Genomic DNA, 230,759 nt, shown 5'->3' with positions numbered 1-230,759 from the left:
AGTTTATTTGGGCAAAATGAATTGTATCTCCACAGGACAATAAATTCTGTTGCTGTTAACCTCTGGGATGCCTCAAAGATGTTTTTAGGTCCTAATCGCACCCCAGGACCATCAGAAGGCCTTCGCATCAGCAGCCAGCGGAGCAAGCACTGCCGGGTAGGTGAAGGAATGGAGGAATGGTTTCAGTCCTAGAGATTTCTGCATAAAGGAGGGGATAAAAGCATGTCTTCAAAATAACTGAGTAAAGACACTGCTCGTTACATAAAGTGGCTGGAAAAAATAGGCTCGTTTACATTTTTATAGGAAATAAAAAGCGTTTTGTGGGTGATGTAGTACCTTCCACCGAGAATGCCAGCGTGAGAGCAGTGGGCTTCGAACGAAATGGCAAACATTTTCCCATGAGAACTGAATTTTTACAAGAGGTCTTTGAGAAGAAAGAATTTTTTAAATAAAACTTTTGTATGTTCTGATAGCACAGCATGTATTTACTGCAAGAACGCTAATTCTCCCCTTTGCTTGCAAATTACTGCTGCTTCATCTGAGCTTGGTGGAGAGCGGCTAGCAAGAAAATTGGACTAACCGTGCTTCGTAGATGCCGTGTTCGGTTCCAGCCCTGCAGGAGGAGAGCTCGATGCGCTTTCTAGGGAACGGGAGGGCTTCTCAGGAGACGTCAGAGCACGCTGTGGCTCTGCAATATTTTAATTTGATCCGCAGAGAGTGGCCGGGGCTCCGGGTCGGTGGCCCTTTGGGACGTGGTATGGCACGCCTCAGATCCACGGCTGCCTGGCGTAGCAGTTCAGGTTGTCCAAAAGCGGTGATTAGCATAAACGAAAGAGTGGGTGAAACGTTCATTATATTGCCTACTGTCATGTTTGTGTACCAGATTTTGTTGCCATCTGTCAGTCCTGTTTTCCTGTTGTTGCCAAAATTTGTCATTCTGAATGGAGGGTGGAGATGTTTTCAAAAGATAACACAAGATAATTTTAGGTACTTTAGGACGCATATGTTCTGTGCTGCCTTCCAACGCTTCCCATGGACATCAGCTTCGCGAGTCCTTGATAATTTCTGGGCAGTGATTCAGTTAAAGTAGTTTTTAAAGTCACTGGTTGCGGAGTCATGGAAGAGTCTCAGCTCTCAACATTAGACAAGTGTATTTCTAGCCCAAAGAGAAGCTTGCAAATAAAATATATGTCTTCTATTGCTCAAAAAATTAGAGAAGAAAGCAGGGGTATACAGTGACATCGCAGCGAGAAAGCAGCGCGCTGACTGGAGAGCTGGCTGAAGGCAGGGACAGCTCTGCTACAGCAGACTGCGCTGTCCCCAGACTATTTCCAGAGACATAAATGTCCCAGGGACGGGAAGATGGACAAATTCAACCTTGAAATAAGCTGCAGCTCCCTCGCAGTGAGAGTAACTACATACTGCGACAATTCGCAAGGGGAGCGGTGCACTCGCCGGGGCTTGGAGCCTTTAAAGCAAAATTAGCTCATTTTAAACCACATGCTATAATTCGGTTTCTGGGAAGGAAGAAGGAAGACCGGAGCAGCCTGCGAGCGGGGAGGTGGAGCCACGAGGCCCCTCTGGACGTGGAGACTCGGTGCCCGAGACTCCCTCTGCTCAGCCTCAGTTTTCAAGGGCCAGGGAGAGGAGAGGGGCCCTCAGATTGGCCTTGGCAGCCGACAACACCTGGGGCACGAGGGGAGGGCATGAGTACGTGTGTGTGGTGCGAGCCTGTGCCAAGCTAACCAGGCTCCTGGAAGCCGGGCCACGGGGGCAACGCGAGCCCTCGGTGGGCTCCCAGTCTCCAGGGTGGGTGACTCACCTTCAGGGTGGGCAATCAGCTTCTGGGACGAGTGACCCACCCCCCTGGGGTGGGCAATCAGCATCTGGGATGGGCAACCCACTCCAGATATTCAGCCAGGATTTCTTGCCCCAGTGCTGCAAACCAAACTGGTCACCCAGCTTGGGTCAGGAGTTCAGTTTTCTTTCAACTTGCAGCTGGAATAGTGGTGTAGAGGGTTATTGCTTGCATAAGGCGAGGTGGGGAAAGGGAAGCAGTAGAGAGAGTTTTGAGCATCTCTGAAGCTGGAGGAGTAGAGAACAGTGTTGTGTCATGACAGCGACCATCTATAGTCCAGAGGAGGAGCCCTGGAACGTTGGGTTCTGGTTTCTGGCATGTAAGAAGCTGTCTGAAAACCTGGACAATGAGCAATTGCTTTCCAGGATGTATAAGAGACAAGTAACACCTCCGGAGGCCAAACATGGAAAAAGGGTCTGAAGCAATAGGAGCTAGTCAGAAAAATTTTGAATAATGTGATTTAAAAAAATAGCTGTTAAATTATTTCAAACCAACTTAGCTTCCTTCTTGAGATGGCAGTGGAGCTGGGAGGAGCAGTAGGTGGTGAAGACCCTGACTTTTCAAGGGACTTCAACACAATCCTCCATCTCAGTGCTATAAAGAGCAGAAGAAAGAGGCATCAGATTAAATCCATGTGAAACAATGTGCATAACAGTTTGAAGGCTGGATATTTGGTTAATACTGGCTACGGTGAAGAGTGGAGATTTTAAGTTGGACTCTGAATCTCTGGCCTAAATCAGTTTTAATTAATAACTTACTTATTAATTCGTTAGCTTGTAAAAGAATAATATGCTTGATGAAGCGGATAGGCCTGAGAAGGGCTGGCTACTGCTGTTTGTTGGAGCCACAGCAGAGGGCAGGCACTGAACCCAAATGACCAGGGTATCCTGAGGCTCTCCCATGGGGAGGCTCAGGAGAGAAGAGCCAAAGAGCCCTGTGCAGGGCCAGATACAGCTCAGCCCCCAGCTCTAGCAGACCCTCGCAGGGGAGACGGTGTCCTGGCTGATGAGGGCTGGGCCAGAGCATCAAGATGCCTTTCCACCTGCAGAGAGCGTTCAGGCCTATGTCTCTATCGCAAGCCCAAAGGGGCCTAGAAATTGGTGTGTGTGTGTGTGTGTGTTGTGCCACGGAGAACTCTAGACCAGCTGCTGAAGCCAAACAAGGGTTTGTGAAGCATCATGTTGTGCGCAGGTGAAATCCACAAGCCCTCACTATGTCTCCATCTTTGCTGGATGCTTCTGAGAAGCTTTTAAGCAACCCTGTGGTGAGTTGGCACCCTTGGTTGTAGCTGCCACCCCACCTTGAACCTCTGTATCTGGTACCTACCCAAGGCCCTCCTGCCTCATAGTGCTTCTTCCCTGCTGCTCCACTATCCCGAGGGCTGGGGGCACAGGACTGAACTTATTTTAATGACTGGTCTCATGCTAGCTATGGAACGTGTTGTGATATTTTAGGTTATGGTAGTCTCCAGCCATGCAAAATCCTGTACTTTACAAGGTCCTCAGCTGCTCTTGTAATATGAATTTGCGATAACGGTTTTATCCTGTTTTAACACTTTACTAATGTAAATTGGCTTTCCCAGCTTGAATTCTTCCATATTTGTTCTCTTTCAGAATGCGATTTTACAAAGCTCACAAGCAAATTCCACCTTAGCATTTCAGGACGTTGTGAGTATTACTGAAAGCTATTGTAACAATGCTCCATATTTCAGAGCTCCCAAATCAAACTAGCCCAGTAAACTGCCCTAAATTTCAAGGGAAATGAGCAGGTGCCTTCTTGAAGAGGAGAGTGTGGAAGGCAGGTAAGAAGCCTTCAAATGAATGGGGAGAAGATGTGGGCTTGGACCACAGTGGGTGGAGCTGACCTGATGGAGGGGCCAAAATGTTTGCTCACAGACTGATTTATTAGATGTGACTGTGGTGACTGGGTATGATGGAGCAGAAGTATGGTTGTTTGTCAAGTACTGCTCCAGGATCACAAGAAAGAGAGGCTCCAGGCTGGGCAACCTGGAGCTGTTCTGCTCCTACTGCCCTGCTAAGTGCAAGACTGGGGGGAGTTTTAATGGCTGACATGGGATAAGTGGAAAACAGGAAAAGGGGAGATTATTTTATTAATCTCTAACCTTCTGTTGGTTTCAGAAAGCAGAAGCACAGGTGATCTAAGATGATCTGAGACCTAAACACAGAATGCTTACTGCATGGTCCTGCACACTGGACAGCCAGCCTGCTGAATTCCGTGTTGGAGGAAGCTGTCAGCATGCTTAAGGTGGACAGGTTCGTTGGAAAAGCTAATCCTGCTATAATTAGAGACAATGTTGTAACAGCAAAATTGTAGAGGCACAAATCAGAGGGCAAGATGCCTCAGAGACCTACAATGTGTGAATTCTTGCAAGAATGGGATATGAGTAATACGCATAACAAAAATAGTATGGCCTCATGCTTCAAGGAATGCAGCAATAATCTAAGAAAGTAGGGGAAGATTTCTCTCCCAGTTCAGCAGACAAGGTGTTTGGCCATGAGGAATTTCAAATGTGCAGAGTACTGTGCCCAAGCAAGGACACAAAATCCAAACAAATTAAAATGCATCTGGACTGATGTGCAGTGATGAGCATGTATGTTAAAAGTGCTTCCTGACCTTTACAGGGATTGCTTTATACTCTGGAGCATGATATTTTATTGCTCTTGCCATATGCATGATTTATCATACAAAAATATTATTTTGGCTATAAAATTATTTGACTTCTTTTAAAGCCTAGCAATAGTATTTAACTTTCTGATGCTTTTTGAAACTAATTTCCACAGGCAAATTACATGCTGTGCCAAGAATTTCCTTTGGCTTTAAATTTTCCTGCCATTAATGTCATAGTATGGGACATCACAGCTGAGACAGGATGATCATTTTTTGATAACCTTGAAATCGACAGAGGAGAGCACCTCAGCAGAGTTGCTCTCACACAGCTTTTTTAGTGGAAATGATCCCATTTTTTCCTGTAGCAGTTATCACCACCACAACAGCCAGCTTTGCTGCCCTTCTCTGATCCCCTCCACCTAAGCTAGGAGCAATAACGACAACAATTATTTCTGTTTTTGCCCAAGTCCATTATTTGGGCACTGTGCAAATACACGGTGAAAGGTGATTTCTGCTCAAAAAGTTTTATAGCTGAAGTCCTGAGTCTGTGTTTGGGAGAAATTCTGGATTAAATCAACAGAAAGAGTTTGGATTTGGCTCTGCCATACTCAACACTAAACACCAAGGAGATTCCAGGCATGATTTAGGCAGACAAATCTCTAGTCAAAAGGAGGGAAGTGCAACATATCCGAATGGGTTGTGCCAGACCTTGTTGAATTGGTTGCTTGAATTGGATGTTGTCGTATCAAAAAAAAACAAATAATGAATACAGTTTGAATCAATCTGAAATGAAAAATTCAGTGAGGGGAGGGTTGGTGAAATGATACAGTTTGGGCTATTTGTCTTTTCTTACTCCTTTTACTTCCCCCGTTTTGGAGCTAAAGACTATTTGCAAAACATTGGTCATGCAGCACAAAGATAAAATGTTTTCTTTATCAATTAATGGATCAGAAGGTGTCAATGTTTTCAAAATTCCAAAGGCTGAAACCTCCAGGGTTTTGTGAATATGCATTGAATACCTGAATATGCAAAAGAGTTGTCCACCTGTAGAAAATTGCAATTTTTCAGTGAACATGTTTTTGGCTAAGAAAAAAAAATCTAACTCGTACAGATTCATGAAAATGCTGAGAGGGAGAGAAAAGTTCAGTCTCATTTCCCTGGGAGATCCAGGTCCTTACTCTGGACCGAAGGAGGTGTCTCCTCCGCGCAAGATCCTCCACTGCGACACTTTCCTGATGTCCAGCCCTGCACCACAGCCTGCCTGGTTTTGTCCTATATCTCCTGAATCACAGAGACAGGAGGGCAGGATGGTCCCCAAAAGACCACCACGACCCTCTGCCTGCTCCAAGCCTGGGCCTGGATCTTGATCTTTCTTTATGGCTGCTTGGCCAATGTGGTGATGGGGCACAGACACCCACCGCTCAGCTCGGTGAGGTGCCCTTCATGCAGTGCGGAGTGGGCCGTGAGAGCAGCTCTCCCACCTCAGACCACACTGCACCGAGCTCCTCTCTCCTCTCTCCTGTGGAAGTTGTTCATTTTTGTCTAAAATAAGGAATTAGCCTGTGCACTAGAGGAAGAGTGAGACTAGTTGAATAAACAGGTGGTTAATGTATTCACCTCGTCAGCCCAGCTCAGTGGGCTCCCTGCGCTGATGAATATTGAAGAATCCTACACAAATTGGAACCGGTTCAGCAGGACACTTTTTCCAGAGACCCAGCCCAGAAAGACTTCCTGATAGCTGCTGTGGGCACTTTCCTTTGTGGCAGGAGAGCGCAGCCCATGGTCTTTTTTGAAGGCCCAAAGGAGATAAGCCTCCTCCCCCAATTCTCTCCAGGACACTCTGTGGAGGTGCAGGCTGAGGAGCAGGGAGGAGACCCACGGGCCTGCAGGGTGGAGAGACAGTTGCCTACAAAGCTGCTGGGTCTGGGGTGCTGTGGAGATCTCATGTACCACAAGCTAGAGGCGTTTGAATGTGTCCAGTCACACGTCACCAGGTATTTCCATCACTGGTATCCTAGGCCACGTGGAGCAAACAGAAATCAGAGGAAATAATTGGGATTGAAGAGCAAATATACATTAGAATCTACATCACAGTTGTGATGCTCTAGAACTGCAAGAGCGAAGGGGAAGGGAGCAAAGCAGAGTTTAGCTCCATGCCTGGACATCGTGGTGCCTGAACAAGGACAGGACAGCCTCATTTATGGCAGCTACCTCAGAGGCACTGAGTGGGCTCAGTCATTCTTGGAGAATCCTTGCAGAGTTAACTCTTGGACCCTAATGCAGAAGATGATGGACCTGCCAGCCATCTAAAAATATTTCACACAAGTTGCATGAACAGAAGTGCCTGGGGTTTTTTGAAGGATGACTCTGGGGTGTTCAACAGATTATCTGACAAGAGATAAAGCTTGTAATAAGTTTGTGGACTTGAATCCAGAGCTAAAAACTTATGCATTACTGGGCAAGTCATGATTTATCCTTGACAACGTCAACAGAGTTTTCCAGGAATGGAAGTCACTGGCTCAGAATGAAGCTCCTGGAGATAACCATGTAACCTCTTGCACTAAAGCCATGGACCTCCAAGAAGGGAGCTGAGGGAGAGGGACAGGCAGGGCTCAGTGAAGCAAGAACAACAGCAGACCCTACTATTATGGCTACTTCCAACAGCCAGAACATTGCCAAGGGCATGGGAAATACACAGTCAATACACCCACGGCCTGGTTTTGCAAAGCCTTAGCAGAATTTTGTGCACTGGTGTCTAGCAGAATGATGGTGAGACTACAAGCTCAGGCAGAGTTTTCATGGAAACATCAGATGTTGCTGCAACAGAAAATAAAGTCTGTCAGCTAGAATGCAAGGAGGGCATTTCCGAATGTTATCCTAGACACTCATGTGGAAGTCCTTGCCTTGCCATGAACTCTGCTACCGATAAAAGAAAAGCTATGATGTGGAGAGCAAGAAAAACAGCTGAACTATCAAATTTACAATAACCAATTTATCTCCACAAAAGAAACTTGCAAACTAAGTGGGTTAACAAGACTTTGAGTTGCATCACAGAAAGGAGCAATGCTTCATGTCATAAAATGTGCTGAGCCCTTGATCTCTTCTCCACAGTGCCCTCATGGAAAGGATAGAGAACGAAAATGAGTGAGGAGGAATCAGAAAACATATTCCAAGGGACAGAGAAACACCTTGGGGGTAGAGGTTTAAAGAGCTGTTAAGACATCATTGCTTTGAATTTCATGAAGTGAATAGAAGGAAAAATGGACCGAGGTTCCAGTTAGCCATAGTGAGAAAGATGAGGTCTTTCACTGAGATACAGATGCAAGCAAGAGCTGAATCCTTTAGTGGACTTAGCAGAAGGGAGCATGAGCTGTGCTAGCCACCGCAGCTCAGTGTGCTAATTCAGACTGCCATTGATTCAGGATTAAGCTAAAATGCCCAACTGTGACCTGCAACACCTGAAGAGTTTGCAAATACTGCCTCCTCTTGACTGTGTAATGAGGAGGGCTAAAGTTTGGACAATGGGATGCGGCAAGAGCCTGGAGCTGGAAACCCCATAAATCTTCCCAGTGTGAATGGCCAGAGCCCTGAGCTAGGAGCACCCTGAGTTTCCATGTACTCAGCAAAGGGAACTTTCACTGCAATATGTAGGCAAAAAAAAGTTTCATGTCTTTATTTTGGCCCATATTGGTTGAAACTACCCATAAACCACTAATTGCAACTGCAAAGAGGGAGCTGGCAGATATGGGACTTGCTGAGATTACATGGATTACTATTTTATGGATAGAAATACGATTTTCAAACTGACTGTGAAACTGGGTGAGAACTGGTGGCAGATGAACAAAACTTCAGTGTAGCCAAGCCTGAAAATGGACTTTTTTTTTCTCAGTTTGATTTAAAAGAAAAGCAAATAAACTGGTGTCCTTCAGATAAAATGCAAACTCTGATTTCAGGGCAAGAACTCAGGATGAGAACTTAAAGACAGATTTATACAGATTTTGCTAGCAGTTTGTCAGGCATGGCCAAAGTACAGGCCAGCTCCTGCAAAAGGGCTTCATATTTGTGGCATTAGGAAAACAGACCTCTTGGAGGGATGGATTTGATCATGTTGATAACAGAAGACTATGTGTTATGCTCACTTCTGTGAGATGGCCTTACTTGTTAAGTGGATTATTCCCATGCATCAGAATTACACTTGTAGAGAGGATGGTCATGACACACAGCGGGCAAGGATTTAACAGTTCACAGAAATGTCTATGTTTCCATACGTAGCATCCAGTCCCCCCTAGACTCTATTCAGCATGTAGGTAGGAAATGGCCTTAAAACAATATTTACTGAAAAAGAAAGTGGAATCAGGCTCATACCTGACAGCATTAAATTACCAGGATGGCACCTACAAAACACAGCCAGGCACCTGCTGATATTTTGTTCTGCAAGAAATCAAGCAGTAGGCTGCTTGGGATGTTAAGCGCTGTAGCCCAAAGAACTATGGGTTTGCAGAAGTGCAGACACAAAGCTAAACACAAAACAGCAGCATGATTGCGGTCCCAGGGGTTACTACCACTTCCTGAACACAAAAAGAATTCACACATACATTGAAAATTAGAAGCCAGAAACAACAGTTATATCACACAAAGTTGCTCCACAATCCCATGAGGGCAGGGTGTGTCTAACCAGACACTTGGAAGAAGAATAGGCAGCACCTTCTCCAGCAACCAAGAGGACAGAAGATAACGGACACCAGGCTTGTCTTTTTGCCTGGAACAGCTTAATTTGGCAGCAAAAACAGAAGATTAGGCAACCAAACATGAGGATATAATGTTGCCAGGAAAAATGGGCTCTTATTCCCAGTGAGAGCTGTTCCGATGATGCCTTGGTGAGCTGCAAGTTACAGTGCGGAGCTCCTCAGAAGTTGTTCAACCATTGTTGATTGTTTGCCTGTTGAGGATCTGAGGCCACACGCTACAGAAATGATACTTCCATGTTTTGGCTGGAGAAGGAAGATAGGATCTTGGGAGCTGTATCTTTAAGAAACATAATTTTGGAGACAGGAAGTCTGGAAATGGGTTGCAGCAGTACAGGTTTTACTACGCAATTTCTCTTGGAACTAAACCCTGAATAAAGGGGTTGTCCATTAAGCACCCGTGTTCGTAGTGACTTTGGAACACCACAGATAGAGTCCTCAGGAATCCATGCAAGTGCTTAAATTGTCAGCTGCGGGGAGAGGGGGAGCTGTGCTTTTATGCACAAGGTATGGTGAGGAGCACAACTGCGAATCCTGGGCACAAGCTTACAGGACTGGGGTTCATTTGCTTTCTATGTAATATCTTCCAGATAGTTTTCTTTCTTCTCACAAAATCATCCTATTCCATTCATAACCCACTGTGCTTAGCATTATGGTGAGGACATCTGAATCTTGCAGGACTGATACAAATAAAGGGCTGTGGTACCCCAAACACTGCAATACCTTTTGGGTAAGTAATCAGTAGCCCTGTTTCCAGGGAAAATGGGGTAATGGTCAAGGTCTTCCCCTGACTCTTGTGCCCATGCTGTTCTGATCCCATGGCGGGGGGTGGCTAGGGTTATCCTAAGGAGACATCATGCCACAGAGAAGCTGCAAGACACAGCAGCATTAGGATCTCCTCTTCCCTTGCTGTCCTGGTGCACAGGGTTCTTCCCTCCAAACCACCTCCTCCCTCTCCTACTCTGTTTCCAGAACTCACATTCCCCCTCTGATTTTACCTACATAGCAAGTCTCATTTGGCCTGGCCCTTCACTGTAAAGATAGAGGAACTCTTCCAGCAAGTATGGCCTATTTCAACTACTCCCCATTCCCATTCTCAACACTGAGCATGCAGCATTGCCCTGGCAGGGCAGAGGCACAACGGGGTTGTGCTGGGCCAGGCAGACTGGTACGTAAGCTACTGTGACAGGTTTGGTGGTGGTATCATGGCCCTCTTGCATGCTAGTTGTGTGATCAGAACAGTGATACTGGTACAACATCAGCATATGGCCTATCACTTTGTGACAGAAACACCTTCCTGGAGCTAAGCAGTAGCTGTGGGACCATTCAGGTTCTGTTCCTGCCTGTTCCTAGCAGGAGATCGCCATCCTCACTCTATGCCAGAGCTGTAGTGTCATTGCAGCAGCACAGAAGGGGGTCAGAAGGGAAGCAAAAGGCTACGGGCATCTCCTTATGTCAGCCATGCTAGCAAATCCTTTGTTTTCAAGACAGTAAGTAATGTAATGGGCAAGCCAAGAGTATAAAGTTATCCAGGCTGCAGTTCAAAACACACTGACCAAACTTCTTGAAAATGCAAGCAGCAGTTAGCAGAGGGCACTGCTGTCCTCTGTTGTGGCTGACAGACAAGCTGACCTGCTTTCCATTCCACCACCTGCAATAGAAACACATCTTCCCTCAACCTAAACTGGGGCAAATGCCTTATATTACAAGGAAAGCTGTTGCAGATCCTCTCTTCTGTATTTTAGATGACCTGCCCATCTAAGAGAAAGAATGTGCTTCTGTCATTTCATTGCCCTAATTTTTAAAATGATGGGCAGATACACAGTTTTCTACTCCCAGTTTTGAAACATCTCAGGTAGTAGATGAGATCTGAAGCTGAGGGGTTTGCGGCCTGCTGCACTAATGCAGAGAAGGCTTGTAAACATCTGTATCAATGGTGTTTAAGCAGCCAGAGCCTCACCTAACCGATATGGACCTCCCACCCCAATGACCAGACACCTCCAGCTGCAGGTTCCCGTTCAAAACCCGGACTCATGTCTGAGCCGTTGTGGACACCAAAGCCCTGCCTCACACTGAACTATCCTAAAACATACAAGAGCTCTCTACTTTTCAAGGAAACGTCCGAACAGCGGACATAACCAGAGAGCACTTGCACTTGTGTAAGAAATGAGTAACATGTTGATAGAAACAGAGGCCTGTCATGACTGCAGCCAGGCCTCCACAAGGACAGGCACCATGTAAATAAATGGTAAATTTGCAAGTAAATGTAATGCAATGCATGTAAATGTAGAAGTAAGTGTAAGGAATACGAGGTAGAAGTAAACAGAAGACGGACTTTTTGCAGGTGGTGGCATCATCATAGATCTCCTTTAAAAAATTTGCTGTTTAATCCATCGCAGCTTATGGGCTTCATCCACACACCACAGGATTGTCTCAGCCCCTTTCTCCAGTCTGTCCTCCAGTTATGACTGGTCTTAAGGGATGTGCCAACATATAGCAGCAGTTAAATGATGAAAACAGCCCTGAGCAACTAGTTTGGGTACAAGACACTTTTCGTGGCTTCGGCACGTCACCCAGTCTTACGTGACCTGCTTCTCAGGTTAAGAACCAGTATGGAAATGCACGGCAACACAGGAGCTCCAGCCTCATAAACCTGTTTCAGCCGGGGAAGCTTGTCTAGACAGAGCAGAGGCTCGGGGGGGGGGGGAGCAGGCGGTCAGAGCGCCCCGAGCCCGCCGGGCGAGGCTGGGTTCGGCCCCGGTGCCCGAGCCGAGCCCACGCCGGCCGGGCCGTGCCGGGCCGCGGGGCGGGCGGCAGGCAGGTGCAGGGGGCACGAGCACGGGGCGCTGGGCCCCGCTGCGGCCTGGAAGCCCCTCGCGTCGCCGTCTCCGCCCGAACCAGCGGGGCCGCCCGGGCAAGGCGGCGGCGGCGGCGGCCGGGGGCGCTGAGGGGGCGCTGAGAGGCGACAGTGACGGCGGCAAGCGCGGGCGGGCGGGGGGGCGCGCGGCGCTGAGGGGGCGGCGCGCGGCGCCCCCGCGGGCCGCCCCCCCCCCCCCCCCAAACCGCCGCGGAGCAGCTGAGGACGAGCTCGGCTCTTTCCGGCGCCGCTCGCGCCTTTCCGGCGGCGGCGGCGGCGGCGGCGGGGGGGCGTGGCCCGTGCGCGGTGACGCAGCGCGCAAGCCCCGCCCCGCCCCCGCCCCCATGGTCTCTGGAAAAGAGAAGAGAAAAAAAAACTTTTTTTTTTAATTGAGGAATCAACAGCCGCCATCTTGTCGCGGAGCCGGAGCGCGGCGCGAGCGGAGCGGGGCCGGGCCGGGCCGGGCCGGGGCAGCGGGGCCGCCCGCCGGGGCACGGGCAGCCGCGCGGAGCGCCGCCGACGGGCACAGGGGCTCGGGGCAGCGGGGCAGCGCCGGCCGGGGCCGGCCGGGCGCCGCCGCCGGGAGCGGGAGCCGCGGCGGCCGCCGCGCCGCGCTCATTGTTTTGGGGCTCTTTTTTGCGGCCCCGGCGGGCGCGGCGGGGCGCGGGCGGGCGCGCGGGGGGGGGCGCGGGCGGCGGGCGGCGGGCGCGGCGGGGCCGGGGCGAGCCCCCCGCTCGCCGGGGAGGGGACGGGGCGAAGAGGAGCGGGTGGGGGGGCGCTATGCTCCCCGAGTGACTGACTGAGCCGCCATCCGGGCACCTCCTCGGCGGCGGCCGGGCGGGGGAGCGGCCGGGAGGAGCGAGGCCGGCAGGGAGGGGGCGCTGGGCTCTCCCCACCCCGCCCCGAGCCCTCCTCCCTGCGGCCTGCTGCGGCGGCGGCCCGGCCCGGGCATGGGGGAGCGGGGGCCGCCGCCGGCCGGGCGCTGAGCGGCGCTGTTGCTCGGCCGCGGCTCCCCAGCGGAGCGGAGCGGGGCGCCTCGCCTCTCCTCGCCTCTCCGGCGGCGGCGGCTGCCCGCCGATCCCGGGAGCGCGGCGGGCCCCGGCGGGGCTCTGACCGCCGAGCCGGCTACCATGGCGGAGAACTTACTCGACGGGCCGCCCAACCCCAAGCGAGCCAAGCTCAACTCGCCGGGCTTCTCCGCCAGCGACAGCACAGGTGAGGGCCGCGGGGCGGCGCGGGGGCGGGCGGAGGGAGGGAGGCAGGCAGCGGGGGGGAGGCCGGCGGCGGCGGCACCGGCGCCCCCCGCGGCGGGCGGCCTGGCGCGGCGAGGCGGATCGAGGCCGGGGGGGGGGGGGGCGGCAGCGGCCTCCCCGCCGCTCGCCGGGCGGCGCGGGTGGGAGCGGCGGCGGCGGGCGGCGCGGAGCCGGCGGCCGGGCCTGCCGCGGCCGAAGTTACCGGGCGGGACCCGCGCGGCCGCTCCCGTCCCGGCCGCGCGGCTATAAATAGCGGCGGGCTGGCCGGGGAGCGGGGCCGGGCCGGGCCGGCGGGCGCGGGGAGCCGCCTCGCCTCGGGCGCCCAGGTGCGCGGCCGCGCCGGGAAGCGCTGCGCAGGCCGGGCCCTGCTGGGGGGTGAAAGCTCCCGCGAGCGGCCCGGCGGGTTTGAGCCGCGGAGGCGCCCAGCCCGCTGCCAGCGGGTTTTATTTTTCCTTCTTCTTTTTTTTTTCTTTTTTTTTTTTTTGAACCTGTGAAAATTCGCAGCGCCGAAGTTGCAGGGTTTCTTGCGCGGTGAAACGCGGCGGTAGCGGCGGCCGGGCTGCGTGTCGCGCAGCCCCCGGTGCGTGGTTTTCAGCGCCGTGGATGGTAAAAGGCGTGGAAGGGACCGCTGCCGCCGTGAGCACGCCCGTGTGCACGGGCGCCTGCGTGTACTCACTGACTTCCCATGCCCCAAGTCTTCCCAGCACTGGCGCAAGCAAGTAATATGTTTGACCGGTATTTCTGTTTTCAGGGATTAATGAATCTCGTTTAAGGGACAGTGATAAGTTAATCACGTTACGCCTGCTATGTTTTTATAGGCTGAAAAAATTACTGTAGTAGTTGAGCTGATAAATTCTGTGGGTTCTTTTTTTTTTTTTTTTTTTTTTTAGTTTGCTTAGCCTGGCAGTAGTTTATAGATAGGTCTGTGGGTTTATTTTTCGTTTATTTATTTATTTTAAATTGAATCGTTTTTTTTCCCAAACTACAAAGAAAAGAAACGTGCCAAAAAGAAGCAGTGTCAAGGCTAAGAATTGGCAGGCGATACCTAGGTGAAGTCTTGTGATTGAACTACTTTAATCCCTTTTGTGGAAGCGACTGAGTATCATACTGATGTGTAAGGTGCTGTGAAACACAGCACAGCAACTCAGGAAAAGGCAGTTTTTCTTTATTTGCTCGGATAGACCCATTAGACTCTACTGGTACCAGCACAAGATGTTTGAAGCATTTTTTTTTTTTTTTTTTTTTGAAGTTTCCTTGGTCTGTTCTGGAATGCTTCAGTCATAATTACGTCCTGTTCAGCAAGTTCTAATGCCTCTCTGTGAGCTCTGTGGAATACTAGATAGGTAAACTTGAGTATCTGCGTGAAGTTTTGCACAGCTGAGAGGGCCTGTGGTCGCCAAGGGCTGAAAATCCCAGGTTGTATTTTTGACAAAGAGTATTTCAGTTGTGTTCTGTTGCGTTCTTCAGGAAAAAATATGCATCTCTTTGAGAGTGCAAGTGATGTTTGTGTGCTTAAAAGTGCTTTTCTCTCTCTCTCCTTTTCCCCTCGATTTGTTGCCAGCACCTAATGCTACTTGTCGAAAGATTGCTAAACTTTTCTGTGCATTGTAATAGGCAGTGCAAATAGTTTGAGCAGTGGTTTCTATCAGACCTCTGGTCCTGAAAACGGGCTGCTCATCTTGCACTGAGGCTTAAACAAAAAAAAAAGTTATGTAGCAATGTGAAAGTATTATTAAAAAAAAAAAAAAAAAAGGGGGATAGGTTTGAAATGTGTGCCCTTAACAAGCTGTAAGTGGTGAACTAGATAACTGAATTGTAATTGCAGTCATAAACCCCAGCTGTTTGATGCCCTGGCTTGTGCGACTGGGACATGCTTTAAAAGACATCATGTTAGGCCTGGTTGTGTAGTTCTGTTGCTGCATAGTAACGCAACAATCCTGCCAGTACTTTTAAATGAGAATAGTGGTGTGCTGATGAAGGGTCTGATGGCAGGTCTGAATTTTCAGCAGAATGCAACTGCTCTTTCTTGTTTATATTTCACTTGATGCTTTGATGCGGTGATCTTAAGCAATTCCCTTTGTCAGGGTAAATGTTAGTTCCCTTTAATCTTTCTGGTAAAAAAATAGCTCCTTAGCTTACTGTAGCTAAGTTTGTGCAATTTAAACTGGTTTGCTTGTGTTCTGAAAATAAGACCTTTCCTGTTAAACTTAAATGGCTAAATCAAATATCTGATCTAAGAGTAGAGTAGAGAAAGGAATAGCAGAAATATATATTGTGTATCATAAGGTGTCGTCATAGTTGGATTTCAAAGTTGCCCTGATGCTGTTTCTGTCAATGAAGTGTGCTGATGAAGACCCATGGCTACTAACTCAGCAGACTGTTGCAGTTCAGTATTCTGCAAGCTGGCTAATATAATAAAAATATTTTGGGGAAAGATTTTCCTGTATGTAGCCAGGTAGATTATTGTTTTTTTCTCATTGCTACTTGATAACCACTGGCTCTCATAACTAAGCATTTATACGTTGTTTAAATGTTTATTCTGACGCAACCCAGATGAGAACTCCTCTCAACAAGAGACTAATACAAAAAGTAGAATTATAGAGACTTTGGTTATTGCAGAGTATTCCTTTAACGTCGAGTGTCCTGATTACTTTGTATATCCTACCAGTTCACTATATATCCTGCCAAACGAGCAACGCTGGCAAAGTTCTTGAGCTGGTCCTGTTTTGAACTCTGAACACGGATTGTGAAAAACGTTTTTGAATCGAGCAGCAGCCAAACTAGCATCCGTCGGGTGCCCATGCGCTGTGGTTCTGCAGAGCGCTTGCTTGCCGGTGTTCTGTGCTGCATGGCACATAACGCGTCTCTCTGTGTTTCGTTACATGCGCTGCAGCTTTCTGCTGCTATAGAGATATGCATGTTCCAGAAATGACAAATCACAATTTGGGCCAGAGCGGAGGGTGTCCTTAGCTGAGTTGTAAGTTAATATATTTCTAAAGTAGGTGAAGTTTGGAGAGAAGGTGGTGGGATGAGTAGTTTAAGAAGTGGGTTAGAGCTGGATTTTCAGCCTCGTACTTTCTCGTGGTTTTTTTATAACTACAGGACATAAACAGATTAAACAGTTTGCCTGCCGCAAAAAATGCGAAGTGGACACTTTGGTAGTTCATGTCATCTTTACTGTCCAGTCTATAAGCATTGCTGTGTCTGTATTTTAAAACTGAGGAAAGACTGGCCTTGTCCTATGTTTTTCAGTACGTAGTGAAAGGAGCAGCACTCTGGTTAACTCTCAGCAGACTGCAGAACTTCACAGAAGTGAGTTTACATGTCAATACACGGCTCAATTTGATCTTACTCTTTTGCTGTATACCAAATACATACGTAGGTGTATATCAATGGATTTAATTTTTAGCTTTAAAAGAGGTCATTCACCTTTAAGTTGAGACAACTTAATGAAAGCCGTCAGCATTTTCTAAGCTAGTATTTACTTAGCTGAGAGTGCAAATGGACTTGCCTTTCAGTGGTCCAAAACCAGATTTTATGTTCCCTTGTATACATATTTCAGAAGTGGTCATTCCTGCATACAGTTGATAAGCTTCATGGAATCCTATTTAATCAATGTACTTCTGTTGTATATGGTGTGTGTTACACTTGCCAGTTGTGCAAATGCTATTTGCGCAACATAACAGTAAGAATTCCTTTTTATACACCTACTTTCTCCCTGTCTCTCTTGGATTAAAGGAAGGGGTAATTTCAGTTGGTGAACACTTAGATTTGTAAGCAGAAAATGAGGGAAAGAAGTGCTTCCACTGAAAAGATCTAGGTGACAGAGCGCTTCTAGTTTTAATTGTTTCATGAGAATGTCATTCGTTTTGTGGTGTTTCCACCGTAATCAGCCAGGATGGAGAAAACGCAGTGTGATATTCTATGCCTCCACTCTTTCTTAAGACTTGTCAGATATGTGTAGTGATGGGGGGGAGGATTACGATGCCAAGCAAAAATGTTTGCTGTGAGCTGTGTGGAGTTTGATAAAAGATGCGTTTCGCACCCTTAGTAACTGACCTGTGTAACTTTGTCTGCAGTTGTAGTTTGGGCTAAGAGATTTGTAAGATTAGAAAATGATTTTGTTGTTTAAAATCTAATGTAGCTCATCTGAACCAATTTATAAAGCACTGCTGATATGCAGGGGTCTGGGTAGTTTTTCACTTTTGGGGGGAGTTTTACAGGTTTCTCCAAAGCGTTTGACACTGACACCTGCATGAGTTGACACAGTTGATCAGATGGGGCTGATTTTATGTGACAGTCCGCAGGGTGGTTAGGTCGTGCTTTACAGATTGTTCTCCCCCCACCCAACCTCACCCCATACCTTAAGTGCTAATTCTGTATATATGCTTGGAAGTTTATCAAATTGATTTTTATTTCTTTTGATGGCTTCAGGCTAACATGGTAAATGCTGTCTTGTGAACGCTGTAGCGTAGAGCTCCTGGGGAAGCCCTACCAACACCAGCCAAGAACAAAGGCTGTGCTCAGGGGGTCAGGCTTGGCTGTACCCCTGAGATCTCTTGACAGCTCATGAAATAATTCTCAGTTTTCTGTTGCAGATTATTCTCTTTCTACTCTGGCTGCCTGTTCCTCAGAATCATAGTCCAGTGCCATTAATTACTTCCGCAGCAACGTGCTGTGGTGTTTTGCCGCTGTATCTGCAGCTTCAGATTAAGCAACTCGCCTATTTTAGGTGTTTGCTCTTACTGGAGATTTTGTTCTCTGCCGCTGCCTGCTAATAGAGAAGACCATGAGTATAAATCTTGCTCTGTTAGCAAAATACAGCAATCTGATGAGAAATTGGTGGGTTCGAAAAACAGGGTTTTCAAAATTCAAGGGTTTGTTCTTACACAATGAAAAAGCATGTGGGACAACTTAGAAATCTGACACCTCCAACTTAATTTGGTTTACACTTTCAAGAATTTTTGCTTTGTAAATCTTTCCTTTAACATATGTTATGTTTTCCATCTGTCTTTTCAGATGGCTAAGTTACAGAGAGAACCTATTTTTTTTGTTTCGGAAACTGTCTTTAATAGAGATGTTTCAACAAATAGGGTTGAGTATTTTGCAGAATCATAGCATGAACAAAAAGAAAACTGAAACTTGTATTATCACTGCTAATTTGCAATCTTGCATAACTCAGAATCTGCCTTTAACATGCATGCTTTGAAAGTTTCACTTTATCTTGCCTTTCCCCTTTTCTTATTCTCTACCTTTAAGAAAAAAGAATCTTCTCCCTTAACTTGGAACATCTAGTAAATACTATATCTTTGATTTGCAGTAATGTCTTGTGTGTGTGTGTATGTGCATCTATACATAGATATGTGTGTAAAATAATCTCATACTTTTCCGAAGGTCATCTTTAATGCTGTGCGGATTTCCTTAGCGTTGTCAAAATGAATTATTCTTTTTAGGAGATACATCTCCTAGTCTCACAGGTAGAAGTTACTTCACTGCTACTGTTGGACATCTGAGGCAGTAGTCTGGGCCAGCAGCTTTCTGTTGGAAAAGGAAAATGGAAGCTTATATTCCAACCACTCTCCATAAATGTGAAACCTAAGGAGCACAAACTTCTGTCCTTGCTCTGCCCAAACTTCACCACTGTCAGTAGTTTGATAACTAGTTTAGTGGATGTTTTTGACATGGTTTCTGTCATCTTCTGTGTAATTTCATCTAACGGGATGAAGAAAACAGATAGAAATTACCAAGAGCGTTGAAATTACTAAGTACTGCGTGCACATCTGTTTTTGTAGTAGCTGCAAAGGGTTTGTTTTGTTACTGTTTTTCTCCCCTAAGTTTCATTGACTATGTTAAGGAAAGTGTTAATGAGAATTACTCAGTACAGTCTCAGTTCACAGGGATTCATGCTTTATATTGAGACAGGTTAGTGAGAGCTTTTTTTTTTTTTTTTCAGTCAGCTATAATTGGAAGCTTTCTAGAGTGAATGAAGTATGTAACAGTCACTAGTTTCAAGTACGTGTCTGTTTTTGCTTCCTTATGCACGTTCGGTATATTATGTGTTCTATGTTTTTGCACAGCTAAACGTGAATTATCAGGCAAAGTACCCTTCACTTGCAATTTGGTATCGAAAGCAGGAAGAGAAATGGCATTAAAAAAAAGAATAAAGGAAACACAAATTTTGGCGTATATTATACCTCATAAAGGAGAAATAAAACTTGCCTGTTTTTAATAATCTTGCACAGTATTTAATTTTTTCCCTATGTTTCATAATATTACCTCAGTTGCATATTAGTTGCTGCTATTTCAGTCTTCACACAAGTAGGTTCTGTGCCTATATTACAGACGATATATAAAGATGAGAACCGTCAGAGAAGGGCTTGTGTAGCTAAAGGGACTGTTTGAGAAGTCTGAGCCAAAAGGCAATTTTGAGCACAGGAGTTTCACCGCTCTGATGCTCTCAGTCGTGCTCAGGAGGATGGGGAACTAACCAGTTTAAAAAGTTTTGACAACCTCGTGTTGCGCTATGTATTTAATTAATCTACAGTAAGGGAACATTACAGTTAAAATTTACATGCCAAGACAATTCATGTCTTTGAGTTTATCTGCTGTTTTTTTTCCAGATGTGACGGTGGCACAGCTTTAATGTGAAGCAATGGATCTGTCAGTCGTGTGAGCTAAACTGACAGCATTTGCTTTCTGACACTCTCAGTGCACACTGTGCACTTCATGCTGCTTCCATCAAGTGCCTGCTTTTAATTACAGGATTCTTGGATAATTCTTCTTTAAAGGGGCATCCCGAACTTGAATGTTTTCTGAGCTGTTAAAATAGGGCAACAGAGAAGACGCATGCATTTGTGATAGGATGGGAAAGTGAGACCCTGATTCCATTAACCTTTCCATAAAATATCTGTTCTTGATCAGGATGATCTTCTGAAAGAGAAGCCAGGATTACCAGTGCAGGGTTGTTTCCCAACCTGTAGGCAGGTTGCTCCTCCTCTTTCTTTATAGATTTCTGCTCTTAGAGCAAAGAAAATTTCTGAAGCCTTTTCATCTGAAAGTATATGTAGCTTTGTAACCAGATGCAATACAACAATAACCATGTCAGTGTTGTTGATGCTATGGGGCAGGATTTTCGGTTTCTCGCCAGAGCAAATGCAGTGGTAGTGTCAAAATAATGGCAACACCTTGGGAGGTAATTAAGAGGAAGAATTGTTATGGAGAAGCTCTGAAGGGTCAGAGGAAAGCAGACCTAATCCATCCTTTTCCAGCCGATGCTACCAGAACAGGTCAGGGTGAGCACTCTGGTTGTGCTTCTTCTGCTGCACACCTTTTTTGTTGTTTTTTTTTTTCTCCCTTCCCTCTGGCATCTGAGGAGAAGAGGCTAGCTTCTCATCTGAATGCATTTTTCATATTTATTTTTGTATATTATTTTTGGTACCATTTGCAGTGAGTGTGCCCTTGTATACTATTTTGTGTTTTTAATAGTGGAATATTCAGCTAAGCCGTGTTTTTTGGAGGGGGATGGGGAGTGGAAAAGTAGAAGAAGTAATTTTGAAAAGTTGCTATTCCTGAAAGAAGCTAATGTCTTATCTTTTTCAGGACCTTCAATGCTAAGTGTGTTTTTACTGTGAGCACAGCAAAAGAGAGATAGTAAAGATTCGGATAAGTACAACAGAGAGACTTATAGTTACAGTGTGGTGATGCACAACGTGTAACTGGAGAGAGAGGCTAGGAACTAAGTATAATCAAAGAAAAGTTTCAGTTTGCACCATTTTGCTTTCAGGGAGGTGAGAAAGGGGATAGAGCACTAGATCTCTGTATATGGAAGTTGTTGTCTATCTGTACGTGTGTTTTTTTCCATCCCAACTAGTATGTCTGTTCACGCTGGTGTCAGGGACGTTTCCAAGACCTAATTGATGTTACTGGCAGTATTGTAGTGAAGGTAACTTTTTGATTTGTTAGCTTTGTATAATGAGCTTCAGGTTTGAAAAGTTACTTAGTTGCTGAAGTCTTATAAAAAATGGATTGGGAGGGATTATAAGAGCTTGAAACTATTTTAACTTTTTTAAAGATAGTGTCCATTTTGGTTATTGAGGCACACAGAATAGATTTAAACTATTTTTAGGGGCTATATCCCTTCTTATTTGCATCTCTTTACTCTGAATGGTGTACAGCTTGTGGTATAGCTTGTGGAGAACCATGCTTGGTTAGAAGACAAGATGCAATGGAAGTGGGCTAGAATGAACCATCCTCTCTCTCAGTCCTCCTGTTCCTCCCTCAAAGTCCTGGCTATAGGAAAGTAAGAGAAGGGAAGTGTACTCCATTTCAAAATGCAGGAAACTACAGACTGGTCAGCTTCCCTTCCGTCTCTGGGAAAAGCATGGAGCAAGTCCTCTTGGAACAAATTTTTGGGTACATGAAGACAGGGAACAGTCAGCATGGATTTTTTGAGGTTAAATCATGTCTGACCAACCTGATTTTTTTCTGGATTTGTTGACAAGGGGAAAACAGTGTACTTCATTTACTTTGACTGTAGCAAAGATTTCAGTATGGTCTCACAGAATAGTCTTACATCCAAATTAAGATGTTATGATCTAGGTGGATGAATGACTAGGTGGATTTAAAAAAAAATGATTGGATGGCAAAGCTCAAAGGCTAGTGGTTAATGAGTCACACTCGACCTGGAGACCTGTAGCAGGTGGGTATGCAGGGATCTAAACTGAGAGTGTGTTTGTTAATGTGATGAAACTATTAATATGTAGATCAGTGACTTGGAGCAGGTGACAGAGTGCGGTTTCATGAAGTTTGTAGGTGGCACCAAGCTAGGGGGGACCAGTTGATATGTCTGAGGACAGGGTTGCTATCCAGAGGGGCCTAATAGGCTAGAGGAATGGACTGAAAGGGCCCTTATGAAATTTGACCAAGACAAAAGCAAAGGCCTGCACCTATGAAGGAGTAGCACTTGCAGTGATACAGGCTGGGAGCTGACTGGCTCCGGAGCAGCTCTGCTGAAGAGGCCCAAAGGGTCTTGGTAGGCAGCATCCTGGGCTGTGTTCACAGGAGCACAGTCAGTAGCAGATCAAGGGAAGTGCTTATCGACCTTTACTCAGCAGTCATTGGGTTGTATGTAGAATACTACATCTAGTTTTGGCACTCCCAATACAAGAAAGACTTGTAAATTGGAGCAAATTCATTGAAGGGCTACCAGCATGCTCTGGGAGCTGAAGCATTTGCCCTGTGATGACAGCAGAGACACCTGGATTTCTTCAGCCTGGAGAAGAGGCTTAGTGGAATAGGGGAGCCTAACAGCAGCCTCTCCATATCTGTGAGGAAGTTGCTGAGAAAATGGGAGCAAGGCTCTTCAGAGCATGGCAGGGAGGACAAGAGAGGTTCCGACTGGGTGTAAGGAGGAGAATTTTTTTTTTGATGTAAGGATGATCAGTCATTGGAAGAGCTTGTGCAGAAGGGTTGTGCAGCCTTCATCCTTGATGCTGTTTTCAGGACAACCAAGTAAAGCCCCATGCAACCTGGCCTGATCCTGTAGTTGACCCTCTTTGAGCAGAAGTTTGTACTTGGAGACCTCCTGATGTCCCTTCCAACCTGAATGACTCCAAGTCTGTAAGCAAGAGAGCAATTGCTAAAATGTTGTAATTACCCTAGTGAGCATCCTCGTGGCAGTTACCTAGAATGTTGAAAGGTGAAGCTAGCTTCTGTGTATTGATGTGTTTGTATTTTGGGCAATCCCCTGATTTAGGAAAATATTTCTTCCTCCTCCCAAATGCAGGTACTTCAGGTCAGGCAGAAAGAAATTTAGTTTTCCAGATCTCTTATACAAGCCATAACTTACTAGGGCTCATCTAGATGTTTTCTAATGGACCTTGTGCACAGTCCAGCTTCTAGAGTCTCCACAGCCCATGCAGATCCCTCATTGCTTATCTTCTTAACCTGACTGTTAAGCAGCAGGTTTTGAAAAAGTGATACTTTTTTCTTTTGTGAAAGTCAAGGTCAGATATGCATCAGTTTACTGTCTTTTTGCAAGCCGTGTTGCCCTTATGAGCTTAAGATACTAACGTAAAATTCCCTTACTGGAAATAGCTTCATTTTATTTTCTATGAATGCATTGTTTAAATATTTTTAAAGCCTTAAGTGTGCTAATTGTCTTTTATGAAACAATAAATTACAGAATTGTCAAACCTAGAGAGGAGGTTGGAATGGATGTGGTAATTGCTGCCTGGAACAAACAGTATGGCTATTGAGTCAGGTTACCTGCCATTGAATTTTAGGGAATGGGTGGAGCGCTGAACTGTTGAGGCTTTGTCCTGGTGTCTGGCGTGACTGAAAGAAGCCTTAAGAAACAAGATTGAGCTCATTGAAATGTAACAGCTATGTTGGTGTCCAAAGAAAGGCAGAGCGAAAATACTGCCTGTATACCAGGACTTCCAGAATGACTTCAGTGTCAACTCCTAAGCTTGTGAACAGAAAACTTGCGGTCAGGTCTCAAATGAAGATTCTGCTGTAAAAGTTGAAGCTGAACTTGATAATGTTCTACCTGCTTTGTAACGTACAGAAGACAATAAATTGTGTGAAGAGATGCCTTATAATGTTTGTCACCTCTCTGGACTGATCTAGGGGAGCTAAAGAGGCAGAAATAGTGATACTGAAACAAGGTAACTGGTTGAATAGGTATGTTAGCAAACAACCAAAAAAAAAAAAAAAAAGCTAAACTTCCTGATAACTGTTTTAAGTAGCCACACAGGTAAAAATGTACTTTTTATCCTCTTGCTCCTGAGGAGGTAAGGAATGAAAAAGCGTATTCCGTTCCAGTTACGGAAAGTGTCATCCAGTAAGGCGGAAAGCTGTGACGTTTAACCCCGTGAGACTAAAATTAGGAGGGAGCCTCTCGAGCGTGGTTGCCTTCTGTGTGAAGACCAATGCTCGCGCAATGCAGAACTCAAACTGGAGAAGGATCGGTTTGAAGAAAAAGTGGAGTTTTCTTAATTGTGTAGTGCCTCTCCGCCCCTTCTGAAAGACAAAATAAGTTACAGCACTTCTGTTGTCCTTTTTTCTGTTAAGAGGCAGTTTTATGTAAAGGAGAGAGAATGAAAGGTGTGAGGTTTAGAGTCAGAGGTGCTGTGCCAGACGAGAAGCTACGAGGTGGATCTCTGCAGGCTTAGCCAGCTCTACTGTTCCCTGATAGCTGAAGTAAGAATGTATGTTACGAGTTAAGGAAATAAAACTTTCTTAAGATAAAGATTGCTTTTCCTCCGTTACATGCTTGTAGTCTGCAGCTTTGAAAGAAAAGGTACTGTGGTTTTGCATGAAGAAAAAGTAAAACGGCATTGGGAGGGGGGACAGGTAGTCACATAGGTCCTGAAGAGTAGTTTGTCTTCTGTTCTTGCTAGTTGGCTTCTTTTCACCTTGATTCTTTCCTTTTATTAGACAATCCTAAATAATTGAACATGACATGTAGGGCAAATAATAACATCTAATGTTAATTGATAGTTACCTGACTTTTTTCCCCATCTTGCAACTTTAATTCAGATTTTATTTAATTTTGTTACTTACACTTTTTAAACTGAGGCTCTTGCAGATTAATTTTGGAAAGATAAACACTACTGCGAATATCTTTCATCCTTATCTGGGAATTACTCCTGAATTTCTTTCTGTGTATGAGTGCGCAGAGCTGTTAGCAGTGGTGACACAAGTTAAGTGCAGCTTTCACAGGTTCTGCTAGTGGGCATAGGAAAGGCAAATTATCTCAGAAATCTCTGGGAAAGATTCTCCTCTAACTGTAGCAGAGCAGCCGGTGTTTTCTGAAAGCTCTTTTAATTACTTGAGCAGGGCAGGAGCAGATACAATACTCAGTAATTGGGGTGGGTCTCTTCAAGATAGGTGTTTTTTGTGTAAGGTAAGCTGAACAAGGGTGTGCATTGCCTCGGGTAAATATAATTAAAGCAAAGGCATGTCCCGATTTTAGGCTCTTGATAGCTACTGTTGACTTTGAGAAATAGTCGAAGCATTAGGAATGTGATCAGTTATGTTCTTTTTTTGTAAGGATGAGGGGACTGAGGTTGCTTTTCACTTCCCTACCATCAGAGATGGGCCACCTTGTTATTATACCAAACTTATATATAAAAAGATATATACAAATATACAGCTGCCAAGGCAGTCATCTTTATGGATTTGTTTCAGACATGATTAAATAGAGATGAGTTTCCTGTTGTATTTTATAGCTGTTATAAAATGCACCTTACATGTTGCTGTTTTTCAGTGTGCACAACTCTGATTAAAATATAAAACCAAAAAGCTTAATCGTTTTCTGAACGTTTGAATGTTTGGTGCATTTTTACATAGCCACTACACCAAGCTGTTTACCTGCTTTTATTTGCCTACTGGAAGAGTTGTGAACTTCCCATGTTAACAGTAACATATAGCTTTCTTACAGGAGCTTAAGAGTGGTAGAATATTTTAGGTTTTAAGAGGCAATATTCCAGAACAGTTTCTTCACTCTTTCTGTGAATTGCAAAAACATTTCCAGTCTTTGGCTCTGACAGCACTGTTAAGAGTTTGGCTGGTGAAACAAGAAAACTTGAGCACTTGTATTGTACTATAACATCCTGTTTCTTGAAGTTGAGCTTCAGGAAGAATTATGAGTCTCCATTTCACAAGTGAGAAAGCTGAATTACAAAGATACAAAAGGAAAAAGCTGAAAGCGTGGATTAGTTGTACGTACGTCCCTAGATTAATGGGCATTGTGAATAGTCAGCATAACTGAGCACCAGATCACTTGCTTTAGGCAATTACCTTGAGAGAGGAGGAAAAAAAAAAAAAAAAAAAAAAAGCTGCTAATGGTGACAGTTGCCTTTTTTTTTTTTTCCTTCTCAGTTTTGAAATATGGCTTGAAAAACACAGTCTCCCTTTTTTGCTACATCTTCCCCCCTCTTTTGTTCCTGAAGTATTAATAATTCTAGTGCAGAAGCATAGAAGAATACTACTTGTGAGATTTAGGAAAGTTGATTGAACAAGTGCTTCCCAGCAAGCTGGGATGACTGAAACTGTTTTCATCAGAGAGGAATAAAGCTGGATGGAAGGGTAGATTGGGTTAAAGATACTGAAATTTTGGAGGAAGAAAAGTAGACCAAAAATGTATAGGAAGAAGTACAAATTGCAGCATAATAAGTGTCAAGTGTTTGCGAGGGAAAGAGGAAAGATGAAGTGACCACTGGAAAGAGTGTAGTTAAAGGTATACCAGGAAATTCAGTACAGGAGAAGTTGCCAAGGTGAGTTAAACAATTGAAGGATAAGGTAGGAACTAGAAAAACTACTTCAATGAACAAAATTGGCTTAAGAAAATACTAATGTGTTACTTGCCCTCTTGTGAAGGGAACAGGAGATCTGTTCCTGAGTTGTAGTGTATTTTGTCGTGGCCGGGGTCATGGGAGGATATAAGGATTCAGTGCAAGATGTCGACCCTTTATGGACGTGCTGCTGTGAGCTCCTCAAAACAGGAGGAATTTTACCATTTTTGTCTGTTTACTGTGCAGATTGAAGATGTAGTTCAGTGACCACTGCATCGCTTATTCAATTTTTTTGTGCAGTTTCCTTTAGTTAGGATGAGTTGAAAATTTGAATGCTGACAATGTATATGGTGTTTGAATGTATTTGTAATATGTCCTAGCTTTGTGATAAAAGTTAACATTTTGACTAGTTACTTTTCTTTTTTTTTAATGCGTGCAGTGTGGTTTGGTTGCCTCTTACTGAATGATTGTGTGGCACTCTTATAATCTCACCTTGCACTGTCTTTTCATGGTTGAAGAGTTTGTATGAATTAAGCTTTAAAATAATGCAGTATTTGGCATATTTTTTTTATGGTTTATCATAGCCTTGAAAAAATTTGGTTTGTAGTGGTGTTCACTGTGAGAGATAAGGATTTTTTTTCAAGGCTGGCATTTGGAGGGGCAAATTCTTAAGCAATTTTGTTACTTTGGTAAAAAGCGGTTGCTTCAGGTCATGTCCTTTGACAAAGAAGCTTTTACTTTACTGCAGAGTTGATTTTTGCTCTGATGGATTGAGCCAATCTGCTTTACATGTTTATTGGTGTTGGTGTGTATGCTTGTCCTTACGCATATTTTTTTTCTAATGGAAGTACGTGTATGCAGATAACAACTCTAAAGAACAAACAATTTTATTTTTAGCTAGGACTAAAATAATATTATTACACACTACTTAACGGCATGGAATAAAACATCGTAGTGAACCTGAGCTGCTCCTCATTTGAAAACCACAAGGAAATCTGACTTTATTGGTTTGGCGTTTGCATATTCCAACCAGGCAAAGCATTCCCTTCAGCTGGCTTAGTGAAGATTTGATTTTTACTTTTCCCCCTCGTCAGGCGAGAGTATGGACTACCTCCGTCAGTACTGGGTAGGATAAAGGAGGACAGGGCAGCTGGAGAGCAATTTGAATGATCTGGTGAACAGAACCGTTCAGAGATGGAGAAGCGACTCGATTCAAGAGCGATTACCAGGAGAAAATGCGGAATGCGTTTCAGGATCTTTAGCAGATGGTGATACGAATCAATGACTGGAGGCTGATACTGAGCACATTTGTGAGACTGAGATCACACTACCAAAGAAAGTGGTTGTTTTGTTTCCTCTAGATGAGGATTGCAAGCCTTACCGGAAGATATTCTTTAACCAAATGCAAACATATTAAGGGGTTGAGATATGTTTGATGGGTGAAATGCAGTGGCCTGGGATTATATGAGAGGTTAGAGCAGGTGATATAATAGTCTTCTGGGGAGCATAAATCAATAGGAAAACTTGATATTTGTGCTACCTTCTTTCAGCCAGAAGAAGAGACAGCTAGGAGTGAGGTTAAATGGTGATATCCATGCCATCTCAATTTCTTAGCTTTGGTAAAATATTTTGACAAAAGTCTTGCAATAAAACCATTTATTGGTCCGTGTTTTGCCCTGTATTGTTATATGTATGTTGCATTTATGACTGCACTTCCTAGAACATCTTGGAATTCATGTCGTGGTGCGCCACGCTCTCATGGTGGCTATACTGGCAGTATATTTTATTTTCATGACCAGTGCAAAGTGATGTAGACAAATGTTTTAGTCATTTTTTGTTATGTTTTTCTTACCTATGTTTCTGTTTTAACTTGTAGATTTTGGATCTTTGTTTGACTTGGAAAATGATCTTCCTGATGAGCTGATCCCCAATGGCGAGTTGGGCCTTTTAAACAGCAGTGGGAGCCTTGTTCCAGATGCAGCTTCCAAACACAAACAACTTTCTGAACTTCTGAGGGGAGGCACCGGCTCTTCCTTAAACCCAGGAATTGGAAATGTGAACTCAAATAGCCCTGTCCAGCAGGGAGTTGGTAGCCAAGTTCAAGGGCAACCGAACAGTGCTAATATCGGTAATCTGGGTGCTATGGGTAAGAGCCCTTTAAACCAGGGAGACTCTTCTGCTTCAGGCCTGGTGAAGCAAGCAGCCAGCACCTCTGGACCTACCACACCTGCATCGCAAACACTGAACTCTCAAGCACAAAAACAAGTGGGGATGGTGACAAGCAGCCCTGCAACATCACAGACTGGACCTGGGATATGTATGAATACTAATTTCAGTCAGACACACCAGAGCCTTCTCAACAGTAATTCTGGTCACAGTTTAATGAATCAACCTCAGCAAGGACAAGGGCAGGTAATGAATGGATCTCTTGGGGCAGCTGGAAGAGGAAGGGGAGCAGGAATGCAATATTCTGCCCCTGCCATGCAGGGGAATGCAGGCAGTGTGCTGGCAGAGACTTTAACCCAAGTATCTCCACAGATGGCTGGTCACACCGGACTGAACACAGCACAGACAGGAGCAATGACAAAAGTATGTATATATAATTTAACATATATAATTTAACATATTTGGTATCTTTTTTTATTTTTGCTACTCAGATGTTTAGCAAACTAAGTAGACTCTTTTCTGGAATGAAACAGAAAAGCATGCTTTCTTGAGTCTGTAGTTACCAGTTTCAGTCACCAGGGTTACCATAAAAGCAAGATAATTGAAGCAGTATTTCTCAAGTAATCAGAAATGAAAACACTTATTTAAAAAAAAAAAAAATCTTCCTTGGTAAAAGTTGGATAGTATCTTAGTAGGATCAAGTGGGAGAGAGTAGTCTAATCCTTCAAAAAGGGAGCAAGTGATTACTTCTGTGCAGGATCTCATTTTAGGAGACTGGCAACTACATCTTCTAAAGCAATCTGAAATCTATTAGAGAAAAGCTTCTAGATTGAACGGTGAGGTGTAACAATCGATCTTTCTGTTATGGACCACTGTTGACAGGCATGCAGTGAATGTTTTTCATATATAGAGGATCTTATCTGAAAACGTTAAATTTAGTATAGATTGCCCAGCTGATGCCCTAGGAAAAGGAAAGGGCAATATCTGTGCAAGAAGTCTTAATTTGGTGGTCGTTGCAGATTGGGGCAGAGAATACATTTATCTGGAAGTACGTATTTCTGTGTTGGGGCAGTGATCTGATTCCTGCTCGATATAGTCAGTGTTCTTTAGGTCTTGACATTCCTGGTATGAGATTAGAGAAATGTTCAGGTTGCTGCTGCTCTTGTCTTTCAGCTGGATAGCAGTGTGCTTATCTTGTGTGTGCTGCTTTGGTCCTGTTCCCCCCTAGAATTTCGATGGCAAAAAACTCCGTTCTGATACGTAGAAAAAGCTAGTTTTGTTTCTGCTCCTTTTATCTATCTTTACATTTCCAGTCATTATCTTGTTAGTTTATTGACATGTAAGTGTTAATTCATTGATGCGTTAGCAATCACAAAAAAAGCTGCACTGCCTGACATAAAAGCAAGCCAAGTACAAATCATATTCTCTTAAGTGAACATCTCTGTGGAGTACTGCGTAGTCCATTTTAGTTTTTGAAAATAAAAATACAAAAAGCATTCTCTGGGAACACTGAAAAGGGGATCCCTTTGGTTCAGGAAGAGATGTTTTATGATCTGGATAAAGGTCATAGAAAATGGAAGTGAGTATAGCTGTTTCCAACCTCTGAATCCAACCAGATTTGTTATATGGAGTGGTTGGTCTTTTCACAGAAAGAAATAAGCTTCATTTTCATTTGTTTTTCTTAGCAATTTGTCACTCTTCACAAAAATTTCAGTCTGGCTTATTTCTGTTAATTTGTGCATTTCTGAGTTCTTCAGAATAGATTGTCTCTAGCTACTACACAGTTATATGGTAAAATTATTTTTTTCTATGTATAATGGCTCAAATAAGTAGAATTATCCCAAAGCAAAGGGACTTGCCTGAAGCCTTCATCTGAAGCAGTACGTGCAATTCTGGATAGGGATGGTTCTGTGATATCTAGGCCCTTCTTTAAAAGCAACCAATTCCTTAGTGCGGAATAGGCAAGCACTTAGACAAATTCCATTTTCAGTGACTTTGGTCTTAGCCTGAAGCCAACTGCAAATGGGATTCTAACATGCACCAGCCAAGGAGGACAGCCTGGACTTTCTCATTTATCACATATTCAGGAAGCAAAGTAAATGTTAATTTGAAAAAGGAGTGTGTTGGAAAAGAATAGTGGAAGTGCCCCTGCTGTATTAATCATTGGAGTTTGTCCTCATATGCAGTACCGAGCTCAGCACTGGTGATGCGTTTCGAAAAGGTTGCAAAAAAGTGCGTTTCCAAAAGGAGCAAGAATAACTCATTTTGAAGCACATTTCTAAAGTTCTTAGAAGCAAAGTTGTTTGTGACTGAAGAGGCTAGAGCTATTTTATGGTAGAGCATAAGTGATAAAACAGCATTTCTGTGAAGGTGCTAGCACTTAAGGGAAAACAATTTAAAAACTTGGCAAACTTGAAAAAATACAGAGTTGGTATTTTCCAGGGCTCCATCTCATACCAAATGAGATGAAGTAAAAGCATTGCATCAAAAAAAAAGTCTACTTTCTGTATTTACACCTTAGTTTTCTTTCAGTGAGAGAGCAAGTGAAGAAAATGTTTTACACAAATGTTTCATGTTCCCATGTCGGAAAAAATTACTTGCTCCCTGAATTTTCTTTTGACTAGTAGAAGTGTTCTCTGTTTTTGCCATTTTCTTCAGGCATTTGAGGATTGGTATCCTGTTCCAGACTCTTCTCATGCCCTAGTTTGTTGTCTTAATGGGATCATCAACAGTGATTGATTGTTAGCTTCTCTCCTTATTGATGTTCCAGTTCTGATGAAAGGAAATTTGTTTTTAAGAAAAGCAAATACACATTTTGGTTTGCATTGCTAACTTAATTTCAGTATTAACTTAATTTTGTTTGTTCTTCTGAACCTGAAATCTGTGCTGAAGGAAAATGTGTGTTAGTTTTCTTACCTCCTGTTCCCTGATGACAAAAATGATAAAAACTAAAATTGTGAAAAAGAGCAGTAAAAATAGAGAGGTTGTTGATCTACCTGATAGTGAATGTGCATAGCTTAACTAAACTGCTTAACATGTAGCTGCAGTCATACTCTAAGAACAGTATCAAGGCTGAAGGCAAATTCTTCTGTTGGTAACTGTAGCAATATATCCCAAGGGGAGAGGGTGTGAAATACAAAGACAGGAGAAAAAATTAAAAACTTATGAAACCAAGATTTTCTCATTCAGTTGAAAGTAAATGATTTTCATCACTGCTTAAACTCATTTGCTCATTGTAGAATTATTAGTTCTTTTTCTGTTCTGTTTTTTTTTAATAGGATTGTTCAAGACCCTGCTAGCTAGGTAAAATTGTAGTTCCTCCCTTGCTTTACTGCTTAAATCTATTGACAGACGTCTAAACATACTGCTGTTCCAAAAGGAGAGCTCAAGCCCTCTTAGCTATCTGAGTTCTCTCTTGAAATCCCTGTATTGCAAACTTTCTCCTTCCCAGCGTGTTTAACCTGGGCAGATGCCCAGCGCAGCGCAGGCTGCAGAGGTGGCCTGGGCACGGGCGGTCTGTCGCGGCACGTCCTTTTGGAGCTGCCGCCTGCTCTGCCTTGCCCGTGTGTCCCCGAGGCGGCAGAGTTGGTGACGGAGCGAACGCGTTCGTTGAGGCTTGCCTGACCCTCCAGAATCGGTACACAGATTAGCTGTCTTGCGAAGGGCTTTTCTGGAAAGTTACCTACCAACAGATAGTCCTCGTGCTTCCCAGGTGCCGCTTGCGCCGCCTCGGTTGCGCTGGACGCGCCAAGGTCGGCTCCGAGCTCTTGGGAGGTCTGGCTTTCCCGGTGCAGCGTGTTCCTGTGCAGCGTGCGGCCGTCGTGTGACCCGGTGTAGTTTCGGGCCAGTGTTCTGGGGCAAGATCTTCCTTCCGTGATGGTTTCCTGTAATCCTTTTCTAGTAAATGACTAAGGAAAGGAATGACTAAAGATCAAGGAAAGTCCATGGTGCAAGTCTACTCCCTTTTTATTTCCTTTTTTTTTTTTTTTTTCCCCTCCTCTTATGGTGTATTTTTATACCCATTCGCTCAAACAAGGACAAAAAAAAAAAAAAAAAAAAATCTAGAATCTGATCACTTCACCCGAAAGTACTCTCCCAAATACCTGAGATTCACTTCATCTGGGGCATCATGAGCCAGTGTGGCTAATTTTAAACTGGAGCTGCCATTTTAAAGCAGCTCTTACAGAGAAAGGAAAGTAAGCCAGAAATAATCACAGTGACTCAAAGTCATGGGCCGTGGTGCTTGCATCTTGAATAAGCTGAAGGAGGCAGGTAAACCTTACCTGTAGCCAATTGAAATGGGAATGAAAAGCAACCGTATCTCAGATGTCACAGGATCCTGACTTACTGGCATCAGGACAAACACTTTTTCATCAACAGGGAGAAATGAAAGCAAAACGCTTTCTCCATTAATGGAGACATGACCAAAGGAATTATGTAGACTTCGTATGGTGCTCCAGAAGAAATGTGTTCTTCATATAATACTCTTGGAAATAGGGAATGAAGTAATTTCTGAAAACGGTTTGTGAATTGAAGATGCAACAGCTAGCTTTAGCAAGGGTATGAAGTCTTCATTGGCCATGACTGCATACTTTGCATTTTCAGAGTTATTTAAACTGCCTGCTTTGTGTTTCTGACCTGAGACCTTCTGGAAACCACAGAGGAAATCTTTTATGCTGCTGTACATATCTCTGGTTCACTACCGGACTCCTTTCCTGTAACAATTTTGCTTGTTAACTACGGGACTATAGCCGTATTTTTTTGGACAGCACTACGGGGATAGTTTTCATTTCACTATGCTGAAATGAGCTGGTTTACTCCAGTAAGGATAAGCAGGAACTTAGGAAGAAATTGTAAAGTTGTGGTGTAAACCATTGCTTTTAAGCAATGGGGAAAGCATAGCTTGTCAGGAGTTGCCTTTCAGAATGCTTTTCTTTATAGGAAACTACTAAATCTATCTCAAGATTAGTTTTTTTCTAAAAGATATTAATTAGTCAAATGTGTTATTGGGCTCTATAAGCCCAATAAATGCACATGGTTATTTGGTCGGGTCTTAGTCTGAACCGGTAAGAGAGATTTATCAGGAGAAAATTTTTGTTTGTTTTTTTTGTAGCTAGTCCTGATTACAGCAGTATTGGTTTTCAGCTAAACGTCTTTTTTTTTTGTAGTTTTCAAATAATTTCATTACAGATATTTTGAAAACTCTGAAAGAAAATCTTTGTATTGGTAAAAGCTGGAACCTGCTTGGCAGGGACAAGCTGACAGAAAAGCTAGCTGATGTAGTTGGCAGGTCAGTTATTCTTCCAATGTAATATTTCAAGAAAAGACCTAGTTGCAATGAGTTTAGATACAGAGTTCTCTGTACTGTTTAGAAGTGCTTTATTTTCCTTGTGTGTGTGGGAGGGTGCACATACGACTTCTCTGAGTAGTTTGTATCAAGTAGAGTTGCCACCAAGATCCTACAGGTTCAAAATGCCATTAACAATGCCAAAGTGAGGTTTGATATGCTGGATTTCTGCATATTTAACTTAGAATAATCTTTTCTCTTAACCTGATTATCCTAATTCATTTGTTGTAGTGTGTGTTTTTGCCTTTGTTTTTGTCAAAATAGGCACATGGCTGCAGATGTTGCATTGGGAGAAGTTTCTGAAGCTGTAGACTAAAGAGGAGGACGACCTCTTTCTAGAAGTTAACTTTGGAGAAAACAGCATTTTTTTTTTAAGTATATCTACCAAGAGAATAAGCAGTTGTCTCATTTTGTGTTGTTGAGGGATTAAACATACTGGTTTGTTATTTGCTGTTTCTAAGCAGAGTGTATGTATTACATGTGCCTTTGAGAGGCACATGCACAGTTTTTACTCCATGTCAGTGTTCGCCCTGTGGTGTTTTGATGTTGGATATTAATCTTGAGTAAATTTAATAAGATTATGAGTAAACTACTCTAAAGAACAAGAGTTGATTTGCTCCTTTGTGAATGCAAGACTTCAGCTGTGTGTGTAGTTATGTTGTTTTGCTCTGTGTTTTGAGGACTCAGTAGTAAAGAAAACATGTGATGAGAAAAATAAAGCAAATTATTTAAACAGATTTCCCAGTTGATCTTGCTAAGTAGCGGGCTTAGTTGTAGAATGCTTGCCGATTGTGAATTAAGTCAGCTGAAGATATTCTCATTCCATGGCAATTCTGAGTGTTTTAGCAAACTGCTGGTACTGCTTGTTTCTCTGGTGACTTCCAATCTGCCTGGATCCACTTGAATTGCTTTAACATGACTTGCAGTTAATTTGCTTCTCATCCTCTTAAGTAGTCCATGCTCAGCTGCCAAGTTGACTGTCTCTATGCAGACCATGCCTCCGGCAATCACAGCTCAAGTCTTATCCCAAACATTGCTACTTCCCAATTTCAGTGGACTCTTACAGACTTGAACATAGTTGCTCAGCTCCCTGGTCAGCAACATTATCACTAAAACAGCACCCCTACTGAATAGGGACGTATGTTCTTTCCTAGTAATATGAAGTAGAATATAAATATATAGAAACGTATGACAGCAAAACTCACTGTACTATAGTAAAATTAAAATAGCTATAAGTGCAGTTTTGTTTTGAAACATGACCATGTCAAGTGTTACTCCACAGATGAGTTTCCTTTGATCTATCAAAGAGATCTGGTGAGTTAAAAAGCTCACTTACCACAACTATTACTCTTGGCACCTGCAATTGAGTTGTTTCCTATTTCTAGTACATCAGAACTATTTATTAAAATCATTTGAGTTCCACAATGTCATTGAAGATCTTTGAAGAGATTGCTTGGCTCCCATCTTCAGAAGATCTATGCAGGAGCGTAGGTTCAATTTGATTCTAATGCTGTAAGTTAGAATAGTTTATGAAATGGAGCAGTCAGCCTTCATGGGGGCAAACCACAGCTTGGTTTCCTCTCCATTTTGCTTCCAACTCAGACAGTCAGAAAAGCCTGTCCTTGTAAGCTGAGCTTTTGGATTGGCTTGTTGTCCATTTGAGAAAAATGAAATTTTTATGGTATCTTTTCAGAGTAGAATTGGGCCATTATATTCAACTGTAGTAGCACATCACAAACCTTAAATACTTTGTCACCAACTTTAAATCATGTTGGTTAGTGTCTCATAATTCTTCAGTTTATGTTGTTGTTGGAACAGTGTTTATTTCTAAGTGCTGTGTTTGAAGGAAGCTGTTGGAAGTGAAAACATACAGATCCACTAGTTTTTCAGGAGCCACAGACTAAAAGCAAGATTTGCAGTGGTGTTTCAAAAGGTCTATGAAAATGTTAAAAAGAACTTTTCAGTCCTTACTAACAGACTTGACAGAAATGGTTTCTTTCTTATTTTCAGACTGTTTTCAAATATCTTCCTGCTGCCATTTTTGTTTTAATATACAGTAGACATATGACTCATTGAGAAAGAGGAAAGCCTGCCTATTTAAACAAAGTGCCTGGTTGCTTAGAAATGTCTTTGTCATAGTAATTTCTCTAATAAAGCCTAATCGTGCATGTAAGTCCTGTTGCACAGGAACATTTCTGCTGATAAGACTTTCCAGTTGGTCTAAAAACTTCTCCTTGCTTAAAGATTTAATATTTGTACTTGACAGTGAGCTGTGCATATATTGTGATTCCTGTAATTAGAAGTATGTACAGAAGCATGTCAGAAGAGCCAGTATTATGATCTATAAACTAAATGGTGCTGTGTTTTCATAGAAAATAGGCAATAGAAGAAACTTTGAAAATTATATGTAGTATGATATACTCTTGACCTAGCTAAGAATATGGAGTGGAGAAGGAATGAGGAGCAGATTTTTCTTCCAGTTTCCACATGTGAAAACATTTCATTAAAATGCAAATGATAGTGTCTACTATCAGATGTACTTTGAAATTTTGCTGTCTCTTCATTTAGCTAGCTGGGGGGTTAGAATTTCCATACAAGAGGCAACGCCATACCTGCTCAAGTCTATTTTTTAGTCAGCAGGCTATTTTTCACCTTAAATACTTTAAAAAGACTAACTTTTGAGTGAGAAAAGGTATTTCAATGAACTCCTCCTCCCACATCTCCCCAAAATTATGAATTCTTTAGTGGCACAAGTGCTAGTTTACTTTGCAGGGCTGAGTATAAATAATGGCAAACTGCTATAGCTTTTCTCTTCCTTCTTGTGAGTGCTAATATTCTGTTGATTTTTTTGCTTGCAAATCTAATTCTCTGTGTGTGCCATTGGTTGATAGTTTGACTGTTGTAACTTTGTCGCTTGGCTGTGAATTGCACATTTTCATTTTTCCACTCTGCCACTCTTTCTCTTGCCACTAGAACGAAAGAAAAAAAAATAGTGTTTTTAACCTGGGGGGAAGGGGAGAAGCATCTAAAGCATGCAAGAAGCATCCAAAGATGCTCAAGTCACAAAGAAGTTGATAAAGTCAAACTCAACACCCAGTTTTTTATTACCTAGGTATGTGTGTATATCTGTTGTAGGCTTGCTAAATAAGAGGCATACTGTGCTGTAAAAGGGATTTAGTAGTGCCTTCATGTTAGTAAGAAGCATAATTAATAAAAAGCACATTAAATATAGGAACAAAACATCCTTACCAAAAGGATCCATCTGTGAAACAGCTTTCTGGAGGAGGCTGAGTAAACGGATTACTTAGCCATCTCTAAGAAATGCTGCTGTGGGGGAAGACCACAATACCCCTTGAAACATTTGAGAAGTCGACCAAATAAAATAATAACCTTTACAACGGGAGGATCTTTGTGCTCTGGAAATGGAGAAGAGTAGTTAGTTAGACATCGTGAGTCTAACAAGGGATTTCTCTCTTGGAATGAGCGGTGTTTAAGTGGCGCACATGCAGTACCATGGCTGAGCAAGTCAGTAGGATGCAGTTACTTTCTGGATTTGATATTGTGTTAAGTATGTTTGTGTTAAAGTATGTTTGTGCGTAATGCTGTGGCTACGCACAGCATATGCGGCTGCCTTTTGGCAAGATCCACCTTTGCAGGTCTAGTTTGTTCCCGCTGGTCAGTGTTAAGTGTGGTGTTTGCAGGTGACACCGTCAGACGTTACCTTGTTTAAACACCTATCCAAAAGTCTCTTGAGCACTTCAAGTGGATTGTTAAATCTTTCTTCATGCAAGAGAATGCTTCTGCAGAAAAACTGTAGCTCTGTAGGTAGTTCTTCAAGTGAGCATGGTTTTTTAAAATGGACACTTCTGGCTGTTACTGTAAGCCTCAGTGTAAAATTCTGGGTTTGGTCTATTTGATCTTTCAATTTGAGATTGAAATAAAATAATTATTAATTTATTTTAGAACTATAATCTCTTCCTTCAGTATGTCCACTCTTACTTCAGGATTCGTGTCTGCCTTGGTGTGTACATACTGTAAAGAGTAAACTGAGTACCTCTTTTCATCCTATTTTTGAGACCTCTTTGCTGTTGCCGTTACTCTCAGAGCTGCTATTGCCATTTCCCCACATGTACAGAATGTCGTAAGATGCAAACCTTTTGCTAATGCATGTTTAACCAAGCTGTAGGAGATTAACGTGGACAAGAAACCTCTTAAATAATGCCACTGTTTCAAAACAGTCTATTCCTTCTCATGACCAATTTTTGGAGTTTGGTTTGGACTGCTTTTACTGACTGTCTCCAGCCAACTGTAGGAACTTAAGAGCTGTGGAGGTGCCAACTGACACATCTGTACGTTTTTGTTTTGTGTTCTTTTTAATGACCTTTTGGGTGCATTTTGAAAGGTGGATGTCTGTGATATGCACAGGTATTATTGTACTTTGAGAGCTGCAGTTGATTTGAACCACAAATTTATACACCTGCATTCAGCTTAATCGTGGAGGACAAGCTGTAGAAATTTTTTGGAGGGAAAAACATCTGAATTGGATTCCTGTATAACAAAATTCTGTTTTGATGGGATCATAACAGATGTTTTAGTACCTGCTGATGCCTCTTCTGTAAGTAAACTCATAAAGGTGTTGATATCTGAGCAGTCAGCTTACTGCCTATAGAGGCACGTGTTAGTTGAATTTTGAAGTCCTTCAAATTTGTTTGAAGTGTTGTTGACTTGGATTAATTCATTTCAGATTATATTTGAATTCTCTTGTAGAAGCTTGTGCTTCTTTTAAGGCGATCAGATCATTTAATGCACGTTGTCGTGCTTATTTAATTTAGGGTTTGTATTTTATTAAGTAATGTTAACTGTGAGTCAAAATTGGCTTATATGTATTGTGCAGTATGTGGGGTAGCTAGTTCCCTGTTAAACTGGTTATTGCTCTCTTGCAAAATACTTTAAGATATACTCAATCGCATGTTGCAAGTTATGGTAATAGTTGTGCTGTGCATCTTGTCCCTCTGCTGCTTTTATCTGTTACAATTATTTGCGTACACCTCTTTGAGATAACTTAGATTGCTAGAACTCAGTTGGGAAGAGGATAAATATGTTACAGATGTTTGATTTCTCATGGTAGCATCACTTTAGTAACCAAAAGCTTTGTAAACATACAGAGACACGATTAAAAGGGTTTTTTAGTGTTTTTTAATTGAACTTTGACCTAATATTTGTCTAGCACCTAGATTTTCTTGATGAAACAAACCTTTGAAACATCATCTTTAGTTGTTAATTTTGGCACAGTTTGATCAACTTCAAATCCTATATTTACATAGTAGGACCAATGTAAGCTTGTTTATCTGAACAAAGACATTTTTTTCAGTCAAAAACTCTTGATGTGATATGAATACATTAATCAATGTGGCTAACTTTTCAGTAAAGCTTTCAAGTTTTTATTTTCAGAGGTTACACTTTCTGCAAAGTAAACCTCAGCTTTATTTTTGATTCATAAGCAGATGTACGGTGATGATGCTCAGGGCAGAAATTATTTTAATTCTTTCTGTAGCATTTTCCATTTTTTCCAAGACTTGGGCCTTTGCAGACCTTTTTTTCTTTCCCTTTTCCCCCCATCAGGGTGGGAAGGGGGAAGTTTGGAGACATATCTTTATACGTATATACAATGCAAGCATGCAATTTTCCTGCAAAAAATTAATTTCTAGTTAAATTTATTGAAAACTTTTGTTCTGTGTAGAGCCAGTAATTTGTAAGAATCTTTTTCCCCAAACTTGTCTTTTGTATTTTAGTAATAAAAAATGTTAAGATGTTTCTGCATTGAGCGGACTTGTTGCCTTGGAATACTTAAATTTGTATTTTGATCTCTGCAAAATGCTTGGAAGGGATTTTCAAATTTTACTATAAGTGGTAATAAAACACTAAGCTTACTCTTAACGTGATTTTTTAAATTTTATTTCTAGCTTTAGCAAATCTTTCATCCTGTAATAAAGGATGAAATAAATTACAATTATTCCTGGCCCTCTGAGTATTTTTCTTTGAGTTAGTTTGCTACAGCGAGACACTAAAAGCTTCATGAATCTATTTCTCTAGACTTTTTTATAGCAGTTAGCCCAAGAGGCAGGGAAATGGAGACCTTCAACACAAGATGTGCTTCCTCTGAACACTGTGAGGCAGGTCGGGATTTAATTCTCAAAATTAATTCCTGAAAAGTAATCTTTTTATTTATTTATTTATTTTAAGACCGCCTTGTTGCTCGCTGATTTTTGGAAGTGAATTTGTTTTAAATGGTGTTTTTGTCAAGCTGCCAGGTCTGCATATTGTTCAGGACCTTTCACCTAAACTGAGGCTATAGGAGAGCTGCTGTCTTGGCACTTAAACTGAATTCACCTTTTTCTCTTTTTGGTAATGCCGTTGGCTTTCTGCCATGCAGTGATTAATCTTTTCCTTGCTTCTCCATCTGTCCTTCTAGCATACGTGTTCCAAGCACCACGGTGACTTTCTTTTGGAGCGCATTACTATAGGATGGAATAGCAATAAGCAGGCGCTTACTTTTCCCCTTCAGTGAACAGATAAAAGATGATGCCAATGTAGTGCAGAAAGCCTATCTTTCCCACTTTACAAATCAACATAAATTCCACCAAGACCTGTCCTTTCCCCTTCTCTGAGAGCCTTAATCAGTTAGGTGGACCTTGCTTCATGTTACTCATTTGTGTTTCATAGCAGAGGGAGATAAGAGTCCAAAGTGCGAAGTCCTCCCGGGGTGCCTGGCTGAAAGGCTGCTGTTTTGCACCGGGTGGTCAAGCAACGCAGTTGATCGGAGCTGGGGCAATAACACCCGGGAACTTGGGAGGGATTATGGTAGCTCTGCAACTTAAATGTGTTAAACTCATCTGGGAATCAGTGCAGAAAGCAGAGCATAGGTCTCCCTCTCTCTCATGGAGTTACCACTCTAGAAGGAAGAAATAAAACCATTTGAAAGTAGTTCTGTCCTCTTTTTGTTATTCCTTACTAACAGTATTCAAAGCAGCTGGTAGGTCCGTGAGTCTTATATACCTGATGTTCCTCCATTACTTAGAGCAGATCTGCTTTTGCATTCACAGTGTTTCATATACTGTAATTGATGAATCGTGAGTGTCTGAGATGCCGAAATGCTTAATGTCCTTATGCAAAAAAGTTAAGCTGAGAATGATTGAAACCAGGGAAGGTGACACGCCTTTTGGTAGCAAAACCATTTCAGTGGAGTGAAGGGGGACAGAGTGCTGAGCTGCCTGTTGGAAGCCCAGATGGAGCTGTAATTTGATCACTAGGGATTTGGAAGCTTAGTCCAATATTGGAGTATGAAGTGGTTGGGTTTGGTGAGAGGAGCAAAAGAAGAAAGCAGAGGTGGCACGGACGTCCCTTTCGTGCACTGGCTTATGTCAGCGATAGCTTGTAGCACCAGCCACATGCCGTTTGTTTCTCTCAATCCATGGTGCCTATGCCGAACGCGAGGGAGACTTCTTGGATCTGTAGGTGCTAATGGGAGGCGGAGAATTGCCATTTCATGCCAGCTCAGCTGTTTCTTTATTAAAAGATAATAATAAAAGTAAAAAGGGTCTGTAACGTACTGATGCTATAGTTGGGTGAAGCATGTGAGGTGCTGAGTAGCGGTGGTTCTGGAAGTGCTGGATTGTTGTCTTTGAAGAGACTCCCATGTAATGCACAGTTGCTGTGTGCTAGTGATTACAGTATAACCTTAAAGTTACAGCTTGAGCATTCGGAACACTGCATTGTAGTTTGTAGGTGGCTTTGGAAAAGTAAAACTCGTCATATCTCTTCAGCAACTACTGTGTTATTTCACACTGGATTGATTCTCGCAGTGATACAGTAGGAGAAAGCAGGAGGGAACATTTTTCTTTGTAAAGGGTTGAGGAAAGCAGTAGTGAGTGACAGATGTTTTAGTGGAGCAATTGCTGTTGTTAAACAGACGGCTTTTACATGAGCAACTCTACCCTACAAGACGCGTCTATGACGATCTAGCCTTTTAGCAGAACAGAGCCGATCCAGGGTGCTTCTGTTCTTCTCTTCCCTCTTTCCCTACTCCTAACACGCTAACAAAATCTTAACGATTAATCTGGGACTTAGTGCTAAAATTGGTTTTAGCTTTTGTATCATATTTGTATCAAATCCAGAATGAGGTAAGCGTGGCAGTGGCTGACTAGGTAGTTGCTAGACCTATTTTGCCACATGCAGAGGTACAGGAAGAGTTTTTTTGGGGGGGAGGGGGGAAGGTACTTGCCTTCTTTCTTTTCCATTGCCAGGAATTTCCATTACGAGGAGAACACAGGCAAAACAACAGCGAGGACAGCCTAAGCAGCCGATCGGCGGTGCGGGGTTTGTGCGTTCCTGACGCTGGCCCTAGAGCGGCTGCAGTACTTTACCGTATTGCTCCCCGAGGGTCTTCTGAGCCATTTCCTATAGTGCCTTCCTCTCCCTCCCGTGTGCTCTCGTCATCTTTCTAGTGTGCTGTCAGGACCAAAGTAGCAACGATGGTGGCTAGCACAGAGCCCCGGGTACCCGGTGTGCCTGCTGCTGACCACCCTGGGTCGTGGCTGAGGTCTGCCTAAATAAATGGAGCTGCTTTGGTCTCATGGCAGGGTGCGTGCGTTTTGGTCCTGTCAGTTCTTCTGAATTCCTCTCTGAATCCATCACTTTTACATGTCTTCCGTGAAAAATTAATGCCACATGATCATCTTCATTACAATAGCCTTCGCTTCAAGCCAAAAGTGTGAAGATGTCGCTTTATGCTTACCCAATTTTCTCTCTACCTTCCGTTGTCATTTGGGGGCTCGGGTTTGCTGTTGGAGTACATTAAAGGCAGCCTGCTCAAGCTTGTCTAGCTTGCTTCTTTTCTTTTTAGGACTATTTTCTAGTTGAGCAAAACTACTTAGTACTGAGTTGAATATTAATACTAGCTTTATTTTTGGTTTACAGGATTGGGTGATAATCAGATTACTTTATAGCAAGCTTATTTTCCACTGAACCCATGCTGCTTTGAGTTCTTCGATTCCCATGTCAACCTTTTAGTATTTTGTCTGCTGTGAGGCTAGTTCAGGTCTGTAAATGAGTGACTTTCTCACAGGAAAAATGATAGCAACCTGTCTTTTCTGGCGTATCTTTTAATAAGTTTGGAAACTGGTGGGAAGGATGGATTAGGGCAGGAGAGGAGATTAGAATTTCCCAAAGGAAAATGGGTAGCAAGGAGCAAAAATACTCACAGTTCTGAAGTTTCTGACAACATACTAGAGGGGAAGCTAAAAGGGGGATAGCGAAAAGCCCCTTGTAGCAGTGAATGATTTTTTGCAGCATGTTGTTGGTTGCATGTCTTGGAAGCCCCAGAGGGCTATGTGGCAATGAAGTGACTCTAAATGCTTGGATGAGAGAACTGGTTGTAGTGGCAGAGCTGAAGGGATAGTTAATAAAAACTTAAGAGTAGGAAGAGGGGGCAGGATTTATTAATGGCCTGGAAGATTAGTGTCCAAAGAGGGAGCAGCTCCTTCATGCTGGGCTAGAGGAAGAAGGGTTGTGGTATGTCAGCAGCGATAAAGGAGGGAGGAGAGGAAGCCTCAGAAATAAAGAAACACGATAATGCTAAGATCCAGTCTGGTCCTAAGCTATCTTTAAATTTGATTGCTGAGCTTCTCATTTCTGTCCTATCAGCTACGAGTTGCACCATCATAAGAGATACTGAGATTTGGTCTGTGTTTGGTCACAGATTTGGTCTGTAATATCTGTGAATCTCCAGGAAATGGAGGAAACTGAATTCTACTCTGAAAATAACTGCTATCATAACCATTCTACTCTGAAAAACAGCTAAAAAGCAAAGCAAACGCCTCCCACACATGCCTCCTGGCACGTTGCAGCGTGAGGTGTCTTACGTTGTCCCTGCCTGCTTAAAAAAAAAAGGAATAAAAATAAAAGTTGCAAGTTAAGTTGTTTTCCACTTGTAAGTTTGTACATTGCTTGGCTTGTGAGAGCTGAATGAAGTTCCCTATTTCCTATCCATACTCAGTAACAGATTCAGGTATCTTAGAGAGTTGCCACAGCAATAAAAAAGGGGAACAGAGTCTGGTTATCTTTCTGGGATAGCAGAAGTACCAGATTAAATGCATCTTTCCCTTAAGGAACAGTACTATGATCATATTTCTGAGAAGAACTGTTTTAGGGTAGAAATGCATGTTTAAAATAAAGTATCCTGCATCATGCACATTACCTCTTAACATCTACCTTTGACTTGCAGGTTTTGTACTAGCGCAGTTTACGTCCCCTCTCAATCTGCCTCACTGCAGTTGGTGGAATAGTCAGGTAGGAAACACTGTGTTGGTGGAAAGAGCACCAACTAAGGAGCTAGGAGTAAAGGCTTTTTTTTTGTAGTGAACTTCCCTCCATCAGAATTTATTCCACTTGTGTCCACAAGCAACTGATCAAGAAGCAAGAGTTTGCACAAAAGACAGAAACAAATACCAAACGTGAGCTGCAGGAGGATAAGGTGAGACTCAGAGGAGGTGATTGCCGGTATGGTGGAGTGCAGAACGTGGCTTGCAGAAGATGGCAGTTCCATCAAATAGAGAAAGGAGGTGGTGAAGTGATGACTGAGCCGGTAGGAAGAGGAGACCAACTGATGACTGAATGAGCTGGTAGAGAGGAAGAAGAGGCAGTAGGGAAGAGCGTCCTTAAGAAGCTTAGAATTAAATGGGAGTGAGTTGGAATATAGCCGGAATTTTGAAATGGAAAGATAGGCTAGACAAGTAGGAGAGAAGGTTTATGCTTTTGTTACAGTATGAATCCACCAGTGTGCTGAAGCTTGAGTAGCCCTGTGCTGCTGGTGCTGCTAACTACTATGTTCTTGCTGTTTTATCTTTTTTGATGATTTGGGATTATCTAGTAATCTTTCTGTGAACTAGCTAATTTGGGATCAGAGCCACTGCTGAGACTCCTTCACTCTGCTCTCAAGCTTCGTGTGACTTTGACTGTCGTTAGCTTCAACCCTGTTGGTTTTGTTTTGCAGAATGAATACACGGCATAAAATCTGTATGTTGCATATACTCAAATGGATTGTATTTGCCAGTTGTTTTTGAGCTCATTTAGATGCAGTGTTTCAGACAGTAAACTGCTCTAAAAGTACAGGTCATTGGCTAGGAAATGCCAGTGAATCCCTTGTGCTCTGGAACATCTTTTTCAATGCGAGATAGTCCGGGCTTCTGGCTGAGTCGTCCCCTCTTCTCCTGCCCGCGAGGAGCTGAAAATGGTTCTCTTCGCTGGAGTTCCTGCATTGCTATGTTTGCTTATGGTGGTGGTTATTGTAATAAATTTTGAGCTTCTCACTGGGTCTGAATAATAGCTCTGAAACTCTGTTGACTGTAATTCTGCTCAGCAGCAAGTTGTTCTGCCACTAAAACTCCTTGTCAATCCGTTCCTAAGTTTAAAACTGTTAAAAATAGATAACAGTTCATTAGTTATTCTTGCATTCTGTTTTGTGCACTTTTCTTAGTCTCTGGAAATCATAGTCATGCTGATGAATTTAACTCTTACGAGGCATAAAAGATATATAGAGAGAAATTACTGATACCATGAACAGCAATTGGTCTTGTGTATGGTCCCTCTTGACTTTTTGCCTTTATATTTACTTCAAGGGCTGTCATACAAGAAAGATCTTTCCACCTTTGCAGATTGTGGGTTTTTCAGTTGTTTGAAGTGCATCTTTACCAAAAAAAAAAAAAAAAAAAAAGAAGAAAGTAAAAGAAAGAAAGAAAAAGGAAAAAGAAAGAAAGAAAGAAAAAAGAAAAAATTCCTTTAGCCTTTAGCAGTCTAATACAAGTTTTCTAGGTGGTTATTATCCTTATCATAGTAGCTTGGAAAAAATGAAAGTTTGCTTTTTTGCTGTTGTACTGAGCTCTGATGTGTTAGGTTTCATAACAAGATCTGCTGAAAAGGAAATGCTTAAAAAAAATGACAAAACAAGCAGGTGGTGCCTGTTCGGATTGCAGTTACTTAGTACTTTTTGGAAAAATCTTAAGTTGCACGTTCTCAGTGCACTTACCTTCGTTTGGCAGCTAAATGGTCTGCACCAAGTCTTTTCCACCTCTTCCCAACTCCAGCTGAGCATGCTGCAGCCTTAGCTGTAAGCTCTAGGTAGGATTTTACCTGCACCATCTCCTCCAGGCGAGTTTGGCCCAAGCAGGGCAGTGGGAAATAGTAAATGTTGCATATACAAGGAATTTTCACTTCCCATTCAGGCTCGCTGCTGTGCTTTCGCAGTGGTGGTGGCGGCTGCAGGACTCTTAGGGCATTGGTGGTTCTGGCATAGCAGTGTAAAGCCAAAATAATCAATACATTATTCGATGAAAAATCCAAAATCTGCAAACAAATTTTGAGAACAGGAGGACCGAGTCCTCCTGTGGACAAGTGAAGTTTGTATTTAAGGATTTAGAGACATGGGGAAACTGAGTATCAGCTGCACAGCTGATGTTCCGATTTCTGTCCTCAGAAAGGTTTAAAAATAGTCATAAGCTACTTTCTCAAAATTGCACTTTGTAGTTTCAGAAGTTTTCTTTGTTCATTAAAATGAAATCTGATAGACTGTCATGGTGTTAATGAATAACTATGGATATCATGTGAGCCTTTCCTGTGCTTTACCTGAAATAGTGGGTTAAGCTAAGTGAGTAACTTTAATAAACATTTTTCCGCTAATTCGGCAGAGAAAATCTGCCCAAAACCCTTGCTGGGGCTGGGGAGGCTGCTGTCTGTGAACATTGATGGGTGAGATTGCTTGAAGTTGTGCGGATTCAAACTCTGGTTGCACCTCTCTCACATCTAGTTTGCAAGCACTGAAAAGAAGACCAGTGATACAGAGAATAGCAGACAACGTTGTAGAGACTTTCTATGTAAAACTACTTTTTGTAAACAACTTTTAAAGCATGAGTGAATCCTTGCCTGTATTATGTTAAGCTGTAGTCACTGTGGCACTTCGTATGGCAGCACCTTTTTAGGAATGCTTTCTGTGCAGCATTTTTGTTACTCGCTCCACCTTATTTCTGAATATGTTTGTTTGTTTTTTTTTTTTTTTTTTTTTTTTTTTTTTTTTTTTTTTTTTTACTATTTTAGTGTTAAAACTGTTGAGCTAGATATTGTACAGTCTTTCCTATATGCAAATGCTCCATCCAAAGTGTCTACCATTTCAGATGTAAGATGATCCACTGTTTCTGTTTGTAGGACCTCACGTTTTTGTGCCAGTCAGACCATTTTATTAAAAATGGCTCCCACCACCCTGCTCTACCCTGGGTGGGGGGAGTCTGTTCTTAAAGCTTTTGAGAGGAGCTGTTAAGGAAAAATGATATTTGCAGTTATATTCCAATTTTTCGTCACATCAATTCATCTACCCCAAAATTTTGGAGTTATAGCCTTCCTTGTGAGAGCATCGTGTAATTATTTCTAGGCCTTACCAGAACCAGCTGAAAATTCAGAAGTTACCTTTGTTTAAAAGCCAAAATATCGCCTTGAGGCTTTCTTTTACCCTTGCTTGGTAAGGAACAGCATCTTTGAAAGCTAATGGGTCGTTTAATTCTGGAGTGCCTAAAAAACAAATACAGAAATGCAGAAAATACCAGTTCACGTCATCCATGGAACATGACTATAGGAAATGCCGCTTTCGAGAAAAGCAGCATTTATTGTTAAGCTTGAAATGTTGTAAAGCAATTGGGGGGTTTTGGTTATATACTATTTATTTACACTGAACAAAGCAATTCTATGCTAACCTGTTGCATTGCAAGGTAACAACTCTTTTTTTTTTTTCCTTGAATAACCGAGTGTATGATTATATAGGGTCATGTTTGTATATAAGGACAGAGCATTTTGTGCAGTGGGAAGCGCCTGAATCTGGCGACAGTTGCTCACTGACGGATGCGGTTTTAAGGAGGCACCTCCTAACATAAAGCTGGTTTGAACGCTTCTGGGCTAGCTGCACAAGACCCAGGCGTGCAAAGCGTGCTGCCAAAGAGGACAGGGAGCAGTCAAGCTGCGCTTACTGGACTCTGCCCCTGGTGTAACCTGGAGCACTTCACTAGTGTGTGCAGTTCTTCTCTCCAGCCATGGAAATAGTCCTCCTGAATTCCTGCTGGTAATGGAAGTGAAAAGCCCAGGACACTGGAAAGCTAACGTGTTGGATGCAGAAGGGCTGGAGGGGTCAAAGAAAGGGAAAACCAGGATTTCATATTTCAAAGAAAACTTGCTCAGTGTTTGGATTTTATGCTCCGGACAGGTGATAAGTCATCTAAAATTTTTCCCAGTGGGGGTAAAGAAGCGCAAACATGATCCATCCTCTTAACTTTCCATGTTGGTTTTAATTTGGGGGTCATAATCTTAGTCATCCTTTTTGGAAGAAGTAAATTCCTGATAGTATCTCTCTTCAGGGCCTTTTGTCCAGCATGATATTAAGTGACTAAAGTAATAGAGATTTCACCACTTTTCTTGGGATACTGTTCTTCAGGCTAAATGGCTTTTTTAGGATAGACAGTGTTCTCCTTACTAATTCAGCGGGAGTCTTATTTCTACTTGCCATTCCTGAGAAGTTTTGGGGTTGTCACGGATATCAGCTTTAGATAGATACTCTTTTGTTTCTTCATGCTCTTCCCGCAAGTACCAAAACATAAGTAAATGACCATTTGTTGGATGCCAGCATATATTCCCCTCTTTTCCCGTCTCATTTTGTGCACAGAATACACAAAACACAGGATTTGAGGGTGGTTTTAGTTTTCCAGAATTTTGGAAGCATTGGAAAAAGTAGCCTTCTGTCAGTGCAGATTGGGAACAGTAATCTTACTCTCTCCTTTGCATTTGCATGATGTTTTGTTAAGTTGAGTTGCAGGCTTCAGACACAGGAGAGATGCAAAAAGCCAATTATTCTTTTAAAACGATTCTAATTTTGAATAAAGTTACAAAATTGAGAATTTGATATTGAAGCGGAATCTGGGCTCTATGAATACAGTGATGGATATTTGACATGTTTTCTTTTCTTTTTTCTTCTTCTTTTTTTTTTTTTTTAATGCCCGTTCTGGACCAAGAAAATTATTGTATTTCATTCATTCTCTTCCAGATGGGAATGACAGGTAACACTAGTCCCTTTGGGCAGCCTTTCAGTCAAACTGGAGGGCAGCAGATGGGAACTACAGGAGTGAATCCTCAGTTACCAAACAAGCCAGGCATGGCAAATAGTTTGTCTCCCTTTCCTACTGACATCAAGAATACTCCAGTCACCAGTGTGCCAAATATGGTGAGTTGTCTCATACTATTTCCCTTACTTGTTATGTCTTCATAGTATGTTTTAAATCCTTGGGTGACATGGCCTCTGCAACTTTACTGAATTTTTGATCTTCTCTGTGTCGTCATTTAAACATCAGAGTTGCCCCATAGTTCTTCACTACCATCTGAGGGAGCACGTAGACAGTCTGCCTACTGCATTTGTGCAGTAATTTAAATTTCGAAGCAAGCACTATGGTTTGTTACAAGGATTGCATTACATCCTTTCATTTTGTCTGTGTACATTTAGTTCTAAACCAGATTAAAATGTTTTCTCTGTAAGCACTATTTGTAGCATTAAATTCCTGAATCTGTTGGAATGTGTTTTGTATGTGTTGTAAACTTCTCTGAAAAGCTAGAGTACCTTCCATATCCCTTGAATCAAATATAGTAAGCACAGCTAATACTTTCCGGTTCATATTGTGCAAGTCATGCTTGCAGCTCACACGCTTATGAGAACAGTTCTCATTAGTGCATCTTGCCCAAGTTTGTAGTATTCTATTTACTAGAGTTTTCTTCCTAAAGTGAAATTAAATATTCCCATTTGTCTCATGCATGTCTGCGTATTAATCAAACTGCCTGTGTTGTTTCTATGGAAACTACAGCTTGTTGTGTTTTATACTCTTATATGTGATAGCAGTTACTATAGAAACTTGTAAAACCTTCCATAAGATTCAAGTTGCTTATTTTTTAATTTCACTGGAAAACCAGCTATTTTTTGGCACAAACTATCCACGTCCTCGTATCAGTAGATTTGTTACCTGCTTAAAGCTAATTAGGTAATTTGAGTTTTATCATCTCCCATTCTTTCTCACAAGTTTCCTCTTTTTCTGTAATTTTAGAAGAACATTTCTTTATTGACACGGAGAAATCCGTTTTGTATGCTCTGTATTTTGCTTAGCGTGCTTTTTGGAAGGAGGTGGTGGCTGGAGTTAAGACCATGTTCAGAATGCCACTTATACGCAAGCGGGACTGTCGTGGAAGATAATTTGCTGCATGGCTATTGTAGTTCTGTGCAAATCATGTGTAGACCAGGGAATTACCCACCTGATTCTGCAGAGCACCAAAAATCTGCCTGAAGCGCAATATTCATCTCAGCTACTTGATGATTCTGAAGCCTAATTTTGTGCTCATTTAAATGTCATTTTTGGGGGAAACCGAAATCTTAATGAATTCACCTGTTAGCGTAGGATGTAGTGGCAGATACTCAGGTGAGTTTTTTTTAAAAAAAGGCAGTTGCTCTCGTCCTCCTTCATCTAGTGATGAAGAAGGAAGTAAAAGAAGAAACTTTTAATTTCTTCTCTCCAAGCTTGTCTAAAAGATAGAGGAAAATAAAAGAAACCTACCTTTCTAGTACTGTAAGTTGCAATTTCTTTATTGTGTTAAAAACATGAGCTGTCTTCTGAGAGAAGGAGAATGAAAACCATCCTTACTTGTTTCTCAGGTGCCAAAAGTCTCAAATGTCCAATACATCTTTTTCTCCCCCAAGCCAATACAGAAGGTAATAACTGTTTTGGGTGATTGGCATCCATATTGTAGAGCCAGAAGACCTCAACCCTGCTTATGGATCCTGTGGCAGTTAATGAGTTGTTTGCAGTTTGAGGGTGGGGTTGGAGAGGAAGATGCTCCTTTCATCTTTAAAAACTGAAAATTCCAACTAAACATTTGTATTGCAAAGTCAAGAGGTTAAAAGGAAATGTCAAATCTGTTACATTTTTAGCCTTTACTTGGCAGAAGCGGGTAAGGCAATATAGTTAGTTGGTAATGGTACGTACGTGGCCATGGGCTATTTCTTCCACAGGGACTTTGCTTTATTCAGTACGCAGGATGAATGGTGTCCTCTGACAGAGCATATAGTCAACATTTTGTTCTATTTCTGCTGCTTAGTGTGTGGCTATAGGCCTTGTTTACTGTATGTAATACTAAATTTCGCCTAGCCATGCTTTTCCTGGCCTTTTCAATGGTATTCATCACGGAGGCCTGCATGTACTCTAAGTTTGGATTAGTTAATTTTCGCAGTGCCTCTGGGAGATAAAGGTGTTTTATCCCAATTTTAAACCTGAGGTTGAGAGGCAGAAAGACTACGATGAGAATAATCTGCTGAGTGTCAGCGTACAACCGGAGACTCCTAGGGTCTGACTTTCTAAAACATCCTTCAGTTGAGGTATCTTGGGTAAAGTGACTTCAGCTGGGTCTGTGGTTCTTGTAACTCGTGCAAGTGGCACCTGTGACTCAGCCTGGGCAGCTAGGATGTGACCCAGACAGCGCTTCTGAACAGTTACGCGTGTGTGAATGAGACGGTTCCCTAGAGCAGAGGTGAAATGCTTTAGCCGTTAGAGCGGGCTCTCTTCCTGCAATCCCTTCACCCTTCACTACATCACTTCGGACTGCTGCGGTGTGTTCAGATCCCACGGACAGATGTTTGATTTAATGCGTTTGGCCTGCTGGAGAACACTCTCTCCTGTTTTCTGAAGGAGGCCGGAGTTTTCAAGAGGAATACTGTAGAGCATTTCACTACAGAAGTCTGATCAGAAGTGATCCTGTGGAGGAAGAGGAGTTCAGCCTGTATCTGTTACAAGAAAAGAACAAACTAGGGGTTTTTTTAGGGGACATTCAACTTTTTCACAAGTTGATTGGAACCACATATCTTGCCAAAACAGCCCTCAATGCTATCCTTATCTTAGAGGGCCTGCAAAGTACTGCTCCTAAGTGAGAGGCAAACCTGTATGAGTGAAACCACGGGTAATGTTCGGCCTGTCTGAGACACGAAATCGGCTTCCAGCCGGACGTAAATACTATCTTTGGCTGCAACTAAGAATATGTAAATACTTACTGACACCTAGAAAATATGCAGAGGGAGAATAGGGGAAGAAAGATGATGATGATGACCTCTTTGTCCTAAAAACCAATGCATTGAAAAGGAGAATTTTAATAACCTTGTCCCTTTTATTTTAAGCTTAAGTGTTTGCTGTAAAAGTAAACCAAAAGACAGGGATGTTTCCTAACCCATAGTTTTCTAAGCACCATTGTGGAATTTGTGTGACACCCCTGCCCCAACCCCTAACCAAGAGTTTTCCCACTGCCAAGGTCATGATCATCACGCTGGCAGGCAGAGTAACCATCAACTGCAGCAGTGGGTTGTCTTTCCAAATTCAGGTTCAAACTATCTTTAGAACAACGTGTGCACGCTTTCCTTCTCAAAAAATGGAAGTAGTTATCAAAAGCTTATTGCATATTCCAGCCCTTCTTCCAAGGGTGACGTTGTGCCAGGGCCTGGGAAGCACAGCAGGCAGGAAGCCACTGCTGGCTGCGTTTGGTTTAATCTCTTTAATTAGGAAAGAAGTAACAAACCTTATGGTATTAAAACGATTAAAAGGTCAGCTTTAAGGTGTTAGTGTTCAAGTCCAGCAGGACGAGTTTTTTGGTTTTTTGTTTTTTGGGTTTTTTCCCCCTGACTCTCTGGAGCTAAGCAACATATTTATGGATCCTGGAGTTCTACCAACTTTTCTTACGGGCTGATTGACTGAGCTTTATAATATAGATTGATGGCCCATTTTCAAAAATAAAATGATCTTACCAGATAAGGAATAAAAATTCCATTTTTAGAGCAGTTCCTTATGCAAAAGTTCAAAAATTGTTGCTTACAACTTGCAGTTTTCATAGCACATTCTGACATCCACCAGTGCAAATGTCTCCAGGTGGACATAGTTACTGCTTCGTATGCCTTTCACAGAATATAGTCAATTTTCCTTACAAAATGGGTAGGTAGCTTTAAGTCTTGACTGAATAACTAATTCCTGAAAGAAAGTTGTTTTTTTTCCTGCCATTTTTTGACATTTTGGAGCCACTTTACTGAGATTCGGTGCAACTTAAATTGTTTGAGACAGGATCAGCAATACTCAGCTGAGGTGAGATCATCCAAAATTTTTGGACTGCGGAAGCGAGCGGTGGTCTGCCCTTTGGCATTCAGAGTACTGCACAGCAGGAATGGGAGCTGAGAGCCTCTTGCTTAAATTTAGCGTATCCGCATATTTTGGGATGGGTTGTTGGCAAGAGGGAACCCTGTCAGATATTTCCATCACATTTGCTGAAGAGTTGCAGTTTATGCATTCAAAGGGTGATGACGGATGTTTTCTTTATGGACATCACAATAAAATCTGACATTTCTACATGGGTTATAAGTAGGGTGTGTGAAGTTTGGCCGGTTCCAGACACTGGTTTGGTTTCACAATTATCCTTCTGACCAGCAGATGGAGTTGAGAGAATGTTACTTTTTGGAAGCTAACAAAATTGACTCCTCAGTTTTCTTCCTTGAGCTGTCTACTTTGAATTAGAGCCACTCATCTCTGTTTAATTTTAAAATTGTATTTCTTGCGCTAAGGCTCATATTCTGCCTTGTTTGTTTCTTCTTGTGTCTTTTGGATTTGCTTATTAATGATTTTGATGAGCAGAGAGAGGAAAACTTTGACCAAAGAGGTGAGTCTTGGAGGTATGCCCTTGCAGTGGGCCTCCTAGGAGACCAAGAAAACTTTTAAATTCAGAAGCTAGGTTTAATTAGATTCAGTAGAGCTCTAACTACCTAAAATAGACAACTCATATTTTATTCTGAAAAGGTTTATGAAAAATATCCTTATCTATTTTGACTTTACAGTGAGGAACTTCGCTTGAAAGCCTGAAGGCTTGCTCTTGTACGTTTTGGTGGTTTTCTTCCATTGCAGCAAACTGAAACAGTCCTCTACTGTAGAAAAGGTCTAATTCCATCAGCTCAGAGGCATGCTAGGTGTCTGCTTGCTGCTCTCATCAGTGGTTTCCCGATCTCTGATGTGCAGCAGGTTTTCCGTTTGCTGCGCTCCCTTTTCTGCCAGCCCTGCCCTGCACTCTGAAGGTTTCTCTTCCCCACGCATGCTTGCTCCTTCTCTTCCTCGAGAAAGTTCCACCCGGTATGAAGTGGAGCAGCAACTTAGCAAACAGCTGGAAAAGCTTCTGTCCACGCTGCTTAGTCACAGTCTTTTAAAGGGGCAGATATTAATAAACTGGAAGCAAATCTAGCAACTACTGCTCAATGCCAGAGGAAACTCTGTTATTGTGTCTGGAGCAGAGTGCACATCTCTGTCCTGCCTTTGTGCAGGAGATCATACTGGGCACGTGTTTCGCTTTGAAAAACAGAACATGCTTTTTTGTTTTCACAGTATTCATATGTATGGTGCTAGGGTGACAGAAGAGAGCTGACAAACAGGTTTTGCTCTTGATGCTGTGCTATAGCTCATATTCCACTCTCCCGTTGCTGGTACATGAACGTACATGGTAGAGAATATCCACTGCAGTTTCTTTTCATCTCTTCCACCATTTGAGGTGAAGAAGTACTCCATAGTCAGCGTAGCTTTCCTTCTCTTCGCTTACAAACCTCTCATCCTTCTCTTATCCAGTAAATCCTATGAAAGCCTATCTTAAAATTATGTTCTGGCCATTGCCTGTGTTTGAGAACTGAACTCTGCAGATTCCTTTACAAAACTTTGTCCCTTTATTGCCTTTAAACATTTCTTTGGTGTGCATTTCCTACTATTCGCTGGTCATTCAAATAAGAAAGCTTATAAAGACAAGGATATAGAACTCCAAAATTGTGTCCTGAAGAAGGATGTTTATCTGGCCTTGGTTCCCAAGACTGTCAGCCACATAATATTGAGGCATATGGTGGTGTAGTGAGAAAACTGTTTCAGATATTGAAAGCTAGGTGTGTTGAGGGCAGTGTCTGAAGACCTCTGGGACCAACTGTTCAAGTTAATTCTGTGGCATGACTGTAGGAGCTTCCGGACTTCTGTGGTTGTTGCAGGATCTCATAAGACTATACAGCTAGCTCCCTAGTAACCAGGTTCAGAGATAAAAGTTTGTCCATAAAAGATAGTTGGCAGATGAATATCTTATTACTCTTGACATGAAAACTCTGGATCCGTGTGAGTGCCCAAGCTGTTAAAGCAGAGAAATAAAGCTCGGGCTGCAAGCACGTTTTTCATATTAGGACTGTGTGTGATACTGGCTTTGTATACAAGAGCTGAGAGTATCATCCTACCTCTCTGCTCATTTGCTAGGTGCACTACAGGCTCTCAGGTTGTTGCTACTAGCAAGCTAATGTGATTTCCTGTCACCTGAGTAGGGCTTTCTCCAGAGAGTACTAGCAGCTTCTGAGACACTGTGAACAGTTTATCTCCATCTCCTTCAGCTCAGGGAGCCTTTTGTCCCTCTTACTCTGCCTAGCCTACAGACGCAGATTGTGATTCCTCCTGCTCTTTGAAGAAGAAATGCAGGCACTTGTGCATGCAGGTACTTCCACTTTTGTCAGCCTGTTCTGTGCATGACTAAGCCTCCAACATCTGGAGTCTTAGGTTCATGGTTCTCTTCCATATTGATAGGACTAGGCTGTTCAGACCGTGCCGGTTCATATTAACTGCTGGAACCAGAGAAATCATCATCCATTGCAGAGAATATTAGAATGAATTGCAAGGAGTGTAAAATGATTGTGTCCCTCAAAGTGAAGCTCTGGTAGTTATTGAAGAATGTCTGGCTTCATTAAGTGCCTGCACTGAGAAAATGTCTCCTCTCTTGATACTGTTAGTAAGCTGGTTGAGCTCTGGTGGGAACTTTGCCTTAGCATAGTACTTGGTGGCTGATACAATGATACTCAGAGCTGGTACAATGGTTATTATCCCCACCTTAACATTGATATGGGTGGGGATATAGATTGGAGTTGATCACAGAGTGCTTAATTCAGGTAAAAATATTTGTTAGTTAACATTCTTCACTATTTACAGTACGTGTGTATATCCACTTTATGCCCACTGACCATTCTCTGATAGGGACCTTCAATGTCATACCTTAAGTCTGTGATTAAAGTAGCTTCGGGAATGTTTTATTTAATATACACATGCAGAAGTGAAGGTAGAATACAACCTAGCTCTCTCCAGATATTGCAAGTTTTTTTTTTTTTTTTAAGCCTGAATTGATAATTGAATGTGTCCACGATGTAAATGAATATGTGGATGACACATTTTAAAAAACTCTTTTTACTGGTAAATAACCTCTCTTTGCTATTTGAAGATGTCAGCAGATTGAGAAATCTGCAAGTACAAAGTGCTGACTGACTTGATGGCGCAGCCTACCTTCAGGTTAGCATGATGAAAGGTCTACAAAACAAACATCTGTGTCAAAGTACTACTCCTCTAGCAGTGGATTCTTAATCGTCTCTCTCAGATCCACTGTCAATTACAAACTTCCCTTAAGGAACCATCAGACATTTTGTAATGCAGGATTTGGCCTAATATGCTTATTCCAGAAAGTAGAATTCTGTGATGACCAGGGAGAAGGAAAGGACGTGGACATAAGAAATAATGGAAGAGGAAGCATATTCTCAAAATGTACTGCTCTGTGGAAGCTAGACTGACACCACTTTCTTCTGTATCAGTTTCTGACCTGTTGAAAGATAACCACTGCTATTGAAATTGGCACCTGCTTTTATAAGAAAAGATAGTGTTTGATCTTGAGAAACAGATGCTTTTGTAACATAAGCACATCCAAGCACAGAGGATTATTGGTCATCTCAGTAAGTTGCCAGGGATCTTTTCATCTGTCCAAATCAATGAAGATGAGAGATTTATGCATCTGTGCTGCCCAGAAGCCTGTGACGTTTTTACCCTGCAGAAAACTTTAGAATAGGGAATGGTCAGAACTAATCTTCTTTTGTATATGTACAGTTTCCATAATTTTAAATGGTAGTAAGGTGACATTTCTACAGCAAAAAGCAGCTATTGCTCCATTTTTAGAGAACTGGTTAATGAAGCTTCCACCTAAGAAGTCATGGAAGCTTTTCTGTCGCCGATCTGTTTGTTCTACTTATGGTGGAGCTCACAAGATAGCAAGAGGAGCAAATGCATCTCCCCCCTCCCTCCAAATGTGACCTTTGAAGCACTTACTGTAATTGTGGAAGCAGAAGTGCCTGAATTTCCTGCTGCTTCAAGAAAATTGTTAGTGATTCAGGTGAAACAATAATGTGGTGTCTCTGCATCTTCAATAGAAAGATTTCTGTGGATGATAGAGGATTTGCATCCCTTTGGAGTGACTTCAGGCACTAGCAGATCCTCCAGTTTTGAACTACTTTCTGCAGACCACTCTTCTTAGAAGGCAGCCTAACAGAGAAGAGAACTTCCACAAGCAGTTAACAGTCCCTAAGGTGAGGTGGTAGAAAGATCATAATTGCAGGTTTAGGACTTAGTGAGGTTAAGCAGTGAGCAGCATAACTCTACAGAGTGTAGGAAATATTCTGAGTTGTTCTTTTGTTATATCTATACACAAACATTCTCACCTGGACCAAAGTGTGGGTTTTTTTCTTACTCCTGATATTCTCCAATTCTGCTCTTTTCTTTCTTAATCTTCAAGTAACCCCTTCTGGTCAGGGCGTTATTTCTGTGCTGATACAGCGTAGTCATGTTTGTGGCAGGGCAGTAACCCGTGTAGGACTTTGGCTTGGGAAACAATTCTTTGATTGGGATGAAATCATCGCTTTCGACAAGATTTTCTTTGGCAGGGTCTCTGTACTTTTGTGCAGATTGGCTGAACTAATCGTTTCCTATTTGTAAGCTAAAAATTATCTCAGCAAAACCTCTCTGCTCTCATAGATTTGCTCGCAGAAGGAAAGAGAAACTCAATTTCAGCTGCATGCCCTGTGAGCATCAGTGGATGAGTTTCCCCGCCCTGTTTACTTTTACCACTTGCAAACTCTCGACAAACAGACGCAGCACTTGTTTGTTGTTTCAGTCTTACCCACATCATTATCAGTGGCAGAGTCCCCACCTCCTCCGCCAGATACCAGACTACTGGTTTCCTTGGGGACTTGCGTGCTTTAACCTCCAGTAGAAAAAGTACCTGATGTGCAAGTGACAAAACCTGAGGGCGAAAGTTTTCTGCTGAAGCAATGATAAGTTGTGTCAGGGAACCTTTATTCGTTTCAAAAGATGAGTTTTGTGCTGTTTTGCAGATTTGGAGCTTTCTAGAGAATCCAATTGAAAATCTTTTCTCAAAGGTCTGGGAGTAAAGTGAGTGGGTTAATAACGGCTATAGCCCCTTGCTTAAGGTTGGTTTGGTCAGTAGTTCTGTAGAAAGCACTGAACTACTCCGTGTTACCTCTCCAGTATAATATTTTCCTTATTTTAGATTTAAAAAGTGTTTTTAATGGCTAGTTTTCCTTAGGAAGCTTGTAAGTTCGTAAGCTTTTCCCTGGGAACTTGTATTTTCAGTGCATAATCAAAGCGACTCTTTGAGACAGTTCACCTTGTCCGTGAGATTAATTTAGGCAAAGAGTCATAAGGATTTAAGCTCTTTTGTGGTCCCATACTTCCTTCTGGTGAAATTACTGCAGGCTGTGAATATGCTTAGTGTAATGGAATTGTCTTTGATTACGATAAGAACATTTTGAAGATCAAGTTTCTACATCTGTTGTCCTTCAAAAGCTCCAAGAAGGTAATAAAAAAGCTTCTGCATCTCTGCTAAAGAAATAGCTTGCCAAGGAAGCTCTTTTCCACTCAGTTGTGAGCCATGTCCTAGACTAAAAATCTCTGTAGGTATGCAGGCTCTGTCAGGCAGTACTTGGGCATCGTTGTGCAAGTAGGTTTGTGAAAAGTGAGTGTTGGAAGTAAAACGTTTGAATGATTTCCAAGAGCAGACACAATCTACCATCACCTCGTAGTTAACTCTAGTGTACTTTAGTAGGCATGATGCAATCCAGATGTAGATGGCCCTTTCTGGAAGAAAAATAGATTTATTTTACTCTGGAATTTTTTCTATGAAAGTAATGTCGGAACTACTATGTAGGAAAATAGATATTTAGGATAGGTTTGGAAAATGAGTTCTACCTGCTCCTATAATTACATAAAGCCAGTCAGATTAAATTTTACTGTCTTTTCCCATTGACTTCTTCTTTCTGTTGGGGACAAGAGACTGGGATTGAAATGTGTGTTACTGATAATACTAAAATGTAATATGAAACATACATGAAGATTTCCACATCCAAGCGTAGCAAGAATTTGTTTTTCCTATTAGAATTATGATCCATTAAAATTAGGAGAATTTTGGATGGCTTGCCATTAAATTATTGGTTGTAAATGTTTTAAGAAAATCTGAAAGTATTTTTGTTGTTCCAAAAGTAGAATACAAAATATTCAAGAAAGCTGCAGAGACCAGTTTAATAATATTTATAGCCAGTCATATAAAAATGCTTGGTGAATAGTGTTGTGATACTCAAATCATTGTATGAGGTTGAGATCAGAATTTAGACTTACAGACACGATGCTAAGCTGACTGTTTTCTTAGTCCCAGATGCAAACCCAAGTACAACAAGTGGGGATTGTACCAACGCAGGCAATGGCAACTGGACCAACAGCAGATCCAGAGAAGCGCAAACTGATTCAACAGCAATTGGTTTTGCTCCTTCATGCCCACAAATGTCAGAGACGTGAGCAAGCAAACGGAGAGGTGCGAGCCTGTGCTCTCCCACACTGCCGAACTATGAAAAATGTCCTCAACCACATGACACACTGTCAAGCTGGGAAAGCCTGTCAAGGTGAGAGCGTGTTGCAAAAGCTACCGTAGGAAATGACCTGTTTAAGATTTCTTGTGTATTTGTCCGTGGTGGTAGTCTTTTGTCAAGAAGATGACCATGTCTGGCACAAATGAGTGCTAACTATTCTTTATCTAGTCTGCTAATATGTTTTTCATTATTTTTACCCCAATTGCCATTTTTGGTCTCTGCAATTGCCACTTTAGAAAACAAAGCAATATTTGCAATATTTGCCTTTCTGAAGTAGAATAGTACCAGCAGTAGCCTTGAAAGCCTCTTTTTCGCTTTCAGCATTACAGAAAGAGGATGTAATATCCACCATATGTTTGCTTCTTACTCGCTCATGTAGAATTTACTAATGTTCTGTATTTTGCTATGGCATTATTAGAGAGTTGCAGAAGTTTTTAGTTGCATTTGGCTGTTTTTAGTTGTATTTATAGTATGGCTTATAAAGGAGAGAAAATGGTGCTCTGAAAAATGAAATGAGTTTATTAAAAAAAATAAATAAAATAAACCAAGTAGTAAGCTTAATTCTATCACTTTCTTGCGTTATAGTTGCTCATTGTGCATCTTCACGACAAATCATCTCCCACTGGAAGAATTGTACCCGGCACGATTGTCCTGTGTGCCTTCCTTTGAAAAACGCCAGTGATAAAAGAAACCAACAGCGTAAGTAGTTGTTTTACTGCTGTCATATTGTAATGATACTGATAAAATGGAGTTAATCAAATGTGCAGCGTAGGAATAAACTTTGACAGTGTCTTGACAAACTTAATAGCTGTAAGTGCTGATCTTATATAAGAATGAATGTATTAGAGTGATTTCTCCTTTTTGATCATTTAATGCAATTTGTTACTTAAATATACAACATATGAGAAGGGAAAGTTTTCAAATCAAGCACACATCCATTTTTCAAGAATGTGGCAATTCTAGCTGGCGTTTTCTGTTGAGGCAGATCCTCATGTCTAATTATGATTCCAGTTATAATGCAGTTTCGGGTGTAGATAGAGTTTTGGGGAAGATGTAAGCTACTTCATTAATTTTCAAACTAATAGAAACAATTTGTATAAATTAGATCAACATACTGATGATTAAGGCTGATAAAAATACATATTTTTAAGTGAACATATATATGAGAAAAGATCTGATCTGCATAATCCTAATTATAAATGAGTATTTAACCCTCGTATTGATTATCTGAAGTTCCACAAATCACTATACTTTTGTTCATGCCTGTTTTCCATGATAGCGTAGCTGTTACTTTTGTTTTGGACAATTTCTAGTGTATTTCTTCCCTCTTACTCTGAAACAGAAAATACTGAAATTATTTTGGTAGGTTTTATTCAAGAACCTTTCAAAATATGTCAAGGTAGAAACTCTGATAGTATGGATGCAGCAGTTTTGGAAGTCTAGGTAATGTTATGTCTACAAATACTTAAAAGAGTGGAGAAGTGGAAGAAAGCTGAAGGATATGAGGCCTCTAAATTTTAATTATTTTAGAAGCATTTTGCTGATTTCTGTCTGGGTTGACACTGCTCTGAGGAAAGCTAATGAATCTTGGAAGATAAGGGAAAAGCTCTTAGGTTTAATGAGTTTAAGACAAAGGGGAGAATAGCAGTAAGACTATCCAAAAATAGCCAATGAGAGTGCTCTTGTTACAGTTCAGCTTCATGCTGCTTTTTTTCCCTCCAAAACAAACTAAACAAAAAAAAAAAAACAAAAACAAACAAACAAAGAAAAACCTGCAAGCTAGTTAGAGGTAAGGATTTTCTTTATCTTTCACTAAATTCCTCCATGGTAAACGAGGTGCTTCTTGTGTGTTAAACGAAATAATTTGTTACAAGTGATTAGTTATATTTAGTCTTTTAGTCTTTGAAAAATGTATTGATAGCTTTGCTTTTTAGTGTGACGTTTCGTTTGTGTGTAACATCTATACTATGCGGTTGTTCTCAAAGTACTGACAATTAGTACTGACAATTTTTAGCATAATAGAATCATGTATTTTTAATACAAACTGCTGTAGAACAGTAGTTTGTACAATATTTGTTTTTATATCATATGATTTATCAAAAGTGAAGGCAAGTAAACAAAAGCAATCCTTAAAAAGATGACTTTGTTATAAGATCAATAGGGTATGTCTTGTCTTCAGTGCAACAAAACAATGATGGATAAATGTAGAATTTGGTTATCTTGTTGCACGTAGGGGAAATATGTGCAGTCTCCCCTCTTTTATTCAGTTAATTGATAATCCAGCATTAGTCACCATGAAAAGTTACTGCTTAGTGTGCTGAGGTGCATTTTGTTCTGAAGTATACCTAAGTCATACATATGACATGTTGTAGTTTGTTTGAAGGTAAAAAGCTGAATGCTAAAAAAAACCTTGTTTTAGATACAAGGTAAAGGATATTGGTTTCTAGGCATGCAACAAGTTTGCAAAATAATTTACATTAGCGTATTTATTTGAAAATACCATGCCTGATCAGGTGAAAACTAAGTTAGGTTAGTTTAAAACCTCCTCCAAAAAAGGTTCGAGTTTCTTACAAATAAATAATTATAGCATCTATTAGTTTCGTTTAGAAAAAAAGAATGTATGGCAGAAAGTTAGGAGAAAATTTGGGAAGGGAAAAAGAAATGTATGGTGGTGCTTACTACTTCTGTCAGGCTGTCGTCATTACAGGATGAATCACCACGTGATGATCGTTAAAGACTGAGACTGGAGTCTTCACTCCTGTGCCAGTCTCTCCAGTGTATCTTGAGTGTCGTTGTATCTGTGCTGGGCTTTCAAGTGGCTCCTTCCAAGCATGCCGGTCTTCTGGGAGGATTGGCAGTTCAGTACTTCTGAAACATTGCAGTATGGTGGCTTGTTTCCACCTTTCCATCTGAAAAGATTCAGAGGCACTTATATGGAAGATTAAACATATATAAGAAATCTTTGGATCTGTCTATACATATTTTTGGGGGGATTCCCTCTGAATACTGAAAAAAATCCTGACTTTTAGATCATTACAATGGAGTTGTTTCTTTGAAGATGTCTTATCCAAGTTTTAGTGTTTGGATTCTTTGCAAGGAAAGTTTACTGTCAAGTTTCATGTGTACAGCTACATTTAAAAAAAAAAAGTAATCTTGACCTGTGTTTTTTGTAACTATTGGTAGTTCATCCTAAGATGTGATTCTAAAGAAGACTGGGTCAAACTTCAGAATACATGAACTCAGGGTGAATCATGAGAATCCTATGAAGAAAATGGGAATGCAGAGTAGGAGCTAGCTGGCTGAGGGAGTAAGTTACGGAGCACAGAAAATGACAGAAGAAGACACAGAGCATTTTGGCTGCAGAGCATCTTCCCTTCATGGAGAAGGAAGGAGAGCAGGTGCTCTGGGAAATGTCTGTTTAGGAAGAGTAAGCAGAAATCTGACCCTCAGCACACTTTTTGGGATAACCCAGGAATGTATTTTTTGTGTGTGCGCATGCATGTGCTAGAAATCGTATAGAGTGATGACCTGCCAGCTATCAGTTACTCTCCTGGGCCACATGGTAGGTGTTTAGCCTGCAGATTTAAAAGCTCTATTCATTGCTGTACTGTGAAGGTTTGAGGTTTCATTAGATATATATAAAAAAAAAAGAGAGACATTAATAAGGAGATTTCCTACTTTTGAGTTGCTCATGCAGCCTTTATTTACCCCATGATTTTATGCGTGATACAGCATTTAATGAGAAGATCATGTATACTTAACCTTTTGTGTGCATGCCTAATTCTGGGTGCAGGACAGATGTGGTCCAAGGTGAGACAAGGTTGCCGGCAAAATTTTTGCTCTGACTGCTTTGAGCTCTAACAGGTATAATGAGGAGAGCGAGGAGCTACAGGATAGAGGAGCTGAACATTGAATAATCTTCAATACCAGAAATTGAAGGCAAAACAAGAAGTGTAAAATGGGCTTCTCACAAATGGATAAACATTGCTTTTAGTGCAGTGGTGACGTTAGAGAAGTGCTGGGCTCTTACAGTTAAAATGAAATGTGCAGTCTGTTTTAAATGAAATGCTAATAAACTGGGTAGGGGGAGATTCCTCTAGAAAAACAGGAACTGCAGTCTCGTTAAGTCAGCACTGCCCGCTTTGCGCGCTGAAACAGGAATGCTATCGGAGAGGGAGCTTGTGATCATTTAGATTATATGCTAATGCATATATCCAAAGGGGCTTAATTAGGCCTTAATTAGGTGGTTCTGGGGTGCTTAACTTCTGCATGTTTGAAGTTTCACTCTTAAGGTATGTAAACACATGTGAATTTTTAACATTGAGGTATGTGAAGTTTAATCGTCTCTAAAGCATGTAATATATGAACAGTCCTGTTAAAATAACAGCTGTACAGGGTTCTCTTTACATTTACCACTTCTTCCATGTAGCAGTGGACTAATTTGATAACTCAAGTTCATTTCAGTCCTGTATTTATTTTAGTTGTCTTGATTTCCTATGGTATCTACCATACAAAGAACTACATTTGCACCTGATCTGTCCGATATGGAAATACAATCTCTCTTCCTCCCTCTTCGTGTTTGACAGGTTGAGATAATGTCATGTGTTCTTATAAAAACAGATGAACAAACAGACCAAACACCCGCTTTAAAGTAAGATTCCTGGTCTTGTAGAAATACTCAATACAATATGCTACGAATTGAGTTGTAAGATACCAAAAAGCTGAGAACAAATAGTCAGAGCCGCTTATCCCTACACTGCAGTGTATCAGTGGCCAAAAGAACGTCTTGTAGTAAGAAATTTTGAAGTTTCGAGCGTGGGAGCCGTGTTTGGCTGTTTACCAGCTTTAGCAAGCTTTGCCTGCTTGGATAGGTATGTGCACGCATGCCCAACTTTGGGGAGGAAATCAGTGTTTTGAAGCTGCCTCTGTACTGCCTGTGCTCATCTCATGACTTGGGGTGGTGTAAAGTTGCCAGTGCATCCATTATTTCGCTGTTGGATCAGTTTTCCAAGGGAGGTGCCTATTTCACTTAATATCTATAGTTGTTAATAAAGAATTTTAGAACTTTGCTTTGAACTTCTAGTTTCTTTTTTGAGGCTGAATCTGGAGAGCTCTGCTCCCGTACAGTCCCAAAGTAGCTAAACCCAAAATAGTGATCTTCAGACTTTGTCCCTTTACTAGAGTTTTAGTATTTTGTGAATAAATTTTTTTTTTTTCTGTTTAGAATAGGTTCACTCTCCATGCTGTCACTTTTTAAAGCTTTTATCATTCAACCAGTCAGCTCTTACAGATGCCCTAAGTTTTTTGAAAACAATCTTTGGTCTGGGGCAGATATAAAAATTTGGAAATCTGATTTTGCATAATAAGTTTATCTAGTCTAGGCTGGATTGTGGTTCTTACAGCTGCTCTGACGGAAGGACTGAACTTAAACTTCATAACAGCTGATAGCAGTGCCAAAGCTCGGCCAAGTGTTGCCTTGTTTTTTTTTTTTTTCCTTTTTACTGTGAGCCTCAAGCCAAGCTGACAGTCCTCAGAAGATGGATGCCAAGTTTTACTCCCCTGAGGAGTGAGAGGAATGGTGAAACACTTGCATGTCCTCAGTGTGGTGACTAGAAGTCTTTCTCTTGTTCTCAATCTCTCTCTCTCTTTTTTTATTATTTATTTTATTTTTTATTTTTTTTACAACCAGACAACAGTGGAGTTTTTCTTTTCCCCATAGCTTTTCTTATCGAAAGCAGAGCAGTTAACCCTCCTTCTGCTTTTCTCTAAGAAGCTTTGGGGGTTTTAATAGCTCCTGGATTGATCCTTTGCTGCTCTGACAGCCTCTGGAGCTTCAATTCCAAGGTGCCACAAGTTTTTTCCTGTTTCTTGGCTTCCACTAGGGTAAAGGCATCTTTCTCTTAGACTATGCAAGTCCAATAAGAAAATTAAGAATTCCAGAGATGGAATTAGTTCCTTTTGATGGAAGACCCTCTGGAGGTTTTAAACTGTGTTCCTTCTTCAGAAGGTTTGTCAGAAAGAACAGAGTACACTCTCTGCCCACCTTGAGTTTCAAGATGTTGGTCCAGTAAGAAAATAATAGTTATTCTGTGGCGATTAGAGCTAACGAATTCCTAGTTCCCAGTGAATTTAGGTCTTGTGATAGGCTTACATGTTCATTAAATGTTAATGCTGTGGGGAAATTTGCCCCTATCTGTCTCAGAAGATAAATGTTAATGCAGGAAAATACTATGATCTTGCTAACCATTGAGGAATGTGCTGAAGAGAAGAATGGAGTGAGTACTGAAGCCTTTTTTGTAGAGCACTTTCTTGGCTGGGTGGATTGTCTGGAGACTGAAGGTTGAGATGATGGGGTTTTTTGGTTGTTTGATTTTTTTTTTTTTTTTTTTAATGAAACCAATAGGAAGTCAGTCAACTTCTAGGTTTCTGGTTTTGTGCTAAAGTAGGCTGAAAATGATCAGTGAGTTCAAAAGTTACTAGAAATGTGTCCTCAGACCTAAGTCTTATTTCCTTGGTAAACCCAGCCTTCAAAATAAAGTGGATTGCACCTGAAAACCATGGGAGATTGTTGTTGTTTATTATGAAGATGAGGATCTCCTTGAGTATATTTGTTTGTAGTTCTTTGACAAATTAAATGCAATTGAATTTCCATCTGGAGAGAGAAAAGCCTAGATACGGTAATGTGTTTTTTCTCTTGGATAAAAGCTGAAAGTGTATGTATCTTTTCTCAGTAATTCTCTCAACTTTTTGCGTGATTCTCCATTGATACAACGATTTGAGAAAGCCAAGATAATGCTATTAATGTCTTGGAAGGCCTGTTTCCATGCATTTATTTCTAACCACGTGCCTCTATTTATATTCCAATAAAATAGCTATTGGTGCTATATTAAAAGCTGTTGTTGCTATATTTAGATCAGAGGTTTGTAGCACGCATTATGTATCTTTAATTACTTGAGGGGTGAATGAAGTACGTGCTACTTCTACCAGAGTCTGTTATCAGAATGTGCTGTCTCCATAGCGAAGGATATACTCCATATGTCATTTCCAGTGGAAAATGTTGTTACTTAGATGCCAGCTAAAACGAGGACTGGAAAGCAGATTTTTATGCTATTCTGTTTTAGTAAAACTAGTTTTCTGCTGCTTACATTTCCTGACTGAATCGGAAGTTACTCTTCCATACATCTGCGATGAGAGAGGTTGGTTGGTTGTGGTGGTCCCATCGCTTAATAAGTATCTAAATAGTCATCTTCTGAATCTTTCACCAAAAGCTCACTCGCTCCCTGACTCTCTTAAAATTGTTTAAATTTTGAAAGCACAATCTGAAACTCATCAGTGTTTTTCATATGTTCAAATACCTCGAGCTATAGGGTAACTACTCTGGGCTTCAGAGGGTTCATCTAGTGACTGCTCAGAATGAAAATTTCTATCAACAGAGCTTCAATATTACCTTTGTGTCCAAGGACACAATATTTTGGCTGAACTCAGGATCTCTGTTCTGGAGCTAAATATTTTGACCTGAAATGGAGGGAAGGAGGGAAATGAAATGACATAATTACTCCCCCCCACACACACATACACACACACACCCCCACACACACCCCGATCTACTCTCTAGAGCATGAATATCCTATTTAACCTTATAATGGAGCCTGTGCTTTACATTATATAAATTCTAGCAATTGTGGGCTTATTTGCCTATGTACAGCACTTCTCTTTAGGCTGAGTGTGTTAATTGCTAGAGTGGTTTCTGTAGAATCAGATTAATTGCTAGGGTCTCCTGTAGAATCAAAGGTTAAATTTCTCTACTTGGCATCTCAGGTGTCATTCTGCCCTTTGGTTGAAAAGTGTTTACTGTATAATGATATATACATTATGTTAATTCTTGAAATTTTATTCTTATTATTAAGATAATTCTTATTATTTTCCCTCATGAATCTGATTCAGTTTTCTCCTATTTTCTCCTATACTTTTTTTTTATATATATATATATAGCCCTTTTAGGGTCTCCAGCTGGTGGAATCCAAAATTCTATTGGTTCTGTTGGAACAGGCCAGCAGAACACTCCATCACTAAGTAATCCTAATCCGATTGACCCCAGCTCCATGCAACGAGCCTATGCTGCACTTGGACTGCCATATGGCAACCAGCCGCAAACACAGTTGCAGCCCCAGGTACAAGGCCAACAACCAGCACAGCCTCAGGCTCACCAGCAAATGAGGACCATTAACGCATTGGGTAGGTGGAAAAAAAAATAGCAAGATGAAAGTAAACTGGAAAATAAGTTGAACTGTAGAATATTGAGACAAACAGTTTAGTATATCACTTGATCAGAGTAGTGACTTTCTGTTCATGTTGATTAATGACATAAAATTATACTATTTGAACACTTCAGTTTAGATTTGAATATTAGAAGGCTTTGTATATATTGTTTCTGCCAAGTGGCAATAATTTTAATTTCTTCTAAAATAAGTCAATAGCTTATTCTTATCCAACATGTTTAGCTGTAATTCCTTAAGTATTTTGGTTGGTTTAACAAGTGGTGTAACTACCAACTGGTTCACCTATTCTAGCAGATCACTCTCTCTCAGGTACTAGCTTCGTAAAGAAATCACAGAATCGGTAGGGTTGGAAGGGACCTCTGGAGATCATCTAGTCCAACTTCTCTGCTCAAGCAGAGTCACCTAGAGCATGTTAGACGGGGTTGCGTTCAGGCAGGCTTTGAATATCTCTGGAGAAGGAGATTTCACAATCTCTCTGGGCAACCTGTTCTTCCTAATACTTAACAGTTAATATGACCTTCTTTGTAGCTTACTGAACTTAGAACTGACAAATTTTAAATTTTAATAGCCACATTTTTATATAAAAATCATTCAGTCTGAAATTAGTTTTTGATTCCTTAGTAGTTAAGGAAATGTATCATAGCGGATACTAGTGTACAAGTATTTGTCTAATCCACTGTTTCTTTGCCTAGTCACTTGGATTCATAAAGCACAGTTCTTGCTATTTTATTATAAAATTATGAACTGGGTACCAGCAATGTTTATTTTTTTTTCCCAAAGGAGCCAACCAGATGAACCTTCCCGCAGGAGGAATAACAACAGACCAGCAAGCAAGTCTAATTTCTGAAACTGCGCTTCCAACATCCCTTGGGACAAATAAGTAATGCACACATTTTCATTCTTGCTCAATTAAGCATTTATTTACATGCTTTATGAAAGTTAAAAAAGATCTTGCCTTAAAAAATTACAGTATTGTCACTTGAAATGATGAGTCCTGCCTATGGCTGTATTCTTTTCCTATTTCAGTTCTACATCTACTACATTTTCTTCTACCAGAATAGTTAGTAGCTTTAAATGAATTCCCAAAGGAAGATTATTTTTGTGTTGTTTTTTTTAACTGTATAAAACAAATACTTTAACAGTTGTGATTTTTTTTTTTTTTTAATCACTCGTATGTATTATGTCTTGTAAACTCCTGAGCTTTGTTACTGGGTGTTTCCCAGTTTGGTGATTTGATTCAGTTTCACTTATAAAATGTTTGATGCAATACCTAGAAGTGATGAAGGCGATTACTTAAATATCCTCAGGCATAAAACATAGAACAAAATTCTGCACTCTTATACCATAATGGTCCTTTTTCTCATTATTACAGCCCACTAATGAATGATGGCACAAATTCTGGCAATGTTGGAAACCTCAGCTCAATGCCAACAGCTGCACCTCCTTCTAGTACTGGGGTGAGGAAAGCATGGCATGAACATGTCACTCAGGACCTGCGCAATCATCTAGTGCATAAACTGTAAGTATACGCTAAGGTCAAATACTCTTGAGTATTTACAGCAGTAGAACTACAACACTGCCATTGTTTTGGTTGAAAAGTTGGTTCTTAACTATAGCTTAAGCAGTGGGTTTTCCTGTAACTGGTTGGAAAACATTAAATACATGTATCAAAATGTCTTGCGTCTGACATCAGATATTGTTGATGAGAAAGTTGTGTTATCAGTAGTGGTTCCCTGGCACTAGCCTGTTGAGGATGTGCTGTTATCTCCAGTTCATTACTCTATCACATTAAGGGATGAGGCAGACAGTTTGTATTGCTAATAAACTTGCTGTGCTGTAGTAAATAGAGATATTTAGTCTCTAGCCTGTCAAATCTCATGTATTTTCATCATTAAATTTGCTTTAATTTTGTTCAGAATACTTTGATAGGGATTATTTTAAACAGTTTTGATATGGTCTATTTATTTCTGACCTATAAAGAAATGTGGAATGAATATTCTAAAGCTGGATAACATTTTTAAACTTTTTTTCTGAAGAATATCTTTATTCCTCTTTTTTCCTTTCCTATAGTGTCCAAGCCATCTTCCCCACTCCTGATCCAGCAGCACTGAAGGATCGCCGCATGGAGAACTTGGTCGCTTATGCCAGGAAAGTGGAAGGAGATATGTATGAATCTGCTAACAGCAGGGTATGTTGCTTCAGTCCAAGTATTGGGCATACTTTAAAGAACTGTGGTATCACACATCTGAAGAGCATAATGAAAACCACAAAGAATTATATCACTGTTTTGTTGTTGAAGAAGGTCATGCTTTCTGCTATAACAGTGTTTGTATAGCGCAGTACTATGTGATTAATGTCACTTGAAGCTAATTCACCTCCTTTGGCTCTGTGAAAACACAACCACGTAGTCCAGCCCTGCTTGAGCTCCCTCTGAAAGTTTGGTGGACATATTTGGGAACTGGAGCACAGATCATGGTCCTTGATGCTTCCCTGGCTGACTTTTTCTCTTCCTTTTTGAAATCTATTTATGTAAATAATAGTTTGAAAATTTCCTTAAAGTATGTGCTCTTGAAAGTTTCCTCTGGGACTTGGTTCCATTATGTTGCCTACCTCTTACTAATGCTTTTGGAGTAATTTCTCTTTTGCTCAGCAGCACTGAGAGTGATTTGGCTAAGACAAACAGCTGTTTCAAGCTACAAAATTGTAAGAAATTAAATTACCTGTGTTTGTCCTTATGAATGGGAGACAAGACAGAGTTACCTCTTCTTGTTTGTTAATTTTTCTCCACATGCAATGAGGTGGCAGCTCAAATTTCTGTTACTCGGAGGGATCAAAGCCCTGTTGATTGACACATTGAGCATACTGTTTCATTATGTCACTGTGGTACTTCTACTCCAAAGGGACCACTCTCTAAAAGTGTTTTCATCAGCTAAAAACAGTGTTTGGAGTACCAATACTAATAGCTAGTGAAGATCTAACAGACCAGAGTCATGAGGTCAATTCTTAAATAAGCTAACGCTATCAAAAGAGACTAGTTAACTGCATTCTAGGTGATAATCATCCAATAAGACAGCAATACTTCACTGAGTCTGTTCTTCACAGGTCCATTCCCAGAAGAGCTAAAGAGATATTTTAAGTTTCATTTCCTACAGGCCTACAGGCTACACTGTAGCCCTACTTGCAATTGTGTTGCTGTGTCAGTGAAAGTATTGGGATCTCCTTCTGGCTACCTAGAGGCTGTTCAGCAAGAAAGACTTCTGTGTGATCACCCTGACAGCTTTAGAGAGGAAATGAGTATTTCATAGACATACCTAGGATTTCTTCATCTGTATACTTTGTCAGTAAGAATGAGACTAGTAAACAACTGGTTATAAAATTAAATATCTTCTGACCTGTAGGTCAGACACATACCCAGAGGTATCTTGTCCATTCAAGCAGCTGCGTGAGCCTTCTTGCCAAAAGTCTTTTTTATGGGAATTCATCTGACATACTTGGCTCCAAGCAGTGAACGTGGGAGAAAGGAGTACTTAAGACACTATAAACAATGTTTCGTGAAATTATGTCCTCCTTTTTGGGAAGCATCAGTTCTGCTTCATGATGCTGAGAAATGGATTAGTTTAAGTGGCAATAGAAAACAGTTTGGCAGAGTTTTATGCAGTATGTGCTCCTTGTATACATGTACAGTAATCTTTGCAATGTGGAAATAGCACATGCCAGTCATCTTATATCTACAAGTAGGAGGTTATAGGTGAAGCCCTTGAGCAGAAAAAGGGAAGGGGCTGTAGTGCTTTTAAATTCTTCTGGACAGCAGAAAGCATCTTCAGTAATGGATTTTTGAGATAGTTGGGGGGAAATAAGGAGCTCGCAAAACTGAAGTTTCATATTACAACACCGGACTTCGTTAACAAGATTGGTGAGAGATACCTGTCTCATCTCAGTTTTCTAACATGCAGTGGATCCTACTGTAATAATAAGTTTTTTAGATCAGGAGTGCCAGTTTGATGAGGAGAAAATGATTGTGGGACAGACATCGCTCAGCCTGTGGTCCATGTAGCACTGAGTAGTTTTAATATCAGAGGTTATCTCACAAAACAAATGTAGTCTTTGGGGTTTTGTGAGTTCCGTTGCTGTTAGCAGGCACACATAATTTCATGCACTTGGCGGATATGTGTCCAGCAATTGTTGACAAGCAAATTTGGCTCCCTTGTTGTATACTCTGCCTTGTTTGATCTGTTATCATTTTGGTCTGAATAAAGTGGACTTTTTGTCATGCACAGAGGTGGTGTGTAGTTATCTGGGCCTATGGACTATTTTTCACTAATTTTCTCCGTTTGTTTTTAGATTTCTTGAAATGGCCCTGTATTGGTAGATAAGTTCTGCAGACAAAGAGTGATTTCTTTTCTTTTTGTAAAAATTGATCTGCCCTTAACGTCTGTCTCCTGAAGTTTATTTGGCATAATTGTATTGCTGGTGACTTCTTTCTTATGTCTCTGGATTAGTAAAAATTATTATTATGAAAATATGATTTAAAAATCAGTGACACCTAGAAAGTAAATTGCAACTTCCTGTTGGTTTTTGTCCAAGCGATAGAGAACCTGCAATTTTCTCCTTTTCCTGCTAATCTATTCAGAATAGATATAGTGGATAGTCATAAAGCCAAGTCTTTTTTTTTTTCTAGAAGCTTTATTTTTTTCTTACCTATGTTAAAGCAGTGATGATTCTGTCTCAGCTTAACTGAACTGTGAAAAGAAGTGATTCTTGTTCAAATAGACTGGTGCGCACATTTATTTAATTAAAGGGAAGGGCAGTATTCTGATAGACTGCACAAGTTCTGCTGATGTTTTTCTTATACTTGATACTGAGTTTTTTTTGTTTTTTTGTTTTTTTTTTTAGGATGAATATTACCACTTATTAGCAGAAAAAATCTATAAGATACAGAAGGAACTAGAAGAGAAAAGGAGGTCTCGTCTACATAAACAAGGGATTTTGGGAAACCAGCCAGCCTTACAGACCCCAGGACCTCAGCCCCCTGGTATCCCCCAGGTGGCTGCTGCCATGGGCCAGGCACAGCCCGTGAGGCCTCCCAGTAAGTACTTCTTTATGAGGATGAGAGGGGCCGAGGAAAACAGAAGTAAAAAGTGGGAGGATTTAGTTTTTCTTTTTTTATGTTAATTTTTTTCCTCTGTCCATTCTTCTGCTTCTTTTGCAGACGGACCTATGTCCATGCCAAACGTGCCTATGAGTCGTATGCAGGTTTCTCAAGGTATCTATATTTTTGTGTCTCATTGCAATTTGTGGATTCAAAATACGTATTTAGGGGAAAAGCTGATCTATTTTTCTTTCAGAGTTTGAGGCAGGAGTCGGGGGGGGGAGTTAACTCCTGGATCTCCCTTTTTTCACCATCGTTCTTTGCTGTTTTCTGTGCTGTCTTAATTAACAGTATGTACTAAGTATTTTGTTAGCAATTAGGAAGTAACTCAGTCCTTTGAAAAGAGGAGAAAACAAGTAAGAATTCTGTGAATGATCTGTCATTTAGAAACTTAATTAACTTTTGGGAGCGGGAGTTCAGCACGTTTTTATCAGCTTATTAGCCAAAAATATACCTGTAGCTGAAAACTTGCTACAAAGTGCATTTAAAAAGGCATAGCTTGTTCATAGCACTGCAGTCTTGCCATCACTGATTTAGACTGCTGTGGCCTCATGGAGGCATTTTTCTGAAAAATATGAACTGATGGCTTCTAGGTGCTTCAGCTTTCCCAGAAAGAAGTAGCCATTTTTTTTTTTTTATTTTATTTTATTTCTTGATAGAATATTAGTAGTAAGTTAAAATTTTATGTTGAAATTTCCTGGGGCAGTTGTATCCTGAACCTTTTTGGTTCATTTAGGTAAGATAAAAAGTAGTTGGCAAGTACATCTCTGTAAATATTTATTTATACATTTATTCTTGTTGGAAAAAATATCTAATAATTTTTTCTAGGGAAGAAATTTTCTGAAGGAAAGGCCCAACATCTTTTTAAGCATATTGCTTGTTTCTGTCCTGATTTGAGAGTAGAACTTGCTTTCATGTAAGCAAATAAATATTTGTATCTTATTTACTTCAAGCGTTTCAGTGAAGCCTGAGTAAGATGTTGCTGTTTCAGGGCTAACACCCTAAGGTACTATATACAAATAGCATCCTGTTGTTACAGATCATCCACACTGTTCATCTTGCGTGTGTTTTAGACACTGTAAATTATGTTTTACCCTGACTGATATTCCTCTAAATATTTTTTTGCTTCCTGATTTGTCTCTTAAACCAAATAATTTGAACCGAGTTAAAGAGAAAAAATGAAGTATAGGAGAGTTGGATTTTACTCATAATAAAAGTGAATTTTATTGTAGAGTATACATACATAAATCATGGTGACTTGTTCCTAATGAGTTGTTTTGGGGGTGCATTTGCAGGAATGAATCAGTTTAACCCCATGTCCATAGGGAATGTACAGATGCCACAAGCACCCATGGGACCCCGCGCAGCTTCTCCAATGAACCACCCTGTACAGATGAATAACATGGGCGCTGTTCCTGCGGTTCGTATTTCTAGTTACCAAATTCCTCTAAAAAATGAGTGCATTACATTTAGCAGAGTTGACACTCTTCTGAAAAGGCCACATCATAAAGCAGTTCTGTAAATTGTAGGATAATTTCATGGAAATGCACCGAGTCTGCCAGACTCCTATTGAGGTGATTGTTTTCACTATTTACATGTTTTTTTATTAAAAAAAAAATAGACCATCTTCAGCGAGGTAGATGTCACAGATGAAATGTTATCTGACAAAAAGCATAGTTCTTTCAAGAACTGTATCTTTCCAGTATATAAACTTTCTCTGTTCTTCTGTGAAAACTTGGTTTTATTCTTTAGAAAAAATGAAAATATTTTTGTTTTTACTGGATTATCTCTGTTAGCTCAGAAAGCAAAACAAAATTTAGCATTTTTAATAGAGCTTTAATACTATTGCTTTTTTTTTTTTTAAAAAAAAAAAAAAAGCTTCTGTCATGAACGCCATGGAACAAACGTTAATGTTCTGTGTACGTGCCCAGTTCCATTCAGTTTATTGAAGCAAGTCTTCCTCTTAGTTTTGGCCATATCTTATGGCCACTTACTTTGAGAGCATTTTCCTTTATGTGGCTACACTATAATAAAAAATATTAATATCTTTAATTTGGATGTGAATTTTTAGATGGCAATGTCTCCTTCCCGAATGCCTCAGCCACAGAACATGATGGGAGCTCATTCCAATAATATGATGGGTCAGGCTCCTACCCAGAACCAATTCCTGTCTCAGAATCAGTTTCCAGCATCCAGTGGGGCTATGAATGTGAACAACGTGGGCATGGGTCAATCAACAGCCCAGGCAGGGGTAACGCAGGTAAGATGTATTCTAATAGCTGGGTTATTTACTCTAGATTATCTTAGTCTATTTTTTTTAATTATGGTTTCAGTGTGCTTATATCCATTGTTTATTGTAGTCATCCTTGACTTTGAGGTTACATCTGCCTTCTCTACGAGCTCTTATGTATCCTATGTACATGCATTAACTGGGGGTTGTGCTCACCTGTAATTCCTGATTAAAAAAATTCTAAAAAAAATACACGCTGAGAATTTTAAGGGAGAATATCAAATTAGTTCATGGGACACTTCTGAGCACATGTTCTTTCTGAGTGTGTGTGTGTGTGGACTTTAGTAGCTACCTTTAAATCAAGAGTCACAGTAAAGTAGATAGGGAAAACCATTCTAAGTTTCTTTTCATCTTTCAACTTCTGAACAGAAACTTGTTTTCCAAAAGGTTGATTTTTTTTGTTTGTTTGTTTATTTTTTTGTTACAACAGTGGTCAGTGAAGTCACAGTTGTTTCTGATGCCAAAGTATTTGGCTTTCCACAGTGAGGGACTTGTTTCTGAGCTCAGAGTAATTTAGTTTGCTTGGGACCTGTACCATTCTCTAGTCCAACTCCATGCTTAAAGGAGGGACAACCAAGGAAGGTTACCTAGGGCTCTGAAAAGTTAAATTTTGGGTATCTCTAGGATGGGCCTTTTACAACTTCTTAGGCCTCTGGTCTGTTGTTTGACCACCTTCATGGTGGAAAAGATTTTCCTAATGCAGTTAGTTCATTAAAACTGACTATAAATAGGCAACATAGAAGCATGTTTTAAGTTTGAAATCTTATATGCAGGAAATTACTAATTGATTTAGACTCTTAAGAGCAAGATGCACGTCTGTATTAAAGCAGAAATGATATATACATCTGAGGTAGAATATTATTCTGTTCTTATTGCTAGTTATCTGATTCAATTCTTAGTAAAATGTATAACATAAAGTTTGAGCACTTCCAGAATACTTTGTAGTTGCTGCTCTGAAAGATCCAGAATTAAATACTTGGAGCAGAGTAGTGTGATCAGATTTTTTTTTTTTTTTTTAAGAAAGGAAAAAAAGAAAGAAAGAAAGAAAAAGGAAGAAAAGAGAAAATTTAAGTATCCTGCTGTGCATTTCATTGGGACAGATGTTAAATGCACTGGAGTGGTTTCCAGAGAAGGGCTGCCCTGGAATTTCAGCCTAAAATCTGAAATAGCTTGAAACCATTTTCTGTGTAATGTCCAAACTTCTCCCAGCCAATAGCATGATTTAGAGATTGTTTGCCCGCAGGTTTCTCTGTTACTGAGGAGGTCCTAAGGATTCTCTCTCTTCTGTGGCAGTAAAATTAATGTAAAATGATGTGCAAGCTACAGCTAGCTGTAGGAGCAAGGCTCATTACAACTATTAAAGAAAACAAAATCATTTGCAATAGCAGCACTCATTCGCTTTTAGATGATTGCATGTTTAGACTTTCAAAGTAGTACTGTTTTAAAAGATGTCAGTGCTGTGATTTAGAGGACAAGTGTGATTCCCACAGTTTGAGGAGTGATGTGTATGTAAGAGAATCTCTCTCGCTCCAGCAGGGGCAGGTTCCCAGTGCTGCTCTTCCTAACTCCATCAACATGCTAGGACCACAGAGTGGTCAGTTGTCATGTCCACCCGTGACCCAGCCACCTCTACATCAGACTGCACCTCCAGTGTCCACTGCAGCTGGCATGCCACCTATTCAGCACCAGACACCACCTGGAATGACTCCTCCCCAGCCAGCAGCACCTACTCAGCCATCGACACCCGTCTCGTCTTCGGGACAGACCCCTACACCTACACCAGGTTCTGTTCCCAACGCGACACAGACGCAGAGTACACCGACGGGGCAGACTGCAGCACAGGCTCAAGTGACACCGCAGCCTCAGACCCCAGTTCAACCCCAGTCTGTGCCAACCCCACAGCCATCTCAGCAGCAGCCAACATCTGTGCAGGCACAGCCACCTGGCACTCCAGTAAGTACCAGCTAGTTGCATTTTTCCATGTGGTGAAATAAGCATTCCACAGGAATCCTTCCTTTGTACAGCAGTGCTGTGAATTTATAGAGCCCATACTGTTTATGGCTGTAAATCCTAGTTTCTACTTCAGAACAAAAGATTAAAAAAAAAAAAAGTTATGTATACCTATGTAAAAATGTGTCTATTCAGATGTTCAGTGTTTGAAGGAGGGGAGCATGCTGAATGACTTTGCACTGCTCAAAGTAAAAAGAACAGCAATGTGTGGAAAGATTAGGCAAAATAGGCTTATATCTATATTTGGCCCATTAACGTGTATTTGACCTTAATCGGAATTGGTCTTTTCTGAACATGAAACTTGAATGCTTTTTTTTGCTATTTTTTTTTCTTTTTTGTCAGAGCAATGCACACGTTGAATTGTTGAATGTACAGTCTTTTACTGGGCAGGTGTTTTCTCTGTAAAAGCAGCCTCTTTGGGACAGAATTCTTCCTTGGCTTCTCCTCTGTAAAGCAGAGTGTTACAAAATGTGGTATATAGAAACTTGGCTACAGTGAGCTCCTATATCCATGTTCTGCACTGTTTTAGAATATCATCTCATGTCTTTTTTTTTTTTTTGTGCTGTTCTTTTTTAGTAAAGGAAAATATTTCTATATATGCAGTGTCTTTCTTTTGTACTGTTTTTACAACAGCTATCCCAGGCAGCAGCTAGTATTGATAACAGGGTCCCCACCCCTGCCTCAGTTGCTAGTGCTGATACGAATTCCCAGCAACTAGGACCAGATGCACCAATGCTAGAAAGCAAATCAGAAGTTAAAAATGAAGAAACTGAGCCAGAGACTAGTGAGACACAAGTGGAAGCTAAGACTGAGGTAAATGAGATTCTATACAGTTTAACTGAAAGCAGTGATAGATATAAAAGCACTTAATGATGTGTCTGAAATGGTGAGTTAAGGTGGCGAGAAGAGGGTAGTTACTGGAAAGTAACTGTCCTGAGGAAAGCCATGGATGGAGAGTGCTTTTTCAATCTCAAACTAATATTTGGAATGACTGAAGATTGAGACATAGATGTAATGGCATGTCTTCTTGCATCTTTTCTTAAGGTGGAGGAGGATTTACAAGGATCTTCACAAACAAAAGAAGAAGCAGATGGAACAGAAATGAAACAGGAGCCAATGGAAATAGAAGAAAAGAAACCTGAAATAAAAGTAGATGCTAAGGAGGAAGATGAAGGTGGCACTAATGGAACCACTTCACAATCCACGTCACCATCTCAGCCCCGTAAAAAAAGTATGTATACGAAAACTTTTTTCACTAGCCGTTGCTTTCGGCATTGTCTGTTCCTGCTGGAAGGTATATTTTGCATGTGTGTTTCAGCACATGAGGCTGGGAGATTAGTACTCCAGGTTATTTTTGAAAGCAGATCTCCTTTAATGGTATATGAATCACAGGTGAGAAACGTTTTGCTGTGGGCTTGATTCTGGCAATCATTTCTGCCAATGGTAAACTTCTTAACGGGTCCAGTTGCTGCCTGGAAGAACCAAGGCAGTAAGGTAGCAATGGCTGTAAAGAAGTTGTACAGGAAGATCTTTGTATCTTGGCTGGTTCTCTTTCATGGGAGGTCAACTGAGATACAGTGCTCTCAGTAACCAAGAATAATACTCATTTCTATGCTTCCTCATAAGAGGCTGCACTCTCAGCCTTCTTACTGAGTTGTAGCTTTCGTAGGTCTGACAATTAGGTGCTGGAACTGATTTCCTGAATCTGTTTCTTTGAGCCTTGACTGCTTCACTAGTCTTACTCTTTAAAAGACCACCTGTGTAGTTTTTTTGTGTAGCATTCACCTGAAAGCTTCCTCCTTGGAAATATTTAAAACAGTTCAGTTAGCTCTGTTAGCTTAATCTAAAGTGTAATATTTGAATTTGTTTGGATGTAGGTGCAACTGTATCTGTAACGTATATTTTTTTTCCCGAAGGAAACATGGTAGCATTACAGATTTTGAATGGACTTACATACATGTTTGCATGCCTTGGGTCAATAAGAAATAATTTAATAAGATGTTTAAAGGAAACAGAGGGAAGAAATTGCTCTGTGTTGTAATGCAGGCCTTGTGGGAGCCTGCAAGATGAGGTTTTTGGCCTCAAAATCCTTAGCTGTTTTCAGGGTCGCTTAGCATCCACTTGTTTGGATTGACATTTTCTGTGGTTAACTTTTGACCAAAGGTAAGCTTTCAACATGCTGCAAACATCAAAGGAGGGAAAGTCCTTTTCAAGACTTTTCTGTCCTCCTTAAGAAGGGAATTGCATAGAGTTACAGTAAAAAGAACATTACAGCTGCATGCTGTTCAGGATGTGATCAAGAAGTTGCAAGATTTTAAAGTTTGTGCAATATGAATAATGAACCCTTATGCTTTGGGTTGTACTTAATTACTAAACCTAATCTTTTTACAATAAACACGTTTTCCTGCAGATGGTATTTTTGATTTGTAGTGTAGTGGGCCAGCCAAATGAGAATACACTGCCCCACAAGCTGGCAGAGTCCATTTCAAACAAAACATAACGCAGGGACTGGAAAGTTTATTGGCGTTTATAAGCCAGTTATATTCCCAGTGGAAAGAATCATTGCTACTGCTTGTTAGAAGAAATCACTTGGGAGTAAATTGAGCCAAGTGGTTGAAAGACTAAGGTTTTTGCAGAACGAATCTGTCAGAGGTATACTGTATCATTCTGATTATTAGATTTGGGTTACTATATATTTCCAATACCTTATGTAGTAACAAATTTCTCATCTTAGAAATAGTGGAGCTTTGTAACTGTATATTATAATACATGTGCACCTTAAGTACATGGGTAGGTACAACTACATACATAACATGAAATGGTGGTGTTCTCTTACCAAGTAGCTTGTCCAACTTTCGTAGAGTGTTTGTATTAAAATGTTATATAAACCAAGAGGTATTCAAGAGTAAATACCATTAAGTATGCTTAAAGGTTAGATGATATCTTAAAACTGCTTACGGTAATCATCTAGATGTTTTAATTGGTTATGAAATTATTTGAAAATCCTTTCCTTCCTTCCTGTGTAGGATCCCTACAGTTATACCCCCTAGGATAACACTGCTGAGATAGGGTTTTGCTCGACTCACCTACACCTGAATTCTTGCAGTTTGGTCACCTTGGAGAATTGCGGGCACCTTGTTAACAAGCTTTTCTTTCTTCCTTTCCCTGTTCATAGTTTTGCCTTTGTAAGTGGGGGCTTGATACTCTCGCATTTCAAATTCAGGTGTGTTTGGTTTGGAGTTTATTTTCTTCTCCCCTCTCGTATCTGATGTGAACCAGAGGGTAGGATTTTTTTTTCCTTGCCTTTTCTCTTGCAGTCTTCTCTAAAGAAAAAGCATAATACTAATTTGGGTACCTCGTGTCTCCTCCTCTCATTAGAGATGGCTGCCTTACAGCTTGGTGACCTTTAAGATTAGTTTTTTTTGGCTTCTCCTTATAAGTCATTCTAATGCAAAGCCTGCAAGTCTTTTTTTTTCTTTCTTTCTTTCTTTTCTTTTCTTTTTTTTTTTAAGAGCATATTATCTTTGCTGTTTTGAGAATGTTTTCTCATCTTCCTCGAGAGTTTTCTCCTTAGTGTCCTTAGTAATCACATGCAGGATTTCCTCTCTTTAAAAGGAAAAAATATATTATTCTTTTTAAAAAAAAAAAAGGAAAAAAAAAAGAAAGAAAGAAAGAAAAAAAGAAAGAAGTAACATTATACTCTTGTCAGGCAGATAATACATCATCATGATTCAGGCAAAGATCCCATGTTCTCTCTGCCACCCACGCATCCAAGACAAAATGGGATAACTCTTTACAGAGAGCTCCTTGCTGAAGGAGGAGTACTGAGGGTGGTGAATTGTGAAGAAGAGGAGAGGGGAAAGCAGAAAAGTTCTTGCAAAAATCTGGGCACGGGGAGATCCTGTGATGACATTTTCTGTTATTAGCCATGTTCATTAGAGGCAGAGAGTTCCAAAGATAAAGCACAAGGCCTTTTTACTGCTAAAGATTTAAGGCAACTTTTCTCTGCATTTTTTTGTGGAAAGTCAGAAATCAGAACAAACGGATTTTGATTTTTACATTTTCAAACTTCAAAATGAAAGGAGAATGCAAACTTTCTTGGCAAAGATATTTAACATAACTTTTGCAAATTTCTTTAACAATTAATTGTCTGTTGGGGCTTTTAAATCAAGATTAGATGCATTTTGAAAGACATGCTAGCCCAGTGGTATAGGGGTCAGTACAGGGAAAATTCTCTGTAAGAGATGACAAGCAGATGGCCAGAATAGATCATTAAAAGATGTTCTTTGACCTTTAAATTTTACTAAACGAAAGAATTCAGAATATCAAGTTATGAAATACCTGAGTCAAACTATGATGTTTCCACAAGCAATAGAAAATACCTTGCCTCATTAATGGAGCTCTGTGTCTCATTCTGCTCTTGAGAACTCCATAACACTATTTTGCAAGTGTTTATGACGTTTTGAGGATATATAGTAGAGTTTCCTTACTAGGGAAGTGTCTGGCAATATGTTATGAATAGATCCAGAGCAGGTTCTTCATTTTATGAGTACTGAAATTATGGCAAGTGCGAAAGTGATCATCAGGTCATTGCTTAAACCATGAACATGGTCCTCCTGGGACAATCTTGTTTTCATCTGGCTAATACGAGTTTGGTAGTAGTAACAGCACAGGATCTTGGTGTACCTGTAAGACAAGCCCATGCTGAACTCCTACTAGCACCTTGCTTAAGTCTTTTGCCATAATTTAGCTTACATGGGTACATCAGCAGCAGTCCTGCCTCCAGGCACTGGCAGTGCACTCAACCTCTCTGCAGCTTTCTCCTTGCTCTGCAAGGACTATTTTCAGCCCAACTGACAGGAGCTGCAGTGTACAGAAATGCTGAAATAAAATTGAAAACAATACTTCAGACCTTCTTGAATAGCATCAACTTAATTCTTTGCCTTGCTTTATTTTTGCATGTAATTTCAGGGGGCACAGTTGAGACAGAAAGGCTTTTGTTCTCAGAAATATAAAATATTTTTTTAAAAAAAACCAAAAAGCTACTTAAATCATAGGTCAGTTAGAGGTTCAGAAAGCTATGATACCTGTTCATATCTTCACAAATACCATTTGAGGGAGAAAGCATTGATAAACCTCCTAGGGAGTCACTGCATGCTACTGCTATGAGTGCTTCAGCAGAACTCCTAATTGGTCCTTTTTATTGGTTTCATTCTCATTTCAGCTGGGTAGATAAATACTGGATGCCATCTAGTTTTCTGTTTTTAAATAATAGGCATACTTTCCTATTTCAAGACTCTTTTCCTAAGAAAATAAATGTAATGACACTACTGCGGTATTGAAAGAGCTCTCCAAGTTACTATTATTTTTCAAAACCTGCATCGCTTTTCCTGCCGCTGTCATCCCCTGTTGAAAGAAACATGGCTGTTGCCATGCCACTGTCACCAAGTGTTTGTAATGATGTGTATAAATCTACAAGTATTAACACTTTCAGAATCAATTAGCAGTCCTTGAGACCAGGGCTGTCTGTATACTATGCCCAGAAAGTTCCTATGCCGGTTATCAAGCTATCTAATTACTTACTGTAGAGCTCTTTGTCGCTCTTTGGCCCTGTCCACTGGGGTGTTTTTGCTAGAAAAATAGTAAAATGGAAACAGTGGACAGTGTTAGAAAAGGGGAAGAGGAAGGTAGGCTCTTAGTTTGTACTCTGAAGAGCTAGACTTTGTCCACATTAGAGTAATTGCTTGGTTAATTTGGTTCTGGATAAATTCTTTTTTATGCTGTAGAAAATTTTTTTACGGGCTACAGTTGTTGGTAGCTGTGGATTTAGGGAACATCATCTAATGTAATTTCAGTAAAGATAAAAGCTATGCGGTGTCCTCTTGATTACAGGTTTTGCTGGTGATCAATTATGCAGTCGAGGAAAACTCTGTTTAAGACTTTTGTGTTAAGCTAGTGGGGAGTTTGGGAGTGGGGGGGAGGGTGGTTTTTTTTTTTTTTTTTTTTTTTTTTTTTTTTTTTTTTTTTTTTTTTTTGTGGAACCCAGCAGATAGGATACCTGGACAGGAATTTGCTAACCTTTCTAACTTCCATTAACAGTTTTCAAGCCTGAGGAGCTGCGCCAGGCGCTCATGCCTACCCTCGAAGCTCTGTACCGGCAGGACCCAGAGTCTCTACCTTTCAGACAGCCTGTGGATCCTCAGCTTTTAGGGATTCCGGTGAGTTGGCAATAGCAAAATATAAAATGTTTGTGTGGGATTTCTCATAGCTTTACTCACATGAACATTTCATCTTTTGCATGAGTAGTGTGAAACACTGACACCTTAAAAATAAAGGGTTTTGTGTATGTGTATGTGTTTGAAGGACTACTTTGACATTGTGAAGAATCCTATGGACCTTTCAACCATTAAACGTAAATTGGATACTGGGCAGTACCAAGAACCCTGGCAGTACGTGGACGATGTTTGGCTAATGTTTAACAATGCCTGGCTTTACAATCGCAAGACTTCCAGGGTCTATAAGTTTTGCACTAAACTCGCAGAGGTGTTTGAACAAGAGATTGATCCTGTTATGCAATCACTTGGCTACTGCTGTGGGCGCAAGGTACGTATGTTGGGGTTTGGATTGAGTTCTGTTCTCCCAGAGATCTTAGCCTGATTAAGCAGATAAATCATAGCATTTATATAGTCTCTCGCTCTTTTTTTTTTTTTTTTTTTCCCTAACTGAAATAATGAAAGGGCTAGTAAAGAAAAAAAAATCAGATTTGTATCAGCATGCTAAGACTAAAAAATTTAGGTAGCATTCTTCTTGTTATATTTCTCCAAAGAATAATTTTTTCAGACATAGGTAATATTAAAATGTTTTGTTTTTCATGGGTTTTTTTTGCAATAAATTAGGCAGGTTGAGGGTCAGATCTTTTAACTTGTGTAGTTGATAATTGTTAGCTCGATGAAGAGAGCTACTCAACATAGTGGCTTCAGAAAATGTGATAAATGTCTCAATATACATCAATAAACATCCCTATGTATTATAATGTTCTTAAATGTTGGGTTTACCTATCAGATATTTGATCAACATAAAATCACATTTTAATGGTTCTTTTCTTGTCTTTGTTTTCCAGTATGAGTTTTCTCCACAGACCTTGTGCTGCTATGGTAAGCAGTTGTGTACTATTCCTCGTGATGCTGCCTACTACAGTTACCAGAATAGGTAAGTCCTCAACTTTTTTTTTTCCTTTTTATTCAAGAAGTAAGATCCTATCAGCTCTCTGCCAATAAAGAGAACGATTATTAACCTTCTCTTTCCTTTATTTGTCAGTTAAGTCAGGAAAAAGTTATCTATCTTGCTAGCCTTTGCCAGGTGACCTTCTGTTTTGTATTCTGAAACTTGATTAGAAACTGTTCAAGTGCTTGCTGTTAGCTGTTGGCTGTTAGCTGCAGCTGTTGGCTGCGCCATGCACTGTTTAAATGGAAGTTCTCCATATTTTCCACAAAATCTGTAGCAGGGCTTACTGGAGGGAGAAGGGGGGAATTGCCAAAAGGCACTGAGAAAAGCATGTTGCCTTGTTTTGGTAGAGTTATAATATACTGGTATGCTTTGGAATTAGTGTCAGAAATTTCAAAGCAAATGGTACTGTGATCAATTGCAAGACTTCTAGTTTCTGTATTCCTAGTAAATAGTTAATTCTTTTTAAACTATTTTTTTCAAGATGCCAATGCATAAAGTTAGAATCTGATTTAGACAGCAAAAGTGAAATGTTATAACCATAATTTTCATAAAAAAGGATGTAAATTAAATGAGATGTTTACAGTAACAGTGATACTAACAAATGTAGTGTAAAGTTATTTTTCGAGCATCAATCACTATTAAAAACTGCCCAGACTCTATGAAAAGCTAGAAAAATAATAGTTTGCTATTAAAATTTTCTTCTTTTAATACTAGGTTTTGATGTTCATATGTTTATTAAACAATGATTAGTATTACAATATTCATCTTTCATTTAATACCTAAGTCAATAGTGTTATAATGAATAACAATTTAAAGCAAACTGTTAAAAGTTGGCTTTCTTCTTCTTCTTTTTTTTTTTTTGATTTCTCCACCCCCCCCTCAAAAAATTATAAAACGTAAATTGGATAAGAGACAAACTTCCTTTTCCCTATTTAAAACAAAATCATGAATTTCTTTCCAGAGGCTTGACGGTCTAAGCCTTGCCATCTTTGAAGTGCACAGCAGATTGTAGTCTGACTGAAGTTATGGAATGAATTCAGAAAGTCAGTGCTTGCATTTAATTTCTTAAGATCACTACAACACCAAATCATGTTGTAAGATGTTGCAATGTTGTTGTATTCCACAGAGCTGAAATGGCAAAATATGGGAGATGAAAGCATGTTGTGTTAGGTTATACATTGGGTCTTGCTTGGCTTTCCTTAGGAAGGTAGTATTGTTATGCAGGAATATAGATTCACAAGCTGACCTATAAGGTTTTATACAGGCATTATGAATTCCCAGAAAAAGTCAGTCTGAAGAGAAATTAAGCTATAAATAACAGATAGTTCTTGAGTAGTCACTGTAAGAGGAGAAAAATACTAAATATCAATTATCAGTGTATTAGAATTTCAAATATTTTTCATAGTATGCAGCCAGAGAGTACTATATTTGAAAAGAAATAGCAACTTCAAAAGCAATTGAAGGAGTCATTTTTCTTTCAGTAATACTTCTCTGTTTGAATTCAGTATTAAATCATTTTGGATCACTCGGTGGAAGGCAAAGTTGATTGCTAGCTTGACGTATGGAGTTGATAAGGGTGATGTTTTTCCCTGGGCTCGGCAGTATAATACTTCAGTTTCCTACCTAAGTATGCCAGTCCGTTGGTCCCCACCCCAGAGAAGTTGGTTTAAAAAGGTATTGATACGGAAGAAAATAAAGGCACTGGGAAGGAGAGGTGATTTGTCCAAGTAGCAGTGGGCCAATAACAGGACTGAAGTATAAGGTGTTCCCTGGTCATCCAGGTATCTTCAGAAGGGGTTAGATTTTGAGGGATAGGGGGTTTTCTTTTCTTTTCTTTTCTCTTGAGGTCTTCTATTTTAAGCCAATTAAGTCAAGAGTGATTCATGGAAGTTGAGGGATTTTGGGGGGGAGGGTCTCGTGGTTTTTTTCTTTTTTTTTTTTTGATAAAATACTTGTGAAGATCTGTCACAACATCTTTTAAGTGTGTACATAGCCTGTTGGATCATAGAAAGCCCTTACTAATCAGCTGTACTGCTCTTAATTAACTGTTTCCCGTTGTGGTGATCTTCCTCAAATCTTAGGGTTTTTTTTTCTTAACTGTATAATAAATGAGCAAGAAGCAAATTATATGGTTCCAGCAGACCTTTGTTTGGCCAATACTGTTTTTCTTCATTTATGGAAGAGAGATAATCAGAATTATCTGAAGTCCAGCGTATTTCATAACTAAATTATGAATAAAGATATTTGGACATCATTGAATTAACAGTCTCTGGTACTTCAATTAAATGGTTAACAATTAATTACTAAGTAGAGCTCTTCAGCTTCCATCAAGCAACGCAGAAGTTTAAGTGTTCCGGAAAATATACTTCTGCAGTGGATATCCATCTGAAACAAGTGATCGGTATTCAATATCAGCGCAAGCATCCGATCATTAATTTAGTTTTTCTTTTGGATACACTTGAACTACAGCTGGAACTTCACCTGTTAATGCAGAAATTGAGCCTTTTCTTGATTTTTTTGGTAAAAGGGAAGCAGTCACCAGAACAGTCTGCATTTGAAAAGCTCTTCCTTTTCAGCATGTTGCGATAAGGGCGCCCCTTGGGTTTTCCCTGGCTGTTACGGCTGGCACACTGCGTGCTTTCGGTAGTTTTTGTTGACTCTTCGTAGCGGCACGCCAGACTCGAGTTGCGAGCAAGCCTCGTTTCTGAGGGCCCAGGTTCATAGTGACTTCCAAGTGCTGTTCCACCGGGGTTACTTTATGGACAAGTATTCATGACCGTCGGGCGATTCATTTTTCGCAGTATTTCAGTTTTTTCGCTTCCTCATTCTAATCACGTGTCAAGGCTCAAGTCCCGCTTAGCGGCAGGCTCGGTTGCGCAGCGCGGCGGCGGCGGCGCTCGACGTGCCGCGGGGCGGAAGCGCTGGTCACCCGCGACGCCGACCGCCTCGCGGCGGCGCGGCCGGCCGGGACGGGTGAAGCGGGCCGGGCTGGAGGGGCCCCGTCGCCGCTTCGCGACGCTCCGTCTCGCGAGCGCGCTGAAAGCCCGTGAATTCGGAAAGTGGTTCAGATTTAACCATTTCTGAGATTAAATAAAGTGTTAATAGGAGCCTTGACCTTACCTTCTTCTGGTTACGCGTTCCTGTGCTCGAGTCCTGCTTTGGTTTAGCCCTCCCCAGTTGTTTGACTCTGAAAATGAGCAGCCTTGTTACAAGGGAAATAATTAGCTGCTTTTCTTTTTTGAAGAACATTTTGAACACGCACAGTACATTTAAAAAAAAAAAAAAAAAAAAAGCGCCTAATTGGTGATGTGTAAAAGGATATAAATTCTAAACCTGTTACAGTTGGAAGAAAATCATTATTATTATGAGATGCTACGTCCCGTTTGAGGGGCGTGGGGCGAGGGGCAAGCGAAGCCGGCGTAAACGAGGCGCTCGGGCTCCGCTCCCGGAGCGCCCTCCCCCAGCACTGCTCTGTCCGAAGCCTGAAACATCTATCACTCCCAACGATTGCGAGCTAATGGAATAATTTAATTTTATTTTATTCCTCCACACACACGCACCCCCCGTCCCGACTTTGTTCCGCTGCGTTAGCGGCTCCCAAAGCCTTAATTTGAGCCGGGCTGCGGCAGCTTTACGCCTGGGAGGGTGGGGGGTTCAAGGGACAAGCTGCCCCGTCAGTCCCCAGCCCTGAAGCTGTTGGTTCCCTGTGCTGCTGAGTCTTGTTTGGATGCCTTTTATGCCCTTCTTACAGTCCTGGCGTTTTGAGTACTAAAACTGCGTTTTACTGTGCTGCCACCGCTGCTTACGCTCTGTCCCTCTCGATCCTCCATAAAGCTCCTTTATTTTGGCAATCCTCTGTTGGCCTTCCTGCATTTTACAGCTGTGGCCTCTCTGTCACCTTTGTTCATGTGTGAATTCATATCCTTTCCAAACATTGAGCCTCTTTTTTTTTTTTTTTTCCTTTTATTTTTTTTTGATGACCCTGACAACTTTGGTTCCAGTTCACCCGAAAGAAACCAAAAAAAAAAAAAAATCCATATAACTGAGTTTTTATTTATTTATTTTCAAATGCAGATTGTATTTTTGTAGAGCTGAGTTCCCGATGCGCTCAGCCTGGTTAGTTAAGCTGCCGTATAGTTTTTGCCGAGTATAACTTGGATTGGCTCGTGGTCCGGAGACCCAAAATTGCACCTGGCCTCGTATGCAATCTGTACAGCTTCATTCCAGATCTTTGATGTACTCAGTAAATATATTGTATGTATGTACAATATTTAATGTTGTCCATATATATACATATATTGGATTTATAGAGATGAATGGCTGGAAACTCTGACCCATAATTGCATTTCTGTTAAATGTTTGTCTAGAGTATGGATTTGGTTTCATTTATATTAAATAATACTAGCTGAGCAGTTGGTCACATTTAACCCTATAGTTTAATAACTTTTGAATTTAATATTTTTCTGGATTTTTTTCATACCAAGTATTGCTGCTTTTACAGTTTTTAATGATAATAAATGCTTTCAGCATATTCTTAAATTATTTAAATCTGTGAAAATGTGTCCTTAAGCTTTTTGACGGGCTTTTTTTTTCTTTTTCTTTTTTTTTTTAACCAAAGGAAACAATTATTCTGAAGCCTGGAATCAAAGAGCTTCCCCTCCCCTTAAGTGATGAAAATCAAACCCAAATTCTTAAATCTGAAGAACGTGCAAACGTAGCGCTTGGTAGCTACTGCCTTAATCCTCCCCCAAATTTTGAATTTGACCCTCTCCTATTTTGTTAGTGATGATGGCCGTAATGTATAAAATGAGACCGAATGCTAATCTGTGCTTTGCCTTGGCTTTCTGCTCTGTGTTGTCTTGGTGTTTGCGTCTTACCTCTTACGTCTGTGCTGTTTGTTCCCTTCCCTGTTCTCTAATCCTGCCCTTCCCTCCCCTCTGTTCCTTCTCATTGTCCACACTGACCCATGAATCAACCAACAACGCCCCCCCTTTCGTCGTGGTGATCTGCCCTGCTCTGGTTGGTGGCTCCGTGCTTGGGTGGCTGTATGTTGTGCTGGACCAGTTCACCCAAATATGGCCTTCTTGCTGACAGGTATCACTTCTGTGAGAAGTGTTTCACTGAAATCCAGGGGGAGAATGTCACCCTGGGTGATGACCCTTCCCAGCCTCAAACGTAAGTTGCTTCCGTTCTTCTTCACGCTTTGTTTTCTTTGGTTTATTTTTCCTTTCTTTTCCTTTTTTTTAAAGAAAGGAGGAACTGTGTGTGTTCTCGATCTGAGCTGTTGCTGGTTTGGGTGGTTGCCTCCTTTCTTACTAATTTTTAGAGTAACCGATGATTAACTGGTATTGCTGTGTTGACTCTATCGGTCTACCCAACGGCATTGCTTGCCGTGTCCTGTTAGGCTGCCTGAGAGCTGCCCATAGACTAATCCCAGGGGTGACAGATGCTAAATAATGTGGTTGGGGAGGGGGAAGCTTGAAGCAGTGTCAATAAATGTTACTAATGTTACTAATCCCTTACCTTTCCAAATTAAAGACTTTTGCTAATGCTGATTTATCACCTTTTGAAGCACAGCTTTTGTTTATGAAGCCAATGGCTTGTCTTTAACCTGGCTGCAAAATAAGATGCCTTAAGATTTATGAGGAACACCAGCTGCTTTGGAAGGTGGCTGCTATACTGATCATGGCTTCCCTTGTTTTTTGTGATTTAAAATTTATGCATATAGTTGTCTATTTATTGTATTGCTTATAATCTACCCCAGAAAATGAAATGGGAGAAATATTTTCTGTAGCTTAAAATGAAAACAAGTTGAATTGCTTTCCACAAACAGAAAATAGATACTGATTCACTTATTTCAGACTTGTTTTGCTCATTTGCTGCATATAAGAATGATATTGTCTCAACCTCTGATATAAAGGTACTACTGAGATTTCATGTTAACTCTTTGTCTTTAGAACCATCTCTAAAGATCAGTTTGAAAAGAAGAAAAATGATACACTAGATCCAGAGCCGTAAGTACCCGGCTGTTTTTATATTAAGATAATCTTACGGCTTTCACTTGTCCAGCACTTCAGAGATTAGGCAATGAATAAAGACGTCTTCCTTTAGGCCTTCAATTCACGAGATCCCGGTTTAGAATCCTAGAAATGAACAGCAAAGTTGCAGCTTTACCTGTGAAGCTTGAATCCATCTAATGGCCACCACTGCTGAAAGAGAGGTCCTGCTCTCGCTCCATTGTACTAGTTCTGGTGCTGGTTGTATCCTTGTAGGAACTGATTCAGGCTGTTGGATCCCTGCTTCATAGAGTGGAAAAGTAAACCAGAAGAACAAAAACAGCCCTGTTGGGTTAGTGAGCTGACCTGTCTTAGTAGAGACCCAGCAAGCAGCAGAACTGTATCTCCATGGGAGAGATGGAGGAGCAAGATCTCCTTTCCTGGTGATGAGGTGCTGGATTGGCATAACCTCTGTGACTTGCAAGGCACTCGTTCCCCAGGATTCAGCGTGTGGTGTCGTTGGGTTACAAGGCGCTGATAATCACACAGCCTTATTAAAATAAATAAGGCAAAAAACCCTGAAAGAATTTAAGGTTTCTTCCTAAATGGAAAAGCCAGCAGATGTTTTAAACAATTTTCTTTTTATGCTGTGGCTTGCATCATTTGGGTACAAGTAATTGCTAAAGTATGTTCTGTAAGGCACTACACAAACTGTGGTTAAAAATGGCCCTTCGTTATACATAGCCTTTGATGCTAAGTCCTGTGTGCTGGTGTGGGTGCACAAGAGTTAGGGGTTTTCTCTTCTGGTTTAGCTAGACCTCTTAAATATGTTTTTAATTAATCTTCAGCTAAGTACTTAGCCTACTGAAAGAGGAGTATTGCTTGTGTTTACTACCCTTCACTTCAGTAAAAGCCAAGATTAATATTTCTATAATAGTGTTGTGGTGCTATTCCAGCTGTCCTTAGCTTGCTGAAAACAGACTTTATCTTACTGATACTTTGTTCTCTGATGATTGATATGTAATACTCTTTGCAAATATTAGAGCTCCTCCTCCTGCCCTTTAAAGGTGAGCTGCTCAGATAAACCAGTACATTTAGTTCTATAAATATATCACGATCTTGACTGTGAACCCTTCCAATGGTTTTTCCATTTGAAAGTTTGTATGGGTTTTTTAATATATGAAAAAAAAGGCTGCAAACCCATGCAAGTGAAGACAAACTAATACATGTTTTGTTGGCACAGTCATTCATGAATGACTGGTTTTATGCTTACAGTAAGATGAGCAACCAATTTGTCAACTTGTGGTTGCAACAGTTGAAATTAAAATCTGTGGAGGTATTGTTAAGCAGAATTCTGTGAAGTTGGGAAAATTCAAAATTCTGCTTAGGAAAGGATAGAAAGGATCTGGAGTTGTGCACGGAAGTTCATTTTGCTTTTTAACTCATAGATTTTTACAGTTTCAGTGTTTGATGTTATACACATTTTGATCTTATATACGAAATTCGTAGATGTGTATTTGAAGCTATTAGAATGAACATTTTTAATTGGCATATAAATTGGGCCTGCTGAAGTTGATTCAGTTCTTAGTAGGGGATTGAAAGTACTTCCTTGTTGAAATCTGGAAGATTACATGCCTAATAACAAAACTGATTAATTTTTGTTTGTTTGTTTGTTTTTTGGTTTTTGGTTTTTGGTTTTTTTTCTCCCCCTCAGGTTTGTTGACTGCAAAGAGTGTGGTCGGAAGATGCACCAGATTTGTGTATTACATTATGATATTATTTGGCCTTCAGGGTAAGGAGCTGTTGACTAAGTTTTTTTTAACTCTTGTACTATAAGACAAATGTTCCTTTATATATTTAAGATGTTCTGCATTTGCTTTATAATATGCAGTCATTGTCTTCTAAGAACTGTGTACAAAAGGACCAAACGTCTCTAAATAAAATAGATTGTTGAAGGTCTTAGTGGTCTCATTGAAATATATTAAGATGAAAATGCGCATGAGACAGAATTGTTCATGGTAGGTGGCAGGAGATAAGTTTGTGCACGAAAAAACACAAATGCACGTGCAACTGCTTGCAGAATTAAACCAGCTCTGAAAGGATTTACGTCCTTCAAAAATAGAAAGGTAAAAGTTGTTAGGATCCAGAGAAAAACATATTGCACTCTGTCACTTAAAATCAGGGGTTCAAATGCCAAATTAAACTAGTTGATGTGAGCTTGTGTTAAGTTTGGGGGATTTTTTTTTTTCTTGACAGGTTTGTCTGTGATAATTGTCTGAAGAAGACTGGTAGAACACGTAAAGAAAACAAATTCAGTGCTAAAAGTGAGTTTGGTCTTTATTTATTTCTTCACCTTTCATCATCTCTATGCCGTCCTTCATTGCATCCTTTGCAAATGCTTGTTATGTTCACTTTTTGATTGAGATTCTGTGTCACGGCAGGCAGTACAAGAACACTTGTGAAGTGGGCAGTAGGGTAACCCAAGGCTTCAGTAGCTGTCATATTTTAATCAACCTTTTAAAGACCTGTTCTTTGCAGATTTTTAGTCAGTGTTTGTGCTGAGGTCTTCAGCATCTATATCCCTCTTTTTTCTTTTTTTTCTTTTTCTTTTTTTCTTTTTTTTTCTTTTTTTTTTTTTTTTAGGAACGGCACAAGGCTACATGCACTTGGCTGGCTAAGTTTTAGACAGATTTCAGTGTAGCCTTGGAACTCTAGTAAATTACTGTCTCTCTACCCTTCAAGTAACATGTAGTGACAAGTTGTACAGCATCTCTGGTGTACTATGATGATGCCAAAGAATAATATATTTGAAGAGCTTTTTTTTGCCTTCTGGAGTGGTCTGTGGTATAAGAGCTGTCAGTCGGATTAAATAGCCAATGGAATTACATGTGTTGATCTTTACTTTCAAGATTGTCACAATCCTGTTGAAATGTACACTGAAAAGGGTGTTAAAAGCTGCTAGGCCAAGTTCTTCACTTCAGTAATTCTCATGCAGCGCGCATTCAACATTAGAGAACATCAGCTGATAACCTCTACTCATATACAGCTGAAGGCAAAAAGAGTAGGGATCAGCATTTGAAATGCAGCGTCCATGGTACGAAGTAGAAGGATAAAGTGGGTGTAGAAACCAACAGTGTGATTCAGACGTACTTTGAAAATATCCAAATAAAGGAAAATGTGAGAACTATACAACTAACACTTGCAGGTAGATTTGATTCTTCCCTTGTTTTTCCTCTGAAGTTCTGAGCTTTACGTTATCATATTAAAAACTATGAGTTTGCAGGCATAAATCTTCCAATTTGTAATAAAGCAGTTGTTTTGAATTACACATAATTTTTTTGGTATGGTCATGTGTGATTGATTGTGGTTCCAGCATAATAAGAGATTTTAAAAGGGTAGTTTGGAGATAATACTTCTCATACTCTTCAAGTTACAGTAATCGGAATAGTCTCCAGAGTAGCCTGACACATGCAAGATGGTATTATTAAAAAGATTAAAATTAGTCTCATTAAAAACAGATTAAAGTTGCAAGAGAACATTAGTAAAATGATGAAATAAAAATACTGTTTTAGATAATCATTTTAAATAGATGCCTCTCCTATGTATGCTGACTTTACGGAATATATTGACTTAAATTGTCTTAAAGAACAACTGCGCAATTTCTTGGAAGTGTGCAGCCTTTCTGTGACATTGCTTAAAAGGTATTTGAGTAACTAGCATGTTGTTTAAGGAAACCATTCTGTTCTTTGGGAACATGAGAAAGAAATAATAGTGTTTTGCCTTTCCCTTTACCTCCTTTTCCTTCCCTTTCCCTGCTGTTTGGCTCTTTGGTTTTCTTTTTTCCACGATGATTTCAGTCCGGCTGCCAGTTCTAACCCACAGGTGGGCTCAGCTCTAGAGATCTGTTTCCTTTAACAGTGCTCTCTAATGGAAATAAAAGACCAGAGAAAGAAAGCCTGCTCTTGTTATCAAAAGCTTGATCTCACTACTGGCCTAAAACCAAACTGGAATAATGAGAGTTTTAATGGTTAACAAGTTTCTTTCCCCTCTCCTCCCTCCCTGCAAAAAAAACCTCGTACTTACTGAGTTGCCATCATAATTTCTACGCTCTCTCAAGTATGCTGGCATAACTGTGACAGTCAGGTTAGCACGGCCCTTGGCTGCAAGCTAGTGCTCAGCTGTTATGGTAACATTCATGTTTCTCATGTAAATTAAGTAAAAACTGGTTATCTTAAACACGTAGCAAGTAAGCTGCATTAAAGAAATTATGCCAAATAGAACCCATAGCCCGGTGTTCAGCTGTGTTACGCTCTGAAATCAGTGGCTTTCAAAGTATTTATCTTATTGCAAAGATGTACAAATGTTACTTAACTAGTAGCTAAAGCAGAGGCGTGTTTTGTAGCCTAAAGATGCACTGACATCACCTCCAAAAAGCAGATGGATAGAAAAGTCACGTTAAGCAAAAAGTCTGACTTCCTTCCTATCTGTCTTGTAACTTGTCCAGCAACAAATACCTGACCACAACAAATGTCTGTCCACAACAGCAAAACTTCTGTACTGTAGCTGCCTGAACAACCACTTACATTATTATGAGTTTGGATGCCTTTTTTCAAATTTGCGTTGCAGTTTTCTTTGATATCTGAGTTGGAAAAGCATGTGCGATGTGTCCGAGAACCAAATTATAGCTGCTTCCTAAAAGAATTTGCATGCTCTAATGCATCAGAATATATAGCTTTTGCATCCATTGTGCAGGGTGCATGTAATCCTAATGCTGCTTTTCTGTATATTTTTAGATATATATAGTTGTAAGTATGTATTTCTATTTGATCTTTTTCCTCATTTTTCAAGTCTTGCTGTGAGCTGTATAAGGAAGGAAGCAGATACTCTTTGGTTACCTAGCATTGGAAAGATAATAAAATGAAAACAAAACAAGATTGTAGAGTTACCTAAATTGGCTTTTTAAATATGTACCAACTCATTAGCTGAAATGAAGTTGTTTTGTTTTTTTCTATTTGTCGTGAGAGAAACAAAACTGAGTAATTTCTCTGGAGCATATTTATGGATTCCCCTTAAATTCAAGTCTTGAACCAGAGTGTTAGATTTGTTTAAGGCAATGGTATGTTTTTACTTTTGCCTTTGACCATTGTTGCTGGTTCCCAAGTAAATGATACTTTGAGTATGTGGTGCTCCTGATGATATAACCACGCAATCTCACTAGGCAAGGGGACAGGCTAGAAGGTGTAAAACAAGATTGCTGTGTTTCAGCATTTTTATGCTGAAATATGCTGAAACAGATTGCAAAATAAAATTTCAAATATATAAATCCATTAGGAAGAAAAATTTTATTTTGCGGATATGTGGCTCTTCTCCCAGTATTGGTGCCTAAAATAACTTTTAGCATCAGTATTTCACTGCGGCATTCTGTACGCAACCTCAGCAGTCAGAGGGGAGAATCAAAGCCTTGTGTCAGTAGCTAGATAAAAACTGAAAAAATGAAGTGTTGAAGAGCTGAAAATTAAATACGTTTTAGTAAAATGGCTATCTGTAGATCGCACCATCACTTTGACCCCCCCAAAAATGTGTATATATATATATAGTGGATAGGCCATAAAAGTGAAGTAGAAATATTGACTGGTTTAAAAAACAAACAAAAAAAAAGCCCAGTAGAATAGTCATAAATTTTTCAAATTGAAACAGTGTGCTGCTTCTGTTTTCTCAATTTAACTGAAACCTTCATCTTTATTTCTGGACTTTGTTGTGAATTTATTTGAAAACTGTCACATCCCATAGTACTACGAAAACAGGTATTCACACAAAAGTTATCTGTAAATGTAAAAGCTTGAAGAAGGAATGTGGACGATACACAGACTAGAACTTCTAAAGACCTCTGTCGCTGTGCAAGAACTGTTTAAGCTTTATGTGCAGATTACTGTAACCACTCAATCTGAAAGCTCTCTTAAAAAGAAACGAAAAAGCAATGAAATGTCCACTGAAGTCAAAAGGCTTTTCATTTCTGTTGATTTGCTTTGCTTTGCTTGAAAAGGTGTGGCACAGAGCCAGAGCTATGAAGTGATGTAATCTCTGTCAAGCGGCCAAATAGTGTTTTTGTTAGGAGAAAACATTTGCAGTGTTCATAAAATAAGCCTGCACATTTAAAAATGCTACGTAAAGCCCTCTTTGTTAGTTCACTTACTAAGTAATTTTTCCACTATCGTGGTTTTGGTTTGCTTGTAAGGGTGTGAAAATTCAAGCCGTAGGCAAGAACATAGGTCATGTTAAAGAAAAGAAAATGTTGACTATAGAAATGAAAACACTAAATTTCCATATGGAGGTAAAACAAAAAAAGCATCTTTGCATTCTGAGAAGCAAGCTGAAAGATCTTGTGCACACTGTAACTGATCTTGAAGTTAAGAGTAATTTCTCTTGTTCTCTCCCCTTCATTTCCAGGGCTGCAGACTACTCGTTTAGGAAACCATTTGGAAGATAGAGTAAACAAGTTTTTGCGACGACAGAATCATCCTGAAGCTGGAGAGGTCTTTGTCAGAGTAGTAGCAAGTTCAGATAAGACAGTAGAAGTTAAACCAGGAATGAAATCCAGGTTAGTTTGTTTATTATCACAAAATTCAATTTTAAAAATGTTTTTACGCTCTTTTTCTGCACAGACAGAGCAAAACTGTGCCAATTGGCACCTTAACCCCACTGCAAATTTTTGAAGCTTAAGCATGAGTAAACAGGTTATGAAAAATAAAAGCAATATGCAATAAATGAGCTTGAAGGTGATTACTGGCTGTATTTTAACTGGGAGGAGCATGTTGGTTTTGGTTATGATGCTGTGACTCTATTACTAAATCTTCAGAGAGAGTCTGACCACTGTTCGGCCAGTGTTACAGGAGTCATAGCTTAGTTTTGAGCAGTTGCTACAATTCCATTTCTCACTGTTCCTTCACTGTGTTGTTTTTTTAACAAATACTTCCACTTTCTTAAGTTATTTTCTATTTACTTCATGATAAACGAAAAGGCTTGCAGTTTTGAGCATGGTCTTATATTCAACATTTGCCTATTCAGTCACATGAACTATACGGAAACCCTCTTTCCTTGAGTTCTGTAGTACCTGACTTTGCACTAGCAGGATTCCCTGGTTTAATACAACTCTGCTGTGACCCTGTTTGAATTTCTGCATAAACGTTTCTAAAAAGCTAAAAATAAAGTTAAAATGAATTCTCTCCTTCTGGGAGGAGACTGGTCTATTAACTGGCTTTTGGGGATTCTGTCTGTTCCTTCCCACCACCCTTTCCTTCAGGTTTGTGGATTCGGGTGAGATGTCGGAGTCTTTCCCGTACCGTACCAAAGCTCTGTTTGCATTTGAGGAGATAGATGGAGTAGATGTGTGCTTCTTTGGCATGCATGTACAGGAGTATGGCTCAGATTGCCCCCCTCCAAATACAAGGTACTCTTTCTTTTCTGTACTGATAGCTCACATGCAGAGAGCTATATTCACTGCTATAGCTATGTTTACTTTCAAAAACGGAAGATTGGGAGATATGTTTCAATTCTGTGACACAAATAAGTCTTACTGAATGACTGCAGATGCCTTTGACAGGAAAAACAAATTTCACAACAAAAATTTTACGATTTCTAAAAACTTTTTTTGTATTCTGTGCTTAACCAGACCTGTTAATGTATATTCTTGCTGTCTAAAAAGCAGCATTACCTAGCTTTTGCTTTTAAGAACTGTTTACACCATATTAAGATGCTTGAACATTTGTTGAAATAATCTGCAATCAATAATTTTTTTGTCCAGTATGATTGTATATGTATGTGCTATGAAAGTCAGTTCGCAGTAGACAAGAAAGAATGATTTTTCTGTCATTCTTCTCTCATTGCCATAGGCGTGTGTACATATCATATCTAGATAGCATTCATTTCTTCCGCCCACGTTGTCTCCGAACTGCAGTTTATCATGAAATCCTCATTGGATATTTGGAGTATGTGAAGAAACTTGGGTGAGTGAAATCTTTGTAAAGAAAAAAACTTTTTTTCTTAAATTTTTGCTTATTCAGGGTGCCAAGTAGCTTTTCACTTCAGATAGTCTCTTCCTCCTTTGCTCTGTCTTTGAAAAGTGTAGAACACAAGCCTCTTCAGTAGGGAGAGAGATGAGATTTTGTCACTAGCGGGGTTTTCTGTCTTTAGGATTCTTAAACCTTTCATTGCTTAGATTGTCAACGTATCATTCTCTCTATCAGCAGTCAAGTCTAAGCTTAAGCTTCATGATTAGATCCTGGTCTCCTTTCCGTCTGTTGTATAGATAGAGGTTATTGCCTCAATATATGTAGTAAAAAAGGACAAATAATTTTAAAAAGCCAGAGGTCTGAATTCACATCTCGGTTTGGCCGAGATAGTTTTTAAGATAGTGGACAAAATTGTAGTTGAGATTTTTTTTTTTTTTTTTTCCCTCTGTGTGAACTGCAGGTATGTAACAGGACACATATGGGCCTGTCCCCCAAGTGAAGGAGATGACTATATTTTTCATTGCCACCCACCTGATCAAAAAATACCCAAACCGAAGCGCTTACAAGAGTGGTATAAGAAGATGCTGGACAAGGCGTTTGCTGAGAGAATCATTCATGACTACAAGGTTTGCTACTATTCACTTGAGGAACTGATTTTTACAGAGCTTTTTATTTGAAGCTAGCTAATACTGTCTCATTCCACATGATGGGGTTCCCAAAATGGGGATATGCATTCCTCTTGGGATAGTTAAAGGAAAGAGGAAAGAGAAGAGCAAATGGATTATCTCTGGACCATAGTAACTGTGATTAAGAGGATGATGTCCTTAGTATTATCTTCTGCTGGTTAAGAGGGAAAGGATGCAGAATTCAGAGGTGTACAAGATGCCCTCTTCCTGTATTTGTCATTCTTAAGTGAGAAAGTAGGTAGCTTGTTACAATTTATAGAAGTTGTTCAGTTCTGGTGATTTTGGAGACTCAGAATATGGGAACTCTACTAGTGTGAGATCAAAATACTGCTTATAAAACAGATTCATCACTTCAAGATAAAAAGGATTTTTCTTTTTTCTTCTTAATTACACGTTCCCAAGGAAGTAAGCTTAAAATGGCAAAGGTAGCATTTGCCACCCATTATGTGTTAAAATTTGCAAGAATTTCTTAATGGTAGTGACAGTGCTGGAAAAAAATGACGTTTTGATTGTACGTGGCAGTTACTAAATATGTGGAACCAGAACAGAGTGTATCGAGCCTTGTCATCTGATGTGGAGTAGCAAAGAGGATCCAGCTAGCAATTCTTTATTTCTCTCCTAATAAGAAGCTGGTTTTGAAAGAAACCTGAAGAAAACAACTGGCTAGGCTTGTTCCTGTTCCTTAAATCTGTAGCTAGATTTTAGGCACTCTAAAATAAACCCAGAACAGCTGCATAAAATAACCACTCCTTTTCATAGGCCAGTATCCACTCCGTGGTTCCCAGCCTTTCTGGATAGGCAGTCCACAGAGCTTCATCCAGCAGTCGACGAAGGCCGGAGGCTGCGTACAGTCCTGCCGCCACAACGGGACTTAATGTCCTTGCGTGTAATAGCTGGCCTGTGCATTCAGCTTAATTCTTCCTGGAATTACCGGGCTTACTGCACATATGATACACATGCATACATGTGGATAAAGTCCTCACGCGTTTTCCAGTTTGTAAGAGCAAAGGGTGGGTGAGAGATGCTTGCTATCACCAGAACGGTTTCTGCATTTGTATAGGAGCAATACAGGAAAAATGGTGTGGGTTTGATTAATTTACGTAGTAACTGGGGGGGAAGGGTGGATGTGGGGTTTTTTTTTTTGTTTGTTTGTTCATTTGTTTTTTAAAAAAAATCTTTTCCAGGGGTTCCTCAGTCTCGCCTGTCATGTCAAGAGCATGAACCAGTTGCATGACAGAGGTTCGGGATCAGCAACTGCATTTCAAAGATGGGCCTGGGAGTGGGCTGTTGCCCGTACTGCCAGGCTGATTCTTTGAACTGCGCCCGGTGAAAAGGCCTGCTGGGGGTCGGCCGGGAGCTATAAGCGAGACACAGCTGCTCAAGACAGTACTGGATCTTAAAACAGTGCATGCATGTCTGGTTCTTCTCTAAACGGTCTTCATTTATTCTTGGTGTTGTGTGATGCACTTAACAGGACATCTTCAAACAAGCAACTGAGGACAGGCTGACAAGTGCCAAGGAGTTGCCTTACTTTGAGGGTGATTTCTGGCCCAATGTGCTAGAAGAAAGCATTAAAGAGTTGGAACAGGAAGAGGAAGAAAGGAAAAAGGAGGAAAGTACCGCAGCTAGTGAAACAACAGAGGTGAGTTAACTTCACATGCTGCATTTGTTTCTGGTCACAAAGCTATCAGTTAAAGCTTCTAGTGAATTAGAGAGTTCGTATCCAATAAAGTGGAAAAGCAGTTCATCCATGTCCGACGTTAAATCAAGGTTTTCATGTAACTGCATTACTGATATCCCATTCCCCCCCCCCCAAGATAACAAGTATACTGATGGCTTGGGTTTGGGGGATGGGGTTTTTTTGTTCTTTGTTTTTGGGGGGGGTTATTTACAAGATAGGAAGTCAGCTATGTTGTTTCAGCATCTCTGCTCTCAGAGAAATGTGTTAAGCTACTGTTGGATTGCATCGTGACTGCTACGTTTGCTTGCAGTTGTTTGGCTGAGCTTCTGGTTCACACCTTTCCAAACCACCTTCTGTATTTGTGCTTCAAAAGGTGCTGTGTTTTTCAAAGCTGAATTAAATTTTGGCATTATTTAGCAAAGGATCAATTGGATCAATTGCTGCGGTAGAGGACTGAATTGTAAACTTCCCATCAGTGTGAACTGTTGATCCTGATGGTGGTATTCCTTCACAAGCCCTCTTTTGTCTATAAATAGAACAAACTTCTCTCTCAGGCTCCTGGCCAGAATTTCATTAGTTGTTTACATTTCTGCGTCTTGTCAGCAAGAGGATCAGAAAACAAATGGTTTTAGTGCTTTTGTACTGTCCCTTTTATTTGTGATTTGCAGAAGGATATTTTGAGAATTAATTTAGTATGAAAATCCAAAGCCTGGCAGAATGAGAAGGAACCAAAAGCATCACCTGGGAAGGAATTGCATTCAGCTTAGATGCCCTGTCAGTTTGCATATAGTATATATTGCAAGTGGTTGAGCGGAGTAATAGACCTTAATACATTGATTTCATTATGTCGGAAAGTGTCTTTTACTAAACCCTAGCAGCTTCCCTAAGCTGATACAGTTTACTGCTGTTTTTCTTACAGAACCATAAAGTTAATAGCTTTCACTTTTTTCCTTCTGAATGTGATTTTAATTTTGAAATATTTCAACAAATCTAACAGTATAAAAATAACAGGAAAGCAAAGCTTTGAAGTTGTGGTTCTTGTTTTGGTAACAGTGTCATTTGCTTTGAATCCAAGCATGCCCTTTCAGAGAATGTGCCAGTGTAAAGCCTCGTCAAAGTGGGGAAAAGTGTGTTCTTAAAAAGCCTAAACCAGCTAACTGCTACGTTCATACAAGATGTCTGTGTACAGTGAGAAGATGCAGCCATGACTTTAAACATCCACTCCTGAAGTTCTTAGTGCTAAAGTTTGCACGTGTGAAGAGAGGGCTTTTAAAAAGCCAAGCGCAGCTGGACAGCGGCGAGTGCCCGAGGCTGCAGGCGTCCTGACAATACGATGGAGAAGCATAGCTTGGTTGTCGCCTCTGAAACCATGTCCTGTGGAAGGAAACGCACAAACAGAGTCAAAATAGAGAGGAAAAAGTGAAAGCCTTGTTAGGGAGCAGAGACGACGGTAGCTGCCTGCAGCAGATCACCGTATAGCTCACGTTTTTCTGCCGCGTCTGCAGACTTCCCAAGGAAGGTCACTACACACACAAGAGATAGAAGCATGTGTTTACCTTAGTCTAGAGATGATGGTGTATACTATGAAATTCAGTCCTTAACTGTATTGGGAGACTTGAGGGGTAGGGGTTATGGATGTCAGTGAAGAGCAATGAGAAGAAGCTAAAAGGTAAAATCACCTTAAACTTGGGCAAATTTCCCACTGGCTGCCCACCTCCATGATTAGGAGATGCTGTGGTTAGCTATTTTTGCATTGTTCTTCTCTTTCTACTCACCTGTCCCAAGGTGTCACTGAAGAAAAAAATAATAATAAAAGTAATTTGTTAATAATGTCTTTTTGTGGCTGGTTTCTAATGTGTTGTTTAGTAGCGTTTGGTCCAGCCTCAAATACCCTGTGTGTTAGTGTGGTGGCAAAACAGCAACAAGCACCTTTCCCTGAACTGTGTAAAGTTTACTGAGCTCCACATAAATGCAGGTGAAATTAGTTTATGTTGATCATTGCCATCAGCTGCTGAAAGTGCTAAATCTCCTCCTGGAAAGGTGGAAAATTCAGTCAAAAATGTGCTGCTATTACTGGTGAGAAGAAACTCTAAAGACTTTAGTCTGAGATCTAAAGAGAGGTGATGATAATATTCAAAAGTTCTTGAGCAAGGTAGTGAAGGGACAAGACGTTCATAGGAACCATGCTGTTGACATCGCTGGCGAACCTGGCTGAATCTGCTAAACAGCCAAGAATTGAAAAAATAGAAAAATCAAATTCACAACTTCTTGAGATGTTTTAGACTAGCTTTGCATGGTTGACCAAATGTAATCACGTTAAAGATGGAGCAGAAGGAAAACTGACTGAAACTTAGCTGACAGGATAATTCTGCTCTTTCTTGCTTGACAGTTAAATTTTAAAATCTCTGTTGGTACTCAGAATGCACACACGAAGGAGGCCAGACCATTTTGTTGCCGTCAGTGCAACAAAATATTTTGGAGGAAAAAAAGTCATTTACTTGACTTTGTCAAACTCAATTCTGTCAGTTTGTCAATTCAATTCTGAATATGTTTAAATGACTTTAGAGCTCAATTTGGCATCCTGTGAAGTAGTGTAATTTTATTTCTGAGCAGCTTTGGTCAAAACATCAATAAAACTAGTCGCTGAAAAAGCAGAGTTGGAAAGAGAATTCATACCTAGGCCTCATTAGTGGGGTGGAGAGGTGACAATGAGGCATATGGTCTACTTGGGGGATGGCTTTCTTCAGTTGGAATATTTTTGTTTTGTGTTTGAATAAATATGCTTACAAATAAAACCTGTTTTTTGCCAGTATGTAGTGCTCATGAAACTTTCTTACATATATCGAGCATTTCAGTAGCTTATTTTTACGTTGTGAAAATCAACATTCTAGCAGTCGGAGGGGATTTTTGTTGGGTGGAGATCTCCCTGCTTGAGGGCAGGGGAGGGATTTTTTTTTCTTTAACTTTCAAGGGCATTTGAAATGTGAAAGTTATTTTTTGTTTCCGTGGATCATCTAAATAGCATCATCTGACTTGAAAGACATGCTTTCTGATTCTTTCTATTCATTACTATAATGTCTCCTTTATAGTCAGACATGTAAATCCCAATTGATGGACTTTTGAGCAAATTTTTACCTCACTCACCTTTAGCATTCAGTATGTAGTCACTGTCATCTGTGTTTTTGTAGCTTATGAGACGAAAAAAAAATGTTATGAGTTGCATATGCAGTGGCCAGTCTTTAGGATGGGGAATAGTGTGTTTTGTTAGTCTAAAATTCTGCGTGTTTTTATCTGTGCGCCCTAAGAAATTTGTTCAGTTTCAAAAATACCAAATCAGAGCTCAGGCAGGTACATGAAAGCTCTGCAAAATACTACTCTTCTAGAATTTTTAGAAGTCCATTTTAATTTTAACTTTTTCTCATCAGATGATATCTATTAAATTTTGTAAACTAAGCAGCAGAATCTGTAGACAATTTTTCAGAAGGAAAAAAAAATAAGTATTAAGATACAAGTCATTGAATGTGTATGCATAATGAATATTATTTTTAAACAGTATTTGAAATTGCTTGTCTCCCAGTTTGGCTTTTGATTTCTCCTGGAAGATAGGATATATTTAACACAGTGTGGCAGACTTGCAGGCGTTGGAACAAAGTCCTGTTATTGACCGCAAAGCGTTTCACTTTCAGTTAGAGTGAATGGGAGAGAGTGAGCTCCATGTAACTTAACATCTTTCCAATGCATTTATTGCAGGGAAGCCAGGGTGACAGCAAAAATGCCAAGAAAAAGAACAACAAAAAAACCAACAAGAATAAGAGCAGCATCAGCAGAGCTAACAAGAAGAAACCCAGCATGCCAAATGTGTCCAATGATCTGTCTCAGAAGCTCTATGCCACTATGGAGAAGCATAAAGAGGTACTGTCAGAATATGCTGCAGAAAGAAGATTTTATTCCTGTAAAATGAAGCACGATCGTAGTCAGAACAGAAAAATCAGGATTAAAGCTTGCGATTGCTCTAGATTTTTCTGTTGTGTAATGACATATTGACAGAGATTACCCTAAACTACCTTAATTAGATAACATCTGTGGTGTACCATTTCTGCAACAGAACGTAAGCTTTTGCTGCAAGATTTTCTAACCTAGTTGTTTGGGGTTCTCCCCCACCCCCACCCTCTCTTTTTGTCTTCAGGTCTTTTTTGTGATTCATTTACATGCTGGACCTGTAATAAACACTCTGCCTCCCATCGTGGACCCAGATCCATTACTTAGCTGTGATTTGATGGATGGGCGAGATGCCTTTCTCACCTTAGCCAGAGACAAGCACTGGGAATTCTCCTCACTACGCCGATCCAAGTGGTCCACGCTGTGCATGCTTGTAGAACTACATACGCAAGGGCAGGATCGCTTTGTTTATACGTGCAATGAGTGCAAACATCATGTGGAAACAAGGTGGCATTGCACTGTCTGTGAGGTATGTTGCATATATCATCTGAGGGTGTTTTTCTTCACAGTAGCTGTGCTCTCTTGCCCTCCCAGCAAAGCTTGATTTTTCTGGATATTGTCTAAAGTTCTCCAAATTATGCACTTTCTGATATAAGGGCTACCAAGCATAGGGAAGCTAGCTGATGCAATGGAGCTCCTTTTCTAGAATAAATGCTTTTAGTTAATACACATGGAAAGGTGCTGTACTCTGGAATGGCCACTGCTGCGCCATTTATTTCTCTATGGCTGTGTCAGGTAGCTCCTCTGCACAGACAAAGCTTTTAGCTTCATATTAAAGAATTTTAGGACTGAATGGTAGGGCGTCACTGTGCCACAGAGTAACTGTAGGAAGTAGAATGAATTCTTTGGGCACCAGTTAATCCACTTTAAACATGTATCCATGAGAGAAATTAGCATACCTTTGTGCAAGGCAGCTTTCGCTCCACTTTCTATGTGGCACTTCTTGTAATGAGTGCAGCCACGCATGTGTCCTGGCTGCAGCGAAGCTGGGGGAGGAGGCTACCACAGTTCATCACTCTCTCTTCTGCCCAACATTAGAGGTTGCTTGCCCTTCAGATCTGCCCAAATAATTGCTTCCTAACCTGACTCAGTGCTTTAATGTCTGGTCCTTTTAAGGCATAGATCACTTCGAACTATGTTAGAGAACAATTACCCAAGCAGTTACACAGGTGGGCTTGAGGAGCCATAGCCTCTAAAGGGCTTGTGATGACTTCTGGCTGTAGCTGAACCAGAAAAATTGTTGCATGAGAGCAGCATAGTCTCTACACTGGAAGTTAGTGCAGGGTTTGTGGTGGAGGAGCTTTAAATAATCCGTCTGAGGAAGGCATTGAGCAGGGCTTCTTGAGGCAAGACTTCAAGAAACAGATCTACACACTGGGAGAATTGAGCAGTGGAAGGAAATATGGCCTTTAGGTTTCTTTTGGGTACTTCTGTGTAATCGAGTGACCTTTCTCTAGCAAGAAAGCACAGGGCAGTGAAAACATGGGCATTTGAGCTGAGCAAGTTTCAGATAAGTGTCTGTCTTAACATGAAACTTTATTTGAAGGTTGTTTTAGAGATAAAAAGTAAATTCAGGGTAGCAATTAGTAGTCAGTAATTATACTAAGAACGGTCGAGTGAAGAGCAAACTCCTGATTTATAAGCTCTTAGGGTAGGTTTGTCTAACTATTATCTCTGAGCTAGATTTAGTTCACTACTGTGAGTATAGTTAGATGCAGTCAAATAGAGCTTGGAGGAGTTCCACGGAGGGGTCCCCTCCATCTCTCTGCCACGAGGAAGGTCACTTAACACCTAAACCCTTAGTGACAGATGCCTTTTTCTAAAAGAACTCTGATGGCTACATGTCCTCTTCAGTAATCTGTTTTGGTGCATAACTTTTGAGGTTAGATTTTAAGAAAATACTAAGCTGCAGGCAGGTTTTTAGGACAGGATGCATTGTCACAATGAAAGTGGTAAAACAAGCCTCAGTCCTGGGAGAGGAATCATAATGTTGATGTGTCTGGGAATTTTATCAGACCAGGCCCTGGCCATCTTTACAAACAACTCGTTGGAGCTTTGCTTGGTATGCAGTTGAAGGAAAAAAGCAAATTATTCAGAGATTGTGCTGTACCAAACTGAAGCTTTTGAGAAAGCTTCATTGGTAGGTCCTGTGTGTGCACGTGCTAATTCATAAGTCCAGACAGCCACTGCCCAGGTTTTGTGAAGGGAAATGGGTTCAGCCTCTCTTCTCTTCCCTTTCTACAGCTGCAGTCAAAGATCTTAAAAACCTTTATGTCTCCTCTGTCTCCTCCATATCCTGTACCACTGGCTTCTCTCTGTGCTGTGGTGCTCAGTTGTGTGCCCTTAGTTCATGGTGTCAGACTGTACCAGTGCCACAGAAAACCTGCTCGTTGTATTGGCTTTAGTCAGCTCCAGTTATGCACAGTGGACTGGAGTGGTTCCAGGTACCCTTCTCTTGTCACTTATCCTCACACCACACAGTGATTTTGGGGTTGTCTCATTACAAAGTGAGTTGATCCAGGTCAAAAAATAGTCTTGTTAAAAGAAGTACCCCAGACAAAGGGGTCTGTGGAGTGCAGTCTTGGAGGAGATGAAGCGTGGGTGAATCGAGAGGAGAATTTGAGTGTCATTATGCCTGTGCGTTGAACTCTTGCCACTTGCACCAATACTCTTGTATTGAAATCTCTGATCCTTGAACAATAAGTTTGTCTTTGCTACTTTGTCAGCAAATTCGCTGTCTTTTGAGTCAACTTAAGTTTCCAGTCAGAGGTTTTTGGTCCTCCTTGTGTAGGTACCTTAGTTGACAGGGAAGTAAGAAGTTCCCAAATGTAAATGAAGGCTCAGTTACAGCCCTGATTTGCACTGTTACCCACAGTAGTCAAGAGCAAGTCATGGTTTCAGGCTTGCTTTGCTGCTGCAGCTGGTGAGCTTTCTGCCCTCATCTGCCCAACACTACCTGCCCCGCAGGTCCTCCCATCCCACTTCTCTACATCAATATACCAGGTGTAAATTGAAACTGGCAGCTCTTCATTAGGCAGAGCTGTCGTCTTGCTTTTGTTCTGCTGTATGTTTATACCCACCACAACCCAAAGCAAGCTTCTGCCTTGAGTTGCACACTCGGCATCACTTACTCTTGAGTTCTTTTACTGATAGAGTTAATACTCTAGACCACTGAACTCTGGACTTTCTTTACTTTCAGGACTACGACCTCTGCATTAACTGCTACAACACTAAGAGCCATGACCACAAGATGGTTAAGTGGGGCCTGGGTCTGGATGATGAGGGCAACAGCCAAGGAGAGCAGCAATCAAAGAGCCCCCAGGAGTCACGTCGACTGAGCATCCAGCGCTGCATTCAGTCCCTTGTCCATGCCTGTCAGTGCCGCAATGCAAACTGCTCTTTGCCATCCTGCCAGAAGATGAAACGGGTTGTCCAGCACACCAAGGGCTGCAAGCGCAAGACCAATGGTGGCTGTCCAGTGTGCAAACAGCTCATAGCTCTTTGCTGCTACCATGCCAAACACTGCCAAGAGAACAAATGCCCTGTGCCATTCTGTCTCAATATTAAACACAAGCTTCGACAGCAGCAGATCCAGCATCGCCTGCAGCAGGCGCAGCTCATGCGCAGAAGGATGGCTACCATGAACACCCGAAACGTGCCTCAGCAAAGTTTGCCTTCTCCTACCTCAGCAACGCCTGGTACCCCTACACAGCAGCCAAGTACACCGCAAACACCACAGCCTCCTCCCCAGCCTCAGCCTTCCCCTGTAAGTATGTCACCAGCTGGCTTTCCCAGTGTGTCAAGAACTCAGCCCCCTACTACTGTTTCAACAGGAAAACCGGCAAACCCGGTTGCAGCGCCTCCGCCTCCGGCTCAGCCTCCACCGGCCGCAGTGGAAGCGGCTCGGCAGATCGAGAGAGAAGCTGCCCAGCAACAGCAGCAACTCTACAGGGTCAACAACATTAACAATGGTTTGCCTCCTGGTCGCCCAGGACTAGTAAACCCGACGGTGGGTTCAGTGAACCAGATGCAGCAAGTTAGCATGAATGTACCCCGGTCTAACCCTGTAAGCGGGCCAGTGATGTCCAACATGCAGCCCGGACAGTGGCAGTCGCCTCCAATGCCGCAGCAGCAACCGATGCAGCCAGGGATGGCAAGACCAGTTATGCCAATGGCAACACCGCAAGCAGTGGCTGGGCCAAGGATGCCAGGTGTGCAACAGCCGCCCCGGAGCATCCCTCCGAACGCGCTTCAGGACTTACTGAGGACCTTGAAATCACCAAGTTCTCCACAGCAGCAACAGCAGGTTCTTAACATCCTTAAATCCAACCCTCAGCTTATGGCAGCTTTTATAAAGCAAAGAACAGCCAAATACGTGGCTAACCAGCCTGGGATGCAGCCACAAGCAGGCATACAGCCCCAGCCTGGGATGCAGCAGCCGCAGACTGGCATGCAACAGCCGGGCATGCACACTCAACCAGGACTGCAGAACATGAATGCAATGCAAGCAGGAGTGCAGAGACCGAGTGTTCCTCCCCAGCAGCAAGGGATAGGAGGTATGAATCCCCAGGGACAAGCGATAAACATTATGAACCCTGGCCACAACCCTAGCATGGCAAACATGAGTCCGCAGTACCGAGAAATCCTGAGGAGGCAATTACTGCAGCAGCAGCAGCAGCAGCAGCAGCAGCAAGGAGGGGCTGGCATGGCAGGAGGGATGGCAGGACATAACCAGTTCCAGCAGCCTCAAGGACCAGGAGGTTACCCTCAAGCCATGCAACAGCAACGGATGCAACAGCATTTATCGATACAGGGGGGGTCCATGGGACAGATGGCTCAGATGGGACAGCTGAACCAGATGGGCCAACCTGGCATGGGGGCAGACGGCACTCCCAACATCCAGCAAGCACTGCAGCAGAGGATCTTGCAACAGCAACAGATGAAACAGCAAATAGGGTCCCCAGGCCAGCCTAATCCCATGAGCCCACAGCAGCACATGCTCTCAGGACAACCGCAGGCATCTCATCTCCCTGGCCAGCAGATCGCCACCTCCCTCAGCAACCAGGTGCGCTCCCCAGCACCCGTTCAGTCTCCCCGTCCCCAGTCCCAGCCACCACATTCCAGCCCATCACCAAGGATACAGCCCCAACCGTCACCTCATCATGTCTCTCCCCAGACTGGTTCCCCCCACCCAGGACTCGCAGTCACTATGGCTAGCTCCATGGATCAGGGACACTTGGGCAACCCAGAACAGAGTGCAATGCTTCCACAACTAAACACCCCAAACAGGAGTGCGTTGTCTAACGAATTGTCTCTGGTCGGTGATACCACCGGAGACACATTAGAAAAATTTGTGGAGGGTTTGTAGCATTATGGGAGCATCGCTTTTTTCCTTTCATGTTCTTGGACATTTTGTACTGAAAATTCAGACATCTGGGTTGTTTTGAATCCTAGATGGAACTGCTGCTTCCTACACGTGGAAGAATGAATTGCTGTTTAAAGAAAAAAAACAATACAAAGAATATATTTTTTTGTTAAAGCCAGGCGGTTAAAATATCTGGTCTCTTTTGTGGGTTTTTTTGGTTTTTATTTTTTTGTTGCTGTTGACTCATACCTTTTTTTTAATGGGGAAAACAAGTTCATTATATTCATATTTTTTATTTGTATTTTCAAGACTTTAAACATTTGCGTTTAAAAGAAGAAAAAATAATATTCAGAAACTGTTTCCTGAAATAATGCAACATTATAATGTATCCCGGTAACTTTGACACGTTGCGGGAAGATTTTTTTTCTATAGTGAACTCTGCAGGCGTTTGAAGTATTACCCCTGGAAAGATAGGAATTGACTCTTGCACACAAAAACACACATTGGCCAATGCCAAAATCCTTGTCTTGCAGATGTAGAAATTGTTGCTTTGTTTCTCTGATAAAACTGGTTTTAGATGAAAATAGGGATGATCACTCTTAGACCGTGCTGATTCGAATAGAGAAGAAGCATTCTTTTCTTTCTTTCTTCTATGTGAAACTTGAAATGAGGAAAAGCAATTCTAGTGTAAATCATGCAAGCGCTATAATTACTATAAATAAGAAAATCCAAGAAGATTCAATCACTGTATAGAATGGTAAAAAACAAAAAAAACTCATTTCTTACTTATAATATCATATTGTTAAATAAACTGTGTGCAACAGACAAAAAGGGTGGTCCTTCTTGAATTCATGTACATGGTATTAACACTTAGTGTTTGGGTTTTTTGTTATGAAAATGCTGTTTTCAACATTGTATTTGGACTATGCATGTCTTTTTTCCATTGTATATAAAGTATTGCTTAAAATTGATATAAATTACTGAAGTTTTTAACATGTATTCTGTTCTTTAAAATCCATGTAAGAATGTTTAAGGTTTTTATTTATTTATATATTTTTTGATCATGTTCTTTGTAAGACATGGCTATGGATATTCACTCATTACACAGAGCAGCCAGAGGCATTGATAGCAGTGGCACGATACATGGAGTATTGTAGGTAGCATGTCTGTTTTACAACACCCTTTAGTGATTGTTTCCTGTTCGGGGAGGGAGAGGAGAGGGGAATGGTTCCCATAGGCTTAATACTTACAGGTGTTCATCCATAAGGGTTAACTGGAATAAATTATTACTAGCCGTTGCTTTTTAAAAACTGCATTAATTTAGAGAAGGATCACCAATGAAAGGAAAAATAGAAAGTGCTGAGTTAATTTTAGGCTAATTTATTTAGTCTACAGTAAAATATGAACCTATTGACTTTAACACTATTTTTCTGCTGTTAACTCTGAGTCTAGATTTGAGGGTTTTCTGTGGAATAAAAAATAACAAATCATGTACATGTTCCCTTTAATATCCTGTCACCATGCCCTCATGTTCCTGGGATACCTGCCCCCTCCCTCCTCCCAATGAATTACTCGCTCGGAGTTAAAATCCAGGGAAACTTTCCCCGCGTAGGTGTGAGTTAAAACCACGGCTAGCCTCAAATTCCATCGCTCCAACCGGAGGCTTCTCCATTACATGCAGCTCGGATGGGATTTGCCACAAATCCAGCAGCGCAGCCCAGCCGGCAGCCCGCTGTCGCTCCGGCCGGGAACGCCGGGCACACTTGGCTTTTTACGTGAAGTTAGCGCTTCCTCCAGCGTTACGTTTGTATTGCACGGCGTTGGGGGAGGATGGGGGAGAAGAGCGGAGGATTGATCTTGTGAAAGGAGACGTTTTAGCTCCATACTGTGAAAAGCATAGTGCGCCATGGCGCTACTTTAGTCTTTTTAACTGCTGAGGGTCTCTGCTTAAACTTTTCTTGCAAACCTTAACTATTGTACCTTTTTCACCACCACTGGATTCATCTGCCCACGCAATTGTCTTCAGCAATTCAAGATGTCAAAATTTTGGGCTGGGGTGAAGTCAGTGAACACTAACCCAAAGCTTGTCCAAAAGAAATTGCTGTTAAAAAAAAAAAAAAAAAAAAAAAAAAAAAAGATGGAAAGCCCTGATGCTGTGTCTCATGCTGTGTACTTAAAAGAGGAAAAATACTATATTTGTGATCAAAAAGAGAAAACTTGAAATGTGCTGGTGTTTCTAATAAAAGCTGGTAAAACTGCTTGGATTGAAGGATGGTTCCAATTGGCTGGTGCCCAGTAGGATCAGCAAAGCCTGACACCCGAGGTTAAGATAACTGCGCTCAGTCTTCCTAAGACATGTAAATCATGTCTGTTTTTTAAATGTTGGCGCTGCTTCTGAATCTGAATGAGCCGAGCCTCGTCCGGAGCACGGCGAGGCTGCGCAGCTCTCGTGTTGCAACGCGCTCGGCTTCCACCTCTTGGGGAAGAGGGGAGAAGAGCCCCGTGGGAAGCACACGTTGGCGTTCTTCTAGGCGCAGCTTAGTTCGGAAATGCGTTGGGAGCGCAGAGCAAGGAATAGGTCGAGCTCTGATGATGTCCATTTGCTGGAGCAAATGTTTTAGACAGGAGTAGGTGTTTTACCAGGGAGAAAAGTGAAGTGCAAAGATGAACGTGCACTGGAGATCGGCGTAGGATCTTGATCGCTGGAGGTGGTGCCTTAAGACCTTTCTTCCCTATTGTGAACAAGTAACTGAATTTTGCAGGCAAAGAAGGTGCTTGAATCTGAACGCTGAGCTGCAGCAACTTGCTTTTCTGCTGTTCTTTGTCTTCAGCTCTCTATCATGCTCTGCTTTCTGCTACCTACTCTGCTGCCTTTTTAATTGCTGATACAGCGGCAGGCTGCGAATGCGTTTCTTCTCGCTGCAGATGCACTGGCTGAGGTTAATGCTGTTGGTTGCTTGTCTCTGTCCCACCAAGCAGAGATCTGGTGCTGCTCTCTATTCTTTTGCCTGAGTGCTGTAGACTGAAGGAGTTAAAGCCTGACCGCAGCAGTGGGTCAGAGGAAGAAATGCCTTCCAGCAGGAGCTGCAGGCTGGGCACAGTAACCCATCAGTTGCTATATTTGAAGCCAGCAGTGGGTACGTGTCCACAGCCATAGCGGTGTGCTTGTTCTTAAGACTTGGCCTCAATACACAGCAACAAATGAAAGCATTTCATAGCTTACAAGGTCACTTAGGCCAGGCTGGGGACATGCTTCCTCCATGGCGCTTCTTCCAAAACAGATCATGACTGACGGTTCTCTCAATGCTCTGAAGATGTAGCAACCTTTGTACAACGCTGCTGGCTGGGGGGGAACGCTGCACAGTGGACGGGTTCCTGCGGACGGGCTGTCGGTGTTTCCTCTCTGCAGATGGGAAGTTTAAATTGGGAACGGAGCGAGCTCCACTGGCCCCCGTGTGCTGCCGGGAACAGCGCTGGAAGACGGTCGGTGCCAACCGGGGGACAGTCACGACGAGTCCGGACAGAGCGGAGGATCCGCACGAGCCTGCAGCGCACCAGCCTTCCCCGCAGGCTCGGCGGATAGAGGGTCAAAGCGGACCGGGGCAGGAGGGGGATTTGGGCCGTTGCAGCAACAGGCACGAGAGCTGCAGTGCAGTGGAGGCGCAGGGCAAAGCCCAGGAAGGCTCTGGGGTTACCTGGCGGCGGTAACCAACGCGGCAGTAGGAGGGAAGAGCCTGAACAGGCTCAGGGGTCATTCTGGTTCTGGCTGCAGCCCGGGAATCTACAGCAGGGACTGGTTTCTTCCAGTAGCCTCGCGCGAGGTTTCTTGCACCTCGCATCCAGCATAGCGCAAAATCCATCGCGTGCGTTTCTTAGGTGAGAACCAGAGAGACGACACGTGGATCAGCGTAGCCCCAAAGATAACGGTTGCGAGCGCGAGCGAATTGCTGGTGCAGCTTTTCCAGCGAGCTCCTCCGAGCCCAGGGATGGCAGAAGTTGCCCGTTAGGTGCTCGCTGCGCCTTCCCGGCAGGCCCTCGTCCCCCCAGCTGAAACGAGACCTGCTGGACCTTATTTTGAGCTGTGCCGCTCGCTGGGGCCAGGCAGAGCCGTTTGTTTTCTCTGGAGACGGGGAACCAAGCTATTAAGCGACGTGGGGCCGGGAGCCCGGCAGAGGCGCGGGGATACCTTTGGGGGTGTCCGTGGGGGCAGAGGCAGGATTTGCCACCACCTAAACTTAAGAGGGTTTCAAAGCTGCGGCTACTTCTCGTTGCTAACAAGTTCTCAGAGCGGAAGAAACCCCGAGGGGATTCTAAGCGCCGGGCTGGGAAAGGTCGGGTAGCAGCGTGGCAGCTCTTCCTCTGGGTTAAGAGTAATCTTTTTGGAAGGGGAAGAAAAGTAAGTTTTGTTTACCGCCGCCCTTGCAGGAAGGAGCCCCGAAAGGGCGGTGCGGACGGGCCCCCGGCGCGCTCGAGATCGCCCTTCCAGGACGGGGCAGCGTGAGCCGGTGCCGCCGGAGCGGGGGGGCTCGGGCGGAGCGGCCCTGCCTGCGCCCCGCGGAGGGGAGGCTCGAGGCCGGCGGCCGGGGGGCTCCGAGGCGCCGGCGCCAGGAGGCGCCGAGCCGGAGCCGAGTCACCGCCGCGAGCGCAGCCAGCGCCGAGCACCCGCGGGGCGGCGGCAGGCGAGCGCGGCGTGTCACGTGGCGCGTGTCACGTGGCGGCGGGGCGCGCGCCGCGGCCGTGACGCCATCGCGGCGCGCCGGGCGGCGCCGCGTGAGGCCGGTGCGCGCGGCATGGCGGCGGCGGCGGCGCTGAGGCGGGGGCGGCGCCTCGTGGCGGTGCTGCGCGCCGCGGCCGGGCCTGGCCCGCGGCCGCCCGCAGGTGAGCCGAGCCGGGCCGGGCCGGGCCGGGCCGGGCCGCCGCCGCGGGAGGCGGCTCGCAGGCGCCGCGGGGCCGGGGCGAGGAAGGCGCGGGGCCGGCCCGGCCCGGCCCGGCCCGGCCCGGCCGCCCCCCGCCGCCGCCGCCCCCGCCCCCGCCCGCGCCGCGCCGCGCCGGGTCGCTGGGTGGGAAGAGCGTCGCGTCGCGTCGGAGCGCGGGTGCGGCCGCTGCAGCGGGCCGCCCCGGGGCCCGCCGTCTGCCCAGGCGGCTCTGTTTCGCTCTCAGCTTGCTCCCGCCACGTCCCGTTCTCCACACGCAGAGGCCCCCGCCGCGGCTCTGCTCGCCTTTCGCCCAGCGCCGGCGCTCCGTGCTGCCCGTCGGTTACCGGCCAAAGCGGCTGTGAGCGCCCGGCTCCCTGCCTCGCCGTCGCGCGGGAAGGCAGCGCGTACTGCCCGTCACGGCTGTGGCACGCCGGTCTGGGAAGTTGCTCGTGCGCTGTCGTTGACTCAGGCATGGCAAGGCGTTAAATGTCTTGGTGTTTGGAAGCTTCCTGCATCCCTTTTCTATCCCAATTGCGAGCAGCCCGTGCTGGGTTCAGTATTTTCTCATCTGTCATCTGGCTCCTAACGAGCAGATTGGTAGGTTGTCAGTGTGGTCTGTGGTTTCCCTTTGGGTTGTAAAGAGAAAATGTGACAGGGGTAATCGTGTGACAAATAGGGGCACTATCAGGGTCAAATTGTTAGATTTACTGTGCCACCAAGTGCCACTTTGGTGTTTCTGGGCAATTCACTTCTTCCACCAGGGAAATCCCCAGTGGCTTGTTAGCATCCGTTTCTGAGAAGGAATCCGTGTGTCTCCGTTGGGTTAGATGTACTCCAGCAGAAGGAGAATTTTGTTTACTAACCTGTTGTTTAGGTTCCCCCAGAAGAAAGAAACAAAAACAACAGAAGCTGTATGGGGTGGAAATAGAAACAGAGAGGGAGACATAGGAGATGGGTCGATGTGATGGTGTCCCTTCACTTGAACGTAAGCTGATGCTCCAGCCTGCGGGGACAGCCGTGTCTTCCCGAGGATCCAGCAGGGCTGGCCTGGCTCTCCTAGTGAGGTGAGATGCAGTGTGTGTTTCTGAGAGACACATTAATGTGAGCAGGTCTGTCAGTAACTCTTCTCCTTGGCTTTGTCTTGGACTTGGGGCCTAGCTAGAGAGCCCTTTCTTTTAACGAGATCTGAGCTGGAAGCGTCGCATTGATAGTGCTGCTCTTTGCGAGAGCATCCTCGGGCTTGCGGCTGCACGGTAATCAAGCTATTATGGTAATTTCTGCTGACCTAAATTCTCCTCTTTGTTTTGCGCTGCATACGGCTTTGTGCTCAATTTGCCACCCTAAATGTCTAGCTGGCGTCGTTGGGCTTGGCTAAACGCTCGCTTCTGCTCCTCTCCCAGAGGAGGTTGTGTTTCCTGGGGGTTTGGTGAGTGGCTGGTTTGGGCACAGGAATTGCTGAGGGGCCCCGGTGCATGGATTTAAAGGAGCCCCTGAGAATAGTGCCCGAGGCTGAGGGTCCGTCCCTTCTGTGGCCAGTCTGTGTCCTTATGTGTAAGATTAGGGTTCACTGAAAAGTGGAAGTTGCAGACTAATGTGAATATCTCATCTTTTATGGTGCAGACAGGGTGGTAACACAACCCGCAGGCAAATAGGAAAGTATGCGGACTGTGGTAGAGCTCAGCAGTTGATTAGCTCTGTATAAAATGATCTGATTTGCCCTATTCCATCACCAGAGCTGGACCAAGGTGAAAGAGCTATTCCTTCCTTGTCTCTTGGTCTAAGGAATTTGTTTCTCAGGCTTTTTCTGAGTGTTGCTTTACCCTGTTAATTCAGGGGATGCTTTCTGAATAGCTTTTGTGTGCCAGTAATTGTGGATTTATCTCTAAATTTGCCTGGGAACTTTCCTCTGCTGGCCATGCAAGGATTTCACAAGAGACAAGAGATTTGGAAATGCTGCAGCTTGCATTTAATGAGCCTAGACCAACATTTATAAATATTTGGAGTTTCTGGAGACTGCTAGCATTTGAGAGAGAAGGTGACCTGTTTGTCAGCGCTGGGGTCTTGCTGTTGGTCTTACTGGATGATAGAAATTTCCTTGAGATTAGGCTGGAGCTGCTAATGATCTGCTTCTCTCTTTGCATCCTGGAGACAATAAAGGAGCAACGTTCCCGCCGTTATTTCTGCTGGTTGGTGCGTGCGTGCGTACGCGTGTGTACAGGTGCAGATTTTTCCGAGTATCCTACGCTATCCAGGGTGAACGCGTGTAAAGCCCGGGTAGCCTCAGGCCGTACGTTTCTGAAGCCCGACGGGCTGGACAGCCACATGCCAAGTACTCTGCTTCTTGCAGCTTCGCTCACGTGGGCCGTTTTCCTTGTTGCTGTCTTGGATGAGCCCAGCAAAAGCAGTCAAATGAAAGATAAAGAACGTGTCCTGTGATAATGAGACAGAACTGCTTGTGACGCAGACAGCGAGCAGTTATGTGTGTAGGAGGTGTTCAGCTGCATTAAGAACTATTTGTGGGCTCTTTTCTTTAAGGACAGAATGACTGGGGAGTAATTTGAGCTTCTGGCTGGAGTAGCGCATCTTGATTCAAAGCTTTCGGGGAGGAGGAGGAGGAAGAATGAGGGCTGACAGCTTGCCTGATCAGCTCTTGGGGGGTGAGGTGTGTACCCAAAAGCGCTGTTGAGGCTTTGGGTTTGACAACCCTCGATTGCATTCGCCTCAGCTGGAACGAGGGAGAACCCAGCCTGAGGGTCTGGAGTGGACCAGCTTGTTCTCGGTGCGGGAGCTTTTAACCGTGCTGTACTGCTAGGATGGGCAGGATGGACAGGAGGTTTGTAGCTCACCTGCGAAGGGAGTCTGAGACCTCCCAAGGTGAGCTGAGGGATGGTGAGGTGTTTTGGCGGAAGGGCTGAATTCTCTCAAGTGCTCTGACGTGGCTGGTGAAAGTACCCAGAGAGAGGTGAGCTGTCCAGCTTGCCATAGCCAGAGAAGCCATGTCCGAGGAGGTCACCACTGCACCATGGGGACTCGTGACATATTAATGGTTCTCAGTTCGGTCCTTCTGAGTTTTTATACCCATTCATCTGTCAGAATGTCACCTTGAAAATGTTCCTCATGGAGACCTGGAGCGTAGAGTTCTCCTCCTTTCCTTGACTGGTAAAAAACCTGCAAGCACAGAATGAACCTTAAGAAAAGCCTGAGTTTGTCACTGCTTCCACCCATCTTTGCTGCTTATCCAGGTTCTTCCCCTCTCTCTGCCCAGGCCATGTTGATCACTCCTCTGCTTCCCAAAACGGCCCCATTTGTTTCCATTCATGATTACAGAAGGAAGGACCAAGTTATCTCCTGCCCCCAGCACTGATGGCAGTGGAGCTCTGCATTCACAGCTGCATCCTGCCAAACTGTTACTCTGGCACAGCCATTCTCGCTACAGTTTACAAGTAACACCAAGTAACTGGCATTGGACAGGCTCTGTAGTGCTGTAAATGGCGGGTTTGTGTCCTGGTTTGGCTTTAGAGGAGCAGAGAGGAGACTGTTCAGTCCACCTGGGCACAATGAGGTGAGGGCTGGGAGGAGAAGACGTGGGAATCGCAGTCCTTTATGGAGCTAGTGCTATATAGTGACTTCTTTTCCGTTCACCCCAATGATTGCTGCGTGTGCTGCTTATCCCAGAACTGGCTTTGTTGAAGGACCTAAACTTTGTGCCCTGTTAACTGTGCTCTGATGTTCAAATATTTATTGCTGTAAAGTTACGGCTCAGCTTACTCACAGAGGAGTTGTTTTTGGATATGCAGGCAAGTATGTTATACCAGCAGGGTGAATGTGAGCAGAAGAAAGTAGATTTTAGTGGCTCGAGGCCTGCTTCATGGCAAGTATTGAGAGAAGTTGTGTTTGCAGTAAAGAGATCTCCGTGAGGTACAGGCTGGCTTGCTTGGGATTCTACATTTTCATTGAGGGTAACGTGGGAGGTGAAGCCTTCCCTGCTGTCTTCAGCGTAGCCAGATAACACCAATGAAAGCTGCAGACTGCCTCCTCCTTGCCAGCTAATTCATTGTAAAAGTTGCAGATTGTCATCCTCTAGCTAGAATTTTAATTCAGGAGAGAAGGTCTAAAGTAACAATCTGCCCTTTTTCTGTAGTAAAGGCAATACCTGAGGGAAGTGGTGAATGTTTGACTGCAAGGGAACTTAACTCTTGCTTGGACAGTGTAATTCCCCTTAGGATTGCCTAAATGGGACCTTCATAGAATGTTCCTGCTGCTGGTGCTTGTGATTTGTACTAAAATATCTTGAATTGCGTCTTCTAGCAAAAGGAGCAGCATGTCTCCAAAGAGAAATACTCCGTTGCCCGAGTCTCCAGCACAACGTTGCTGCCATCAGCATTCTTGCTGGCCGGATGTACAGCACACAGACAGCAGAGAGCAAGGAAGAAGAGCCCCTGCACACCATCATCAGCGACACGGAGAATGTGAAAGGTGGGCACAGGCTAGGTGTGGGAGCTCTCTTGGGGTGCGAGTAAATCCAAGAAAATATCGAAGCATTGTCTGGGTATAGCTGCCCTGACAGTGAGGGTGAGCCCTCTGCAGTCCTCTGCGGTAGTGTTTGTATCTCTGGAGAAGGTGCAGGCACTCGTCATCACGTCCTAGCACAGCAAGTTACTGTTCCCATGTGAACACGCCATCACCTCCCCAAAACGGGAACATGTAAATCGGAATGTCCTTCATTGAGAAATGGGGCCACTGAGACTGAGGGAAGAAGGTGCATCTCTGGGCCCAGCCTAGCAATTGGCTGTTGTGTGTAGAGGCTCCACAGGCCCCAGAATTTGCTAAAAAGCGAATTTTGTCCTAGAAGCAAGCTGTGTCTGCACAGTTCATTGCTGTGGATGATGGAGGTCTGATGAGAATCCTGTTGTCAGCCCTTTAGTTAGAATGAATTACTTTGCGCATCTTCAGGGTGAAGTGCTTTAAAGCAAAGTCACTGTTGTCTGAGGGCAGAAATAGCATCTTAACTCAGGGCTCCCATGGCTTTTCTGTCAGGTACTTCTGAGACTGCTGGTCTGTAAAGCCCCCCAGTAGGTTTGGGCACTGTGCTCCTACTGCCATCTACATCCCTGCTTAGTCCCTGTCACCAGGGAGTGTAGGTGCTTGTCGGCAAGGCATTGCAGAGGTGATACATGCCCCATGGCTTTACCTGTGTTGCTTCAGGGTTTTGTAGTGCCTCTAGCATGAGAAATGATGTTTTTAAAAGGCCAAAGATAGTCTCTCAGCTGAGATATTTTGTAGAGGAAAATTCTATTTTTGGCCACTCAGTTAAATACAAAAGTAGCTGTGCCTGTGCACTCCCTTGCCTGCTCCACGGAGATCTGAGAATCTGGCTTTTGCTGTTCAAGACTCGGTGTTGTGTGGACATCAGAAATGCTGGCTGGCTGAAAAAGCCCTCGGAGCAGGACACAGGCAGATGGTTCCCTTGCAAAGCAAATCATGGAAGAGCATGGAAGGCAGGCCATCAACCACAGGAGTCCCTTGAAAGACAGGTTAGGAATTGCATGGAGCCACACATTAGAAATAAGGGGTTTACTGATTGCTCTGCAGCCCAGAGGTGGCGAGCAGCACACAGACACTGCACTCTGACTGCCCTGAGGTTTGTGTGCGAGGAGGTGAGGGACAGGCCGAGTATCTGCCCGGCAAAGCGTAGTGCCTGGTAGGGATGCAAACAGTGTCGTCTTGTCACAAGCTGCAGCTACCTGTGTCTTATCCTGCTTTACGCCTTCACTACTGGGAAGCTCGCACACATGGTAAGACAGCAAGTTTGCCCAAGAGGACCCTGGTGAAGTGCCTCAAAGGTGTTTGTGTGATTTCTTTGTAGGTGCAGCCTCCAAACATGAGTTTCAGGCTGAGACGAAGAAACTGCTGGACATTGTTGCTCGTTCCTTGTACTCGGAGAAGGAGGTAGGGCACCCACTTCTTGCCCCAAAGCTGGTAGACTTCTTCTTGGCTAAGCCCAGTCTATGAGAATGCCTGCTCACTTTCCTAGCAAATCTGGGGCCGCTCACATCCCACACTTCTTTGAATGATGTTTTCCTAAGACATCTCGAAAATATATCTTGAAAACAATTTATTAAAATGTCCAGATGACTGTGAGTGTCTTTAGAGCCTCTGCACTTTACTGTTGAGTTCAGACAAACCTGTTCTCCTGGCAGGTAATGGAGAAACACAGTTTTCTTTCTAATGAGTTCAAAATTAGTCCATAAGTAGGCAATGAGTTCCCAGGTCTCTGGGACTCTTGTGTAGTAGACAGGGCCAGGCTGCAGTGTGGGGCTGTTTCCCTTCCGCAGGTGTTTATCCGGGAGCTGATCTCCAATGGCAGCGATGCGCTGGAGAAACTGCGTCATCGGCTTACGACAGAAGGGAAGGCCTTGCCGGAGATGGAGATTCATCTGCAGACGGACCCTGGAAAGGGAACCATCACTATCCAGGTACCTCCCTTTGGTAACAGCAGAATGTTATCCCCTGCTGCTCTTGCCACTAGCTGTTGTCCCACAGAGGTTTAGTGGAAACTGAGTAGCAGTGCAGGTCTGTTTGATTCCTAGGCGTGCTTGAAGAAGTGTTCTGTCCTCTGTTACACTCCAGTTCATGAAGGTGTAACCTCAGGCTGCTTTGATGAGATGGCACCAGTTTATCTGCTTCTCATTTCTCCCCATAGGAAAATTCTCTGCTTCTCCCTTCCCTGTCAGGAACTCCCGGTAGCTTTTCTCTCAGTGCGCTGTCTGGTGCACTTCCCAGGTTAGGTGTGCGTCTCTGAGTAGTGGAAAAGTTGAGAGGTGGGCTTTGTCCTGGCCTTTGGATGAGCATCCTCTCCCCTCTTTAATTTTGAGATCTTACATGGTACCAGACAGACCTTCCCTGTCACCTTGGTCACCGAGAGATGCTCAGGTGACAAGAATCTCCCCTTGCTGACTCTTCTTATCCCCTCGTGTTTCAGGACAGACCAAGACCTCAGCTGGTGCTGAGACTCTGCCCTAACATACACATGGGACTATAGATCATGACAGTACCGTAGCACAGCGTTGTCTGTCCTCCTTTCTGCTTTAGTAGCAAGTGCAGTGCTCCCTGCTCCCTGCTGATGATAAAAAGCTTTAATGGGAGAGATAGTCAGTGCAGACATGCTCAACTGTGGGCCTCAAAGTGTGATGAGGGAAGGTGGACATTGTCCTTATCTCTCTAGTTTGATTGTTTTTGTTCTTGGCTGTTGTCTAGGAGGAAGACTGAGGCTTGGTTTTGGTCTTTTCTTGGCAAAGATGCTAATGCAAATAAGGGGAACTGGTAACTTTCCTCCTGGACTGGTGTCAGCCCTGAGAGGGTAGCTTCGTACCGTTCTCAGGAGAGTGGAGAATGGGGCAGGCGGCAGTGTGAGTGAAGGGAGACCGTAGCAGGCCTAGGGAAGGAGATGAGGCACAGACAAAGCACGTGATCTGATTTTCCACATGGGACGAAAGCGCTTACTGTTAGAGACTGCTCAGTTACTTTATCCTTCTGTTTCTCTGCAGAACAAGCAGCTGCGGTTGCCATGGGGAAGTTAGTGATCGTCAACGGGCAACACAGTTATCAACCCAAAGATTCTCAAATCGTAACGCAGAGACTTTGCTATTCCTATCACACCTGACTATTGCATTTTTCCAACTGCTGTATAACACTGGTTCTTTAATGAGCTGTTGCTTGGACCAAGGCTGAATGTTGTTCCTGTATTGCTCATGTCTTTCCCTTTTGGGATTATAGTGGACAGGTAGGCCCCGACCCTAACAAAACGTAACTCGTATCCCATCATTGTGGAAACTGCTCCCTTCTTTGGCAATTTGGTTGAGAGACTTCGGTGCCCACCTTGCAGGTGGGGTGAATTTGATGTTATACCCGATTAGCTCGGTTAGGGATTCATGTTTTTATATACCCCTACCTAGTTATCTGTATGTCTCTAATGCGCCTAAATGAATCTTAACTAGCAAGCCATTAACTGCAGCAATTCTGTGCTCTGGGAAGGGCGAGAGAACAGTGCTGCTCCGATCTCTCTTAATAGGTTTGCCTTCTCAGTAGTGCCTAAAGCTCCTTACCTCCAGTGAAGGGTTTATTTTTAACCGCTTGGAAAAAATGTCCTGAATATGACGATTGCTCTGAGCAAGCCTTGTTCACAACATTTCCCCACTATTCAGGAATGCAAAGGTGCACTTTGCCCCTGCAGGCAACCTGCGGGAATGACTGAGGCACAGATGGACATGTCCCTTAGTAACTGCTTTATTTTTTGCACCCACTAGGACTCCCCAAAACAGAAGCAGCAGGCCCCTGATCTGTGATCTGCAGCAGTACTGCCCCATTTTTTTCTAGAAAGACTCCGTTGTCTCACCTTGCCCTCTAAGTCCTTGTCCTTGATGTTACCCTGGATCTACTGGACTCTCCCCTCTCCTTCCAAATCCTGTAGCATCTCTCTGTATCTCACCAGCTGAGAAACCGCAAGTCTGTAATGTGTGATGGCTTTCGTAACATGTACATCGCCGGGGCTTTACCCATGTTATCTGCTTGGAGATTAGCTCCAGTAAAGGGCAACATTCATCTTTGTTAAGTGACTACACTTGTGCTCTCATCTCTATCAGGACCAAATTTTGGTCATAAGCACAGTATGATTCTGATTTTATAATGTCCTCATTCAGGGATATCCTACCTAAACGTAGTCAAGCGTTGTATCTGCTAAGAGGGAATGGGAAGTCAGGTCTTCCAGTGCTGGGAGTTCACTGTCTAGTCTGCCAGATTACACCACCTCTGTGCCTTCACCAAAGCCCTGTTTTGGCAAATTCCACAATGTCCTCCACCCTTTTGAGAACTGCCTCATTCTGTTTCTAGGACAGCTTCATCTGGTAGCCACTACAGCCAGCAGGCTCAACTCTCTTAAGCAAATCTGTTTGAAAATGTTAGGGGTGTATTTTCAATGAGGAAAGATCTACAGAGCCCTGAGGCTTTATGGACATTTTTTGGACCCTGTGAGGTGGGAAAAGAGCATCCCACACAGCTGACAAAAGCCCTGTGGCCACAGAACTCTACCTCTTCACCTGCATGAGGGTTCCTGGGGCCAGCTGGTGACAGGCCCTTGGCTGTGATGCAGTCCAGGAGTTGCTGCTACACAGCTCCTATGCGGTGCTGTGTTTGGCAATACCCTTGTGTTTGTGTGAGCTTGGGGGCTAGAGGAATGCTCATTGACTGATGCTTGATTTAGGGCTAAGGCAATGCTAGCAGTTTAGAGAAAACTGTTTAAAATGGCCACAAAGCTAATACTGACTTCTGGGCAAGGGATGGCAAATACAGCTTGTAACACGGCTGCGCTGCGTCATTGTTTCAGTTTGGGCCTGCTCAGTTTCCTGTGCTGGGCTTTCCTCTCGCTGTTGCAGCCATCCAAAGGCAGTGTTTGCAAAGCCCGCAATAACAAGTTTGCTGTGTTTGGGAGGAGTTAAAATGTCTGCAAACATCACTCCTCCTTGCAACAACTCCCTGCATCACTAAGCAGATCTTTCATAGCCTGTGAGTTGTAAACTGTCTGCAGCAGAGACCAGGTTCCTCAGGCTCTCATAAGGGACTGAGATCTTTGGGCTTTAGCAGTTCAGTGCAGGTGCAGCCGCACATCCATCGAGGCAGAAAGCTGGGTCGTGTCCTGGCAGTTGGCCTGTGCTACTGCGCTGTAGCAGAGAGGCTTATGTTCCCAAGCTGCGTGCAGCATTGCAGCATCCATCTGCCACTTGGGCTCGAGGAAGCAGTGGAGCGGGAGATGGGGAATAGTGCAAGTAGAGGGGTAAAGCTGTCTGCACTTGGATGAGAATTAAGCTTATAGAAGGGTGCCACGGATTGCAGGGGTGGGTTAAAGCTCTCAGTTGTCACATCGTCTTTAACAAATAAGCTAGAGAACGAGGGATAAAAATAATCTGTTTCCTACAGAAAGGAGTGCAAGATCTTTTTTCTTCTTCTTCATGCCAGAATAAGAGCCAGTCACATTTAAAAATGGGAAAATCAAAATGGATAAAAAGAAGTATTTTCTGAACACTGGGTATTTAGACTTGGATGGATAGAGACTGAGCCTGTAGCAATGCTCAGAATTGTAGATAATGTTAGCAGCGGGTACTGGAAAGGAAACAAAACCTCAGGCACTCTGCTCTCGGCAGCTTTTAGGTATTAGGCCGAGATTACTGTATCTGTGTGCATCAGTTTTGTTATGCTTTTTCGTCTGCTTATTGCTGCTGCAGGGATGATGTGGGTACTAAACCAGAACTCTCTGTTAGTGTAGCTGTTGTCCTGGCCTTGTTAATCTTAAGTCACTTGAAGCAAGACGTTTAAATTAAGTGGACAGCATTTGCTAATCAGAAATTCTGGGCCTTTATTACCTTACAGTTTGGTGAAAGCAGCATGTCCTTGTTGTGTAATGCAGCTAGTGTTCTTCTGATACGCTGTCAGGATTTTCACCGAAATAAGTGTTTTGCCATAAAGCAAAATGAAAGGCGCAGTAGCTCTGAAGTGTATCCCTGACTCAGGCATTCTTTCAGATGTAGTGGTAATGGCAGCAGCCAGCTGGTGTTTGGTTAATGGATCATTGGTGTAACGAGTTCTGCAGTACTTCGAGTTGGACCCACATAATGAGCAAAGAAAATGTTACTGTACCTAGCTTCTTGTTTATCAGTTAAAGCAATTTGTTGATGTAAACTAGATTTGTTGTTGTAATCATGCGCCGTTTGTGTCTGCTTTACTGAAAAGTACATGTGAATATGAGACCTGTGGACTGACTGACTTGATGAGGCAGACAGCGGGGCTGGAGGTGTTCATTTCTCTCTTTCAAGGAGGGTAGAGGTCCTCAGGGCTGCAAAGCAAACACAAAGCACTTCATGTTGGGAGCCTTGAAATACCATATGCCAGCTATCCAGCTGTCGCTACACACAGAACTTTTTCTGTTTGCAAACTTCAGCACCACCCCCCCACACAAAGGTTAGAGCAAAGTGCGGAGAAAGCACAAAGGTCCTGTGCAGTTTAACAGCAGGTTTTGTATCTGTGAAGTCTCTACACAAAAAACTGATTAAAAAACAGTGCTCAGCTGCTGTTTCTTCAGCAGAAATGTTGCTATGTTTAGATGTGTAATTTAACAAGCATGGCCGTAGTGCTTAAAGTTGTAGGTGTCTTGTGCTCTGCTGCGCAAACAGTGTGTGTGTGAAACCTGGTGGTTTCTTGAAAGTAATCTTGAAGGTCCCTTAGAGGACTGGGGTGAAGGTCTCTAGCCTGCTGCGTTGTCTTGCAGAGGGACGGGGCTGTATGAGGGGTGATTCAGAGGCAGGCTGTTTGCTGTGTATCCTAAGAAGTCCCAGAAGAAAAATTCAGCCCAGTGAGTGGAAATTAGCCTTCAGTAAACGAAGTGTCAGTGCAGTGAATTTTGTTTCATGCTATGCAGCGGATTTCTCCTGCACTGCAAAGCTGTGGAGTAGCATTGGACACTTTGAACATATCCCTCACGTCTTGTGATTTGGAAAAGCCCTTGTCCAGTTTGTTTGATCTTCTTTAGAAGAATTCTACCGCGGCTGTTCTCAGACTCTTAAAACTTCTCCGGTGGGCTGTAGGGAGGCTTGGAAACTTTCTACAGCGGAAGTGAAGTTGTAGTGCTGGTGGTGGAGCAACAGCAGGCCTTGCAGTAACGCTGGCCGATCACAGCTAGGAAGCGTAAAGCGTTGTGTGATCGTGTGGTTGCTGCTGGTGAAGGCTCTTGGAGACCGAGCAGCGGCCCGTGCAGCGCAGAGCGCGCGCTGCTGCCCGAGAAGGGGCGTGGAAGTCCCGTCAGTTCCTTCCTTGGATCTTATGGAGCTTGCGTTCCTGGCGCGTGTGCCAGCTTAGTCCCGAGGCTCTCCTTCCGCGGGCCTTCCGTCGCCGAGCTCCCACCTCCCCGCCGCGGCCGTGGCCGGCGCGGTGTTCCGGAGGTCCCTGTTCCGGGCGCAGCACCATCTGGCGCGGAGAGGCGAGAAACGCAGGGCGAAGGCCAGCCGCAGGACACGTGTGAGCCGCGAGAGCCGTTTGAATCTTGGTGGCATTTTCATCTCAGCACACCCAGGTGTTTTCCTGCAGTAGGAAACGTCTGCTTTGCCAGGATCTTCAGTCAGCCACCTAAAAGTATGCTTTCCGCCTTCCTGATAGCAGCTCGGCGCTGTAGGGGGGAAGGAAGGAGAGTGTTTTGAGCCGTGCTCTCTTTGTTCGTTGTGATTCACGCTCCTCAGACTAGTCTCCGGGAACTGTCCTTAAGCGTTTTGCAATGAGTTTGGCAAGGAGTTCTGAATTCAATAGCCAAATACATTCACAGGGCAGGGATATATTTTTTAACATACTGGAATTTGGGAATGACATGCTGCGCTATAAAAAGGAGCGGATCAGAGAAGTTGAGAGTTCTGCTTAGGGTCTCACATGAACAAAACCTGAACCAGATGCTGAAAACTTTTCTTTCTGGCCTTTTCCTCCCTGGGGGAAGGGACCATGTCAGATTCCTGAGATTTTGCCATACCCTGTTTGTTTTTTTTCTGGCTTTTCATCTCCCGCTGTTGAGATCTTACCTGGCTTCCTCCCTCTTCTCAGCCAAGACTGACTGGCCTTGCCATTTTTAATCAAGTGGAAGGTGCTGCTGTGCTGTGACTCAAGTTGTGCAGATGCAGAGAAGAGTCTCACCAAATGACCCACAGAGCTCCTCAGTCAGTAGCTTCATGAGTTGACCATAGTTTGATTGTTCAGTGTAGTTAAACACTGGATTAAAAAACTGTACTAGCATTAATTATGCTGTCTTGCTTTGCTAGTAATAAGCCTGCTAAATGCACCACATGGGTGGTAGGGATGTGCTGTGCCAGAAATCACTCTGGCATCCCTCCTCCCAGCCATCTCACAGCAGTCAGCTCCACTCTGTCTCATTTTGCTGACTCTTGCTCTCAGCTTTGATAACTATGCTCACAGATACTTGACCATTACTGAACTCTTCAGCTGAAGAAGAATCACCTTTCAGCTGGGTAGTTGTAATGCTGCTGCCTTCAATAGTGGCTCAGAAAACCTGTCTGAGCAGCTTCTCGGGATGTTTGTGCCAGGTAGAGAAGTTGCTGGAGTTTGAGAGGGGGAATAACTTGCTTCTGGAGAATGGCATCCCAAGAGCCTTAGCCTGTGCTTTGTGCTTTGCTTTCCTGGAAGATACGCGTGGAGCAAGTCTGAAAACACATTGGACTGAGAGCAGGAAGGATTCACATTGCGGTTCTGTATGAGAGGGTGGCAGTTTCTAACTGGGTTTTGCTGTGTTATCCATGAGGGTCATCCAAAGGTGTTGTGGCAACAACTGAAGTTGCAGTCAAGTCTGAGCTATGCCACAGCCTTTCCTGCGTGGTGCCTTAGGGTTTGCTGCCCAAGAGGCATGCACTGGCAGCAGGGAATCATTATCTGCATGCAAGAGTACAAATCTAGATTGAAACTGGGGACAACAGCAAGCTGTGTGCGTTCATAGCCTGGACTGAGTGCCTTGAGGTGTGGCCTGTGCAATATAGGTCCAGCTGGGGTTAGATTCTTCCCACAGGCATTAGGTACTGAGCTCCCATGCTCGGGAACGTGGGTGCTGACAGCGTCATACTCCAGTTTTGTGGAGCATAATTCTGGGGGAGGGGAGACAGCAAAAGATTGACAGTAGATGCAGATAAGTAAAGGGATTCCCTGCTCCACCACTGATTCTTAGAGTGAGGGAATCGGTTCCCTATCTGAAAATTGGAAATAGGGGGCTTTTCCACTTACTATCTCTTACTCCCCTTTTTACTTGTTTATGGATAGAACTGTCTCTAAACTTCCTGGTGGCTTATAGCCACAAGACAGCTGTGGCTGCCCTGTAGAGCTGTGTGCCTTTGGAGTCCACTATCTTGACCAGGTGTTGAAGTGAGTCACAGCTGGAAGTTTGCTGTTGCATTTACTATTTAAGTGGCTGGGTGAGAGGGGGAGTCAGAGACAGAAGTTAGTTGGCACTGATTACCAGAGCTGCAGGTATTTCAGCTAAAATTTGCTGTTTCTTTTCAGGACACGGGTATTGGGATGACCCAGGAAGAGCTTGTTTCTAACCTTGGTACCATCGCTCGATCAGGCTCAAAGGTAACTTGGGATGAGGCACCTCTTCTGTCCCCTTAGAAGAATCTTCTCAAATTACAGTCACTTTTGTATTCCCAGTGGTTTCTTATACTTTTTCTTCCCTTGGCCCCTAGCCCAGTTGTGAAATTATACCCCTCTTGGAAGATGAAACCTACTGTTGGTGTCTTCTTGCTCTTAATGGTCTCTGCTGTGTGCTATGGGAGGCCTGTAGTGCCGAAGCAGCACTAATGGGCCCTGTGCGTCATGCTGCTGCACCTGGCTGCCCTCGCTCCCAAAAGTAAATGTTTTTCTCTCCAAGCTGTTGTTTTGGAGGGGCAAATGCTCTGCTGGCATTCACAGCCTCTGTCTGGGAGGACAGCAGCTGTGTCCTCAGGCTGGCAAGCTGTCATACATATTTACCTGATTTCTTTTCACCTCTGGAGTCCTGATTGACTGAGCCTTTACTCTTTTTCCTTTACTGCTAACTGCAGGTAAGTATTGCCCTACGTGGTGCTCCCATTTTCCAAAGGTGCCATCCCCTCCCTGTGGGAGAAACCCTTTTCCTTAGGCACCCTCTTCGGAGCACTGACACAGGAGGTGTAGGATTACAGCGCTGAGTTGTAGGAGCCCAGCTGGAGGATGGGTTACAGCCTCCCAGTCGTACTCGATGGCACTGTGCACCTGTATATGTCACATTCTTTGTCCCTCCAGGCATTTCTGGATGCTCTGCAGAACCAGGCTGAAGCCACTAGTAAAATCATTGGCCAGTTTGGAGTAGGTTTCTACTCAGCCTTCATGGTGGCCGATAAGGTGGAGGTGTTTTCGCAGTCTGCAGAACCTGGGAGCCCAGGCTACCACTGGTCTTCAGATGGGTAAGAGTCTGCAGAACGGAATAGAAGGTTATGGGGTCTGTGTCCAGACCAGGCATGGACTGGAAGCTGTGCAAAGCAAGACAGGGCTTGTGGGCTTGCGTGATCTTTCATAACTGGGCTTACCGGTTTAGTTCCCGTTCAGATTACATGTAACAGCAAAGCATGGCCAAATGTGCCAGGGTGGACAGCCACAGAGATCAGATTGCCTTGTCAGAGCAGGCGTGTTATACATAAAGGCAGTACCTGCCTCTCCTGTTCCTTCCCTGCTGGCAGGCAGTCACCCTATCAGTGCCCCAAACTAGAGAGACAAATTTTAATTCTTTAGTTGCCATTTCTTTAGTCTAATTATTTAAATTCTTGAAACAGCATCTTGTCCTTGAGACATCAGACTGTCTTGAGGCACAAATAAGCTGCTGGGTACTGCAGTCTGTACTGCTGCACCCTTTGAGGGCCTGTCTGTTGTTGCGGCCTCTCTCTCTTCCCTGGGTCGAGGCTCTCACCAGTGTTTGATCTCCATATGGCATTCGTTTAGAGATAGGGTAGGAATGGTCATTCAGAATGGGCTGTCTTTAGCAGAGCACAGCTGCTTTTCATTGTAACAAGTTACTGCTGTCCAGTGGAAACACATATGAAGAGGAGCCCACAAACAAGTCAAAGACTCATTAAGGGGAAATACGGAAGACTTGAGTGTTACGGTCACCGCAGGAAATGACAGGTTAGGCCCACACAACCTGGCTGATCTGAGGCCAAGTTCCTTTTCTGTAGAAGCCATTGGCGTCCTTGTGGAACAGTGTCTCCTGGGATCTAGAGTCTCTGTAGCGGAGAGAGCTGCATGTTTTGGGAGGTTCTCAAAGACACAGAGAGCATTCAGGCATCCAAGTTTTTTGTCTTCTTTTTGGCTATGAAGTGCTGTTCGTTTATTAAAGTATTTTCATTTCACGTCACATCTGAGGCACAAGCTGATGTGTCTGTTTCTAACCCTAGTTCAGGAGTGTTTGAGATTGCAGAAGCATCTGGTGTCAGAACTGGGACTAAGATTATTATACATCTCAAAGAAGACTGCAAGGAGTTTGCAAATGAGGACCGAGTCAAAGGTGAGCAGAGCAAGGAAATGTTGTCTGCTGAGAGGCTGCGTAAAGTCTTTTGGTTGCCCAGGACTGGGAGGTATAGTTAGTGTTTTTCTCTCGAGGCACATTTCATCTGCTGTTAACAAAGAAATTTGTTCTCTCTTGTTTTCAAAATGTGACCCTTGCACGTCTCCTTTCCATTCCAGAGGTGGTGACAAAATACAGCAACTTCATCAGCTTCCCGCTGTACCTCAATGGGAGACGAATTAACACATTACAGGTGAGCCTGAGGGCCACTCATGGAGGTAAACCACTGTAAACCTCCACCAGAGTCAGCAGACAAGGAAACAGAATAAAGCTGCTGTCTTTCTCTGGTGATCAGGAAGGACTATCCAGGATATCATAGAACCTGTAGTAGGTAAGATAAGGTAATTAGAGTAAGAGGAGACAATCTGGCAGAAGTACTGCTTGTTTGAATTTGTTGGAGAATTCTTGCCCGATTACCAAATCAGTTTTTCTTTTCAGGTACCTTGTGAATTTTCCCTTAATCAGAATGATTATCTCAGTACTTTGTAATTCTTATTTTAACTGTTTAAGCAAAGGACACATTAGTGATGTAGGGACTGCTCGCATTGCTGGTCTGCTGACACCTCTTGCTGCAGTTCTTTTTCTCCGTTGGTATGGAATAGTAAATACCAGGGCATGCTTGGTTTTGTTAGTGGCACAACTCACAGCCTGATTTTATTCATAGCTTAGTTGAACACTGCTTGGTTCTGGCATTTTCTGACCACTTAAATGATACAGCAGCCAGATCCACTTTAGTCAGAAATTCTCAGCCTGATTGCAAGTATCTACTTGGTGAAATTAGTTACCTTTAAATAAATAAATCTATGAATCATTTTCCTCTAGCATCTCCTTTTCTGGTACCTTGATTTGGTTGGTTAAATCTTCCTCACCTAAGAGAGCAGATGGAAGGTATTTGTTTGTTTGTTTTCCTGGAATGTTGCTCTGAACCTACAAGCTTTCAAGACTATACTTACATGTATTATCATATTAATATATTTAAGGTTCTATAATTGGTGTTATTAGTCACTGATATTTATTTCGATCCCTGCAATAGTAATGGTTCTATTTCAAAGACTTTCTAACTATGTGCCTTAAGTTTTACAAATCCAGAAATAGACTTAGACAGCTGTTTGTTCTTCCTACCTGACGATCAGTAGAACAGACTCCCTGGAGAAGAGAAGTACCAGAGTGAGGGTTGAAATGCTCTTAATAGTATCATGTACCTGTATCGTTTTATCAGAAAGTCAGTTTTCCTTTGGGATGTGGCAACAGCTTGATTCTCTTTGTGCCCCATTTCAGGCCTTTTCTTTATCCAGGATTTTGTTTTTCCATTTTTCCAGGCATCAACATCAATTTACTATAAACAGAGCTGTAGTTAGATCCCCGGCGTGGATTTTCCTAGATAAGCTCTTGAATACTTGCCATGTAGCTGACATTGTGGAGTTAGAGGCTTTTCCTATCTAACTGTGATAACTGTAGCTGCCAGTAAGCCTCTGGGAAAGCAGCGCTTTACCTAACAGCAGCTGTTACAAAGTACCTCAGAACGTAGTTGAATCCTACTGTGATCCTGCAAACCCTCCAGGACACTTGCATATGCTGGAAACGTTACAGAAGTGCTTCTGGAATGAGGCTTTTAGGCAAGAATAGCTTTAAGGAATACAGCAGCCTGGCAGGGCTGGCAGAGCCCTGAATTCCTTGGAGTGGTAGGGACAGAGTGGGATGGCTGCTCTCACTGCCACTGCTGGCTCTTCCCATTGCTCCTTAGGGCTGCACTGGCAGAGAGCATAAGGGTAAGTGTGATGGGCTTCACCCAGCAGGAAACATGAGATTTTTTCCTCATGTTTCCTGCTGGGTCCCAGTGCTTGTTAAATGGGCAGAACCTCCCACGGCTTTGCTAGATACTAATCTTTTGCTCATGTACTGAAATTGTAATTGTGATATGAGCATGGGCTGAATGCTCCACAGGGTGTTGGGCATTCCTGGGGTTTATGCCCTGCTCATAGAGCAGCAGCAGGTGGAGAACACTGCACACAGATCTAGTCATATATTGATGTATGAAACTGTACTGTACTGCTGAAGTACTTGCTGACCCTGCAGCAGGGATGGCCAAGTGGTTCATGAAGCATGTCCTGAACTTCTCCAAAATAAATCACAAGAAAACAGCAGTAATCCGGGAGCTGCTCCACAAGCACTCAGCTGACCTTGTGGCAGGATGGTGGCCTCCATGAGAGAGGCAGGCAGGTTGGGACAGACTCCGTTTAAACTTCCAGTTTTCTTTTTTTTTTCCTTGTTGGTCAGAGCATTGAGAGACTTGGCCACATTAATACCAGTCAGCTGAGCTGTGGTAACTATCCAGGATGCTCTCGGCCCTTGGCAAGTGTGAGGTAATGGAGGTTAGCCAAATCTCTCTTGTTTTGAGCTAAAAAAAGGTGCCTTATCTCATGTATGCTGCAGGACAAGAGTACCTGCATGGCAGGTGACCAGAGATCAGTACTGAGAGATCAGTACTTTGTTAGTCTGTGGTAGTGTGCCTGAACTGTAATCCGTTCCCCCTGCCCTGCTGACAGGGGGTGTGCGTCTGTTTGAGAGATGGTATTCCCTCACTCCGGGGCCCTGGAGGAAAAGTAAAACTTCAGAAAGAAGCACCCTGTGCTATGAGGCTGATGGTGGTGTGAGTGCTGATGAGAATGCGTCTCCCTGCTCCTTCACAGGCACTCTGGATGCTGGACCCCAAGGACATTGGCGAATGGCAGCATGAGGAATTCTACCGCTTCATAGCACAGGCTTATGACAAGCCCCGCTACATCCTGCACTACAAGACTGATGCTCCCCTCAACATCCGCAGCATCTTCTACGTGCCTGACCAGGTACATGTCATTCTGTGCATGGAGTAGTGGGACATCTGCCCACTTCTTCTGGATAGGAGAGGATGAGAGAGCTCCTTAGGGAAAGGAGGCAGCTGAGGCTGCAGAATTGCAAGGGGGAATGTCCAGTGTGGCATTTCTGCAGTGGCGTGGGTGTCACAGGATAATGATGGGGTACTGAGCCATGACCAGAACAGGAGGTAGCTCAGATAAGTCCACTAGGGAACATAGCAAAGATTTCACCTCTGATGGGATTCAGCAGTGGTAGTGAAGACCACAGTGTTCCCTGGTCAGCTAGTGCAGCCACACCAGTAGCAGCAGCATGGCTGGGCACCCTGCACAATGCTGGTGTTACCTTTTTGTCTCTTGCTCCTGCAGAAACCATCCATGTTTGACATCAGCAGAGAACTGGGCTCCGGCGTTGCCCTCTACAGCCGCAAAATTCTCATCCAAACCAAAGCTGCAGACATTCTGCCTAAATGGCTGCGTTTTCTTAGAGGTGTGTGGTGGGAGCAGGTCTGTGAAGCATGACTTCTGTGGGGGTGAAGTGAGGTGCTGCCTTCCTGAGCTGGCATTCATGTCTGTCTCCTTGCTCAGAGGTTGCTCTTTATTCTAGGTGTTGTGGACAGTGAGGATATACCCCTGAACCTCAGCAGGGAGCTGCTGCAGGAGAGTGCCCTTATCAGGTAAGCAAGAGGTGGTTAGACCCTGTGCGTTGGTATGGCTCCTTTGGCTTGTTGCTGGCTGACAGGGACATTGTGGGATAGCTGGAAGGGCCTGGAGGGTCCTGGCATGGGAGCTGTAGAATTTCCATCCTTGAGAACTTCTGTGGTCTGCAAAGTGAGTTATTTCTCAGCCTTGTTGGTCACATCTCGAGATGTGGAAGCAGTGTGCTGTGTCACACAGTTTGCTGCCTCCTTGGGCCATGTGCATTCAAACCCTGGGCTGCCTTCCAGCATCTCTGGTCAACAGCAGTCACAACGGATTTGCTATTTAAAGCATCTGAGCTCCACCACCGAGTGGTGTGGAAAGTAAAACCAAACAGCAAGTCAGCTGTCAATACTAGGAAGCTGGTCCATACTTACCTGTCACCATGTATTTATGCACATATCTTCAAACAGCATCTTGGCTGTGATGTGCTCACACATGCATTTGTCAGAACCTAAGTGCCAGCCAGCAGGGTTTTTGTTAGGTTCTGAAGCCCAGGGAAGTTGTGTGTGGACAGCCCAGTCTCCTCTAAGAATCCCTTAGATCTGGCATTGGTTTATCCGTACATTTTTGTCCTTCAAGTCCCCTCTTAAATACTTGTCAGTGGAATTTGAGGAAAGGATACAGGTAGGCTCTTACTCCTTAGCATTGGTACTGCTATCTTGGTAGATTTTGATGTTTAACTTTGTATTCTACAGTTGGTAAAATGTCTTGAGCTTCACTGTAGTTATCAAAATGATTCTGGTCCTTCACTGATTTTTTTTTAATCCTTCAGAAAGGATTCCCCCCCAGCATAAGCCCTTTATGGCTGCTTCCTTTCCACATTTAGGGGTAGTTATGGGACTGACCTGAATGCCTGGAGCCCAGCTGTTTGTGAATTGCAGCATCACTGAGTTGCTAGAGTTGTTGAAGACCTACACCTCAGCAATATCTTTGTACCACAGCCCTAGGTATCTTTTCAGCTCAAGAGTTGCTCTTGACTGAAATGAGAACAGATGTAGAGCTACAAGGGAAAGAAGACACTGGCTCTGGAGTGGCCCTGGAATTTCTCCTTTGAGCATGTGTGTAGCAAACACGTCACTGAAATGTTGCACAGAAGAGAGATGTTCACCTAAAAGCTCTTGTCCTGGTCTGGCAGCCATCTTTAGAAAGGCTTGTTCTTGTTGCAGGAAGCTCCGAGATGTTTTGCAGAAGAGGTTGATCAAGTTTTTCCTCGACCAGAGCAAGAAGGACCCTGAGAAATATGCCAAATTCTTTGAAGACTATGGGCTGTTCATGAGAGAGGGGATTGTCACCATAGCTGAGCAGGATGTCAAGGTACCAGGTGTCCTGAAGGGCTGCAGCTAATGGGAAAGAATATTAGCTCTGACCATGACCTGGGATGAGGAAGGCTGCTACTTTTCTGTGAATCTTCCTGTGTGCCTGTGACTCTTGTTCCTGAGTCTAACAAGACCTCCAGAATCTCTGATGTGCCCTTCTCTATCTCTGACTCTAAGAAGGTGCTGTTCCGACTAGATGTTGCTTCCCACTCTGTTTGAAACGTTCTGCCGTCTCCGTCCACACTCTGTTGCCAGCCCTCATGGATAAAATACAAACTACAACAGGCTATAAAGCAGGGTTTTTCCCTACTGTTGTCTTCTGGCTGGTTTCCCCTTCCAGGTCTGCTTGGCCCTTGTCCTAGCTAGGTCACTCTTCTGCCCCTTTAATATGTGGAGCAGGAAAAGAGGAAATCGGTAGAATCCCCTGAGCCTTTCTACAACAGTACAAACTGCAAACAGGCCTGGATGTTACAAAGAGATCTCAGAGGGTTGGAGTGGTCAGGCAGAGCTGTAGTTACCTGTGCTCAGCTCACAGGGTACTTCTCTTCCAGGAGGACATAGCGAAGCTGCTGCGTTATGAATCGTCCAACCTGCCTGCAGGCCAGCTGACCAGCCTCACTGAGTACGCCTCCCGCATGAAGGCAGGGAGCAGGAACATCTACTACCTGTGCGCGCCCAACCGGCAGCTTGCCGAGCATTCCCCGTATTTTGAGGCCATGAAGAAAAAGGACATGGAGGTGGGTGAGCAATGCGCCATGGCCAAAGGGACACTCTAAGCCTGCTGCATTGGCGCTCACCTGGATTTTGGAGCTGGGCAGGGCAATGTGATCTGTGATCATCCCCACCTGCTGTAGAGGAACGGCAGTGTTTGCCTGGGCTGCCGTCTGTCTCCACTCAGTCTGACTACTGCAGCATGAGGCCAGGAAGGACCTGGGCAGGCAGGTTCATACATGTACAGGCAACCAGATGGTTCTGCTAGTCTTGACATCTGATTAATGCCTTTTCTCTAACCCCAGACCAGGGCGCCTGCTCTGCAGTGCTGGCAACAGAGTTAGAGGTCTCCTGTGCTGGGAAGGTGGGTCTTTCAGGACTGCAGTCAGTGCTTGTTCTCACCTCTCCCGGGGCAGCAGGACTTGTCTAGCTGTAGGCCTGCCAGCTCATGTTAGCGAAGCCCTCCAAAAGTCTGCTTTCCTTTGGGACCCTGAGCAGGGACTCAAAAGGATTTATTCATGCAGGACATGTTTCCTGTGCTCCCATGGAGAAACTGTATCTAATAGCAACAGGACTTTCAGTGCTGCCCTGCCACAGATGATGATTTTTGCAGTGCTAAAAGTCTCTGGGTGCTGTCAGCTGGAGGATGACAGAGGGTCAGAGAGCCTACTCTGGATTCCTGCAGTCTGTTCTCTCGTGAGCAGTAGTCACTGTGGGATGAACTTGCTAATTTCCCTTGTGATGTTCTTGGTGTATGGTACAGAGATGCCCCTTGAAGAAGAAAGTGCTGTTATGTCCCAGGCAGCTTGTTATTGTCTGCTTTTTCGGCACAGGTCCTGTTTTGCTATGAGCAATTTGATGAGCTGACACTCTTACACCTTCGGGAGTTTGACAAGAAAAAGCTGATCTCGGTGGAGACAGATATCGTTGTTGATCACTATAAGGAAGAGAAGTTTGAGGAGAGCCGCCCAGGTACCATAAGGTTCCCTCGCCCTTCCTGCCATGTGCAGCCCTGCCTGTGTAGGTCGGCCAGTGAGCGTGTACCTCCTTCAGCACTCTGGCTGTTCCTGGGGGTGCAAGGCAGAGCACTCATTTCCATCCAGCCGTTCTCATGCTCTGAGGCACCTTGCAGTTCTTGCGGATCCCTTTCATCCCAAATGCTGCTGTAGATAAAAGTTCAAACAATTTGCTCATTTAAACAAAGGGAATGTCATTTATTGAATTCTTGTGATTTAAGTTTTAAGAATACGCACATGCTTCGTACTCCGACAGATGGAGGCAGGCACTGATGGAGAATGAGACTTCCCTCTCTGGGTATGGGACAGTTTGGGACGGCGTGGGTTTAGGGCATGAAGTGGGTGTGTGCCGAGTACCGCGTTTCCATTTCTGCAAGAGAACAGCTAAACGGCAGTGTGAAGTGGACAGCTCTGTTCCTCAAGAGCAAAGCCTTGCGGTCCATTGCTACGCAGTAGATGCAGACTCAGATGTGCCCTCTTTCTGCTTCCAGCTGCAGAACGTCTGACAGAGAAGGAGGCCGAGGATCTGATGGCCTGGATGCGAAATGCCTTAGGCTCTCGAATCACTGGTGTTAAGGTAAGTGTATTCTGTGCCTGGTTAACAGAGTACAGAAGATTCATGTAGATCATAACCTAGGGGAAAAAAGAGGATAGCTGTTCGGGGATTCAGATACTGCTACAGATTTTTCTTTGAATCCTGAGAGAAATAATTCTACTCTGTGCTTCCTTTCAGTAAACGGCATGAATTTCTGTCACTAGTGCAGTCAGCCTGCCAGCAGGAAGAGCCACATATTAATGTGTAATGAGCAGAGCCCATTTTTCTATTTCATGCTCAGGTTATCGTAAGAACAGACTGGTGATGGTCTTGCCTGTGGACTAGTGAGGCTCATGGGCAGGCAGTGCTTTGGGTCCAGCTGCGAGCTGGAGCCTGTGGATCAAAGGAGCCGTTTGGGAGCCCAGCTTTTTTGTCTGTTCAGGCAGCACTTGTGGAGTGGGGATGAGTTGTGCAGGAGCATGGGGTGGATCTGGGCTGAGGAGACCCCAAACTCTCCATCTCAGCACTGATTACTGTTCTTGCCACAGGTGACTACACGACTGGACACCCACCCTGCCATGATCACTGTTCTTGAGATGGGGGCAGCCCGACACTTTCTTCGCATGCAGCAGCTGGCTAAGACCCAAGAGGAGCGTGCGCAGCTCCTGCAGCCCACCCTGGAGATCAACACAGGGTAAGGGGGAGAGATACCAGTGCTAAGGACCCGGGCACTGCAGGTCTGCTGGGCTAGAGGCAGAGAGGAGACAATATAAGGCCCCAAATTAGCTGAGCTCTCCCCATAAAGTGCAGTGTGTGCTGCAGTGCCTTGGTATGTGAGGCTGCATGGACTGGTGGATGTGAGCCACCACACACACTGTGTCCAGCCTTCTGAGGGCCAGGAGGGTTATAGAGTCAGGCTGGAAGGGAGGAGAGAAGCTACCAGAAGAGAAGCAGGGAAACAGGAGCTGTTGTGGCCTTCAGGTAGAACCTTTACCTTTTCTGTCCCACCTTGGCTTAGCTGCTAGAAATTTTTCATGTGTCCAAAAGATGCCACATCTCAGAGTTGCTCTCTCTCACTGTTACAGACATGCTCTGATTAAGAAGCTTAACGAACTGAAGGACAGTCAGCCTGATCTGGCTCAGCTGTTGCTTGATCAGGTAAGAGCCAGGCCTCCAGAGGCACCACCATCCTCCCTAGAGCCTGCTTGTGGACCACGGGTGGCAAGAAACAGGGTAGAGCCCTTGTAACTGGCTGGGATCACATCCATCTGTGGTCCCCACTGGTATTTCTGGTACTTTTGGTCTATGTGCCATTTCAGTAGCACTGCAGTTTGTTTCAGGTTTGAGAGCACTGTGCACTGACTCATCTTTCAGTGATGAGAAACACCCTGTTGGTATTACAGTGGAAGGGACAAAGTGGAGATAGTTCAGTCTAATGAGCTAGAAGATCTTGGAGTTTCAGAAGAATTTTCTGCTCAGGTGGGACTTCTGAAACCAGGCAGACTTCCAGAGACATGCATTGGAAACAGCTAACTCTGTGAGAGCAAGTACTGAGAGACCATGTGGTCCATGTATTTTCCTACTCTGATGGCCTAGAAGACATGTTTGGTCTCAGCATGCAAGTCCTGCAGTCATGACAGTCGCCTTCTCTCCAACTCTCAACCAGCTTGCTCTTGCTACTTATTAATATATTTTCTTCTCTTTCTCAGATTTATGAAAATGCCATGATAGCAGCGGGATTGAATGATGATCCCAGACCAATGGTGAGCCGGCTGAACGAACTCCTCACCAAAATCCTGGAGAAAAACTGAGCCCTAGAGAAGACTGAAAGATTAATTCTGTACTGATATCTTTTTCCTCAAGTGCAGTCACTCTGTCAGCTATTGCAGCATCTGTCTGTTTGCAGGTACTGTACAGAGAGGGGTTCACCTGACCGATGTCCAAGGAGAATGCAGTGGACTCCCAGTCCTCACTGCACAGGGGCACTTGCAGTTATTAGATCATGTGTCATTGGCTGATCAAAGTGCTATGTTCTTAGAGGCAACAAAATCTGGAAATTGCAGCTAAAACAACGTGCCAGGATTTCTGACACAAACCTACGGAGCCTCGTACCATTTCTACAAATGGCCTTTGCCAGCTGATGGCAACCAATTAGGTCTGTGAATGCACCCCCTTCATCCACTGAAGAATGAATTCCTGTGCACAGTTAGTCTCAGAACATCACTAACATAATCAGTTAATTTTTCAAGAAACCTCCACCTCTGACTAGACAGAAGGAGTTACCTGGCATGGAGATAGATTGCTGCCATTAGCAGACACAGGTACTGTGAGTGGAAGAGTGACATTTCAGTACAATCCCATGGCAGAAAAGGTCACCAAGCTGCTGGATAATTGTGTTCATCTTGGTATTGCTGCAGAGACAGGGCACTAACTGGGAAATAGCTTTCTAGCTTTCTGCAGAATCTCTAGGGTCCTGTGTAGGATAATTTGCATGTTCAGCCAATCTGTATTTATCATAAATAAACTCCTGTTCTTTTCCAGATCTTTCTACTCTTCTCTTTTCCCCTTACTTTGTTAGTCTTTGTGTTTCCAAGCAGATGGTTTGACGGTTCTTCCCTTTTCAGGTGCTGCTTGGTTCTTCAGGGCATCAGACATTGGCCAGTGCTGGAAAGAGAGGCTTGTAAAGACAGTAGGTGCTAGTGGAGAATGTGGAAGGAAAATAGGAAGAGAATCTCCAGCTGTGCGCACTGTTAGCCTTGTCCTTGAAAATGGAGTTTAGCCCTTTGAATTTTTTCTGAGCAGTGGCCATTGAACAGAAGGGACCTCTGTAAAAGAAATGCCACACTGGATTTCCCTGTTTGTGTCTAATTTGCACCAGACAAATTAGTTTACAGGAATTCTCTCCCCTTCTTAGCAGGAGCTCTGAGGTGGCTGTGATATCTGTTTAATTTATCCTTAAATTGCCAGTTTAAGATTCTGTAGGCTGAATTTGGTTAACAGTCAGAATGCTCTGCTGGACAGGATAACCACCAACTCTTTCCCAGAACATCATGAGCTCAGGAGGCTACAGGAAGTCTGGCTGTGTGAAGAGGGATGAGGAAGGTTTGCTGTGTGGAGTGCCATTAGCATCATCTTAAAATTCAGTTTTGCTGAGATACAGAAGAAGAATTAATGTATGAAAGTTCAGGGAGATATTGAGTAGAACAGGAGCAGCCTTTTGTGTCCCTAGGGTAGCTGCGTAGCTCAGCTGGAGGCCACAGGTCTTGATCCTGCTCCCAGTAAGATGTGGATAACATCCTGTCTTTGATTACGCTGGGATTTCTTGATTGTGTAATAAAGAAATACCCATAAGTTGTCCATATTTAAAGCTTGGAAGAGTAAGCCTGCAGCTATGCTGACATAGGTAAACAGACTTTACTTCTAGAAGTACACAATGTCTGAGGCTCAACTATACAGTTTAGAGACTGGGCAGCATTCCTGGCTTCCAAGTGGACGTAAGATCATTTGCCATCAAAACTGATGTAAATACACAGGGAAAAATTACTAGATACAGTACATGCGTGTCAGAGCTTTACAGCACATATAGTTTAGGAGAAATACAATGTGGCCATGTGGCTAGCCCTTTGTAAAGCAGCGTGTTTCATGAACACCGACTGAAGAAATGAAAAGCTTTGCTGAATTTGTGGTGTTAACAGTACAGTAGGTGAGTGCATTAGCCTGCAGGCCAGTCACCCAGAGCTCACTGATAAAGTGGCTAAAATAGCTTCTGTTGATACAATGCCTGAACTGAAGCTTGGTGCTAGTTTATAAAATCTGATGCACTCAGAGACCGAGAATGTTTATTCCAAGACAAGCATGAACTCTTCCTGACATGTATTTAGCCTTTCCAGTATTGGGAATCCTCTGGGAATCCCAGCAGCCCCCGATGTGCTAATTTTTGCCATGAGAGATTAGTGACTAGAAGACCAACAAGACCTCTGTTGTTGGAGTGCAAACCCATCCTTTGTCAACGCACCACATGCAACACAGTGAAGCGAGGATAGCACGAGGGGCCTGTATGCAGCAAGGAGCACTAGCAGCAGTTGAATGCTGTTTGTAGTGGTGAAATTGGGGTTGTGCTCTTCCTCCCAGATCCCATCCTCTCCTCTCAGATACTAAATTACCCATCCCCAGAAGCACTGTATCACTAACCAGTTTCCATCTGGCTTGTGCTCTTCCTGCAGCCAGAATAGAGACCCCCGACTCTTCCAGCATATTGAGCAGAACCAAGTATTCCAAGAGTGTGCAGCATGGGGAAATGGTAATGTGAAGTAGTGGGGAATGGGCTAGTTGTGTCCTTTGCTTCTGCGTTTGCTCTACCACGTTTTCCAGATAGGGATATCTCTCCAGATAAGGAGAGAATTGGGTATCTCCAGCCTCAAAGAATCTCCTGGGGTTTATTTGGATTCCTGGCAGTAAGCAGTGTTCAGCCCTGCTCTGTGCAGAAAAATTGATCTGTATGGTTTGACTTTTACTGGGACTTTGTTAAATTGCTGTGTGTCAGCTGTAGAGTCAAACCTATATTCTCCAGGGCAGGAGATGGAAAATATTTATAGGCAGTGAAATCCAGTTTGAAAGGACATTCCTGAGACCTTGTGCTTTTAAACTTGGACAGAATCCCTCACACGTCTGGCTCAGGACCTTGAAACTGGACTGGACCATAAAGTAGTTCACTGGGCCAGATTGAGAAAAGTTTTCTCTCGTCCAGACTTCCTGCTGAGACTATCGAGAGTGTCTTGGGTAAGTTCCAGCTCTATGATTTATGGACAAACCGCAGGCCAGGAATCTGCAATCTAAGCTCCTCAAGCAGCAACTGTTTAAAACATTATGGGACGAAATGGCCACTGCTTCCAAAAGAAGAGAACTTGTGAGCCATTAATAATGTTTAGCACTTCTGTAGCACTTTACAGTTGTTACTTCACAAGGAAGATGGGAGTATTACTTAAGTCAAAATTATTCTTGTTGCACAGAGAAGTTTCATGTGGAGATTAAATAAATTTCCCCAAGAAACACATTGAATCTGAGTTAGGGGCACAACCTGGGACACAAGAATCCCAACACAAAGTAGAATCAATCACTTTTCCAAGATCCAAAGGCATATAGAGAAGTACCTCCTAGACTTGGATGAGACAGGCAACATGAACATAGCAGGAACTTGAAGAACCTCTTCCTGAAAGCATTCCTGCTCTATACCCTATTCATTTGAAAACTCCTCCCAAGGCAGTTCTGGGACAGCTCTGCTATCACCAGTCCTTGTCTGGTGATATGATAATGTGCTTTCTCAGTAACTTAAGGTTCAAAAATCCCTGAGATTTTAGTAAAGACGTGGAAGCTTGGCTGCTTACTGGAATCATCCTCTACAAAGTTCTTTTTAGTTGGAAACTTACTCTATTGCCCAGGAAGAATAGGATGGCATGCTAAAAATGATCTTGCTAGTCTATCTTGCTATCTCCCTTGACTGAGAACTGCTCACCTCAAGTCCCTTGGGCATAGCTGAACCCAAGTTTTCCTTTTATTTCATCAGTGGAAAGCTCTTTTCCAAAAAAAGGCATTTGCTCTCCTTCTGTTTGCAGAATTATCTTTTGTTTCTCCTTTTCCTTCCCTTCTCCATTTACCTCCATCTTCTCTAGAGCCCTTAGTGACTGATGCTGTGGTCGCGATGCAATTCAAGCCAAGAGGGCAGTTTATCCACCTTGACAGTCGCTTTCTCGTTTTCATCCATGCCAGAAGGGTGCTCCCACGTTGCTGTCTCCCACTGTCAGAGCTGGAGCCCCTTCTGGCAAGAAATCAGTCTCAGATCATAAGCCCATTCCCTTTTGACTGTTCCAGGAAACAATCTGGAGTGTGAACAGGTATGACTGGATAAAAAATAATCCATCAGCCCTGGTTGAAATGGGGTAATTGGCAGGAATGCAAGGATCAAAGGCTTCTATAAGTACTTAAAATTATAAGGACTCCTGATTGTCCCATTGCCCTTAATCTACTTGCATGCAGCAGGAAGGATGAAAACTTGGTGAAATAAGCAGCATTTCCTCCTCCTCGTAAGTCTGTATGGCAAAACATGTCCTAATGGATTGCTTATTAAAAATCTCTGTCTGACTTTGTTCCAAATGTCAAGATATTATGTGCATGGGATTTGGGGTCAGGTAGTAGCAGTTAACAAGAAGCAGTCTGTGAAGCCAAAAAAACTCGGTGGTTCTTTTGTAGCCCAAGTAAATGAGGGGTAATTGGGTTAAAACCTGTTCCAGAAGTAAATCAGTAAGTAAGTGCATAATGGAATGGTCCCAAAAGAAACTCTGGGAAGTCAGAGCTGTGACAGGAGGCAGAGGGGGAATCCGCTTGAGTTTTGTCTTTGCAAATATATCTAAATCACTGCGCTTGTTTTCTCAAGTAGTTTAGCAGGTGCTGTAATTTGTCTTGCAATATGCTTCAAGAAATCAAGGCTTAAGCATTTTTTTTTTAACTGGGCATTGCATTTTAAAAGTATTTAGAGAGACTTCTAGTATATATTTAAAGCCCAGTGCCCTTACTGAATGATGGTGATTCTTCTTGGAAGTTATATTTGATTTCATCTTCAAGGAGAACAAGAGGAAATTTTTATAACAAGTTAATTTGAAGTGTATCCTCTCTAACTCGTGCCGTGTGACTTACGGAATGGGAATCTGCATGGTTATCTGGCAGGCTTACAGGAGGAGACAGAGGAATGTATACTGGCATGCACCATCCCAAAGTTTATACCTTACAGGGAAAAAAAGATAACTGTTCTTGAGGAAAATGCTGCATTGTTTCTTGCTTTGTCCTTCCAAGAGAGTCAGTGCACGGAGTATTGTGCTGAGTTCCATCATCTGACATGGCCGAAGTTCAAGAAATCCCGTGAAGGGCAGGTTAAAGCTAAACTTTGCTCTGTCTTCCCATCCACTGCTATTAGGGACTGGGGCCCTTTGCTGCTTTTCTGCTTGTTGCTGACCTGGATTGAGCCAATTTGCATTGCAGGCTTCAAAAAGATAGTCTGAAGTTACCAAACAGCCACCAGAGTTAAAAGTCTTAATGTAGATCAGTGGATCTGCCTGTCACACTGAGCAGAGAGAGAAGAGCAAAACACAGATTTTAAGATGTGCTTAGTTTAGCATTCTAAAGATAACTGTGTATATGTATAGATAATAATATTTAATGTGCTCATTTTATTTATATATGTTTATATATTTAGTGTAAATAGCATTACACTGATTTCAAGCACAGCTGTTTTTAAAATATATTTTAATATTTGAAATGCTGTTTTGTATATGATCGTAGTTTTCTAGAAAGCTGAAAAATAAAGCATGATAGTAAATATCCTGTGCTTTGCAATATATATCAGAAGTGTTGCTATTTCAGGGATCTCTCTCTGCATCTGTGTAGCTGTGTAATTCTTGGAATGGTACTAATAGCAAGTATTTCTAGTTAAGACAAAATTTTCATGCTAGAGTTTAGAGCACTGGGGCCCTAAGCTCATGCTTTAGGCATGTCTGTAGAAGTGGCTTCACTTCCACTAGTATGTGTATTTTTTTTTTTAACCTCTTTAGTTTTTGAGCTTGGGTTAAAAACTGAATTGCTTTACACGTTCTGAAAAAGCATGGTGTCTCAGTAGCTCATTTTGTTTTAGAAGTTGTAATTTTTTTTTTTCATCTATAAGATTTCTGAACTGGCAATGCTATGACAGTGCCAAATTGTTTTGGTAATGTCAAATTAGGGATCAAGATGTAATTATGGAAAAATAAATGCTGATTCATGTAAAGGTTGCTTACACTTAGAATTAGTGTTACTGAGTGTTTGATGTTTTGAAGCAATCTAATAGGGATGTTGCTGACAGATAGCCACAGCATCTGCTGTGTGCTGCTAAACTTCTATATGCTCCTTGGCCTGTTAGGAGACGTTACCTAGTAGTAGACTTGCTTCTTGTTGCACCCATACCAAACTTTAAGGAAAAACTCTGATTTCAACACAGAAACCTGCGTTCAAAATGGAAACCCCCATGTATGAGGAAGCCCCCTGCATCTCTGGTGATTTTAATACCTGCAGACCTTTAGCCACAACTAACTACTCATTTGGAGGAAATCGCTTTTGAATACAGCTCAAAGTTAAAATTCGGTCTGAGATCTCAGAGCCTGAACTGAATGCTGTGAATATGAGACATCCATCTGCCTTCTCCACTCCAGGTAGTAAAAAGTACAAAATACCAAAGTAATGCTCTTTCAGTAGGCCAATGAGCTCAGTGAAAGCTTGAGGTACAGAACTATTCACCTTCAAACTTCAATACTGCCACTGATTTCCTCCCGAGTAGCAAAGCGTTCGTTACGTCCCTGAAGCACGTTTTCCTGTTTTGGTACTACTTTTGCCCGAGAGCTGTTCAGCTTGCGTTACGACCGGAGCCGCAGGCTGTATTTTATTTTTCCCGCGGTTGGGGCCCGCTGCGCTGAGGCTCCCTGGGAGCGCGGTGGCCGCGGCGCTGCCCGCTCCGGGCCGGCTCCGCCTCAGGGGGCGCCGCTGAGCGTCGCTGCCCGGCGGGGCGAGGCGCGGCCGAGCGAGCGGCGACCGTTGGGCCCTGGTGACGTGGGGGGGGGGCGTCACCATGACAACCGCTCCCGTGGCGGGAAGCCTTTGCGCCTGCGCAGGTAATGCGCATGCGCGCTCCGCCCGCGGAGGGGGAGAGCGGACGGTTGGCGCGCGGCGCATGCGCCCCGCCTGGGTGTCTGTGCTCCCCGCTGTTGCGGTGGGGCGGGAGGAGCGGAGGGAGCCCGTGCCCCGGCGGAGAGGTCAGCGGCGGGGCGGCGGCGGCGGCGGCGGCGGCGGCGGCGGGCCGGGCGGGCGGGCGCGGCGGCACCGGGCGCCTCGCCCTGTCAGTGTCGGCCGCGCCTCTGTGGGGCGGGCGGGCGGCGTGACGTCACGCCGCCGCCACCGGCGCTCTGCAGCGCGGCGCCGCCTGCTGGCGGGGAGGCGGCAGCGCCGCGGCGTTCGACGCCGCGGTGACGCCAGCGCCGGGGTGCGACGTCACGCGCCCGGGAGCGGGCGGAGGGGGCCCGGCGGCGGCGGCGGCGGAGCAGCGGCGGGAGCTGAGCACCCGGGCGCCGCAGGCCTCCCCGGCCCGCCGGGGCGCCCACGCCTGGCCTCGGGGTGCTGGCGCCTCCGGTGAGGCTGGGCCGGGGGCGGGTGCTGAAGGGCGGCTCCTCGCTGCGCCGCAGCCGTTCCGCGGGGCGAAGCCACCGTCCTTGGCGTCACCCGTCGTCAAAAGCGAAAAGCGCCGAGGGTTAGTTAGAGGCCAGGCTGTTGGATGGGGCGTCTGATAGCACGGGGGCCCAGCCCGCGGCGCTGCGTGGGAGCGGGCCTCGTGCGAGCGGGCTGGGTGCCTCAGGCAAACGCCGCGCACCGAGCTGAGTGCCGTGGTAATGCCAAGGGTAACGTCAAGATTCAGTGAAAACCTTGTTTAATGCATTCGGTTCTTAAACCTGACTTCCTTCAAGCAACATTATTGGGAGGAACGGTTGTCGAGGAGTGTATTGGCTTTCAGGCCCAGGGGGCATTGGGCGAAAGGGCCCACCTTGAGGAGAAACAGGCAGCCTTGGGTCTTCTAATGACAAGACTTCGTCCCTGATCCTGCAGCTGTGTGGGTGCTTCTAGTAGCTATGATGATCCTAAATAAAGCAGAAATTATGCATTTGCAGGGATAAAGCATTTATTATTTTTAGTAAGTACTTTGATTCTGGTAACACCCAAAGGCAATAACTTTAATTTATGCTCAGTCTACTGGCTGCTGTATAAACTCCCCAGAATCATAGGCTGGGTACAGTCATGGCTCTAATTACAAAAAGACCTTGGTTTGGTTGGCTTTCTCTCCTGCAGATCCTGTTCCTCATCTCCCTCCTGGTCCCTCCTCTCCCCTTTGATTTTGCTGTTGGGCTTGAGACAATTTGCTCTATACCTAGGAAATGTTATATTGCTTTGCGCTATGGGGACATGTCAGCAGCAGATTGGAAGCAGAAACAGAAAAAAAAAATTATCGTAAGCTTTGCTTTTGGAAGAAAATGGACCTCAAGGTCTTCTGAGCATTTGCTTTTCCCACTGGCTCAATTTTCCTTAAAGAGTTTTCCAAAGGAGGTGTCAAATGGTAGAAAAGAGCAATTTAAACAGGATGTTTGACACTTTATTGTATGGTAGTGAACCTCAAACTATGCTTCAGGATCGTCAGTTATATTTAAGGCCCTTCTCCAAAGTTTATAGAAAGAATTTTCCTGAAAGCTAAACATAGAGGAACTGACAAAGCGGTCTGTGAGCTGGTCTCTTGCTCTTACTAGTAGTCTATGGAACAGATGCATTTATGCATCCCTGAGATTATTGGTATTATACTAGAGGTTCCCGGAGCTCTCACATCAAGTCCGTAGGTAATGACATATTTATATATTGAGGATATCAAGGACTTAAGTTAGTAAAAGGAAAAGATAGTTTAACTGAAAGAAATGTAAAAATACATTTTGAGAACTGTAAACTAAGTCTGATTGCAATAGATGTTGTCAGGATGGAGAACAAGTATGATGGAGTAGAATCAGTATAAAGCAATTTACCCACAAGGTAGTATGTTATGTATTTTACTGTAGCTCTTATATAGTATTTTAGCTAGGAAGAAAGCAAATTATACATTACTGTAAATTAATTAAATGCTAGAGTAAAAGATACAGGATTAGACTACCTATAGAAATCTGTGATGAATTTGGTCACTTTTTCAAAGCAGCTATCATGCTGTTGTGGAGAACACAGGAAAATCAAGATAATATAATAAATTTTCCTATTTATTTGACTTTTGTGATGATAAACTTTGACATAATCTAAAATCAGAGGATAAATTTTTTGAAAAGAAAAATGCTGTTAGAATTTGCATTGTTTTAAGTAAGCATCTCCTTCAGTAATTAATGCCCTTTATAATAACACTGTCCTCTTGAAAAGAAGCGACTTGAATATTTAACAATAAAATTTTCTTATTTCTCTTTATATTCACTTCCTCACTGAAGTTCCTCACTCAACTATCAGTTGATCTCCTTTTCACAAACATCTGTAACTCTTGATTGCCCCATTCTCTGTCCTACAGAATGGTGGAATCCTCTGAAATGATCAAAATTGTTGCTATCCAAGTTGAGTCGGACAGCTGGGGTAAGGTAACGTTCTAGTCACTCTGGAAAAGTGATGGAGTAGGTAAAGTTTTTTTCTTTGTACCAAAAGGGCAGTTGGAAAGAAAGTCTTTCCTAAGCTGTACTCCACTAATGCTGTGTTATCTGCGGGTAACGTCTCCTGTTTGTAAATGAGTTAGGCTGAAGGTTCACGCAGCAATGTTGCTGCTATTTTCGCTAGTGTGAAGGAAATACAACCTTTTTGCTGCTATAGTGTACTTATGAACGTGGTTATAGAATCATATAGAGACCCACTCATTATTCTGGTTATATGTCAGGACTCTTAACTCCTTCATAGTTGCTGCTTCCCAGGATAGACTTGCTATCTTGTAAGTATGGCCCACACTCCTGCACCTAAAATATGACTTTGTATTGAGATTTGTAGTGCATGCTTGGGCTAGTTTATCAAGTGGTCTGCATCGCTCTGCCTCGGTCCGTCATCAGCACTGTCTGGCAGTTCCCTTGTCCGTGTCATCAGACAGCTTGATCAGTGCTGATGTACGTTTCTCCTGACTCGTTTCCGAAGGCTATGTAAGAGAAAAACAGAACAGGCTGAGAGTGAACCTCTGTGGGATCGTACTAGGAATATATACGTTCAATGGTTGCTTTCCATTTGCAGTTGCATTTTGAAACCTGCATGGCAGCTAGATTTTAATCATTTTAAATGTGTGTTGTGTTGAGTTTGTATGATTTTAATGAATCAGTTTGTCCCCCTTACTGCATTAGTGGTTTACAAAATAATTATACCTCTTCTAGCCTACAGAGGTCTCATTAAAGAGATATTAAGTCAACACAGCAGATTTTGTTTTTCATGAAACTGTGTTGATTTGTATTAGTTTTGTTATCCATCTTTATTTATCAAGTCCTATACAAGCCATTTCTTTAACAGCCTAGCATTAATCTCAGTCTGAAAGATGGGTATTTACTTCCCTAATGGTCCTTTTGAAAAATCAGACTTACCAGTCTAGAGACCTCTTAGCCAGTCTTCCTATAACTTCTGCTTGCAATTTATCCAATTCCGTTGATACAAATACCTTCAGGAGCTGCAATTTAGTAGTCTTTGGGCTGCTATTGAAGTAGACTAATTTCATCATCTTCATGTGATAGATAATATTTGAACATTTATTTTTGAGTTAATATTAACAGTTTTACAATTTGTTTAATACTGATCCTATGGCGTTGTTAGCTTTTTCTAGTTTTGATGTAAACCAAAAACTCCTTTTGAATGTCCTTAATTTTTCTGATCAGAAAATTAATCTTGTGTAATTTTAGTTCCGTCTCATTTTAATACAATTCATTTTTTATATTCACTGCTATCCAGTTCCATTATCGTGTTGCTATTTTACATGTTTGTTTTTATTCTTACTCTGATTATTTCTTTTTCTCTGAAAATCAGATTAGCTTTTAACAGTTATTGTGCTCTATTGATTGTTGGGTGGTTGAATTTTGGGCCTCTGCTGGAATGTTTTTAAACAATCCTTAATTCTCAATTGTATTTTTCTGTTTCAGTTAATAATATTTTGTGTTGTTTTCAGTCGCATGAAATGAGCATTTTGAAACACCAGCTGCATAGATTTGATTTGTATGCTACTGTGTTTGCATACAAACCATGAGAATTTGCACCTGAGCAACCGTTAGTTTTTATTTTTATGATTACTTCCCCTTTATCTTTCCAGAGGAGGTATAATGTAAAATTTTTCTATTTTGAATGAGGTGATTTATGAAGTAGGAGGTTGGTTCACACTTGAAAAACACTTGAACACTTGAGAAGCAGAAGGGCATTTTGTCATGTAAGTAGTGATTTAAAATTAATGTCTGGAATGCAATAAAAAAATTACTGGATATAAAATGCTTTGCCGTATGTGGAAGGTACTAGTGAAGAGATTGGCTTTAAAGGGAATGTGAACATGGTGCATTGATGGGATATGAGGGAGTATAAGTGGGTAGTGTCTGGTAGATACTGATATAAGTCATTGCTAGAAATGCTCATTGAAATCTGATTATGATTTTCTTAGCTGTCATTTTCTTCCTTGTATAGACTGGAGTTGACTTGTCTTGCCAGTATTTCCATACCTGTTTCAGTTTACCCTTTTCTGGCACAGGAAAACTGACAGGGAGTAGGACAGGAAGGTTGGTACCTGACTTTGAATTCCTCTTCTGCACTTAGGTTTGTGCTCTCCTCACTGAGCAACCACTGTTCTCCTCAGTGATACATATTATATTTGCACTTCTACAAACAGAGAGAATCTGCACTGTGCAGGTCTAGCATTAGGTCTCTGCAGGAGAGTGTGTGCCGTAGAGAAAGAAACTGAGTAATACAGGAACCTAAAGAGAATATGTTCAAGTGAAGAGAGATCCTAAAAATGTAGAAGATAATATGCTCTTGCAGAAGCTTTACTGTGGACGTGTAAGCTCTACCCCATCAGGAATGGGAAGTATTGGGAACCTGTAGGAAGACTTTTTGTTACATGATTTGATCTGGAAGAATCTCTTTGGTTACCTTCTGGTGTGGTTTCCAGAACAAACACTACAGAAATTCTTCCCCCTTGCTGTGTTTTGACTGGCTTCACTGGGAGTTTTGTTACCAACCTTCCAGATTCTCAGGGTGCAGCTTTCAAAAAAGGAGAAGGGGAAGGGATGATAAAATTTTGAGTGCCAGTGCAGCAGTATGCATCCCAGCCTCCTGCCCACTGTCAACACTCTGCAGTTAGCAGCCTAGATTCATACAGGCCCTGACAATTAGCTCATTTCTGAAGACTGAGGAGCTCTCAGTCAAGATCTTAAGTCTGATCTTTTCTTTTGAATTTCCATTAAATTACAGCCAGCCTTACAGGACTGTCAGGACCACTCCCATGTTGATCTTGCTGGTGGATGAAGTGGGAGAAGGTACTCCTGCTGGGAATGGTGCTACCGTTCCTGGAGCAATCCACGCTGCGCTTGGCACACAAAACTCTCCCCAAGTCCACGTTTCTTGTCTAGTGGAGAGGGGTGCTGCACACTCAGCACCATATCCTCTCAGACCCAGCCAGGGAGCACAGAAGCCTTTTAGGCTGTTTCACTGGTGGTGTTGTGGGGAGAGGCATTAACAAATTGTCTGCAGGATGGTGTGATTTGCACTGTCTCTGCAAGGGAATGCTATGTTCACCAATATGAAAAATTTTAAAGTTGGTTTCTGCCTAATTTCTTGTGTTGAATAATCACTGTTCCCATAGTAATTTTTGTGCAGCCCAAGAAACTACTCAAATAGAGGATGATATTTACCATTTTTAAAGGTCTAGAATTAGGCTTTCAGTTAGTAAATAGCTTTTAAGATGAGTCATTGAGGAGGGTATGTACTGAGGCAGTACTAGGGGGCGAGGAGGAAGAAAGATATCTATTACATACAAGTTGTTGAGGCCTACCTAGCACTGATCCCCTCTTTCTAGCCATAATGATGACATGTTCTTGGACACTGAAGTGACAGGAGAATTGTTCCTGGAAAAATGGACAATTTAAAAGCAGTAAGTAACCAGGCTCAGATGTTGCATATCCAGGAGTTCAGAAGAGATAGCATCAAGTGGTTGAACTGCTGGCAGAAATAAGCTTCCAGTTGTTAAAAGAGCAGCTGCTGTAGAAGGTTGGAGGATAGCAGATGTTTTACCTGCTTTTTTAAAAACTAAGTATTTACAAAGCTGTAAGGCTTTTGGATGTACCTGTTAAGCTGGTTGAAATGATCATCAGCTTCTTTTCAGATGTCTGTCATTACGTATTTTTTAATGTGATAGTATTTCATCAGCATGGTAGTCCAGTTTCTCTGAAAGAGTGTCTCTCAGTAGTCTAATGGAATTATTTGAATTGGTGATCACATTAGGAATAAAGAATGGATCAATATAGTTTACTCAGAAGTCATTTGGAAAGGGGAAAGAGCTAAAGCATGAATGATAAACCATCTGATGGAGGAAACTGGCTTGAAAGGTAAGAAAGGGCATCCAAGGGTTTGTTCTGAATTCACTATTCCTCAGAGCATGCCTGATGGTCCTACCAAGCAGTAGGCAGTGACACAGCTTCTCCATCTCAGTCCAGATCAGAGGTGATTCCAGTAGACTTCAAGCTGTGAGTAACACAGCAACTCATGAAATTCATTGTGGAGGAGCATAGAGCAGAGTGTGGAGGTGGAAAAGAGAGAAGTTGTACTGGACACCATAATGATACCAAATTCTGGAAGAGCTTTCGGTATCTGTGTTTGAGTAAGACCTTTGCTCGACAAGCAAGTACTTTCAGAAAAAGCAGATGAGGTGTTAGGATCTACAAGGCCTGAACTAGGAAGGAATAGGGATAATATTACTGCTTCTTTATATAACTGTCATCAGCAGTATCATCAGTCTGCTGTGTGCAGTATGGTTAATGCAGGTCAGCAGAAGTGCAAAACGAAGGAGTTTTGGGGAATGCTGATAGAGATGACTAGGGAAAGGGAAGATTCTTCAAGGCAAAGAGAAAAGACTGGGACTGTTACTTTACAGAAGGGACACTGGAGGACGTGATGCATATAATTTAATAAAATACTGAATGATCTAAAGGCAGTAGATTTGGAGCTTCCATTCTCCTTGTCTCAACAAAAGATGCTCAGTGAAATACAAAGGCAGCAAAATGAAAAATGGTGAAAAGAGATACTTTCTCATGCAGTCTTCCAGTAAACCAGGGTACTCAATTCAGTAGATGCTTGTGAGTCTAAAAACAGTGGGATTAAAAAAGTGAGGGTTTTACAAGCTGAGAGGGTTATGATAATAATTGTTGACAGATTTTTGAAAAAAAAAATACTGCAGTTGCAGGTTCAAGAAAGTTATTAGGAAACAAATTGTGTTCCAGATGGAAAAAGACAGGACAGACTGTTCATAGGATCGTAGGATAATTTAGGCAGGAAGGGACCTCAGGAACCAACCTCCTGCTCAAAGCAGGGTCGGCTCTAGGGTTAGATCGGGTTACTCAGGGCTTTATCCAGTTTGTCTCATCTCTTTTCACTTCTGAAGGGTTATGTGCTTTTTTTTTCTGCAGAAGCAGTGCTGTTCACTGCTGCAAACACAGTGCTGGGCTGAGCAGATCCTGAGCAACATGTTTAACTCACCTACATAATTTAAATACACGGGTCAATGGAAGTGGCAAAACTTAGCACTATTAGAACATGTGCTATCACCTTCTTCCTCCCCTGAAAACTGGGAACTTTAGCAAAAAGAGCAATCGGTACAAAATACACTAAAATCTAACCTTTTCCTCCCATTTTCCAGGTTCCATCTTCTGTTCTTACTGGTCCTGCTTTGTGTTATTTTGATGATCCACATTTGTTTGAAAGGCACGGTTGGGCTATAGATTTGGCGTCTGAGTGGATAGGTAAGTGCTGCTGTTTATTTGACCAGCTTGTGTGATTTGTAGAGCCCCCAAATTTTCCAAAATGAATTCAATTCTATATTGAAAGAAATAATTTTGCAAAGCCATTACTTTTCCAGCTCTACAAGCTGGTGCCAGAGGGGCTGTAAGGTACATCAGTAACAGCAGCATCAGACATAGTGAGCTGTTGCACAGAACAGGAGCCTGTAAATACATGTCTGGAAATGGAGGAGTAAGACAGATAAATTTCATAGTTTTGCATTGTTTATACATCTTACTTGGTCTATCTGGGGCATTGAATATTGATTGCAAATGAAAAGTGCTGGTCTGTTTCAAAGTTTAATGTCAGGAAGTCACCATAAATAATAGGACAGTTCATATGTGTCTGTGAGAGGCATTTAAAGCCATGGAGGATGTGAGGTTCTGTTTTTCTCTCCATGCTTTCTTCTACTTAGAAGGAAATGGTCAATTTATAGTGATAACTACCCCAAGATTCTGTCCAGGAAAATTAAATTTATGAACTGGTTACAGAAAACTTCGGTTTCTTGCTCACAGGAAATGACTCCAAGATTCACAGCAAAATCCTCTGCAGGTTTAGGAGGCTAAGTTTAAAATAAATAAATCCATTAACATCTGTAATTGCTTATAGGAAAGGCTGACCCATGAAAGTGTGCAATCAGCATTCCTTAGCCTTGCATGTCTGCAGCCAAGCCATTTGAGAAAACAGTCCCACTTGTGTTTTTCCTGCATTTTGAGTGTTTTGGTGCCCAGAGCTTTACTGGAGAAACTGAACCACAACTGCTGCCATTCCAAGTGAAACACACTATTTAAGTTTTGAAAGAAATAGATTTTGGGAGCAATATAAAACCACCAGTAAAACAGCCAGAACCATAGTGAACTTAGGGCTAGGAAGAAGAGGAAAATCAGAATGTCTAAAAATAGAGATCTAGTTTTAATGTTGCTTGGGGGTTGATGGTGTTTCCATCTGGACGTGGTTGTACCCATTGCTGTTCCATGTAATCACTAGCTAGCACTGTTATTGTCAGTGTAGCTGAGAAAGATTAAGAAACTAATTTAAAAATACTGTCTCTGTTTAGTCTGCTTACCTGGTGTGTTTGACAACGGTTTGTGAAACAGGATCAGTGCCATGGCTTCCTGAGTACCCAAAAGAGGACTTCAGTGCTAGTTAGTGGGGGAGTTAACCCTGACTATGAACAGGCCATGGAGGTAAGAGGAGAGAAAGAGTGAGCATGTTCGATAGAATTGCTCACATCTGTCCCAGAAACCATTCCGAAAGGCCAGAAACTGAGAAGTCTTACTGCATTACCTACTTTTTGACTTGAAGTCAGGCTCTCCTCTTTAAATGCACTGTGTCACAAAATGGAATTCTACACTGGAGTAGTTGCTTGATCTGAAGGATGGTCTTTCCTCCCCACCTTATGGGAGTGAATGCTTGTATAAATGTAGATATAGATGCATAAACAAAAGTGACAGTCTCAAATCTTGAGCTCCAGAGAGTTCAAAAGTGTGACTGACATGCTTTTGTTCACACAAAAGCCTGCCCAGTATCAGGTGATGTGTTTTGAAAGCTTTCGTCTTCTAATACGGCCTGGGTCTGTCTGTACTAGAAGTACAGTAATAGTGTTTGGGTCAGTATGTGCTATTATACGTATATGCTGCAATATATGTTACTATGTTATACGAAAGTCTCTTTTCCTTCAAAGAAGAGTCTTTTTTCTGTTTTCTTCTGTTAAAGGGCTTCAGTAAGTCTGAAGTCCTCTAGCATACTGTGAAGATGCTACACACACGCTGGACAGATTGAGGTGCTTAACTTATATTCCAGAGACCTCTGAAGAACAAAGCTGTCATGGTACTATGAGTGAAAGCAAGCAGAGTCCTTGGTCCGTACTGCACTAAATGACTGAATGACTGTGGGACTCGGTGAAGACTACAGGCCATACAGAATGCAGACATGAACTGTTCCTGATATCTTCCCCTGATCTGCCATACACGTAGTACCGTTAGGCCCAGCAGCATTACTGCAGCCTGCAGTCCAATGGATGAACTGGACAATGATTTTAAAGAATTATGGGCAAATCTTTTGGGTAGGGCGAAGAAGAAAGCTGGGGATGCTGAAGCAGCAAAGAGAGTTCAGAACAGGACAAAGAGCACTGCAACAAGAAGCAAATTAAAAAGAGGAAAAGCTGCTGCTAAGAGCCAAGACCATCATCTCTTTCCAGTAGTGAAGGGGAGAAACTCGCCTCAAAATTTGGGTCCTAAGGAACAAACAGAGGTGCACAAAGATGATGATACTGTGGCCTGTAGTAGTGGTGGGACTTCACAAGAAGATGGAAGGAGAAACCCTTTCCCTGCCAGCCAGATGGGCACAGTGGCCAGTGATTCTACCCAGAGGACTCTGACACGTGAGTGCACTGAAATACTTCAGTCGTTAAACAGGCTAGTAATGAAAAGACTCAGTTGTTCAGTGGAGCTCTTCAGAAGTCTGCCTGGTGGAGACGTATGGCAGCACTAGTTGAAGCAGACTTGCATCTCCTGCTTCTGTGTGTGCTTAGCCAGCTAGATGTATCCAGAAGGTTTAGCTGAGGCCTGTATTCAGCAGTAGAGGCAGGCAGAAGAGGGTGAAGTCTAGGTGCTGAGTGATACATTAGGGAGTCATTACTCACTATTTTTTGCAACATCAGAACTCAGGAAAACACCCTCAAATCACCAAGAAGCAAGTTTAGATTATATCAAAGTGCTTTTTCACACAGTGTGTTATTACATTTTGAAATGTGTTTCCATGGGATGTCGTCAAGGCCAAAAATATAAATCGATTAAGAAAGGTGCCGGGTTAATTCATGAAGGATTAGTCCTTCAGTGGTCATTAAACATGGTGGCCAGAAGGCAGTCAGCAGTGCAAGAAGTCTTTGAAGTGATAGATAAGGTCAACCAGGAGAAGGATCTTTTTGTACCTGTTCTGTCCTGATGCCCTTTCATAAGCATCTGCTGCTGACTATACTCAGAAACAAGATACTGGCCAGCAAGATCTTTGGCTTGATCTCGTATGCTGCCTAGATCTGTAGGATACGTTAAAGCAGAGCAGTGATATACTGAGGGGTTAGTGTGGCATTGGCTCTGCCTGCTGCTTGTTACCACCTCTCTCTAGGAGCTCTTGGTTCCTTGGCTCTGAGCCTGAAAGTCTGAGTCACAGACATGGTTTGAAGATCAGAGTGGAGAACAGCAGGTGCTACTGGACCTCCTGTGGTGGGGACACTGGGGAGAATGGGGCTGTGGGGTTGCATTGCTCATTGCTGTCTTTAGTGACCTTCAGACAAGGCCTTCCTTAATATTCCTTCCTCTGAAAGGGATGTAGAAGCATTTCATTGTAGCACAGAAACCTGATACTGTAATAGCGGCTATCAAGTATAAAGTCATGTAATAGCTAAACATGTTCAGTTTTTCCTCTGAGAATGACTATGTTGCAAAACTGAGAATGGCTTGGGCTGCTGTTAGGGGAGGCTTTGCAACAGCTCTCTGAGCAACTCACCTGTCTGTGTAATTCTGACTTGGGAAGCTCTGGTGCTTTCTCCTCGTCTAGTGAGTGCTTTGAGTGGCTGTTCCCAGACTACGTTATCCTTCCATCCTGCTGCTCAACCAGAGACCTGCTCTTCACCCATTTTGAAGACACCGCTGCTGTCCGGATCTAAGGTGCGGGTAGCAGAGTTGGTAGTGGAGAGAATGCAGCAGTTCAAGAGAGTGGCACCTGAGCAGCTAAAACACAACCTGGATGATAGCTTGCCAAAAGCTGTAGCCAGTGGGAATTTCCTTGATGAAAGTGAGGAGCAGAACCCACCACAGAATGGTACGTTTCTGCTGTTAGCTCTTGTGTGTGCAAAAAGAGTACTGTGAGCTTGTTAGAATGATTGCATGAGAAGCAGGCTGGATTCCTGGCTTTGTTCACAGCTAGCCTAGTGGCTTCGTGTGTGACACTGAATAAATCACATCTCTGAGAAAGCTTGCTTTCTCTACTACTAGAGCACTATCTACTTTTCTTCCAGCTCTTTTGTGAGGCTGAATTAATCTCATGTTAAGTTCTGGAGGGATCATTTACTTTCTGGAAACAGATTGAAATTCCAACAGAGTCAGTAAATCTAGTCATCCTTCCCATAGGACAGTGTTGTGTAGCTCTTATATAAATATGACTCTTAGGTAGCCTTTGTCCTCTGTAAATCTCTGAGCACTCTACAAAGATACTATGTTCTGTGCAGATGAATTGAATCCATAGCAATATTACTGTGTTTTGGCTCTTTAAAAGTCAAGCTGATGCTGGTTCTTTATGGACATGAGCATCTCCTGTGTTTAATATGTAATGTATAGGATCCCATGTTCTCCCCAGCAGCTTTAGCCAAAACATAACCCTCCTTTTGGTTCTAATACGTGATGTGTTATGAACCAATTGCCACCTTCTGCTCCTGGAGTAATGCAGTCCTGAAGTGTTTAAAGAGTGCAGTTTGTACATTCCCTTGTGAGAAATTAGATGTGAAGATGCAGGAGGAAGATTGCAATTAATTTTTAAATACTTAGTTTAATAAAATAATTGTGACAAGTTTAACGGTTTCATGCCTTTCATACAAGATGCTTAACTCAGATCATCTCTGCCATCTGTGCCAGGTACCCATGATCTTCCATCCACAGAGCATGATGGTGATTTGGCTTTGGCTCTTCAGCAGGAGATCAAGGAGAAAGTCCCTGAAAGCCTGGAGGAGGAAGGCTTGTTTTTCTGTCAGATCTGCCAGAAGGATCTCTCAGCCATGAACACAACACGACGAGAGCAGCATGTTAACAGGTGAAGGACTAACGTGTCCTTTCCCCATCTTCTCCCCATTAACCTCATAGGCTGTTCAGTCAGCTTAGCCATTATAGAATATGTTAGCAGGGACATCTGCATGGTGATATCAGCCTTTACAGCTAGAGTTAGTCTGCTGTCGTCTCGGAGTAGAAGCTGATTGTCCTGTCATACAGAAGCCTTGCGGAACTGTGGTGAGACCAAGAGACCGGTGTGGCTTTCACGAGCAATGCCTTAGAGGAGATATCCGCTTTGCAGAGTGGATAGCAAAGCTAATGAGGACCCATTAGCACCATTTTGAAATCCGCCAATTTCAGCATCATCTATTCCATTAAATGCTGATTTTCTAAGGACATCTGGTATGTCGCTGTTTGCAAATCTAAGCTGTTTGCTGAGAGAAAGGTGATACTGTTCTGAAAAATGAATAAATTACACTATAGACCTTTGGCAATGAGTGGAGAGTCTAAGGGAAGGTGTCATTGCCTTCTGTTGTGTCAGGTTCTGTAATTTAAGAATTTCCTTAGCAGTAAATATCACATACTGTTAAAATACCATATAAGATAACTTTTTATAAATTAAAAGTCTGTGCTTCTCTGTTGAGAAAGTATCAGAAACAGCACACTTAAACAATTGGAATTGCTCAGTTCCAGCACTTAAGGGGGCAAGAGTGATTTGTTTGGCCCTACACCGCATTATCGAATGGCTCACATTCATTGGGGTTGTTTGCAGCTGCAGTTCTAGAGGGTTTTTTTGCTGCTTTAGTCTTGGGGTATTTACCTCTGATTGAGAGGACAGAGACTGTAGAAGAGTGGCACAGAGTCAGAAATGGCTTCTGGAAATTAATTCTGTCTTTTGAACTATTAAATGTGCAATCATGTGATGAGATGACAAGGTTATATTGGCAACGGATTTTTTAATAGGAGTCTTCATCACAACAGGTAAAGCTGCAGATGGATAGATCGTAATTACCGATCACAGATGAATGGTGTCTTACACAATCCTATGTGTGTAGATTGTGTTTGTCATCCCTAATCAGGGAATGTTTTCATTGCAAGCTTTGTAAAGAAAATAAGTAATGCAGATCCAGGATTTCACATCATGAATGTCATTGGACAGGGCTACAGAAAAGCCACTGAAAATTTCTGCATAGTTTTCTCCTACCTGGAATTCAGACTGTGTCATAGAACACAGAATTATCCTTGTCAAGTGAAATGACCGACTTAAAAACTTAGCATTCTGTACCCTACACTGAGTCACACATGCAAAAGTAGTAAGCAGGTCAAGAAATAGTTGTCTTTTGAGTGAGGAAGGATTCTTATTTCTCTGGTAGGGCAGTTCTTCTTTTAATGATGTCTTAGAAGTTAGTCAGTTGGAATTTTAGAATTAATCCAGAGAGAGGGATTAAGTGATGGGTTTGTGATGATGTTATTACCTGCATTTGTCTTTGAACAATATATTCTTGATATGCATCTGAGACTGTAATCACCGTGCAGCTGTTCTATGTCAGCTTCAACCACAATGGTGGGCATGTAATTCATATTTCTTTAGGGGATATTTCTTTGGCCATTTCAGATACTAGAGGTGATTGTGTTTGCTTTAATATGGTTTACATATTAGTGAGGCCAATTTTAAAGTCTTCTAAGTGTGAGCTTTGCCATCATCCTCCAGGTGCCTCGATGAGATGGAAGAAGCACAGATGTCCTCCTCCAGTAAACCATCAGTCCCTGAATGTCCCATCTGTGGGAAGCAGTTCCAAACTCCACAGAGCCGAGCCACTCACTTGAAACGCTGTGCTGTCGAGATGGATGTTCCTCCTAAGCTGCTGCTTCAAGCAGTGCAGTTGCAGGTGTCCACGCTTGGTGTTGCACCTCTTCAGTATCCCAGGTAGGCTGGTGAGAATAAAAGATGCTGGTTACTTTCTTTGGCCTGAGAGATGTTGACCCCGCACTCTTGGGAATGAACTGCAGAAGGTAGAAACAAGGCGGACTTGCATGCAGGGTGGACCCCACGTCCAAAGAAAATGAGGCAGAGCCATTACCCCGTACCACATGAGGAGACTGTGGTGGTTAAGTTGGAAAAATCATCTTGCTTTCCTTCAAAAGTGATCAGGTAGTGGATGACTACAAGCTAGCAGGCAGGAGCAAAATGGGAAGTAAATAATCTTACACTGATTTGTCAGAAATATTTATGCTGTGTGAGGCAATTATGCAGTAAAGGTGAACAGTGTGGTTGAGCTTATTAAGCAGACCACACTGTCTGACTGTGCAGTCTCTTCTGAGTACCTGTCTTGCCAGGGCCTCAGCTACTCAGCATGTGGCTGTACTGGATACATGTGCTTTATCCACAGAGCCAGAACAGAACAGAAGTAATGTTTTGAATTGTGCTGGGTGCAGAGATGCATCTGCTGTTTTGGATTTGAGCAAAATGTTCAGAGTGTAGCAAGTGGTACCTGACTAAAATTTATCCAAAGGGCTCCTAAGTCCTTTTGTACTGAGGAAGGGCTGTTGCCTGCTTGCTGTGGAAGCGTAAGGTTTGGAGAAAAGTTGTGGTGATCGTGTTCTTGACTTGCTTCAACCTTTTGCCCTTTCATACAAAGTTTAAGATTGAGATAGCAGATGTTTAAACAACAGCAGCAAAAAAAAAAAGTTTGTCAGTGCTGCAGTCTTGTGCTTACCTTTCCAAACAAGATTTTCTCCAAATTGCTCTGAATTCCATGCACGATAAGAAATCCTTTGCTTTCCTCTAGAGAAGAAATAGTTTCTTGTTATTCTGGATGTGAGAATCTCTCTGAGGAAGTAAGGCAGCTGGTTGAAGTGCTCAGTGTTTCTTGTCTCTGATCCAGTCACGTTAACTTGGGCTTCCTGCTGCGTTCTTACACTTCAGCAATCAACCAAGCAGGTCAAAGCGAAAAGGATCCTCCAAACAGGACTCAGAGAAAAAGCAGAAGAGAGCCAAAATGGAGACTAAGGATGAAGATTTGCAGGTTGCTATGGCAATGTCACGCTCTCTGTTGGAGCAAGAAAAGCGGGAGCAAGCAATATCAGTTACAGATGTGAAACCAGTGGTTGCTTTGCCAATCAAATGGAAGCCAGGATCAGGTATGTGTTAAAATGAGTTAGTGTCAAAGGCTGTGTTATTGGATGAGAAACGTAACACAGACTGCTCTTCACTGTAACTTTTTTGTTGGGTATAGGAGATGACAGCCATGTTCCTGTTTTATTTAAGTTGTCAGGGCTTCAGTAATATGAAGTATCCACATAATGTTAGTCAAGGAAGGCTGCAGGATGCATTCAAGTCTCGTGCTCATTTTCACTGGTTTACTGTTTTGAAGCTGTAGAGTATTTTTAAGATGACTTGTTAATTTTTGTAAACCCTGGAAGGAAAGACATGAAAAGGCCATTTTTACTTCTCCTGTATTGCATTTTTTCTTATTCACTCTCCTGCACTCTTGATTATGCAGCTTTTTCAGCTTTCACTCCATTTTTTTTTTCTGTAGTGGATGTGTGTACAACTGCATACTGTTGAACCTGTGCTTTGTTATTTAAGTGCACAGAAACATTTAAAAAGGAAGCCAGTTGCCATAGGAGAAAGTTGAGTGCTACCTAGATGAGATACTTTACTTTTCATGTCTTTGCTCAGGTCTCCTCCTGCTGATAAATACTGCTGTTTTTATTAGGAATTGGGCGTTAGTGAGACACAGGACTGACAAAATGATAGCTGTGCAGGGTTCATGTGAGCTGTGGTTTGACATCACCAGTGACCAAGGCACATAAAAAGGAGTCCTTCATGGGGCTGGGATTTTTCTTCCACCTCTCTTTTTTTGTGAAGCACTGGGATCTAGCCAAAAGTTTGTATGATCACCATTCCTTGGGTCTGGGAGGTAGACTGCGTGGTAGACTACATGGGTATCAGTTGCTTTCATAATGATCTGATTACGACAGCTCCCAGCAGGAGAGTGCATGCAGGAATGAGTCTTCTCCGGAGGATTGTTCCTCCAGCAGAAGTAATGTGAGGCTTGGGACTCCTTGCAGAAAACTGAAAGAGCTGTGTTCTCCTTGTAGTTACAAGTATTGTAGTTGGCAATGACTAAAATGCAAAAGCTGGCATGTTGAGCTCCTCCGCTCATGTGTTCAACTGTTCATTTATTTGGGTTCCTTTTGCTTCTCTTTTTAAAGAGAAGAAAAGGCGTAAAAGAGGCCCAGCTGCACCTCCACCATTGCTGCTTCAGGATCCAGAGACAGCTCGCAAAAGGATCGAAGAGCGAGTAGCCATGCTGCTTGCAGAAGAGGTGGAATTCCCTCCCACACCTCGGCTCCCCACCAGTAGGATTTTGGAGAATGAATCTGGGAAAACTGCTTGGCTCATGCAATTGCCCAAAAACAAGGACTGCTTTTTATGGAATTGTAGTGCGCTAACAGGACCCTGTGACCCTGAATTGTTTTATACTGCTGGATTAACCCCTCCAATTGTGCCTTGGAAGCCTGTGCAGGTGGGATGGTCTTTTCTCCTTCCTTTGGTATCTGTGTGCCTCAGTTCACTTGCCCTGTAAGCCTTCTGTTTTCCTCACCTGGTATTTAAATGAGTCACCCCATGGCTCTGGGTACTCACTGCTCCTGCACAATTGTCCCCTGGTCTCACACAGGCAGGTTTTGTAATCTTGTACTTTAATTCCTCCCATTTGGATAGAAGGCTGAGGCTCATGTTTCCATGCTGTTCTTTGAGCTTTCAGAAAACAAAACAGGTGGGAACAGAGAGAGAGAACTGGGTGAGAGGATCTCAGCCTCTTCATTTTGCCCCTAGCTTAGCTCTATTTGCAGTAGGCTGGCTCTTGTGTTCCTTCTTGGTACTTTTCTGTGACTGATTATAGTACGAGCCTTTCTTTCTTACCCATGTATTGTACTGAGGCAGCAAGGAATTGGGTGAAAATTTTATACTAAAGACTGATATTTGTCCCCTACACAGAGGAGAGGGTGGGAACACCCAAAGTTGTAAAGTGAAACATTTGTACTTCAGGCTTTCCCCATGCATCCCGCTGCTTTGTAGTGCTTATAGGTGATCCAATTTTAAATTCTGCAGTTTCTTTCTGTTTTCATTCAGATCTCTTGCCTCTTTCGTTGTTCTGCAGTTTTATAAAAACTACCTACAGAAGCAGACAGAACTCTTCTAGTCTGTTACCTTATGTACTTGTTCTCCAAGAAGAAAGATTTCACTTCACTTCCTTCTATCATTACTTCGTGGAAGAATTGGTGCTTCTGTTCAAAAAATGTGTGTGTGTATAGTGCATATATATATAAGTGCTCTGTTTAATACTTTTTTCCTGCTCAAATCACAGACTTATCCCAGGCTAGGGTTATAATGGACAGGCTTCATTCTATGATAATTTTTGACCTTTTATTCAACCCCAAAACTGTCAGAGAAGTCTAAATATAAAACTGGCAAGACTTTTTAATTCGGTAAGACATGGTAAGAGTGCGTTTTCCCCACTAATTCTTTCCATTCCCAGGAATAGCTGAACCGTTTTTATTTAGAAATAAACAAACAAAACTATTTTTATTGGGAAACAGAGACCAAACGTGGAAAAATTCAGTCCAGAGGTGAAAATTTGGATTAAGTTATATGTGACTGCAAAAACGTTTCAGGCCTCAGAACAGAAGCACCTGGGCAGTTTCAGCTATGGCTGTTGCCAGAAGCTCCAGCTATAATGAAATATTTAGATGTCAGAGTGGGAGCATTTCCACCATCCTTTCTCCCTGCTTGGTAATTGCCTGCACAGACATGCTCCCAGGGATGCATTTTTCTGTTGTAGCTTCATTTTTCCTTTTTTTTTTTTTTTTTTTTTTTGTTTGTTTGTTTAAAGTTGTCTTATCTCTGGAGAGTCCTTCATAGAACTACAAAGAGTTTTTGCCTCAGAAGGCCTTGTATCTGAGGATTGCTCTATAATCCTTTATTAAGATACTTTGAAAGTATGAACTAGAGACCAGTTCAGAGACTGGACTCTGAGCTCTGCAAACACTTAAAACAAGATCTAATTTATTGGTATCTTTTTTTTCCCTTTTGATCAGAATTTTAAATCAGAGATTGTTCTGCCATCAGTGGGATCTAATCAGCCAGAAGTGTGCCCGCAACTTCAGCCTGACCTTAGTTCTCATGATCCGACTTCTGTAGAGGCTGGAGAGAAAACTTCTGATGAATCCAAGTCAGGACCTGAAGGGGATGGACAGTTTTCATCTCAGAGCCAGAAGGATGTTCAGACCTTGCAGGACCTGGTTGAGTTGGCCAAGGAGGGACTTACTCTTACTCAGTGGAACCTTGATGTTAACCACGGTCAGGAAACAGAACAGTCAGGTAAGTTCTGGCAGCCTTGTGAGCCCCTTCTCTAGTGCCATCAGCTATGCAGAACCACACTTAAGCCACACTGAATTTGGAGAGCAGTGACAGCAGCCACAAGGTGGTGATGTTGATCTAGGAGGTTGATTTTGGCCCGGAGTGGGGATTGTACTGCTGTATGTTTTAGATGCAGTCAAGTTGACCTTTCTGAAATGATTCATAAATTCCAATGTGAAAATAACTCCTTTTAGACAGCCAAGTCCTAAATTTTATTTTAAAATTCCCTTAAAGTATCAAATTAATTTCTGCCAGGAGAGAACCCAGACATGGCCAGTGGCGAGGCCAGAGTTCATCTCAACTATTTGGACTTTCCTTTCTGTTGTGCACACAGCACTGCATGCTACTGTTTACTGCATATTGGCTGTTGCTAATAGCACTGTCTCGTGAGGTCTTGAGAAGACCAGGTGAAAGAAGAGTGCAAGAGAGATGATGTTATGTTGGTGTATGGATACACAAACTCTGAAGTTTGTCTGTACCTGTACAGGCTGAAAAAATACATTACCTAGAATTCCTCCAAGAGCATCTCTGTAACTTCCCCAGTCTTAGTTGCATGCAGTACACAACTGCACATTCCAAAGTCAATGATAACCTTAAAATGGCGTAGCCGTTTGGCATAACATATGTATTGTGCATCTCATGTGTTCAGCTGTTCACGAAGAACATGGTTGTTAAGTTCTCTTGTCTGTCTGCATTTTCATTCGGGTGTAATATTCCTCACTTCCCCTACTAAACTGCAGCAAATGGTCCTGGGCCAAGGGGCTGAACCCCTCTGATAAATGCGGGAGGGAGAGGCTGAGCCTGTCAGCTCAGAAATGTCTGCCTGGTACAGCAGTTGTCTTGAGGAGCAGTCATGGCAAGGATCCTATTAGGAGTTCCTGCTTCGCTCTGTCTTACAAGGACATCGTATGTGATTTGTGATGTGCCTTTTCTTCTTTGAGGAAAAGAACCGACTTCCAGTGATATTCCACTTAGTGGCTTCGTCTCTCCATCCAAAGAGAAGAGATTTCTGAGAAGCAGCTGCAGGAGTGTAAGAACAAACCAACAGTTTTTTCCACTTTTTTATTTGTTTGTGTTTGGACTGTAAAAAAGAGGCTCGCCCATTTGAGCAATTCATAGTAGTATGGAATATTTCCCATTCCTTTCCACTGAAACAAAGAGCTGTTTAAGGTTCACGGTCACTCGTAGGAGTCATCACAGGCACAGCTGAGGTCAAAATGCTTGATGCGTTATTGATGCCTACAGGCAGGCCTGTGGTTGTTTCAGAGTGTTTGTCCTACTTGATTTAAAATAATAGGTAACATAAAGCCAACCTGTGCATAATTTACACAAAGAGAACTGGGTTAAATAGTGAGACTGTAGCATGTAGAGTATTTGAGGTAGTTACTAGGGATGTATCCACGCAGCATTTAGGCTGTACTCTTGTTTTCACGCCCAGACTAGATCAGAGCGAACTGCCAGGAGCCCAGGAGAGTCAGAACTGTCTGGTGTTTCATCCAGGCTCATGTGCTCACCTCGCTTGGGTGGGTCTGAATGGAACATTGTAAATGCCTCTCTTGTCATCTTTCTTCCCATGCTGTGCCTAGTAATGGAAGAGCAAATTCCTGCAAGGTCTGGCTGAATCACTTGAAATTCTCTAATCTAGTGAAGAGCCTGATGGATGAGGTAGAATGCTGTGGGGTCCATGGCAGATGAGCACTTTCTAAAAGCTCACTTTATCACCAGAAGGTTTAGTATACCAAATTCTAAATTGTGACAACATGTATCAGAGGAGCTGGCTTGACATTTGGTGTGCTCTCTGAAGTGACTAGGTGAAGATCACAGGCTAGGAAGTCATAGATCATTTTTTATCAAGCCAGTAGTACTCTGAGATCACATCTTACACCAGACCCATCAGTCCTTCCCTCTGCAGAAATATAATCTTTTTTACATATTTAAAAAACTAAATTAAAAAAGAAAGAATTCATCTTCTTACCAGGATCATCCACTTTATCTCATAGAACTTACTGTCTTTGGATAGATAATAAATAATCATGCTGTGTAAGCTAGTAGATTTTAGTACCAGCCAAGTTTGGATGTCTTGAAGACACTTTTAGATTTTGCTTATAGAATCAAGAAGCATCTGAAAATAGACAATTCTTTGAGGTAGGAATCGGTAAGGGCAAGTAATCTGTCACAGATAAAGGATCCCAGCTACTTGTTACATAAACACTAGATACTCTTTGGCAGTATTAAAAAAAAATCTTAGTGGGAAAAACATCATGTTTTATAAGCTCCTGAGTACATTAAAACAAAGGCCTTTCGCAGTACAGAGACTGTATGGATGCTGTTGGTGAAGCTCAGTTGCTGCTAGCAGCAACAGTATGGTCATTTGTTTCAGGTTTAGTTTGATTCCTTGATAGTTTTCCTGAACAAATGAAGTGTTGAAGAGCCAAATTGGCAGTGGGAGAGATGTGTGTTTCAGACAGAGTGTAGCTACTTAGAGCAAATACACCCACTGTGCTGGCAACGCATCTCCCCCAACCATGCTTAAGAGCCTTGTCACATTTGGGGAGTCCAGTTTCCCTGGCCTCCCCAGTAAGAGAGTGTTCTGGCATGTTCTGCAACAGCAGCATATATCTACTTAGAGCTGTCTTCAGACCAGTCTCTTTCCTTTGCAAAGAGCATAGTGCAGCCAGAAGTTTTCTATTCTTACTTAAATTCCCCATTCCTGAGTCATAATTTTAGCATCAGCAGGAAAGCTGTTCTGGGCTTGCTGCCTGGAACGTAGCACCAGGAGTCTGTTTGCTGGCTTCCTGAGGTACTGTCTTGCAGGTGTCCTACCTGCCAAGAATAAGAGAGCAAGAAACACCTGATTGATTTCCAGACTGAACTTCCTGTCTTCCCCTTGGAGAACAGTCCACACTGCTGTCATGACATGCAGACTCTTCTCTAGCCCACCTATGAAGGCCTGGAAGCAATGGTCCAGTGTGTGCTACTGTTTCAGTGCTAATTGGTATTGGCTGCCTGAAAACACATAACTGGAGCGAGTAGAGAGATTCAGTTTCCACAGTCCACTGAACTAATGTGGAAACCTGCTAATAAAATAGAGCTGTGTTGTTCCAGGTGGAACTGCATGTCATGCAGATGTTCACTTGAATGAAACTTGCAGTTCCTCCACTCTGTGGGGAGTTCAGGAAGTACGAGGCCAATGATTAGTGTGTCAAGGATAAGATGCTTTCCACTTCCAGTCAGGCAGCCTCTCTCAACCATGGGCTAAGGGTATTTCACACTTCTCTGAAGCACTGACCACCTGCAGAGACTCCACACCTACCTAGAGGAATCTGAGTCTTTAGAAAATTGCCTTGGGAGGAATGGTAGTAGAGGTAGCTCCAGAGCAGAAACTGAGCAATGTTGCCGCTGTCTTTGACCGCGTACCCCAGGCCTAACCTTACCAGTGACATTAACCAGTCACAAGTATCTCAGTCAACCAGCCTTCCCCATGCTTTCAGTAAGGGATTCTAAAACTATAAGAGATTTTTTTTTTTTTTAATAATTGAGTGGAATTTTCAAAAGAGATTTCAGTAACAAGTGCACAAGTCCCTTTGGACTAGAACTGCTAGAAAAGCATTGTTTTTATTCCATGTGGGCCCCTTGTTGCAGAGGGGCTCTTCTCAGTTGTCATTGCCAGACCAAAACAGTGAACAAGAGAGAAAAGGTTCATTACTTCCCTGAGTCATCCTCTTTCCTCTCTCTCTATCCAATTATTGTGAACTGAGTTCAGTTCGATTAAGGTAGAAATTACAGCTTTCAAAAATGTGGTGGAAGGCAGCAGAGCAAGAAGCCAGCTGCAGGCAGTGGCTATACCACATCAGGAAGTGGTGCGGTAAAGATCAGAGGTTGATGGTGTGCTGTAATGCAAAGCTATTCCACAAGCGAAGTGGAAGACTGCCCCTCTTTCACAGCTGCTAGCCTTCGAGAAGAGGAAAGGAGGAGGAGGGAAACAAAACCGGAGATGTGTGTTGGACTAGCCTGCTTACTTCTGTTATGGAAGACCTTACATTAATAAGGGTTCTGATTGCCTTGAGAAGGCAAATGCAGTGTGTCCACACCGGGACCCAGACTACAGCAGTGCTGACAAACTGACTTATTGCCTCCTTATTTGTCAGGAAAATGCCTTACAGCTGTAACGTAACTTCTGTCTTGGTGTCCCTTCTGTGTTCTAGTCCTCCCTCAGGTTGCTGGCTGCAGATTTCAGTACAATGGTCAACAACCCCCACTTAAGTGACGTCCAGTTTCAGGTGGACTCTGGGGAAGTCTTTTACGCCCACATGTTTGTGCTGTACGCACGGTGTCCTCAGGCCGTTCAAATCGTAAGTACTGCCGATAGACTTCTCTCTTCCGCTTCAGTAAAGCCTTGTTTGCAATAGTGGGTGTTTGACCAGCTGTTCCTGACTGACCACATCTAAATCAGTTAGTGCTGCTGCAGAATCAGCACATGGTATTTTGGGGCCTATTGACAAGTGACTCTGGACCTGCAGTGATTTTTCAGCTTTTCACTTTGCCAGAATCCTGACAAATTAGTGGAGAATGTGGTAATTTGTCCTGGGAGCCAAGGGGGAAGTGAGGATCCTTCCTTGCATTCTGCCCATGAGCAGTGGAGGAGGTTTTCTAAGTGCTTCTTGCCCTTGAATTTTTGTACCTGTGCAAGTGCAGACTACCTGTCCCTCCTGGTATGTCCTGTCTTTCTTCCAGGTTTGACTATGGAGTAGAGAGTTTCTGGACAGTGCTTGTAAATGACCCACACAGAGGTTTGTTGCTCCCACAGTTGCTATGGAGTTAGCTGCACTGAACTCTGCTTTTGGCAAGGCCAATTTTTATGCTCCCAGAAGCATTTTGGGTCAAACAGTTCCCAGCCTGCTCCTATGCGGTCTCCTGGGAAGGCAATGAAAGGCAGCGAGCCAAAAACAGGAACTCTGCTCTCTGACATAGTTGCCACCAGCTTGTACAACCAGCTTCTTGACAAAGTTTTGTCTTTCTTAAAAACTGCTTTTTTTGTAACCAGTGGAATTAGTTTTGTCCTTGTGCATGATTGCAGTAATTTCTACTGACGGTACCTCAGGCCATTTCTAAGGGGCCCATGAAAGCTGACAAAAAAAGCCAGTTTATGTACATTGTACTGCAGTCTTGATGTGAAACTTCTTAAGGGATCTTCACAGCAGTAGAAAACATGTCCACACATCAAAGGAGTTTAGAAAACATAGGGTTATCCAGGTTTTCTTATTATTTCTCTGGAACTTTATCTGTTTTCAACATTCCCATCAACTGCTCTTCATGTGCAGGGATCATTTGCATGCATAGGGTTGTGGGACTGATCCTGTTCTGTATTTCTGCTTCCTACAGAGGGCTGTTTTCCTTCTGCAGTACCCTCCTGCAGAGCAGTGTTCCACATTTATTTTCTGTGTAAGTGAGGGATGCTCTATTTGTCAAAGCTTTTGGGTAACAAGGGGACAGATATTAGTTAGCAACAGCTTTGGAGCTCGTGTTTTCTGTTTGCATGACATGCCCTAACTTTGGAGAGAGATTTTCAGATAGTGCATTACATGAGCTGGGTACAAAGGGAGTGACAGCTCACTATAATGGAGAAGCATTTTCAGCAAAACCTAAGATCAGTGGTGGACCAACACAGATAATGGTCCAGATCAGTGGAGGATTATTTGGTATGGTATCTCCTTTCCTGTGACACCAGAGAACTAGATTTTCAGCAGTACATCAAGGGTAGGTAAATTCAAAGCAGATCAAAAGAAGTTATCCTGTAAATGAGGTGTAGATATCTGTGGAATTTGTGCTCTAGGAAGTAACTGGATTCCAAAGCTGACTGGAGAACTCTAAGACCATCTTTTGTGTGTGTGACTAACAGAGATGACTACTCCAGCTTTTCTGCTTCAGGGTCCAAGCTATCAGCTGTAGGGTCAGGAAGGGAATGGCCTGTTCCATTAGGAAGCTCTGCATATCTGGTCATTTTAGCTTCCCTCTGAGGCATCAGATCCTGGCCTTAGGGTAAGACTTTGGCAAATGAAAGGAGTAAGCTGATACAAAGAAGATACTGGTGTTGCTGTTTCTTTACCAGCAAGTGGACCTTGTTTGCTTTCCTCTTACCCCCAGGTTCACAGTGAAGGATTCTTAGTGGAGGAGGATGGGAATGCGCAGACACGCCGTGTGCTGCTGAGTGACGTGACAGGAGAGGCAGCCTGCGCGTTCCTGCGATACCTTTATGCTGCTGAAGCTGACATCCCTGCTGGGATGCTGCCCCAGCTTGGGGCTCTGGCTGCCAGGTTTGTATCATATGAGTGTGTTTTGGATTGTCTCCTGCTTTCAGCCACACAGACTCTAATCTGGTATCTTCTGTTGTGGTTTGAGTGGCTTCAACAAAATTCATAGTCCTCTGCTTGCATCTTAAGTGAAATTTGAGCACAAGAGCATCCTACCCTCATTTTTTCATGAATCTGTTTTCAAGTTACATCTGCTTGAGATTTTCTGGTTTTGGTTTATGGCTAGTACACTTTTGCCAAGAGTTTTGTCTCAGGATCTTTAATGACAGCTGATGGTGGCAATGATGATGAGTGTGTCTTCCATACGCAATTTTCAAAGCATTGCACGAGTGACACACTTAATGTAAACAAGACTTGCAGAATGTAGTGAATGCATGGAATGCTAATTTGTTATGTCAGTCACAATCTTAGACACTTGTCAGTCATGATCCTAGACTATGTGCTAGGTAAAGAGCTTGAAACAGGATCAGATGAAAGACATTCTATCAAATTAAAATCACTCTTAGTTCTGGGAAATGTAGGTGTCCTCCTTTTAAAGTAACTCTCGAAAAGACCAGAGCATTTTTTTTCTGTGCATTTATTTTGATAGTCGGTTGATCAGTTCTCCTTGATTAGATATGAGTTTATCCTCTGTAGTGGTAGGAATACATTGTTTGGAAGGGAAAAAATAAGTATGAAACTCAAAGATTATGGTGGCACAGAGGGAAAACCTGAAACTGTTACTGACTTGTTTATGTTAATAAGGAAATTGTTTGTCTAATTTGGCACAATACATTCACAAATTAAGTTTAACTTTTTATTCCTAGTGAGAAGTGGGGAAACTATAGGGAAACAGAACAGACTGTGGGTGGGAGATAGCATCTAACTAAACAGATTTGCATGAGTGTATTCTGTACATACAGTGTGTAAACATACTGGGTGGACTGGATTAAGTATCTGTCCTTAATACATGATCTTAGCCCTAAATTCAGGCTCTTGGTAGCAATGACATTAAAGGGTTTTTGCTGGTGGAGTGTCTGCAGAGAGCCTGCTGGCTTCTGTTTTGCTGAGAAACTGCTCAAACACGAGACTTGAGAATTAAAGGACCTATGAAAGAGGAAGAAACAAACAAATATTGTAAATCAGATCTTGTTTCTCGAGTGGGCTGTGATTTACCTCCTAGTTTTATGGCAGTTTGGGAGTTTTAACTGCAGTCATGTGGGCTGCATCTGTGCTGTTACTGAGCTGATGTCCCCTCTGCTTTAAACCAAGATCTCCGAGCCCTAGCCCTCTTCACAGAGGTGAAGCACATCTAGTAGTTTTCTTGGAAAGAATTTCAGGTACAAGTTAGAGGATAGTCTGCACAGAGATCCACACATTGCACAGAGCACAGACACGAGCTGTGCCAAGTTTGGTTCCTCAGCTTGTTTTGTTCTTCTGAGACTGAGTGGTAGATCTTGTGACCTCCCAGATAAGCTGGAAGTGGGGAATGTGCTGTAGGAGCCCATGTTGAGACATGAAAGGTAATGATTGGGGCTTGCCAGCATGTGTGTACATAGGTAGCCCTGTCACCCTGAAGGGCCTTGAAGCTTGAACACTACAGGCATTATTCAGCCCCTGCCGTGCTGTGTAGCACTCACCAGTGCAACTACCAAAAGAGTATTAGTGTCGTCATATAGTTGCTTAGTTTCAAACATAAAAAATGAAGAGTGAATCTCATGCTTTCATGCGAGTGACGTGGAAAAAGAAATTCTGAATGTTAGGGGTACACTAGAGTTTGTACATCTCAGAAAAACCAGCATCCTCATGCAAATTCTTCACAAGACTCACTAGAGTGATCAGGCAGCTAAAACATGGAGGAATTTTGAAGGAGAAAAACATTAATGTTTCTATTATCCTTGCAGGTTTGGTGTAAAGGAACTCATGGCCAAGTTTGAAAACAGCACTGGAGAGAGCCAGGTGTCTTCTGAAGTGGATTCAGAAGATGATCTCATCTCTGTGAGAGATGACAAAGATTGTGAGAACAGAGCTGAGAACTTCCAAGAGCTCTTGAAGTCAGTGTGGGTGGGTGAAGATGAGGAAGAAGAGGCTGTGCTGAACCCTGAATGCCAGAAGGAAGATGACAATGGGGTGGGTGAACAGGAGCTGGAGGAAATCTATGAGTTTGCTGCAACTCAGAGAAAGATGGCTCAAGGTGAAACAGGGGTGAGTGAAGGCACAGATTACAGCATCTACAGTGATACTGAGGCAGCGCAAGGTGTGAACCAGCAGACTGAGAAAGAAGAAACAGAGAGATCTGAATCTGCTTCGATGAGCCATGACTTGAAAGATCTGAAGGAAGACAATGATGTGGAAGGATCCAAATGTGACTTGTCTGAACAAGAGGAGACAATGCAGAATATAAGTAGCTGCACGAATGTGAATGCCACAAACATCACTTTTATACCTTGCCAGGATGAACGTCAAAAGTTGGGTGTAGCATCCCATACTACCACCACTAATGAAGGAGAGACGCTTAGGAGACATAAAGTTGGGAAAGATTCCAAGTTATCTCAGGTCTCAAATAATGCGGGAGGGGAAGACCACTTGGAAAATCAGTTTACTAATACCCACAGTGATACTGGTATGAATGAAAATTATAAACACTTATTTCCTGCAAACCAGAGAGAATACTGTGAGCCTTCCCCAGTGAAAGAAGCTATCAGAAAGTCAGGAGAGGCTTTTAGTGAAAAACATGTTGATGTTAATGATTTGCTTATGTACAGCAAGTCACAAAAAGACACCTCTCCCTGTAAGAATGGGTTTTGTGCCAGTCCTCCTCCCAAACCTTTTATTCCGCTTTTTCCTGCTGTTGGCTCTTCACCTGCGTCTCCAAAATCAAATAGGAAATTTCCCAGAGAAGCAAAAATGCCAAAGAAAAACAGAATTAAAAAATCATTCTCATCTCACAAAATATCCTTCCAGAAAGGCAGTGAGTTGGACATTGCATCAGGAAATGAGAACACAGAGAACACAATTTCTCCGGAAGAGTTTTGCACTGATTTAAGCAAGCATAAATATGTTTCAGTTTTGTCATCACCAGTCATCAGAACTCAAGATGTTGCAGTTCAGGGGAAAAAAGAAGCTGATATTATTGTTTTGTCTTCCGGTGATGAAATGGAATTAGAACAAGAAAAGTCACCAGAGTCAGGCTCTCCTCTGAAGAAAGTGGAAATCCCTGGGCAAGTGAAATGTGCTAGCATTGAACAAGGTCCTGAGATACCAAAACCTGAACATAACTCATCATCAGTCACTAAAACAGAGCAGAGATCATCCCAGGTCTCATGTGGCATTACAGATGCAGTATATACAAATAATGATGTAAAGATGTCCACAGAGCTGTCTGTCAGCAGCCAAGTAGGTGCTTGTACAGACAACAAACAGAGTCTGAACCTGAGCCATGAAGAAGGAATTGGTCACGAGGAGTCTTCGGGTATGGACAGCTCTTGGCTAGTGCCAGATACACCATTTCTGAGCAAAAGCAGAAATTTATCAACACAGATGCAAGTCAAAAGTATTACCTGTATAAAGAATTCCAGGTCTAAACTCAGGACAGAGAGCTTTGCGGTAGGTAACAATGACCGTGAAATGGCTGTTAGCTTTACAAAAGTTCCTGGAACAACTCTGTCAGACAAACAGTTGCCTGTGGAGAACTCCGACAGTGAAAGGAACCCTTCCAGCAGCCCAGCGACAGTACCATTTTCCGTGGACACTGCAACAGTTTCTACAGTGGATCCAGTTCTCTCCCCTGGCTACAACAGCATGAAAAACAAATGTGCCAAGAGCTCATCTGTGTCCAAACCTGTGCCTCCATGCCATGAGCAGTCACTGGAAGATGAAGCAGATACCAGTGTGATTGAGATAAAGGACAGTGAGGGGGAAAAGGAAGCAAGTCTACTTTCTTTGAGTAGTAGTGTCTTGCTTGGCGATGAGCCCCCAATCCCTGTTGATGACTGCTGGCATGCTGAATATCTGTCGCCAGTCAGAGGTAACAGCCAGAACTCCAGTCGGGTTGACTGTGCAAGTGCCAGCACTGCCAGTAGCCCCAAACCTGACTCTTGGCCTGACCAATGGGAGAGCCCAGTCCAAGCACAGGGAATTAAGGGCAGTACCCCTCTTCGAGGAAGTCCTGGTGACAGAAGAAGAACTTTGCTTCACCTTGGAAAGAGTCCTGTTGAGGCATGTTCATCAGTGAGCAGTAGACTAAGTTATCTAAACTCCAAACTCTGGGATGATTGGGATGGAGAAGAAGAAGAGGGAGATGAACTCCCAGAAATGCTTCCTCTGTCTCAGAGGGTGTCAGCTGCAGCAGGTGCCTGTCAGACAGAGCCTGTAAAGACCCCTGGTGAGAGCTTGTATTAGTATTAGATTCATTGAACTAAGTTAAAACATTGTCATTTAGGTGATGATCCTGCTTGTTGTTCACCTGGTATATTGAGAAGGTATTTTGGCCTTCTGATACAGAATAGTCATGGCCAGGCACAAAGAAGGTACAGTCAGCTTCTGATGTGGGAAAGAGTGCTTCTAAATAAGTGGGATTGTTGGAGCATAGCAATCTGTGTTTCATTCATGCTGGTTCTTTGACAGTGATAGTATTCATTGTGGAAATTGAGGGAGGGAAAAAAAAAACAAAAAACAAAACAAAGCCAGCCTTCAACTTGCATGCAAGGAGATGTTTATTCCTTGCAATAATGAGTCTTCTGTTTTTCATGCATTCATAAATTGATGTATGTGTTAATATTTACAGGAAGGCATCAGGTAGGCTTTGCATTCAGTGGCAGAGGTGCAGAGGCTGGCTGGGGGTAGGTGCCTACCCCTGCCCACGGGTAGGCTCCATGCATATTTTCCTCCAAAGCTCTCCTGATGCGCCTTTGCCTTCACTTCCGCTGCCTTCTGTTTGCTAGTTCTGGGTTCTTGTAATAGATTTTTGTGCCCCCATCACATGTCCTGAATGGGGGACCCAGTGAGTGGTTCCAGAGTGCATGCAAGACTGAAAGCTAAGCTGCTCTTCATCTTTGCCACCAGATTTCACTTAGTGGTGAGCAGGAGTTGAGCCCCCTCTGCTTGAATGTCTGACAATGCACAAAATACTAGCATACTTCTCCAGGGTCAACTGTCTGCTAGAATTAATATTTTAACTGTGTTGCACTTGCATCGTTCCTTGCCTCTTAAGATCTAAGAATAGTAATTGATCTCTTAGTATCTATTGTTTCACTGTATCTATCTACATATTACTAATTATAGTATACTACGTGATTAGTTTAACAACAGGGGTTTAGAACATGACCGATGACACTGACTGCTTCACAAAATGAGTAAATCAGTATCTAATTCAGGTCCCCAGAATCTTGACTTGTTCAGTTTCTTCTGCATCTAGTGTCTACTATGAAATTTCCTTCCTGGGGGAAGAACCACTTCACAGAATTCAGTAAACATCTTTTTAACTACCTTGCAACTATTCTAACAAAACCTTGAATGGGCTTTATATGCAGACCTGACGTGTGTCTCAATTTAAGCTGATTAAAGTCCCCCCCCAAAAAAAGGCATCTCAGACCAGAAGGCAACAAAAGAAGTGTTGATTGTTCTGTCCAAAATAAAAGTAATTAGTAGAAGACTTTGCAGACAAGCAGTACCTCTTAAACAGTTACTAAGTTACTAATAACATTAAAATGTCTGCCACCAGGAGGGGAAGATATCAGCCCTCTTATGTCCTTCTGTACTAATTTTAATGACAGTAATTCCATTCTGTTGCAGAGCCTGCCTGTCAGGAGAGGGATGAGTCTCCTGAGACTCCCATGACACCAATGCCAGCTTACTCCATGATGGAAACCCCAGAGCTGAAGAAGGAGTTGAGAAGGTTAGCATTATGTCCACAAGTACATCTCTTTATGAGCAGAAGCCTGCTGGTAGGTAGTTTGAAAGAAAGCTCTTGCACTGAAAGGGAAAAATTGATAATGTTTCAGTCAGTGTTGTTTGAGATCATGTCGTGCTCTTCCAGCTGGCCGCTGGGCTTCTTGGCCTGGTCACATTCCTGAGCTGTGACAGTGGAAGGTGCAGCATAATCTTAGCCTGACCTCCCACCTTTCTCTTTTAGATTTGGAGTTCGTCCTTTCCCAAAACGCCAGATGGTGTTAAAGCTGAAGGAGATATTCCAATATACTCACCAGGACGTGGATGCTGACTTGGAGGATGAAATCCCATCTTCCCAGCCTCCTTTGCAGAAGTCCCCAGCCAAACACTCTAGGCAGTTGAAGGCAAACCGGACTGCAGGTGGAAAGCGTGCCAAAGCCTCAAATGCTGTGAGGAAAAAGAAGCAGGCTGTTACAGCTTATTCAGTGCTCACTGCGGGGAGTGCTGGCGATGACTTGGTTGGACCCCTTGAAACAGGCTATTCGGGAGCTAAGGAGGGAGCTGAAATGACAGATCAGTACAAAGGAGCCAGAGAGCAGAAGGTATCTGTATCTCCAGAGAGGAACTTTCTGGCAGCTGATGATGAGGAGCTGATGCTCTCAGCATCTCAGGAATCTGCAAGTTCTTCACTGGATGGAAGTGACATCTCTGCTGGGTTACAGAGGTAGGAGAACAAATATACAAAAGAGTCTCTCTGCTGCACAGGACAGAGATGACCTAGGAAAATGAGAAACAAAGAAATGAGTGTCAGTGCAGAATACAGAGGTCTGTGCTACAGCCTGCCTTCCCTGGGCTTTTGTCACTTGAAGGTCAACACAGTAGTACAAAAGAAATGTTTTTTTGTTTGTTTTAGCCTAATTCCTAGCAAGCTATTCTGAGAGCACAGAAATGCTCACGGCTGAAACTGCGTGTGGGCAGAGCCCAAACCTGGCATGTCCTGGCAGCTGTGCAAGCCAAAGTGTCAAGGATCCTCACAGATTTGCGTGAGAGCCTGCAACTAGAGTAGTGAGAAGACAGCACTGCTCGGCAGAGGCTGCGTGTGGTGCTGCGTACGTTGAGTCTGCAAGTACACCAGCAGTAGGTGCTGAGGCAGGAGCAAGGAATGCCAGACAGCGCAGTTATGGCTGGGATGTGTAACTTTGCAGAGCACATACTACATTCTGCCTCACTCCTTATTTTGTGAGTGTTGGTACCGGAAGGTCTGTGATCCTACAGAGGGCAGCTACAAGGTTGGCAGACAGGGACTTGGGGCACTCTGGGTGTTCCCTGGATGACCCTTTCTTTACTTGATCACTTGTCTGCTTTTTCTTACTTCTAGTTCTTTTGCCAATGAACTTGAGGCCTGTGCTCTTGTGTCTGAAGAGGAGGAAGATGACCTTACAGCTTCTCAGGCAGCAGCCCAGGAGGCAGATAAACTGGAGGCAGTGAGGAACTACATCCGTTCAAATCCAGCCCTGTACCGCAAGATCCTCTTTTATGAGCCACTTGAGCTGGCTGTACTGCACTCGGAGCTGAAACAGAATGGCATTAAGATTGCCAAGGCAAAGCTGCTGGACTTCTTAGATGCTCACTGTATCACCTTTACCACGGCCGCAGCCCGGAAAGAGAAGGAACAGAAAGGAAAGGGGAACAAAAAACGGAGGAGACGATACTGAATGGAGCCCTGTCCTCTGTTTCAAGAGTTTTGAACATCAAGGCCTTCCTGATAAGCTGGAAACCCTGTTCTAGGCTGGTGCCTGATTTGCTGGTGTGATTGGTGAGTGAGCTGCTCCTCCTTGTGGCCTGTTGTCCAGATGACACACTGGAGAATGAATCTGAACTTAGCTGCTGCTCCCATGCCATCTGCTCCAAGTTGCACAGACTCCTGCTGCTGCACTGCCTCCAGCACAGAGTTTCACTGGAGCCTCTGTTTGTTTTCCCTGGTTTTTCTCCTCCTCACCTTGTCTTTTCTTTCCTAGGTTTTAGGTCTCTTGTCTTTTCTTCCTTTCGGTGCTTCCAGAGGCAGGTGCTTCTTCCAGTGACACTTGCCAAAGCCCTTGCCCTGGGCTTGGGCAGAGAGGTGCTTCACACTTCAAGTTCCAGTATTCAGTAGAATAACCTGCCAGCAAGAAACCAATCTCTTCGCCCCTGTATGAAGTATTCAGTGTTTGGACCCAAGTGACTTACAGTCTTCCCTTATTCAGTGTGCAAGTGGCCCTGCTGATTGTTAAGGCAGGGAGCATTTTGGAAATAAGAGGCCTCTCTCCTGTCCTTGATTCAATTTGTGGTCTCTGGTAAAACTTCTAAATCTGCATTTCCTAAACGGCTGCTGAACAACACAGCTGTTTTTCCAGTCTATTTCTGATGGCTCCCCAAAGTGCCTTCCGATTCCAGGTATTATGTGAGAGCCTTCTGGATTCCAGCATTCAGCTGTGTGCGTTCACTTGCATGCTGGGATCTGTGTTAAAGATATCATCTGCTCCATTTTCTGAGGGCTGTGTTACCTTGTTACTGTAGGCTGACCAGAGCACATCCTTGACACAGAATTTTCTTTTTAAGAAGGCAGTATTATAGTGACCACTGGATCTTTTCAGCACTTAAACCCTCTTCCTTGACCAGTCTCTTTTCCAACCTGGACTGATCTTAAGTTGTAAACAACATCTGGAACTCTTGGGGATGTCTTAGACCCTAAAGTGTCATCTTTTATGTATTTAATTTCATAAACTCTTCTGACTTTCCTGTGTTTTGAGAGTTTTGAATCTGAAAAGGGTCTCACTCAGCAAAATGGACACAATGCTTTTAAAAAAGAAAACAGATTTCTAAACATATTTATGTATTTTGGAACATATAAATATTTTCTATTTTTGATACAGTATAGCCTCAGTTTGATTTTTATATTATATACAATAAACCATTTATAAGGTACTAATGATAAACTATAACAAGTAATGTCTTATGAGAGACTGGGGGGAGTCTAAGTAGTAGTACTGGGTCTAGCTGGAGCAGTAGCAGCTTCACAGTGTGCGCACTGGCTAAAACCCTCGGCAGAGAACTGGAAGAAGGGGAGAGTTGTGTCATGGAGGCCCAGCAGCAAGAAGAGCCAAAACGAGAGAGATCACCTGGCAGCGTCTGGCAAATGGTGGATCCAATACCTGGAGAGAGGCAGACTGCCAGGTTTGTCTGAGACGTGGAGCCCAAAGGTAGGGGAGACCCCGGGTAGGGCTGGGGGAGGTGTTTTGGTTTGCCAGGAGGACAGATTGGGGAAGGGTCTGGTCTGGCCTTGGAAGGGTGGGCAATGGCTAAGGGGAAATGGATAGCCAGCTCTACAGCTGCTGGGGTCTTAGGAACTTCCTCTTCTCTGTCAGGTGTCCCTGTGGTGTGTATAATAATGTGGGGCGCTCCGAGCAGCAGCTTCTGCCAGGTCTGGTGAATTTTCAGGAGCTTTTTAATTAGGTTCCTTTGCTTCCCTGTCAAGCATGTCATCTATCCTGTCTCATTCTCCAGTGCAAGAGCTGCCATTAAGGTGACATTCTTGCATGAAAAGGCTGAGGTTTGCCCTGAAGTGGCGTTCTGGGAAGTATTGTTTCCTGCAGCGTGTCATGCATTTCTCTCTCAAGTACACATTTCATAAACATTGAAACTTTCAGTCATACTTACCTGTGCTAATATGTGAAAATAAGTAAAATCCCATTCCAGCTTCTCTGCTGTATTTCTAAGCAAGACTTATATTTATGATCAAAGATACTGCAGTCAAAATATTCTTGGTTATATTTTAACCTTCAACAAACAGTGCCACACTTCAGTGCATATAAATTACAATTGTTCAACTAATAGCGCTGCAGCATAAGAAACTTCCTAGTCTGTTAAGTCACTGAAGGTGTCTCCATCCTCCTATCTCTGTCATCCTTAAGCCATGCAACTGGACAACCTTTGCCTAATGCAGAAAAATAATTTTAAACACTTGTGCTATCGGGGTTTGGAGGTAACATTTTGCAGAGGCTTGTCTTGGTGTCTTTGTGGCTGAAGTTGATGAAATGTCTTTGGTAATTCTAATGCTTCTCCCAGAAGAGGAAGAAAGATTTAAAATGTTTACAGCCCTCAAGATCACAGTGACGTATCTGACATACCCTGCAAATTATCAGAAAGAAGTTATTTGTTAACTGGCTCCATTAATCTGTAAGCAAAGGGTGTCTCTTCCAGCTAACATTGATGTTACCATCTGCCAGTGATGATTTGTTATCAGTCAGCTTGTTCTGTATATATTGCTCTGTTTTCGTAGGTTCTTAACGCAGACTCATTTCTGTTTTGGAAAATCAATTGTCTCTGTAATTATTCCTGTAATTATTTCCAACTCTGTAGTAACAGCTATGAAAAATATTTTGATATGTTTGCTTTAATGCTTCCATGGCTGTAAGAAAAGGACTTTTCAACGAAGATTTTAATTGTTTTCTAAGTTAAAAAGTAGCAAATATGTTATTGGCAATCCATAATGCTTTTGTTCTGCCAGGACACACTAGATGAGCTCTGAATGAGCCTTGGAAAACACTGCTTCTAAATGTGCTGTGGCAACCACATGATCTGTGTGGTTGACTACAGATAACATTAGGGCATGCTTTTGCAGCTACCGGCCTGTTGTTTTGTGCACTATCACATTTCCTACTTACAAAAATAATCTCGAAAGGTTTATTCTGAAAAGCTGTGCTACCTATGTTTATATAATAATCTTGCATCTGGCAAGAGAGTTATTTTTCTTGTACAAGTGCAGTTCTATGTCCACTCACTCCAGAAGTCACCCTATGTCTCTTGGCATTTCTTAACTGGATGTAATCGATCCTCCTGGTGTCCAAGACCCATGTAGGGACCAACTTAATGAAAAACATTTGAATAGTGTTAAATATAGACTGATTCACTGTTGTGCCTTCCCTTTCTACTGGGCCAACAAACCCCAAATATTAGGCTTACAGTGCTAAAGTTTAGGTACCAAAGGATTAAATACAAGAGCAGTCCTTCTTGCAGTTCTTTAAGGAGACTAAAGGTGTTCTGGAAATACATTTCAAAGGCACTTATTTGCTTTTTAGTGACAGTTTAAAACATTCCTGTATAAATTTTCTTTTAAAGACATTGCATAAAAGCTGTTTGGGTTTTTAGTGAAACAACAAAGTGACTGGGAGAGATGAAACAGTCTTCAACAAAGATGTCTCTGTGATTCAGTCACTGTCTCCCAGAGCAGGATTTCAGAGGTACCTTCAGTATTCCTCTGCCCAGGTTCCTTGTCTCTCACTATCTGGCTGCTATAGTGCCCAGGTTTTTTCTTGACCAAAATCGAGGTTCTGTCAATGGTTAAGATTCTCTGTGGTCTGCAAAGGTTTGACTTACTGACCCAGTCATCCTTTCCTCCACAGCACAGGAAAGAAATACATGTTCCCTCTGTCCAAAAAAAAAAAAAAAAAAAATCAAAGCTGCTTTGATTTTTTTTCTCTCGTAAGGTTGACCATGCTTGCTGTGATGGGCCAGACCAAAGGGCCATCTAGCCCTCATCATGGTGCCAACAGGCAGGCACTGGCTACTGGAGAGTTACAATGTCAGGCCATGGAAATCAGGGTAATAAAGTAAGAGATAAGGTCTTAATTCTCTACAGATTGGGCTGCGGTTCTCCTGGGCGATGTTCACTGGGTACCCTGCAGAGTCAACTGCACAGAGCAGTGGATGTCAGCACCCTGATCCACGCAACTGTTTCCCTCACTAGGCTGCTCTAAGAAGCTGACCTGCCTTTTATTTCAGGAGAAAACAGCCCTAAGCATTAAATGCCACGATGAAGCTCAGCAGGCAGCAGGGTTGATTGAAGCCTCCACTCCTGCTGCACAAATGCTGGGGATCGTGTCCATATTTCTGACCTGACAGTTGACAGACAGCAAGGCGTCCCTGTTTCTCAGGAGGGGTCTCTGGGGTTGCCTGCCAGCACAGAGTCTGGGAAGGCTGAGGCAAGCACTGGGTTGTGGGCACCCAGCAGCGCCCACGTGGCCGCAGGGCTGGTGTCCTGCCTCGTGCCGGGGCACTCTGGCAGCAGCATGTCGTGTCATAACCCTGTGCCTGATGCACGATATGTTCTTTCTCCCAGCAGAGACCATCTTCCCAGGGAAGCTCTGCACATGCAAACTCCTGAGATGGAGAGTTCAGGTAACTGAGGACAGGCAAGAGTGACCGCACCAATGCCCTCGCCTCCCTGACCCCGCATGTCTGCAAGCCCCCGCTCTGCCAACTGACGTTGTGAGCTCTTGCTCCTGCCACCCATCCGGCTAAGAGCGAGCAAACCTGCTGGGAACAGAGCCTGGTCCCTAGCTAGAGGTGCAGGCAGAGGTATGATGGAAAGGGAAGCAGCGTCTGGAAGAGGTGATGAGTGCGCAGATACATGCAAATGCTTGAGTGGGGGTGGGGGAGTGGACTAGATGATCTCCAGAGGTTCCTTCCACCCTCAGCCATCGCGTGATACTCAGTCCACAGTTTGTGCCTGTTTCCTGCATGGGCAGTCTCAGGCTGAGACCGGAGTTGCTCCCGCAGTGTCTGATGTCTGTCTCCTGGCAGGAACAACCCACCCCAGCAGCAGCTGCGAGGGAGCGTCATGCAGACTTCATGCTGTTTTTTTGACTCTGTTCATGGGAGCTGGAGTGAGGAGTCACCCATATGTTGCTTTGGCAAGGGGGGCTGGAGTGAGGAGTCATCCTGGCATCATAGCATGAGCTCAGACAGAGGAAGGATTTCCTCTGCTGCCCCACTCTGTGTTCCTATTATTTATTCAAGTTTGTTGCGTCCCTTCTGTGCTCTCTGGGCAATGTTGGTCTGTCTTGTTCCCTGCTGAGCAGGGAGCCGTGTGCAGTAGTCAGGGCTTAGATTTATTGGCCATATGTACTCTATACTGGGGATGCATGGGGTTAGAGCGTGGACACTTTTTGTCTTCTCCAGGGCAGTGAACGGGAGCCCTGCACCTCCTTAAAATTGGTGCCTGGGATACAGAGTGCAAAAATGCTTTCCTCCTTCATTGCCCGAAATCCTCAGTATGTACAGAGTGCAGAGAAGAGGGGAAGGAGAGCAGAAGAATATGGGCAATGTACCTTTAACTGCTTCTGCTACAGTTAATATCTCTTGCCATGAGTGATCTTTCCTTATGCATGAACCACTGTGGTGATGCCAGAGCCAGGCCTAGTCTATGAGGAGGTGAGATTTTAGAGTCCAAGGGAGAAGACAGCTGCTGGGCAGCTTTTCTTACTGTAATTTGCTAGATCTTGAAGCTTGGTGATAGATAGCTTGGGCTTGGGGGGAGCCTTAGAAACAGAGGCTGTCTGTGGGACTTGTGCTGCATTTTGCTGAAAGTTTGACTTCTGAACCTTTTTCTTTTGTTGAAGGAGGTTGTCCTTGGCTGGAAAAAAACCATCCTGCTTTGTTCAGCATTTGCACTATGAGGTGCAAGATGTTTGGGCTAGGTTTCCTGGGAGAGTCTTGCTGGGCTCTGCCATGGTCCATTCTCATGTCTCTGCCAGTTTAGAGATCACTAAGACTGAAACCAAGCCTTGCATATGTCTCTTCCCTTCCCCCTCCCCATCACGTGTGATTTATCTCAATTTCCTAGTGTGGTCAAAGCACAGTTCACAATGGAAGTGGGTCTTTCCAGCCAAGGACTTCCTTTCTGTCTGTCTGTCTAATGCATCTCCTAGCAAATGTATGGCTGGGCTTAACATCAAGGAGGTATCTTTGGAGCAAATAGTAGTAACCCAGTTCTCTTCTCCTGAGGAGGATTCTCAGTCTTAAACTGGATGTCATCTCCTGCATAGAACAAGAGGAAGAGCTGCTGGTTGCCTGTTTCAAGGGCTCTGAGGAAGAGGAGTTGCTGAATGGTCCCTGCACAGGTAAGGAGTGCGTTAGGCCATCTGGGAAAATGCGGGTCAGAGAAGTAAATACAAGACTTGCCAAAATCATATTCCCATTTGAAGAGGATATAGGAGAAGATGGCGTTTGCCTGTACGTCCGTGGCCAGTCAGAGTCTCTGAGACGAGGCAGGACAGACCTGGAGTGCGTGCTCCCCTGCAGGACATATGCAGGAATGCAGACTTGCTCACTGACAGCCAGAGGCCTACTAGCAGCTTCCAGTCATTCATTTAGTTTCTTTCTGTTGTCATTTTTGTGACTAGTTGGCATCTTCCAAGCAAAGCTTGAGCCAGACTGTGAATGTTTCCCTGACTTTTCTTAGTGCTAAAGCCAGTTCAGGCTTTGCAGTAGAGAGGAGGCTCTTGTGCTTGTCCAGGGGCTTTCTCCCTTGTGGAGCCTTTGGTAGCTCCAGGCCAGTTAGACTTCTGTGGGCTTTGGTCAGTCCTCTGTGCGATTCAGCTCCACCTTCACCTGAGGAGAGGGCTGGGGAGCGAGGCCTGGCCACGCAGCATCTGGGCATGCAGGCGAGCAAGGCCAGGCCAGGCAACACAGAGGTCCCCAGGGGCTCGGAAAAAGTACATTCGTCGTGTCTTCGGGCCTTAAACTGCACGAACGTGTTAACTCTTCTCTTTCATCTTGCTCCAGCCATTGTTGTGCCTGATGTGGTTTTGTGACGCCTGTTTTCCAGGGCACCTGAGCCGTCCTGGCTGACTCCCAGGGGAGGTCTCTGCTGTCTTGAATTGTTCGCTGAGGTTTCAGATGGGGCCTGGAGTATGAAGAACCTTTTCCCTTCTTCTGCAGGGCCAGAACTAGCTCCTCAGAAGGTGCGTGTGATCCGACACGTCGCTTCTCTCTCGCTGGGGCTTTCTGGGCAATCGTGCGGCAGCGGCGTTTCCGACCAGGGCGGGCAGTCACGTTACTTAAGTGATGAACTTACCGGAGCTTCTTATATGGCAGCAACATGCCCTGAATTTTAAAAAAAAAAACACCTCATAAAATGCCTCGTTAATGTTAAAAGGGGAGAATTGCTGCTACTAGTGTGTGAGAGGCGCCTCGTAAGGGGTGTGGGCCCCGCGGAGGGCCTGCTGCTCGGGCGCTCCTCACCCGCCAGCGATGCGTCTGCCGTCCCGGCTCATTACAGGGCGGCGACAGGAGCGAGAGGAAACCCCCAGCAGGGCGCCTCGGAGCCCGGGCCGTGGGGGAGCCGGAGGAGCCCTCGCGGCGAGCCCCGCGCCGCCGGACGCGCCGCCGCCGCCATTTTCGGCCGCCGTCGCAGGCCGCGGGCGCCGCCCGCCATTGGCCGCCGCCGTCACGTGCCGCCCCCCCCCCCCCCCCCCCCCCCCCCCCCCCCAGGAAGGCGGCGGCGGCCCGGCCCGGCTCGGCCCGGCCCGGCCCGGTCCCGCCGTTCAGCGGCGGCCGCCCCGCCTTGGCGAGCTCCCGGCCCGGCCCCGCAGGGCCCTCCCGCAGCCCCCGTGTTCAGCCCCGCTCCGCGGCCGCCCCGCTGGGGTGCTTGGAGGCACCGCGCTCGCCGAGGCGAGCCGCGCGCCTGGGGCATCCTCGGGCGGCCGAGCCGGGCCGAGCCGAGCCGAGCCGAGCCGAGCCGGGCGGCACCCGGCCGCCGCGGGGGCGGGTCGCTTTGCCCGAGACCCCAGATCCAGAAGCCCCCCCCCCCCCCCCCCGGAGAGCAGTCCGCGGCTAAACGGCGCTGCGAGCCTGCCCGCTCCCGCTTCCCCTCCGCGAGCGGGGCCTGGCGCCGAGCCGGACATGATCTCCCGCATGGAGCAGGAGGAGGCACTGTGGTTCGCCCGGGCCCGGGCCTGCCCGGGAAGGACGGTTCTGAGCAGCGCCTGTCCAGGTAAGGGCCCTGCGCGGTTGTCTGTGAAGCCATCGGTGAGAAGACGAGTTCCAGCATCCCCAGATCCTGCAGCGGGTCAGGCCGAAGTCCGCCCAGCCTGGCGTGCCGCCCCGACAGCGAGCGATACTGGATACCCGGAGAAGAGCAAACACCGTGAACGGGCGGTGGCGTTTCCCTGTGTGCTTCCTCAGCTCGGAGTCTTCTGTGGCTTCAGAAACTCCTGAGCTAGGTGTGGTGTGTTAATATTTCATAACCTTCTGTGTATTTTATTGCTGTCTGAGTCCGCGGATGTTGTAGCATCCAGGCTAACTTGCAGTGAGGAGTTCCGCTGCCGCCTTAGCTGCGCAGTGAGGAACTGCCGCCTTTGCTTTGAAGCTGCCTTCTAGTAGTGTGCTTGATGCCCATAGTTCTTGTATTGGAATAACTAGTGCGGGACAGCTCCCTGCCCACCCTCTGCAGGCTGCTTATATTCTTATAGACCTCTGTGATATGCCCTATCAGCTGTACCTTCTCTAGGCTGAACAGCCTGTTGAATCGTTCTGCATACAGAAGCTGCTCCAAATCTTGTCATCTTATGTTACTTTCCTGAATCTTTTTCCACACTATTAATATTTCTGAGTTGAGGGAGCTATCCCCACCTTGCACACTGTGTTCAGGATGTAAGCTTACCATGGATTTGAGCAGCAGGCAGAATTACATTATATTTTATCCTCTATTCTTTTCCCAACAATTTCTAACATTTGATAAGCTTCTTTTGTTTGCTCTGGAGTTGTGACTTTTATCAGTCTGTTCTAACTCCAAGACTTTGTTCCTGAAACAAGAACATCCTAGGCCCATCCTGGCCTATGTGCAAGGTATAGAGGCTTTTCCTCTCTGCAAGTCTTTATGTGCAATCAGCTTTCCTGTCATTCCCCTGTTCCCCGGTCAGTCAGCATCCAAAGGCTGCCAGGTTCTTTACATTCAGCTCCTGTCTCTCTAATTCAGAATACCAGAATCATCATCAGATGTTTCCATTTCCCCTTTCCCTCCTTTTCCACTTTATTTAGGGTTTCTTGTTCTGTGGCAGCTTAGTTTCTTCAACAGTTTTGAAGGACAAAATGTCTTTTGGGAATGACTTTGGACTCCAGACCTTGCTTCTGCGGAAACGGGTGACACCTCTGAAGAACTCCCAAGAGGTTTGTGAGGTGAGACAACCTTTTTCAAAGGTCAGGCCAGCTCTTTCCCAGTATGCCCTCTTTGGCCATATGCCCACTAACTTTATCTTATTTTGGCTTCTGTTCATTTGCTTAGAATAGCTGCTGGGCTTCCTGGTCCCTGGATCTCCTCCCAAGCCCTTTGTAAAGATGAGCATTGCATCAGACACCTCCCAGCCCCCAGCGGCAAGATACCATGTTCAGTAGCCCAGCTATGTTGTTAATTTCTGTGAACGACTCTCCTGGGATGGGCTACAGGCCCCTATAGCTCAGAACCCCATCTCATGGATTGGTTACAAGCAGGTGCCAGGGAAGGGGATGAGATAAGCGTACAGTAGTGCCTCCCCAGCACACTCTACCGTCCTCCAACAATCTGCAGCTTATTTGTGATTGCAGTGTCCAATGTTTAATAGTTCTCGTTGTTTTCTCTTTCATGAACTCTGATTTAGGTGCTGGAGACTATCACTGTGTTCTTCCCACTGCTGTGAGGTAGAGCAGAGCATCGGCCAAAACTCATGCTACTGCCAGATTCTCTTGAGAGAGAGATCCAGGCGTACAGTGACGTTCCGGCTGTGTATACTCACCCTACTTAACTGGAGCTACCACATTCCTTGTATCTCCCAAGCTTATTCATTTTGGTCAGTTCAGCCTTACCTTTCCAGTATTAGGTCTGGAGGGATTTGTCTCCCTCCAGAATGTCTAGGAGTGGCTCCCTCTCTCACCTTGTAAGAGAGAGATCACACCCTTGTGCTCTTTCCAGTCAAAATGCCTTCAGTGAGTTCTGGTCATCATGATTTTGATCAAATCCTTTATACTCAACTTGCCTAGGAGGCCAGAGAGGATAACCAGTAGCAGAAGTAACAAAAATGGTTGGGGAAGTTTCATAGATGAGAGCTTGAGCCATGGCTATAATCACTGTAATAAGAAGCTTGAAACTTCTGACCTTCCCAAAGTACAGAATACTGTACAAACTTAATTCTTTTGGACTTTGAAGGCTTCTTTAAGTGTGAAAGAAATTCTGTGCAAGTATCCAAGCTAGGGTAAGTGAAGGATATCTCTTTGGGCAGAACAGCAACACAGCAACATGTCTAGCTCCATCATCCCCTCAGTAAGTCTGACATACAGCTCAAGAGCTTCATGCCAACCTGCCACAGATGTCCTCTTCTTGTCCTGTCTTTGGATATCACCTTTCTCTTTTCCTCCAGGCCTGGATGGGAGTAACTGCAGACAAATGGAAATGCCTCCATGGTGAATAGCAAAGTTCCAGTTTCTGTTCCTCTCAAGGGACCATTTTAATGAAAACTAGCTGAGGGAAGAACTGGAATCACTGCCACACCAGACTGCTGTGAAAGGTATCTCAGGAGTTCACTGTGAAGTTGTATCATGGTGGTTTTCTATACTGATTAGAGAAAGAGGAAGATTAAATACATACAGGTGTAAGTCTGGGTGGAAATTCTAGTCTCTCCTTCCTTTATTGTCTACTTAAGGTTGAGGAGTGACTCTCCTCTTCCAAGGCATGCTCTTCCTTATTGCAACTCTGCCAGACTACTGGAAGCACCTATGCTTTGTACATCGATCCCACGGTACTGGTATGTGTTACCTGTTTGTTTTACAAGATATAGTTTTCAGAGAATCAGAAGGTGGCAATTGAATCTTTAAGTATACAAAGCATAAATGTCTACCCCACTATGGGGATAAAAATCTGGAGGTCTCCATGCCTGTGGCTTTAGTCCTCAACCTGTTCTGTACTTTTGGCCTACACATAGTCAAGAGCAAGTCATCCTTCACCCCTAGAAGTCCATAGAGTCTTTAGAGATCATCTGGAAATCTATTAGCCTGATTGACTAGTCTTAAAACTTGGATATAATGCCTCTCTTCAGAGGTATATGTTGCCATTGCTACATAAGCCCTCAGTAAGCCTGCAAAGAGTTGTATTTCTCCGCTGACAGCAAAGTTACTCTGGGGGCACTTGCTTTCAGACTGGTTGGGATTGCTCACCACACCACATTTCAGCAGTATGCTGGAAGGAGTCGCTGTTCTATGTAAATACTCAAGAAGCCTCTTGCAGGCATCTTGTCTTGGCAAAGACAAGTTGGATGCCAAACTAGCATCGGCTGTTCAATGTGGATTCACAAAAGTTTATGCTTCTGTGAGACTTCATGTGAATAAGAAGACAGGTAATTTGTTCATTTCCTATGCACTAGAAGGCAGTGATAACTATACCTGGTATTACTTCTACTGACATGCACTTTTTTCATGTTTCACATTTATTGGTTTTCCTCAATGTGTAATCTGGAACCAGCAACAAAGAATCTCCGGTGGGCTTGACCCTTGAACCCATATTTCACCGATAGTACCTTTCACAATGGATTTGTTCTGTGCTGATGGAAACAGAAAGTTACTTTTCTTCTGCTCTGAGATGGGCATAAGCCTCTCCAGGTGCCCTGCATGTCTCATGCTTTAGGGCCTATGTCGTCTCTGTGCATTTTCTCTCTCTGTCTGTCCAATACTTGCAGCACAAGTCAAAGCATAAAGGTTGCATCTTTTGTAATTCAAGTAACCTTTGCTTAATGAGACGGTTCTTTATGGCCCTTCTCTGACTTTCAGCTCAACTTTTAATAACACTTCCAGCTATAGTATCCTGGGAGAGTAGCTGTCTTTCCTTTCAAGCATTACTACTTCTTTATTTCTAATGCTGTGGGAGCTGGCTGGCTATGTTCTGCTTGTTGAGTTTGCTCTATATGTTACGGTGAATCTTTTGACAGGGCAGGAGGTCCTCTATGGGGAAGCCTACAAAAACAAGAGAGAATGTTATAGAGCCCAGCATGACCTCAACCTTCAGAGGCTCCTGTCCCCCAAACCTGGGCAGGAGACTAGTATTAAAACTTCCTAGACTTTCCACTAGCTCTATATGAATCCCATTTGCTGAGATATTGCTATTTCTACACAGAGTATTCTCCCACCTCTGCCATTTCTAGAGCCCTAGAAGGAGAGCCCTAGACAACTCATCCCTCTGTAGAAGTGTTTTTAGGTTTTCCTCGTCCTCTTAATATCCAGGTTACCAGTGTTATTTGAGGTGTCTTGGAACCATTTGACTGGCACATGTTTCAAACAATCCTTCCCTTCCTCCTTTCTCTTGAAAAGCTGTTTTCTCCAAGCTCATCAGCATGGGTCTCACAGTTTTCTGTTCTCTTACCGAACAACAGTCTTGCACTTAGTTCCTGATATCAGCCCTCACCATACAAGAGATCGTCTGTTTTTTCTGCATGCTTCAAATATCCCTCTTCTTGCAATGTGCAAATGTGCAAAGCCAGTGCAGAGAGCCCTCACACCCTGAGCCAGGCAGCCTGATCAGGTGCAGGGCTGACAGCCACGGCCTGCTCAGTGGTCCTGAGCACCTTCTGTCCATCTTTTAGATAGAGCAGTGCTGCCCACACATCGGGAGCGGGCTCTGTGCCGATGAGTCCTTCCAGGAGGAAGAGCATGTCCGTCTTTACATGATCTTCACTGTCGTTATTTAGGATGCCTGGTCTGCACTGAAGAAGACTTTGTACCTCTCTATCATCTGTTTTAACTGAGAATCTGATTCAGCAAAGGAACAGAGGTGTAATATGCTTGTCCTGCCCCACAAGCCATCCTTCCTTATGTACAGGCACTGCCTTAACAGTCTCTTTGAGTTACAAGCTTTGACCTTGTTTGTGGAAGGCAGGAGTCCTTATCAGGGATCATCTGTGATGTCAAAAGGAGGGGACCTAAAAGCAGAATTGGCTGCTTTTCCGGCAGGAGCTCAAGGCTTGCTTCGTGGCTTCATGCTGTTTGTGGCAAAGTCAGTAACAATCTGGACTGACCGCTGTGGAGCGGGGGCTGCGCGTTGTTCGCTGTTTGTGTCCTTAGAGGGTAAAACTGCAACTCCCCTTCTCCCTATCTTCCCTTCTTCCTGTAGTGCTAACAATGCTGCTCCGGCTTGCTGGCAGAGGCCACCTGAATTTCTCTTAGGACTATTTGTACTTCATTAGTCATCAGCAAACAGTCTTGTAAGTATCAAAATGGGGAGCCAGAGCCGAAATTTTACTGTAGTTTTGACTTGACAAATTAATAAAATTAATTTTGGTAGCCTCCAGTTGTTACAAAGCATGCAGAGCTCTTTCCAGGGCTTGTTCCTGTAACACTGCAAAATACCCTGAAAAGGAGGGAAATATCAGGAGTTTTTATACTTAATATCAGTCTACTGATTTAGAATTTATCCGTTTTTGATCTCCCCTGCACAGTTTCCTGCCCATAACTCCTCTCTGGATTCTTATTTAATTGCAGCTGAGGATGGGATTGTGAGCAAGAAAGAGGAAAATCCCCAGCAGGGCATTCCTCGGCCAGTGGAGCCAGAAGATTTACTATCAGGACTCTCCAAGGAGAACAGTTCCCAGAGTCCTGAACAGGATCCAGTTCACCCACGCAGGTCGGAAACGGTTCAGAGAACTCCCCTGGGGAAGAGGCAAAGCAGAGTGACACTACGTGGAAAAAGTTTCAGGAGGCTGCCAGACACGAGCCAGCAGAGAAATCCTGCTGCAGGGAGGCTGACAATATGTGGAGACTGTGGGAAGAGCTTCCGGGTGAGCTCCAACCTGGTCCAGCACCAGAGAATCCACACCGGGGAGAAACCCTTTGGCTGTGCCGAGTGCGGGGAGAGCTTCCGGCAGCGATCGCATCTCATCCAGCACCAGAGAATCCACACGGGGGAGAGACCCTACGAGTGCTCAGAGTGTGGAAAAAGCTTCAGCATGAGCTCGAAGTTGATCCGGCACCAGATAACCCACACCGGGGAGAAGCCCTACAAGTGTGCCGAGTGCGGAAAGAGCTTCTCTGGGAACTCGCAGCTGGTCCAGCACCAGCGAGTGCACACGGGGGAGAAACCATTCGAGTGTAGCGACTGTGGGAAGAGCTTCAGCGTTAGCTCAGCCCTGACGCGACACCAGAGGGTCCACACAGGGGAGAAGCCATACGAGTGTGTGGCGTGCGGCAAGAGCTTCAGCCAGAGCTCTGAGCTTATGAAGCATCAGCGGGTCCACACAGGGGAGAAGCCGTACGAGTGCTCTGAGTGTGGAAAGAGCTTCACGGTGAGTTCTGCCCTCATCCAGCACCGGCGGTTCCACATGGGCGAGCGCCCCTATGGTTGCACCGAGTGTGGAAAGAGCTTCACTGTGAGCTCCCACCTCATCCAGCACCGCCGCTTCCACACGGGCGAGCGCCCCTACGAGTGCGCTGAGTGTGGGAAGAGCTTCCTGTGGAGGTCAGCCCTGCTCCGGCACCACAGGGTCCACACTGGGGAGCGGCCCTATGCCTGCGCTGACTGCGGGGACAGCTTTCGGCAGAGTGCCCACCTCATCCAGCACCGGCGGATCCACACTGGGGAGCGCCCCTACGCCTGTGCCAGTTGTGGGAAGGGCTTCACCGTGAGCTCTGCGCTCCTCCGGCACCAGCAGATCCACAGGGGAGAGGAGCCCTAGGAGGGGTGAGTGTGGGGAGCAGTTATGTCCGATACCCTGCGAGCATCCCAGGGAAAGTGAAGCCCAGGGTCTCTCTCCTTTCAGTCTAATAACCACCCTGCTTTTGGAGGGTGAAAGCAATTTCTTTTTAGGAGAATGAGTCCTGAAAGGTAGAGATGGAAGAAGAGGCGAGTTGGTGCAAGAAGCTGAATTGAGAGTCTGGAGAAGAGTGTGTGACAAAGCAGAGGAAGGAGGTGGTGTTCAGAGGAGTGGCTCATGGGAGAGGGAGAGGAGTGAAGTAGTTTGAAAAGGCTGGAAGATGTTTGGTGTATTTAAGAGAAGGGAAATATTTTGCCTTTTCTCTGTGCATACAGTGTTTCAAACCATTTACAGAGGAAACTAAATGAACCATCTGAGAGCATGCAAAGCACTAATTAGAAAAATGAAAGCTCTTGCATTCCCTTCCTGCTACTGCTTTGTTTAGAAGCTCTGAGTTACTACTCCAGGCTGTGGTCTGCGCCTGTAGCACAGAGAAGCTGTAAGCCTGGTGCGCCTCAACTCCCTGTTGCTGTTTGCCCGCCTGAGCCGTGTCCCAGCGCGCAGCAGAGTCCTGCACGGTGGGCTGCATTCACAGGCCATCGGTCTGAGGCCTTAGTCCACCCCTCTGGGGAGCGGTGGTGGCAATTGCTGCGCAAGCATGTAATACTTGATGCCTGCCTTGGTAGTGGCCAGAGGCCTCTCTGGGAACTGCGTCTGCACAGCTACTGAATTTGTGCTACTCCTGTTCACTGGGTTTCTGCTTGGAGAAGCCAGCCTCTTTCTCCGGAAACCGTGCGGACGGGCTTCCTGGTGTTAAAGGTTTGAGGATCATTTTTGTTTTTCCATGTGGGAATTGAATGTTCCTTCTGAAAACACTGGGAGTAAGAAGTGAATTGTATGTTAATGAGACTTAATTATTTCTAAAATGTCCAAATAAAACCTTTTAAAAAATAGCATCTCCCCCATTTTTCCCAGCTGTTCTGCCACTACAAGCAGAACTTTGTGTAGTTCTTTTCACTCAGCAGCAGTGCTTGACCTCTCTGTAGCCTTTGGACATTGATGCTTTTGAACATCAGCAACCGGGGCACAGTCAGGAACATTGCCTTATACAAGGTGCTGCTTGGTACCGAGCAGGGCTCAGTGTACTGCCTGAATTCCTGAGCCTCGGGGTGAGAGTTTAGCAGGAGCCGAACGCAAAGTAGTTTATGGCTCTGCTTCCTGCACAGTACTCCCTAATCCCTCCTCGCAAGAGACTCTTGTATTGATGGAGGAAGTTGCATGATACCAGGTGATGGGTTTGAGCTGCAGTATCGCTCTCCTCACACCGGAGATACCTAATTTATTCTTAGGAACTCACCACGGTAGCCAGCCCCCTGCAGCTTAGCGCTTTCTGTGGTTTCAGGCTGGCTGGTGAACTGCTGTCCAGTCTAGAAACCCGCCAGCACCAGCCGAGAGCACGAGGTCTGCCAGGCTTGGCCTGGGCAGCACTATGCCTGGGCGCAAGGGGCACCAGGGAGTTGTGCTCGTGGTTTTACTTTTCTGCAGTATGCTCTTTTCCTATGCAGGTATCTCTGCCTCAGGACTAAACCATCTCTCCCTGGTGCTCTGCTGACCCACTTCCTCAGCGCTTCTCCTCAAAGGTTCTGGCTCTGTACCTAAAGCCACTGGACCTCAGCCTCTGGAGTCTCACTGTATAGTCACCCACTTGTCTGCGTGCAGCCTGTCACGTATGTGATGTTACTGGCCAGGACACCTGCCTGTTTTGTTAGGATCTGAAAATCCACTAGTGTGTTTGATAAAACCCTCTGCCCCGCACGCACTGCATCCATCAGAGCAGAGCACGGACGACTTTCTCCTGCCTCCAGACTTACTACTGGCTCGTGTGCCCCGAGCTGAATCCTAACCGTAGAACAGTTTTACATTTCTTGTGGAGCAAATTAACCTCACACAGGGGTAGAGCAAGCGCCGCCAAGGAGCCGCTCAGCGCCTCGCCGCTCCTGCTGCTTTCCCACAGAGTGAGCAATGAAATAGCTCCAGATTGATTAGGGAATTGAGATGCCTCCTCAGATCTACCAACAGTACAGGCAGACTAAAGGGTTACACAGGCAACACGTACACGTGATGGCAGAAAAATGATTCAGCGGTGCCTGCGGCCGCTGGATATACAGGCAGGAAATTACAGCGGGGAAGGGGGAAATGTGAGGCCTGAATCTGAGTTCCGAAGCACAGCCAGGCCACAGACGAGCAGGAACTGAAGCTTCGCACGCCAAGCAAAGCGTGCGGCAAAACCTTCACAACATCCTCCTCGTTCTCCCGGGCTCATCCCAGTTCCGGCCCTAATGATGGACGCTGGGTGCATTTCGCTGCCGAGCTGAGGCCAGGGCAGCTCCGAGCGCAGCCCCCAGCGAGGCGGCGTACGTCCGTGCCGTGAGCCGCAGCGCTGAGGCGAGCTGGGCGACGGCGGTGCGTACACCCAGCGCGCCGAGCCCCCGGCCCCGCTCGCCGCCGGCCGCGGTCCCACTGCGGCGGCCGGAAGCGCCCCCGGCGCCGCGGCCTCCCGCGGGCCCGGCCACACCAGGCCGCGCCGCGCCCCTGCGCCTGCGCGGTGCCACGCGCCGGCCGCCCCGGGGCGGGGCCCGCAGCAGCGGCCGCGCCGCCATTGGCCGAAGGCGGGGCGGGGCGGGGCCGAGCGCTCCTGTGTGACGTCCAGGCCGCCTCCCCCAGTCGCGGTGGCCGGCGCGTGGCGGCGGTGGGTGCTGATTCGCCGCGTCGCCACCGCCTCCTGCATAAATTACCGGCAGCCGGCGGGGCCTTTGTCTCGCGCTGTGGGGCAGAGCGCGCGCGGCGGCCGGTGAGTGCGCGCGGCGGCCGCGGGGGGGGGGGCAGGGCCGCGCATGGTGGGGCCGCCGGGGCGCGCCTGGGCTCCCGGGGCGGGCGGCCGGGAGCCGAGGGCCGCCGCGCTCCCCGCCCGCCTCTTGGACGGCGCTGGCGCGCGGCGCGGCTCGGGCCGCGGGGCCTCCCCGTCCCTTCGCGCCGCTCCGCGGGCTCCCGGCCGCGCGGCGGGTGAGCGCTGAGGAAGCGCGTCGAGGCGGCTGCCCGTCACCGGCGGCTTCGCGGGAAGGGCGCTCGGGCCGTCGAGGGCGGGAGCCCCGCGTTGCGGCCCCGCGCTGGCCCGGGGGGGCCGCTCGGGTCCCAGCCCTTGTCCCAGCCGAGCTCCGTGAAGCGCCGGGGAGGCGGCGGTCCCCGAGGCCGCCTGCCGTCGCCGCTCGCTCCAGCGTCCGGTGAAACAACCGCCTTGTCCAAGCCCGGCCGCGCCCGGCGCCGCGCGACAGCGGGCGGCTGCGGGCGCCTGTCCGTGGCCCTGCTCGGGGGCGGCGGGGCCCGGGCGGCTGCCCCCTCCCCTCCCCGCCGCGCCGTGCCCAGCCCCTGGGCTCCCCGGTACGTCCCCGGGTGTTGGCGGCTCCCCGCGGAGCCAGCCCCGACTGACTAACCCGTGCTAGCCGGCGTGAGAAAACAGACCTCTAGACTGACCCCTAGACCAGAAATAGGTGCGTGAGACTTGAGGTACTAGGTATGTTTGTGCCCTGTCTGGACAGGGCAAGTCTTGAGTTCACCTAGGGTTGAAGGCGAACGAGCAGCGTCAGGGAAAACGCACTAACCTGCGCTGGGGTGTTGGTTTCCAGCAGCAGCCAGTGCCACCTATTCCAGGGGGAGGAGGGGATGTGAAGCTCTACTAATGTTATTGCTGAGCTGCACTTGCGATAGCTCTTGAAGCTGTTAAGCCTGGAGATCTGGATTTTGTCTCTGCTGCAGGGATGTTGGGGTAGGTCTAGCTGTGTGCTGCTACTTGTGTGGCTTATACTCTAACCCTTGCAAAGCTAATGCCTTGAGGTATCATGCTAGTGTAATAGCAAGCATGAACCCTATACTGGGCAGGCGTTCTGTGAATTACTGAGCTGCTGAGAGTGCCCAGGCAGAGCTGGCACTTGCAATCTGTGGCTTCCCTGCTGCATCAGTGTCTCCTTTTATGCCCTTCAAAAAGCTAGGGATTATTGGAGTATCTCAGACTTCCTGTACTGAAAAGTGCAGCTATTCACCTCAAATGCAAAGTTGTGCAAGCATGCATAAGGAAAACTAACTGCTGACTGGATGAGAATGGGGTAGTTCCTAGGAGGGCTTGAAGACTATTGCTAGCAAAGTTTGTAGTGCTGAGCTGTTGGTAACAAGCCTCTGCTCCGTTTCTCTAGCTTTGCTGTCTTGACTCTTTTAGATGTTGGATTCCTCCTGTGCAGAGTGCTGTCGGGGACTGGAGAGGTATGTGTTTACTCTGAACGTCAGCCAGGATCTTGATGAGCAGAGTGCCTCGTAGCAAACATGGTGATGTTCCAGCCTATGAAGCAAAGGCAGGCAGCAGCATGAACCTCCCTTTCAGTGCATAGGACACTATGTCTTTCAGAAGAGCAGATACCCCAAGAAACCAGTGTTCTGACCAGTGATCGTCTTGGGATTTCAGTTGCTAGTTTTCAAATAAAAGCAATAGTCTATAGTGGTGTGAGAGTTCTAGTACTTTTTGATTCCCTTCCTCCAAGTTTTTATGCCACATCCTAATACTGAAAAGATTTTGACTTGTCTCTTGAATTCACAGCTCCTCAGGGAGATATCTGTACTGGAGACTATCAGGAAAAATCTTAGCTTCTATGTTCTTGTTTATGTTGTCTTAACCTCAGGCTATAGCAGCTGATATCATCACTGCTGCACGTACTGCTGTAGAGAAGATGTCAAGCTGAGCCTTCTCCCCTCCTTTACTACCTCCCCTCTCTTCCTCCCTCTTCCCCTTCCCCCGCCAAAAAAAAACCACCCTGAGACATGCAAGTCAGTGTGCATCAGTCCTTAAATGAGACTTTGCCTGCTACCCGCCTTCCACTGCTACTTGGGCAATAACTCACTGTTCTGATCAATAGTAGCTCTATAGAGCTAATAGCTTTAGATACTTCTCCATCATAAGCCCTGTATGGAGCTTTGTGCTGCATGTTCTAGTGAGTGCTGCTAAACACGGATGTGCTGAGACATGGTTCTTGGACATAGGCCTGAAGGCTCTAAGGAGTAAGCTGCAGGCCTAGTGTCTTGCACCAAGATGACTTCAGGAGCCATGCTATGTATGTTTGGCCACTGGGAGCCGATAACAGTTGTTGCTCTTAATTACTGCAGTTTCTGAGGCTTGATGTGAATTCATTTGTGTTGGATATATACTCTACCTGTGTGCCCCCTCCAAGGGATGTGCAATGCCCTTCATGGCTATAATCTTGCTGCTCGTCTGTATCTGTGGCAGTAGCACGCCCTACCTCCGGGATCCCAGCTCTCTGGGAGTATGAGACAAATCAGAACTAGTTCATCTAGTTTAAGTTTGGAATTGGCATCTCTTGAGCAGAGCCAGGCCAGAAGTAAGCTGAAGAGAAAGCCAGGTGTTATGAAGCCCTGTATGCCTGTGGTGGTAGAAGCCTGGCTGCCTTGCTGTGCTGCAGGGCAAGCCAGCTGCTCCCAGTTGTGCCCATGGCAGACTTCTCCTTGAACCTGAGCAGGTCATTTAGCTTCTCTACTTCCTTCCCCCCACCCCACCCCCCAGGATGGGTGTTTTCTGATAGTGGAAGCTTGACTGAAGGTGTGTAGTATGTGGAGGTAGCTACTGTTTGCTGACCCAGTAGCTATTCTAAACACTTGCTGTTCTAGAGCTGGTGGATGATCAGAGATGGTATAGCACCTAAGCTTGATTTCCTCAAAAATCTCTGTCTTTCTCCTTGTGTGTCTGTATCTGCTGGCTTTGTAGGGATGTATGGTGGGGTGGTACAGCTGTCACATCTATTGAATCTTGCTGCTGAACTGGGCTAGCTCATGAGATAATGTTTTAGTCCTGTGAGGTCCTCATCAGTGCTCCCATTTGAGGGAGGCTGCTACATTACCAGGGAGAAGGTGTCACCTGTGATCATGTGCTCCCAAAACTGGGTGCTGGGCTCTGAGTCAGAGGGACTAGCTGTACTGCGCTGAGGGATGTGTGCTTTTGGCACTCCAGGCCTTTCTCTGCAGGGCCCTTCTCTGCAGGAGGGTTGAGGGCAGTGAGTGTGGCTGGAAAACAAAGAGGATTAGAAACCCTGACACGAAGAACTGGAGGGCAGTTAATTTATAACTGGAGCTCTTCTGTGTTAGTGCATTGTAAGCTGGGAGGCAGCAACTGATCTGCCAGCTGTGGCTTCATGTGAGCTAGCTTGGCATGTTGTCAGCTCCTTATCTTGTTTACTGTTCTCTCAGCCTCCAAGCACAGGCTGAGCAGTGCATCTGCAGATGCAGCCCACCTGGGGAGACTTGAATCAGGGGGAGCACGAGGGACAGCTGCTTTAGAGCAAGCATGTTCTGAAGCATCAGCCAGAAGCTCTGTTCTGTGCTTACCTGGCAAGCTTGCCTGTAAGTTGGTGATGTTGCTCAACACAAAGCTGATTACTGGCTCCATTTTATAGATGTGATTGCTGGATTTATGGCTTAACCAGGGGATCCACCTGGTATAAGCCAGGTGTCTTGCTCCTGGATCTGGGAGCTTCTTGTGCCTCCTGCCACATCTGAGGAGGTTTTTCCTTTTGGATTGTTAGGGAAGATCCCAGTTACTTCTGGGGTTTAAAGTAAAATCTGTTAGGGAGGAAAAGTGTTTGAGAGGTGGTAGCAGGAGCGTTCTCTGCAGCTCACTCAGTTCAGATGGCAGTATCTGCCTTGTCTTCTCGTGGAGTACAGCCCAGGAAAGGCAGAGTTGTAGAATCTGCCCCTGCTTTGCAATTTCCTCTTCAAGTACATGGTTGTAGGAGAGACTCTGCTTTCTCCTAGGAGCTATCTGCCTTCAGAGCTTAACTTGCCTAATTCACTGCTGCATCTTTCTGGGGAGGCTCCCTACTGCTGCAGAAGTAATGCTGATTGAAATGGCATCTCTGGAGCAAAGGTGCTCCTCTTTGCAGTTATTCTTCTTCCAGTCTAACACTGGAGGAGAGAGTTGGCAGCACCAATGGAAAGCAGCTTGCTCAGCTTCAGTGCAGATTACTAACATGGGAGTCTCAGGCCCTCTTCAGCCAGGGCCTGTCCTGAAGGGAAACCTAATTCAGACTGCTTCATGTATTGTAGGTCTCCTCTGAAGTTAATATTTTGTGAGGTGGGTGTTAGTGTTGTGAGATTCTTCTGGAATAGATGAGTTGGATAAGCAAGACTGCTCACTTGCAAGTGCTTTGGTGTACAGTGAGGATGGCAGAGGACTGCTCCTTGCTACCCTGTGTGGTGATGCAACTCTGAGGCTCTCTTAGACTGCTCTGCACTTCCTACCCATCTAATCCCCCTGTTAAGGTAGCTTTCCCTCTAAGATTCCTATTTAATTTTGCCTTTCAGGTTGCCTAGTCTGCAGCACTGAGCTGGCTGGGGCTGGGGAGCCATGTCATCAGTTATGGAGGGCTCGGAGGGGGGAGAAGAAGGGGAGAACTTACACTATGAGGAAACAGAAGATGACAATGTCAGGTGAGTCCTGCTGGCCCTGTCCTACAACATGGCCCAGATCCTGTCCTGGGCAAGACAGGGAAGTCCCTGGGCAAGAGAGTAAACCTTTACCTCATCTGCAAAGGAGTGAATGACTATAATAGGTGACTGAAATGGGTGTGTTGTCAAATCAAGTTCCTGTGTATTAAAGTCCACAGGAAAGGTGGGAGGGATGGGAAAGAAGTGTCTGGCTGAGACTAACAACAGGGAGTTGCTTCTCAGTCTGTGCCATTGAATTCACGTTTCAGAAATGCTTTGACTACTTGACAGTTGTGTTTATCCCTTCCTGGCCAAGGTGAACCAGCCTTTTATGGCTTACTGGACAGTGCATCATGTGATAGCAGCTCCTTATTTTGAAAGATGACTCCGGAGGTGAACTCTGCTCTGGTGAGCTGCGTCACTTGCCTTTGCAGAACACCCAAAGGTTTATGCAAGAATCTCTTCCCAGATACTAGTTTAAAAGACAAATTCAAACACTGGTAAAATCAAGTTCTATAATCTTCTTTCTCATTTATGTCTCTCTGTAACCCCTCTGTAGTGTGTGTGGGATTGAATTGAAAGGTGGATGTGGAACGGCTTGCATAAGCTGAGACAAGAACCTGTCTGGCTGGGCCTTGGGCTGCTCAGCACTTGAGGGGAATGTGTAGTTCCATCTGTTCCTACAGAGACTGGAACTGATGCTCTAACGTGATGTCCTAAAGAACACAGTTATTTCACATTCTTCAAAGGTACAAGAACTGTTCAATTTTCCATCCATACAGTGAATAATGGTGTGCAGGTGAACATGATGTACTTGTGCTTTCCCATTCACTCACTGAAACATGCTCTAAAAGCAAAAGTTTCAGACTTGAAAACGGGTGAGAGTAGGGTCCTTCTCAAAACACTTAGGCTAGCTGATTTCTGTTTGATTTAACAGGCTCAACTTCATGAGAAGTGACACTTGCTTCTCCTGTCATATTCAGGTTTTCTCTAACCTGATGGTAGCATGAGTCTAGAGTGTTCAAAGTCCAATTTTACAATTAATATGAACACACCAAACCAGTTGAAAGAGCTATGTAAGCTGCACTGGACACAATCTCATGTGAATGTAGATGTTGGTAACTCTGTGCCAAACTCCAGGTAGGTGCAGTGGCTGTCTAAGATCAAAGGTCTTAGATGGAGAACTTGTAGAAATCTCCCAAAGCTGTGTAATTTAGGACAAAAGCTTTTCAAAGATGCCCTGTTTCATTGTTTGGATTCCATCTCTCCCCAGCAGTTGACTGTCCTTGATAACCTGATTGTAAAAGCCAAGGTCTTGCCTGTGTGTGCACCTGCTCCTATGTGAGCCTTTCTCCCTCTCCAAGATGAGTGCCAGCAAGGCTCCTGTGCCCTTTACAGCTGCCCCTGTGGTGGTTCTTGATATGATCAAGGTCTCCTTTGATGTTATTGTTGCTGCTTGCATGGATGAGTGGCAAAAGTAATGGTCCCAGGATCAAAGGATCCTTGGTAATTACTTCAGCATCGTGCATCTGAGCCCATGCTAAGCACCAAGCCTCTTAAAATGGCAAGTCTGGCCATGCATGGTTGGTTCTCTGTGTGCATGAGAAGCCTCTGAGTGCTGCTGTCCTGCTGTTTCTTCCTGATGGTGCCAGTTCTAGCCTGTGGGCCTGGCCTTATCTTTCCCTGAGAGCTTCTGGCAACAATGTCAGGTGCCTGGGACAGGCTGCCTGCCCCTGTGTGCTCCAGACTGCCTGAGATTGAGAACACGGGGTTCTCATAGCACAGCAGGGACAAACTCAGTGCTGTGTGTGGAAGTTTGCATCAGTGGAGATCTGTTTTGCCTGCAGTCCCACCGACCTCTCCGAGCTGCTGAAGGAAGGGACAAAGGAATCCCATGATCGTGCAGAGAATACTCAGTTTGTCAAAGACTTCCTGAAAGGACGGATCAAAAAGGAGCTTTTCAAGGTGAGTGCTGCTCTGCTTTCTTGGCAGAGAAGCTCTTTACTGATACATCTGGTGACTGATGCAGACTGAAGGCCTATGGAAGCTGAGCACCACTGACTTGTGTTTGTTGAGGGTGGGTTTCTAGTAGTCAAAACTCATCAAGGGATCCCATCTAGTGTGTCCTACAGCTGAGAACCAGATGCTGAGGAACATGCTGGGCCTACCACAAGTTTGTTTTTAGATATAGGTGCTAGGCTTCTGGCCACACATCTACTGACTGCTCAAGGACAAGCAGCTGTGGCTGCTGCAAGGGTACTGATGACATGGGCAGTCTCAAAGGGATAAAATCTTGGCTGGCCTATGGTGCCAATTCCATCCCCTGGAGATTGGTCTTGCTTTCACAGGTGTCAGGTCACATTGTTATTTCTTATGTATGGGAGAGATGGGATTTTGGGGTCTGAGCAGTGCTGCCTGATCCTGAAGGTCTTAGCCCATATGCAGCAGTAGTTGCCTGTGGCAGTAGGGTATTGGTGCTTCTTGTATCTCCTGTGAGAAGTCAGTCCCTGTGCCCTGCCCAAGCTGATAGAAGGCACAGAGCTTGTAGTCAGCAATGTTAGACCAGTAATCTTCAGCCCATGCTCTGGAGGCAACTTTATAATAAAGCTAGGCAGAAAAGAACCTCTGGTCCTTCAGGCAATACAGGTTTGGTATGGAGTCTCCAGGCTGGTGTTGTGCAGAGCCTTGGGGTTTCCTCTGTGTGGACCCAAACTCCATACTGGGAAGGACGTCACAAGGTGCAGAAGGCCTGATGTGCAGATCGAGTGAGTAACTTCTCATGTTAGCTGTGCTTTGTCCGTAGCTTGCTACTGTGGCGCTCTACTACACGTACTCTGCTCTGGAAGAGGAAATGGATCGCAACAAAGACAACCCCGTCTTTGCCCCTCTGTATTTCCCTCAAGAACTCTACCGGAGAGAAGCATTGGTCAAAGACATGGAGTATTTCTATGGAGAAGACTGGAAAGAGAAGATCCAGTGTTCAGAAGCAACTAAGAATTATGTGGACAGAATCCATCATGTGGGACAGCATGAGCCAGAGCTGCTAGTGGCCCATGCTTACACACGCTACATGGGGGACCTCTCAGGTGGCCAGGTGCTGAAGAAGGTAGCCCAGAGGGCCCTGAAGCTGCCCAGTACTGAGGAAGGGATCCAGTTCTACATGTTTGAAAACATTTCCAATGCACAACAGTTCAAGCAGCTCTACAGAGCAAGGATGAATGCTCTAGACTTGGACAAGAACACTAAGGAAAGGATTGTGGAAGAGGCCAACAGGGCTTTCAGATTTAACATGCAGGTACTAAATCCCTTGAGTCACTATACCTGTGTAGGTGCTGATGCCTTCAGCTTTGCACCAGCTCCTGGGCACAGGTTAATGCAGTCAGACTGCTTGTCTGGGAAGTCTTTTGGGTCTGAGACCACCAGGGTCCCCTCCACTGGGGGGCAGCAGGATTCTGCTGTTGTCTTGTGTGGGACTGGTCTGAATAGCTCTTTCCTTTGCTGCCTTCTGGACACCTGACAAGTATTGGGTAGAAATTCCTCCCCATGCATCAATGCTGTGCCTGAGCCTTTGATTAGGACTAAATGGAGACATCTTGGACTATAAAATTTCCATGGGCTAGGTGACTCTAAAGCAGTGGCAAGAGCAGAGCTCTCACTTTGGGACAGTTTTAGGCTAAATGCCTGCTCTTGTGCTGTCATCTTAACATTGCCCCTTCCTGGTGATAGTATAACTCCTGTCTCACCTGGCAGTCAGAGTTTTTTGGCCAATGGGCAAAAACGTCTGTAGCCCGTGGCCTCTGTTCCTTCCCCCATTGCTCATCTTGCATGAAATGACTGAGCTGTACCCTGCCCTGGGAAGAGGGGCACAGTCTGTCACTGGACTGAAGTTTTAATCTGTGCCTCTAGCAGGTTTCTGGTTTAAGCTGGTCAGAAAGCGATGGGGGTGTAGCAGGCCTCTTTGTGTCAGGAGCCTTACCGAAGTCCCTGGCAGTGGAGCTGGAGCGGGGCTGCTCTGAACAGCAGCAGTGGCTTCCTAGAGAAGGTCTGGCAGCAGGGAGAGGAGAGCTCACTGCCTCATCTTGCATCCGCAGCACGCTAGAAGGCAAGCTGTGGGGTCGTGCCATGTCTCCCTGCTGGGCACAGAGGTCTGACCTGAGGTGCTCTTGGTATGGGCTGGGCCTTTGCAGAGCCATAGCATGTGCTAGATCTCACCAAGTGTCTGCCTGCAAGGCTTTCTGAAATGGAAGCAGATGTTCTGCTTGCTATCTGGGTGGCTGGAGGTAGAAATGACTCTCTTCCTGTTCTCCAGATATTCCACTGATCTTGGTGAAAGCTGTACGGCTTTGCCTGCCTCACGCACTCACTGTGACCACTTACAGGTTTTTGATGAATTGGACAAGATTGGCATGTCACTAATGGAAGAAGCCCAAGATGGAGGCGTCCCAGTCCATGATGGAAAAGGAGACCTACGTAAATGCCCTTACTATGCAGACAAACTAGGTAGGTTTGGGGCAATGACAGAGTTGCCAATCCTTTGCTCTATCTATACTGCAGCACTAATGGCACTCTCTGTGTTCTAGCTGGCAAGGCAGGACCTGGCTGTCCCTATCATGCTGCCATGGCGTTGGCAAAGCAGCCCATAGTGCAGCTGATCCTTGCAGCTTGTGTTGCTGTGGCAGCAGGAGTTGCAGCATGGTACGTAATGTGATGGGAAGAACAGTCTGCAGCTCTAGATGGTGGCGAAAGGAGAGATGCACCCTGTTCTTCTTCAGACTGTTCCCTTGCTACTGGTGGAGTTGACTGCAGGGTGCAAGTAAGACAATAAACAGAATCCGGAGGGACTGTCCAGGACTTTCTGCACACCAGCAATGCAAGCACTGTATTGTAATGTCTTAGCTAACTAGGGTACAGGATTGAGTGGGCATGAGAACTCCAAGTCAGCACTACTCTGTTTAGACTGGGGCAACTTTTAAGGCTACATATGTTGTGTCCTGTACTGGCAAAGGCTTCACATGCTTGGCTTTCCATCTCCTTCCTGGAAGTGGTCTCCATAGGGAGTTTTGTGCCCTGGACTGCAACCCAGGGAGGTGTCATCAGTCTTCTCGGTGTAGAGCACTCAGTTTCTTATCATGAGAAACTGGGGGAGATACTGTGATGATACAGTGGCTATGCCACAAGGCTGTTAGTTCAGAGAGGGAATGTATTGCTTGCTCTGGTGTCCTGGGGACCAACTGTAACTTGTGCTGGGGGAAGGACTCTGCCCTCTTACAGGATGGTTAGAGGGAGGGCTGTTCTCCCTGGATGAGGAGACAGGACCAAATGTGTGGGTGGGGTATGAAGGTGACATGTTTATTGTACAATGTTGATCTTGCTGAAGCCTTGACTGGAATAAAAAGTTGCTATGCTGCAGCAGGGGAAGGCCAAAAGTGCATCATTATGTGGAAGAAAACAAGGCACCTGTGCCCTGGCATGGGCACACATGGGGGCTCTGGAAGGCTGGAGAGGCAGGATGATGGATTAAAAGATTCCCACGCTGTTCTACTCATCCTCTTCGGACTTCCCTTGTCAGACTGACCCATGCTGCTTCCACAGAGCCACTCCTGTCCTTAGCTTTCACCTTCTCTGCTGCTTCCCCCAGTGTTTTGTTTTATTTATTTTTTTTTAAGTGGTTTTCCCCCCCTCCTCCCCCCAAGCTCCTGTGGGGTGTGAAAGCCGCAGTAAGCGCCTGCTGCCTCCTCTTGCAGGGTCTGGTTAAGCCAGGCAGTGTCACTGCGTGTGCCTCTGCCCTTGCAGCCGCCCCCTTGCGGTGCTGGGCCCTGGTAACGCATGCCCCCTTCTGCCTCCCTCCAGCCCAGCCTCCTGGGGGTATTTTTTTTTTTCCTTTTTTGGCAGAGTGCTTGGGGCAGGGTGAGGGGTTACCTGAGGCAAAGCAGGCAAAGTGCCTACTGCCTACCTCTGCCTCCACACTGAGGCCTTGGGAAGCTCCTGTACTTCCTCCAGTGCTTGGCACCCCGTGCCCTTGCCCATACAATCATTCTTTATTCTCAGCTCTACAATGAGCCTGGAGTAGGGTGAGAAGAAAAGATGTACACTGAGCTCAGGGTCTGTTATTTATTTACATACAGTGGGATGAGTGCCACAGTTTTATTTCCAAGCAAACAGCAGCTGCCTGTGCAGGCCAGACCATTTGCAAACCTGCTTATGCAGAGCTTCTTCCCCAACTCTGCTTTGCTGGGAGGGGGCCTGCTTGCTCCAGCTGCCCTGGCTGCAGGAGCAGGGTGCTGGAGGAAGGCAGAGGAGGAGCTGCTGCACAGATGATGAAAAATGGCTCCTGGGCCCTCCTGCCCTCATCCAGCACTGTGCTGCTGGCAGCATGTTTCACTGCGTGCTTGCCCTGCTCCTTTTGCCTGGTGTGAGGTGCAATTAAAAGTAACCCCCTACACTCACATGCAACAAGGGCCTCCATCAGGTGCATCCATGGTAACTGCAGGATGGGTGCTGCTGGGTGTGTGCCCACAGCCCCTGCTGGGCTTGGGGGGAGGGAGGGAGAGGGCTCTGGGGTGGGTGGGCAGAGATCTGCCCCAGAGCTGGTTTAGAGTATGAGCCAGCTGCAGTCTGGTAACAAACTCCTCTATTCTATGGTGCTGTGTGTATGTGGCAACATACTGGATTCATTTTTTGCTAATGGTTTGTAGGGTGGATGAGGAACAGCTGGGGGTTTCACTCCTCCAAACAGCCACAGCAGCTGCAGAGGCTGGGAGGAGGCGCATGTGGCTTGAGCAGCAGTGGCCACCAGGTGTGAGGCTGGTGGCTGCGCTGGCAGGATCGCTATGCTGGATTAAAACAGATTAACGGTGCAGCGCTGTGGTTGCACCCTGCCCCTTGAAGGTGGCTCTGTGCCTCTCTTTGGGAAGCAGCTCTGCACTGACCTGGCCAGAGCCTGCCGTGAGCCAGCAGCAGGGGACCCACGCTGGAGCCTGGTGTGCATGGCCCTAAGCCTTCTGCCTCCCTGGAGGAGGTATGTCCTACTGCACCTCCACCAGGCCCCCTCCAAATTGGGGCACAGCTGAGGTGATGGTGTCAGTGTCCTAACGCACCCCATGGCCAGCTCTGGCCTCCCCCTTTCCTGGCGCTGAGCAGCAGGTGACTCGGGGCTGGGCACCTGCCTGGGCGCAGCAGGCCTGCCTGCAGTGGTTCCATGCCTGAGCAGCTGCCTCCTCATCCTCACAGTCTGACAACCCACTGCAGGTATGTGGAGAAGTGGTTGGATTGGGGGGGGGTGCAGGGGAGCATCAGCAGCCTCTGCCAGCGTGCGCCAGGCGAGCGGGGCCTCACTGCTGCCCTGGAGTGGGCACAGGCGTGGGGCCTTGCTTCTGCGCTGCAGGGCAGCGGGAGCTCAGCCCGCGGCCGCTGTGCACCCGGACCAGTGTCCCCACTCGAATCGTTCACAGCAACGACCGGAGCCCAGGGTAGGTGGTCACAGCGCTGAGCGATAGGGAATCGGGGCGGGGGGCACACACATACGCACCACCAGCGGTTTAAGCGAAGGAGTGTTGCGCACGCATAGACTAGGATGGCAGCAGGAGAGGAGCTGGTATCATTCCGGTGGCTCAGGCTCCTGGGGTGCTGTTAGCACATGCGCTTGTACGTGTAGATATAGGCCTTGCAGTTGGGACACGTGTGTGTCACGTCCTTGAAGTCATCAAACAGGCAAGGAATCAGGCAGCAGCAGAGATCACACCTGGAGCAGAGGGAGATGCAGAGCTGTGAGCCCAGGCACCCAGCGCCAGCCCGTGGCGCACGGCCTCTCTGGGCACCTGAGGGAAAGCAGGGGAGACCCACGCTTGGGGTTAGCTCCTGAGCCAGAGGGGTTCGGGGCAAGAGAGGCAAGTAGCTGCTGCTGGGAGGCCAACCCTGGCCTGCACCGCTGTGCAAGGCAGCACGAAGCAGCTGGCCCTTTAGTAGTAAGCAACTATAGGCTGGCTGAGGTTGGAAGGAACGTTTAGCCAGCATCTAGTCCAGCCTCCTCGCCCCATACACACATATCCCCAACCTTGCTCAAGCAGGGGTCACCCAGAGCAAGCTGCCTAGGACTCTGGCCAGACCATTTTTTAGTATCTTCAAGGATGGAGACCTCTCTGGGCAACATGCTCCAGTGCTCAGTCACCCATCCAGTCAAAAAGTTTTTCCTTGTATTCAGGCAGAACGTCCTGTGGTTCAGTTCGTGCCCGTTGCCGCTTTTCCTGTCACTGGAGTCTTCCAAGAAGCCTCTGCCCCATCCTCTTTGCACTCGCCTGTCAGATACAGACGTTGGTAAGACCCACCCCTTGGGCTTCCCTTCTCCAGGCTGACCAGGCCCAGCTCTCACAGCCCTTCTCGTAGGAGAGCTGCTCTAGTCCCTTAATCATTTTAGTAGCCCCTTGCTGGACTCACTCCAGTAATCCCAAACCAGTTTGAGGGAGGGGGAAAGTCCAGCTGAAAGCCTTCAAGGTGCCACCAATCTCTTTCCCCTCCAGGAGACTAGGGGTCCAAGCGCTGTTGGCCGAGGAAGTCGCACGCTGCCCCAGTAACGGCTCAGGGCATGTGGCAGCCCCGCTGGCCCTCACGAGTGACGTGGGCTAGGGAGCGGGTCCCCCACCATGCCAAATGGTTTGGCCAATCCTGCGTGGGGCCACCGGGCCCCGGCGCAGAGCGAGACCTGCCGCACGCGGCTGTCGTCAGCCAGCCGGCGCACGGGGAGGGCCCCAGCGCTCTGCCCGCAGCACCTACCCGACGAAGCAGCAGAGGAAGCCGAGAAGGAAGCTCATGAACCCGATTTCGTAGGTGATCTTGGTGGTGATGGCTTGCTGGCAGTGGGGACACACCGTCTGCACTGGGGCGCCCTGGAATATCTCCCCCTGCAGCACGGTCACCGTGGTGGTAGTCCCCGACGGGACAAGCACGGTTGCTGTGTGGCCGCCAGGAGAAGGGTAGTGGCCTGGGGCAGGGTGGTAGCCCATGGGGGGGTAAGGCCCCGGCGGGGGGTAATAACCAGCTGTGAACAAAAGATGGGCACAGGTGACGACCGCTGTGCGGGGCAGGCGAGGCCGGCTCCTCCCCGGGGAGGGTCCATGCTGCGCTGCCACACCACGGCCTTGGTTAAAGGCTTTGGGGGGGCCACATGGTCCCGCCCGCCCCCCCCTCCCCGAGGAGCCTGGCTGCAAGCCTTGAACAGCAGCCCCAGCCCCCTCCCCAGTCCTCGTCCCCCCACCGCTTCGCCCTCCCGCACGCGGCCCCTGGCCGTACTCACCGGGCGGCACGTAGGGCCCGGAGCCGTCTGTGGGCATGTGGGGGGGCACGAAGCCCGGCTGCGAGGGCGGCTCGTAGGGAGGGGGCCCAAACTCAGGCGGGGGGACGGGGGCTGCCTGGGGCTGGCCCGCAGCAGGGGAGACGCCGTCTGCAAGGAAAGGCCGAGTCAGCAGCCAGGGCGGGAGGCGGCAGGCGCTCGCAGGGAGACGGCGGCTAAGCTGAGCGGTCAGAGAACTGGGCAGGAGCAGGGCTGAGCCCCGCAGGGAGGGGGGACGCAGAGCATGCGGTTTGGGGGGGGGGGGGGGGGCGGGAGAGGAGCGCGCTGCCCCTGTGCCCAGCAGACAGCGTCTCCGGGACACGCGTGGGGGCCGGGCACAGCACCCAGAGTCGCGGCCTCGGGGTCACAAGAGCCCCAGATTGGCCTCAGGTTACCCCCCCCCCCCCAGCAGAGAGCAGAGCCAGGCTTCGCTTCAGGGGCGCCTCCTCTTCTCTCATCTCAGCCTCTGGCCTCCCTGCAGCGTTATCGGGAGGGGGGGGGGGGGGGAACGACACCGGAGCCAGGCGTCACGGCAGCCGCGGCCGGGCAGTGCTGCAAGGAGAGGCCGTGGCCAGGGCATTCCCCAGGGAACCGCGCGCTCCCGGCCGCTCAGCAGCGCCGGGGCAGAGGGCCGCCGCCGCCCCGGTACCTGTCGTGGGAGGCGGGCCATGCTTCTCTTCGATGAGCGGTGCCGAGGGGCCCCCGGGGTAGGGTGGCGGAGGGTCGTTCGACATTGCTCAGGGCCGTCCTGCAAGGAGAGAAGCCCTTGGAAAGACGTCGGCCGCCGACCCGACCGCGCCGCGGCACCTGCGCAGAGCTGCCGGCTGGAGGGAGGCGGCAGGTGACGGAGGTGGCCCACCGCTGCGGCCCCAGCCCCGGGCAGGAACGAGGGCATGGCCAGGCAGGCCTCGGCCCGGGCAGCAGCCAGGCGGTGCAGGTGCGCTGCCGGCACATCAGTGCCCGCGGTTGGGGCGGGAGGAGAGGAGGGGGTCAGGCCACGGCCAAGACGTGGGGCAGCAGCAGGTCACCAGTGCAGTTCCCAGGTGTGGGGGTGTTATGAGGATGGAAGCTGCTCCACGAATGGCCTCAGCTGCAGCATTACAGGACCAAAAATAGGAACGAGGTGCCCAAGCTAAGTACAGGCTCCTCCAACAGCAACCAGTAAATCATACGCAAACCTGCCCTGGAAGGGAAGGCAGGACATCTTTCCACTGAACCTCAAGTAGAAACTTTGTGGGGAAGGAGCAAAGTCAGAGTATCTCCTCTAAATATACTCATTGAGTTACGATGAGCTTTCCAGCTCGTACTTCCAGCTTTAAGCATCAGAAAATTTACCTTTCTCTTCCTTGTGGCAATGAGCTCAGAGGTTTCACTACTGCTAAGAAAGCAACAATTCTTCTAAGCCACGTGGGTCAGAAGCCGTCTTATCCCACCGAAGCTGCTGGAAAGGAGACAGCAAGCGAGTGAAGCGGCACCACTGCTGCAGAGCAGTCTTGTCCACCAAGCCAAACCCATCCGCCCCTGGGAGCGCGCAAGGGGCCAGGGGCTCTGGTTGGGACCCGGTCCTCGGGTGCTGCACCCAATGGCCGATGCACGACCACCAGTCATCGGCAGGACCGAGGTCGCATGCCCAGGGCTGATTGGGGGGGGGGGGGGGGCGCTTAACCCCCCCCCCCCCCCCCCGCTGCAGCGCTGAAGGGCCGGCCGTGCCTGCTCTTGTCCCCACCTCGCCGCGGCCGGGTCGGTACGCCTGCGGAGGACAGTGCTGCCTGCACAGCGCCTTTTCAGCGGCCCCGACCGAGCAGGAAAGATGCACCCCGGCTGCGCCCACAGCGGCAAAAGGCCTTTGCGCAAGGCGCGCCGGGGCAGGGCCAGGGCGGCCCCGGACCCCAGGAGACGGCCAGAGCGGGCATTGCTGCCGCACCACCCCCAGGCCGGGCGAGCGAGCCAGGGAGGCCAAAGCACGATGTGTGGCGGCAGAGAGGTGCCCGGGGAGCCCAACCACCTCCACGTGCAGCTGCTTGGGCAGGCGAAGACAAGGCTCCAGCAAGCACAGACAACAAGATCCCTTCCTCCCTGAGCTCTAACCCTAACCTGCTTTTCTAGCCTGCCCTTTCTGCCTCTCTGAGCAGCTTCCTGCAAGGTGGCAGAAAATCTGATCAGGTCACGAGCATATTGAAGAGCATGATTACGAGGTGGCCATCACGGAGAAGCTTGCTGACAGCTCGAGGAACTGAGCAAAGCCCAAACGGCCATACGGTCTCGCCAGGACATGTGTATTTAATGACCAGTGTTTCTTCTCAGAGGTCATAAGCAATATGTTCCAGACACCCAGCTTCAAACTGTAGCACTGTGGCAGCTTTCCTTAAAAGCCTAGGAAAAAAAGCGGGATGCTCCCTGTAATGTTTACAGCAGCGCTGTGGCTGCATGAGCACTTCCAGGGTGAGGAAAACCCCCCCGGTGCTCCTAGTGCCAGGCACTGCAGAGCCAGCCTTCTCCTTCAGTGACCTACAAAGCTACAGCCTGAGCTGTGCTCTTTTTAGCTTCACCGGGGTGTAAAGAAAAAAAAGAGGACTTCTTCTGACAGCAGCCAACCAACGCAGCCTGCACACACAGGAACCGCAAGGCCTTGGACCGGCTCACCTCCGCGGTTGCCGGCGTTGCCCGGAGGAGCCCGAGCTTGCCCGAGTCCTCGCCCAGAGGCAGCGACCCGCCAGAGAGCGCGTCTTCGCCTCGCGAGCCAGCTGAGCCCACCGCTTTAGCACATCTCCCGTTACCGCTCGGACGCTGCTCTCTGATCACGTAACGTCTTTCAATACATCCAGGCCTTTCTCCCCCAGGAATCTAAGCCGCTAGCAAGAAAACCCAGGCGGCAACCCAAGAGCCGACACTGCCCGCCTGCCCCACTAGCCGCTCGCACGCCGCAGCAGCGCAGGCCGCAGCTTTCCTCCCAAGAGCAGCTTTCTCCTGTTCCTCAGCTTGCGGAGATAACCGTCAGACTCCCGCCTCGAACGGGGGAGCTGCAAGGAGGCAGCGCCGCGAGCAGCGTGCGCCCAGGGCACCTTCCTTGGCCCGGGACAGGGCAGCACGTTTCCAGACACCTCTCCTAGCCCCGAGCGGGAGGGACCTGCAGCAGAGCCACCCCAGGCCGTCGCAGAGCCGAGACGGTCGCTCCAACGCCGCTGAGCCCTGGGGGACCAGGCTCGTGGCCGAAAGGATGAGCCAGGCTGGCGCGAAGCTCTTCAGTGACGGACGGAGCCGCTGGACGGAAGGACTCGTCCCCCCCCAGCTGGGCTCGAGCACGCTGCAGGAAGCGCCTGCGCCACCTCGACCAGCAGCTAGAGGCGGCCACGGGGGCGACGGGGCAGGAGACAGCGGAGCCCAGCACACACCGGGCCGAAGGACGGACACTCGTGGTCTGCAGAGCTGTTCTGCTGGGTCTTAGCAGACTCAGTCACTCCTAATGCAATATCCTGTTTACTTATTAAGAGAGAGATCCCTAAAGAGCAAGATGCTGGCCCTGTGCCCTTCTCCGGAGGGAAAGCAAGCCTGATGATACTTTTAAGCCTCTCAGAAGCTGTTTCTCCTGTGCTTTCTTTCATCTTTACACGAGAAGCACAAAACTAGCTTCAGCCTATTTCCGCTAGGGAACTGCACGGGGAGCTCCAGGGCACAAGGAGCCCCTTCCGCGGCTCAGCTGCCGCCGGGCGGGAGCTCGCCCAGACCATCGCGCCGAGCCCCTGCGATGCTCCCACTGCAAAGCAACGTGGGCACAGCGAAGCGCATGGATCCCCCCCGCCGGCGTGCCCGCAGCGGCGCAGACGGCCGCTCTCGCTCTCTGGAGCGAGTCCACAAGACCCCTGCAAAGACGCGGTGTTTTTGTGAGCAGCACCTACGCCGGGCAGGACAGCGGGGAGCCTGCAGCGTGCCCCCCACCTCCGCCGCCTTGCAGGGCCCTCGCGGGTGATGCACGTTGACAGCATCTGGGCACTCGGAAGCTCCAGCCACTAAGCAGCCCATCAAATCCACAGTAGTATTCGCATCAAAACGTGATCCCCTGGATCCATACGTAAATAGCGAGTCTTGTTGCTCGGCATTTCTTTTTGGGCAAAATTGCTTTTGGCAAATCTGACATATTTTGCACCCTCTGGTCTGCAGGCCAAGCTGACCTGCCAAAGGGGAACAAAACTTACTCTGCCCACGGCAGCAGCGCAGAGAGCCGGACTCCAGCGCCCAGCCACAGCTGTGGCAGAGACGTCACGGCGTGCGAGGGCTGGCGCGCCCGTCGCACGCAGGAAGGCCCTGGCAGGGCTGCGCTTTGCACCACGGTCACCCTCACCCGCAAGACAAGCCGTTCGGCCGGCGTAACGGCCCTGCGCAGGGCCCTTGGGCTGGCTCGGCCACGTCCGCGAAGGATCGCGCGCTTCCCAACCTGTCCTGCTACTGCGCTGTCTTCGGAGTACAACTGCCTCTAGAAAACAGGGTAAGGTTTAAGTCACCTGCAACCCTGATGCTCTCGCTGGGGTGCGGAGCACCAGTCCGGGACGCTGTCCTGCTTTAACCACGTTGGTTCCTTAAAGCTGCAACACCAATGCACTTCTAGCATGGAAAAGCAGCTTAGACAAGCCAGGCAGTTTTCACAGAGGAAGAAATGTTCCCAAGGACGGCCCCTTCATCCTGCTGAAACGCCATCCGCACTGGGGCTTACTGGAATAACCACTCCCACAGAAGAACTGCACGCCGAGGGAGAAACCAGCATCACACACAATTCAGGCGAAGTTCACCAGGACTTAAGTTCAAGCCCAGATGGAACTGCAAACATCTAGTGCAGGGCCTTTGGGAGCAAGGAGCCATCTCGTGATCATAAGACTCAAAAGGAGTAGGAGGATGGACCTGACGCGGTGCTCAACCGCGTGGCCACGGCATACGTCTCCCCGAGAAGGAGAGCCTGGGCCGGCAAGTTCTCTGCCGCGCGTTGCTGCAGCATGGACAGGACGGCAAGTTGTGCCTGGCCCCACTGCTCCAGCCAGCTTCATCTGCGCTGCAGCACTACCGAACGGGGACACTCCTGGTCCTCCTCGACTGTCCTGGGCGCTTGTGGCCTTAATGGGTGATCCATTGGCTGGCTCTCCTCTACCTAAAGCCCAGAGTGCTGTTTCAGGCAGCTTCTGGGCAAGGAGAAGAACCAGCCTATATCAACAGGTCTCTCTGGATATCATTTAACTCCCAGCCCGAGAGCTCTGTCAAAAGCTTCTCTACAGCAGTGAGCACAGCCACAGAGCAGGTAGGACAACGCGCACAGCCCTGCGTGCTTGAACACAAGGTTTTCCAACGTGCTTCCTTCATCAAGAAAGGCTCCAGATTTCCTCTTAACTGGTGATCGATACTCCAAGCTTCCCTGCAGTGTGACACATCCTAAGCTGACACATCTGCCAGCTGCTCCCAGAAGCGATGAGGGAAGTGGAAGGATGTGTTAGGGTCCAGGTTTGTCCCCAGCTCCCCGAAACGATCTTCTCTCATACACACCACATTTCCCCCACTGGCTATATTTGCCCTTCTGCAGGCTCAGTGCAGAGAGTTTGGGTTTCCAACAGGGCAAGAGGCAAGGTCTGCTCCCGCAGCAGGTACGGCAGGCAGCATCTGCCAAAATCAATTAAAGCGCGGCACGCAGCGGGACCAGGCAGCAGGTAACGTTGTGCCACCAGCACGGCTCCTAGCTGAACCTCTCACAACGTGCCCCACAAGCACACCCACCAGCTCAGCCCATTGAAAATATTATGCCACAAAAAGGGCAGCTTCAGCCCCAGTTTGAATTGCTGCCCGTTAGGCTGCACTGCTTGGAGACTAGACCTGGGTCTGTTAACCGTGCGCTCTGGCCGGGCGGTAGCTACGGGTGCTTCGAGCCGCCTTCTCCCATACGAAGCCACCACGGATGAGATAGATAAACCAAAGGAGGGATCGGATCACTGGCAAGTCTAACTCCCGTGAAACCCTGGCGGTGAGCAGCTCGGAGCCAGTCTCACAGCGCAGCTTCGATGCGCTTCTGAGGACCACGCCAACGAGCAGAGAGACAGTCTGCGCTGTCCTTGCTCCTGCTGTGTTTGACAACGGGAGAGCCACGGTGCTTGGGCTTTGTACGGCCTACCCGGGCAGTGGCTCTAGCCCTGAGAGAGGATCCTCAACCCAGCTTGGTAACGTTGGCCCTTCCAAAGCTCCCCATACACGTTTGGAGATCTTACCTCCAAAAAATTAACTCATGATATTTTTGAAAGAGGAAAAAGCACACTAAGATTAAAATGAATAAACAAAAGAAAAGCATGGAACTACTTTCAGTTTCTTTGCACATCAAACCCGGACACAAATTTCAGCTTCCAGGCTTCTGTAAAGGTCTTGCAGAAATCAAATATTGATAAAGACAGACAAAGTTGGGATTCGGCTCAGCCTGAGACACGGTCCTAGCCACCTTCAGACAGACCGCTGCCTTTGCTCAGCCTAGTCTGACAGGCATCTCACACTGTCTGCCAAGAAAACACTTGGACCGGGGAGGGGGGGGGGAGAGTATTTACCTGCTGCTTGTGCTGTTTGAAGATTTAAAGGAGAGAATATTGAGAATAAGAACATGCTAGGTATGTGCAAAAAAGGGCAGATGAGATGCTAACAAAATGTCATTTGACAGAAAGTATGTTACCCCTTGAAAGGCCTTTAAGAACAGTAAGGAGATTCTCTGAACTGAGCACTGTTGGATTAGAGGTGGATGGAGCCACGTCCTGACCGTGGCAGTCACGGTTACCCTCCATCACGGGAGCATTTCCAAGCAGCATCTCCAGCCCGGCCCTGCTGTTCTGTGTGTCATACCTGAGCCTCAGAGCAAGCCCCGACCGCTGCCCTCTCCACGCGCATGCCCGCTCGCCTCCCGCACGGATCAGCTTGCGGGGATGTGGCTCAGCTCCCACGGCTCCTGAAAGTGCCAAACACAGGCCACAGCAAACACCTCTTAACTCGAAAGGAAATATAGCAAAAAGCCCTGCTGTAAAAACAGCACCACTGGTTACTTCTGCCTGTTTGTTATGCAGAAGAAAAGGTGTTTTCCGTGTGAATCAAACTCCATCCCTCTTCCCAGCTGCATCTGCTGTCTCCAGTCTGTGTACTGCCTCCCCAGAGCCAGGAGGGAAGGAATAAGCACAGGACAGAGCTGCAGCCTCCTTAGGGAGGAGAAGCACTGACAGTGCTTGACCAAGTAGCACGTACCCACTCCTTAACCCTAGCAGCACCTCATAAATTCATCAGCCCAGGTCCCGGGCAAAACAGCACGAACGCGCCCGCCTCCAGCACACACACACCGGCACATACCGAAACCCAGGTGAAGGGCTAACAGAAAGGTCCGTTCTTCTCCGGAGTGACTCAGCTGCATTTCCCCAAGCACAAGCCATGTGCTCACAATATCACCGCCTAGGAGCGAAAACCCACCGTGCAGAAGCAGCCAAGCTGCTTGCAGAACAGTAATTTTCTCCCACACTTCCGCAGTCAGATTTTAGACGCAGAAAACTGCTCCATCCAGGAGGGTCAGGCCTCTTCCTTCAGCGCGGGGATGCAGAGCTCTGCTGGCAAAGCTGGTCGGAGGCAGTACTTGAAAACAAAGCACTGTGTGCCCAGGAGGAGACCGTCGTTCACGTTAGCAATGTAGCTACGTCAGATGCCCGAATAGAGCAGATAGCTGCTCTAATGCGGGCAAATCCCTGGAGTAGCAGCCCCCATTCCAGTTATCCTACCTTGGGACCTTGGACAAACCATTGGACCTCCATGTGCCAGGGTAACCCAGCAGGCAAATTGAGTAAGAGCAGGATCCTTGCTGAAAGCCAGGTGGTGCCTCCAAAGCAGGATTTCCCAGAGAAGTAAATCCAAAGCACAACCAGATAATCTCTGCGATGCAGCCCAGGCTCAGCTGTCCTCAGCCAGAAATTCAGATTACTGCTTCTTGCAGCTCCTCTGTGTGGACGTCAGGAAAATCCGACCAAAAATCCCCCTGTTTAAGACAGGGATGGTTTATCTGCAACACCCACAAAGGGTTACGGGCGGGGAGGAGCGCCTGGAAGGACCTGCTGCCGCCTCTGGGATTCTCTCCAGGGCTCTTCGCCTCCGGATGGGCTGACCCAGCGCTCGCTGGCTCTCGACACCGGGGTTGCAAAAACGGCATTGCCAGGACCCGGTTAACGTGAACCTTTAAAGCAAGACTAGCCGAAACGAACAGAAGGCACTCGGTGAGCTCTTCGCTCTGCGCTGCGGGTTTCCGAGCTGCAGCGCACGCGGCTGCAGCAAGCATCCCCGGCTCCGCAGAGCGCCCAGCGCTGCCGGCGCCCAGCGCCGAGAGGGGCTGCAGGGGAGTCTGTGAGCTAGCGGCAAGCGAGAAGCCGTTAGCCCAGGCTTCAGCAGCCCCTCCTGGGGACCAAACTCCGGCCTTTACACATTTAGGGCCTCCATGGGAGGCTTGGGCACGCACAGAGCACTCTTGACCACCCGAGCAACTGTATTTATCCCTCCAACAGCAGCTTTCTGGGCAGGCCCAGAGCATGCTGCAGCTAGACTGCCTTTCAGGCTGCAAGCGGCCTCTGGCAAACAAAAAACACCCTCGCGCTCCGGGGCACCTTCTCTTCAGACATTATCAGCCGGTGACCCAGCCCCATAACAAAAGACAGCCTACAACACGCCGAGCGTTCTCGTGGATGCAACGATACGATCCGAAAGCAACGCTGGGGACGACCCTGAGTTCCTCTGCACCTTAGCGATCTGCTCCAGAAAGGCTCAGGTCAGAGCAGGAGGGTGCTGCAGACCAGATCTCCGGGGAACCGGCAGAGCTGTGCCGCGAGGCTCTCCCTGATGCTCACAAACGGCCCCATCTAATGCCTGATAACATTCCCGGGAAAGTGCCTGGGGATTTCAGTACATCCTGCAAGCCCAGTACATCTACCTAATTTTTACCCTGAGCGGATGAGCGCTGCATTACATCATCCTTTCGAACGTTCGCTTTCTAGCACGCTTCCATAACCTACCCTGCCGTAATCCAGAGCAAACACAGCCGAGACCTACTCCAGTATTACAGCGTTTTAACCTAATGCCAAATGCTACCTATGCAACGAGAATAATTACTTGTTTAAACACACAAACAAAAACCTCAGCTCACAAATTTAACAGCAAGTAAAAGTCCAAGAGGAGGCTGGACAGCTGCCCAGCAGGTCCCTTACATTTAAGGCAGCCACAGTTCTGTAGCTCATCTATGATAGCAACCTATAACAGATGCTTAAGGACGAGCGTAGGAAGAAAACAAAGACAAAATGACTCCTCCATCAGGCTCTCCAACCCTCAAAACTAGTGTTTTCGAGCTCAGACAGCCTGGAGTTTCTCCGTGGACCACCCTAACCTCTGTAGAGCCCACCATCAGCCCGCACTCTGCCACACACGGCAGGGGCGAGGGCTGCTTTTGGGGTACAGGTATGAAAACGTCTCCTGTGGTTACAGCCTGCTGCCTGCCCTTTTCACCGGGCGCCTCCTAATTCTCACACCGAGAAAATGAATGCAGAATTATTACTCACTATTTCACCCAGCGCAGTTCATGATTTTATAAATTGCCTTCTCCAAATGAGATTTTAAATATTTTATTCCCTTACCCACCCCATTCTTACGCTGTTACCTCATTCTGCAGGATTTTTTTTTTTTGAGACAGAGAGAAAGTCAAATAATATGGCTACATCACTTTTTGAATCAAATTGATTAGATGTGTGACTTCCATTAAACAACACACCAAGCTCCAGGAGAGGAGGAAATCAGAAGCATACAGAATCAGCACTTTAGGGGAGATGTAGCGGCAGTTCAGCTTCAGAATTAATCAGAGCCCAAGAGCCTATTCAGAATTCCCTTGCAGATTTTGCAACACATTGAAATAATTGTGAATACATTGGTGGTGATTCCAGACCCATTTTCCTTCCAAAAGATGTACAAAATGCATGACAAAAGACGGATGTTTTCTTATCCGAGGCACAGTACCAGCTTGCTATAGAGCCAGCTCCAGTCTCCAAAAGCATTAGCATTTTCTCTCCCCACAAATAACCTTGCTTTGGCACCAGAGATGCTGCTGACACTTAGATTTAACAAGTACAGTGTCACCTTGCTGGTTTTCCTGAGGACTAGTGAGAAATGCTTGAGTTCGCTCAATATTATTTAAGGCCCTGGCTCGTTCTTTGCACAGACGCGTGGTCTGGCGTTAAAGCAGGACTGTGCACGTGTAAAATCTGAGATGTCTTCTGAGTCCTACCACTAACAAGGAGGACCTGGGCACACATGCACTCGCTGTGCTGAGACCGCTCACGTCACTACGTTCAGCTTCTCGCTCCCACAGTGCGACCACAGTTTCCTGTTTCTGCAAAGGAGAAAGCCTCGGTGGGAGGCCCAGGGCCCTGCTAGCGGGGGGGGTTTTCTCTCCCTCGGGCAGTTTGATGGGAGGAGGGTACCATGCACTTTTCTGCTCCCAAACTTGGTTCATCTGGGCCGCTCATAGGCACACTGCAGTGTCCCAGCTTACAGATGGGGAAACTCCTGGGTTAATCAAAAGCTGCTGAATGTGTCCAGTCATCTCCAGCGTTATCGCGATGGCTCGTCTGGAGCCCTGGGATCCCCCCCAAGTCATACAGTTCCTCCTGGCCCCATTTCTCCCTCTTGATCGAGCCAGACCTGGCTAGACTGCTCTAACTTTCCAGTGCAGGACGGTCATTTTGATTCCTAAATATTCTGTCATTTGGGTTTCAGCTTGCAGCATCCCATTCCTGCCAACTGCTTCATAACCACATCCCTAAAACTTCGCCACTAGCTGTTGAACAACGGCACGGAGCCCCTTGCTACATACCTGTCCCTCGGATCAAGCCAAAAGCTGCTTCCTCATGGCCCTAGTTTGCCACTACTGCTCACTCAAGGCAACGCACGGCAGTCCTGCCGGGGAGGTGGCCAAGACACACGCACCCACCTCGTTACCCTCGTTCGCTTAGACCTAAGTGGATCAGACAAATACACTAACCAAAACACAGACTGGCTAACCAAGTTCAGCAATGTTTGCAATTGGGCACACAGCGCCAAACGCTCTCTGAAAACAAGGGCGAAGGAAGACAGATGATGTCCTTATACCTCTCCAGGCCACGGCTCCAGCCACCAGCTTAGTTTTGGCACGCATGTACATGAGCCACACCAGAACTGCAGACAAAGAGAGCAGAAGACCTGTTGCTGAAAATCTAGACACAGCATCTGAATTTAAAGCATCTCTAATACTCACAGAGCAACACACTTCCTCAAGTCTCTATTGTTTTTCTAAACTTTTTATCTGCCTCTCTGTCAAGTCAATACCTTACTACTTCACTTTAAAATTAAAAGCTTTGCTGGTCAGAGGGTTTTCTAAGAGTCTCTGGGGCAGAAGAGTCCTAAACCTGGGTCACTGCTCTCAGAGAGGTGACAATATTGCTAAAAATTCAATTACATGGAATTACACTTCAGTTACATGAATTACGTTCAATTACATTTATCTCCCAACTACTCTGGAGCATCCAGCACTGAAAGCATCTCCTGAGCCTGATGAACAGAACAGGTCCCACATCTACAACACTAAACAAGCAGGAAACTTTTTCCTCTCATCCGAATATCCTAGGAGCCAGCTCAAAACTGAGCTCGCCACCAAGCTAATGTGTCCTGAATTGCAGCACTCAGGAGGCAGTTGGAAAAAATGAGTGTGGCTAAAATAACTGTGCTTGTAGCTTGAAGCAAAAAACTTTGGGGGAACCTCCACTCCCGAAAGGCAAACATGCTCCAGATGACATCTATAAGAGCTACTATAAGCCAAGGGGAAGAGCTTATTTATTTATTTATTTATTTAGTGGTGATGGAAAGGGTTTCAAATCCCAGTGTTACTCTCTTGCTCAAAGACTATACTAAGATGTTGGAGGAGCTGAAGAAGGCAGGCAGGAAGAGCAAGCCGAGCCTTGAGCAGAGGCCTCCTGTGAGCCCTTCCTTACGTATCGCATGGCACAAGAAGAGCGCTAAGCTACCCGGAAGACAAACTGAACTCGCAAAAGGCAGCTCGTGCACAGCAGCATCGGCTGTTCATCCAGTCGTCGGAGAAAAACGCAAACCAAAAGGGTCAGCAGCAGCGTGGAAATCCTATCATCTTAAAAGGTTGGTCTGCTACTTATTGGGAGAGAAATTCAGTAAAATATAATGGCTTGATTTTCACCTGCAACCAGTCAAAAATCCGGTCACAAGTTAGCAGCACTGCCCTGAATGCAGCTTTCGCAGCTATCATTTAAGTTATCTGCAACGGGTGCGAGCACGAGTGGATTTTACAGCTGCAGCGAGTGGGGCCTTCTACACCACAACAACTAATTTATTCTCAGAAAGGCTAATTTAATCTGGCAGTGGATGTTCTCAGAGCTTTCTCACACAGAAAAGCTTTTATCTTCGTTGGCTTAACAACAATCCAGCAGATCCAAAAATGCGGAGGGGTGGCTAAGGAGGAACGTTGTCCTTGTATTTTGAGTCCTCTGTCTGAGCAATTGCTTTTGGTAACTACAGACTTAGAGAAAATGCAAAACGTCTCTTTTAATTAAAAAAAAAAAAAAAAGCCAAACATATTTTAAAGCAAAATCTACAACATCTCAGGCTAACCCTCCATACATATTCTCAACTAAGTCTTGACAGAAGCAGCTTTGCTCTCAATAGAGCTAAAACTCAGCAAAGACTGTTAAATATTAGATACCATACTCACCTCCCCATCAGCATAGCAGGCCTGGCAGCCAGCAAACCCGGCCTGGGGAGTACCACCAGCTACTGGTAGGCGGCTTTCCCCAGCCTACGCTACAGAGGAATAAACTTCAGAAGAAATTCAGAAGCCCTCTGCAGCAAGAAGCTGCGTTAGAGCATCAGAAAGTATTTCAAAGATACTAATCCCAGAGCTTCCCCCCCATCAGCAGCCTCTGCAATCCACGGGCAGGGAGGGGGAATAACTAATTAAGGCCCCAGAAAGCTTCTTTTTGATGTACAAAACAACCCTCGGTGCTCTGAGAAGTGTCACCATCGTCCTGCTGCACAAGAGAAGCTGCTGCTACGCAAGGATCACAGCCTGAATCATTCCCGGGAGGGTCCCTTCGGTACAGGGGTAAGACTGTGCCCTAGATGGAGAACATCAGGTTAGGCTGATCCAGGCACTAGGGAACAAGGAAAAGCTCAGAGGAAAGCGGGACATTACAATAGGCCAGTAGAAAAAAAACTAAACCAACACAACACTTCCCTTGTTCCTATCAGCGAGGAAGCACTGTCCCAAGAATAGCCTGTGCAGAAAGCAGGAAACTCGGAGAGCAGCAGGGAAGGGCTGAGTCACGGCAATCTGAGGAAAAAAAAACCCAAAACCCTAACAACAAACAAAAGAGAAAGAGTGACAAGCAGCTGTCCTGGGTCTCGGAGACGCTACCAAGTCAATCCAGAACGTATTAACCCATCTTTATTTTTAAAAGCCCTGCAAACACATGGCACTGCTATAAAAGGCAGTCGCTCCCCCTTCTCTGCTCTAGAGAGGCAAATTTAGCCCCGGCTGAATTAGGCAAAGCTGCTCACGCTTCCAGGCACCAGCCTTGCAACACGACGCCTGCTCGGCGGCGCACACGTGCCCCGGCACAAACCGCTCTCCATTTACACTCTGATGTTTGCTGGCTTTTGCGCCTCCCCAGCATCCCCATCCCAACCACACAAGGACTTAGAGGCTGGACAAAAAAAACTACAGGAGGGGAACTGCAGTGCACCCGAGGGCTGCTGCGTGCGCCTGGTGGGGAGCTGCTCCCCCTTACCCGTGCTGGATGGGCGCGAGGCGAAGCACGGCTTGGGCAGGTTTCCTTACAACGCACGTCAGCTCTCCCGAGAAGCCAGCTCTTCCCGGTGCTCCCGTTTCGCAGCCCGGCTCTGCACGGCCCCTCTAGCCCCCTGGAAGGCCAAGTTACTGTTAAGTTTCACTTCCAACGTGACAATCTTTGTTCCATGACCAAAACAAAATCAATTTTTATAATAATTCTCCCCAGGAGAGTAAGCTCGTTCATTCACTCATAAACTAAAAGATTATACCTCCTCTGCCAGCTCGGGGGCTTTGGAAGGGAGCACGAGGGATTTCTGAGCAATGATGGCTGATTTTTAATCCAATTATTCAGCTACTCCTCACTAAATAAGGAAGGGGGCTGTATAAAATAAAATAATTGTGCTTCAGAATACACTTGTAAAGACAGCTCCAGCTCACTTTCTCGGGATCCCAGTAGGGAGACGCGCACATTACAGGATCCCGGACTGCCGTGATTTTTCCTTTTTACATCTGCAAAGCCCATTTGCTTCTAGAATAGATTATTTTGTTCAGAGGGCCAGTATTAAACTACGGGGGAAGCTCAGAGAGTCTAACTTACCACTCCCAGGTGGTGGAAGAGCCTCTCTCTGCCGCCAAGGCAGCTCCTGGAGACGTAACCCGTTCCTAGCAGCGGGACCCTGCCTTGATGCTAACTCCCAGACAAAAGCTCGAGAAACTAAAGCAAATAGGCTCTCAGGGCTCAAACTGAAAGTAAAATTCTTTTCTGTCATGACCACATAAAACCACAAGTAAATAAAGATGAAATCTAGATACAACACAGGATGGCCCTGTGCTACAGAAAGATACGATTTATGATTTTGAGATGGAAAATAAATGCAACAGAAAACAATTATGCATGTTAACTTAAAGTGAGAGTACTCCTTCCAAAAGCACTACACTAACAGGTAGCTAGCCTGTTAGGGCAAGGTAGGGGAGATTTTCCTTCCGAATTAAGAGGCTGGATATCAAAGAAGGTTTGGGGACATCCCCAGGTGGGAACGTCTACATGAACACTGGTTCAGGGCTGTAAAATCACCATCTAAGCACAGGTCCCTTCTTTTACAATCTGAAGCTCTCTTAATCTGCCAGAGACCTACATATTATTCCGTTTTCTTTATCTGTAAGATTAGCAGATAAAAGATAAAGAAAGCACTACTCATACAAAGTCACCTTACTAACAGCAATATATAACAAGCACATTACTTGATTTGCACAGAAAACCCCGGCTCATTTCTTAGGTCTGCAGTTTTTTATTCCGGTCTTCTGTGTTTGCAGCACGTGTGCACAGATCAGCGCAGGGGAGCAGCTTCTCACCGCTACACAGTTCGATGTTTTGCTCAGAGGCTGGCATACCTGTTGAGAAGCTTGAAAGTAGGCTGTTCACACCTGCTGTCCTCGGTATCATTTTAATCTCTGTATTACTCAAATACTATTTCCTCCTTCTCCCACCTGGCAGCCATCAATCTTTTCCTCAGCTTGACACAAAGATGAAGTTAGTGGGCCTGTGCATAGAAAAAACTATCACAGTACTTTCATACACACAGCACACGCACACGCCCGTAGCAATACCAACAGAAGGAGCGCATGGCCCTGCTATAGGCTCTATAAAATCAGCTTTTTAAAAGCTATGTAAAAAGCTAGCTTCTTTACAGTCCAAGATGTTCTCTCCCAATTACAGGAATTATAAGAAAGGAAATGTATGCCTTTGTAACAGCACTACAAACGGTTGTAGAAACCCAATTTCATACTTCTTTGTATCTATAAGCAAAAAACATACCCTGCATCAGAGCAGATATTAGAGGACTATGTATCTCCTCCTGCTAAATTCTAATTTAAAGGAGAAAAGATGAACTTTTACATAATAGAGTTACTTACAGTCCTTTTCTGGCTATGCTTACGTTAGTGAGCAACGCAAGGCAATGAGAACAGACCTGCAGGTCTTGGCCCACTTTGGGCCAAGAACCCAACAACCCCTGAAAGTTATTACTCAGCGCTTCGCACTGCTGAGTAATTTCACGGCACGCGAGGTAGGGATGATTAGGAAGTGAGCTTCAAAAGTAAGCCCTAACACGGCGCCAGCACAGCCACCTTCTGCCTCATCCAGCAGAAGAGAAACGCGCGGAGCTGGACCGCAGGCAGGCTTGCGTGAGCCCCGTTGGAGGAACACCCCAAAACTCGGCACCGCCTTCCGCCCTCTTGGGAAGGGCTTGGGTTCAGGAAAAGGAGCTCCCTCGCTGCCGACCGTCCCGGCACAGCTAGAGCAAGAGCTTTCGGTCCTCAGCGCGCGAACGCGCACGCGCCCCGCCGATCTAGCCTGCCACCTGATATTTTAGACACAGCCTGCAAGGTGACAACCCACGGGACGCTCCCAAGTTCTCCCTGGTGCAAGTTTCCATCTCAAGGAAAGCAGGGAGCTCTTAATTACGGGTGCAATAACAACACTTGACACCTATCTTCTCGGCGCCAGCTGCAGGATGACCCAAAAGCTCTGGTCAGGAATGTCAGAGCTTATTCTTAATACGGCACAGAAAGCCAAGCCGAGAGAGGCGTTTGGGCAGGCAGAGCTTAAAGCCTTTTGCTAGAAAACAAGGTGGAAGTGCCGGTGGCAGCTCGTGCAAGGGCTGCGAGCCCCAGTGTCTGTCACGGCACGAGCTGAGAGGCAAACGCCTCTGCACGCGGGGACCGCGCGGAAGTTCAACCACGAGCGCGACTGCTGTGGGCGATCCTGAGGATGCCGGCGCGACGGCGCCCGTCCCAGCCTTGCCTGTTGCCACCCCGCCGCACCGGCCAGGCTCGGAGGCACTTCCAGGTTCTCCAGTCCAATCCCTCCCGTCAGCAGCCGGCGCAACGCCCTCGTCTCCCCGTAAAGCAATGCAACGCTGCTCTAAAAGCTGCTGCGGTTTTGCCTCTCCAGTCGCCCCGGGAGGCACGACCAAGATCTCAGCGCTCGGGCGGTTAAAGACCCTCGGGCCTCCGGCTAGCATTTATTCGCGGGGATCTGCTGCCGTGCGGCACCATCCGCTCGCTGCGACGGCTCTCCTCGCCACGCAGGGCCGCGCCGCCGCCGCCGCGTTGGCGGACAGCATCGGCAGCACCGTTTTTCCTCCTGCCAGACGAAGAGACCCGAGCAGGCGGCTCCAGCCCAAGCGCGCCTTTCCCAAGCGGGGCTCACGGGAGACGGGCGCGCTCGCGCCTAGGCCTGGCTCCCTCCTCCGCTGCGGACCCCGCGGGCTCACGGACGGCGGCTGGCTTTCTCCGCGCCTCAGCGGCGAGTCCCTCCGTCCCCTGCGCCAGCGCCCGAGCCCACCGCGCCACCCCCCGCCCCGGGCCGCCCCGGAGCCCCCTCGGCCGCCGCGCCGAGACCCCCCTCGCCGGCAGAGAGCGAGCTCCTGCCCAGCGATCCCGGGGCTTCCTCCCTCCCCTTCTCCTCCCTTTTTTTTTTTTTTTTTTTTTTTTGTTCTTTCCCCCCATTTTTTCTCTCTTTTTTTTCTTTCCTCACCCCCCCCTTTTTTCCCTCCCTCTTTCTTTTTCTTTTTTTCTTCCTTTTTTTCATGAGGGTCTCGCTGATGCTGCACTGTATTTTACGCCCAAACCTCCCGCTACTCCCAAGCTGCCGCCGCCGCCGCCGCCGCCACCGGCCCAGGCCCCGGCCCAGGCCCCGGCCCAGGCCCGCGCGAGGAGCCGGCGCGGCGCGGCCTCCCCCCGGCCCCGGCCCCGGCCCCGGCCCGGCCGCGAGAGGCCCCTACCGGCTCCCGGCTCCCGGCGGCGGCGGCTCCGGCACCTGCCGCGGGGCGGAGCGAGGCGGAGCCGAGGCGGGGCGGGCCCGGCCCCGAGGCCGCCGCCCCCGAGCAGGCCCGAGGCCTCGGCGGCGGCCGCGCTGCGCCCGCCGCGCTCCGGGCGAAGAGCGGGGTTAACACCCGCCGCCCCCCCGCCGCCCCGCGGCGCGGAACCCCCGCGGCCATCTCCGGTAACGGCCGCTGCGAGCTCGGCCCGCCGCGCCGCGCCGGGCGGCCGCGGCCGAGCAGCGGCCCTTGGCGGGGGGCCACCGCGGCCGTGTCCCCCGCGATCCCCGCGACCGGCCGCCGCCTCCCGCCCGGCCGAGAGACCCGAGGCGAAATGAGCTTCTCCGTCCGGCTGGCGGAGCTGGCGGACGTGGCCATCGGCGCACCCGACGTCGGCAGCGTCAACTTCAACGCGCTGCGCGTCCTGCTGCGCGGCATCCTGGAGCACCTCCAGCTGCGGGACGCCGCGGCGGAGCTCTCCGAGGACGAGCGGGGCTTCCTCGAGCCCGCCGGGGCCAAGGCCGCCGGGGCCGCTGCCCGGGCCGAGAGCTGCGCCCTCTTCCAGGAGATGCAGCTGCGCCTGGGGAGGGTCGAGAGGCAGCTGAGCCGCCTCGATGGGCCCCCGTCCACCGCGGAGCTGCTGGCCCACAGCCAGCCCCCGGGCAAGCCCGTTGCTGACATGTGGCAAATGATGCAGCTGAAA

General features: G+C 45.0%; 6 protein-coding genes and 1 long non-coding RNA gene across 40 annotated transcripts; 5 read left to right on the top strand and 2 right to left on the bottom strand.

Annotated features, from left to right (window-relative positions):
- Positions 1-13,056: 13,056 nt before the first annotated feature.
- CREBBP (CREB binding protein) lies at positions 13,057-113,021 on the top strand. 6 transcript variants are annotated; one of them, XM_062588723.1, is made up of 32 exons: positions 13,058-13,303; positions 28,516-29,051; positions 29,178-29,228; positions 49,286-49,462; positions 59,845-60,094; positions 60,647-60,760; positions 68,054-68,296; positions 69,121-69,220; positions 69,713-69,859; positions 70,411-70,528; positions 73,234-73,426; positions 73,550-73,603; positions 74,785-74,909; positions 75,561-75,749; positions 77,313-77,732; positions 78,423-78,602; positions 78,834-79,020; positions 83,889-84,007; positions 84,153-84,392; positions 84,910-84,998; positions 90,111-90,191; positions 90,974-91,030; positions 92,727-92,804; positions 93,269-93,336; positions 97,460-97,610; positions 98,313-98,459; positions 98,902-99,015; positions 99,482-99,647; positions 101,182-101,349; positions 105,139-105,300; positions 105,575-105,856; positions 108,587-113,021. In XM_062588723.1, exons 1-32 carry the CDS (start codon positions 13,219-13,221, stop codon positions 110,753-110,755), a joined length of 7,260 nt encoding a protein of 2,419 aa, XP_062444707.1. In that variant the 5' UTR covers positions 13,058-13,218; the 3' UTR covers positions 110,756-113,021. The 6 variants fall into 6 exon arrangements, with proteins under 6 accessions (XP_062444705.1, XP_062444704.1, XP_062444707.1 ...); XM_062588721.1 differs by having other exon boundaries at positions 13,057-13,303; positions 28,516-29,228; positions 74,815-74,909; XM_062588720.1 differs by having other exon boundaries at positions 13,057-13,303; positions 28,516-29,228; positions 77,316-77,732.
- A 3,693-nt stretch (positions 113,022-116,714) lies between these two features.
- On the top strand, positions 116,715-141,508 carry TRAP1 (TNF receptor associated protein 1). Its single transcript, XM_062588207.1, has 18 exons — positions 116,715-116,732; positions 119,977-120,144; positions 121,535-121,617; positions 122,004-122,144; positions 129,763-129,834; positions 130,522-130,682; positions 131,667-131,776; positions 131,956-132,029; positions 134,527-134,682; positions 135,058-135,178; positions 135,296-135,365; positions 136,557-136,704; positions 137,258-137,443; positions 138,251-138,389; positions 138,925-139,010; positions 139,517-139,662; positions 140,054-140,126; positions 140,678-141,508. The coding sequence occupies exons 2-18, from the start codon at positions 120,066-120,068 to the stop codon at positions 140,777-140,779; spliced, it is 1,947 nt and encodes a 648-aa protein (XP_062444191.1). The 5' UTR covers positions 116,715-116,732; positions 119,977-120,065; the 3' UTR covers positions 140,780-141,508.
- A 6,185-nt stretch (positions 141,509-147,693) lies between these two features.
- SLX4 (SLX4 structure-specific endonuclease subunit) lies at positions 147,694-187,738 on the top strand. 6 transcript variants are annotated; one of them, XR_009959977.1, is made up of 19 exons: positions 147,694-147,799; positions 155,464-155,566; positions 157,320-157,986; positions 159,162-159,425; positions 160,235-160,409; positions 162,078-162,293; positions 163,293-163,507; positions 164,585-164,898; positions 166,472-166,754; positions 167,735-167,823; positions 170,999-171,145; positions 172,938-173,107; positions 174,988-177,434; positions 178,877-178,979; positions 179,217-179,696; positions 180,351-182,211; positions 185,133-185,368; positions 186,797-186,912; positions 187,620-187,738. XR_009959977.1 is itself a non-coding variant. In XM_062588248.1 (16 exons), exons 3-16 carry the CDS (start codon positions 157,620-157,622, stop codon positions 180,685-180,687), a joined length of 5,640 nt encoding a protein of 1,879 aa, XP_062444232.1. In that variant the 5' UTR covers positions 147,694-147,799; positions 155,464-155,566; positions 157,320-157,619; the 3' UTR covers positions 180,688-182,310. The 6 variants fall into 6 exon arrangements, 1 of the variants encoding a protein (XP_062444232.1); XR_009959974.1 differs by having other exon boundaries at positions 174,988-177,467; positions 185,133-185,188; positions 186,800-186,912; XR_009959973.1 differs by having other exon boundaries at positions 174,988-177,467.
- LOC134147273 (uncharacterized) lies at positions 182,757-188,180 on the bottom strand. The gene is made up of 2 exons (XR_009959979.1): positions 188,036-188,180; positions 182,757-187,897 (listed from the first exon to the last, which is right to left on the bottom strand). It is a non-coding gene; the product is annotated as an uncharacterized LOC134147273 (long non-coding RNA).
- Positions 188,181-188,312: 132 nt separating this feature from the next.
- LOC134147270 (zinc finger protein 501-like) lies at positions 188,313-197,082 on the top strand. 8 transcript variants are annotated; one of them, XM_062588255.1, is made up of 4 exons: positions 188,697-188,786; positions 191,185-191,331; positions 191,467-191,568; positions 194,291-196,451. In XM_062588255.1, the coding sequence occupies exons 3-4, from the start codon at positions 191,496-191,498 to the stop codon at positions 195,478-195,480; spliced, it is 1,263 nt and encodes a 420-aa protein (XP_062444239.1). In that variant the 5' UTR covers positions 188,697-188,786; positions 191,185-191,331; positions 191,467-191,495; the 3' UTR covers positions 195,481-196,451. The 8 variants fall into 8 exon arrangements, with proteins under 8 accessions (XP_062444235.1, XP_062444234.1, XP_062444233.1 ...); XM_062588256.1 differs by lacking the exon at positions 188,697-188,786 and adding an exon at positions 188,929-189,015; XM_062588252.1 differs by lacking the exon at positions 188,697-188,786 and adding an exon at positions 188,941-189,015 and having other exon boundaries at positions 189,833-191,331.
- A 1,166-nt stretch (positions 197,083-198,248) lies between these two features.
- On the top strand, positions 198,249-208,451 carry HMOX2 (heme oxygenase 2). Of its 6 annotated transcripts, none has more exons than XM_062588258.1 (7): positions 198,327-198,349; positions 199,769-199,812; positions 202,915-203,040; positions 204,885-205,002; positions 205,841-206,332; positions 207,417-207,537; positions 207,618-208,451. In XM_062588258.1, exons 3-7 carry the CDS (start codon positions 202,958-202,960, stop codon positions 207,743-207,745), a joined length of 942 nt encoding a protein of 313 aa, XP_062444242.1. In that variant the 5' UTR covers positions 198,327-198,349; positions 199,769-199,812; positions 202,915-202,957; the 3' UTR covers positions 207,746-208,451. The 6 variants fall into 6 exon arrangements, with proteins under 6 accessions (XP_062444246.1, XP_062444241.1, XP_062444242.1 ...); XM_062588259.1 differs by lacking the exon at positions 198,327-198,349 and adding an exon at positions 198,902-199,321; XM_062588257.1 differs by lacking the exon at positions 199,769-199,812 and having other exon boundaries at positions 198,250-198,349.
- Positions 208,452-209,134: 683 nt separating this feature from the next.
- On the bottom strand, positions 209,135-230,462 carry CDIP1 (cell death inducing p53 target 1). 12 transcript variants are annotated; one of them, XM_062588324.1, is made up of 7 exons: positions 227,628-227,768; positions 226,234-226,366; positions 213,698-213,803; positions 213,012-213,110; positions 212,327-212,473; positions 211,807-212,071; positions 209,135-210,778 (listed from the first exon to the last, which is right to left on the bottom strand). In XM_062588324.1, exons 4-7 carry the CDS (start codon positions 213,094-213,096, stop codon positions 210,667-210,669), a joined length of 609 nt encoding a protein of 202 aa, XP_062444308.1. In that variant the 5' UTR covers positions 213,097-213,110; positions 213,698-213,803; positions 226,234-226,366; positions 227,628-227,768; the 3' UTR covers positions 209,135-210,666. The 12 variants fall into 12 exon arrangements, with proteins under 12 accessions (XP_062444308.1, XP_062444306.1, XP_062444309.1 ...); XM_062588322.1 differs by lacking the exon at positions 227,628-227,768 and adding an exon at positions 226,834-226,926; XM_062588325.1 differs by lacking the exon at positions 227,628-227,768 and adding an exon at positions 226,834-226,926 and having other exon boundaries at positions 213,698-213,800.
- Positions 230,463-230,759: the final 297 nt, after the last annotated feature.

The sequence above is a fragment of the Rhea pennata genome, chromosome 15, assembly GCF_028389875.1.
Source record: "Rhea pennata isolate bPtePen1 chromosome 15, bPtePen1.pri, whole genome shotgun sequence".
Classification (NCBI taxonomy): domain Eukaryota; kingdom Metazoa; phylum Chordata; class Aves; order Rheiformes; family Rheidae; genus Rhea; species Rhea pennata.
The sequence above is the reverse complement of the archived record's forward strand: the minus strand, read 5'-3'. Positions and strand labels throughout refer to the sequence as shown.

Coding starts and splice junctions, on each gene's coding strand:
- CDIP1 (XM_062588330.1), bottom strand. CDS start 213,096: ATGTCGAACGACCCTCCGCCACCCTACCCCGGGGGCCCCTCGGCACCG. Junction 212,474..213,011: donor TGGCCCGCCTCCCACGACAG/GTACCGGGGCGG, acceptor CTTTCCTTGCAG/ACGGCGTCTCCCCTGCTGCG. Junction 212,072..212,326: donor CGGGCCCTACGTGCCGCCCG/GTGAGTACGGCC, acceptor TTTTGTTCACAG/CTGGTTATTACCCCCCGCCG.
- TRAP1 (XM_062588207.1), top strand. CDS start 120,066: ATGTACAGCACACAGACAGCAGAGAGCAAGGAAGAAGAGCCCCTGCAC. Junction 129,835..130,521: donor TCGCTCGATCAGGCTCAAAG/GTAACTTGGGAT, acceptor TTGTCCCTCCAG/GCATTTCTGGATGCTCTGCA. Junction 140,127..140,677: donor CTCAGCTGTTGCTTGATCAG/GTAAGAGCCAGG, acceptor TCTCTTTCTCAG/ATTTATGAAAATGCCATGAT.
- CREBBP (XM_062588719.1), top strand. CDS start 13,219: ATGGCGGAGAACTTACTCGACGGGCCGCCCAACCCCAAGCGAGCCAAG. Junction 69,860..70,410: donor AATCATCTAGTGCATAAACT/GTAAGTATACGC, acceptor CCTTTCCTATAG/TGTCCAAGCCATCTTCCCCA. Junction 105,301..105,574: donor CTATGGAGAAGCATAAAGAG/GTACTGTCAGAA, acceptor TTTTGTCTTCAG/GTCTTTTTTGTGATTCATTT.
- SLX4 (XM_062588248.1), top strand. CDS start 157,620: ATGGATGAACTGGACAATGATTTTAAAGAATTATGGGCAAATCTTTTG. Junction 166,755..167,734: donor TCAGGAAACAGAACAGTCAG/GTAAGTTCTGGC, acceptor TTCTTCTTTGAG/GAAAAGAACCGACTTCCAGT. Junction 178,980..179,216: donor CTGAAGAAGGAGTTGAGAAG/GTTAGCATTATG, acceptor TTTCTCTTTTAG/ATTTGGAGTTCGTCCTTTCC.
- LOC134147270 (XM_062588251.1), top strand. CDS start 188,696: ATGATCTCCCGCATGGAGCAGGAGGAGGCACTGTGGTTCGCCCGGGCC. Junction 188,787..194,290: donor TCTGAGCAGCGCCTGTCCAG/GTAAGGGCCCTG, acceptor ATTTAATTGCAG/CTGAGGATGGGATTGTGAGC.
- HMOX2 (XM_062588257.1), top strand. CDS start 202,958: ATGTCATCAGTTATGGAGGGCTCGGAGGGGGGAGAAGAAGGGGAGAAC. Junction 205,003..205,840: donor TCAAAAAGGAGCTTTTCAAG/GTGAGTGCTGCT, acceptor CTTTGTCCGTAG/CTTGCTACTGTGGCGCTCTA. Junction 206,333..207,416: donor CTTTCAGATTTAACATGCAG/GTACTAAATCCC, acceptor GACCACTTACAG/GTTTTTGATGAATTGGACAA.